Genomic DNA, 288,358 nt, shown 5'->3' with positions numbered 1-288,358 from the left:
CGGTATTGGCCTCCGGGACCTATCCCAGAGTGCTCCATTGTGACCGCTCTGGACAGCACTCTCAACTCAGATGCACTGGCCAAGTAGACAGGAAAAGGCCCGCAAACTTTTGAATTTCAATTTCCTGTTCGGCCAGCATGGCAAGCTGCAGGTGACCATGCAGAGCTCATCAGCAGAGGTGACTATGATGGAGTCCAAGAATCGCAAAAGAGCTCCAGCATGGACCAAACAGGAGGTACGGGATCTGATCGCTGTATGGGGAGAGGAATCCATGCTATCAGAACTAAATTCCAGTTTTCAAAATGCCAAAACATTTGTCAAAATCTCCCAGGGCATGAAGGACAGAGGCCATAACAGGGACCCGAAGCAGTGCCGCGTGAAACTTAAGGAGCTGAGGCAAGCCTACTAGAAAGCCAGAGAGGCGAATGGCCACTCCGGTCAGAGCCCAAAACATGCACTTCTATGATGAGCTGCATTCCATTTTAGGGGGTTCAGCCACCACTACCCCAGCCGTGTTGTTTGACTCCTTCAATGGAGATGGAGGCAACACGGAAGCACGTTTTGGGGACGAGGAAGATAGCTCACAGCAAGCAAGTGGAGAAACCAGTTTTCTCAACAGTCAGGAACTGTTTCTCACCCTGGACCTAGAGTCAGTACCCCCCCCGAACCCACCCAAGGCTGCCTCCCGGACCTGCCAGGCGGAGAAGGGACCTCTGGTGAGAGTACCTTTTAAAATGCTATACATGGTTTAAAAGCAAGCATTTTTAATGATTAATTTGCCCTGGCATTCGCGGCTCTCCTGGATGTACTCCCAAAGCCTTTGCAAAAGGTTTTTGGGGAGGGCAGCCTTATTCCATCCACCATGGTAGGACACTTTACCACTCCAGGCCAGTAGCACGTACTTGGGAATCATTGTAGAACAAAGCATTGCAGTGTATGTTTTCTGGCATTCAAACAACATCCGTTCTTTATCTCTCTGTGTTATCCTCAGGAGAGTGATATCATTCATGGTCACCTGGGTGAAATAGGGTGCTTTTCTTAAGGGGACATTCAGAGGTGCCCATTCCTGCTGGGCTGTTTGCCTATAGCTGAACAGAAATGTTCCCTGCTGTTAGCCACGGGGGGGAGAGGGTAGGGGCTAGCCATGCGCTGGGGGGAGGCAAAATGCGACCTTGGAATGAAAGCACATGTGCTATGTATGGAATGTTAACAGCAAGGTTTACCATGAAAGAGTGTACCCATTGTTCTATAAAATGTGTCTTTTTAAATACCACTGTCCCTTTTTTTTTCTCCACCAGCTGCATGTGTTTCAAGGATCACAGGATCTTCTCGTTCCCAGAGGCTCGCAAAGATTAGAAGGTGAAAAAAATGCACTTGTGATGAAATGTTCTCTGAGCTCATGCTGTCCTCCCACACTGACAGAGCACAGACGAATGCATGGAGGCAGACAATGTCAGAGTGCAGGAAAGCACAAAATGACCGAGAGGAGAGGTGGCAGGCAGCGTGATGAGAGGAGGCAGGATTCAATGCTGAGGCTGCTGGAGGATCAAACTAATATGCTCCAGCATATGGTTGAGCTGCAGGAAAGGCAGCTGGAGCACAGACTGCCACTACAGCCCCTGTGTAACCAACCGCTCTTCTCCCCAAGTTCCATAGCCTCCTCATGTAGACGCCCAAGAACGCGGTGGGGGGGCCTCTGGCCACCCAGCCACTCCACCCCAGAGGATTGCCCAAGCAACAGAAGGCTGGCATTCAATAAGTTTTAAAGTTTTAAACTTTTAAAGTGCTGTGTGGCCTTGTCCTTCCCTCCTCCACCACCCCTCCTGGTGCTTCTCTCCTCCACCACCCCCCTGGGCTACCTTGGTAGTTATCCCCCTATTTGTGTGATGAATTAATGAAGAATGCATGAATGTGAAGCAACAATTACTTTATTGCCTCTGCAAGCGGTGATTGAAGGGAGGAGGGGAGGGTGGTTAGCTTACAGGGAAGTAGAGTGAACCAAGGGGCAGGGAGTTTCATCAAGGAGAAACAAACAGAACTTTCTCACCGTAGCCTGTCCAGTCATGAAACTGGTTTTCAAAGCTTCTCTGAGGCGCACCGCGCCCTCCTGTGCTCTTCTAACTGCCCTGGTGTCTGGCTGTGCGTAACCAGTAGCCAGGCAATTTGCTTCAACCTTCATAAACGTCTCCCCCTTACTCTCACAGATATTGTGGATCTCACAGCAAGCAGTAATAACAGTGGGAATATTGGTTTGGCTGAGATCTAACCGAGTCAGTAAACTGCACCAGCGCACTTTTAAACGTCCAAATGCACATTCTACCACCATTTTGCATTTGCTCAGCCTAGAGTTGAACAGCTCCTGACTACTGTTCAGGCTGCCTGTGTACAGCTTCATGAGCCAGGGCATTAAGGGGTAGGCTGGGTCCCCAAGGACAACTATAGTCATTTCAACATCCCCAATGGTTATTTTCTGGTCTGGGAATAAAGTCCCTTCCTGCAGCTTTTGAAACAGACCAGAGTTCCTGAAGATACAAGAATCATGTACCTTTCCCGGCCATCCCATGTTGATGTTGGTGAAACGTCCCTTTTGATCCACCAGTGCTTGCAGCACTATTGAAAAGTACCCCTTGCAGTTTATGTACTCGCTGGCTTGGTGCTCCTGTGCCAAGATAGGGATATGGGTTCCGTCTATGGCCCCACCACAGTTAGGGAATCCCATTGCAGCAAAGCCATCCACTATGACCTGCACATTTCCCAGAGTCACTACCCTTGATATCAGCAGATCTTTGATTGCGTTGGCTACTTGCATCACAGCAGCCCCCACAGTAGATTTGCCAACTCCACATTGATTCCCGACTGGCCGGTAGCTGTCTGGCATTGCAAGCTTCCACAGGGCTATTGCCACTCGCTTCTCAACTGTGAGGGCTGCTCTCATCTTGGTATTCTTACGCCTCAGGGCAGGGGAAAGCAAGTCACAAAGTTCCATGAAAGTGCCGTTACGCATGCGAACGTTTTGCAGCCACTGGGAATTGTCCCAGACCTGCAACACTATGTGGTCCCACCAGTCTGTGCTTTTTTCCCGAGTCCAGAATTGACTTTCCACCGCATAAACCTGCCCCATTAGCACCATGATGCCCGCATTGCCAGGGCCCGTGCTTTGAGAGAAGTCTGTGTCCATGTCCTCATCACTCTCGTCACTGCGCTAACATCGCCTACTCGCCTGGTTTCGCTTTGCCAGGTTCTGGTGCTGCATATACTGCTGGATAATGCGTGTGGTGTTTAATGTGCTCCTAATTGCCAAAGTGATCTGTGCAGGCTCCATACTTGCCGTGGTATGGCATCTACACAGAAAAAAGGCGTGGAACGATTGTCTGCCGTTGCCCTGACGGACATGGCTTACAGAGTTGGCTTACAGGGAATTAAAAGCAACAAAGGGGGTGGCTTTGCGAGAAACAGAATGGCCCCCTCAAAACCTCAAGAACCTAAAGAACTCAAAACCTCAAGGATAGAACTCAAAACTGGGTTTAGCAGGCCGTTGATTTCACGGGAGGAGGAAGGAGAAAATCAATACAAAACAAATCTGGTCTATTTCTTGTTTTGATCCACTTCATCTATCTTTATACATCTTGCTGGCAGCAGACTGTGCAGTACGACCGCTAGCCATCGTCATCTCCTGGGTGCTTGGCAGAGACGGTATAGTATGACTGCTGACCATCTTCTGCTGGCTGCTGATTAAAAGACCGTGCACTGCCGGTAGGACTGAATCGCCATGAGACGAAACTTAAAAGGGAAATGACCTGGCTGAGTCACTCCCATGTTTGCCCAGGCACACCTGACCTCATCAAGGTCGGTTAAAAGAGCACCCTGGACTATGTCAATGACGGCTACCAGTCATACTACACTTTCTGCTGCCAAAAGACAAACTGCTGCTGTGTAGCAATGCAGTACCGCGTCTGCCAGCACCCAGGAGACATACGGTGACAATGAGCTGAGCGGGCTCCATGCTTGCCGTGGTTTGGCGTCTGCACAGGTAACTCAAGAAAAAAGGCACAAAACGATTGTCCGCCCTTGCTTTCACGGAAGGAGGGAGGGAAGGGGGACCTGACAATATGTACCCAGAACCACCCACGACAATGTTTTAGCCCCATCAGGCACTGGGATTTCTACCCAGAATTCAAATGGGTGGCGGAGACTGCGGGAACTGTGGGATAGCTACCCACAGTGCAACGCTCCGGAAGTCGATGGTTGCCTTGGTACTGTGGACACACTCCACTGACTACATGCACTTAGAGCATTTGTGTGGGGACACACACAATCGACTGTATAAAAATGCTTTCTACAAAACCGACTTCTATAAATTCGACCTAATTTCATATTGTAGACATACCCTAAGCCTTCCAAAAATAAGCATTTAAAGGGTTTGGACTCTGATAGACTTCAATGGCTTTTGATTCAGGCCTGAAGTTCTTATGTCCGTACTTATGTGCCATAATTAATAGCCTGGTTTTAAAAGGTGCTGAGCATCCCACAGCTCCCATTGAAACCACCACTGAAGCCTCAGCCACATTCAGGCAACTAGCATCTGGAGGTGCATTAGCTTGGGACAGAAAGCCAAAGAGATCCTGGTCAGGCAGGGACACAAGTTCTGAGGCAACTTCCTGCTTCTTCCCCTCCTGATGTACTAGTATGGAGCTGGCCAGAATCTGGCTCTAAATAAGGAACTTAGGGTTTGTCCCACTATGGGATCTAAATAAGTATCGTTCCTCATTTTGTTTCAGTAAACTGGGACTAGTTTTTCCAATCATGATACAAACTACAGTTTCCTGAAGAAAGATTTTTATTCTTTATCATCCCTCAGATAAATTAAGGAAGAACTGAAATTATTTTATTATTGAATATACCAAATTAAGTGGGACAATAAAGTTTCTATTATTATTCTGACCAATTAGTTGACTTCTTTTTACAATACATGTCAAAGCTGGCAGGGAATTAAATTAGTGCTATTCTTTGGAGTTAGTGGCTGGAAGAGCTGGTGTACTTGGAGTTTCATTCAAAGTCTGTAATTCTGTCGCTGGGAGATGGGAGGGGCGGAGTCTATAAATATAGACAATGGGCCGGATTGTCACCTGCTATAAATCTGCATTGCTCCTTTGAAGTCAATGGAGCTACACTGATTTACACCAACTGAGCATGTGCCCCAATGTTTTTTAATTTGTGCTTTCTATAATGGCATCAAATGAAATATTTTGGCGCAATAATTTTCAAATCTTTTGTTTTTTCTTTCTTTAGAGCGTATTGTCATTTTCCTTCCCCTTCCCTCCCTCGCTCCCCACTTTGCTGATTTTTTTGTAATGAGAACCACTACAATGTGTGTTAATATTTCTTCTGACTAAAATATACATGAGAAGGATGCCTTTCATATATTATGTATGTTCAGGGCCCTGTTGGTATTTTTGTCTTTGTTGTCTGATTTGCACCAAGGTATTGTTTTGTAAGATCTTTGGAGCAGGGACTGATTTAGGCCCCAGTCCTGCATAACTTTGCACCCAGGAGTAGTACCACTGTAGCCGGTAGAACTACTCATAGGTATAAAATTTCACATTAGTCCCTACTAATAATTTGCAGTATTAGGGCCTTATTTTGTGTCTTGTACAGCATTGTGAATGCTTTTTTAAAAAATTATTGGACCTAATTTTCTGACTACACATGATGCAGAGAAATGGAGAATTGATCCCACCATTTTTTTAAAATCAAGACATTTCTCTATTGTCATTGTAATAATAGGTATTTGATTATATCCTCAAAATGGCTCATGCATATTTTTTTTCTGCACTACCACCAGAAAATTTCTAAAATAAATATTCTGAACTGTAGAGTTTCAACAAGGCTTTGTTTGTATGATGGGGGCTCAGATGTGGGCACATTGTTCTGTCTGGGCAAACCCATGCATCCAAGCTTACATGATTGGGGCTTTTATTATTTTCAGGGAGATCAAACAGCAAACTATTTTATGGCAAAGATTCTATTTATTTTAACCATCATGATTGTTCTATTTACTACCTTCAGTATTTTAGTTTAATGTGGGTTATTTTACTGTTCTGATTATTTTTACCACAAACTAAGTCGCTCAGAGTAATTTGAGGGTACAGAGAAAATGCTTTATAAATATTATGAATTCAAAAGAATAATGATGGGTTTATGCATGTATGCACAAATATTATGGTTACATTATATTTTTGAAAATTTGACCAATATATACCAGATTGGTTGTTTTTCCAGAGTCTGTTTTCATGATCATAAGAGGACTTTTACAAGCAGGGAAAAATAAATCTCTAGACAAATCAAAGTATTATATATATTTTATGAAAAACAGGAAGAAATGGTCAGAAGAAGTTCCTAACTCAGTGTTGTATACAAGATACATGGACCTATAGCAAAGAAATTAACATTTTCTGTAGGTTCAAGACTGGTGAGACCCCCTAAGGACTATCAAATAATGAATAAAATATCATCAACAGTGATGAGTTATTCATGATACTGTTTCTTCCTATAAACCCAGAGTCTGTTTTGCTGCAAAAATGTTAGATATTGGAAGCTGATATTTTGCACATTTTTAGCATTTCTGGAATTTATGTAGTTAAAAACTGACCTCTTATATTTAAATTAAAACTACATTCCCTTTTTACAGGTCACCACATAAAAAAGGCCACTAAGATTCTTCATCTACTTTACCTTTATTTTAAGGCTATACAAAAGAAAATATTTCAGTCTTTATGGACGATAAGTCAATATTTAGTGTTTCCATCATACATAACTTGTATCCTCTCCTATTGGTCTTTCTACATCCAAATACACTGACTGTGAAATACAGCTTGAAATTAATTTCATGTTAAAAAAGCTTATTTCTACTCAAAAGGATTTCTCAATGAATTGGTAATAAAAAGCAACTATAAAAAATGTCAGGTTTCAGAGTAGCGACTGTGTTAGTATGTATTCGCAAAAAGAAAAGGAGTACTTGTGGCACCTTAGGGACTAACAAATTTATTTGAGCATAAGCTTTCATGAGCTACAGCTCACTTCATCGGAATGCATCCGATGAAGTGAGCTGTAGCTCACGAAAGCTTATGCTCAAATAAATTTGTTAGTCCCTAAGGTGCCACAAGTACTCCTTTTCTTTTTATTAAAAATGTATCATTGAAACAGGAAGATCCCAAATGCAAGTCTTACCTATTATCTGTTCTGACACAAGTCAATAAAGTTAAGACATTGGCAAGTAAGGCTTGAATTCACACCAATGGGGGAATAGGCATAGAGTGTGTTACAGAATACATATAAACTGTAACTACAAATTTTCAGAGCCTTGTGAGTCTGGGTTAAGTGTTAAAGGAAAGCTGCGATGCTCTGTGAAAAAAATTAATGTGAAATAATACAGGACGTTGACACATTCATTTGCAAAGGGATCCAAAGGCATGAGCCCTTACTCCTATGCAGAGTCCTAATGACTTTAAATGGTATTCTTCATATGAGTACGTTTCATGACTTCAGAGTCCTTCTGAAAACTGGACCCATTGTCAGCTTGAAGACATGCATCAAGACAGGAATATCAGAGTTGCAGATAGAAACACAGAGATCAGTGAGAAATTTCCATAGCCCCCTTTTTTTTTAAGGCCATATCTATCTTTTTTTCCTTGGGCTTCTCTGAAGACATCTTTCTAGATGTCTTCTGGGTCTGCAGTGAACAACAGTAAGAGAAAGAGAGGAAAGGAAATTACATGCCATTGCATCTTCCTGTGCCTCTGGCTAAAGCTCTGATCTACCTGAATTCACTCATTATTAAGAATTACTATTACTAATAATTCTGTTCCAGTAGTACCCAAAATGGGTTAGATGCCATAAAAACATACGTAAGAAGGCATTGCCCCTGCCCTGATGAGCTTAACTTGATATCTTTAAAAAAATCATCAGGTATGATTCCTGATAAAAGATTTAAACAAATCATTCATGAGTGGTTATAAAAGATGTATTATGAATTTCAAAATGAAAAACAGTCCCCTTCTGTTGTGGTCTGAAAAACAAATTAAAACCATGCAAAGATGCTTTCTACAATCTTTCTCTGTCAATAGGTATTTGTTTTTTTTCTCCCACTGATTTATTTGAGCTACTGTTTTTAAAAAACAGGCTCTGATTTTGCACCCAGAATTAATTGATTGTGCCTACAAATCAAATATTTAGATCTGAAAGTGCTGTCATTTGCACTCACAGCCAATTGTGAATACAAATTTGTCAGTGCCAAATTAAAGGACAGGTTGATTCCACTTTAAGAATTTTCCCGTTTATGTTCTATCCCAAATAATATCCCTTAAGCCTTTGTCTAAAACCAAATGTGTGTCTATCAGCAATAAGTTATGATACTTTGCTATCGCACTTCTTGCTGCCATGCTTCCAGGAAATATTGGTTTAGTAGTTAGATCAGCATCTGGAAGGCAGGACCACCTTGAAATTTATCGTAGGTTGTAATTATCCTAATTCCATCCATTTAATTGGTTTTTGAAAGCCAAGCTGGAAGGCCAGGACATTTTAAAAAACAATGAAAAGAAAGCAAATATCATACAAATCTACTTACTGTGTTATCTAACATAAACAAACCAGTGCACATGAAATGATAGAGATAATGTGAAAAAGGCACAGGTGTTTCCTTTCTAAATGATTTATCTATAGTTGCTCTTGTGTGGCGTTAAAGGTTTAGCACAGCTGTGTTTTATAAATATTGCCTCTGTATAAGGTAGAGAGCCATAATGTATTATGGAAGAGTGCATTTGAAGGAAAACCATAAGAGTAAAGGGATCTAGCCCACTGCGGGTACTATGCAGTGAAGACAGAGATATTCAGCTATTATAGCTTTCATAGATTCTAAGGCCAGAAGGGTACATTATGATCATCCCAGCTGACCTTCTGTATAACACAGGCCATATAACCTTACCCAATAATCTCTGTATCCGGTCCCTAGCTTTTATTTAAAGTGTAGCTTATGTTTTACAAAGATATCCAGTCTTGTGAGATTTCAAATGATGGACAAGCTATCACAAATGGGGTACATGTAAGGTTTCCATTTTAGTGACCCAGGCCAAATGCTGACTTCAATAGAAGATTTAGAAGAATAGAAGTAGGGTTAGCTGATTTGGCTCATGCTCTGTTATCACTCACATCTTTATCTTTATACAGTTCACTTCTCCCCCATTTAGGGTTTGTTCTTTCATGGAGCAGGAGAGAGATGCAGTGAGGAAATTAACCACACCTTATCCAGAGCAGGCAATGCAGTCAAGCAATGTAAGCAACAGCAAATTTCCACATAAATAGTCCTGGACCTGGGCTTTGCACCACCAGCCCAGCCACTCCCTAGCCCCAGTATGCCCCTTTCCAGTGCTATTCGTCTGTTCATAACCAGATGAGGGAAGTGTCCCCAGAGCATACCATCCTGTATAACCCGGAGTTCTCCACACTTTGTGAGCACCGCCAGTACACTCACTGAGTTAATATCCCTTTCCAACCACCAATGTGTGATGGAATTACAAGCCTGTATTCACATCCTGCACACTATTGTAATCATCTTTGTACAAAATATGCCTTATAAGGTACCATTTGAAACTCATAATTAAGTGGTCAGTATTGTCCTGAGAAAATATAAGTGGCAACATTGTATGTAAAGTTATAAGAGTTCCCTGTATGATGTTATTAACACATGTTCCAAACGCCACAGCCCTGCCCAAACAGAGGTTTGCAAACAGGTCTGTCCTAAACAAAGGAATGTGTGCACTGCTTAATTTGCATTTAAGCAGTAAACGGAGTCATCAAACAGGAAGGGAACCAAAGAAAGCTCAAACAGGTGAGAAAAGACAGCAGGGAACATCCTTCCACATAGACTTTGTCTCCTCATGCCCAGCTGGAAATGTTCTTCAAGAGAGGGACTGAAACTATAAAAAGGAGGGGCAAAGACCCCAAAACACCCCCCTCTCTCTCCCCATTGCATTCACTGCACCTGAAGTGGCAAAGGAAGCATTCGTTGGACTCTGGGAAAGGGGTCCTGACTGATAGGGATTAGTCAGCAAGACTGCTGAAAGAATGTGGTGAGAAATGTTTTCTTGAATCTGCTATCATTTGTTAAATTAGGTATTAGTAAAATCTTATCTTTATTTTTCTTGTAACCATTTCTGGCTTTTATGGCTCATTACTTGTACTCACTTAAAATCTCTCTCTTTGTAGGTAATAAATTTGTTTTACTGTTTTATCTAATCCAATGTGTTTGAACTGAAGTGTCTGAAATACTGTTATCATATAAGGAATAACATGTTAAGCATTTTGTACTGTCCAGGAGAGGGATGGGCAGTACAGCACATACATACATTTCTAAGGGAAATTCTAAGCCTGGGGGTGTTTTGGGGTCACCCTGCAGTATAACCCAGGCTGGTGAGAGCCAGAGTGTAACCCAAGTGTGGCTGGCAGACAGCAGTTATGCACAGACACTCGGGGTGTAGCTTGCATGCTGGGAGGGTGTTTCTGAGTGACTCAGGTGGGAGCTACTTCAGCAGCGCATTGTGAGACACCGAGGGTTGCAGGGCAGGGGTGACAACAGCTACTCATTAGCGTGTATTGTACCCTGGTATGTCACACACATGCAGATCTGCAATCCTGCCAGTGTGAATTGGTTTGGCTTTCCAAGCCAGGTTTCTTGGTTCTTTCTTTAAATGCTGTAGCCTTCACTATGTTGAAAATTAATAGAATTATATAAGATTAATGTTGTGCTGAAATCTCAGGGTTCCAATAACAAATGCTAAACAACACTGAGCAGTGAAGAAACCTATATAATAGAATAAATAAATATTGTTACTGGCAATGGAGAATAGGCAAAAATATTATTTACACATCATCTAGATGTCTGTCTGTCACTCGAGACAGAGTGGATTTTAGCTAAACATTGATGAGCCTTCACACAATATTTATTGTTGTTAGTTTTGTTCAACACAGTTGCAGATAAATATTTATCTTATTAAATTGCAGCCTATGGGTAGTACATAAATAGTTTCAAGACTGAAATGTAACAGACTTTATATTTGGTCTACTTCATGGTACCATAAAACTCTATATGATCCACGGTCCTCTGTTATTAATGCCAATTATCAGTCTATATGTTACTATGAACTGCATCTTATAAATGTCTCCTGGTCTAATATAGGGAACCAATCCAACTCCCAGAAAGACTTTCAGTGGGAGTGGGTCTATAAAGAGAGATGTCTATATAGAGCTAGATTTATAATTTCTAGAAAATTTCACCTCTTTTTCTGTTTGTGACTTGTTCATGCGCAGATTGTGAAATGTATTCACTGTAGGTGCTTGGTAATACTACTACTACTACTATTAATAATTAATAATTATTAAATTCATTGATTTCCTGAAGGAAATCATTCTTAGTCTGCAGACCATTCACATTCAGATTTGTCTCATCTAGAGTCCTTCAACCCAGCAGGTGGTACTCTACCTTAATTATATGAAGTGATGAAGTGAGCTGTAGCTCACGAAAGCTCATGCTCAAATAAATTGGTTAGTCTCTAAGGTGCCACAAGTCCTCCTTTTCTTTTTTCATAGAATCATAGAAATGTAGGACGGGGAGAGACCTTGAGAGGTCATCTAATCCATCACCAGTGCTGAGGCAGGACCAAGTATACCTAGACCATCCCTAACAGGTGTTTGTCTAACCTGTTCTTAAAAACTTCCAATGCCAAGGATTCTACAACCTCCCTTGGTAACTTAGTCCACTTCTTAACTATCCTTATAGTTAGAAAGCTTTTCCTAATACCTAACCTAAATCTCCCTTGCTGCAGATGAAACCTACCTACCTTCAGTGAACATGGAGAACAATTGATCACTTCCTCTTTATAATAGCCCACCCCATATTTGGTGAAGTGATACAAAGGTTAAATGAAAAATGTGTGTTGAAACAAGAATCTTTTATGGTTTGATAAATTTATAGAGAAGTAGCCGATAACCAAATAAAGAAGTTGTTAAAATTAATTCATTTTATGTCTCTGTAGATTCTGGTTTTTAAAAAAGAAATACAGTTCTGGAATCAAGAAGTTAACACCAAAGCTTCCCAGCAAGTCAGGTTTAGGCTTACAGTACCAGACTTGACAGTGATCACTTAAACAAGCTTTTCATGATTAACACAGATCTTCGTGCCAGAACCTCATCTGGTTTAAATAGCTCAGCTCAGTTAATGTCACTTGATACCACCCGAAGATTTGCCCATAGTATTATGGCTACAGTGGTCAAACTTGTTAGTTGCCTTAGATACATAGTTATGTTTATCTCCATATTTGCAGCATTCTAATTATTCCATAAGTAAATGAAGTGAAGCACACAATATACTGCAAATACTAAAGTAACTGTATTTCTTTATCTAAGTCCAAACTGGCCGGTTTTTAAGGGGAGCCACTGTATTATAGTAAAGGTTCTGTCAGCATCTGTTTTGATCATAAGAACGGCCATGTTGGTTCAGACCAAAGGTCCATCTAGCCCAGGATCCTGTCTTCCAGCAGTGGCCAATGCCAGGTGCCCCAGAGGGAATGAACAAAACAAAACAAATCATCAAGTGATCCACCCCTGTCGCCTGTTCCCAGCTTCTGGCAAACAGAGGCTAGGGGGGGAAAGACTTTTTTCAGGGGAATATAAATCTAGATAGGTAAGAAAATTTCATCTTTATACTAAATAGGAGCCAGATATTTTTCTTGGATATGAATAGGTGGTTCCCATTAAAGCCAACGGAATATCTAGCCAAGTGCAAAGGCACAATTTGTCCCTACAGATTTTGTTCCAGGAAGTAACGTGAAGGAGAGATGGTCTTTCAGGTAGCTAGAGCCAATCCTTGAGCTTTGAACATGAGCACAGACACCTCAAACTTGAAAGGGGGGCCAGTGTAGACTACAGCACACCTGAGTTGCGTGGTCATCCTCAGTGAGGCATTGAAAAGCTGGGAGATGGCAGTGTATAAGTTTGTTACAATGGAGGTACACAACTGGGTGTCAGCAACATACTGCAGGCACTTCAATCATTATTGTCTCATCAGCTCTGTCACTTAATATTTATATTAGGGTTGAACCCAGAGGCCTCAATCAGGATTTGGGCTCCATTGTAATAAGTGCTGTACCAGCACCTAGAAAGACTGTCCCTGCCCTGAATGGGATGGGGAGGAAGAGAACTAACCCTTGTGGCTGTCTGGTGATGGAGTGGAGGGCTGTAATGAACCTCTGTGTTCAGTTAACGAGGGATGACCTGAACCATTTCATTTAGTAGCAGCTTCAGAAGGACCCAGAAGGAGGTAATGCTGTCTCAAGCAGCATTAACTCCCCCCTTAAAAATCTGCTTGGATCTCAGGGGTTAACAGGACAGTTCAAACATCCAGGGTAGAGCTGCTCAGTAAATGGAAATCTTGTCTCATGAAAAACATCCTAGTTTAAAAAAAAAATCCATAAGACAGGCTGCCAAGGGAGAGTGCTCTGACTCCCCGACTTCCCGTCTATGTTATCATACAAATCCAAAGAAAATTCAGTCATAAGATTTGGAAATAATGTTAAGAGACTGTTTATAAGTCCTTAAGTTATGGACATTCAGATCTGAGATTCAAAATCTGGGTATCAACCCAGATGTTAAACATCTCCTCTAAGCATGTATTTAAATCAGACATTTAATGTTATTTCATCAGAGGTTCATGTAGCCCCATAGGGTTGGGGTTTTTTTTCCAGCTAACATGCAAAAATTTCTGATTAACTAGTTTTCTTTTAAAACATGAACAATTCAGCAAGACAAGACCATGTTTCTCCCTAATTTATTTAGTGGTGATGAATAAAGGGGATGTACAGAGCTGCTTCAGTTTTCTTTCCATTCTACCTTTAACAAACTGACATTTTCCCACTGAGAGCTTTTGAAAGAGCTTAAGCTTTAAATCACAATTTTTTTCTGATGAAAAGGCTTTATGCTTTCCACCCTGACCTCTGCATTCACTATACAATGCACTTATCCCTACTTAGGAGCTTTAATTCAGAGTGAACAAAGTAAAGGAGCATCTTACTCTTAATTGACTTAGGTGTGATATCTCTAACACATTCAGCTAAAAAAAGTGCACAAAAAAGACATTGTCTCACTTAAGTACAAGGTTTATGTGTTTCTCTTGTGGGTCAGTGTTCTCTTTTCTCTCCCTTTTTAACCTTACACATCTCTTTTCTTTCTTTTTTTTAAAGAAGCAAGTCTTTTGTTAGCATATCATGTCATTATTTTATATAAAGTTTTTAACATGCTGAAGTATACACAGCAGCAGAATTGTTATGCAGATTGGAAAAAAAAATAATCTCAACTACACATATATAATGATGTGTTCTAAATTAGCTGTTGCCACTCAAGAAAGAGTTCTTGGAGTCACCGTGAATAGTTCTCTGAAAACCTCAGTTCTGTGTACACCAGCGGTCAAAAAGATTAATAATGTTAGGAACTATTAGGAAACTAATATAAAATAAGACAGAAAATGTCATAATGCCACTATATGAATCCATGTTGCACCCACATCTTGAAGACTGTGTCCTGTTCTGGTCGCCCCATCTCAAAGACATAGTTGAACTGGAAAAGGTTAAGAGAAAGTCAACGAAGATGACCAGGGGTATGGAATGGCTTACATACAAGGAGAGACTAAAAAAATCAGAGCTGTTGAGCTTAGAAAAGAGACGACTAAGGGGGGGATATGATAGAGAGCTATAAAATCATGAAAGGCGTGGAAAAAGTGAAAATACTGTTATTTCCCCTTTCCCACAATACAAAACAAGGGGTCACCCAATTAAATTAATAGGCAGCAGATTTAATACAAACAAGAGAGAATACTTTTTCACATGATGCAAAATTAACCTGTGGAACTCATTGCCAAGGGATGTTGTGATAGCCAAAAGCATAACTGGGTTCAAAAAAGAACTAGATAAATTTGAGGAGGATAGGTCTGTCAATGACTATTAGCCAAGAGGGATGCCACCCCATGCCTGAGGTGATCCTAAATCTCTGACTGCCAAAAGCTGTGAGGAGAAGACAAGGGTGGATCATTCCATCTGCTCTGTTCTGTACACTCCCCCGATGCTCTGGTACTGGCCACTGTCGGAGACAGGATGCTGGACTAGATGGATATTGGTCTGACCCAGCATGGCAGTTCTTATACATACAGCATGGAGAATTTGTATTCAATTTACATTACTGCAATATGACAGTTACCTAAAAGCTAATTTGTGTTATGTGAGTGCTTTACAATTCAAACAACGTATCAGGCCAAACACTGCTCATGCTCCATTGTAAATTTGGAGTTAACCTATTGATGTAAAGGTGTAGATGTGAGCAGAATCAGGCCAAAAGTGTCAACACTTTAATTTCATCAAACTTTTACGTTAACAACAACAACAACAAAATAGGCTACATTCCCTCCCGGCATAATTCAATCAACTTCAAGGAGAATATACCAGTAATTAATTGAGCATACAATGTGCAAAATATTTAGGTCCCAATTCAGGCCTGGTGTAAGTGGGTAAAATTCTAGTTGACGTCAAGTGAATTTTGCCTACTTATACTTGTCCAGAATTTGGCCAACAGTTTGTACAAATAAACAAACAAAAGCTAGATATGTAATGAATTGATTCTCCATGGTTTCACAATGATATAACTCCACTGAGCCTGATTCTCCACTGGTTTCAATAAATTTAATGGTGGTGTAGCCCTATTGAAATGAATGGAGTTACACTGATGTAATTCAGTAGAGAATTAGTCACATTGACTTAAACAGTGCTATTCCTTATTTAAGCATGAGGAGAAGCAGGGCCATGAATGTCTACCCCTATATTTATTAACTGTAATCAAAGTAATATATTAAAAGTATATTTTATATTAAGATATATTAGCGAGAAAGAGAAGATCTGTGAACAGAGGGTCTATGTACAGATTTGAGGGGAATGATATGGTATAAGATTCTTATTGATCCACCACTTTGTGAAGGTATTCTGAAGGTAGTGCATCCAGAATAATTATTTTCTGTCCGTAGCTCAGTTTCCAGAGATACCTTCCACTGATACTTATGGGAATTATGTGTAGAAGGCTAAAGCATGATGAACCTCACCATTTATCACATGGGAAAAGATGTGATATCAACATACTGACCCTGGTATAGATTCTGATCTCAGTTACTCTGGATTTACTCATTGATTTTGTTGAATTTGCCCATTAAATGCACCAGTGTAACTCAGATGAGAATACTGGACCCTAAACCTACAAATAGATGTCTGCTGTTATATTTTCAGGAATCAATTCACTTACATACTAGTCCAACAATTCTTTAAAATAGAGAAATATATACACATAATAAACATGTAAAGAAATACCCTAATCAGATAATTAAAAACATCCCTAATATTTGTCTGCATCCAGGGATAAGTCCTGCTTTCAGTTACACTGTTGTAAATCCAGAGTAACTCCACTGAAGACAGGGGAGTTTTGCCAGGTGTATACAGGTGTAAGAGAATTTTGCTATGACATCTGGTCCTGGCTGCCTTAGGCTTGGTCTACACTATCAACTTAAATTGGTATAACTACGTCCCTCAGGAGTGTGGATTTTTCACATCTCTGAATGACGTAGTTATTCTGACCTAAACCCTCGTGTACACAGAGCTGTGTCGACAGGATGGTTTCTTCCATTGACAAAGCTACCACCTCTCAGGGAGGTGGAGTACCGATGATGATGGGTAGGTGTAGGTAGCGTCTTCACTAAGAACTATAGTGGAGCAGCTGTACCAGTGCAAATGTGCCACTGCAACACTGTAATGTAGACGGAGCACTTTCACACCCAAAACTCATAGGCTTAGATCTGTGGCTGTTACTCCTGCATAGCAAAATAGATGGAGAGCAGCCCAAAGAGGGTAACTAGGAACTTCCTTAGCACAGAGGAATCCCAAGTTGGTTCTAAATCACCTTCTCCCAATCCCTTTCTTAGTATAGAGGTCACGTTGGGGATATGTCCAAAGTGCAGTGCATTCTGGTGATCCTGGACTGGCAGAATAGTCTATATAAGGGGAATTCATTGTCATTATAAATTAGAGGAGCCCTCGGCTTGCTCTGACTTAACCTATCTGAAGCCATATCTGTCCCTGGCAGCCCCAAGATTGGGAGACTGTAAAGGTGGCTTTTTAAATGGTGGCACCAATACATAAAATCTACAGCAGCATAATCAGATAAGTAATCATTAGTATAATGTAGGCAGAAAATCCTAAACTAAAATATATTGTATCATGCAAGGAGGAATATACCAAGAGTCTGTCTCTAACTCCCACCCTCCCCCAACTCCAGCTACACTGCCTCAGTTGCAGTCAGCAGAAGCATTTGAGATGGATTTATTTGGATATATAAGATATTGACCTCCTGGAGGTGCATTCTCTGTGAGGCCCCCTCAGTTTTAGAACTCATTCCTCCTCTTTGTCCAAAGTAGTCTGAAAATGGTGACCTTCTCAGCGTACTGCAAAGCCCACCTTTTTGGGTAGGTATTTGGAGAGAGCTAATGGGTGGGACTGTGTCGTGGGTTGATTTTGTTCTGGAGTATGTTCTTACTGAATGTCCATGAGGGAGGTTTTTTCTTTTTTGTTTTGCTCTCTTTTGTAGTGTATACAGGTTTCATTCTGAATAGATGATAAAGGTGTCTGGGATATAGCCATTCTCTTGCAGTTGTTTAAATCCAAATGAGTAAGACTGGGATTTTCAAAGAAGCCATGGGACATAGGTGCCCAACTCCTACTCAAAGTCTTTGAGTACCTAACACCCTTAGGCCCCTTTCATAGTCCCAGACCAAATTTAAAAAAAAGCCAGTTCTGAGCAGTGAAGATGGTTCTGCAGTCAAAGGTTAGAGAATGGAATGTTCACAAAAATGGAAAAATATAAATACTGCCAACAATCAGAAGTTTATGCTTTAGCCAATTGTGATTCTATCAATTGCACCTCTGGTGGTCTAGTGGTTAGGACTTACTGCTGCCACAGCCTGGGTTTCATTCCCAATCAGGGTACAGGACTTTTAGAGGACTGGACTAGATGACCTCTCGAAGTTCCTTCTTGTCCTATGATTCTAGCTCTTGCATTTAGTGTACGTCCTGGACTATGAAAGATATTCCCTGGCAAAAGGAAAACCTATAAAATATATGTTTTACAAATATGTCACACAGCAATTTCAAATCATAACAACTTTTTTGTATCAAATAAAAAAGCCTTTGGGTGTTTTCAAATTTAAGATTAGGTCAAAAAACTGCTATAGTTAGTACTGTGACGTTTGGACTCCTTGGGAAGTCACCTGATGTGCTGAGATAACACTGAGTCTACCTGTTCTGCCATCATGGGCCCCCTTTTACCAGTCTTGCTGAGACAGGCTCTTAAAATCTCCTCTAAAACACAAACAGGCAAGGCCACACCCAGCTGCAGATCAGCTCTGGGAAGACTCAGTTTAAGGGACTTGCTCCAGCACTCAGATGTCCACCTCCCTTGGAGTACAAACCCAAAGATATATTATATTTGCCTCTTCCCTCAATGTGGAAGAGGATATGCACAATTTCTCCCTCCCTCCCTCCTGTTAGAAATCACATAAACTGGGTTATATTATAAACCAGAAATAAATGTATTAACTATAACAGGTGTATTTTAAGTAGTTAATGAGGTAGCAGACAGAACAAGGCTTACAGTGGAAAGTTACAAGAAGTCCCAGGTAATGTATTAGTATGAGGTGACAAGACCACCTGACTCTGTAGGATTACATCCTCCATGAGCCAGGGGCAGTATGGAGGGTTCACAGGAAGGCCAAGCTTTTCACAGTCCATTGTCCTTGTTGATGGGCCATCCACTCTGTCTGGCTTTTCCATCCTTGTGTCTGAAGTGTCAGCAGTGGGCATCACCCAAAGTAGCATAGTTGAAATACAGATACATAGTCAATATTCCTAATTTCAGATACAGAAATGATATGGGCATACAAGTGGGATAATCACATTCAGTAAATCATAACCTTTCCAATGATATCTCACGTGAGCCATCTTGCATAAAGTATATGTCAGTTATGTCATTCTCATAAGCATATTTTCATAAAGAATACGGAATGACACGTCACAAGTACGTTCTAAAGATACCAAATAAATGACTAATGGAAGCTTGCATATTGCATTATTAGTGTTCTTTTCATGAACATATTTTTGGTGTTGAATTGAAAATCCAGACTATTTTAATGTTAAATGGTTATGAAAGTATTAAAAATCTTTAGGGTGTTAGTGAGGTGCTAGCTGTCAATTATAGGGTGGAATTTAAATAACACACATAGTAATGTTCAATCTCAACAACCATGGACTATCAATTGTGCCTTTTTAAATGTGAACCATCCAGCATAATGTTAGACACACAGTACAATACTGTATATCTGTCTTTCTTACAATAGCAACAAATATCATAAACACTTCTAATATGATAAGAAAGCAAGCAATAAAATTGCCATTGTTAATGTTAAAATTAAATAAAAGTAACAGAGCCACTTTCAGTTCTCTCTGGTAATTAAAACCTGCAAAACTTACTGTATTTTATGGCATTCATGATGACAAATTTTGCATCATAAATATTATGCATTTTATTCCACTCAAAGGACAGGAAATTATTATCACATCTGAACCTTAATGTACAGTAAAATCAATGGGAGTTTTTGCCTTGACTTAATTTGATACTGAATCCAACCTGAAGTGTGAAATTCAGTTCTAGTATATGTATGCAAAACTCCTATCAACTTCAGTGGTTGAAAATGGACACATTTTGTCCTCAGATTATATATGGATTTGTTCTGAAAATAATTTATGGTCAGGATATTTCTGCTACTAGTAAAGTTATATAAAAAAAGGACACCACAATCACAATTGGCTAAAGCATAAGCAATGTAGAAATGGGAAAATTTAGTTAGTTTAATCTCAAATGTTCAATTTTCCCATTTTTCTCACTCAACGGTGCAGAAAAAGAAGGAAAAAGAGAAAGAAACCCACAACAAAAAAGTCTTCATCTGCTCTATAATGAAATTTTAAAAGTGTGAATATCTGGCCATATGTTCCTATGGTTTGCATGCTGAAAAGCACATAGCAATTTGCTTCAAAACCTGTCTTTTACTTCTATGCATAATCTATAGCCTCCTACTTGGTATGGTTGGTATATTCAACACAAAAATAGTCTTGCATAAAAAATCCACAAGAGAACAGCAATATAAAAAAGGCTGTGTGGTTTGAAGAAAGGAGGGAGGGTCAGGACAAAGCCAAAGTGCTACATATCCTTCTCTGGAAATACAAAGATGAAATCCTGGTCCTACCGAAGTCAATGGGAGTTTTGCCATTAATGTTAATGTGATCAGGATTCTATTCTATTCTATCCTAGCCTACATATATCTCTGTAGTGTCTGAGCACCTTCCAGTAGCTCATTAAGCAACATGACTAACATTTGTCACTTGTTTGATCTCTCATCCTCTCCCCAGGGGGAGAAATGTGTGGAGTGTTTTGTTTTGGAATTACTTTTTTCTTTCCACATGCACTCACAGACATGATGTTATGTTATGTTTGTTAGAGAAGGCAAGGTCAAATAAAAGGTGCCTAAGGAGGGAGGTGGTGCAGTTAGTGTTGTAATGGTCCTTAGTTCCTGAGAGAGTTTGTTATACCATCTCAGACCAGCCCTTGAGAAATCTCATTCACCAGCACAGATGAGCTTTACTCTTCTTGTAGAAAGTTCTGTTGTGCTAGTAGAGAGAAGCTGTCAACCACAGTTTCCATCACAGCTCTTTAGGTGATCTTCTAGATACCCTGGGCCCATGCCATTTTGCTCCTTGAAGATAAGGCCAAAAACCTTGAATTTGATTCAGTATTCTCTGGGAAGCCACTGTAGAAAGTGGAGGACAGATTTAAGAAAATAAGAATGGTCATCCTGGGTCAGACCAGTGTCTAGCCCAGTGTCCTGTCTCTGGCAGTGGCCAGTAACAGATGCTTTTGGCAGTTGGAGGTTTAGGGACACCCGGGGCAGGGGATTGCATCTTGACCATCCTGACTAATAGCCATTGATGGACCTATCCTCCATGAACTTTTCTAATTCCTTTTTGAGCCCAGTTATACTCTTGGCCTTTACAACATTACGCTGGCAATGACTTCCACAGCTTGACCGTGCATTGTATGCAGTACTTACTTTTGTTTGTTTTAAACCTGCTGCCCATTAATTTCATTGGGTGACCCCTGGTTCTTGTGTTATGTGAAGGGGTAAATAACACTTTTTCTCCACGCCATTCATAATTTTATAGACCTCAATCATATCTCCCCTTAGTTGTCTCTTTTCTGAGCTGAACAGTCCTGATCTTTTTAATCTCTCCTCGTATGGAAGCTGTTTCATCCCCTTAATCATTTTTATTGCCCTTCTCTGCACCTTTTCTAATACATCTTTTTGATATGGGGTGACCAAAAATGCATGCAGTATTTAAGGTGTGGGCATACCGTGGATTTATATAGCAGCATTATTTTCTGTCTTATTCTCTATCCCTGTCCTAATACTAACATTCTGTTAGCTCTTCTGACTGCCATTGCACATTAAGGGGATGTTTTCAGATAACTATCCACAATGACTTTGTGACAGGGTGGACTAGACCCTGAAGCCCTCCTGCTGGAGGCCTTGTGGCCCTGCCATACCCTGCCCCAGAAAAGGGAAGTAGAGAAGTCCTCCAAGCTTCCTAGAGCAGCTGTGTGGGAAGCAGCCAACCAGGGCTCAGCAGGCTAGTATAAGAAGAGCTGCAGGGCCAGAGCAAGTTCAGTTCCTTGTTAGAAGTGGATGTGTGTGGGTGGTACTCTAGGCTGGCTGCTGGGGTGCCACCAGGATAAGGCCCTGAGGTAAGGGTGAAAAATGTGAAGGAACCACAGGGAAGTGGCCCAGGGAATTATAGTATCAATGTAGTTTATTTAAAGGTACATTGTGGATGTCTGCTATCTATAGGGTCCCTGGGCTGGATCCTGGACCAGAGGGCAGGCCCAGGTCCCCCACTACCAGACACTGGGAAAGTGCCTGGACTTTGAGGCACCCCAGAAGGGGGACTGAACTGTAGTGGGCCAGCTGGAGAGCAGGGGCCAGAAAGACCCTGAGATGGCAAAGACATTGCCTCCAAGGAAAGAGCCCTGGGGCACTGCTCTATTCCGGAGCAGGGACAAACTAAGAGAGACATCACAAAGGGCACTGAAAGAGGCCCTTGTTAGACTTGTGTCCTGAAAGGGGTTTGCTTTGCTTTTATCTCACTGACAGACTGTGTATGACTTGACCAGAGGGCTGAGTCAGCGAAGAACCACCACAAATGGATTGAGAGAGAGTGCAGGCATATGCACTCAGCCAGGGGGGCACTCACGAGAGGTGAGTGCAACCCCATTAGACTCCAAGATCTCTTGATTTGTAATGGCTAATTTAGACCCTATTTTTTTCTATGTTGCAATTTTTTCCCAACATGCATTACTTTGCACTTGTAAACATGAAATTTCATCTGCCATTTTGTTGCCCAGTAACCCTGTGTAATGAGGTCCCTTTGCAGCTCTTTGAATTCAGTTTTGGACTATCTTGAATAATTTTATATAATCTGAAAAATTTACCACCTCTCTGTTAACACCCTTTTCCAGATCATTTTTGAATGTGTTGAACAGCAAAAGTCCCAGTACAGATCTTTATGGGAACCCACTATTTACATCTCTCCATTGTGAAAACTGATCATATATTGCTACCCTTTTGTTTCCTGTCTTTTAACCAAGCATTGATCCATGAGAGGACCTTCTCTCTTATCCCATGACTGTTTACTTTGCTTAAGAGTCTTTGTCAAAGGCTTTTGAAAAGTTCAAGTACAATATATAAACTATATTTGATTCCCTCAAATAATTCTAATAGATTGATGAGGCATGATTTCCTGTTACAAAAGCCATATTGACTCTTCCAAAGCATATCATGTTTATCTATTTGCCTGAAAATTTTGTTCTTCACTATAGGTTTAACCAATATGCCTGGTACTGAAGTTAGGCTTACTAGCCTGTAATTACAAGGATCAACTTTGGAGCCTTTTTTAAAAAAATAAATGGTATATTAGCTATCCTCCAGTCATATGGTACAGAGGCTGATTAAAGCAGAGGGGACCCCCTGATCGTTTGAAGGACTCCAGATGTCTCAGATCTGAATGTGAATGATCTGCAGACTAAAATATTTTTTTCCTGAAGGAATTTGATGAATTATGTGTAAGCAGAGTCAGGATGAGCTCCACCCTGACATCTGGTGGTGAGGTGTGGCAAATTGTGGAAAAGAACTTCAGGGGCTGATCTCATTTGCATAGGCACACCCACCCCGCCTAGAATGCGGCCATAGCTGCCCAAATGGTCACTTTGGCTGCTGTGGGATCCCCAGTGTCTCTGTTATTGGGGCTGGAAGAATAAATTGTTATTCCCTGATTATGGGAATCAAGGACAGTGGAACTGTCCTTGGCCTTTTGTTATGATGGAGGCAATCGCCATCAACTAAGTAGTACTCACTAGGCAAGGGACAGGGGTTCCAAAACTCTGTGAATTGAGAGAGGCTGGGAACAGGTATTAATACTTGGTGGCATGGGCCCCCTGGTGAGGGCCTTACATCTTAATTGCACTTCCTCCTCTCTCCACTGTGGAATATCAGAGCTAATTTTGATTCCATTAGGAGTTTAGTTACAGGCTGCTGAGCTGAATTCACTTCGGGCTAATGCTGCACCAGCACTGAGGCTCCCCTGCTACAAGCTGAAATCACAAAAGAGCTAAACTTACTAAGAGCTGAAATCACTGAGTGTTGTGTTAAGTAGTGGGGAAGCCTGAAGATATATGGTGGAGCAGTCTGTGGGACGGGGAGCAGAGCGGCTGGTGGAGCAGAGCAGTTTGTTGGATGCCTAGAGCTGCCCACGGGGCGGCTGGCAGAGTGGAGCCCCATGGAGAGGTGGGCCATCAGCTTTGGACCACGTAAGGTGCCCCTTAACAACCACCACTCCAATCTCCACCCAAGTTGGGAGGTAAAACTCTGCAGATAAACTTTTGAACTCTGGGGCTGCCCTGACCAGGTACAGAGACTTTTGGGTCATTGGACTTTTGGGCCTTTGGGTGATTTGGGGTTGCTAGACTCAAGAACTAAAGGGAAAGGACATGCCCCAATTTGCTTGGGGTGGGTTTTTTGCTCATGGGTTGTGTTATGAATCCTGTTGCTGGTGTTTCCCCAACATAATGCCACATTGTTTCTCTCTGTTATTAAAAGACTTTTTGCTACACTCAGACTATGTGCTTGCGAGAGGGGAAGTATTGCCTCTTGGAGGCGCCCAGCGGGGGTGGTATATATTTGTCCCAGGTCACTGGGTGGGGGCTCGAGCCGGTTTTGCATTCCATTATTGGAATGGATCCCCTAGATACTGAACCCGGCCCTTGTTGCTGCCAACTCTGACAGGCAGAAGGGTTACATATGTATTATTATTATTAGTTGATTTATTTAATTTATTATTTACATTACCATAGCATCTACAGTGAATACATCTGGGATTTCACAGTCTGTTTATGAAAAATTCACAACAGAAAAAGAGGTGAAATGCTCTAGAAATTATACATCTAGCTCTATTTAGATGTTGTCTTTTATGGACCCAAGTTTAAAATGATGTTCTACAGACCCACTCCCACTGGAAGTCTTATAGTTGACTACACTGGGAGTTGGATCAATCCCCTATATAAGAATACGAGACGTTTCAAGAATGAAAAATTCTCTGCTTTGCAGTTCATGATAACTTATAGATTGATAATTTGCATTAATGATAAAGGATTGTGGATCACATATAGTTCTATGTTCCCATGCAGTAGTCGAATACAGAGTCTGTTACATTTCAATCTCTCAACTATTTATATACTGCCCATAGGCTGCAATTGAATAAGATAAATATTTATCTGCAACTGTGCTGAACAAAACTAACAATAAATATAATGTGAAGCCTCATCAGTCTGTAGCTGAAATCCATTTGTGTCTCAGCATCCAGTTCTATTATGGATAGAGAAGCCTAGATGAAGCTTAAATAATATTTTGCCTAGTTTCCATTGCTAGTAACAGTATTTATTACACAGAAGAACCTCAGAGTTACAAACACCAAAGTTACAAACTGACCAGGCAACACACACCACCATTTGGAACCAGAAATACACAATCAGACAGCAGCAGACCAAAAAATGAAGAGAAGAAAAGGCAATATGGTACAGTACAGGCAATATGCTACAGTTAAACATAAACTACTAAAAATAAAGGGAAAGTTTTTCAAAAAATTGACAAAGTAAGAAAACTTTCTGTCCTTGTTTCATTTAAATTAAGATGGTTTAAAAGCAGCATTTTTCTTTTGATAGTAAAGTTTCAAAACTCTATTAAATCAATCTTCAGTAGTAAATTTTTGAAACGACCATAACATTTTGTTCAGAGTTACGAACAACTACCATTCCTGAGATGGTAGTGACTCTGAGGTTCTACTGTATTACACAGGTTTCTTCACTGCTCAGTGTAATTTAGCATTTGCTGTTGAGGCCCAGAGATATCAGCAGAACATTAATCTTATAATTCTATTCAGTTTCAAACATAGTGAAGGCTATTGGATTTAAAGAAAGACTGACTTCAAAGCAAGTACAGACTTCATCGGTGTCAGCCTCTGATATAAATGCCAAACTACATGAGAAGCCATTGGATCCAACTGTGTTGTTTCCAAGGAAGAAAATATGAAGGAATAAGAAGGCTCTCTGCTGAAATAAAGTCATATCCTGTTAACTTCTTGGATCTCTCAACAGGAGCAGAGACTAATGGATCCTAAACCAAAGACATGTTCTGGAATGCGATAAATAGCTTTCTAAAGACTACTCCTCAGTTCAAAGGGTTGTACTGGAGCCAAAGAAGCCTCCTGAACAATTACAGTCAGTGTATCCAGCTTCTACTTTCAGTGTAGTGGTTCAGATGCACCTGAATCCACAGTCAGATTGTTTCCCAGATCCATGGGAATCATCACCTGAGGGAGAAAAGAAAAGCTTTTGTGAATCGTCCTTCTCACACTTTTCCACCAGATAAACAAAAGAAAAAGGAAGAATAGTCTCAGCATTCCCTGGACACTTCTTTTCCACTCCATAAGATACCATCGGGCTGCCCTAGGAAGTTTGTTTCCCCGTCTCCATTCTTTAGATGCTAGGATCAGTAATATATTCACTAGTGTCTTCAATGGATCCAAGATTGGATCTGCAATCCCTTGGCATGATTACCAGGTAGTGATGTTGCAATATCAATGTCACTCTGGAGACAATCTCTTGTTTACAAAAGTCTCCGTGATGACCAATGTAAACTGGCAAATTGTTTGATAACTGAAGGCTGGACACTAGCAAAACATATATTCAGCTTCCTTTGATATTACAGATGTGGCAGCAAAGACAATTGCATCTACCATGACACTCTAGAAGATCTCAGCCATGATTTCTGTACTCTTCCTCCTGAAGCTCAGTGTAAAATAAATAGCTTCACTTTGAGAACATAAGAATGACCAAACTGGGTCAGATCAAAGATCCACCTACCTCAGTATCCTGTCTTCCAACAGTGGCCAATGCCAGGTGCCCCAGAGGGAATGAACAGAACAGGTAATCATCAAGTGATCCATTCTTTGTTGCCCATTCCTAGCTTCAGGCAAACAGAGGCTAGGGACACCATCCCTGCCCGTCCTGGCTAAAAGCCATTGATGGACCTATTATCCATGAATTTATCTAGTTCTTCTTTGAACCCTGTTACAGTCTTGGCCTTCACGACATCCTCTTGCAAGGAGTTCCACAGGTTGGCTGTGTGGTGTGTGGAAAAAAATTTTCCTTTTGTGTGTGTTAAACCCACTGCCTGTTAATTTCATTTGGTGATCTCTAGCTCTTGTGTTATGAGAAGCAGTAAATAACACTTTCTTATTTACTTTTTCTACACCAGTCATGATTTTATAGACCTCTATCATATCCCCCCTTTGTCATCTCTGTTCCAAGCTGAAAAGTCCCAGCCTTATTAATCTCTCCTGAGACGGCAGCCATTCCATACCCTAATCATTTTTGTTGCCCTTTTCTGCCCCTTTTCCAACTCCAATATATCTTTTTTGAGATGGGGTGACCACATCTGCATGCAGTATTCAAGATGTGAGCATACCATGGATTTATATAGAGGGAATGTGATATTTTCTGTCGTATTATCTATTCCTTTCTTCATGATTCCCAACATTCTCTTCACTTTTTTTTACTGCCACTGCACATTGAGTGGATGTTTTCAGAGAACTGTCCACAAGGACTCCAAAATCTTTCTTGAGTGGTAACAGCTAATTTAGACCCCATCATTTTATATGTATAGTTAGGATTATGTTTTCCAATGTGCATTACTTTGCATTTATCAACATTGAATTTAATCTGCCAATTTCATCCGCCATCTCAGTTTTGAGAGATCCTTTTGTAGCTCTTCACAGTTGCCTGAGACTTAACTATCTTGAGTAGTTTTGTATCATCTGCAAAATTTGCCACCTTCCTGTTTACCCCTTTTTTCCATGTCATTTATGAATGTTGAATAGGACTGGGCCCAGGACAGACCCCTCAGGGACACCACTATTTACCTCTCTATTGTGAAAACTGACCATTTATTCCTACTCTGTTTCCTATCTTTTAACCAGTTACCAGTCCATGAGAGGACCTTCCCTCTTATCCCATGACTGCTTACTTTGCTTAAGAGCGTTTGGTGAAGGACCTCGTCAAAGGCTTTCTGAAAATCTAAATATACTATATCCAGAGGATCTAAATATACTAGATCCAGTTGATTCCCCCTTGTCCACATGCTTCCAAGTGAGTTCAGGAATTATCAGGGCTTTTACTCCACACATTTTCTGATACTGAAGACAGAGGGCTGAAAAAAGCTTAATGCCTATATTAGAACGTTCCAGTTCTGTTTAGTTTAATGCCTATAGTCCCCTCCCTTTCAGCCTTAGATTGGCATCAAGACTGCATACATTCATGTTGCTATCAGACCACATAGTTGCAAATATCTTCACTTCCCAGTTGGGCCTTTCAGCTGCCCCCAAAGGCTTATACAAAATGGCTATCTATAGCAGCAGCTTTTTTTAAGGCAGCAGGGTAGTTTTGTTTACCTTTATTTGGATGATTGTCTGCACAAAGCCTCATTAAATGTGGCCAAGGACATTCATTTCACTAGTTTACTTTTTGAAAGATTAGGACATCTTGATAAATAAGAGTCCCTTCATCCTACACAGGGAATTCTGTTCATAGAATCAGTTCTTGATTCACAAGAAGGCAAAACATTTCTGTCAGTAGAAAGATTTCAGAAGCTTCAATCTACCATACAGATACTACATAAAAATCCTCCTCAAAAAGTAATATTTTCCCAGGTCTATAGGGTCTCATAGCTTCAGCAACATATATCACACATGATGCCAAGCTCTGCATGAGACCAAGCACAGACAGCATATTCAGGACATTGTCTATCCTGAAGATAATTCTACTATTTGTGACATAGTGGACTCAGTGGGTGAATGTTCTGAAGGGGTTATCATTCAACCCCTACCTCTATATTGACAATCACCTCAGATTCTTCCCAGAGTAAGTGGGGAGCATATCTCAACAACCTATCTGTTCAAGATCATTGATCTTTTCAAGAAAAGTCACTACATATAAGCATCCTAAGTTAAGAGCTATCTGTCTACCCCTCAAATCTTTTTTACCTGACATCCTGAACAAAGTAGTGCAGGTCATCACAGACAACATGACGGCATGTATTTTCTGAACCAACAGTGAGAAGATCAGAGTTCTACAAAGAAGTGATCAAGTTAATGGGATTGGTATATCCACTACAACATCTACCCAATTGCTCTGCACCTACAAGCAAGGACAATGACATAGCAGATCAGATCATCGGAGATTTCATGCAATTACACAGCTTCTAAATAACATTAATTTAAGATACTTTCAGTTTATGGGGGACTTCTGGACACAGATCTCTCCACCACCAGGCAGACCATGAAATGTCCCTATTTCTGCTCAAGAGGGGGCAGAGACAGTCTATCCATACTGGACACTTTGCCTCTAAATTGAGAACTGGGTCTATTACATGCTCTCTCCATCCCCACCACCATTTCTTATACAAAAGGTGATAATAAAAGATAAGACCCAATGCCACCAGGGTAATTCTAATTGCTCCATCATGGGCAAGATAACAATAGTATGTGGATCTTCTCTATCTTTCCAAGACAGCATACAAATTTCTTCCAGTGATGTTGAACATATTGCAGCAGAATAGGAACATCTTTTTCTACACCTAGATGCATGGGCTATAAAACTTTAATAGACCATGAAAAATATTTCACTTTGAAGGTACAACAGATTTTGATTAACACTAAGACAGTCAACAAAAAAGTATAATGAACTTAAGTGGTTCAGGTCCATGGACTGGATAAGTGACAAGTATATCAGGCACCAATTCAATGTGTTTTTGAATGCTTCCTGAATGTACAGTCTCTGGATCATCTCTGAAAGTACACTTAGTGGCACATGATGTGTTCATAAGTAATAAATCTGCCTTTGCACATGATACAGAAAAGAAATGAAAGAAAAGTCTGTTAATATATCCATCAATAAAAGACCCAGAGCCATCATGAGATCTCAGTTTAGTTTTAACATGCCTCACGAACCCTCCTTTGAGACTATGGTGGATAGTTCTTTGTTTCATTAGTCTATTAAGATAGCTTTTTATAACAGACATTATATCAGCCAGGCTAGTGAGTAAGTTACATGCCCTCATGGCAGACCCCATCCCCCCCTTCACTATCTTTCATAGGGATACATTTTTGTCCTTGAGACTCACTTAAGACCACCATCCCAAGGTGATCTCTAAATTTCATATTAATCAAGCAATTCACTTGCCAGTTTTGTTTCCTAGACCACATGCCCATAATAAGGAATCTATATTACATACCTTAGAAGAGTCTAAAGGAGCATTATCTTACTATATTAATAGTTTCAGAAGTCCCCAAACTTTTTATTTCTTACACTGGCAACTGTAAAGGTCGTTATGTAGGGTCAGACAGTGTATAGAAGAGGGATATAGGATTGTATTCATTCTTTCTCCTCTCAAGATTAGAACAAATTTACCTAGAGTAGTGGCTCCCTCTTCAGCATTCCCCAGACACATTTGCATTGTTGAGCTGTGTAAGGCTTCTTCATCACACTACAAAACACTATGATCTAGATCTGGCAACTAGGCTAGATGTTCAGTTCAGGAGGACAGTACTCCAATTCCTGTTTGATTCATACTTTGAGCTGCATCATCCATTCATGGGATACTGCTTGCTAAACTATACCATGAGTAGGAATATGCAGAGGACAATCAAGAAATGGAGGTTTTACTTATAAATAGAATTAATTGAGATGGCCTCTGTATAGTCACACTCTCTGTCCACCTTCCCCTTCTTGGAATTATGTAAAATCCTGACTTTGAGGAAGTGGTGGAAAGAACTGAGATGATAGGGAATGTCACATCCCCTTTTACAGCCTCACTGCCAAAACATTGAGAAATACTAAGGGAAGGAGTGAAAAGGTCTGCATTTTATATTTGGCTTATCTCCAAACAAAGCCCTAAAAATGTGTTTTCCAGTATGCTGATACCCATATGCAAAGAATTTCTTTGAGGAAAAGGACCATATTAATTACATTTGTTATTTATGCATTTACCCCTCACCACTATTGTTTTAGAAAATATCCCTCATTTTTAGAGTCATCTAATAACACTTGCTGTGAATTGGTATATGCATTCTTCACTGATAAATTGGAAATGTTTTTCTTAGCTGACGGAGACAGCATTGTGATAATTGTTAGAAATAGCTCATCTGCCAATGTACTCAAGTGCCTTCAAGTTCAAATATCTTCCTTGAGTTTTTTCTGTGTTCAGCCCCCTGGGAATTCCTGCAAATATGGCTTTCCCAAAGGCAAGAATGTGCTGCCTTTAGTGAAGGGGAGGATGTTTATTGCTGAGCTGTTGTTCTCATAAAAGTGACCAAATAACCAATAGCTCAGCTTGTTAGTTGTTTATACAGTTTAACTCTTCCAGGCTGGACACAAATAAATGAAAAATAGCCATCCCCTATGAGCCAAGTTCAGCTCTTTAAGGGTAAACAAACATTTCACTAAAATTCACTAAGGACAGGCAGACATATCTGAACTGAGCTGTCAACTTATATTTGTCACACCTATAAATCCTGCCATGTTAGAGTGCTCTGCTCCCAGTATCCCGGAGCGCTGGGGGGGGGGGAGAATTCTTCAGGTTTATCTCTTTTTTTTTCCCCCATGTAAGCTTATTTGCTTTGAAATTCACAGTGTCTGTCTGTGTATAGATATATACACTCACACTCGTTTTGTATACACATACCCATATACTGCATGTAAAGAATATAATAAAAATAAAATAAAGTTCATACTGATCAACAATTTCCTTCTCTTTCAAATGTGCATGATGCTTAGTGGATTACAAGCTATTCACAAATATATTCAGTTATTATGTCTCTTGCACTTAATCCTTGAAATCACAAACCAGTAGTTGGATAGCAGAACTTTATGTGCAAAGTTTTTCCCCTCTCACCTCTGCCCCACCATTTTGTTTTACCATTAACAGGATGAAAATGTTTCTTATCAAGAATATCATCTTTGTTATCACCCCCTGCAAGTTAAAGCATAGTAAGCATCAGATGTCTCAGCCCTGGTCTACACTGTGGGGTTAGGTCGAATTTAGCTGCGTTAGATCGATTTAAAAATGACTGTATCCACACAACCAACCCCGTTCTGTCGACCTAAAGGGCTCTTAAAATCGACTTCTGTACTCCTCCCTGACGAGGGGAGTAGCACTAAAATTGACCTTGCTAGGTCGAATTTGGGGTTGTGCAGACGCAAATCAACGGTATTGGCCTCCAGGAGCTAACCCAGAGTGCTCCACTGTGACCACTCTGGACAGCATTTTGAACTCCGATGCATGAGCCAGGTACACAGGAAAAACCCCGGGAACTTTTAAATTTCATTTCCTGTTTGGTAGGCGTGGCAAACTCAGCAGCACAGGTGACCATGCAGTCCTCCCAGAATCATAGAGCGTAGAATATTTCTACGCTCCCCCTATCATCTCTGTCCCTGAGGTTATAGCAGATTAGATGGTGAAAAAAACGCACTCAAGATGACATGTTTTCTGAGCTCATGCAGTCCTCCTGCACTGATAGGGCACAGCTTAATGCATGGAGGCATTCAGTGGCAGAGGCCAGGAAAGAATTAAGTGAGTGCAAAGAGCGCAGGCAAGACGCAATGCTGAGGCTAATGGGGGAGCAAACAGACATGATGAAGCATCTGTTGGGGCTTCAGGAAAACCAACAAGAGCACAGACCCCCGCTGCATCCACTGTATAATTGCCTACCTTCCTCCCCATGTTCCATAGCTTCCTCACCCAGACACCCAAGAACACGCGAGGGGCAGGCTCTGGGCACCCAGCCACTCCATTCCAGAGGATGGCCCAAGCAACAGAAGGCTGTCATTCAAACAGTTTTATTTTTAGTGTGGCTACAATATGCAATGTGGCCTTGTCCTTCCCTCCTCCCCCACCCCACCCAGGCTACCTTGTCCATTATCTCATTTTTTTTAATTAATAAAGAAAGAATGCATGGTTTCAAAACAATAGTTACTTTATTTCAAAGGGGGGAGAGTGGTTGGCTTACAGGGAATTAAAATCAACAAAGGGGGCGGGTTTGCATCAAGGTGAAACACACACAACTGTCACACCGAAGCCTGGTCAGTCATGAAACTGGTTTTCAAAGCCACTCTGATGCGCAGCGTGCCTTGCTGTGCTCTTCTAATCACCCTGGTGTCTGGCTGCTCAAAATCAGACAGCAGGCGATTTGTCTCAATCTCCCACCCACCATAAACGTCTCCCCCTTACTCTCTCAGATATTATGGAGCACACAGCAAGCAGCAATAACAATGGGAATGTTGGTTGTGCTGAGGTCTGACCAACAGCACCAGCGAGCTTTTAAACATCCAAAGGCACATTCTACCACCATTCTGCACTTGCTCAGCCTATAGTTGAACTGCTTCTTACTACTGTCCAGGCTTCATGAGCCATGGGAGCAAGGGGTAGGCACAACCGCGCGGTGCTGCTGGCTGGGAGAGCAGCCTGAGGCAGAAGCCTCCAGCTCGCAGGAGAGCAGAGTTGCAGGGGAAGCGGTGGAGCCGTACACCATGTACAAGGACGGCTAGCAGTCCTACTGCACCGTCGGCTGTGAAGGCACCCAGGAGCTGCTGATGTGTAGCACTGCCAGCTGCTGCAGGTGCTTCTGTGTTGAATCCCTGGAGGTCCTGGTAGGGCAAGGTACTTCAGCCAAGGCAAAAGAGCAAGAGCCCTGGAGCTGTTACACGTGTCAACCACAGAAGTGCTATGGGGTGTTACAGCGCTGACCGGACTGGAATGTACGGATGCAAGACTTCTTCACCAGTGACAATGGACAGGAATACGATGCACCTAAAATCTAAAAAGGCCTGCACATTTCCCAGAGTCACTACCCTTGATAACAGAATGTCAATGATTGCATTGGCTACTTGGATCACAGCAGCCCCCACAGTAGACTTGCCCAGAACAGCAACGGTGACAGTGAGGTGAGTGGGCTCCATGCTTGCCATGGTATGGCATCTGCACAGGTAACCCAGGAAAAAAGGCACAAAATGATTGTCTGCCGTTGCTTTCACGGAGGGGGGGGCAACTGACGACATGTAACCAAACCCACCCGCGACAATGTTTTAGCCCCATTAGGCATTGGGATCTCAACCCAGAATTCCAATGGGCAGCGGAGAGTGCGGGAACTGTGGGATAGCTACCCACAGTGCACCGCTCTGTAAGTCAATGCTAGCCACGGTAGTGAGGATGCACTCCGCCAACTTAATGTGCTTAGTGTGGACATACGCAATCGACTATATAAAATTGAATTCTAAAAATCGACTTCTATAAAATCGACCTAATTTCATAGTGTAGATATACCCTCAGTTAATCATAGTATTTCTGATGTTGTGGGTTACTTGGTCTTCAGATTCTCTTTCCCCTAGTAACAGTGACCATGAATTCAGCTCTCACATTTGCTCTGACAGGCTGATGACTGATATCACAAGGCCACAGCTAAGAGTGGTATATTACTTTCAGTGGGATTTCTTTAATGCAGCCTCACAGCTGATGGGTGGGGTGAAGATTTAACTCAAAATTAAATTTCAGTAGGAGCCTTTTTATAAGAAAAATGGACTGAAAGAAAATAACACAGTGGAGAAAAGATAAGGGGTGAGGGGAGAGCTACATTTAACATGAATGTGATGATTTTAAAATGTACTGAATCATAACATCTGTGTTTGTCAGGACATATATGGACAGAAACTTTAGAGACAAACATAACAGAACAAATAGAGTAAGTGGCAAACTTCAACGAAAAATGAATTTAAGACCTTAAAGGGACAGTGCTTGGAGAACTTTGGTCCAAAACGTAAGTTTTGTAAAAATCAATTTTAACCAAATCATAAAGCACTAAAAAATGTTTCCTTAAAAAAAAATCCAATGGAAACAGATTATCAAATAAAGATTCCTTTGTTGTTCTTACACTCAAATATTGCAGCCTTTTCCTAAAGAATGAAAATATACTAGTGAAATTTAGAAACTGACTAAAAAAAATGAAACTGGCAAGTTTTTCATTGCACTAACTAGGACAAATATGGAAATAAGCAGGCAGTATAAACACTCAAAAAAAAAGATTTTTAAAAGTATTCTCATTTTTTATATTCCAAGGTACGACTTGTAGTATAGGTAAGGAAACAGTATTTTTGGTCTGGTTTGTTTTTTCACATGTACAGGGGTGCTGGAACAATCTGTATAGTGGGGGTGCTGAGAGCCATTGAACCAAACTGTGAACTCTGTATATGATGGAAACCACTTCAAGCCGAGGGTGCAACAGCACCCACAGCACCCCTAGTTTCAGAACCTATGCACATGTATGAACTTTGTGTTATACAGAGCCTTCAAATTGAGATGCTGTAGTTTTCTGTTTAATATTCCTTTACGTTTCTAAGAACTCTAGCGACATGCAGAGACAGCTGCAATTTTTGTTCTCACTGTTGCTGGAGTCTATACAGAAGAAGCAAACACACAGGCTGGAAAGCATCCTTGCACAAGTGCAGAGCCTAGATCTGAAACAGTGTGGTGATAGTCTGCATCTTTCTCATCCTGGGGCTAGTTCTTAGCCACCTGAACTGGAAGCAGGATAATGACTCCATTGCTCAGACAATGTCCTTATATCATCACCTCTCCCCCCAGTGCTGGCTAAGCCAATTCAAGGGATTGAGGTGTTTTATGTCTGTCAGGGACCAGCTTGCATGTGGATAAAACCTCACCCAACTACCCCTTCCCTTCAACATATAAGGTAGCCATGTGCTAGGTGAACACAACAACATCAGCCTTCAGTGCAATAAAAGAACACTGGAAAATCTGATCCCTTCGGGGAGAGACAATCAGTATTTACCTACACAACACATGTATTTTCATACACAAATGACTGTCCATCTAACATGCCTACCTGTCCATCTAACATGTCCAAATGCCTACCTGTCCATCTAACATGCAAGTATCTGTCTGTACTCAAATAAAAGTGAACAATCATGCATGGATGTTGCACCTTCCTTTTTGAAAACTGGGTTTTCAAAAAGGCGACGAATAACTAAAAAGTTGTTCCAGTTATTTCAACATCAAACATGCATGTGTTCATATTCTATGCATGTTCTCAGAACTCACTATACAATATCTACAGTACAATGTGGTACAAAAAATAAGGCACATGTGAAATGATACAAAGTTTGCATTCTACTCTAAATATTGGAAGGCTTGTCTTATAAAAATCTCCTTGTTTTGAGGCAATTGGCTCCATAGAAGTGTGTGGTAAACTCAAGGGCCAGTATTTTGGTTTTGGGCTAAAGGTTATAGGTTCAAGTCTTGCACCACATCATGTTAATCATGCTGAAGTTGAAATGCATTGCACAATTAAAAGTAATATCCTTAGATGAGTTAGTGAATAAAGTGCCTATGTTGTCTTTCAGGGACAAAATAAAGATCTAATGGAACTTCTTTTAAGGAGAAGAGAGTAGCTGACATCCCAGCCAATATTCCAATAAAAATAGGTTCTTCCAATGTCTTTGAGTTGCTGTTGAATGTAATCACAGCCCCTTTTGGCTCTTCAGTTACTACTACATTCCTGGATTATGTTCGGGTGATGGGGTGTTCATCCCACACCAGTCCTGAAGAGGTCAATGTAGGCTAGATGGGCCAATTAACCACATAGTCTACAGCTGGAGGGGAGTCAAGGCTCAATGATGTTTAATTAAGGATGAAGCTCACCTAGGCTGGAACAGGTGGGGCTTCTATAAAGCTGAGAAGAGACAGGCACTATAGGTAGAAGTAGTCTGTAATCATTTTTGATAGGAGGGAAGATTGTTAGAGAGTACAGGGTCTGGTAGGAAGCCACGGTGGGAAGAAGCTGTGGGGGAAACTTTGACAGATGATAAACCTAAAAGTGTTAGGGGGTAGGATGAGAGAGTAGTATAGACTCTAGGGAAATAACAGTCAGGCTGGGAATAAGTAGACCATCATTGTGGAGCATAGCGTCCCTGAGCTAGAACCTGGTGTAGAGGGTGCATCTGGGATTTCCATCTGCTTTGGGGCAAGCGGAACAGCCTGTGGCTGTAGAACTGAAGACTGCCTGGAATGGCAGAGGGATAGGTTGTCTCAGGACACTTTAACAGACACCAGAAAGGGACAGTTATAATGACTTTTTGCCACAAGGTAAAGTCCTAAAGAAGGAGCAGCCAAATCACAAAGACGACAACTATCCAGAGTAATAGAGAGTGAGAGTAAGACAATGGGCTGAGCAGCCCAAGGAGTGGGTGCCTGAACAGTGGTGAGCAAATCCCCGGATGAGCCATGAGAAGGTATGCCTGTAGTGAACCCTCTTACAGTTGAGTATGAAATATATCACCACGTATACAAAGTAACCTACTCACAGTGTAAATTGATTGAAGACTAAGGGCTAGATTATCATCTACTGCAAATCAGTTAAGCTCAATTGAATTCATTTCTTAAAGTAACAAACCTTACAGTAGGTGCACTCTTTAAATGTTTATTTCTTCAATATAGGAAAAAATTAATTGCAAAAGTACTAGCTGGCCCTATTTCCTGTTCTTACACAAAATTAATAAGAAAGTACACACTGAGAAAACAATGGAACCATAAGTGCCTACTAAATACTGTGCTTTAAAAGGCAACTGTTTTTTCTTGTAAAAGATTAACAAGAAATCATCAGATACTAGTAGATCAAAGCAAAAGGGGTGGCTTTGTGGGGTTTTTTTTAATCATAAATGGCTTCACAGCTTTTTACCAAATTTTGCCTCTTAGGAGTTGGCCTCTGAAAAATACATGTTTATAATGGAAACCTGAATTGAAGCATTATGAATGCAACACTACAACTCCATATGTACTGTGCAGAGTAATTATTGGAGCATTTAGTTAGCAGCAGACACTACAGTCAAGATTGCAAAACAGTTTCAATAAGCCCGTTTTTAAATGCTGTGTCCATAACTTTCTGAAAAATAAGCTATTTGGGCTAAAATGTTTTATGCTTTGTGACTGGCTAATGAGTATTCTTTGTTTGTTTTTAAGTTTAAGCAAAATCCTAATAGCTTCTTTTAGGTTATTAGAGGATGAAAAACATCCCCAAACAGTAGAAACATCATAAAAATGGCTGATATTTAACCTTACAAGATTTCCACCAATTTTGGAAACCATGGGATAGCAGGAGCTCTAGAAACATCATCACCATTCACATAGGGTGTCTTTTTTTTGCTCCTTAGCAGCTGTCCCAATGTGGTCTGGTCTGTGGGGCTAGGCAAATATGTTGCCCTTTTCGATAGCTAGTGCAGATATTCCAGGGATTAATACTCAGTGATTTCCCACTACAGATCGTACAAGCTGCAACACAAAATAAATACAATAAAATTAAGGCTGAATAACAAATTGAAAAATAGGGATACTTCCAGACGCTCATTTTGTAGATTTCTCTGCATGCAAAAACATGAGCAGATTTTCTGTGTGTTTAGGGAGGAAATATGGCCTTGTAGTTAAAGGGTGTCTCTACACTTTGGGCTGGAGGTGTGATTCCCAGCTCATGGAGACAGACTTGTGCTCATTCTCCTTGAGCTAGCACACTAAAAAATGTGTTCTGTAGCAGTGTGAACTGCAGGATGGGCTAGCTGCCCCTCGTATGTGCCTAAGGTCTCTGATGGGTGCCTATTCAGGGCAGCTAGTCCCTTCTTCTGCAGCTACTTTCTATTTTTAGCATGTAAGCTCTATGAGAGCTAGCATGAGTGTGTCTCCTTGAGCTGGGAATTGCACCCTGAACTCAGTGTGGCATGCCTAAAGTGCTGGGCTGGGACTCGGGAGAGCAGGGTTTAATTCTTGGCTCTGCCAGACTTGCATGCTGTGAGCAAGTCACTTAGGGCCAGATCCTCAAAGGTATTTAGGTGCCTAACTCCCATTAATGTCAGTGTTTGTTAGCCATTTAAGTGGTGGATTTCTAGTGGTATTCCAGATGGACTGATAGGGAATGTAGTTCTGCAGTCATATGACTCTTAATGTGATTGATCCAGCATTGCCAACAAGTGTGACTCTTGTGATATTTGGTGTTAATCTTAAAACCGCATCTCCTGGAATGATGTTAGTATTTGAGAGTTTCAGCTTTCATTTAAAACAAAAATTAAACTACATTTCTAACCCACGTAGTTACAGAGGAAAGCTGGAAAACATGAACCATAAAGGCTCAGAAACCAGAACACAAATAGAAAGAATGCATTTATTGACTTAATCGTGAGTTCAAAAAATAATCTTACATGCATCTTTTTATTTTACCATTACTAATATAAAGGAACCAGGGCCTAACTCATAATTTTTTTTAATACTTGGGGTTGTCAGTCCTGCTAATCAAATAATCAGTCAGAGAAAGACTAAGAGAGCAGGGAGTCATTCCCTTTGTGTCTCCCAGTAAAGCAACTGTTCCCTTCAAGTTGCTCTTATGAAAAAAAGTCTGAGTGGAACTGTGACCAGAAGTTGGTGAGAGGTCAGGGGCTGCCTGGAATTACTCTCAAAGCCCAGAGGGAAGAGGGCTCTGTGAGACTCTTGCTGCTGAGGAATAGGACTGTAGTGAAGCCCAGTACTGCCAACTCCAAACATTCAGAATTCACGGGTCAAGTCCCCCAAAGACCATTCAATAAAAAAAAAATCAACTTGGGGTTCTTTACATTTATCTTCTGACTTTAAAAAAACCAACATTCTTTAGGGTTTGTGGTTTCAAACATATCACCACAATCATAAAGGCTGGGAGCTTATTAATGAAAAGAGAGATTCTGCCATAACCCTATGACAACAGGACCAGGGACTTTCAGGAAAACACCAACTAACAGAGCGGGGGCAAACTATGGCCCGTGGGCCACATCTGGCCCATCAGGGCTTTGGATCTAGCCTGTGGAATTGCCACCCCATGGTGCTGCAGGCCCAGTGCCGTTCCCAGAAGCAGCTGGCAGCACGTCTCTGCGGCCCCAGGGGGGGCGGGAGGACAGAGGTCTCTATCCGCTGCCCTCCCATGTAGGCACTGCTTCCCCCCACCCCTGCAGCTCCCATTGGCCGGGAAGGGAAACCACAGCCAATGGGAGCTTTTGGGGGAGGTACCCGCAGGTGAGGGCAGAGAGTGGAGCCCTCTGCCCTGCCCCTCCTCGCCCGGAGCCACAGGGATGTGGTGCTGGTTGCTTCCAGGAGCGGCGCAGGGCCAGGGCAGGCAGGGAGCCGGCCTTAGCCCCGCTGTGTGCTGCTGCCACCCCAGAGGTGCTACAGGTAAGCTCCCCAACCCCCTGCCCTGAGCCCCCTGCTGTACCCTGCACCCCACCTGCACCGCAACCCCCTGCCGAGCCCTCTGTCACACTCCACGCCCCTCCCTGCACCCCAACCCCCTACCCTGAGCCCCCTCATACACCCCACCCCTCCTGTGCCCCAACCCCTTGCCCTGAGCCCCTTCCTGCACACCGTACTCCCTCCCACACCCCAATCCCCTGTCCCAGCCCTACATTCATGGCCCTGCATGCAATTTCCCCACCCAGATGTGGCCATTGGGCCAAAAACTTTGCCCACCCCTGAATTAACATAAGAGTTGGCAACATTGGAAGCCCAAGCCAAAGGCTGAAAGGTCTATTCACAGACTAATAATTGGGCTGCAGAAGCCTGAAGCCAGCATGTAGATTGAAGGTGGTTTCCTGTGCAAGTATTGGAATTAAATGTTATATTAATAATCCAGATTCCTGAAGAGGAGTTTTCATTTGTAAGACTAGTTGTCTGGTGTGTTAACCCAGAGGCATTGAAGGAGGGGAAACTGAGCCTGCAGTGCACTTGATGAGGATGCAGAGGAGGTGACTCGCATCCAGGGCCATATAAATACCTAGATAGATGAAAGCAGAGCTATCCAGGTATTGTGATAGCTCTGCTTTATTAACATCTGCAACACTACAAAAATATTGGGGTCAGAGGAAGGGAGCAAGAGCCCTATCATGTCGACTGGTAGTTAACCAACAGCACAGTTGACAACCTAAGTGCCAAGTCTCATATTCTTGGTCTCATTCACACATGTGTTTAGTGGCTTTCCTTTATCACCTAAACAAACTCAAATGGCCTCTGGGGAAAAAAAAGGCAACGTGCTTTTGGTGTGAATAAGATAATCCAAATAAAAACTGGTTATATTTTTCTGACAATTTTGAAATGTTTCACACACATAATTTGGGGGAGGGAAAATGTTCAAAATGTTTCTCAAAATGTACTCTAGTGTTAACAGTACTGTCAGTATTCTCTATCCTATTTCTAGGGAATACCTACTTCCCCTGGGACTATCTAGGGGTTAAAAAGTAAAAGAGAACCTCGTAAAGGCACCCCCCGTCAGACCCTATTGTACTACCCTTGCTCACTTTGGATACTACCGTACTCTGAAGAGGCTCGTTGGTGCTACTCAGTGTGCCCAAGGGTTGCAGATTCAGGCCCGTGGATTTTTTTCCATCTTCAAAGTGCTTTCTAAATATTAACTCATTAGCCCTCCCAACACCACCTGTAAAGTATGTGTTATCACCATTTTCCAGCTAGATTAAATGATTTGTTTGGCACATCAGTGGCAGAACTGGAATTAGACTTCAGTAGTTCCTGGTTCTTAGTCCTGTCTCCACTCACTGGACTATGCTGCTTCTAATCTCTCTTCATTCCTCCGAGATAGATCACTTCATCTCTATGATACGGCACATTTCAAAGTTTGCTATTTAAACCTACGAAAAATAAACCAGATGCTGCAACAATACTATTTTAATTATATGCTTCCCAAAGGATGATGAACATTTTAAGACTATTAAAGGTAATCTTTTTTTCACAAAAATCATACCTATAAAATGATTAAGCAGATTACTTGCCAAGAAAAGTGCAAACTTTATTACAGAATTAACTTCATTACAGGCATGTAAAATGTATTGAACAATCAGAATAGGGTATGCACATCACAGAGCCACGCTCCACCCCGCCCCCATTTTGCTTCTAAACCAGTGTAAAACAAAATGCATAATAATGCTAATTAAGATGAAACATCATGTCTTAGCTTGACGAGTTGTCAATGAGTCTCACTGTGAGTGTTTGGTGGTGGGTTTTCTTTTTTCCCTCCACATTTACATTCCAAACTGAACAGAACATTCTTTAAACTAAATCTGTGCACTTATAATACACAACCCTGGGCAGCACTGTACCCTTTTCAGGAGGATAATGATCGTCTCACTCTCTAAACAAATTCTCCCTAAAGATTACAAAGAGAAACATTAGAGCTGAAATCAATCTTAGCAGCATGTATGGTGATGATACCTTGTTTTGCTAAAAGGCAGAGGCTATGTTGGACTCTTGAAATTTATATCTTTATTAACAAGCATGACACTGTAGCTTTTAGAGTTCTCTCTTATACAACGTGTACTTATTTAAAGGCTTCCATTCCTTTTAGCCCCCCATATGCAAATTAGCATACAGAGTTATGAGAAACTTTCTTCTGAAAAATGCTAATTTATTCATTTTCTGCAGATGGTTGTAAACAACGTGAATCACCTCTAATGTGAAATTGTCAAATTTATTGCATGCAATCTTACCTCTTTCTGTCCTTTTCTGCCTGTCTTTCGATTATACACTATGGCTTTCTGGTCCAGCTAGTGAAAAATTATATTTTATCAACATTTTTTCCAAACTCTATAATGTTAAAGCCATAGGGACCATACACAATCTTATACATATGCTACTAAATTATTCTTTAAGTATGACTCCTTATATATGATCCTGGTCCTGCAGCTAATCCACATGAAGAAATACTGTTGACTTCAATGGGACTACATGACAAGGCTCTGTGTGTGTACTATAGATCACTTGGTTTTTCTGTATGTGTGAATGCTGAATTAGAAGTACTTCTAAACTATTAAGAGTTGGACATTGTGCTTACAGCTGACTGGGTGGTGGAATGGAAGGATACATGTACAAACAATTTTTTTGAAAATTTCTCTCATGTTTTAAAAATTTCATTTGCTTGTGCACTCTTGTCCCAGGTTGAGAAATGGATTTTGCCTCCCTGCCCACTCACTCAGGTAATCTGGTTACTATAGCTTTGTGTGAGTGAATTGAAAGTCACTCTGCCTTTTAAAAACTACAGCAGTAAACAGTTCTAAGTGATCATTAAGCATTTTAACTTTTTGCACTGTTCCACTGTGAGGAAACACTTTTTTCTAGAACACTGAAGATATTTTTCTGAAAATCTTTAAGTGCATGTTAAATAGTAATCATCTGCTCAATGTATTTGATAAACAAGCAAACCAAAATCATTTTTCCAAATACTTGAGATGCTAAAAATATCCTGCCAATCTTGAATGCAAAGCCGTCATGCCAAATACTTCAAAAATAACTGATAAAAATTCTGAGTTGGTTTGAAATGGAACAGTGACCTTCATTGTGAAACTCATTTTTTTAAGCATGAGGAGACAACTTAAAAAGTTGGTGTGTAGTTATTTCAGAGAAAAGCATGAATGAATGTAACATACATCATAGGATACAAAACTGTGTTGTATTATGCACGTCTGGCCACATTCTGCGGTCAGCTACACCAGCATAAATTTGAAGTAACTCCATTAAAGTCAGTGGAGTCCCTCCAACTTTCCTCTGCTCATAGTGAAAGCAGTATTTGGTCCATAATGGGTCTGATCCTCCATTGCCTTTGTGTCGGCATTATACCCGTCTATAGTAGATGAAGCTTTTTACATCCATTCTGAACTCACCTTTCCCAAGTGTAAATGACCTCATAAAGTAGAAAGGCAGTGGACAGGTAGGCCCAGAACTCTTGGCCTTTGGCTCAGATCCTAGACTATAGTCAGCACAATTAAGGGGGAAGTTGGTTGTAAGCCACTTCAGCACACTCAATCCTGGAGGGGCCATCCCAAGAGAGAAGGCCACTAGGCCAGACTCTGACAAAGCAGTGACACCTTAAGGCTGCTCTACTTCCCAGTGGCTGCTAATAGCCCCAATGTGCTGTTCCAGTAGCCGTACATTGCCAGGGAATAGAAACATCCTAGCTACAGTCTGTGCTATGGGGACAAGAAGTGGGGTAGTGCAGGAGCCACTCTGGGATACACTGCCTAAGAATCCTCCCAAACAGGGGGAACTCTCTAACTGCTATCTAAGTCAGGTTTTAGGCCAACTTATGCAGCCAGAGTAGCACAAGGCAACATTAGCAGGGTGCAGGATCTAGCCCTCTGTTTAACTACTTTTACAGTAGTTTGTTAGTCTACCATTCTGTGAAAACAACATGATGTATTATGTCATTAAGCCCACAAAGGTAAAGCCTTTTTTTTTAAACATAAAGAACACTTATACACATATTAAAATATGATAAAACCATAAAAGGTTTTGGGGGAGCTTGAAAAGTATCTACAGTAATGAACTGCTAGCCTGTACTGAAACTTGGAGGGAAAATGAAAGGTGGAAATGATATTCACTGAAGAATATTTTCCACTGGGGACTCCACTGGCATTCAGTTGTCTCATTTAATTATCACTTTCCTGATCCAACCATTATTCATGAGCTGCTTCTTGTTCTTAAAGAGCTCTGAGCTGTGCTTGCCAATATTTTGGCATATTATGAAGCACAGTTATGCAGCAAGGGGGTTGGGGTGATAATGCATTGGTCTACACTGCTGGCATGTTTTCTGTTTGAACTCATCAGCTGCCAGAAGAATGCAGAGCTCTTTATTCAAAGCCAGAAAATCAAATGGTTTTTCAGCATTGTACACTATTTGGCAGGCATCACATTCTTTTACATTATTTAGGTAGAATATAGACCATTCAATTTGCATAGCACATAAGCAGTATGAATCATTTGCATGGGATTTACACTAGTTGCCATGTGATTGCATTCCTGTCTGTAACAATGGAGAAAGAAATGCACAGAAAGGAAAGTTCCTAACAGACGTAGGCAGCACCCGCTGGAGTAGTTTTGAGATGAATATTAATTGGAATTGGTTTTATCTAGATGTGAAGCTGAGGTATATTCATCTTTGTTTCTTCATGCCCCCTCTGCCCAAATTAAGTGCATAGTTTTTTAGTGGAATTATACAATGCAAATTTACTTGGTCTGGATCTCTGTGTCTTTCTCTCTCATTCTCTCTCTATGTCCAGGGTAATAATAGTCATTAATAGCTAAAGAAAAAAATCTGTTCTCCTAAATACTTCTCTAACCATGTCACAGCTAATTTAAAGAAAAAATGTATAATTTCTGTTCTAAACCATTGAATTTAGTTTATAATAGAAATAATCCTGAGGAAATTGGTCCTTAATGAAGTTAACAACCAGTTTGTTAGAGTGTTAGCTGCCCTTGGCTTCACCCCAGGCCATTAAGTCAAAAACCATCACTTGTTAATAATGACTGATTTCAAAAAAAAAAAAAATTACTGCTTAAATAGTGAACTGGGGTTGATAAGCATTTAGATAAACTTAACACATTTAAGGGTTTTTTTTTTATTTTTGTCAGCAAATAACGTTAACACTCTTTAGAACTTTTTATTAGGCATGAAAAGTATAAGCAGAATATAACAGTGGGTCTGATTCTCCTCTCACCTCAGTTCTACATAAACGCAATCTCATTGAGAAGCAAAGCTACTCCCAATTTACATTGGGATGAGAGGCAAATCAAGCCCAGTGTCTTTTATGCATTGTAGATCAAATATTCTTCTCACGCCAAATTATCATGAAGAAGGGCTTGATGTAAGCTCAAAAGCTTGACTCTCTCACCTACAGAAGTTAGTCCAATAAAAGATATTACCTCACCCATCTTGTCTCTCTACTATTCTGGGACCAACACGGCTACAACAGCACTGCATCCAAATTATCCTGTAAAACTCCCAAAGTTCACTGAGTTGAATGGAAAAAACAGAGAGAATTTAATGCAGAGGACCAAAATTAGTCATTTGGAAACCAGGTGTAATTCCCTAAAATTTGGTAGAGTTGTCAAAAGAGTGGCAAACAGGTCTGAATTTGGCCCTGAATAATACATTACCTGAAAATTTATTATGTGCAAAAGCCTCAGAAGTCATTCAAATCTTTTAAAAAAAGAAAAGGAGTACTTGTGGCACCTTAGAGACTAACCAATTTATTAGAGCATAAGCTTTCGTGAGCTACAGCTCACTGACTTTGCAGGGAGCAGGAGCAAGGCCTGCAGGTGTGATGAGAAGATTATGTCATGGGTGTGATCCCTGCCATTCCAGCCCCAGGGCTAACACCTGTATCTGCAGGTCCCTGGGTGGTTGCAGTATTGATGCTGCCATCTAACAGCTCTGGCAGAGTACTGGCCAATGGCCTGTGAGCCTTGTAGCATCACTGACTGTGCTCTCACGGAGGCTCTGACTAATGGCACATACCTGTTCCCTGATTGGGATGGGCATGCTATTTAGGGCCTAGGGGAAACACGTGCTGCCTATCTGTATACTAAGGTAGATCCCTGATGTGCTGCTAAGACAGACCTTGCCTAGTTCCTGTTTTCTTGCCTTTTACTCCTGCAGTGCACCAAGCCTTGCTCCAGGTAATTCAGTTCTGACCCTTGGCTCTGGCATCTAGCTTGTGGCTCTGGCTCTGACCTAGCTTTCCTTTCCTCATGCCTGACTCCTGCTCTGACTGCTAGTTATGACTGCCCACATGCTGATTCTTGACACAGGGTTTGCCCTAATATTCTTTCTCATATCTAAATATATAACACTAGTATAGAGCTGTGGGCTGAGGAATGAGGATAGTATGCCAGATTCTGATATCCATTTTAATTTGATGAAACTACTGCAGAATTACCTCTGTGTAACCGAAAGCAGAGCTTGGCCCAAACCCCTTAGTCCCCAAAGTTGTAATTGCCTACTCTAGTGTGTGCATTAAAAGAGCAACTGCAGACACTCCATGCCACTCAAACAGATAGTAAACCAGTATCCCTATTTAGCTGTGCATCCCATCATCCCTTACATGGCCTGTCCCTGCCATGCCATCCTAAACCGCAGGGTATGCATGACCAGAACAGAGCCCTTTCTCTCTGCAGCATGCAAAGTATAGAGAAGCCCCGCTGAATGGCAGGTTTAAGGACTCGTAGAAAGGTTCCATTCCTGCCAAACCTATCCTCCCCCGTGTAAGCACTTGCGGGACTGAGTTTTGTGTTATGTAGTCTATCTGCTGCTTTTTATAATAAGATGTATATCGAGCTGAGACTTCAAGATTTTTCTAGGGATTTTTCCATGTACTCTGTTGGAAGTGGATCCAGTTCTTACCTCTGGTGTTTGCTTTATGATTTTCTTGTTGCATTTTATTTTCTTTAATTGCCTATTAACTACTCAAATTCTGGGCCTGATCCCAGCTCACATGAGTGGCATGCATTCATGTGTGTAGTCCATTGGCATCACTGGGTGAATGAATAAGGATCATTCATGTGTGTAAGATTATCAGTATCAAGACATCCCTTTCTTTCCTTGGAAAGATAGTGTGTATTTAGTGCAGTGATGTGCTATACTGTTTTTAGTAGCATGGTTCACCACAATGTAATGGAGATCCTGCAGGGGTATGTAGCCAGTATACAGACTTGTATACTACACATCATCTTTACTTGCAGTGCAGTGGGGATAGGGGGTGTGGTTATTGAAAAGAGGGTACAGCTCCTATACTCCCGTCCCAGGCTAGTTTTTCAGCCCTTGTGGCTTACAGGCTAGCATTATTTATATTGGTGCATGGCAAAAGAATTGCACACAGCAGCAATTTGAGAAGGGTAATGCAAGTGGGAGTTTTGCATACCACCCTCTGTTTTGTGTTCTGTGCATTTTGTTAGTGACTGGTCTTGTATTCCTGTTCTGAACAGGACACTACTTCAAACAATTACCTTTCAACCCCACCATCAAATAATTATTTACCTGTCCCAAAAGATACATCAGTAGACAGCCTGGAAAATGTCAGCATAAAATTTTCAGACCTTCACAAGGCACCAGAAATACTATCATTGTCCTTTTAATTTATGGTACAGTTTTTGTCCTGTCTTACGACAGGAATCATGTGTTCATAGTGTTGCAAAGTCCCAAGAAATTGCTTTGGCAGCTACCAAATGCCTCAATCATTCACAAGATGTGTATCCATTCCTATGTACTACTGCCTTCTTTTATGTATCGTGTACCAGGTGTATTTGCTTTACAGTTAACACCAAAGGGGTTGATTATTTGGGGCTTGATCATACCTGTGATCTGCATGTGGTGGGTCACCTACCAAACCCTTTTCTCCCTTTTATAGAACAATTTTGGGGAAAGTCTACAGAGTGTCCTCTTCACAGAACCCTTTGGTATTTCCAAAGGAGAGATGATCTTGCAACCATGCACACTTACACACAAGTTGCATTGTCACAACATGTATTTATAAAACTACTTTTTGTTTAGAGATTTAAAATAAAGCTATTGATCTTAAAACAGGGCATATATTGGAAACAAAGTCTGTGCACAGGTGAGTGAGAACTTCTGACAGGGCTATGCTACTACAATAATCTAAGAAATGACATTCACTGGTAGGATCTTGAATTGCTGGCCACAACACTTGTGGTTATGTTTTTGATACTATAGACCTGCATAATCTTTGTGAGGATATTCATGGTTTTCCAAACCTCTTTACTGTGTGACTGGTCCACAATGAGGATCCCATGTGCAGTTAATACCTTGATCAGGAGATACAGGTGACTGACAGGTGGATTTCAGTGACAGGGGAGGATGGTTGCTATATGCCCGCTCTCACTTACCAAGCATTTGACTGGATCCAGCAGGGTCAGGACTCCCACAATATAACCAATAATATTGGGTAGGAACATAAGAACGGCCATACTGGGTCAGACCAAAATTCCATCTAGCACAGTATCCTGTCTTCTGACAGTGGCCAATGCCAGGTGCCCCAGAGGGAATGAACAAAACAGGTAATCATCAAGTGATCCATCCCCTGTCACCCATTCCCAGTTTCTGGCAAACAGCCTCTGCCTAGCTCTAGAATTTAATCCACCTCAAAATCCTTCCATCTCCAGCAAGATAGATGGTACCAAAAGGGGATCTTTGACTGTGAAAACTCCCCCTATAGGCACAAGATCCACCAATGAAATAACAGGTCTCATTTACCTCTGGGAGATGGCCCTTTTAGCCTTTATCAGCACTGCATGTTGCAACAAGCTAAACAGTATTATCTCTCCTAATATTAAACTTTCAAGTTGTATTCCTTTCAACCCAACTGTGTCTCCAAGGCAAAACCACCAGACCTTGCCCAGTTTGACCCAATAGGAAAAAATTTCTTCCTGATCCCAATTGATCAGATCCCCAGCTTACTGAAGAACACAGCTTCTACACTACAATGAAGGAGAAGGAGAGTCAACAGCAAAAGGGGCAAGAGACCCCTGAAATGCCCAGGATAAATGTAAAGAGATGTGTGGATGGGGAAAATGAGAGCCAATCACCCTACTTGCTCCCTAAAGCCCATCAATGAGAGGTGGAGAAGGGGTCTGGGTCCTGCCTCACCAACATGTGATCTCACCTCCTTCCTCCCATTTGCTGTGTCTCTATCGTCTCAATGGCACAAGAGAATCCTACCACAGCATAGAGTTGCTCATTCTTTTTTCCTTGTCCTATAATTGAAAATGAGAGTGTACCCCTAGTGTCATGTCTTCTAGAGACTGTGAGGGACAACTTGATACAGTTGTCAACTGAATAATGCATGATTATCCCTGCCACTCCCTAAAATGATCCAGTGTCTGAATCTATACAAAATAATGTTGTGTCCCATACACTGCACAGGATAACTTAAGAATAGTGGTCCTGGAGATACAAACAGGTTGTGTAGCAATGTTTCTAGCTCCGTGGTGAAAACTAAATTCCTCACTGGATACCAGTCTGTTTCACTCCCTGTGTTTTTGTATTTGTCCACCTTCCTACTCTCCATCTTGCTACTTATTCCTTCCTAAATTGCTTCTTTAACTTAAAATCTTATGAATTACTTATCATGCAATTAAAGTGCCACAAAACTATCATTGTCTATCATTAGACAATCCACTGTACAATTTTGTAAATGTGATTGAGCTGGCAATGGTTAAGTTGGTAAATTTTGGGAAAGATAATAGCTATATGAAGTTCATATTCAGTTTATTTTCCTTCTGTTTCTCCTTGCCTCTTTAAATCTAGGCTGTTATCACCGATTTCAGAGGGTGTGGGGGTTGGTTGGTGGGGGGAAGGGGTCTCTTTAAAAAAAAATGCAGTGCAGCAGAAAATGAAGGCATTCCTGGTCTGCAGCTCTGTTCTTTCACCTATGCTTTCCAGTTGTTTTATGCTATTCTTCTATTTTGTGTACTGACGTAAATTACTGCCATCTTTTCATATAAGTCCTCTGAATCTTGTGGGTTTCATTTCTGTACAGGTTGGTAACCTCTGGTGCACACAAAATTAACAAAGTTTGGACCTAATCTTTCTGCTGTTGATATAATGGCAATATCACCTTAACTCCAGTGGGATCAGGCCCCTTAGAATGACCACAAAATCAGAGGAGCAGACACTCACATCTTCAGATGAGTTTCCTTCTATCACCAGCAGCCTCCTCTGGTTCTTTCACACAAAAGACGCCTATAATTTTTTTGACGATACAGAGATTGGCCTTCCATGTACAGTTCTATCCCACTGTAAACAGTCAAGGCACCTTCTTTGGGAATGCCTCATTTCTCAACAGCATCTAAATGTTGGAGTATATATTATAGAAAAGTGGCCAGAGCCTGGGACTGGCCACGCTGTAGCCAGTGAAGCTCACAATGGGGTGGGAGGGGGGAAAGGAATGGTTTCAGGGGACCATAAGACACTTTTATATTATCTCGATCTCGGGGTCACCAGGTGCCAGATCAATCCCTAGCACAAGCTAGAGAAGCCTTGTGGTTGCTGTCTTGCACTCAGCTCCCATTTCCCATTCTGAGACCCAGGTGGAGGTCACAGCTCCCTGGTCTGGTTACTGCTATGTCCCCTAAACCAGAAGCTGCTACACTGCCCTTACACGATCCAAAGGTAATCACCATAGGACAAGTATCAGAGTGGTAGCCATGTTAATCTGGATCTGCAAAAGCAGCAAAGAGTCCTGTGGCACCTTATAGACTAACAGACATATTGGAGCATAAGCTTTCGTGGGTGAATACCCACTTTGTCAGATGCATGTCATGCATCTGAAGCAGTGGGCATTTACCCACAAAAGCTTATGCTCCAATACGTCTGTTAGTCTATAAGGTGCCACAGGACTCTTTGCCACCATAGGACAAATCCCCCAAAAGCTGTCTAAAAAGGCCCGAGCGTGTGTTGGAGTAGCACAAAGCAGTTTTAGCAGGGGCAAAAATATTGACTCAAGAATTTTGATTTAGATCAGCATTCATTAGTTTCAAATAAATCTTATGAGAACTTTTCTCTGTGGTATCCATCAAATATCATTTTTTCAGGATGTTTGTCTGTCTTTCCATCTTGAGGCACAGAAGAAGAAGAAGGTTCATGGAGATGTTCAAACTCCTTTTTATTTTATTAAAATTATTTAAGATTTAAAATGGACAAGCTTCTTAGCCTATTTACTTTTTGTGAACGTTAATATTTATAAATTGTTTGCACGTTACATTTAGAGGTTACATATATGGAAATTGACAAGAATTTTTTTTTCATTCTCTCTAGTTGTGCTAATTCATGGTAGTCTTGGAACCCCTGGAAAAAGATGTTTTCTGAACTGGGGCACAGATGAGCCTGACTTTTAGCCACAATCCTGGTATTCAGATTCTGACTCTACTCCCATTGACATCAATGGGAGCAATTAGGCCAACATTGAGCACTTTTGAAAATCTTACCCTTAATATCTGGACAACTTGCAGCACGCTATCTGCAGATATACGGGCATGCTATTGTGGCACCCTCTTTCTCTTGTATCATTTTTAGGGTAGATTATATTAAATTTTTTTTAAAAAGGCTAAAAGAATGTTTAGGTTGTAAGGTTCTGTATTTAGAAGTTAGGAAATGCCAAAGTTGGAATTGCCTATATACAGCCTTAACTCCACTTCCCTGTGTATATGCATTATGATACAGTCCTTAACTAAATGTGCACCTGTTGAACACTTTATTTTTTGTTTCATTTTGCTTTCTTAAGGATGCAAAAAATAAATTCTGTAGAATGCTATCATGCATAAGAGATGCATTCAATAAGGCAAAAGCAGAGCTCTATAAATACCTTCAAGCCTGAAGGAGGAAGTTTGAAAAAGTTATGAGCAACTAAAAAGCCCATTTAGAATAGAAACCCTTGGGCAACCTTAACTATAGCTGTTGCTATGAGCTACAGCTATAATTATGATATGTTGAAATAGATGCAGTATACACTAGGGATGACTCCAAAACACCCAGATCTGAATACCTCAAAGGGTACTAGAGGGGGGAAACATTAGAATCTGAATACAGTCCATATCCAAATTTTGCAGCAGATCTGTTTCTATACAGTTTTGAACTAAAGCCCCAGGTCCAAATGCCCCTGGAATTTGGTAATGTGCAAAATCTGATCCTAAGCTTGAAGTTGCAGCTTAAGCGTATCTCCATTTTACACGTACTTGCATTTTGCATGTACTTACTGACTATAAAATGTCAATTTATCAATCTAAAACAAAGCTGAATACCTGTCAGTTTGACATATCCTTTACTCTGGAAGTTCCAGTCATGTCATCAACCCCTAAAACAGTCTTTGCCACATTCTGCTGGTTCATGTCTCTTCTGCTCCTAACACCCTCTTTTTTTCAATTATGTTGAAATATATAAAAATATTTCTGTCCGCTCTGGTACCCTAAACTTACTTCTTCAGGATAGTAGTTTCTAAGAAATAGGTATTTACAGATCCTATCCCAGAGAAAATTACTCCAATCGCAAAGAATTTATGACAGATCATGTTTTCTGAAAAATTACCCAATGCATCAAACTAAATTAAAAATTATAAGGAACTGGGGTGTGGGGGGACATGTATTAGGTTAGAGGTAGTACAGCTACTTGACATGGTTGGAATTCTCCCCATAAAGTTTTGACTTTTTGTTGAAAAAATGAAAACCCAAAAATTTTCAGACAAACTGGAAAAAATCATCAGAAAACTCAGTTTTCAGAAAAATGTTCAGTTTTTAAGTTTCCTATTTGCCAAAGAAAATTAAATATTTCCATAAAAAATCATTAGTTGAAAACCCAATTTTCTATCCTCTCCCGTCTCCTCACCCCCCCCCACCACCACCAAAAGCCCTACAAATTAAATTTATTGACCAGGTATAACAGCTATTCCCACTTTCAAATAAAATACAACAGTTTACCCCTAAAGAATCATGTTGTTCTCACTGTACAATGCTGACTCCCTCAGTATCTGACATTCTGGACCACAAATTCAGAACAGGCTGGTTTGAAGCAGAGGGACATTACTCTTTGTCCATTTTCTACTTTTGCTGGGGGTATTCTATTTTTCCTACCTGCTTCTTCCAACTATCATCTTCCTGTTTCCTTTACTATAGCCCATACTTTGCTTTTTCTTTACCTCCAAAAGCCATAGGAATGCTCAGCTCTGCCGAGAAAGGAACTTAATAGATTCCAGGGCCAGAAGGGACCATTGTGATGATATAATCTGACCTTCTGTAGAGCACAGGCCATGGAACTTCCCCCAAAATAATTCCTAGAGTAGCTCTCTTAGAAAAACCTCCAGTCTTGATTCGAAAATTGTCAGTGATGGAGAGTCCACCATAACCCTCGGTAAATTGTTCCAGTGGTTAATTGCCCTCGCTGTGAAAACTGTATGCCTGTTTCCAGTGTGAATTTGTCTAGCTTCAGTTTCCAGCAATTGGATCATATTATATCTGTCTCCGCTAGAATGAAGAACCCGTTATTGAATATTTGTTCCCCATATAGATATGTATAGACTGTAATCAAGGCTCTCCTTAACCTTCTCTCTGTAAAGCTACGTAGATTGACCTCCTTGAAGTTGTCACTATAAGGCATGTTTTCTAATCACGCAGTCATTCCTGTGGCTCTCCAGTTTATCAATATCCTTCTTGAATTGTGGACACCAGAACTGGACACCGTATTCCAACAGCAGTTGCACCAGTACCAAATATAGAGATAAAATAACCTCTCTACTCCTACTCAATATTCCCATTATGCATCCTAGCATTAGCTCTTTTAGCTCCCACAGTATCACACTGGAAGCTCATATTCAGCTGATTATCCACCACAACCCTCAAATCTTTCTTAGTCACTGCTTCCCAGGCTAGAGTCCCCCATAACGTAAGTTGTGGCCTACATTCTTTGTTCCTAGATGTATATATCTACATTTAGACATATTAAAATGCATATTGTATATTGTTTGCTTGCACCTACTTTACAAGCAATCCAGATCACTCTGGATCAATGACCTGTCCTCTTCATTATTTACCTCCCTCCCAATTTTTGTGTCATCTGAAAACTTTATCAGTGATTTCCCACCACCACTTCCTGAGGCCACTGGTAAAAATGTTAAATTTACAGCCAAGAATTGGTCACTGTAGGACCCTACTTGAAACACACCTATTTGATGATGATTTCCTGTTTAAAGTTACATTTTTGTGACCTATCAGTTAGCCAGGTTTTAATCCATTTAATGTATTCCATGTTAATTTTACATCATTCTAGTGTTTTTAATCAATGTCATTCAGTACCAGGTCAAATGCCTTACAGTAGTCTAAGTATATTGCTTCAATGTTCTTACCTTTATCAATAAAACTTGTAATTTTATCTAAAAAGATATCGAGTTAGTTTGACAGGATCTATTTTCCATAAAATAAACCCATGCAGACTTGCATTAATTACATTACTCTCCTTTAATTCTTCATTAATTGAGTCCTGTATCAGCCACCATTTTCTTGCCCAGGATCAATGTTCGGCTGACAGGCCTATAATTACCCGGGTTATCCAGTTAATCTTTTTAAATAAGGGGCATAATATTAGCTTTCTTCAGTCTTCTGGAACTTCCCCAGCATTCCAGTGTGTATTGAAAAATCAACATTTATTGTCCAGCAAGCTCTTCAGCCAGCTCATCTAAAACTCTTGGCTGCAAGTTAACAGGTTGCAAATGTCTGACTTCAGTAGTTTCTCTTTAATATCCTCCAGAGATACTAATGGAATGGAAAGAGTATATCATCTACTTTTTCCCAAATACAGAACAGAAATATTTATTGAATACTCTCTTTTCTGCATTATCACTGATATGTCTACCATTTCCAATGGTCCATGCCATCATCAAGATTCTTTTTGTACCTTATATATAATTAAAAAAAAAAAAAACCCAACAAAAAAACCCTTCTTCTTCTCCTTAATTCTGTTGGCCATAGATTTCTTTTTGTATTTCTCTGTTTCTCTTATCAATTTCCTACAATTCCTAATTTATATTCATTACTATCAACTTCCCCTTTCATCTATTTGTTATATAACTTTTAACTTTTTTACAGCAGTCTTCACTTTCCCTCTAATCCAGGTAGATTTTTAAAATTTTTTTTAACCAGCACAGCCTTATTCATAAATTGTGGGATTATGGCTTTTGGGGCAGAATTTTTCTGATTAAATTCTTCCTTCTACCTGATTTGGGTCTTCATTGTTGTCAGCTTTGGGAAACTTGCCCTATTAAAATACCAAGTGTATATATTTGACTGGTCTAGACTTTATTTTGTTTGCACATTATAAATGTGATCAAGTCATGATACCTTGTATCTAAACTATCACTGATTTTTAGTTCTGCAATTTAATTCCTCTTTATCTGTTCGGACAAGGACTAAGAGAGAATTAGCCTGTGTTGGCTGCAACACTGTGAATTAGGAAATGGTCATCTATAATGTTTAGAATTTCCAAGGATGTGTTTAGTACTGGCAGTATGAAACTCCATAATCATGCAACGTTTTCCCCCCTACACATTACATATAGGTGCATAAGAAGCCAGTCATCCTGTTCCCTAATGTGATTTGGGGGTCTGTAGCACTCACCAACTAATACCCAATCTTCTGCTTTATCTGTCAAAACACTGATCCATAAGCATTAGAGATTATTTTCTTCAGAGTTATCAGTGACTCGGAAATACGTAATGCCCGTTTGTAGACTGTAAATATGTCAGGAGTACATCTTTGAGACAACCTCTTAGCAGCTTCTTTCTTCAGGCAAGGATGCTTTTACTGGACTCCTCTTCATTTTCCAAGCCTTCAAATGTTCTAGCTTCTTCAATAGGAGCACCAGATGACTTGAGCACTGGTACCTGCATTGGTTTTATATGCTTTCCAGACTACTAATTCTGCCCCATACTCTATTGTATTTTATTTCCATGGTGAATGCTGGTCTGACCAATAATTACCTTGAATCCAGCCTCTTCAGCTACTAGCCATCATAAGTAAACAAAGAAAGGAGAAATGGAATCATCATGTTTAAGTTTTTTCCCACTTGATACCTGCTTTTGTTCAAAGATATATTGAACGGACACTGCTATATAAAGGCCCACATACTGCAGTGACTGACACCTTATGAATGCATAAAACAGATCATAGTATAATCTCTTCAGGGAAAAAACATGCCTTGAAAGCTGCCTAGCATTTCACATTTTTTGTAAACTATTTGCTTGAAGAAAAAATGCAATTTTTAAACCATTTCTTTTTAATTGTGAAAGATTTTGACAGTGGGATTGGAGGATTACATCAACCATCTGTTCGTAAGTGAAATGAAGTGTTGAAAAGAGTTGAGACCCACACAGTGTAGCTAGAGATCACTTTTCATTCCACCCCAAAAGACTGAAGAAATCGGGTCTTTTTTTCTCTCTCTCTCTTTTTAAAGAAAACTTTGGTTATCTTGTCATGCATAATATATTACATCCATAGTTTCAAAAAACTAAAGTAATATAATTAAAGATTTTCAATTACTGAATATTTTGTCTAATTGACTAAATTGTTGATGATTTTTAAATTGTTTCAATATATTAAAGATATAGTTCCCAAATAAAATAATACATTGCTGAAAGTCTGACATGTAACAAATGATACTCAGGCTATGTTGGAGTTCAAATAAACATAATGTGTTTTCTGTATATGCTTTGCTATCATTTTTAAGACAGCAGATAATAAAGAAATGAGGAAGAATTATATAATCCAGTGAGTGAATTACAACTAAGGAATCTGTGGGAGAAGTTCAGATTCTTGAACCTCTTGATAATTCCCATTTAAACAGCTTTAAGATGCAAAACTGGAAGAAGAAGAAAAAAGTCTCAAGTACCCCATGACTTATAAAGGGTGGGGAATGCCTGGCATTCAAGTCATATCTACATGAGGCAGATGAGACTCAGAAATTATATTTTCCCTAATCTTGCTGCTACTGAAGCTAAGAAACAAATTTAGGCTAGGTGATGAATCCTGCTCCCTGTGAATCCAACAGAAACTCGCCATTTATTTCTATGGAAGCAGAATTGGGCCTGTAGGTGCAATTTGTTTGACTATTTTCTATTCAGTAATTTTTAATGAAGTAACTGACTTAGGCATAACTTGGTGCATCTTTAATGTGGTTATGATGAATATATTTTATATGATTAAAATGTTAAAATTGTTTGGCCTTAAATATTGTCTTAAAAGATTTGTCAGCTACAGAGCCTTGGGAAAGGCGCTTATGTGAGTGACTGTTCTAAAAGGCAATTTCTTTGTTCAATCTGCAATCCAAATATATTAATAATGTAGTATTGTTTCTCTTAACTTCTTTTTAAAACATGCTCATTAAAAGTTCTTGAGTAAAGTAAAGCTACTATATTGTATTATGTATGCACGTACTTGCATGACCAAATTTTGATCGGTTTTAAATTTTTAAATATTTCAAATCTGTAAACTGAGAAATTCCATTCACTTTGGTTATGGAATAATCCCTTCTTACAAAGTCTGAAAGATGGGCTTGTGGTTAAATCATGGAATTGGGACTCAAGTCTCTGTTCAGTTCTTGGCTTTGTTACAAACTCAATGTGTGACCTTGGACAAGTCATATGCCTCATTCTTGTGCCTCTGTTCCCTTTTTAGAAGATGGGAATAATACTTTCCTACATTAAGAGGTTGTGGTAAGGAAAAATTCATGTCTGTGAGGTGCTCACTGAAGTCCATATGTATGTATAGTAAGATGCAAATACATTTGATTATCTGGAGCAGCTTCACAACAAGTAGCCCAATAATATTTGAGATCTTCCTCATAAATTTAGAACACATGATAAAACCAACCATCCCAAGTTCCTCAACTCACCCCTGTGAGACAGAGATCAGTTTTGCACTATCTCCCAGAGTGTAAGAGGTGAATTACATTAGACCAAACTGAAGAAGTAAGCTCCACATGGGAGGACCCCTCCCGGATAATCCCCTGCTATCAGCTCCGCTCACTTTTAAATTAGGAAACTAATATAGAATTCCTCCTGTGATCGGAATTGCACAGGGAGCATAGTGTCCCTGGTTCTTGGTGCCCAAACCCTTTAGGGCTTTGTAGGGAAAAACAAGAGCTGATTGGAAAATGTCACCCAAAATGAAATTTTGATTAAAAGGAAAGAAGGCTTTTCTATTTTTTCACCGTTTTCCAAAAATATCATCTTATATTTGACCCATAAAAGAAGTCAGTAGCCAGAGCAGTTGTTTAATACATTTTCTATGCTTAGTAAATAGGCTGCTTTAATATTTACTGATTTATGTTCCTGAATGAACTGAAGGCATAGTCGAACTACGTTACTTTATAATGTCTAACATCAGTCACAAAAACATGGCCAATAGCAAGGTTCAGAACCCGAAAACAAGAGTCACAGCCTTCTTGCCAAATGTATTTAAAAAAAACAGTGTCAGTAACTGCTGCTTCCTGGACAGCCAGGATAATGCTACCTCCTGGGTGATAAAATTGAATAACACATGTTGGATATGTTGGGTGCGCTCCCTCAAGCAAAGGCTGTATATAATCTCTACCCATTCTTCCAGTTGCTTTCTTCAACCTACAAGCATTATCCCAGGTTCATAATTCATGTGTACATATTTTCAGTGATTCCTTAAAGAAAGCTGTCACCCTGTCCTCCAGCCTTCATTCAAGCTCCAGTCTCATTCAGATATCAGGCAAGTCACCCAACTGTATTAGAAAGATGGAGATATAGCACATACTGAAAGTGCTATAACTCATGCTTTCTCTCTAACCCTCCTAACAGCCTCATATACATGTTTAAGAGAAGGATTGATACTGGACCCTTGTGGAATTCCACATGAGAGACTCCTTGGGTAGGCAAATATCCAGCAATAGATTCTAAAACAACCACTAAATAGGAGTCAACAGGCCCCAATCCTGCTAACAAGTATACGGTTAACTGTATTACCACTTGTTGTCCCACTGAAATCAATGGAGCTATCTGTGCTAGTAACGGATTGGGACCCAACATATTCACCATAAATCCCTGCTGAGGATTGCAGATATATCACTGAAAGCCCATGGTGAATAGCACCAAAGGCCATTGACAAATCTCTGGAAATTAGCATGGACAGGTGATCTTCATCCTTCAGTTGATCTCTATCTTCAGCTAACACAAGTGTAGTTTATTTCTAATACACTGACTTGAAACAAGACTCTGTGAGATCAAAGAAATCTGAAGTCTTTAGACAGTGGCAAAGAAGCCTCACCATAACCTTCTTAGACAACATTCCCCAAACTAGCAGGTTCATAATTCATGTGTGCATATTTTCAGTGATTTCTTAAAGAAAACTGTCACCCTGTCCTCCAGACAGGAAACTGTACCACTTTTCACCAAGGGTGGAAATTCCACTTACCACTTGATCTACATTGATCTTAAGGCCAGCAGAGATCACTGATCATCTAGTCTGCACTCTTGCATAATTCAGGCCATAGCATTTCACCTGTTAATTCCTGTCGCAGAAGAAGAATTTATTGAATGCATCAAAACTAATCAAGTGTGTAGTTTAAACTAGAGCATAACTCTTAGAAAAACATCCAATCTTGACTTAAAGTAAAACTGCTAATGAATTTGTCACCTGCAGGTGGGGGTTGTATACAAAACTTGTATACAGCCATCCCTTAAGGGTGAACACCCTGTCAGTATAAATACTGGCCTTCCACACTGAGGGACTTATTCCTGTGAACTGGTCAGCTCCCTGAACTTCCCTTCAAATTAGTGTGACTGAGACTCAAATCTTCACATCATAGAGGCCACAGTTTGCCTAAGAAATTATAAAAATTACATGGGCCAAAATCCTGCAGTCATTTGTTTCTCAGGTAATGCTTCAGTTGAAGTCAGAAAGGATTCAGGATCTGGCTGTATCAGAATATATATATATATATATATATATATATATATATATATATATATATATATATATATATATATATATATATATGTTCATTACTATATAACTGCCAACTATCCCTATCCTGGTAAAGCAAACTTCTTTTGACACCCACATTCCCTCTCCTGAGAGAACTGTTTTCAGAAGAGAGAGATCAGGAACTATAGTCCCATTCCCAGAATAAAATACATATCTGAGGAGGGTTCCTTTGCCTGCCTCCCTCACCACCATACCCCTTCAGGAAAAAAAAAATCACATGATGGGCTTCACATTTCCCTGTTTTGTTACCTCTCCTCAAACTCCAATGCACTGCAGGCAGCTCACTTTGTACCATCATTTTTCCTGAGACTGAAACCAGAAAGATAAAAAAGCAGTAGGCATCAAAACAGAGAAAAGCTCCCACAAGTAGCAAAAGTTCAGAAAACTGTTAAGAGAGAATATTTCCAGAGTGATCTTCATTGCTTCTTGAGTCTGGCAGTCGGGGGTGATTTACAAACATAAACAGCCCAGTTCTTCTGGGCCAGTGTGCAGTGCTGGATTGAGGAGGGACAGGGAGAATATCTGGTGATGATTAAAAACCACACACAGTTATATTTTATACATTAGTTAACGTGGGAGTGAATAACCCAGGGCAGAAAGGAGCTGTGCTTCTGTGACAGCCACCGAGGGAGCAGCAAACCGGCCGTGGTGCTCTTTTTTGTGCATGTGTTTTCCTCTTCCCGCATCCCCCCCTGTTGTGATAGCTGTCGGTGCGCCCCTCTGTCTGTCTCTGTCTCTCTCCGGATGGGTCTCCCCCTCAGTGGTCCCAGCCGGGCTCCCAACTCGGGAGGCTTTTGATTGGCGGCGGTGCTGACAGCAGGAGGAGCTTCGGGTAGCCGGTGCAGCCAGCTCTCTGCTATAAGCTTCTTTGCAGCTTTCTCTCTCAATCTCTCTCTGCGCGTCCCTGTAACCGAGCAGTGAAAATTCACATTGGGGATCTGCTAACAGGCACAGATGTCATGTGAAAACGCACATGCTCTGCCATTCACACAGCCCTTCTTTCTTTCTTTTTTTTCCCCTGTTCCCTTTTTTTTAAAAAAAATAGGAACTCCTCTCCCCGCCCTCCTTGTAACTAACAAACCAACAACCACCATCGCTCCTGCTCCTCCTCAGTCCAAGTAACCACAAAAGAAATCTTTTGGAGCTGCTGGTGGTATTTCAGAGCAAATAGGGGGGAGGAGGGGCGGAAAAAGAAACACGCACAATTCAGACCAGCCAGCCAGACATTCCTTTTACATCTATATACACATAATACTTTCAAAACATAAGAATAACAACCTTGGAGGAATGATTTTCCCAGCAGAGCAGATCTACTCCGGCTGCAGCCTTCGTTCTTGCTGAGAGGGGATTTTTGTGATACAAGGTCCAAGCTGTTAGCTTCATGACTGCACTGAGCAGGGAATCGCCAACACCATGCGAGGTAAGGGAAGAATTAGGGGAATAAGGAGGTGGGAAGTATATTACTGGTGGGGGGTGTTGATTTCACAGAGCCAAGGCTTTTCTTCAGTTCCTTTTTTGTGGGTGTGGGGAATTTTGCTGCTTATGTTGTATAAAGTTTTTCAGTGATGTCTAATGTACTGTTTGTGATATTGATTTTTCTTTCTTTATTATGGAGGTGGCGCGACTTATTTAGGTTTGTACGGGGGAACTAAAACAAGCCCAAAGTAAACAATTTAGAAATGTTGGTATAGTTCACTCGGGCATCTGTTACAAGTACTTCTATATGATGATTAGCAGGAGTGTAATTTAAAGAGGGAACGCAAGAGCACTTCATTATACGGGAGGTTTCAGCTGGGAGTTAGGATTGAGAAGAGTTAAGTCTCCTTAGCATGTCCCGGCTTCCATTAATAGGAAGAGATGAGGAAACAGTCCCCTGAGAGCTGTTCGGAAATGTTTAGACACGTCTTATTTTGGCGTGCGTTGGGCATTCGTGTAGGTTCTCTCGCAGGTGGTTTGGGTTTATTTTAGGAAAGGGGGAGCATTTGGACGCTTTCTTTCCTGGCGTGTTGATGTGCCGCGTAGGGGGCACAAACCGGCTGCGAGGAAGGGGGTAGTGGCTGCTTAACTTCTGGTGGGAACTTCCATGCTCGCTTTGTTTTATTACTCTACACTCCCCCGCGCCAGCCCTGCTCAGTGTCAGCTGCCGTCACTTTGGGTCGACTGACCTGGGGGGGGGAGGGGTGCAGGTCACCGGTTCCCTGAGGGTGGTTGAGGGGCTGGGCTGTCTGGAAGCACCTGCTTGGTTGCAGAGATGGGCTCTCTCCGTTGGGGCTGCCTAGGTCTCAGCTCGCCCGTGCTAGGAGCCAGCAGCCCCCTTTCCTGTGTCTCCCTCCTTCCCCTGGACTTTCAGCTGACTCATTCTTCCATGGGAGAGGAGCTCCTTGCATTTTAATGGAGTCTTTGGCCTGTCTCAAAGCAAAGATTCCCCCACCCCCATCCCGCCTCCCCTCCTGTCTCTCAGCCCTTCCCAAACAGCCAGCGACGCTAGTAATAACACTTCATGAAGTGGCCCTCAGCCCTCCTCCCACCCTACCCAGACACCCCCTCAGCATCCCCCAGCCCGCAAGTTACTGAGAGGAGTGAAGACCCGAGGGGGAAGGGGGCAGACGGGGCGCCCCCGGTGCGGGGAGCAGCGTCCCCTGCGCACCCCAGCCGGGCTGTGGGTGGCCCTGAAATCCCGCTGGGATCGGCGGGAGGCGCTCTGGCGGCCTCTGCCCCCACGTGGTCGCCGGGCCGGGAGAAGATGCTCTGCCCCGCCGGGGCAGGGCGGGGGTCGGTGATCGCAGCTCCCGTGATCCCAGGAGTCCGCTGCCCGTCCCTGGCGCTGCCACAAGGCGGGGGGGGGGGGAGCTGCTGCTGCTGCTGCTGCTGCTGCTGCTCGGAAGGGCAGCGTGCCGGGGGCGAGGGGAAGCGGCGGGGGCTGGGGGACGAGGTGACTGGCAGCGGGTTTGCTGCGGGGCTGGGTGCTGGCAGGGGGTGGGGGTGCGGGCGCGGGCGCCGCCCGCGTGCTCTGCCCGTGGAGGCAGGGGGACTCCAGGGAGCAGCTGCTCTTTTTGCGCGGGTTGGCGGTGGGTCGGGCAGAGCCGGCGTTTCTGGGCCGGGGGTTGGGGGGGACGGGAGGCGTGTGCCTGGCGACGTGCTGTGCGCGCTGATTGGTGTGGCGGCCAGGAGAAGCCGGGGGGGTGTGTGTGTGGTGGTGGCTGTGTTTCCCTGTCGGCATCTGCGGTTGTCATGTGCTCCACTGACCCACTTCTCCCCGGCCCGGAAGCCAAGCACAGGGACCAGGGCAGGACCCCCGTACCTGGCAGATTACTTAGTGAAAGCTCCGCTCTCCTCCTCCTCCCTGTCGCTTTTCGTCACAGCTCGTGCCCCCTCGCCCTCCAGCAGCCCCTCTTCCTCCTTCTGGCTGCAGGGATCAGACGGTGCATCCCTCCGGAACCACCCGTTCCCGCTACCGTTCTGATGCCGGGCCAACAAAAGAGGGTTACGGCCTAAAGTGTGTGTGTGTGTGTGTGTGTGTGGCGGGGGAAGGAGAACAGTGTATCACTTCTGACTATTGATAGGAACCAGCCCTGTGTGCACATTTCTCCAGTGTCTGAGTTCCTCTCATCCAGCCCTGAAATGTGATGAGTGGAAACACAGAGACGCCATCGCTCCCTTACAAAACTTTTACATTAATTCTTCCAAATGTCTTATGCTGGATTTTAGGAAACTAACTCATTTCCCTGGTGGTTAGCAGAGCCGTTAGATCGGGCATCCCTCTTATTTAGAGGAGAAGGAACTGGCATTTGCACCGGGAAGAGCAAGGCGCTAGGTGACCACATAGGCTGGCAAGAGCTTAACAAAATTTAACTTTAAAAACCCCACCTCGAGTCAGTGAAATCTCTGGTATGCCACGTCTTTTCTACCTTTCATCTTTTAAAATGTTCTTCTTCTATGTCAACCTAGCAGATCATTTGCTAGTTACTGTGTACTTCATGTTCTGAATGTAGCCTCGTTTCTTGTTTAGGGTTTACGTTTTGTTTTGATTAAGGATGTAGGAGATAGCGGAGGGGTTTGTGTGTTGGGAATAAGCTCTTGAATGACTCTCTGCATTAGTAAACAGTCTGGGAAAACAATCTCCTCTCCCCATCTCTCCCCACAGCAGCTTCCTCTGTTGTAACTGAACAGCAGCTCATCAGGGTCCTTAACAGGTTGTAACATTAATGGGAGAGTTGCCTCCAGTGTTTCTTCCACTTGCTGTATGGTAAATAATGTAAAAACAAAATCCTTTGCAGTGGTGTTGCAGCTGTGCTGTTCCCAGGATATGAGAGAGACGAGGTGAGCGAGGTAATACCTTTTATTGGACCAACTTCTGGTGGTGGAAGGTTCAAGCTTCCCAGCTACAGAGAGTGGGCTTCCACCACCAGAAGTTAGTCCAATAAAAGACGTTATCACACCCACCTTGTCTCTAAACCAAATCCTGTCATTGCCTAAAAGAAGTCAATTTGATTTCCTAGAACAAAGGAACGTGCCGTCTCTATCCCTTGTTCTTTTCCCAGGAGATCGGTGACCCCTAATGTCAGAGGTATCCAGACTGACTGAGTGAGTGATTCATGGGAATGGTGAGGTGGTGCAGACATGTCAGCAAACTTTGCAGTGCCCGTACCAGCATTTCCCACTGGTCTGCAGCAGGATAGCCACGTTCCCCCCATCAAATTCTGTCAGTTTGACGGAGGACTGCCAACCCAACCCTCCTCCCACTAAGGGGAATAAGATAGAGTCCTAATGTGTGTGTTAAATACATTTTATTCAATACTTTTAAATTGGGTCTGCGTGGACTTTAAAATACGATGGTAGAGCACCAAACCCGCCCCCACAAGCGATCTATTGTTATGCGAAAGAACGTTACCTAAAGAGTGTTTTCAATCGAATATACATAACGACGAAACGAGATGCAATCTTGTGTGGCTTTAAGGTATTCGTTTAACTCAGTGGGTTAATATCAGTCCCATTCCATGTTCAGTTTTGTTAATACACGTTTATTTAATGAATAGATTATTGACTTTAGCAAATTGAAATAATATTGCAGGACTGTAAAACATGCGTTTGCGGCTTCTTGTAAACTACATATTCTTTTATTTAAGAATAATTTATTTTGGTTCACTATTAGAAGAGAGAGCACCGTCTTTAACATGAGATCTTCAAACTTTCCCTGGCGATTTGCAGTCCCACGCCATTCCGTTTAGAGTATTAAGTCTGCGATGCATGCATGCTTGTCTAAAATTTCCCAGACTAAAAATTTCCATCGAATGCCCCAAACTTGGAACAGCACCTCCATATGTCTTTACAGAATTATAGTCTGGGAGTCAGCCCATATCCATAAAAGTACATCTGTGTTAAAGTCACACTTAAGCAGTTATTAACTACCTTACAGACATTGGTGATCTGATACAGACAATTATTTCCTCGAGTGCTTATAATTTTAGTTTAAGTCCTTTTAAGAATACTCAACGCTGATTTATTGCTGAACAATATTATGGGACAGTAGCTGGAATGTAAACATCATCGTGCTTTAGTCACTGTAGTTGTCATCTTTAGTCCATCTCTTTCTTTTTTACTAGAAATCTCAGTCAATATAGAATATGTAATTTTGGAATTTATAAGGGGAAAAGGCTAAAAACTGCTAGAAGTATAATGGTGATGTTACCTTTATAAGGATGTACAATATATAGGCGTAAGACTCATATGAGACCTTTGAACTGAAGAAGGTTGATTTTTAGATCTGAGATAAGAACACTCATATTTTTCTTAGTAAAAGAGGCTTTTTATGTGCACTATTGTAAAAGCAAGGTGGTGTTTGGATTAAAAAACAAACCAGAAAAAACACTTGTTTTGTTTCCTGGATATTTTAAATTTGATTTATAATATCATTAAGCAAATTATGAACATTAGTGCATTTTAACACATTTTAATGGGGTGGGTTGTTTTTTGTTTGTTTGTTTTTCATATAATGCAACTGAGTCTCAGTATAGAGAATTAACAACTGGCTAAAAGCCATGTCAAGTCACAACTAATTTTATCTCAAGTATTTACAAACACCAAGATTATGATCAGTTAGTCATTTTGTTAAAATTACATGTAAACAGTGTTGCAAAGCACAACATTTGTTGATAAGTAATATTTAAATTCTCCATTGGTATCTCAGCAAACAGTTAAATCTAGTATATTTCAAAGGAAAAAACCCTCAAAACTCTAGAGTTTAGGTACTTTTCCAGGTTTTGTTCTATGATTTACTTTTAGTGAGCTGTAGCTCACGAAAGCTCATGCTCAAATAAATAAATCTAAGGTGCCACAAGTACTCCTTTTCTTTTTGCGAATACAGACTAACACGGCTGTTACTCTGAAACCTTTTTTTTATTAGTTTCAGGACTGGGCTGTGAAATAATACATTACTTTATACAGTTATTCTATTTTCACAGTTTCACTGAAATATTCATGAGCAATTAGGAAGGTGTGAATTAAACAAATCCAATCTACAGTGTTATTGAGGGAGTTTATTAATTAGCATGTAAAAAGTGTCTGGACAACTGAGAAGCATGTAATTTCCTTAAATTTAATAGATGGATGCAGGTAATTTTATAATTGTATTAAGGTAAAGAAAATAATTTTCTTTAATTACCCCCAAATCATGCATCTCTGCAATATGATAAAAATTAATTTTGGAAAGAATGACAAAATGCAGTCCTAATTAATTGACATGAATATCTACATAAATGTAATAGTGTATTACCTATGCAAGTTCAATGGTAGCACAAACTAATATTGATTTTAATGAGTAGGACCAGACCCCAACAGAACTGAAATCTATATTTGAGCTGGTCACAATGTGTTTAATTCTTCAACTCTTACTTAGATAAGTAGTTCTGACTCATATGAGTAACACTCATTGCCTTCAGTAGGGCTACTTGCATGAGGAAGAACCATTTACACCAGTAAGAGCTTGCAAGATTAGGCCTTAGCGGAACGCAATTTGGCTTTACTGATAAGTTTTGATAATTTTCAATAAACACTTAGATATGATGAGACCATACTAAATGGTAAAATATTACTCTTCTTTTTTCATAAAAATGCGAATGTTAATGTTGATAGGTAAATGACATCCCTCTCGTTAAATTATCATAAGCAGAAATCAAGTCTGAAAATTGAGAGATTATTTTGATTTTTAAACCATTTACTAATTCCACATGATGTCACATATGTATGTTTCTTTGCAATAACAATAGTGTTTATATTAGATTGTACATATGGAAGTGCTGTATTTAAAATTTAATATAGAATCAGATTTCTGTCATAATTAATTTCTGAAACATTTGTACATCCAGATTGGTAAAGATTTGTATTTCCTAACTTTGTTTTATGAACAAACTCTTTTTGGTGAATATTTTTCCAGTGATCAGCAATCTCATACTTAATTTAAAATGTATATTTAAAAAGCATGGACTACATAGGACTGTGAAAATATAGAGTATATAGGACAGTGGAAATTCATTCTTCTCTGTTTTGAAAAGTGCCAAGCACAATGTGAGTGCTACCAAAAATAAATACATTGAAAAGTCATCATCATCATCATCATAATATGACAACTAAATTTCCTGTTTTGGAAATATAGGTCCTGATCCTGCAACTTTTGCTCATACTAGTTGTCCTTACACAAGAAGCACCACTGAATGCAGAGTTTTGAAGCTTTATATTTGATAGTAAAATATATCACTAATCTTAGGATGGGGGAGGAAAATATGTAAGAGGGAAAACAATCTCTTCACAGGAGTTACAACTCAGAATTCCTATTATAAAACAGGTTTCAGAGGAACAGCCGTGTTAGTCTGTATTCGCAAAAAGAAAAGGAGTACTTGTGGCACCTTAGAGACTAACCAATTTATTTGAGCATGAGCTTTCGTGAGCTACAGCTCACTTCATCAGATGAAGTGAGCTGTAGCTCACGAAAGCTCATGCTCAAATAAATTGGTTAGTCTCTAAGGTGCCACAAGTACTCCTTTTCTTTTTATTATAAAACACATTCCCATCCTAAGCAGAAAGTCTTGGGGTTGGCATAGGAATCAAACACTATATGACATTGACATGTGCCTATTAGGAAAGTATAGATGAAATATATCTTTGATAATATACAGTCACAGTAACTACAATTTGCCATAATATGTGTGCTAGTTATCTAATGCTGGAAAACAAAATCAAAAGAGAGAATCCCAGTCTGCCCAATAAATCATTTCTTTTTTTCCTGTTTCAAGTGAAACAATGAATTCACAGAAGACAAGATTTGTGCTATGAAATTGAAGGATGTCTGCTTTGTAGCTAAAGACAAAGGAAGTACACAGGAATAAATATTGATTGAACTAATCATCAGATGAATAGAAATGAGCTTTACCAGTGCACCAATATAATAGGTTATGTTAACTAGCCCTTTCGTAGCCCATATGCTGCCCTTTCAACCTATGACCCTATCCATTCAGCTCTTAATGAGTGAAACCACAGGTGTTATAACGGCATTTATGGTAAATCATGCTAAATATAATAGTTGTATAAATAACTAACATGAACTCTAAAGGAAATGTAAAAAGTGACTCAAAGGAAACATTGTAAAAATGTTAAATGAAACATAACAATAGAATAATAGAGAGAATAATAATTAGCAATATTTGTACAATGTTTTACTATTTTAAGGTGCTGTCCTAAACATTAATTACTGTAGGACATAATAATAAATCTATTTAATCAACGTTATATGTTTTAAATTACATTTGTGTTTTGACTGGATGAATTTATACTTAAAATCAGTTCCTCCAAAGACTAGTTTTAATAGCTTTAAGAATTTAGTCCAGTTGGGGATTTCCTTAATGTTTTTTATATATGAACTATAAAAGTCACTATTATTCTGTATGTTTTAATATACCGTCCCAGTTTTATTACCTCTGCCTACTCTGTTTTCAGCCCTGGCCAAGTTAATGGAGCTACTTAGTCAGATACCACACAGTGTGAGTAACAGTGGCAGAATCAGGCCTATAGTATTTTGGAGACAATCATTTACTGTTTTATTTCTAATATTCTCATAAGCATATTGAAAATACCCACTAATTTCAACAGAAGTTTTCCAAATAGGATTAAGTATCAAATATGACACTCAGTTCCTAATCCTGCAGAACCTCACTCACTTAGATTTTACCTACGTTAAGTAGTTCTATTTAAATAATATCTGGGAGTAAGGAGAGCAGAGTTTGGCCCTGTGTGTTTTTCCTTCTTTTTCATTGAGGCCCACTTTTTTAATAGAGCAGAAACACACATACTGTGCTTTACTTTGCCAGAAACATATTGCTGAAATTTATGCAAACAGAATGACAGCTGTTTCTCTGCTTCCAATACAAGTATATAGGCTAATTCAGTTTGACATAAATGTGTTTACTATGGTGTTAATGATGAATTATTTTGATGAATTGGCAATTATAATGTATCTAACAACTTTTAAGGAAGGACATCAGTGAATTTCATGTACCATCCAAAATTTAAATAACTTTAGAAAAAAAAACATTAGTTATCTCTGACTGTATCACAGACGTTTCAAACAATGTACTCAATAAAGAGTGAACATCAAGCAATTGTGGTTATTTGTTAGATGAACTCATTTTGATTCAGAGATGACCGTTTTATACAGTCTGGGCCAAATCTTGTTATCTTGGACTTTGCTTTTGTGAGTAGCCCTGTTGGATTCAAGGGACTGCTCACCTGAGCAAGAAAGCTGCATTTGACACGGTATACCGTATACCCACGTGAAACCCAGTGGTCTGGGATTGTAAGAAATGTGAAAGACTATAAAGATTTAGAGGGAATCAAAGTTATAAGAAGCATGTTGTGATAACAAAGCTTGTTGCACTGAGGGTTTAAGCGGAATCTCCTTGGAGCCTCAATCTGTTCCGTACTCTTTAAAAATGAAATGAAGTTGGTAGCTTTCCAGAACAAGAGAAGCTGTCAAAAGCTCCACATTTTTTCAGAGGAGCTACTGTTAAAATTTCAAGTATGCCATTCTAAAGCAGTGCACTCTGGCCTCCAGGGTGCTCAGAAACAAAAACCTGAGTGTATTTAAATCTTTTTTTATTATTATTTCCTCTAAGTGCACTAACTGCTCGCCACATTACAGACTGGGTACATATTCAGCTTGGCCAAATTAACCTCTCTTAGTACCAACACTTCCTTGAACATAATATTAAAGCTGGAAGCTATTATAGGTAGTTACAGGAGTGTAAGTGTGGCCAAAAAGCACTATAGTTTTGTCACTGGTTAATGTGTATTGCAAAATGAATGTTTTAAACATACGCTGGGCGAATGTTAAAAGTGTCTCTGCCAGGCTGCGTGTGTGTTTCAAGAGATCTCACCACAGGTATGAGCTTCCTTGTGGTTATCCATGACCAACTAGAAGGCTTCCTAAACTTGCTTGTCTAGAAACTGTTCTCTTTGAGATTGTGTTATCTGAAATGTCAGTTCACAGGAACCAAAATTGCTCTATATTCTTTAGACTAGCATTGGCAAACAAGTCATGCATTCTCCTTGCATTTCATTCGTCCCCGCTTTAAGGCATCTTTGTATTCTAAAAGTTTCCTTACTCTTATGAGTACATCTTAAGATGTTTTCTGAATTTTGTTGAGTGAAGGTGTTTGGGGGGGTGCAGCAGAAGAAAAAAATAGATTAAAAGAAGTTGTTAAATTACAGTTCAGTGTACTGTCAAAATAATGAGCTGTCGAGAGGGTGGCATATATTTTTGAATAGGTTGATCTTGGTCTCAAATGAAATTATAGTTCCACTAAAATAAATCTCAAGTGATAAAAGTAAAAAAATTAAAAAAAAAAAGGCTGCTTACAGATAAGTAATACTTAAATACCCAAAGCATTCATAACACAATAGGAGATAAAGTTCCGAACAGAACCTTTGAAGAATTAAATGATTAGGATACATTTATGACTTGGATTGTCAGTGGAATGAAAGAGGAAGACTTGTTTTATGTAAGTTATACATGTTGCAGAATAGAACTTGAGCTTGGATAATGAGTGTTTTCAGATAATATGGATTCTGGTGTTCAAAGGTACTTATTTTGAGAAAAGTGGAAGATGCAAGGACAGGGGGCCCAATTCTGCTTCCATTGCAATAAGTGACAAAATCCTGCTTATTCAAAGGGATTAAGACTAGGCCTTTAACTAGAATAGTGAAAACAGCATCAGAGGATGAACATGGATAGAATTTACAACCCACTTTTTAACAGACTCACTTAGGAAAGGGATGACTGCATATACTGTATATGAACAACAGTAACTAAGTCAACATGTTGTTTTAAGGATAACAAGAAGGATTCTAGCTAAGAAGTTATAATAAAGAGACATTTGTCTCTTGGTCTTCCATTTTATGAAAATGTGCCTGGTTTTATTAAGTGGAAAAAACTTCTAGCTGGATCTTTTTAATTTAAGACACTGTTAGAGAAGTATAACTATTCTTTAGAAAACTTCATGCAGCACTTCCAGTGTTTGTTTTCATGACCACTTGTTAGTGCTGATTTTGTTTGCTACAAGATGTTTGGAAAATAAAACATTACAAATCAGGTCTTAACTATATAATCTAGACATAGTTAAAAGGATACTTGTGGGGTTGCCTTTCGTTGATAGCTGTCTGGGAGAGAAATAAAACAGTGGTACTTGTTTCTAGTTACTCAGAACTACTATGAAAAACCATCCTGACAACAACATGTAAATTTTTTTTACAATATAATTATGTACTAGAATATGCTTGGTATTAATTTATACTGCTGCAAATTTTAATTATGAGTTTGGGAAAAAAAGCCAGATTTGCATATCTTTACCCAAATACAGGGGAATCAAGAATGAGCAAATGTGGTAGTCTGGTAGCACAGAGAAGCGATGACACTAGAGAAAAACATTAGGGAAGGGGGCACAGTGTTTTTCTGGGGTCATATTTTTGAGAAGGGAACCTGTCTTTGGAGCAAGTCGTATTGATAACTTATTTTAACATGCTTAGGAATATATAAGGTAGCGATCATTATCCTGTCTGGGTATGCTTGAAAAAATATTTAACTACCATCAATGATTGCCATCAACTAACTGCAAATCAGACTTCTTCCATTACGATTAATTCCACTTTGCCAACAAAAATGTACACTTTCAAACATTAAGTGCTCCGTTCAAAATATAGAAAGCCAAAATAACAAAACAAACAAACAAAAAATCCCAATCAGATGGGTCAAAATAATAAACTATATTGCACCACCAGTTTTTAAGAAGAAATATCAATTGAGATCAGTGGAGGGCTTTTGTAATAATTGGGCTTACAAATTTACTCAAATTATAAGATCATCTGTAAAAAGTATGTAAACATTTATAAAATGTTACAATAACCTAAGATAGCTAATGTTAATTTTAAAAAGTACAGAAAGGACTAAATTAGTCTAAACAAAAAAGCCTACTAGTATAACTCCAGAACAATGTTAGAGTTATGGTTAATTAACAAGAAAACTGTTTGTTTGTTTTTTTTAAAAAAAGGGTTAACCAAAATTAGTGTGTCAGAAACTAAGCCTAACTGGTAAACAAAAGAATTAGGACAGTGTTTCTCAAACTTGCTCTGCCACTTGTGCAGGGAAAGCCACTGGCAGGCCGGGCCAGTTTGTTTACCTGTCGCATCCGCAGGTTCGGCCAATTGCGGCTCCCAGTGGCTGCAGTTCACTGCTCCAGGCCAATGGGAGCTGCTGGAAGTGGCGCGGGCCGAGGGACGTACTGGCCACCGCTTCCAGCAGCTCCCATTGGCTTGGAGCAGCGAACCGCAGCCACTGGGAGCTGCGATCGGCTGAATGTGCGGACGCGGCAGGTAAACAAACCGGCATGGCTCGCCAGGGGCTTTCCCTGCACAAGCGGCAGAACAAGTTTGGGAAACACTGAATTAAGAGATGGGCTGTTCTGCCCACCAATCCCTTTGTGGGGCCTTAGAAAGAAATTAGCTGCTGAAGCAAGCTTCACCTATCATGGCTGCCACCTTTAACCTCTCCTGGGCCTTTATCATCCTGATCCTGAGAGATATTCTTTCCAGACCAGGCTAAGGGAGGAATCCAGATAGTATCACCACATCTACCAGCTCCTGCTAAATCCAAATCACCACCTGAAGTGAAATGGGATTGGATTTTAACAATAATAGCAATGACACTAGCCCATGTCACTAACTCCCAAAAGACAGTTATTACCATCTTTAATACAATCTAAAACCCGTCAAACATGGTTGGTTTGTTTTTCCCGTCTAAAAACTCTCTCCTGCTAACAGGAAAGAGAACAAGTAATGTTATTAAAATGAAAACCGTATTTAATACTTTACATTTCAAATGCTTTAACTGTTTTTCCTTTCTTTATCTTTAATAAAAAGTTAAAAATTTTTAATATAGTATTTGTCTTAATATGAAATTGGCTGAAGTCTCTGTATAACAAACCCCAAACCTTATTTAATGCTGTTTAATGTTAATTAGTGACTAAGTTATGTTGACGCTATTGGCCTATATATTCCATCTAAATTAATACAACAGAGCTCTACTTGAAAATCAATGGCACAGAGTAGCTTAGTGAAAATTGCAAAAGCAGGAGATTTTGCACTTAACCTTCTGACTCTAAAATCTTTTATAACCATCGCGGTTTATTCAATGCAATTACCTGAAACGGTCCACACCCAAATGAGAACATAAGTCTTCATATGCTGAAAAAACTAAGTGTGCTAAGTGTTACTAAAAAGAAAAAGAATCAGTATCAAATGTTTCTTGATTATAATAAGGTTTTGTCTAGTTCAAGCTGAATTCATCCCTCCAGAAAGAATAAAGAGGGGACCTTATTAGTGAAGAAAAGGATAAAACAGTGATGTCAATAGGTTTGGGTATAATTGTATCACCCTTACCAATGTGTAGCAATTTACAATCATGAATAGTTCCATTGTATAAGAATTGCAGAATCAGGTCCTATATAATTAACAAATATTCAAATAAAGTGTTAAATATTTCTGGATCATCTGGATTTACCTATGAAATCATTTCCTTACTGTCACTTACTGAGAGTAGCTTAAACTAAAAAAGGTGTTTACAATTGTAAGGCTGCTGTCAAGATAGTAAGGGTGGTGTTTTAAAGAGCACCCAATGTTTTGCCTTACTTGGCTTCCAGTTTTGCTCCTGACTTCAATGGCAAACGGTGAGTGCTCTTCAAAATTCCACCCCAAAAGTCTTATTTTTCAAGTAAAAAGTATCTTGCTCATTTTGAAGGACATTTTGCAGGCCTCTCCTCACATGAAAGGTTTCTAGAATAATTGTTTTTGATATGCTTCTCTATATAAATGTCAATATCCCAACTGAACATCTAGTATATTACATTTGGTGAATAAAATCTGTGTGCATGCAGAACTTTTGCTCACACTGGGCCATAATGTATTCTTGATTTTTTTTTTTTTTAAGTCAAACTCTCTACTGACTTTGACAGGGGGTTCTTAAAAACTGATGGCATGACATGCCTCATCAGTTGGAGTTTGCTCCAAGAACATAATAAGGGTGTAACATAACCCTCTGACTATTATTGAAAGATAACAAGGCTAGACAAGGACATCATGTAAAGAAAGAAATTACTAAGGGCTAGGCTGTGCTATTTACACACATCTCACATAAAGGATAGTGTGGAGCCATGTTGCCCTGGGGGAACACAAAATGCATTCTGCTTTGGGGAGGCAGAGTACATCTCTTGGAGCTTTGATGTGTGCAGGCTTCAACCCTGCTTCTGTACCATTTTATAGGTTGTAGTTGTCCTGCTTCCCCTCTGCCTTCCCTGTTCCCTTTGCAGCAACATGTTTCCCAGGAATGTATGGAGGGAGCAGGATTGTGCTCTTCGGAGTTCAGGGGCTGGTATTTCTGTTTGGTCAGCTATGCAAGGGGAAGAAGGAACCTTACACCCTCCCCGCACTCTGTGTACTTAGGCAGACTCTGGCTTCAATTGAATTTATTGTTAAGTAGGTATTCAGCTGTGTCTGGGCCAAAACTCCAATCTTTGACTTTGAAATGAACATTTTTCAATATCTGCTCTAAGCCAAATAGTAGCTACAACCCAAAAAGGCCTATGATTGCATGTTTCGAAGTATCTTGCAGGGCACATATCAGAATAAGGTATTTTGCAACATTTAATTCTAGACTGCTGAATGCAGGGAAAACCAGGAAACTGAAGGGAGAAAGTGAAAGAAAAATATATGAGTGTGAGGGCTGGAGCATCTGAAGAGATGTAAGGGGAAGAAAAGGGAGGAGAATAGAGAAAAGGGAAAACTTGGCAACCCAGAGGAGAATATTGGAAAAAATAGGAAAATGTGCTATCAAGAGAGAAAAGAAGTGGAGGCCAAAGGAAAACATAAAGAGAGAGAGTGGAACTGTAGAGAGAAAGGACAGAAATAAAAATTGCTCAGTATTACAACACACTGAGCTCCCTCACTTCCCATTGATGTCTGTGGGAGTTCTGGCACTCTGTCAGAAAGGCAAAAGGAAAAGAATGAAATAAATGGAAAAAGAACGAACACACAACATTAATCTGCTAATTGTATTACTATCCAGTATTTGCTGTTGTGCTTGGATTTGGTGGGTTAAAATCTCCAGGTATTTAATATTCAGCCAAACACTAACATTAGCCATCCAGTACATTCTTATTCATTCCAGTACATTTACGTTGTGGTCTGCTCTTTCAGACTGCTGTGAAATTGGCACATCATATTTATATTTACTGTGACATACATTCTCATGTCACACCATAGTTTATATACATTTCCTCTGAATGTTTGGCCTGGCTATTAATTGTAAATTTTATACATCAGTCATATTCTCCCAATTCCAAAATATGGCCAAAACCAGTCACTTAAAACACTATATTGAAACAAAAATTGTTTTAGCTTTAATTTATCATATAAAAAGAGAAAAGTAGAACAATTTGTTTAGAAAAGTTGTAGACACTGGTTATAAAATGCAGTACTTGTTCTTGCATCATAGAGTTACCCATTGTCTCTATTTTAATTAGTCCTGTTTATTTTACCAGATTATTTTATTATTTTGGACCCACTGTTTGAAGGGTGGTTCATTCACACAATAAAGAAATTAATGACAATGTTAAGAACAATGAGTCAAATCCTGACCCCCAGTGCATCTCCTCTACATTTGTGTGGCTCCAAAACCTTGGAGGAAATGTAGATTCCCATCCAAGTACACAATTTGGTCCCAACATGCTGTATATTTACTATTTTATAGATTTTGTTGAAACAATTGAATTATCTAGAATGCAATTTTCCAGTCCATTTGCACATCTTGTGTTTATTTTTGTAGGTTTTCATCTTAGAACTAAATAGTAATTTCAGGAACTTTTTTTTTTTTAACAGTTTACCGAAAAGTAAGAGGCTGTGTACCTTTTAGGTTGCAGATTCAAATCCAGCCGAGGTTGGTAGTGACTGATAGTTGTTATTGTCTCATGGCTGCTTAGAGGCCCAGAGTGAATAGAGTTGCTCCAGTTCTGTTTTTTGCGAGGTATTCCCATCAGAGAAAGCACCACCATAATTGTCACTCTTGGTGGCATTCTCAAAAGGGAGACCAAATACTGAATGGACACTGAGAATGAATTGTCCTTTCAGCCTTTGATGTGGTCCTTACAAGTCAGTCATGAGGCTCATTGGCAGGGCAGCACAAAGAAGGAGCTTTTACTTGCCAGGCTATCCATACCCCTGGCTATAAAAAAATACTTTATTTTCCAAGGTTGTCAATCTGGCACCATTTACCAGCAAGAGATTTAGATGAAAACTATAAAGAAAAATATGCATATTGTAATAAGGTATGTGATTTTTTTTCTTTGATTGAATTCTTCTCTTCTTTCTCTTTAATAATATACTTGTCTTGGTTTCCACACGATATAGTGTAAGAGTAATAGCTTTCTAAGGTGAACACATTGACCACATTTATGCACTAAGGAAAAAACAATAAGAAATATTTTGTGAAATGCTAGTGTATAAGGTGGACCCAGCCCTTGGCTATGGGAACTTGCCCTGTTTTAGAAGTCAAATAAGCACTATAAACAAAGAATTGTTGTAAAGCAGGGACGGTGATCATGTACCTTCAGAATGATCAATACTAATTTAGTACTGAAAGGTCCCACACTGATCTCACTCCTGGAGACTGAAATGTCTTGGGACCCTGATGATGCCTTATGTATTTGAGTAGTTACATGGATAAAGTTACCCATACGCCCAAGTGTTGAAAGGATCGGGCCCTTATTTAGCTACAGAAACAGATACAGGAAACTGTACAGGCAGTGTCAGAGCAAGCTTCTCCCAGGCCGTTCCACTACTGTTATTCAACCTTGACCTGGAGAGACCCCTTTTTCATGTCCATTAAATCCTTGGCCTTACAGCTGAGACTGCCAACGGGGGTGCCAATTAGTGCTAACAGAAGTGTGTGTTCATTTTTTTTAAACAAAGTCCATTGAAAACTGGATTGAGACCACCAACTTATTTCACACAGGCCACCAAATAGCCATCACATTTTTATAACATTAAGTCACTACTGACCTGAAGTTCAACCTGCAGTTTAGTCTCTATATTCATTATGAATTCCCTGACCCATCTAGTTTTGAGAGGGTGCTTGCTAATTGAGCAGCATATATTTTAAGAAGTAATGTAAACTGTAAGTAATAAATAAGTGGTACAAGGCAAATACAGAAATAAAATCCATGCAGATGTTGTCTTTCATGCTGGTATATCAAATTTATTTGATCAACCATGTTTTAAAAAAACCTCAAGATTTTTTTAACATAAAATTTGAATATGATGGAAAATTGAAAGAATCATGCCAGGCAGATGAATAAAATGGATAGGACAATGAATAGCTGAGCAGAACAGAGTTTATTTAGAAGTTTCCCTTATATCTTTTTTGGTGTTCAAAAAAAAATCTTCTGTATTATAATAAATCTCATAATCTAATACACATACAACATTTTTTGTTATACTACTATGGATTTTTATATTAGGATGGGGGAATCTAACAATATTTTCAGTTACTAATACCTTTCCACCTAGAAATGCATATACGTATCCATAAATCTAGCTTAGATTTATTAAGAACTTCCAACGGTGAGACAGATCCTGCCTTTTATATACCTGTATTTGCAGGAGCCTGCGTTTAAATGGGCTGCCCTGAAACATGGTTCTATTTTTTTCCCTAAAAAGGCCATGTAGTAATGGAAATAAGAATTGTTTTTAATATGTGCTTTGACTTTTTATATAGGGAATAGGATCTTCTCAATATCTGATATAAGGGTTAAATAATCATTAGTCCCTCTGTAAACCTGTAATTCTCAATTTCAGATTCAAATACTGTACACCCTGTGGTTAGTCAAAATAGTGTCTGAAATGCTGGGAGAATGAAATACATCTGTGTTGGATGAAGATGGCATGTTGCTTTTTATCTTTTAGAATAATTAAAAAATGAGACGGCAACATTTTATAACTAGGCCGGGAGTCAGTTTTCTTTTCAATGGAAATGGTGAACGTCAATCTCTCACAATGCAATATATATTTTATAGTCAAGTCCTGTTGTGATGGAGTTAAAGTTGAGTAAAATTTGGAACTTCTTTATTATCTAGAGTAGACTGGAAGCCACAGGGACAGCTAAATTGACTTTTTATTGAGCTGCAGGCTGTGCTGCGGATACATCCTGTTAGCATAGCAGGCTTGATATTAAAAAAGGTTAGTCTTGGTATTCCAAATGTATATACTAACTGAGAAATTTCAAAAGGAATCATGTGAACGTTGGATCTGCTTGGAAAGTTATGCCAAAAGGGCATTTTTTCCAGTTCAGTAAACTTGAGTTCTGTAAATTTGTGTGTGTGTGTGTGAGAGAGAGAGAGAGAGAGGGAGAGAGATTTTGTGTGGAGAGAGTAAAGATTTCTGTGTGAAAGATGAGAGAATTGGGAGAGGGAGACACTTTAGCCTCTCCTTCAAGAACATCTCCCTCCTGAGTACGTTTACTTCCATCGCAATGGACTAGAAGAGATCCTTGTTTAGTGGTGCAGTGCCCCTGAGATCTAATTTAGCTTTTATAGGAAATTCAAAAAGAGACAGAGTGAGCAAGGGAGAACAGAACAAAGATATGAGTTTGCACAGGGAATATTGATATTTTGTAGGTTGCTTCTATAAATCCTTTCAAAGAAATTCTCTTAGAAAATGCTGACTTGGACTTTCTGCTAGAAGAGGGCAGAGCTTCAGTGCTGCACATTGAGCTTCACTCTTCTTCTTCTTCCAAAATCAAGGGTGGTCAGAAAGTTTGTTGTTGTGTGGTCTTCATTTTGTTGTTTTAATATCATAAACACAGTAACCTGTTTAAAAAGTATGTTTAATGTTGTTGCCTTTGGAAGCTTTTTTTAATTCTGAGGCTTATTGTTAAAAATATGTACTGGGCCCAGCTCTGTGAACACTGCAGCAAATATTCTCAAACATTATTTGAATAAAATTCACTTGAAAAATATTTGTGAGCATGACAAGTGATCAATCATACAAGCAATTCTGTTTGTTTTTTCACAAGTGTGTTAGAGTCTAACAAAAGTCTTGCAAATATTCATGAAGAAATTTGCACCAAAAGAGTTTGTGTAGCCCTCTTGATAGCTTGCTTTTTTTTCTGTATTTAATTTTTCTCTTCATATATTCAAAAATTTGTCATCCGATCAAGGAGCTGAAAAAATACCATGCAAACTAGGTGACTGATCACACACTATGAATAACCAGTTCCTGTAGAATTCAAACTTCCAAGTGAACAAGCAGAGGTTTATCCATTGCTAATCCCTGCAGGTGGACCCTGCAGGCATATTTCATGTAACCCACATGAATCATATCCAACTGGGTTTGTTCTCTTCATCCTGATTACCAGTCTCCCGCTTTCCCCATTATACATGCTCCCGTATGATCCTGAGCAGCACTAATCTAAAAACACAACATGAAGCTATTGTGTATGTGGGGCAAACTTTTAGGGGAAAACAGTCAATTTAATCGCTATGAAATTAATTAGCTGTTGAGAAATGTGTCATTTTCATATCAGTAATAACACATGAAATCTTTAATGTGCTCTGGGCAGACAGGTATGAAAATGTTCTTTTGGTTGGTAAGAGGCCAGATGAATTGCGTATACGTTTCTTTTATTTTAGGTTTTGTTGGTGGCTTTTGGCTGGCCCAGTTGTATCACTGTATAGTTTTTTAATTTTCTTTTTCCTTCAACTAATATTTTGTAAATAAAAATATGTTTGTCAAGAACAGATGGGAAGCTGAATTCAGACAACATGCTTTTTTTTTAGTGATACCACTGGATATTTATTCTTTATTCATCACCTAACACTGATTGGATTCCTTTCTCTTTCCCCTCCTCTAAAGAGCACATAGTAAGTCACTAATAAATATCCTGCATCCAGAGAACCATGCCCACAGCAGTACTCTCCAGTTTATATCATATTGCTTAGCTGAAATTGTTGTTGTTGTTGTTGTTTGTTGTTTCTAGGCAACTAGATTTATATAAACTGATAGAATTATGTAATTTGGCTCTGTAACAGAGTGCAATTAAGGGTCCAATCACATAATCAGTTACTTCAGATGATCAACTCCAGAGGTAGAACAATGAACCAGAAACCAGAACCACATTCACATTTGGTCCTATAAGGTTTTCATAATAGGTCTTACATTGATAAATCATAAAAATAATTATGCAATTAATTGAACTACTTATCTTTTTCTTCTTTACTAGCAAAATACAGCATTAGCTACAGGGCCATATTTTTCCAGTGCTTTACGAATAGATTTTATCCCTACATAAAAATATTAATGATGTTTTCGCAAAGTCCTGTTTCTGATCTAAAATGGTGAGGCTAGGAATCAGCAAAATAAAATCTGGGCTAAGGGAAAAATGTAAGCTTTTTAGAAGAAAGCTTAACAGTAATTTAGAGAAAAAATATAGGGAACTGCATTTCAATAATAAATTAAAGAAGGGATCTAAAGGCGAAACAAGAAGCTTTAGGATAAAAATGATATTTTGTATTTATAAAGGATTTATATAGGAATGCTGAAGAGCCATTTGGGAATTAGTAAAATGAGATATTCTTCAATAACATTTCTTGGTGATTTGAGTCATCTTTTTATACTGTGCCAAAGTAACCAAAAATTAAAGATACCAAGGCAGATTCTGAGATTGGTATGGTTTATTAAAACCTGGACTAATTCTGCTGACTTTTGATTTACTCCAGTGTAGTTAAGATCAGATTCTGGCCCAGGAGGAAATATTTTTGCAGACACCTTGTTATTGCTACTTACCCAAAAGTAAACTGAATATTTTTCCTGTTAATATGAGGTCAAAATTGAATTTGCACAATTTCACTAACGTTCTTACAGGTAACAGGCCTTGTCCTTGTAAAAATAAGCCTGAAGAATTTGTAGAATACTGTAATGGTACCTGGACCTATTTCCTACCCTCTGTCCATGTACCCTCTGTACGTGAAGATACTGGAGTCGGCTACTTGAAGAAAAAATAGTTAGTGTTTTCCTTCTCGCTGATGATGCCATATCCTTTAAGTGAATTCAAATTCTATAGTAAACTGGAGTATGTCTGCATAAGGACTACAGGATAGGCCACTATTATTGGAAAACTAAGTAGTAAGCTTCCAATATACAGCTTAGCTATGGTGTGTTCCATAGCAACTGAATGGAAGCTATTAGGAACCAAATTCTGCCCTCTTTTTTGCCAGATTGTTTTCAGTGGGTTTGCACAGATGTAATTCTGAGGAAAATTTGGCCCTAAATGTCCTATTTTATCCTGAAGAGGCCCAGAAACCCTTTTTCTCTGTGTGAAATAAATAAAATGTTCTCCTCCTGGCAGAAAAGAGATGGCATATTTCAGTTTCCATGTTTGAAAACAACCCCTCAGATGCTGAACATGGAGGAAGAGTCCATAAACTGGATTGTAACTGGTAAATGTCACCTAATGATAAAGGTTCCTGAAAGGTCAGGTTCTGTGCTACCCCAATCACTGGAATCTCTTGTTATTACTGAGCTTTAGGCTGAAGAGACAAAGTTCAGTGTATTATGCTCTCGTCCTCCTGAAAGTCACAGATAAATGAGTTTGGTAGTCTTAACAAAAGATCATCATCACACAGTTACTATAATAGTCTGTTGCCAGAAAAACCCAGGACTAGAATAACAGATGCACTGAGTTTCAGAATCCATGTTTATTGACAGATGTGTACAATAGGACTGGGCTGGTCTCCTCTTGGCCAGGCTTTACGTACCTGATGGTACAAATTCTGCTTGCCTTCCTCATATACGTAGTCCCAGCAACTCTTTCTTGATTACAGCCAGCAAGCTTTATACTTATGTCAGTACATCTCCCTGCTACAATATGAACATAAGAACGGCCAGACTGGGTCAGACCAAAGGTCCATCTAGCCCAGTATCCTGTCTTCTAACAGTGGTTAATGCCAGGTGCTTTAGAGAGAATGAACAGAACAGGCGGTGGTGAGCTGGAGCCAGTTCCCACCGGTTCGCTAGAACTGGTTGTTAAATTTCCAAGCCTTTTTAGAACCGGTTGTTCCGCGAGGGACAACCGGTTCTAAAGGGGCTTCTAAATTTAACCGGCCAAAAGTGGTGCCTTAGGCGCCAACTCCATGGGTGCTCCAGCCCTGGAGCACCCAAGGGGAAAGTTTGGTGGGTTCAGAGCATCCACCGGCAGCTCCCTGCCCCACCCCACTCCCGGCTCCAGCTCACCTCCGCTCCACCTCCGCCTCCTCCCCTGAATGTGCCGCCCCGCTCTGCTTCTCTGTCCCTCCAGGCTTCCCGTGAATCAGCTGTTCGCGTGGGAAGCTGGAGCGGGCTGAGAAGCAGGTGGCAGCTTCTTGCTCAGGCCCAGGGAGGCAGAGGTGGGCTGGGGCGGGGGGGGACGGGACGAGGAGGGCCGCCCGTGCCACAGCAGGTAACCCAGGGTGTGGGGGCACGCAGGGGAACCACTCCTCGCCCCAGCTCACCTCCGCCACCCTCGGCCTCAGTGTGAAGCCGCCACCTGCTTCTCAGCCCTCCCAGGCTTCCCGCCGAACAGCTGATTCCTGGGAAGTGGGGTGGGGGGCGGCACGGAGAAGCAGAGCAGGGTGGTGCATTCAGAGGAGGAGGCGGAGCAGAAGTGAGGTGAGCTGGGGCTGGGTGCAGGGCGGGGAGCTACCCGTGGGGGCTCTGCACCCACCAAATTTTCCCTGTGGGTGCTCCAGCCCCAGAGCCCACATGGAGTCAGCGCCTAAGGTGCCACTTTTGATGTGATCAGTGGGGGGAGTGGCCGCTCCCCTTGCTCCCCCACCCCTAGGAGCCAGAGGGACCTACCGGATGCTTCCTGGGAGCTGCCCCAGGTAAGCACCGCTGGGACTCCCCACTTTGCCCCCCGGCAGGTCCCTCTGGCTCTTAGGGTGGGGTGGGCACCCACTACGATGGCCCACGAGACCCTCCTGCCTGGTTCTGGGGGCAGTCAGGGGACAGGGGACGGGGGTGGATGGGGCAAGGGTCCTGGGGGGGGCATCAAGGAATGCGGGGGTTTGGATGGGGCAGGAGTCCCGGGGGGCGGGGGTGGGCAACGACCCCCTCGTGGGGTGAGGAGGGAACCAGTTGTTAAGATTTTGGCAGCTCATCACTGAGAATAGATAATCATCAAGTGAGCCATCCCCTGTTGCCCATTCCCAGCTTCTGGCAAACAGAGCCTAGGGATACCATCCCTGCCCATCCTGGCTAATAGCCATTGATGGACCTATCAAAATTAAAATACAAAACAAATAAAAGGAGAAATAAGTGGTCTGGAGGAGAGCAGTGCATTTGGTTCAATTCATAGCTCTGCTTTGACATTTGTCACTCCTTTGAATGTCAGCAAATGACAACAGGCTATTTGATAAAGTAAGGAGGGACGAGAATTATTGTGGAAGCATTTGCTATTTAAAAAGAATAAGTCAGTATTTTCCCAAATCTAAAATTCAAGAGAGGTGTAATTTTTAAGAGCAATGCACAGCACTGAAGACATTTGGACTCTGAAGGGTCAACTTCTATTTTTAAAGGGTCTACCTGGGTGTTACACAATTTTGGGGTCAGATCCTGTGAGGCATTTCTCAGGAGGCGCAGCCCAGAGGTGGAGGCAATGTGACTTTATGCCTCCTTGGTACCTCTCTAATTCTGGATTGCTCTGAGGCCAGTGCTGCCCACAGCATCAGGTAAAGGACCCACTTTATGTATCTCTCATGGGCTCCTCCATAACCCAGAATTGTTAGTGAAAAGATGAGATTCTAGAGCACAGTTCTGTGGCAAGGGGTGAATTGTACAGTCATGGAATCAGTGCATAGATAGCTCCTTGAATGTAACTGTATAACATGCCCTACTCCAGCTCACTGTATTATTAACTGTATCACACTGATTGATTGGTCATAATGCTGCAGTTTAGTTTCAAGTCAATAAACCATAAGCATCCTTTTGGAGATCACTTAATCTCAAGTGAGAAACTGTTGCTTCTTCTGTATTTCTAGATTTCCTTTTTCTTTCTTAATAGGTTTTGTTGTATTATTTTTTCTTGTATTTTTATTTGATCTTTTTGTTCTTTTCCAGTCTTTCCTTGTATTTGCTCCTCTAGTTTTTCATTTGTTTTTGCTTCATTTTCTGTATTTCTACTTATATTTCTCTCCTGCCAGTTTCTTCTTTTAATCTCCCTTCTTTGTATTTTCCTCTTCTCTACTCTTCTTTCAGTCATCTCTCTCTTTGTTGGCTGTGTCCATTGAGTGTGAATTGATCCATAGCTAGTCATAGCCCTTTAGAATTAAAGGTTTTCATGAGTCTCAGCTATTTTAAGAACCAGAATATCTCCTCTAACTCCACTGATATCTCCACAGATTTCAGCTTTAATATTGATATTAATAAAACAAAGTTAACCTGTCAATTACCTTGTCCCAAAGGGTTCTCAAAGCCGGTCTGCCACTTGTTCAAGGAAAGCCCCTGGCGCGCCGGGCCGGTTTGTTTACCTGCCACGTCCGTAGGTTTGGCTGATCGCGGTTCCCACTGGCCGCGGTTCACCACTCCAGGCCAATGGGGGCTGAGGGAAGCGGCGCAGGCCGAGGGATCTGCTGGCCACCCTTCCCGCAGTCCCCATTGGCCTGGAGTGGCGAACCGCGGCCAGTGGGAACCGCGATCAGCAGAACCTGTGGACGCGGCAGGTAAACAAACCTGCCCGGCTCGCCAGGGGCTTTCCCTGAACAAGTGGTGGACCGGCTTTGAGAACCACCATACTCACAAGCTTATTCATCACCTGTTTTGCTTTTTGACTGCACTAACTTCCAGCCCAGATCACGATCAAATCAATACATAATAATATATCTGCAGTTTGGGGAAAGTTTTGATTCCACCCATGTTAGACATATCTCCTACAGCATGTAAAAATATGTTATTTCTTATTGATTCCGAAGGTAGGTTCACACCACAAAGAGCACCATTTGTGTTTTCATGACCTAGGATGTGATTCACCATATATATAAGCATTAGCAACCAAGGGACAGATCTTCATCTCATGTAAATCAGCATAGCTCTCCTGAAGGCATTTCAGTAATAACAATGTAGACTAGCTAAGGATCTGGCCAAAGAGATTGATTATATGGAGGAAGAACTCAATTGCAGTGAAGAGTGGTTTTAAATGTCCTTCTTTGGTACCTTCCAAATTAATGACAGAGGGGTTAATTGCCAGATGGTAAACAAGACTCTGGGAAGTTCTCTTCCCTGCCTGGAGCATGCAGCTTTAGCAAGGACATTCTTACCCTTTTCCTATTCTGTAACAACTCCAAGTTGTCTGTTTTTACTGTACTGGGCTTGATTCTTCTTCTTTCATTTATATATTGGTTTTACACAAGTGTGAATCCATTGACATCAGTAGAGTTATTCCTTAGTTAGCAAAATTCATATTGGTAGCATCATAATCACTGTGGGGCAGACTCTGTTTTCCTTACTCACATGGCTTATTCCAGGAGTCATCTTACTGATTTCCATGGGCTTATTTGTGGACTGTTCAGTATGAATAAGGATGGCAGAATCTGGCCCTCAGTGGCTTGTTTTACCCTTCAACTTCAGGATGCTTCTGAATATAAGTACCAACAGTTTCAATGCTAATACAAAGAGGACTATCTGACTTCACTCATCTTTGCCTCTTTCAAAAATGAAACCATCCAAACCTTGACCATTAGTTGCACTGCTGCTTTTTGTAATAAAGAAGTTTCACTAGACAATGAAGCTCCTGTGGGAGGTGAAGTGAGGAAAGGGAGCACCTGGTAGTCCTCGGGTTCATTACTTTAGTTATTTCTTGAAATAACTTCAGGACTAAACAAGCTGATTTTAAGTTTAAGATTCTCAGCTTGCTCCATGAGCCTATATCAGTACATGAAGTGTTAAAACTGTACGAGAAAACTTTGTGCCCTTAAATCAGGACTCTGAGGTAGTCCTATTCTCACCAAACTATCTGTGATTGTAATGCAGACCTCTGAGATTCTTTTAAGCTTGGGACTATAGTTTCCAGTGTTTACAGGTTTTAAAGGCCCTCATTATCTGATGGATGCTGACATTCCTACTCATGTTGAGTAGAACCTTATTCCGCAATTAGCCCTATTGATTTCAGTGTGACTACTTGCAGAGTAAGGTGCTATTCAATGTAAGGGCGCTTGAATCTGGCTCAATGCATCTTGTAAAGGGTGGCACACAGCTGTCATTCACCCTTTATAACCACACATCTTCAGAACACTTGTGAGAAATTCAGTTTTATGACTTTTATTACATAGCCAATTGAATATTTTATTCTGATTCATACTTCCTATGTGGGAACCAGTAGCCCCACTGTTTAAATGAGTGAAAGAAGCTCAGTCCTCTTCCACTATAATAATGGCTCCATAAAGCAGCAGTCCAAAGATATAGGCTGACCACTTTGTCAATCTGTAGCCATCCCACCACATATGACCTGTGCTTTTCAAAATTTTATCTATATATTTCAGTAAGACTACCCTTTTCTCAGCCCTATTCACCAATAATGGTCAAAATGAAGAATTTTGAGGTCAGTTCTCAATTTTCTAATTAGTTATCATCCATTTTCTTTTGATATTTTAAACAACATCTTGGCAATTCCCTACCCAATCTGGTCAATGCATAGAATGGGGACATCTCTGCATATTCTTTGCCCTATATTTTCTCATAGCTTGCACCAAACGTTTATCTAAAGTCTACTACATGCACCAGCAATATCAATCTGCTTTGGCAAGGCCCATCATTTTGCGTAATTTTGCTTGAACATTTTTGTCTTCTCTTTTTCTATTAGCCAGATGTTCCCATCTGGTTCTGATGCTGTAGTTGCCTGAGGTTTGACACAAACTTGACCCATAATGTTTTTCCTCTGCCTGCGAAATCCACTGATGCAGCCCCTTTCCTATTAACCATCTACAATCTGAACAATGGGTCTTACATACAAGAATCACTGCTGTGTGAGCACTTCAGAGTCTTGGTTGCAGAGAAGAGTAATTGCTCTTAATTGCTTGCAACCAGCTGCTCAGATTATGTATCACAACCATATCATTGAGATAACATGTTCAAAACTATTGCATAGTCTTTGTCATACACCTTAGAGTAAGACACTCTTTTTTTGTGTCTTCACTACTGCATACTTCCATCCTATGACAGACTTTCCTTGGCAGCACATGAGATGACCATAATTCTATTCTCTAATTTCCCTCCTTTCCCACAATTTTCTACTCTTTTTCCACCAGCATGTCTATTCTTAAATTACTTTGGGTACCTTGCTGCATGCAACCCTTTAATGGCACACTTCATGGTGTTCTTATGTTGTGTTTCCTTTGATCTTTTTTCTAGGTTTGGCCCTCTTAGCTCTGATTCTTATTCTCTTAGGCCAGACCTACTTTCATGATGGGCCTGCCCAAACCTTCAGCAACTGTGTACTATTTTTCTTTTCATCTCTTATTTCTTGTTCTCACTATGATAATTTGGTATAGCATCTAATGGGGGATATGTTGCAAGCACTCTGGATCACAACCCTGGCATACCTTTTACATCTATAATAATTTATCATATGTGGATTTTATAATAGAAACTCTGAAATGCTGTTTTTCCCCTTTGGAAAAGATGGAGGAGCTTGATTCAAAGTTCAGGCTTCCTGTTTGGCTTACAGTTATTTATAACTCTCTTGTTTTCTGATATCGCTATCATAAAATAATACAGGGGTCGGCAACCTTTCAGAAGGTTTATTTCATTTATTCACTCTAATTTAAGGTTTTGCGTGCCAGTAATACATTTTAACGTTTTTAGAAGGTCTTTTTCTATAAGTCGTAATATATAACTAAACTATTGTTGTATGGAAAGTAAATAAGGTTTTTCAGATGTTTAAGAAGCTTCATATAAAATTAAATTAAAATGCAGAGCCCGCCCCCCCCCCACTGGACCAGTGGCCAGGACCCAGGCAGTGTGAGTGCCACTGAAAATCAGCTCGCATGCTGCCTTCAGCATATGTGCCATAGGTTGCCTACCCCTGAAATAATACCATCATGGTCTCCATTGAACTAGCCACTAGTGTTTTAACTCACAACTGCCTCCTACTAACTTACAGTTGAATATCCCTCTATGACATCTATTGAATAACATTTAATTAATCCTTTTTTAGTAAATGAGAGTTTTTTACAGATCCTTGCTAGTTTACTTGCCATGCTGCTGCTGATTCTTTCTCCCTGTTTGTTTTATCTCCATGCTGCTACTTTATCATCAGTGATGCTTCTCCACTGCTACTGATTTGTTCATTCACTTGGTCACTTAACCATTTTCCCACTGCTGTAAGGCATCTCTTTCTACTTGTTCTCCCCTTCATGCAGACGAGTGGAGGTCCTTTCCCAAATAGATCATTCAAAGTAGTCATGTGCCGTTAAAATCTGTTATGGTTCTTACTGTCTGGTTCTTATTCACTTTTTTCAGTCAGTCCTTTTGTGTGAGTAAGGAATTCAGGAGTTTGTATAAAAATAATAGGGTAATCATTGTAACAGTAGCCACCACAGTCAGTGAGTACTGATCCCTGTCATGTGACAAGAGTAATGACCTTTAATCCTGCCCCTGCAAGTAAATGGAATCATGCACCTGCACTCCTGTGTGTTACACTCTTATTACAGTCACCCGCGCTTCTCTAAATGGCCTACTTAATTGGATTAATTCAGTTATAACAAACATTACCAACTTGAGAGGTGAAAAGAAAAGGAGTACTTGTGGCACTTTAGAGACTAACCTAATTTATTTGAGCATGAGCTTTCTTGAGTTACAGCTCACTTCATCGGATGCATACTGTGGAAACTGCAGAAGACATTATATACACAGAGACCATGAAACAATACCTCCTCCCACCCCACTCTCCTGCTGGTAATAGCTTATCTAAAGTGATCATCAAGTTGGGCCATTTCCAGCACAAATCCAGGTTTTCTCACCCTCTGCCCCCCCCACACACAAACTCACTCTCCTGCTGGTAATAGTCCATCCAAAGTGACCACTCTCTTTAAAATGTGTATGATAATCAAGGTGGGCCATTTCCAGCACAAATCCAGGTTTTCTCATCCCCCCCACCCCCCTCCAAAAACCACACATACAAACTCACTCTCCTGCTGGTAATAGCTTATCCAAAGCGACCACTCTCCCTACAATGTGCATGATAATCAAGGTGGGCCATTTCCAGCACAAATCCAGGTTTTCTCACCCCTCCCCCCCCCCCCACACACAAACTCACTCTCCTGCTGGCAATAGCTCATCCAAACTGACCACTCTCCTTACAATATGCATGATAATCAAGGTGGGCCATTTCCAGCATAAATCCAAGTTTAACCAGAACGTCGGGGGGGAGGTAGAAAAAAACAAGGGCAAATAGGCTACCTTGCATAATGACTTAGCCACTCCCAGTCTCTATTTAAACCTAAATTAATAGTATCCAATTTGCAAATGAATTCCAATTCAGCAGTTTCTCGCTGGAGTCTGGATTTGAAGTTTTTTTGTTATAAGATAGCGACCTTCATGTCTGTGATTGCGTGACCAGAGAGATTGAAGTGTTCTCCGACTGGTTTATGAATGTTATAATTCTTGACATCTGATTTGTGTCCATTTATTCTTTTACGTAGTGACTGTCCAGTTTGACCAATGTACATGGCAGAGGGGCATTGCTGGCACATGATGGCATATATCACATTGGTGGATGTGCAGGTGAGCCTCTGATAGTGTGGCTGATGTTATTAGGCCCTTTGATGGTGTCCCCTGAATAGATATGTGGGCACAGTTGGCAACGGGCTTTGTTGCAAGGATAGGTTCCTGGGTTAGTGGTTCTGTTGTGTGGTATGTGGTTGTTGGTGAGTATTTGCTTCAGGTTGGGGGGCTGTCTGTAGGCAAGGACTGGCCTGTCTCCCAAGATTTGTGAGAGTGTTGGGTCATCCTTCAGGATAGGTTGTAGATCCTTAATAATGCGTTGGAGGGGTTTTAGTTGGGGGCTGAAGGTGACGGCTAGTGGCGTTCTGTTATTTTCTTTGTTAGGCCTGTCCTGTAGTAGGTGACTTCTGGGAACTCTTCTGACCCTATCAATCTGTTTCTTCACTTCCGCAGGTGGGTATTGTAGTTGTAAGAATGCTTGATAGAGATCTTGTAGGTGTTTGTCTCTGTCTGAGGGGTTGGAGCAAATGCGGTTGTATCGCAGAGCTTGGCTGTAGACGATGGATCGTGTGGTGTGGTCAGGGTGAAAGCTGGAGGCATGTAGGTAGGAATAGCGGTCAGTAGGTTTCCGGTATAGGGTGGTGTTTATGTGACCATTGTTTATTAGCACTGTAGTGTCCAGGAAGTGGATCTCTTGTGTGGACTGGACCAGGCTGAGGTTGATGGTGGGATGGAAATTGTTGAAATCATGGTGGAATTCCTCAAGGGCTTCTTTTCCATGGGTCCAGATGATGAAGATGTCATCAATATAGCGCAAGTAGAGTAGGGGCGTTAGGGGACGAGAGCTGAGGAAGCGTTGTTCTAAGTCCACCATAAAAATGTTGGCATACTGTGGGGCCATGCGGGTACCCATTGCAGTGCCACTGATCTGAAGGTATACATTGTCCCCAAATGTAAAATAATTATGGGTAAGGACAAAGTCACAAAGTTCAGCCACCAGGTTAGCCGTGATATTATCGGGGATAGTGTTCTTGACGGCTTGTAGTCCATCTTTGTGTGGAATGTTGGTGTAGAGGGCTTCTACATCCATAGTGGCCAAGATGGTGTTATCAGGAAGATCACCGATGGATTATAGTTTCCTCAGGAAGTCAGTGGTGTCTCGAAGGTAGAGACTGGGAGTGGCTAAGTCATTATGCAAGGTAGCCTATTTCCCCTTGTTTTTTTCTACACCCCACCCCCCACCCCCGACGTTCTGGTTAAACTTGGATTTATGCTGGAAATGGCCCACTTTGATTATCATGCACATTGTAAGGAGAGTGGTCACTTTGGATGAGCTATTACCAGCAGGAGAGTGAGTTTGTGTGTGTATGGGGGTAGGGGGGTGGGAAAACCTGGATTTGTGCTGGAAATGGCCCACCTTGATTATCATGCACATTGTGAGGAGAGTGGTCACTTTGGATAAGCTATTACCAGCAGGAGAATGAGTTTGTATGTGTGGTTTTTGGAGGGGGGTGGGGGGGTGAGTAAACCTGTATTTGTGCTGGAAATGGCCCACCTTGATTATCATACACATTTTAAAGAGAGGTTTCAGAGTAACAGCCGTGTTAGTCTGTCTTTGCAAAAAGAAAAGGAGTACTTGTGGCAACTTAGAGACTAACCAATTTATTTGAGCATGAGCTTTCGTGAGCTACAGCTCACTTCATCGGAAGAGAGTGGTCACTTTGGATGGACTATTACCAGCAGGAGAGTGCGTTTGTGTGGGGGGGCGGAGGGTGAGAAAACCTGGGTTTGTGCTGGAAATGGCCCAACTTGATGATCACTTTAGATAAGCTATTACCAGCAGGAGAGTGGGGTGGGAGGAGGTATTGTTTCATGGTCTCTGTGTATATAATGTCTTCTGCAGTTTCCACAGTATGCATCCAATGAAGTGAGCTGTAGCTCACGAAAGCTCATGCTCAAATAAATTAGGTTCGTCTCTAAGGTGCCACAAGTACTCCTTTTCTTTTTGAGAATAGAGACTAACACGGCTGTTACTCTAAAACTTCAGAGGTGGTGTGCCTAGTGGATGGAACAGAGGGGGGTCAGGCCTCCTCTGTCCTAGTTGCAGCTCTGCAAGTCAGTTAATCTCTCTGAGCCTCAGTTTATCCCCTTTAATGTGTGGGTAACAACTGCTACCTCTCAGGGATGCCATGAGTATTAATTATTTTTGGTTTTGCTCTGTCAGATGCTATATTAATTACAGAGTATTATTATTTAATTTAGGTTTATGATATAACAGCTAACAGCACACAAACCTGAAGGGACTGAATGGGAATATAGGAACCATATCCCCTACTCCACTATAAACACCAACTAGTACTACCAATAAAGGATAATACTTACAATTAGAAGAGAAATATGGTGCAAAGGGAAAACAGGCACAAGTAAAATCCCTGTTTAATTGGTCATGGTAGTGAGAAGGAGCCTCTAAGTTATAAAGACACTGAAGTGTTTCTAAAGTGAACCGCAACTGTGAAGTCACCTTGTATATAATTGTCTTTAGTTGAGAGTGATGTGTTGCCCTAACTAGTCTATCTGGAGTAGTGCCTGAACTACATCTAAAACACTGGGATCATAAAGACATAAAAGGGTCACTTGCTGGATTCTTTCTCTGCTTCCTTACCATATTCTTTCATTTTGCCTACAGCATAGCATCAGCCAAAATCTTTTTCAGTCCACTAGTGCTTTAAAAGGGATGCATATAAGGAAGACCTCCAAATGGTTTCATTTTCATGAAGTGTTTTATCCAGATTGTGTTTGACTTTTAAGCCAGACATAGCTTTTTCAAATTATTGGAACATTAACCCCAAAATGTTTGGTTTACTCTTATAATCATTTCAAGTATCCAGTTAGGAATCAAACTATTTTGTTTAAAAATATTTGAAGTGCAATTAGTGCCTGCTCCAAAGCCCACTGAAGTCAGTGGAGTCTTTCAGCTGATTTCAGTTGCTTTGAATCAGGCCCTTAGTGTGCATAAATTTGAGAAGACAGCGTTATTCACAACTCACAAACGAGTTAAGCAGTTCAACCCAAATGAGTGCCAATTAAAATTTGTATAGCAAGTCCCACCATCATACATTCAGTAAACAGATTTTGGAGACAAACAAATCAGTGAATATTTTAGAGAGTGTAAAAAAATTATTGGTAATATTTTTTCAATGCCCTCTGCTTGCAAAGCCAGGCTTTTAGTTACAGTGACCCAAATACTACTACTTTCAGTTGTGCCCTTGTAAGACTGGAGTAACCCTGCTAGCAGATTTACTATGGTGTAGTGAGATGAGAATTTGTGTCAGGAAGCCCAACTGTACAGGGCTTTGAAGGACAGGAAAATTATTGTTAAAAAATGTACCTTAAATAGCATTTCTACACATAATAATGTCAGAGTTTTAAAATGTGAGATCAAGTATTCTTTATATCAATGGGAAGCTGGTAAACTCCCTTTTATGTTGGAAAACTATTCAACAGAATATTGTGAATAACTCTGGTCAGTTTCCTGCACTTGGTTCATGTTTGGAAAGCTATTTTTATAACCATATAGTTTAGAAACATTTTTTAAGTATTTATTTATTTGTATAATGAAAGAGCTGCCTCACCTTAGGTGAGTGGATTTTTCAAGCACGTAGTGTGTGTGCACAGGTGTTCGTGTCTGAAAGAGAGAGAGAGAAATGGAGAGACACATAATGACTCCTTAAGTAAGAATGAAGTTATAATTGTAATCATAAATACACACACACACACTTGGATAACTATAGATATAAAAAAAATCAAAAATTAATTTCTTTTGGTAAGGTAAAAGAAACCTCAGGAAACCCATCTTTGATTTGTGTTGTATTTAAACAAATGAAGTAACTAAAAGTTTCATAATGCTGATGGTGGAAAATGGAACACTGTTTTTATCCAAAAATATGTTTATAATCTTTAGATCATGAAATAACTATGTAGGCAATTCTTCTTTTTAAATTTAATACACCAGAATTACAGAAACCACATAATACAGCTCTAGTAAGTGAACAAAGACTGAAGAGAATAAACAAAATGTGCTTCTGCTGTCTGTAATCCCTCCTGTGCTTTATTAAACACTCGGTAAAATAAAATACAGATGTTATAAAGAGTTGGAGGGAACATTGATTTTTTCATTACTAGCTAAAGGTTTGCAAGCAGTATAAAACCAATTCAAACATCATAGCAGCAAGAAGTAATGTTTTTAAAATTCTTTTGTAGAAAGCAGCAGGAGACCAAACAACAGCTTGCTTTAGTTATTGTTGTTGTGGTTTAATGTGTGGAGATGGTGGAGTAGGGTCTTACTTATTTCTGATATTAGCAGTTTTTGTTCGGTTTTGTTTATGTTTGCGGGGGAAGGGGGTTATGTGTGTGTTTATTTATTTTTAAATAAAGCTATAGATTACAGCTAAGTAAATAGTGTATTTGATGCATTTTGCCCCCTTTGTTCCTAAATTATTCACAAGCAGGCAGCAAATTTATCAAATTATTCACTATTACATATTAATTTCTAAATATTTTCTGTTATAATTCTTGGTGTCTAGATTGTTCACAAGCGGTAAGTTGCCAAAGTTTGATTTTCAAAATTCAAGATGTACTGGTTAGGTCTGATCACATGACATGTGGTGGTGTTTCTGTTTCCTGACAGGATTACAGTAACTCTTAAAACCAGATTTTCTAGTGTGAATGCATTCAAAATTCATGACATTCTCTAATATTAACTTAAAATTAGTTGTTCCTGAAATTCAGTAATTTTTTTTTGCTAGACTACTTGTGGAAAGTGAACATGAAAGGAATATGAAAAAATCTGAAGCTAATTCAATTTTTTCAGGTAAATATTTGCTGAAAATATTTTTAGGTATTTGCTCAGCTCTACTACAGATTAAATATTATTAGTCTAGTGAAATTTTTCCTAAATTCCTTTATTTGCTTTGCAGATATTATAGACCAGTCAGCCTATCTTCAATACCTGGAAAGATACTGGAACAAATTATTAAACAATTTTTTTTTAAAGCATCATGGATTTGTCAAGAACAAACTAACCTAATTTCCTTTTTTGACAGGGTTACTGGGCTAGTGAATGGGGGTGGAGGGAGCAGTAGACATAATATTGGTTGATTTTAGTGAGGCTTTTGACACAATTGCATGTGACATTCTCATAAGCAAACTAAGGAAATGTGGTCTCGATTAAATTACTAAAAGGTGGGGTGTGCAACAGATTGAAAGACTGTACTGTACTTGAAGAATAGTTAAGAATGGTTTGCTGTGAAACTGGGATGGTGTACTTGGGGGGTCTTGCAAGGGTGAATCCTGGAGCCAATACTATTTAATATTTTCATTAATGACTTGGATAATGAAGAGGAGAGTATGTTTATAAATTTTTTGGATGACACCAAGCTGGGAGGGGTTGCAAGCACTTTGAGAGACAGTATTAGAATTCAAAACAACCTTGACAAATTAAAGAATTGGTCTGAAATCAACAAAGATATGTGCAAAGTACTACATGTAAGAAGGAAAAATCAAATGCATAATTACAAAATAACTGGCTAGGTGGAAGTACTGCTGAAAAGGATCTGGGAGTTATTATGGATCAGAAATTGAATATGAATCAACAATGTGATGCAGTTGCGAAAAAGACTAATATCATTCTGGGGTGTATTAACATGAGTAGTGTATATAAGACACAGGAGGTAATTTTTCCATTCTACTCAGCACTGGTGAGGCCACAGCTACAGTACTGTGTCCAGTTTGTGCCAAACTGGAGAGAGTCCAGAGGAGAGCAACAAAAATGATAAAAGGTTTACAAAATCTGATGTCTAAGGAATGGTTAAAAAAAAACCTGGCCTTGTTTAGTCTTGAGAAAAGAAGACAGAATGTGGACTTGATAACAGTCTTCAAATATGTTAAGGGTTGTTATAAAGAGGATGGAGATCAATTGTTCTCTAACTCCATGGAAGATAAGACAAGAAGTAACGGGCTTAATCTGCAGCATGCGAGATTTAGGGTAGATATTAGGAAATACTTTCTAACTATTAGGACAGTTAAACTCTGGAATAAATACGGAAGGGAGACTATGGAATCTCCATCATTGGAGGTTTCTAAGAATAGGTTAAACAAACACCTGTCAGGGATAGTCTAGGTTTACTTGGTCCTGCCTCAGTACAGGAGACTGGACTTCATGTCCCCTTAAGGTCCTTTCCAGCACTACATTTCTATGATTTTATTTGCTGCATAGTTTGTATTGTTTAAGATGATGATGTGTATGCATGTTTCGGTGTGACAAATTGCATGAATATGGTCTGCAGGATCAAGTCGTAGTACAGTTTGCTTATATTTGTGTGGGGGAGAGTGCAAGCTTGTATGTATGAACAAAGTGGTGTGTGCATGCATGCACACGTACACAGATAAATAGCAGGCTACAGTCCTGCAAACACTATGCAACAACTAACGTGCCAGTCTTTCACTACTGAAGTCAATGGCAAAACTGTCATTGACCTCAGTGGGATAGGATTTAATCTTCATAGACTTTAATGATGCAGAGATATATCCTAAGGATGCAATGTTCATTGCGTCTGTGAGCTGCTGAGCTCCCTTAATTGCCACTGACTTCAATGGAAATTGAGGTTGCTTAGCACCCCTGGCTGCTTCAGTACCTTTGGTATCAGATCCTCTCATATTCATTCTAACTAAAACCCTTTGTTTAATAGGCTATTTATTTACTTGGTTTCTGATGATGAGATAACAGATGACCATTTGTGGAACCAATACTGATGACTGAATTGACTGATTTTATAGCTGTGTTCAATACATTATTTGAAAAGGTTCTTTCCTGACTTTGATACATGCACTTTGTGCTATGTTCTCTTGTCAGACTAGGTGAAATGGCTTTTCTGGAAAAACATGAAGAAATAATATGATAAAGTAAGCTGGTAAAAGCATCGGATCTTTCTTATATACATTATCAAATTATTTGGTATTCAAATACAAATTTCTATCATTTAAAAAGATCTTAAGTTTTCAAAAAGTATTTTAAGAGCCTAAGTCCCATTTTCAAAAGCAGTTAGTTAAGCAGTTAGAGCCAGATTTGAAAGGTATTTAGAACCTAACTCTGACTAAAATTAATGGAAGTTAGGTGCCTAAATACCTTTAAAAATCTGGTCATTAGGTCCAGATCTTCAAAGGTATTAATGTGAAGGTATTACCTTCAAAGGTATTAATCTACTAACTCCCGTAGATTTCAATGGGAGTTAGGCTCCTAAATATCTTGGGGGATCTGGGCCTTAGGAGCCTAAGTCCCACTGACTTTCAGTGAGATTTAGAGGCCAGATTTACAAAGATATTTTAGGCACCTAAAGATACTGACAGGCAACTTGTAGGATTTACAAAAGTGTGCAGACAAGTTAGGTGAAAGTCCGTGGGAGTTAGTCACGTAACTCACTAAGGTGAATTTGTAAATCTCACTAGGTGCCTGTCTGTGTCTTTAGGTGCCTAAATACCTTTACAAATCTGTCTGCAAATTTACAGGTAGGTCTGCACAGCTCATGGAAGTGAGCCTCCCAGCCCTGGTCAACAGACCTGGGCTAGCTGGGCTCGTGCTATTGCTTTAGAAATAGCTGTGTAGGCAGCACTTTGAAGTTGCGGCTGGGGTGGAGCTCAGGCTCTGAAGCCCACCCCTTCACCTCCCTAGCATTACAGAGAAGATATATTAAAAACAACAAAAGGACTTGCATGCATTCTAATAAGCCTATCAGCTCCAAAAAGAGCTTTGGCAAGTGAACGGTCCATCAAAACCCACACAGTGTCTACAACAGCATAACACCTTTTTCTCAGAACAAGAATCTCCATGAGCAGGTCAAGTCCTTCCAACCCTTTCCAGAAAGGATTGAACTCTCCCTGGTACAGAAGGTGCCGTCCATTTTCTGGATCAGAAAGCAGGCCCTGATTGAGTTTAAACTCAGGCAGTGTATCCAAAAGTCGTTTCTTTTTCTGCTGATCTGTGGAGAATCCAGTTTGAACCAGTAGATGAAAGTCTCTCCAGGCAGTGGTACCTTTTGGGAAGTGTTACAACCTGAGTGAGTTTGCCTAATCACCCCCAACTGTTCTTACTTTCTGGAAAGTTGTTCTTCCCCGACCCCTTGGAATTGCATACAATCTCTGGCCCACAGTGATGCATACATTTAATACAGTAAATCTCCTGGAGACACTGCGGGAAATTGCCATTGTCTGTCATGGAAGGTTGTGCTGCTTGTCACTGGAAAGATAATTTTAGCTACATTTATCGTAAGTATTTGGATCTGGCATTTGACCTGAGTAAAATAGGACCACATTTCCAAAATAAAAAAGCAGGACCTTTGTGAAGGCAAAATAGTCATAACAGGAAACTAAAGTATACTTTAAAAAAGTGTGTCCTTACTGCCAGTTTCTAATGGTCCTGAGACACCTGGGTATTTCTCAGCTTGGAGGATTTTTCCAGTAGCTTAAAGCACTGAATGAGTTTATCATGAAACACTAAACAGGTGTCATTAACATTTACTTTGAGCAAAAGAATATCTTTGATAGAATATATATTCATTCAACCTTTTGCTACAAACACCGTTCGCTACACCCAGTGCTCATTCCTCACTGGACTGTTTGTTCCTGATAAACAGAGCAAATGTTACTGAGTTTAGCAATATTCTTGCACATACATTTGGCAGTTATGGAATAAATAAATATTTTGACTGATCAGATGAAAAGCTGGGAAATTTCAGGACATCCCAGAAGTTGTTCTTGGGATACTAAGACATTATATGAAAAATTGGGATTGTTTTTACTAACACCATGACACATGGTTACATTATCACAGTGTAATGATGTTTTGTGCAATGGGGGTTGTAGTTGCCTTGTGTCACCGCAACTCCCCTCCATGCTGGCTTTGCACAACTGATCCTTTGTGTAATGCCATCAGAAGCCAGTATAATGGCAACGCTGGGGCAGAGTTGTTCAAGATGTGTATTTTGGGAGGATGGAGTGTCTGGGTCACTCTCCTGGGACTCAAAGTCTACCAAGTGGTAGATGAGTTTGTAGATGCATTATTTGCCAGCACCTGGTTACTAGGAAGCAGAGTATGAACAGCAACTGAAGGCCAGTTGACACAAGGCTCTGGTATCAGAAGTCTTCTAGGAAGTTTATTGGCAACGTATTGCAGTTGAAATAAATTCATGAATAAATAAAATGCCTATTCACTGCAGAGTATTCATCTGTTATCTTTTGAACACTTGGGGGAAAGATTAGATGTATATCTATCTGTTTTGATTCCCCCCCCCCAAATGGAAACTGGTTTTGAGTTTTATTGAGCTGCCCAGGCAGAGGATCCCAGATGAATTTTAATAAGAAGCTGGGAGGAGGGGGGGGGGCGCAAGGGGAAGGACTCCAAGGACCTTGTTGACTGCCCTGCATGTGTTTAAATGTTGTTTCCCATTTAAACATTCTCCACTGGAGAAGACTTTGGATTTTCTACCTTTCATTATGGAGAGGGCATGTATGCATGTTCACTGAGGGCCTGGTTATCGTTTCTCAGTTGTTTGGATTTTCAGGAACACTACACTCCTAAGGTTGGTAGAAGTTAGTTTTATCCTCTAATATCTAATGTGATTCTGTAGCTGAGGAAGTCTTGGTTCATAGACAATGGCAAATCAGTGTTCTCTGGCCCTAGTGATCAGGTAAATTGTGAAGGAAAGAATGGATTGTATTTTATCCTTGCATTGAGTCACAGATATTGTCAGTGACTTTTAAAGGTATAGTGGAGAATACAAACATGACTGTAAATACAAGCAGGATATGTATAATGCATATTAAAAATCCATATCAACAATTATATTCTCATCATAATGTTCAGGGATTTTATATATGTAACACTGGGATGAAAAGTTATGAAATCTGCATAAAATAGTTGCTTTAAAATTCAGAACATGGCTGTTTTCCAAAATGAAAACAGATATTAAGTATCTGTAATACTGTATATTTATCTTGCAGTATATTGACCTTCAAGACTTGCCCATTTGGCCTTAGTTAAATGGACCAGTTTATCCTAATATGTATGGTATTACCAAAACTTCTATCTCCTTACTATAGGGGAATACCTAAAATGCTACTGTTTACCTAAGATTTTATTTATAAAAGAGAATGTGTTAATTATGTCCTTTTAACCAGAGGAGAAAAGGACTATAGGAACTAGAAGTTTCCTTGTCACTTAGATTATGAATGTCACTTAGAATGGGACCATTAGGGCTTGAACTTGTAACCAAAACACACATGATTTGGCCTAACCATGCAAGTAGGCTCACTGATGCGTGAGTAGGTGTCCAGAATTGGGTCCTAGGAGGGAGGAGAGATCAAGTGGAGAAGAGGGAGAAGTGTGTCAGTAGCAAGACCCTCCAGGAGGAGCAGCACAGGGAATAGTAAGTGAAGAAGAGTTATCAGGGTAAAGTATGTGATAAAAACATAGTGTAAGGGAGGTGAGTTAATAAAAGGAAGGAGAAAGAAAGACAAAGAAAAAGAAAGTGGCTGAACTAAGAACAAAGTAAGAACAGAACTTTGCCAACGATGGAAAAGCAGACTGAGAAATCCATCTGAAAATATTCTCTCCTCATTATTGCTCACTTCACTGATGGTATGGGAGGGGTTTAAATAGCTGCCTACCGCTATCTCATGCTTACACATGGCCCAAATTCAACGCTCACTAAGACCAGTGCAATTCCATTGTCTACATATATCTTTTCTTATTGAATAAAGGTTTGTCAGTAACACACTGATTGATTAGTTAGTGGAGCTGAGCAAAACATACTTATTTGAATGTATCTGGAAACGGTCTGTCTTGCTTGGCAAGTGTTCACTTGGAATTTTGGATCTGATTGTTCAAATCCAGGGAGCTAGTTGTGTGGGAAGGATTATCACTGGCAGTGCAGGGCACCTGAATCTCCTATGAGGTTTCTGTCAACTTTACACACAGTTTCACAAACCTACACCCGAAATTCACACAATTCTCTGCTTTTAATTAAATTCTTTCTGAAAATCTCCTACCATTGCTCTTGCAGACAAGATGAATGTATTTCATTCTCTGTGTAAAATTTTAGAAGCTACTCCCGTTTACTCTAGATATGTGCAATAAATTCACCACTGTGGAAAATGGATTTACCAGTTTTTGCATCTGTCAAACATTTACCCCCACAAAGCAGCATAACAATTTCTTTTAATCAGTGCTTTCTGGCTGATAGTTTGCTATCCAGCTAACATCTCAGTGCTGGCTAGAAACAGATGTGGCGTAGTTATAGTAGTTGATGCGTTAGCCAAGGAAATCTGGTTACTTACACCCATTAATCTGAAAAGATGTTCAGTTACAACTTCTTTTTGGACCCAGTTCCACTGCAAGAGATGCCTATTAAGAAATAGAGGTCTGGGAATACTCAGCCTGCTAACTGATTGAACAATGTGTAGTGCTTTAAAAAGCAGTTTGTGCTACTGTCATGACTTTGTGTAAAGAGAGCACTGGCTGGGAAAGAGATACTGTTATCTCCTGGTTGAGCATTCTGTCTCATCACTTCCCTGGATGGGCATATTTTTATAATGGGAAATGATAAGTCCATTCTCTGTAATATCCTCTTGAGCCATTAATATGCTGTCCTGTTTTGGGAATGGCAGAGAGTTGCGTTGAGCTGAGTCAAGCCCCAGGAGGCACTGTGTATGAGAGAAACCGTGCTACCTGGAGATTTTGTGTGCTTGGGGAGTGGGGGGTAGTATGAGCACTGTACCACTCCATCAGAAGGTGCAATGTGTGCCTTGCTCAGCAGCACCCAACTGTCCTGGCAGGTATGGATGTGGGCACTGCCTAAGGTGACCAGATAGCAAGTGTGAAAAATTGGGACAGGGGGTGGGGGGCAATAGGAACCTATGTAAGAAAAAGCCCCAAATATCGGGACTGTCCCTATAAAATCAGGACATCTGGTCACCCTAGCACGGCCTCTTTCCTTTACCCCTTTGTGGTGCCTTCTGCCCAAGGTGATGGTAGCAGAGAGCAGTTCTTACGTCCAGGAGAGTGACAGTAATTGTGCTGGGGGACACATACTGAGGGGAAAAGGCTTCTTTCTACCTTTTCCCACCCACTTTTTCACCTCCCAGCGGTCAAGAAAATCTGGTTCACAATACACAGCACCTTTCATCCCAAAGGATTATGAAGTACCTTATAAACGATATACAGACCAATACAGGAATCAGGCAGCCACTTCTGGGGTAGAAGAGCTGTAACCAGATGGATGTCTGCTAAAGAACACTAGAGTGGAAAACAAATGCCTCTTCTTACCAAAATAGTGCCGGGGGGTATTAATGTCCACACAGAGGAAATAGGACATTGGCATTTAAGTATTACTGAAGATCTCCTCCTACCTGTCCTCCCCTCTTGGAATTCAACAGGTATGTTCCTTCTTACAATGATAAATACCTACTTTACCCTGTTTACTGTTTTCAAGAGCAAATTAAAAGATTAATAATATTTTAACGTTTACATTTGGGGTTATATCTTAGCCCTAGAGAGGCTCATTCATATCAGCTATACTTTAAGTTTCTCAACTTGTACCCTTTACTCATAAGGTGATACTCCTATACTAAGTGGTATCTCTGATGATGCATATTAATGTTTATGGCAATGCTATACTGTACACTCACTTTGCTGAACTGGAAAAGAACAGTGTGTCTTTCAGTGTGAGCTAACACCTCCTTAAAGATGTAAACTGACAACCAGCACACTGGAATTTCACTAATTATTTTACCAAGCCAATGACGACTAATCAAATTGTATTATTAGGCTGTCTGCTGTAAAGTAGCTGGCACTACCTGTTTTGTGGATTTAGGATTTCTCTTTCTCACCAGTATCTGCTGTCAATCTAGCATCTTTCATGAATACAAAATTCACTGAAGAATCTGAAAGGAAAAAATAAACAAAACTCTGTGAGGTCAAAACAAAATCTCCCTAGGCTCCTGATCTTGAAATATCTCCCACAATTTTAAAAAATACAGTCCAAGATTTTTAGTGGGAACTACTGTGTACTTGGCTTTTTTGGAAATTAGGCCACTAATTTAAGTGCCTAAATACAGACTTTAGAACTTGTCTTTAGGCCCCTATTTATTAACATCTTGGCCACAGTTAAGATTTTAAGCACCAAGCCTGCTAGTCCTCTGCTCACAGAACCTCTTTTAACATGGCAGGAATTCTGTCACTTGTTTTGAAATGCGTTTTTGCTACTATGTTGTTAAAGCCCAAGTTCTGTCCTTTGACACATGTGCGGCTCCAGGGCAAAAGTATATGTAGGATATTTCTATGAGAATATTCTAACTATGGAGTACTGGCACGGCTGATGTTTAGGTTCATGGGTTCAGATATTTTGGTCACTGTAAAACCTTTGTAAAGCTTGTGCTGCATGAAGAAATGTTTGTTGTCTTTTATAACTGAGCAGATATATTGTGTCCCTATCTGAAAATAAACCTATATAGTCCATTGAAGCCTGACTCCAAGCTGAGTTTTCTGTCAAGACTATTTGTCCTTAAGCAGGCTCCCTAAGACCTCAGCAGAGAGTCTTTAAAGAGAAAAAAAAACAGTAATACCGCAGGGGTGCTCACTGATATCATTTCCACATAAGGTAAACTAGCAAGTAAAATGTAATTATGTTCTATTAGTAGCAACATTATTTAGTAACAATTATCAGATAAGAGCAAACAAAATCTACCACCAGAAACCATAACAGCATGTTTGAAGGAGGTTCCAACTCTTTTCCATTCGTAACCCCATCCAAGTCCAATTCTGTCCTTTATATCATTTCTTCTTGATTTCTGTTTGTGTTATATTCATCACTGATGTATTCTGGACTACTCAGACCCAAAACAGCCTAGCGTGTTTTATGTAATATTACATAATTATCAGCATTTTGTTTTGATGAGATCAGTATGTGCACAGAGCTTGTGGAAAACTCTAGAATGTTCCCATCAGGGCTCTTTACCTGAGCTATTCCAACAATTTTGGTCTCAGAAATTATGTAAATTGGAATGTTTGGCTGCAGTGATTAAAATATAGAAAACCAGGTTTCACTGGTGGCCACTGTAAGTGCCTAGCACACTTTTAGTTCTACACAAATGATAAATACTGTGGCAGGACTGACGGAATAGCAGTACCTTATCTTCTCTGATACGCTGCCTTGTTTATTGTTCATCTCAATGTAGCCACAGAGGGATTACATCTTCAGTATGTAGAGTTTTTTCCCCTTGATGATTTCAATCACTTTAGTGTTAAAAAAGAACGCACCTTTTAAAAACCAGTGTTGATTTATAAATAGTTTACTAAGCTTTAAATCCCAGCATAACAAACTTGGGTAAGTAGATGACACTGCTAAGCAATTACAGATGTAACAAAAAAGATGACTTCTTTCTGTTTATTGTTGTTGTTGTTGTGTTACTGTTTTCAAGGAAACGCAAGATGTACAATAATTCTACCATTAGGAATTGTTTAGTGGGATATCGTTTGAGATTTAAATTTTTCAGAATAACCTGATTTGTTATTGTATAGTTCTACATTCTACAGAAGGTGAAGACATCTAGGTGATGTCGCTATTGCAGACAGAGTTTATCCATAATGATATAATGCTTCAGCTGTGGTCTTCATAGCATTATCTACCAACAGCCAACTTTCTGTTTCACTTAGTAGAGATTTATCATGACACTGCCTTTCTACTCTACTTCCACTGTGGTGGTCACCATAATCCTCTGTGTTGTGCCTTTAAGGACTCCCAGTAAAGGGGGCCTGTGGCAGGGCAGCGGTAAACCCCTTTAAGGCCCTGCCAAAATGCTGGCTGCAGCCTGCCCTCTGGTCAGGAGGCCAGGGGTAGAGACACAGGTATTCAGCAGGGAGCCGAGCTGCAAGCCCTAATGAGGGCTGGCTCAGAGGAACATGATGAGCTAAGTGCTGACAGCTGGGCTGAGGCATGAGAGGGCTATAAAAGCCCTGGGCAAACCTCAGTGTGGAAGCTAGCCTGGGAGGAGACAGGAGGGTGGTATTGCTGTCTCCTTACCAAAGAAGGAAGCCTCAAAAGCCAGGAGACCCTTGGGAGGGTCTGTGGGGCACTAGCTGTTAGGGGATCTGGGAACTGCATGAACACTGTAAATAAAGACAGTTGGGTGATCCAGCAAAAGAAGGTATGGAAGATTCTTTATTATACCAGCCTAAACACAGGGTGCAGGCTCAAGAGGGAGGAAACCTGTGGTGATCCTGTGACAGGGCCTACTGCCTGAAAAACCAAATCTAATTTTGTATATTGTGATTGCACCCAGATGTGTCTTGACTGCAGCCAAGGAGTCTCCCTGATGCAAATATCAGAGAAACTGCATTAGGATGCAGCGTCCCCCTGTTTGCATGGAGCTCCTCACATCCCTAACTCAAATCTATGTGTAACTCACACAGTCTGACTTTAAACAGTTTGTCCATGGTCACACAGTGAGTCAGTAGCAGAACTGGGAATAGAACATAAGAATGGCCATATTGAGTCAGACCAATGATTCATCTAGCCCAGGACTCTGTCTTCCAACAGTGGACATTGCCAGGTGCTTCAGAGGAAATGAATAGAACAGGTTAATTTATCAAGTGATCCATCCCTCTGTTGTCTACTCCCAGTTTCTGGCAATCAGAAGCTAGGGACACTCGGGGCATGGGTTGCATCCCTCACCATCTTGGCTAATAGCCATTGATGGACCATCCTATATGAACTTATCTAGTTCATTTTTGAATCTTGTTATAGTTTTGGCTTTCACAGCATCCCCAGCAATGAGTTCCACAGGTTGACTGTGTGTTTTGTGAAGAAGTACTTCCTTTTGTTTGTTTTAAACATGCTGCCTATTAATTTCATTGGATGATCCCTGCTTCTTGTGTTATGTGAAAGCATAAATAACACTTCGTATTCACTTTCTCCACACCAGTCACAATTTTATAGACTGGTTTTTACTTTATCATATCTCCTCTTAGTCATCTCTTTTCCAAGATGAAAAGTCTGTCTTTTTATCCTTCTCATACAGAAGCTGTTCCATACCCTCATTCATTTTTGTTGCTCCTCTCTATAACTTTTCCAATTCTAATATATCTTTTTTGAGCTGGGGTGACCAGAACTGCATGCTGTATTCAAGTTGTGGGTCTACCATGGATTTATAGTGGCATTATGATATTTTCTGTCTTACTATCTATCCCTTTCCTAATGGTTCCTAACATTCTGTTAGCTTTTTTGACTGCCACTGCACCTTATGCCCAGGAATCTTGATTCTTTCTCCCCTAGTAATAATCCACTCTCTCCCAATAGTTATAGTAATCTGTAAAGATGCAGATTAATACAGATTTTGTTACAGCATAAACAAAATGTCTTTTATTGACACCCCCTGGAAAAGCACTAACAAAAGTAAAAGTCTGACTGAATTGAGTGTTCTGTCCATCAGAAATAAAGCAGCTCTTCAGAAAAAATGGTCATTTTTTTCCTATTTGTTTTGTTTTTCTTTTTTTCAAAATTAACGGTGAAGACAAACTCACTGTAGCAAACCACAAGCCAGACTTCAAGGGCCCCACACTGGACCAGAACTGTTTTGCGTCTGCCACAGGGAGAAGCATCTAGAGTTGACCAGAGACCCCAAAGAGAGGACAGGAGAGACTAAAAGAGACTCCTCAGCAAACTACATGCTAGACCCAAAGGTCCCCATCTCTCATGTAGAATAAAGGGCTGCAGCTGCCTGAACCCTAGGAGGAGGAGGCAGGGGAAGCAATGAAGGCCCTGCCCCCAACAAACCTATGCCATTAGCTTTGGACACTTGGGGCCTGATTCTCCACTTTGTTATGCCAGTTTTATGACAGTGGCATAAAACTGGCATAACGAAGTGGAGACTCAGGGCTGGTCTACACTAGAAAATTAGGTCAGCATAACGATGTTGCTCTGGGGTGTTTAAAATCCACATGTTTTAGTGGTGTAGATAAGCCGACCGAAGTCCCCATGTAGACAGTGCTAGATCAAAGGAAGAATTCTTCTGTTGACTTAGCTATTGCCTCTTGGGGAGGTGGATTGTCTTCACCGATGGGAGAATCCCTCCCATTGGCATAGGTAGTATCTACACTGAAGCACTACAGTGGCACAGCTGTGCTGCTGTAGCATTTTACGTGTAGACAAGACAGTCCTTTTAGATGCTAGTCACTTAGAATCAATGACTTATGGGCTAGTCGCTCTTACTTTTATCCCCTCGTGACATAACTTCCTTGTACTCAGATCAAGGTTCCTGAAGAGAAGGAAGGAGGGAATAAGTCTAAAGGAAGGGGTGGTGCACACTGTCTACGGTCGGGGAGGTGGGTCAGGAACAAATGGCCAGAGGGAGAAGATGAAAAGGAGTAGGAGGAAAGGGGGTAAAAGGAACTAACAAATTTTAGATAGATGGGCAGTTGGGGATGGCTTATGTACACTACCTTAAGCAATGGAACTAGTAAATTATGCATCAGTTATCACCCTAATCATTTTGCCTGTAATATGGTATGTCCCTTTCTCTCCCGCTCTGTTTTAGTTTTTACTGGTTTAGATTGTAAGATCTACAGGCAAAGACTTCATTTTCCAGTATCTCTGTACAATGCCAAGCACACTTGGAACTTTAATAAAAAATAGTAATTTTTAAAAAAGCAGAGAAGCCATTTCAACACATTTTACACTCTAGGTTTTCCACTGGTAAAGCAGAAGAGGGAGTGGAGACTATGAAGTTCCCATGAGAGAGATTTCAGAGTAACAGCCGTGTTAGTCTGTTTTTGCAAAAAGAAAAGGAGTACTTGTGGCACCTTAGAGACTAACCAATTTATTTGAGCATAAGCTTTCATGAGCTACAGAGAGAGAGAGAGGTTCTCCAGCTAGCAGGAAGCTCCACTCAATTTGTTGGAAAAGCACTGCGAAGCATTGGGAGCCCTGGAACAGGCTCCACAACCCCAGGGTTGGAGTAGTGTATAGTCTGTTAACTGAACTATGTGAGCCCCTGACAGAATAGTGCTAGGAAACAGGAACCCAAACTAGGGCAGTGAATCGCAAGGAAGCAGCGGGAACCCAGATGGACCCCACACGGAAACAGAGTAGTCACCAGCTTACTCCCTATAATTATATCTGCGAGCAAGTGGCATCAGGAGACTCTGAAGGAGAGGCACTGCCTACTCTTAATGGTCAACAATCTTGAAGGTCAGCTGGAGCATCCCTGAGCACATAAATAAACCATGTCAGAAGAGTACAGGTGGAGGTTTCATTCACAAAACATGAAGCTGAACACAGTTTAAGCTGAACAAGTGGAACTTTACTAAACTCTGTCCACTGCTCCGTCTATAGAGCTGAGTTGCCTCCAGCCTAACTTCTCACCTACCTTGTTCTCCTGGTGGCCCTTCAATAACAGTCCTTGCAGGGAACATGGGCCCTCTGAATCCAGTTCCACTCATCGTGAGACAGAGGGGACCTCTTCAGATTATAAAACTTGTCCTGGGGTCAGAAAAGGTTCCAGGGGGGAGGGGTGTAACAAGGCTGCCTTGCCCTTGAAGACCCAAGAGGTTTTGGGTCATTTGGCCCTGTTCAGTTAGCCCTGCCCCACTGCACATGTGCACAGTGTGGGACTTAAAAAGAGGAAAGCACAGCTGTTGGGGGATGGGTGGGGAGGAGGGTGGACAGACTGCACTGATATGGGGCAAGAAGCTGGACTTGAGCTAGGAACTGTTTGAGGGCTGTGGCCTGTCAGACCTTGGTAGGAGGATAGACCTGACCTTGGATGGTTGAGTTGACTGGAACCCAGGAGCTGGCGGCTGAACAGTAAGACAGGCCGTTGCTGCTGGGAGCCTGCCTGTAAGGAAGAGAGTTGAAGGCTGAACCCAGCAAGGCAGACAACACTTTTGTTGCTTTTAGACATGTGCTAGGGGTTGAACTTTTTCAAGTAGCTTAGCCAGAGCGCCAAGTCACCTCTACAGTGGGAGAGGGCCAAAGAGCCTGGTGGGGAGGGTGAGGCAGAGTGGCTGCAATGAGAGGGTGTTCTGGGATGGTCAATCTTGTACACACAGGCTCTTCTTTAATAATAGTGCACCTGTGTTTCTTTGTAGCAATATTCATTTGGCCAACAGTAGCTTTACAGCATTTTTCACGAATCCCAGTGATGATTTTAGCTGTGTAAATTATCCTTGATATTGCCAATAATGGCAAGAGCAGGAATTTTTGTTGTGACCTGGTACTGCTATACAATGATATGCATGCACTGCAGTGAATGTATGATGAAATGAGTCGAGGACCCCTATGGCTGAGCTGCAAGACTGACACTACTCCAAACAGTTTGAGATAGTGATTATAATAATATTTTCCCCCACAGTTATTGCACCCCAAAGTAGTTATGTCAGGACATCACTACTACTTCTGTTTTCTCAACAACAAAACTGGGGTTGGAATTCATTTTGGCAGCTGCTGAGCCACCCTAATATAGCAGCAGACGAAGCCAGGCAAAGAACAGATCTATCACTATATCTGACTGATCTTTCTGTTTATGCACAGTGACAAATTCTCACCTCTCCATATAGATCAGCAGGCTCTGTAACCAGTCAGTCACACATAAGTTGTGACAGCACATCACAAGATTGGCAATTTGGAGCCCTGGAGAACAAGGTAAAACATGCAGTTATTTTACATGAACACAGAAGCCTTTTCCATATCAAGAATTTTTTTCTTTTGCATCATCTTACAACATTCTTCTCAATATATTAAAATACATAGAAAGATATATAAAGATAGGAGACCATGAAAACAAATCTTTACAGTTCTGTTTGCTTCTTTTTCTCTTTAACAGGATTTTATTCTGAGGTGGCTGGACAAGGTAATAAATGAAGTTATTGACTAATAATTGGCATGATCACCTTCCGAATTAAATTATAGAACTGAGGACTGATTCAAAATATTTGAAATGGTATTATCCCCTTTCCTCCACCACAAAAGTTTGTGGTTTTTTTGTTTTTTTGGGGGGGGGAGGGTTAGGTACTTACTCTTCATTATGAAAACAAAATCAATTACTGTCTGCCACTGCACCCTTACAAACCAAGGACTGAAAATTCAAATGAGTCCATAAAGCTAGGCACCTAAATCTGTATTTAGGCACTTACATAAAAAGACCTGATTTTCACAGGCTACTATCAGCTGCCATTGGCTTTCCTGAATCCTTTAGGTGCTTTGGAAAATCCAACCTTTACTCTTCTAGTTTTGAGAATTTTGACCAAGATGCTTGGAAAAAAAGGTATTTTGGGGAGTTGTGAGGGAATTTGTTTTCATTTTATTCTTTGTTATAAATGTACGTGTGTGTGTGTGTGTGTGTGTTGAAAGAGACCAAATGGTAGCCACAGAAATGACTCTAGTGCACCAGTATTCAAATGTGTAAAATTTAAGTGAAAAAAGAGGACAAACTGGCACTGAGAGCTTCTGGTTTTAATGAAAAAAAGTCTAGGAGCACAAAAAATTAGGGATGGGGATGAGGGAGAACTGCGCAGCTGAAGGGGAAAGAGAGATACTGAGTCTTCCATTTTGAGGTTATTGGCTCAAATGGTAGTAAGCAAAATGTATTACATTTTTTCCTGTGGTTTTAAGACGAGTAAGAGTAAACCAACAACTATCTTTCACGAGGGTGTGCACACCCAACATGTATCCATCCCTCATAAGATGGGAGGAAATTAGGTAAGTTGAAAAATAGCTGTGTTATTTTGGTATTATTTCAGACAATGTTGAGTGAGGCTTTCATAAAAACGAACATCCAGGGAGAGAAATCTGAGGGTGGGGTGAGGACTGCAGAAATATAGATGGAAAAGAAGTGTTGGTACAAAATTGGAGTTTATGTCCTGCCTTCAGTCATGTGACATGAGTTGAAGGTCATTACTCTTGTCACACAACAGGGTTCATTATCCAGTGGATATTGTTACAGCCACCACTGTGTAGTGGGCTTATCATCGGATGATTTTTCAGCAGTTTGTGTGTAATTAGTTGGTGGTCTCAGCCCATTTCCTGGTGGAGATGTGTCCACACCACAAAAACTACCACCTCAGTTTCTGCAGAGAGCACAAAGATTAAATGGGCACAAAGACTGAAATATCTTTTCAACAGATGGCCCCTGGTCTATGAAGTGCAGGAAATGTTACTTTACTGCAGCACGCAGAGTGGAGTGAGAATGAGTAATAAAAGGGGGTATCTCTAAGAAAGGCAACCTAGGTCTCTTAAACTGATATATAATTCTAGAAAAACCATAGTATCAGGAGGTCAAGGGTCTCAGAATAATGGAAGCTTTCCAGAATACAAGCTCTTTTGTGTTGGTCTTGATTCCATAAAGAGCCATAATACCAACATTTTTCATTTACGCACAATTTCGGCAAGTCTTTTGTCTCAGTTGGCAGTACACTGATCACTTACATTTAAAAAGGGACTTGAGAAAAATGATAGGACTTCTACCTTCATTTCATCCAAGGCTGAGTGTTACCACTAAAAAGGGTTTTAGCCTGAGAGGGTATTCTTGAGGATGGGGCAGTCGTCCCTCCAAGAATGAGACTGTCCTTTCAATATCAGGAGAAGTAACTTGGGGCACATGGAGGGGCAAATGAAGATCCAGAATAAAAGAGAAGATAAAACCCCTAAACTTCTTTGACTAAGCCACGAGTCTTTCATTAGGGATGAAAGAACTAGAAATATCTATTATTTACCAAAACTCACAAAATACAGTGAAATCCATTTGTGAAACTCCATGGATAGTGCAGTGGAAGGGAAGTCCCAAATTCTTTCAATGCTCTGCACTATCAGTTGCAATTCTGATTTTTGTGAAACTTCACGTACCGTATAGAATACAATGTGAAAGAAATAATTCACTATGAATAGTTTCCAATGTACTTGCAGCTTCTCTGCTTCCAATGTATTACAGCCTCGCTGATGCATTTCCCTGTAATGTCATTCCCAAAAGCACCTATCTAAATTGGCAGTACTTTTGAAAATCCATTGTAGGACCAAGCCAGATATTACTTTCAGTGCTGCAGTGATAGTCCTGTCAGTACTAATTTTCAAGGTTTTTGTAGCAATAGAGAAATATCCATCTTGCCTTTTGCCCTCCAAACATCCCCCAAACTCGGTAGCTCAACTTTAGGATAAACCTCTTTGGCAGAGTCCCTGGCTATTTTTGAGCAGAAGGATGAATATCAAATATTGGGGTTCAGGGGAAGATGGGTGTCTTGCTATGATGACTTATTAGTCATTAATAAGCAAAGTCTCCATTAAAAGTATAACTTATGTTGCAAGCTAGTAAAATACTGTTTAATATTTAAATGTTAGATTTTAAAAGTGGATGGAATTTTTTCCTTTGTAATAAAGTAGAGGGAATTAACATTTATTTAGCAGAACAAAATAATAAATGACTAGGAAACCCAAGAAATGTACATTATATTGAGTTTCTTATATAGGGCCAGATCCTCAGTTGGTGTAAATTGGCAAAGCTCCATTGTAAATTAATCTGCCCTATAATCTATAGGAAGCAGTGTAGTGTAGCACCAGCATTTAGATCAAAGGTTTGGAAACTAGAAGGCTCTCTGTTTGAATCCCACTGACACACTACCTGACTGTGTGGGCTTGGACATGTTACCAGACCTCATTGTTCTCATTCACCCTATCTGAAAACTTGCTACAATCCAGGACCTTTTTGAAAGCAAGAGGCTGCAACTTAATTACATTTTTGTGGATAAACACATTGGAAAGAAACTTAACTATTCTTGTGGATTCCATCCATTTTCATATTTAAGTGACATGAACAAGGTGAACAAAAATAATAAAATAAATAAAAGGCCATGAGGCAAAGGCCAGGGCAGTTACTGTTAGATTACACACCACCAGTTATGGGATACCTTAAAGTCCCCCAAACTTCCGGTGCCATAAAATGCCGTTAGATGTTCCTTCAGATAAGGCAGAATCTTATTTTTAATAAAAGGAGTGGTCAGAATGTTCAGGGTTATGTTTGGCTCAGAAATTCTTGGATACTTTATTTTTTTAACTAGAGGAGGGGAAATGTTAATGTTCTTTAGAAGCAGGGGGATGTTTCAATGTAAGCCACAGTGGGGTTTTCTTGCATTCTTTTGTTTTACTTCTAGGGACTAGATTTCCTCCTTTTCAATCTATTTGTTGTCTCAAGAAGGACGAGAGTCTGCCAGTAATGCAACTGGAACGGGTGTAGAGAGGCCACATTCCAGAAAAAGCCTTCAAGAGAAATTCTGGCTAAGCCAATCAGAATTATTTCCAGAGGCTCCCCGGGAATGCATGTCACAGCCGCGGCTCTGCCACACATGCTGAGGCTATATTGTGCTCATTGTTCCATTCCCACCCAATTCTGTGGGCCAATGTGAAGGAAGGAACTATAGATCTGCCCATCCCCTCTTTGAGGCAGCTAGCACCCAAGAGAGCAACACAAGGTAGCAGGAACTGCAGTCACTACTCACTAGTGACATTTGGGCCAGACTCTAAGGGTCCATGACAGAAATGAGTGATTTGCTACTACACTGACCAAAAATCTGCTTCCTGGGACTGGCCAAAATCTGGGCCATAAATTGTAAGCTCTTTGGGGGCAAATACTATGGCTTCCTGTAGCATGTGTTCTGTAAAATATTATGTAAATCCATGGTACGGTTCTACATAAATGTTAATCATCATCATCCTTACAAACGCTTGCTATACAGTAAAATAGTATGTCTTTCAAACCATTGGCTAAAGCCTCGGCAGGAAGTAAGCTCTTTAGCTTTATAAAAGATCTGATTCCACTGGAAGTTCAGCATCTTTTGTCTAATTCTTCTTAAAGTATCCATTACACAGTGAGCCTTTTCAGATGAAAGAAAACTTTGCTAGAGAGAAAAGGTATTTGTTGTCCAGGAGACTAGCTTTGACTCCCTTTCTTTTAGCTGCATCAAAGAATAATTGTACCAATTGGTAATGCAAACCCCAAAAGAAACAAAAAAGTCAGGAAAATTTCACAATCAATACAAATGTAAATGCAGCACATTTTGATTTTTCTAAAAGCTGAACCTTTTTTACAAATATGAGAATTTGTTTAAAAGCAAGGAAGAGAGAGTTTGTTGGACTGAATTCTGGCTGAATTCAACTGCCTTAAAGCTAAAGTAATTCCAGTGAAGTCAATGGATGTTGAGTGGTGTAACTGAAAACAGAGTTTGGTCTAGGGTGTGAATGTGCTCTCAAGAGACTAACCCTGATTCTTTTTTCACTCACACCAGTTGAGAGTAACTCCTTTCAAGTCAATAAAGTATCTTACACCTCTGGTGTAAAATAGAAGAGAATCACACCCCACTGTTCTCATTCTCCAGCAATTGCACATTTGCTAAATGGGTTTATGCTACTATTTGCCCTTACTGAGACCACGCCACTCTTTAGTACCCTCCATCTTCCAGAGGATTAGCTCGCAACCTTGCCAGACAACTGACAAGTCTTGTAGGGGAAGGCATGGAAACTGTGACCATTTTAAACCATTTTGAACTCTCCTTCAGCAGTCAGGTAAATACTACATACTTTACAAAAGTAAAACAATAAGATCCAGATAAGGATCCCCATCGATATATTGAACTGCAGATGAGTATGTAATATGGCAACTGGAGCTCGTACATGTCTACTGGAACAGACTAAACTCTGTTGTACCCCGTAGATGTTCTGAAGTTCTGCTTAAATATGTGTGATAATAGTAATACAGAATAATGGAATATTTTATGACCAACATCATCTGGATGTTGTATGTAAAGCTAAGGGTATAAAAATCTTGTGTTTCGAGATGTAAACTGATTGCTGCTGTGGTCAGGAAGTCATTTCTTCTACTCCCTTTTCTAGTCCCATTATTCAGCTTTGTATAAAAATTAGCTCCCTGCAGTGTGTGTGAATCTGGGGGCTTTTACATTTCTCTGAACAACCAGATATTGGCTACTGATTGAGGCAGGATACTAGACTTATTGGAGCTAATGCTTTGATCCTTAGTTATGACATATTCTCTATTCCTATGTGTAATGCAAAGCTTCTCTACTGTTTGCGTATTTTTTTAACTCTGTATACTGTTCCCAGCAAGATGAGATGTGTAATCAAAAGATGGAGTCTTTTTCTGGTAATCAGCTGCAGTACTTAGCAGAGAAGGTTTGATAAATTTCAGTTATATGAAAGGATTTAATGTAATATAAGGAGGAGGGGTGTAGATCTGTTAAGATGAATTATTTTTGCGAATGATCAGCTGTTCCTTTAAAATTTGCTCCTTCACACCAGTTAACATATATATATACTAGAGAGGCCCAAGGCAGAAAATGTATATCTGCATCCAAATTTCAAGCAGCACAAATTCTAGGTGCGTGTGGAGCTGTAGTCACATCTAGGTTTTAATTTTGGCACATAATACAGAAAGGGGCCTAGCAAAATATTTGGATCAGGATCTGAGCTTGGATTATGAACGCATCATGCCAAACTTTATGGGATGTTTTGGTTTGGGCTACTTTCAAATTTAAAGGAGATTCTAGAAAAACTCAATATGTGTTCTGTACTCTCCTAAACTTCTTGAGCTAAATCCTCTGCTGGTGTATTTCCACTGACTTAAGCTGAATTACACCGGCAGAAAATTTGGCCCCGTATACTAAATGTAACAAAAAGCACAGGCCAAAATTGTCAGGCATTACCTTACACTGATTTTCACTGCATCTTCATGTTGGGGTACCTACTAAACTGACAAAGAGTCCTGTGGCACCATATAGACTAACATACATATTGGAGCATAAGTTTTCGTGGGTGAATACCCTCTTCGTTCAGACTACTAAACTGAGACACTCAGGTGACAATTTTGACCCTCTGGTATAACAGCATCGATCTAAAAGAGTGCAACAGGCTTAATTACACAGCTAATTGGAGAAGAACAGAGATGTGTGAAATATTTGCAACAAAATATTCAAAACCCTTATCATTTGAGTTGTTCTTGTTTCATTGCTAATTATTGAAAATGGTCCAACTTCATGAAAAAGCTGTGACACTTTGTAGCATTTCTTTCAAAACTAGGACTGTTCTATTTATGTTCTATTTAGCATAAATGGTTCCCTCCTGACCACTGTCACTGCATTCTGAGGAAGACTATATGAGTCAAATTGCCTTGTTTTTTATTTGCCCTCCCTCTCCTATATAAAAAGAAATGTGTATCAAGTATTATTGGCCTTTGTCTCCTTTGGTGTGTCGTTACTGCTGGTGTTTTGTTTTGGCTGCGTAATTGAAAAGCAGCAATCTTTAGTGTGCCATAGGTAAACTTGAGAAGACAGCATGGTGCTACTTTGAGGTTCAGTTTCTTCAAAAATCGAGTCTGAATAAATTTAAGAAATAATGAAGGGTTGTTATCTCTTTTAGTGGGTGCTTATCTGATTGGCGCTAAAGGACAAGCTCTTTTTTGTTGAAGTAAAGTAAATACAAAGGGTTCGAGAAGAAGTGGAAAGGTAGTTGAAATATTAGCCTGATCATTTTGATGACCCAGAGGAATACTTGGTAGCACCTACAGCTTGGTTGACTTTCCTCTCTTCCTCTTCTTTCCCCCTGCACCCCACACTTACTTTTCAGGTAAAATAGTATTACAGAAAATTTTGTTATTCTAAAACTCTTGCAGCATCTCGTTTCTACTGTGGTGAGAACATACAAATGGTATACAGTTGCCCAGATGAGAGAGAGAGCTGGAGGGTATAAAGGGTCATAAACTAAATTTGGAAATATCCTGTACAGTAAAGCAGTAATAAAAACAAGCCAAACCTTGCTTCCTCTGCCTTAGTTCCACCTTCCCACACCCCTTTGATGGCTTTATTTCTTTACGTGCTGAGGATATAGCATGGTCTGCCTCTTATGTAAGTCTGAAATCAGAGCTGGCATGTGGTTTGTTTCAGCCTGTCACAGATGCAGTGCACTGTATTCCATTCACCAAGGCTGTTTAACATAGCATATGACTGTAAATCTTCTCTTTCATACACTCTACAGTGGAGACCTTTGTCCCAGCAGTGATTTAGCAGCTTTTATTAGACTGTGCAGGGCCTAGTGATCAAAAGAGATTTTGAGAGTTTACTAATCTTGAGAGAGAGAAAAGCAAAAGCTAAATTCTTTAAAACAAATAAATTAAATCAGATCCAACATACAGGCAGTTGATGGCTTTATTTCATTCATGATTATGGAAAAAATTATTCTTGCAAAAATTCTGCAATATATTTTGTTTGTAAGGCTATTATATATCAGGAATTACTCACTGAGTAACTTACTCAGAAAAAGCTTTGCAGGCTTGAAGGCAGTAATTTATTTAATGCCTCCTCTTTCTAAGTCCCTGAAAGTTACTGTCTACTTTGCACTGCAGTGTAATTCCAATTAGGTCTTGGACTGACTTTTCAGCAAAAGCTGCAAACAAGAGCTAATAATGCTTCTTTTTGCTGCTTCCAAATGTTAGATTTGACATGGCAGTTTGTGTATGATGTCAGCATGGAAGAAAGAAGGAATTAGCATCTGTAAGCCTAGCAGAAGCTTCCAAAGAAGGCACACATCAGGCTCATATTGCTGAACACACAGTTTAGACACTTTTAAAAAACATATATTTAAGCTTTAAGATCCTGTCAGTTGTTATATTTGTATTGCCAAGCTTTAACTAGACTTCACTAAAATAATGTATTGTATTGCTACTCAGTGCTTGTTATCTTCTTCCTGTATGTCATTTCAACTCAAATTTCTGCATAAAGCAATTTCCAAGACTTAAGCATTGATATTAACCCATCCCATGCTGTACCTCTGAACCACTGAGAGTTTAGGAGACGAAGACTATTAATTTAAATCATTGTAGCAACAACGTATCCTGCTTACACCATGCTCAATCACTAAGCTCACATTGGAAGTATTGTGTGTGCCTTAGATCCCTGTAGCACTGATGGGATTAAATTACTTTTGTAATTTAATTTGTTCCTTCTTTTCAGTAAATGGCACAGCAAAAGTGGACACAAGAGGTTGTAGAAGTTACTGTTGATTCACAAGAATCAGCAAGGACAGGCTGATCTGTTGAACTGTAGATGTCTATAAGAGCATTCCTGCAAAACTGAGCTCTCTCCCCCTTTCCAGATGTAAGAGTTTGAGTGTATATTTATGAGAGATTTGCATGAAACATTCTAAAATGTTCCATACTCCCAGAGAGAAAATGCTTGAGAATTAAAGGTGAGTGAGTCAAAAGAAAATGATATCCAAGGAAGCATAGAAGTCCAAACAAAGACCATTAGCATCCTAAGCAACTGGCTCTACTTAATGTAGACTGAAATTAGATGTAGTGAAGGGGAATACAAGAAAGGCTACCTGAGGTCCTATCTTAATCCCTCTGAGCAGCAGCTGTATTTGTTTGTTTGTTTAAACAGAAGGTATTAGGACCAGAAATAAAACATCTTTGGTTCTTTTTTCTGGTTGCATATTATGTATATGTTGCATATAGTTTGTGACCGGGAAATTGCAGTCTGTGATTTAGGAGCTGTGGAAATGGAAAAACTGGGAATTATGGGATGTTTGGCTTTAATTCTGTTCCATCTATAGGATAAAATACAAGCTATTCTATACGCATTCTTCAGTAAAGATCTAACAGGCTCAAACTAGAATATAGATTCACCCCCTCTTAGCACTTGGGAGCAGTCCAAATTTTTATAACAATTTATGGCTTGAGTCTTATTTAATCATTTAAAGTGAAATTCTCCAGCACATAGTCCATAGTAGCTGGAGTTTGTGGGAAAAACACACTCCCCCCCTCGTCTTCCTTATTGGTCCCATTTATTTGGGGTTTATGTGACAGATGTAAATTTCATTCTTATTAAGATGATTATAGTAAAATACCCCCAGAAGAGCCAAAATTGTGAGGATTGTGTTAGTATGAGAAAATGTTACTATCTAGGTACTATTTGTTTAAAAATGTAGCAGGATGCAAGCAGGAAGGGGCTGGAGAATGTTCTAGTCAGAAGCTCTACAAAGGGGCAGAGCAATATTAGAAATAATCCTAAATAATCAAATAAAGTTTCTTGTTTAGTGTTAGAAGAAAATGACTGTGAGTCTTTACCAGTGCCATATGACACTACTGAGCAATACAGTTTAGAGAGATGACAGGTCTGAGTGAGCACTGTGATTGACAAGCAAAAGTTCTAATTCATGTGATTCACAGAGAAGCTGTCACTCTGTACCTATGAAGCCATTTAAATCAGGGTGTGCCAACATTAACCGTGTAGGTATTACAAGTATCTCCTAATCTAAATATAGGAAAAAACTGATAATTTGCTGTGATTTTTTTTGGCTATACCATAGTTGCTCTTACCATTTTTTCTCACTCAGAAAACTAATGATGGTCAGCTAATGATGGTTGAAATTCGGAATTTTTGTCCCAAAGGAAATTCCAATATTTCAACATTTTCAGTGTAATATTTTGATCCCAAATCTAGATGAAAAACTAAAATATCAAAAAAAATTCTCAAAATTTCCAGTTGTTGAACTGACCAAAACCATTATGCTTCAGCACAGTTCAACATGAAACCACATTTCTCTGTTGTGTCACATTGCCTCATGTATCGAGGACCCTCATGCCCCTATTCTTCCCAGGATCCCTAACTGGACTATCACTTCTATTATGCACCTAGTCATGTGACTCCCATGATGTACTACACAACCGGGCGAGCAGGAGTCATAGTGCATTATGGAATGTAGTCCTCCAGGAAGCCCAGCCCATAGGAGAGAATGAGGTCCCAAATTACTACTCCCAGGATGCAATTCTTCATGATAGGGAAATGCCACTTGATGTTGAACGGATTTGAAACAAAATGTTTTAGGTCATTTCAACAGAACAAAATATCCAATTTGGGTCCAACCAAGAGGAAACAAAACATTTCATTTTACTTTTCCTGATGGAAAATCAAATTTTTGACAAAATTGAAATTTCCCATGCAAAAATTGTTTTTTTGAAAAGTGCATTTTCCATCAGAAAACAATTCTGATGAAAAATTCCCAAAATTCCCTAATGATAACACGTTTCTCAATGTAATAACAACACACCATAGGTGGTTATTCTAAAATTACATCATTTCATGACCTTTATTCAGTCCTACACTACTGGAGTATATTGCAACAATCCTACTGACTTCAGAGATATAGAACTGGGCACACGCATATGGAGCAATTCCAAGTGTGTATTTTACTCAAGTGCTTATTGCTACAGTTTAGGACTATTGCACCTGCATTTCCCCTCAGTGGTCAGCAAGGACACCCACTCTCAGGTTTCCAGCTTCCTACCCATTGCATTGCTGGGTGGGGTATTTCCAGGCTGCACAGTTCTCTGTTGTCATTGTATTATTCCCAGCACACATAGATTGCCGAAGGACATCAGCTTGCTTTCTCCTCAGAGACAGTTAACAGGTGTAATTACTATAGTTATAAGTACCACAGTTCTTTCTATGAAAGCCTATTTTATTCCTACAGTAAAAGGCATTACAGAGAAACCATATTAAAAATAATAAAAGAACCTACACATAGCCTAATAAGCTTATCAGAGTTAACTCCAATTCTAACAAGGATTTTGGGGAGAATAATCCTTCAAACCCAACCCCCCACACCTTCTCCCCACATACAAACACCACCACCACTAAGGGCTATTCAGTGTGGTTACCAGTCCACCACAGCTTCAGCTCAAAATGAACACCCAGTCTTACGAGTCCTCAGTAGGCCCAGTCCTTCCAACACTGCCCTAAGAATTGGGGCTCCCAGTAGAGTAGGGGTCCTGTCAGTTTGCTGGATCAGGAAGGAGGCCCTGAGCCTGTTTAAAACCAGACTGTTTATCCAAAAACTCTTTCTTAGTCTGTTGATCCCTGGAGAATCCAGTTTGAACTAGTATATGCATCTCTCTTCAGGGGGTTGGCTTCAAAGCGTTGATAATGGAGGAAGTTCTTTAGCATCCCTTCTCCATATGAGAGAAGGTACATACAATGACACAGTAACACCTACGTAATTGCATTTTAATACAGTGTACCCCAAGGTATTAACCCTAATTCAATAAAATTTATTGAATTAAATTAAACCTTATCTTAATTCCATAAAGTTTGTTCAGGCTATTACAGGATATTGTTAGTCTGACACGTTTATTCTACCTCTATGTAAAGTATGCAATGATACATACATTGGTTATGAAACAGGATCAGACAGTTTAAAAACAAATGAAGAAATTTCTAAATGCCTTTTTTAAAATTCTAATACTTTGGTTTTTAAAAAGATGTTTGATGTCCCTAAATTTACTTTTTGTACCATCTTTGGTACCACTTTAATGGAATCCTTGATCATTTTAAATTATTAAACTTTTTGGAGGATTATAATTGCTATTACTAATTATACATTGATTTATAATCAAATATCATCATCATAATTGAGATAAAAATGTTTAATCCCAGAAATGTTTAGAGCAATGCAAAACATCCTGGATTTAATTAAGATAGAAGGTTAGGAATTAAATTTTAAAGGAAAACCTAACGTGGGATGGGGAGAGAGGGGACGGGCATTTATGTGTTTTAAAAAATTTAACTTAATTGTTAAGTCCTCTTCAGTTTAAGTTCAGGGGAAAGAAGAGATCCATAGTAACACAAAGGGAAGGCAAGCTACATTCCAGCCAAGGGTTATGGCCAACCAGGACTTTCACTTGCTTTGCATGTCTTCATTTACACTGGTCACTTAAGCTTTTAGACAGACTCCTGTTCCTCTATGCATCTCATTGCAGGACTGAGGGGTTAAATTGCACCTTTGCAGGAGAAGACATGAGGCTTTTAGGGCACATTTTTCTTGTTTATCCTAAGTCTTCACCCCAATGTTTCCACATACCCTTGTTTTTTTCCTAGTGAGCTCATGTATTAAGCTGAGTGAGAGACAACAATTTAAGCAACTCCACTTACATTCACAGGAAATTCCCAGAACAAGGTAAATATATACTGTGACTCTGATCCAGTTTATGACTCTAAGGCTGATGTGGTTTTGTCATGGGCCTTGCAGATATTCCTCAGAGTTCTAGTATTTCTTCAAATCTTGGATAACAGTGTTTTGTGTTTGGATGAATATACATGAAACCAAGACTTACACTTGAAGCCTCCATGTTAGGACAGAAAGTGTCCTCCTTGCTCATCTCTAGTTTCACTCTATTGTTTCTAAAAAAAAAAATGTTTTCTAGGAGAAATAATAAACTCCAGTTACCATCTTCTTCACATAGCTGCTAGATCATTGTGAAGAGGGCAATTGTATACCTGGTTCATGGTCTCATTTTGTATTGTTTAGTTGGTAAGCACACTTAATACAATATAAATAATGTAACTTCTTAAATTTAACAAATATTTTAATCTGACAAAACATTTCTTAATTTAAAAAAAAATAAAAGCAATTTTATGAGGCACTTCTAGTGCCAAGTGAAATGTCCAACGGTAAAATTTTGAAAAGTGGGTGCCAAGAAATTGTAACCCAAGAGCTGAAATTTGGCATTGCTAGTTGTAACTAAACGTTATGATGTCTTAGGACTGTGATTTGAGAATCTTCAGATAGTGTCTTGAATATAGTTATTGCTAGCATCAGCTATGAGTGCAGATGTAATTCTGTAATATAATTCTTGCTAAGGTATGTGTAAAATGGATATTGCTTCTCATTGGTGTGAATAGAAGATAGACACTATTCTGAGTATAAAAAAGTTCTATATAATGTTCAGGCCAGTTTCATTCACGGATTTGCTAATGTTTTGAACCCTTGACAAATCTGGACTGATTTATAGTTTTGTATCAAAAATTGCCATTTCAAATAGTTTCAAACTACTCAGATTCAAAACCTCAGTGACTATGAACCCGCTCAGAGCAAAGAAAGTGTTCCAACAAATCTCTGTAAAGTGAAACAGCCAAGTTTCACAGAGCTCTAATTAGATGTCTAATGATGGTAATACTTGTTCACAAGCAGAGGGTTTTACTGATGATCCGATTTGGAACCAGGAAAGATATTTTCTTGACAGGGAAGATCTGTTTTTCTCCTTCCTCTGGAGCACTGAGCAAGGATCACCACCAGCAGCAGGCAGCTGTATCCGGCACAATCAGATTCTACTAACTGCAAAGAAGGATGGGTAAAGATGGGTCTCGACCTTTGTTTCTTTACAGATCCACAGCACTAGAAACAGTTCAATTTGCCACAGCAAATCTGATTTCAGCTGTAGTCTCAGGATTTCACTAACTGAACTGCGGATAGAGTATGGAGTGTGAAAACTGTGGAGATAAGTAACTTTCAGTCAGTCAGTGTTTAGCTTGCCAGCCTACTATTATCCTTACTTTACACTAGCACATAGGTGGGGTCTTACTGATTGCTTAAAAAAATTCAACTCTAGGCAAATTATTTTTTTATCTATGATAATGGAAGAAAACAAACACTTCATACTATACTCAGCAACTCCATCAGCTTGTAGGATGGTTTCTCACCACAGTACCGGGAAAGCTACCTTAGCTACAGACTTCTCGTACTATTTATTCTGTCACAGTGTCATTGCCACTTCTGGTGCTCTAAAACCTGTTACTGTTATATTCACTGAGTTTCATACCACTCCACACTATCTAGGTGTCTATATAGTCTCAATTACTGTAGTATCTGAGCATCTCACGAAAGTTCATGAATTTAACCTATGAGGTAAGGAAATATTATTACTCTCATTTTAGAAATGGGACATTGAGGAAGAGAAAGATTAAGTGACTTGCTCAATTTCATACAGGAAATCAGTGGCAGAACAGGCCAGAAATCCATCTCAGATCTTCTGCATCCTAAAACATAAAACTGCCCTTCCTCTGTCCAGCCAGTGCTGGATGATGGAGTACAGTATAATGTGCAAGTATTACCAGTTGCTTTGTTTCATCAGAGTAATGCTACCAGAAAAACAAGCAAACAGTCATGTGTTATATTCTCTGATACACTTGGAAAGTCACAAAGGAGTGCAGATGTATTGAACAGAATATTGCTTATACTGTCCACAGTTAATGTCCGTTCAAGAAAAAGAGTAAATGGAACATGAAGACTTTATCTCTGTCATTTAGGCAGAAGTCTATTTAGACCCATTACATTAAAGATACTATTCAAGAAAGCTACCCTTGCATAATATTGTGGTTTTATGCTGGCAAGGTCAGGTTCTGTATGGATTATCTGCTACATAAGCATCAGCTATGTGAGTTAAATAAATTGAAGGTAGCTTTATCATGGACTCTCAGCCTCGACTTTTCCCAGTGTAGGGTTTTATGAATCAATTTTATTTGCCTGAGCATGATTCTCTTTGAGACTGATCTTGTCCCTATTGAAGCCAATGGTAAAACACCCAATGACTCTAGGGAGAGCAGGATTGAGCTCTTTATTCTATTTCTCTTCCTACTTCCCTTTGGATTTGTGTAATTGCACTTCCCGCTCCCCAGACTGAGTGACTGTTTCTTTGTGTGATCATTAACCCACATTGATAAAGATCAGTTTCATGTATGAGGTTTGTGCTATGTAAATTTTCATATAATTTACACCAAAATTTGAATCATTCATGGCATGTGACAGGACCCTAAAACTGTAATGAAATTTGTGCTACAGGAGATTCAGGTCAAGAAAGAGTTATGGTCTGCTGCTGCCTCCTTTTCAGACATGTTTTGGCTGCACAAGACAGATTTTAACAGGTGTCCTTGGGTTAAGCAACTTGTTTTGCTCCTTTCAGTTTGAATTTTTATTTAGGACTCTGTTCTTATGGCCTATTACCATGACTAACATCGCCAGCATTAGTACCAATTAATGGGAGCTATGATTGTGGTGTTTTGTGAAGTGAACACTATAAGACTAGGACTTCGAACCTAGGCAGGATTTGAACAGGTGGCCTACTGGTAAAGAGCTTTCTCTGCTATTTACCAGTCCCTCTCATCATGAAACCTGAGATACACAGTTAAAAATGTTACCTTCCCTAATTTAGGACCGAGTCTTGCTAGATGCTGGGCACCTCTTGGAAGAAGCTGAAATCCACAGAAGCTGAGGATGCTTGGCACCACCTTGCAGGATTGGGCCTCTTGTCACATTCTCCACATTTTGCACCCCAAGTGTCAGTATAATCAGAAAGGAAGTACCAGCATTTTTGTTGATCAGTTTACAGAGAGGACCTTATCAGATGCCTTGTCACTAATGTCTTCTACAATATTCTGAGTAGGATTATCAATATTTGTATTCGTTGGTTTGTTTATTTAGCAAACATGGATTTCAATGGATTTTCCATGGCTGCATGTATCAGACATCACAGATTGTAATCTGGTAAATCATTTAACAATCAAAACACACTGGCCTATTTTCAAGTGTCAGTCATGTCTTCCCTTCCCCCTCCATACTCTCCACACAAATCAAAATTCATGATGCAGTCAATTCTGAATATGTATGAAAAGGTTGACTACAAAAATTAAAAATAATTCAGCACTGGACAGCACTTTCTGTTAGCTGAGTGATTCTGGTTAAAAAAATGCATTTCTGTTTTTGCCTGCAGCATATATTTACATGAATTTTCCAGAAATGGGAGCCAATGTGCTAATCATTATTATTTCCTGTTTTACCTGGTGACACAGGAAAGTTACAGAGTGAATGCGACTATAAACAGAACTGTCACTTCTTTTCCACAGAAGAACCAACTAGACATAACAGATTTTTTTCATAATAAATAACCTATAGCTTTCACTTTATTGTACATGTTATGTGGCAAATTAAAAGTATATTGTCATTTGAAGTAATGGAACCTTGAAAATCCAAAGAGAAGAAACTCTGATTCTTAACAAGAAAAAGAAAGATATTATAAACTGTTTCTAAGCTTCAGATGTTTACAATACATGCTGTGAATCTACAACCATGAAATTCATTAGTCTAAACATTGTACATTCATAACTGGAGAGTCAGGAAAACTACAAATGTTACAGGATTATCTGCTGCCTGTACATGCAAGTCATCACAGTTCTATATATACCCTGTGAAGATATGACATATTGAATGTGTGAATGGTAGGGTTACTAAATGGTAGTCAAAATTGGTTAAGAAATCATCCTTGCACAGTGGATATACTACGGAAATCATACTGTGTAGTAAAACATATCATAGCCTGCCAGCAATAAATAGTTAGTGATATTTTCCATATATATGCTGTTGATTGAGTGGCCTTATTACACAGCTGTGAGACCAATCCTGGATTCCTTGCATAACCCAAACTTCCCGTTGATTTTTACCCGAATAAGGAGTGCAGGATCCTATCCCTCATAATTAAAGTTTGCACCACACTTTGATAATGTAAATCTTGATGTGCTAGTCAGTAACACATATTTGACTATTTACAGTTATTACATTAAACCTTGTAATCCTTGGATATGACATCAGAAATGTAAATAGTGGCTAGATTCTCAGCTAGCATAAGTCAGTGTAGCTCCACTGAACTCAATTGAAGCTATGTAATTTTATACTAAGAATCTCATCCTGTGGATTTTAGTTGGCATAGGCTGAACTGTGCCTGATAGGCAGAGTGGTTTGGAAGAGGTGCAGAGCCTTACCACCGCAGGGGAGCATTAGAAGGTGCTATACAAGCAGCATTTACTACAGCCCTTGAAAAGGTATAGCATACTATCCTCTCAACCTCACATATTTTGCCATAAGGCTAAAAATGTTGGCTCTCTAGTAATTTATTTTAGATATCTCTCTCTCTTTCTTTCTCTCTCAATTTTACAAAATATATAAAAATATAAATAGTTACAATCTTTATCTCTTAAATTACATTAAAATATGCAAGTATTACATAAAAGAGTGTGGGAAAAGTTTCACTAATTGTTTATATCACCTGAAATCACAATGTAATTTTCTCATAAGGTGTATTCCTTCACATAAGAGAGCGAGGTCTTTGGGGATGTGGCAGACTCTACCGAATGTGGTCTTATCCGATGAGATCTGGGTAGTTTATGTGATGTCAGATTTACTACTATCCTATGTGCCTATCACCCACATAGTTTATTTTCTGATCGACAAAACATACTATTATTAGTCATGATGTGCATTTATAGCCAATCAGATTGACCAGAAATAAACTCCAAAGTATGTGACTGAGCATGAAACAATATAATGTACTGGCAAATGAACATGTGTTCCAGTGACTTCTGCTAGCTGGAATCAGAATGGTTCCACTGTGGCCAATATTATTCACAGCTAATGGAGATTCCTATTTTAGCTCAACTAGTACTGTCCTGTGTTGTGGAGCAGGAGCATCTGAGTTCTACTCCCATTATTGACATGAAATTCTTCATAGGCCATCAGCATAATGACAGCCAGAAGTCCTAGTTTGTCTCGGCTTGTAACAATCTAGAGGAGAGTAATATCCTGCAATTTCCGACTAAGAGGCTCCCAAAACAAAATAAACCAGGGAAGTGCTTCTGCTCCCTTGAGAATCATACTTCTATGTAACAACAATCGGAAATACTACAGAATGTGTGATATTTTTATGGAAAGATAGAATTTTTAGTAAGATAAGACTTTACGCCAAATTCATCCCTGGTGTAACTAGATTGATGTCAAAGATGAATTTGTCCCAATAGGTTTTAGCCTATAAAGAATGAAAACCACAAATGTTCCTTGCTTATGTGACCAATTTTACGAAACTTCTTTCTATGACGCTGTAGTTCTCAGTGACACCATGTGGCTGATAAAGACATGTACAACTTGGTGCATCTGGTGTAATAGATCATTTGATACATTGTAATGGATAGGTGTCATATTTCAGCCTCACAATCTATTTTATGTCATATTTATAATAAGGAAATTACCCCCAAACTGGGAAAATAATTGGATCAAATTCTATTGTTGCAAGTATATACTGAGAGCCTGTTCCTTCTCTCACTAAAACTTGTGAAAAGCAGTTGTTAGTGTTAGTGTAGTTACACCACTATAAAAATGGTCTAAGATTTTCCTTGCTCAAAATGTTGGCACAGAGGAGTAGAACTGTATTTTGTAGTATTATTACAGTACTGCAATAGAAAAGCTTTTCCACAGAGTACAAATGAACTACCCTCTGTTTAAGGAACGTAGTGTATTTTAGTTTATCACAGAATGACCAAGAATGCATATTGCCTAAAGACATTTCTGAAATAACTCTGATGTATTATTAATTACAGTAGTTAGACACAACTGGGCTTGTCTCCAAATTCTGGGAGCGCCCAAGGAAAGAGGGTTAGTATCAGTGTTGGAATTATGCCAGGGCCCACAAGGGTTGTATCCTGATAGTTCAAGAAGGAGCCTAGCACCTTCTGGTGAGGACAGACTAAATGGAAGTGCATCACCCTGGTTCTGACAGCTGATTTCTCATGGCTGTAAACAGCTAGAAGCTGCCAAGGGAGGGTCAGCCCCCCAAAAACTTAGGGAGTAAATTAATAAAGGAAACACTGAGTCTGGAACAGAAGCTTGTTTATCTCACTTTATTAAAAATGGACTATTAGTACAAAAATACTCATTAAAGCATTACTTTTTAAATGAATAAAAAGAACTATTTAGAAATTTGAAAATGTTGCAAACAATCTTCTCTCCGAGTTTCTTGAAATGAAATCTTCTACAGCATTGGTAAGCTGGAAGTCATTTTTTTCTTTGTGTACAAGTAAAATCATATACCAGTTGAGCAGTGATTGTCCCGTTGTGTATCAAAGCCATGTTTTAGCAGGACATAGATCACTGAAACTATGCACTCTAACAGCATAGGTTGCTAGTACCATCAAAATAATTTTTTATCAATTTTACCACTTCAGAAAACAGCTGATATTTGAGTCAGATAAGCAAACTGAGGTATTTCTGAACTGACTTCAGTGATCTTTCTGTAGGCTGATGGTTTGCAAGAAATGAAGCTGAGTAATCATGGTTGAAATTGAAACCATACACCTGAAACACCTCTTGAATTTGTGTTTCTGTTATGTTTGGAATTTTTATGAACATTTCAATATGTTTGAATAATTTTGTAGCCTTTCTATTCAGATTTTGATTGAATACTGGACAACGTAAAATCAATTAGTTCATGGTAGATGTACTTATAAAATTCCTGAATTTGGGTAGCTGCGTTCATTTGTCCCTATTTGCATTTTCTTGGTAACTTTTCCTTGGAAGTTCAGCCATTCAGACTCTCTACAACTTTAATCCTTTTTGGTAAATTTGCTCCCAGTGTAGTTTTCATCTGATTGAATGCACTGAGGTGAAGTAAGTGTAATTTTTTTAAGAGATTGGCCTTCTGTTCCTGAAACTTCTGATCCATGTTTATGACTTTTTGTCTTTGTTCAAAGTAAAAGAGTAAGTTAAACTTTTCCATTTGAGCTCCAATGCCGCCAGTTTGACCTCTCATTTCAGGATCTTTCACTGCGTCCTTTGCAACCTCCCACGTTGCACAGAGTGCAGGGTAGTTCTCAGAAACTGAAGCAAATTCTCCTGCACAGAGAGGCCATCTTGGTGTTGTACTTGCACTTCTCATTTTATGTCTTGAAATATAGCATTTTGGAATGTTTTTTAATTAATCTGGAGATTTTGTAAGGTGTTTGTGACAGTATTACTTTTAATGGTGTCTGGGCATGCCAAATTCAAAGGTTGCCTGTAACAACGAATATACAGAGCTTGTGCTTGCAATCTGCTTGCTACACCTGAAACTAAGCCACCCATATTAGCAGCAACGTAACAGCTTTGTCCATGACAGTTGTTGATGCTTGGTTTTAGGCACAATACTGTATCTTTAATTACTGATATAATTACCTCCTTCCTTCCATTTGTGAAAAGAGCACACTGAAGTCATGTTGTTGGAGGAAGGAGGAAGAAGAGAGAGGCCAACTAGGAGACTTCAGGAGTCAGCCCCAGAGAAGTGGCCATTGGCTGGACATATCCCAAGTCTCCCTGGAGAGAGGAAATCAAGTCCTCATACACACAGAGAGAAAAAGTGGATCAATGGCCTTAGTGAGAGGAGAAAAACAGCCAGCCTGGCTGCAGAAAGAGTGGGAGACTTTGCATGTTGAGCCATTTTCCAGCCAGGGAAGAAAGGAATCCGAATTTTCTTTGGAAGTAGGGTTTCCAACATTGTATTTCAAAAATAAGGAACTGTTTTCTTACCAGCTCCACCCCACCCCTCCTCCTGATATTATTATTAGTTTTATCATTATTTATTATCTTTAATAATAATAATAATAATATAATAATAATCAGTACTCACCAACATTCACCAGGAGCATTTCTTGCTGCTTTTTCAGCACTCAGCAACTCCTGATCTTGTACAGAGATGAAAAAATAAGGGATGTCCCTTGTAATAAGGGACTGTTGGCAACCCTATTCAGAAGAGACCTTCAACCCATCCCCTGATTTCAAGAGCCTGCTTATATTCTGGGGGAAAGAAAGGAACTATCAAAAGACTGTACCCTTCCTGGGCTGAAGAGAACAAAATGCGTTATGTGATAACTGTCCCTGCTATGATTATTAGATAGTGTGCAAATGGTATTCAACAGCTATTAGCTTATTATTTTTTTTAATTCTAACCTCTCAAAAAAAAGTTGTCTATGTCCCTGATTCTGAATTAAAGGTCAGAATAGTATCTAGATCTCTTTCCTGCTTTTTAAAAATCTGAACTTTCCAGAAAAGTGGGACAAACATATCTGGAAAAGCAGCTATAGGTATCTTAAGACACAGCCTGGCTAAGCAGTTTCACAGTGGCATAGTCTTTCAGCAATCAAGGTGCTCTTCACCGTTTTGTAAGTATTGTGTTCATTGCCTACCAAACACATTATACTATAATTCAGAGGGAAGGATAGTTCTTGAAATAAGTTAAAAGTATGGGCCATGTGACACCAATGAGAACTTTAATTTGAAAAAGGCAGCTTATACATACATTTGCAATAACTGCCAAAGATCATGCAATTTTGGATTGGCCTATGCAGTCACATGAGACATTGCAAACTATCTACATCATAGGTTGCAACTCCTGTCAATAGGATGCCAACAACAAAAAAATGATCTCAGGACATGATCAGTCAACGGAGGGTTTGTTCTGGTGATGTAATGATTCATAGTTAGTGTTTTATCGGTTGAATGTGTTGTCGCTCTAGCTTGATATTTTTGATTACTGTTGTTCTCTACACAACAAAGGAACATATAGAAAGTCTGCTGTGAAAGCTAAAAGCTAAGATATTTTGGAAAACAAAGTTTTGTTTATCTTTAAAGGTATTTGTGTGTGTTTCGATTTAGAGTCAGAGAAACTTGTGTTTTTAAAGGGTATATTAGTAATAAGGCTTCATTAGTGCATGGGAGCAAAACAGAGGTGTCTGTTTCCCCCCTCAGTGTATGTATTACTCTTAGTGATGCTAACTAGCATTGGGTAAAGTATTTGCTGCAAAAAAGTTAGAACATAGGTCCCTTTTCTCCTTCAGAAATATCTGTGAAAAGACTGATTTTTACAAATTTGGGGAAGATATGTTTTCCATACCCACCTTGTGCTAACAGATGTAAATTATGATGCTACATGCAAATACCCTTCTCATTTCATTGAAGTGAGCCGTTAGACTCCATTTTGCCCCTGTGTTCCACCTAGCCTGTACTTCCGCATGTCATATCATCTTCCCACTGTCATCTCTATGGCTTCTTCTGTGTAGCCTTATGCCTGCAATCTCTCCCAGGGTTCGTCTGCCATTCCTTGAACCTCTTCTTCTTCAATTCCCTCCTTAAAGTGCATTTTCTCCATGAAACCTCTAAAGCCCTCACAGAGAGTGTTAACCCACTAGATGAATGGGAAAAGAAATCCTATCCATAAAACTAACATGGTAGTCCCAAGCATCACCCATCAAGCATACAACTTTTCATTACACACATCCTTTTATTTGTATCCTGCTGATACTTATGCACATGCCATTGTATTTACATGTATATGTGTTGGCAAACTGAAACCTGGGATTGTAAGTGCTTTGAGATAGGGATCCTGAACCTGACTCTCTTTTCACTTACACCAGTATAAATCAAGAGTAACACCATTAGAGCCAGTGGAGTTAATCATAGAATCATAGAAAATCAGGGTTGGAAGGGACCTCAGGAGGTCATCTAGTCCAACCCCCTGCTCAAAGCAGGACCAATCCCCAACTAAGCCTGACCTTAAAAACCTCTAAGGAAGGAGATTCCACCACCTCCCTAGGTAACGCATTATAGTGCTTCACCACCCTCCTAGTGAAAACTTTTTTCCTAATATCCAACCTAAACCTCCCCCCACTGCAACTTGAGACCATTACTCCTTGTTCTGTCATCTGGTACCAATGAGAACAGTCTAAATCCATCCTCTTTGGAACCCCCTTTCAGGTAGTTGAAAGCAGCTATCAAATCTCCCCTCATTCTTCTCTTCCGCAGACTAAATAATCCCAGGTCCCTCAGCCTCTCCTCATAAATCGTGTTCTCCAGCCCCCTAATCATTTTTGTTGCCCTTCAATTTTTCCAAATCCTTCTTGTATTATGGGGTCCAAAACTGGACACAGTACTCCAGATGAGGCCTCACCAATGCCGAATAGAGGGGAATGATCACGTCACTTAATCTGCTGGCAATGCTCCGACTTATACAGCCCAAAATGCCGTTAGCCTTCTTGGCAACAAGGGCACACTGTTGACTCATAAATTAGTTAAATTAGTTTGAGAGAGGCGCCTAGACCCCCTGCCTTCCTATTAGTTTCTAACACACCTAAAACAATGTTGTTGTTGTTGTTATGGTCTATGGCTCCAATCCTGCAAAGTTCTAGAGCTAGTCAAAAATTTTCAGTTTAAAAGGTTTGAGTGGGGGGTTGTTTTGTTTTGCTTACTATCTGGTTGGTACAAGAGAGATGCCTGTTTTTTATTAATTTTTTCAGGTTTTTGTTGAAAAAACTCAGCTGATGTGGGGTGGGGGTGGGAATTCAGTAAAACCAAAAATGTTTGCCTGGTGGCTGAAATGTTTCAGTTTTCAGTTGCCAAAAACAAACTTTTTTTTAAAAAAATTCAGTTTTTAAATTTCCTTTTTTTTAATAAAACCCTCAAAAAATTAGAAAACTTTTGATGAAAATAAAAAAAATAGTTTTCATCTACACTTTTGGTAGTGGGAAAAATCCATTTCTCAACTAGCTCTATAAAATGCTTAAAGCTAAACACATGGGTAAACCTTTGTTGGGTTGGGGCCTAGATTGTGAACCCTTTCCCTGTCTTGTTGAGCAGTTACTTATACAAGTCATGCCATTGAAGTCAGTGGGACTCTTTGCATGAGAAAGTGTTTGCCAACGAAAGCAAGGAGTTGACAATCTGGATCTAACAGTAATAATAGACCACAAAATTTTAAAATATATTTTAATCCAGCTCTTAATCTTAATTCTTTATTTTGTTTATTTATTGAATTGATAGTCATTTATCTAGCTGATACATCCACAGACTTATTGGTCTGTGCTTTTATTTTAAAGGATATCAGAGATCAGGTAGCCAAGAATAGCCAACAGCAGCGCTTACGCATGTCATTTGAACTAATGAATTTCTCCATTAATCTTTATATTTTAGAGGCAGCTTTGGCACTTTTATTTATTTCATGTAGGGACTGAAACGCAGAGCTCCTGTGAGCCTGATCTGACAATATTCAACACAAAGGCAGAACTCCTGTTGTTAGACCACTGGACGTAATGATCACAGCAAGTCGGATTGAAATTTTATTGGTGTGCTTCTGTGTGACTGTGTGTGACAACGCTGACACTAAATCAGAATCAGTTAGCAAGGGCTCATTAATGAGTTCTGCTGCTTTTCAAGGTAGAAAGGACAAAGCATTCTGCAATCTCCATGCTGCAGATTAGTTGCTATCTCAGTGTTAACAGAGCAATAGTTTAGGGAACAACTGCAGGATTTTCTCCCTAGATTAATGTTAAAGAATGCTTTGCTAATGAATCCCTAAATAAATGTGTTGTTTGTGTTATTGGAGAAGGGGGTGCCAGGAGAGAAAAATGCAAGAAAATGTCCTCAAGTGCTCTTGAAGTGATTTATAAAACCATTCTGAAGCTTAGAGAGCAGTGGAAGCTGCATCTGTGGATGACAACATGGCTGAACAGAGATTCAAAGCTGCCAGGGGAAATGCATTCTATTGTCTACTCAGCATATCACTAAAGCTAAGGACTGTGCCTGTCATGCATCTCTGCTGGGTATCACATTCCAGGAACACATGGGAAGTAACACACTATGTGCTCAATCCTGCAGGGTGCTGAGTAATCTGGCCCTGATCCAGCAAAGCACTTAAGCATACGCTTAACAGTAAGAATGTGTGTAGTGCCATTCAAGCCTCTGGGGCTATGCTAGAGTGTTCACCACCACTGAGCTCTATCAAAGTAGTAGTTAAACAAATAGGCCACTAGACAACAACCAGAGGGAGATGAGAAGGATGCAAGTTCTAGATTACAGGATTGTTGTGAGTCATAGCCTGCCCTTAGCTTTTCTTATTTACTGTTCATCCAGTAGACTCATTAATACGCTCTAGGTTTTGGAAAAGAAATGCCCCCCCCGCCCCCCCGCACCAAAACATCACAAACACAATTTCCTGTTGCAATTAGAGAATAACAACACTAATAACTTTCCCTTAAGATCTACAAACCGGCCCAATTATTTTACAAGGTGTTTGTGTTCCCTTCAAACACTATAGGAATATTATTACAGAAGACAATACAGTTGTTAATATTATTACCACACTTTAATACTACACTGAATTTTAAAAAGTAGTTACATTTCTGGTAGATACTACATCTCTCTGTATTATGTGTTCGGTGTTGTATTTAAAACATAACACCCATTAAGCCCAGGTAGTGTGGCAGAGGAAATTGCATTATTAAAATACAGAAAAGACAGGAGCCAGACCTGGTGCTGGTGCTGGGGGAATAGATGGGGACACAGAATCTTGTGGAGCGATTGAGACTGTTGTGGGGACGGGAGAAGAAAACTGAGACTGAGTTGGGGTGAGAGGGTGTAAATGTTCTCAGGTACCCAGGACTGAGAGTAATTTTATTACCCCCTTGTCCCCAGTGAGAGGGAGAATTGCTTGTGCTTAACTGGGTATCAGCTTCCTGACACCTTCAGTCTGTCAGCCACCCAAACAATCTTCTCTAGCCTGTGCCAGCCCTCCCTTTTTGCCTTGCAGGTTAACGATAGGTGTACCCCATACCGCAAGCCCCTTTGAAATATTCCCCTTTAGTCTGCAGCTCCTTATCCACTGAACACTCACAAGAATACCAGGTCTGTTGTCCCCCCTGGGAGCAATGTACCAGCTTGAACGATTCAACCCAGGACCATCTCCTTGTATAATACCATGGCACTGAGATACATTTATAGTGAAAACAACAATGTATTTATTGTGAAAGGTTCATGGTTCAGGAGATAATGTGAAAGGATAATAGAAACAAAGAGGTTACATATAAAACAAAATCATACAATAATTTCTAGAAATTAAATTTCACTTAAGCTAACCTTCTGTCTTTTTCAGTGTTTCCGACCAGGGCAGGTTGTGATCCCATTTTCATGAATGTAATCATACTGTTTAGTTACTTCCTAGATGCAGGATAAAGGGATGTCTCTTTGCCTTCCCCTTATATACCCCAAAGTTCATTGTCAGTATCTGAGTCAGGGATAACTCCCTGTAGCTTATTCTCTGGCGTGCTGCCTCCCTGTTGATTTCACATCTCCTCCCCCACCCCGGGGACTTTGTATGAAAATGACTCTCCAGTGTGTTAATTTACAATGCTTAATTTACATGTCAAAGGGACAGGTGAATAAACATCTGTTGTGTGACAGAAAACCACTCTGCCTTGATACAGACTCTAGGAGCATATTTTCAGCACACATACATAACTCCTTACAGAGTACCTGTATGTACATTTCACAGTGATACTAAAGGGAGACCTTGGCTTTCATTTAAGACCTTGCTTTGGTGAACCAGAATGTACAGGATCAGGATATTCTTGTAACGCCCTTGCCAGCTGGCATTTAGGTGTTCTTAGGGTCACAGGGAGGAGACTGGGACTGGGAGTCTGTCCACCAGATTGCAGTCCCCTCCAGAGCCTGGAACAGAACCCAAAGATTCTATAATCTCACCATTCCCCTGCTGTCAGCAAATATCTGTGAAACCCACCGACAAAGTATTTCATTCCATCTAAAAAAGAAAATGAGTACTAGTGGCACCTTAGAGACTAACCAATTTATTTGAGCATAAGCTTTCGTGAGCATCCGATGAAGTGAGCTGTAGCTCACAAAAGCTTATGCTGAAATAAATTGGTTAGTCTCTAAGGTGCCACTAGTACTCCTTTTCTTTTTGCGAATACAGATTAATACGGCTGCTACTCTGAAATATTCCATCTAGTGCTGGTCTACATAAAGGATAACAACTACAGCTGTGTGGAGAACAACCATTCCATTTCCTATAGGATTTGGTTCAAAATTTGATAGAATTACAGTTCGAAATGTTTGGTTTGCATTCCAAATTCTCTAAGAAACAGAATCCAGGAAAAAAAATGAAAAATTAAAAGTTTGTTTTGATCATTTCAAAACAATATTCTGCCTGATGGACTGAAGTGGGAGTTGGGAGCCTGGACGCCCTGGCTCAGCACACTCAGCACACTGGCTGAACTGGGAGTCTCAGAGCTTGGGAACCAATGCACTGCGGTTTCCAGGCTCCCAACTTCCTGATAGTCTGCCCGACAGGCTGCCAAAGAACAGGGTGAGCAAGCTGGAAGGAAACCAGGCAGGGCCCCTGCCTCATTCAGAGCACAGAATGGACCTGCTCTGGGGATGAATCAGGGTTGAGCAGTGAATGGCATTGTTGCCTGCAGGACTTCTAGTTCATTTGCTGTAGAATTTGGTGGCTGTGTAGTGAATGAGGCAGGGCATTGCAGTTAGATAAAGGATGTCTCATGGTTTAGGCAGTTTAATGCTGTGCTGGAGAATTGGATTCTGTGTCTGCCTCAGCCAGAGAGCTCTTATGTGATGCTAGTCAAGCCACATAAACCAAATTTTTTACACATAGTCACTAACTGTGTGTTCCTCCTTTTCTTGGTACCTGATTTGAGACTCTAGGGTCTGATTTGCAGAAATGCTGAGCACTCACAGCTGCAGTTGAAGTCAATGGGAGCTGGGCTTTGAGAACATAACAATACAATGCTAAGTATTCTGAAAAATCAGGTCCTAGTTATTTCAGATTGGATACCCAGAATTAATTGATACTTTTACCTTAATTTCTCTGTGCTTCAGTTCCACATATGTGAAATGGGGATTATAATACTCCCCGCACCCAAATCTCACTGGGACTTTGTGAAAATAAATTCATGAATGTTTGAAATTAACAAAAACGGAGCAGAGTTTCAATAGTGTGCAGTAAATAAGGCCTAGGGCTGCACATTGAACAATAAGGAGAAACAAAATACTGAATAACTGCTCATTAATTGAGCACCATCCATTCTGTGCACTGACTCAAGCTCAGTCCTGTGCAAACTTAGTATCTGACCATGTAATTAAAGATTGTCTCCTAGAGCATAACCATAAGAAGTATAAATTAAGGTTATACAGGCATCCTTAATTCTGGCATTTCCTAATTTTTGAGTGCTTGATTTTCCAACCACAATAATTCTCTTTTAATATGATGGGAGAGGATTGTGTGTAATGTACATACTAGATATAAACATGTGGAAAAGCATGTGCAGCATTCCGTCAGACTATAATGGGCCAGACGTGGTCCAAATGTCATTCAATCATGCACAGCTTGCAAAACCTAGTTTTTTGTTTCTATCAATAAATCAGATAATATTCTATATTTTCATGTGATTTTTTCATTGCATTCATGTCTGATGAATGTAGCAGAGAGGAAGTATGGTGTGAGTCTAGGATCCAGGAACTTCTGAGCCCTAATCCTAACTCTGCCATTAAATTGGTGTATGCAAATCACCACATCAGACTCTGATCTCAGTTACAGTGGTGTCAATCTGGAATAATTCAATCAAAGCCAATGGAGTTACACTAGAAGTGACTGCAACTGTTCAGAATCTGGCCCTTTAAATGCAATATCAGACCTAAGTTTTTTATCGTTTTTTATTACTCTAGTTTGAATATGGTGTGTTCATTGTCCTCTCTTACATAAGGCTTATGTAATTCTTTGTAAACTTGAGCCTTTATTTATACATGAACTTTCCCATTGCATTCAACTGGTGATACAAAAAACATGTTTTTTCCATTGAAAAAGAATTTCAATGATATAATATTACATTAGATAGACTCAGTATTAGTAAGGAGATTCTTCTAGGATGCTAAATGGAATAATGTAATAGAAGCAGTTTGATCTTTGATCATAACGTTCTATCATCATATTCCATATTCTTTTAGAATCTGATACAGTACATTTTATTTTGATTTAGGGTTTACCTTGGTGCTGTCCTTAGACTTTGTGGCAAATTATGCGAAAGGCTTTTGTTCTTTATAATACTTTGTTTATATATAAAGTAGTGCCTTTCACACAAAGAGGGCAGAGCACTTTACAAACACAAATAAAACTTGAGAATGCTTTTGAAACGCTTCCTTATTGTGACCATTCCCCTTTGGAAGTCAATTACCTTTGACATTAATCCGGACTCCAAAATGGAGCTTTAAATTGCTAACTTCACTATTAAATATATTGGGGTCCTAAGCTGTTTATTTAACTTATTTGAGCTATTCCTCAGTGGAAGAAATACTGCATTTTAAACTGTATTTTTGGTAAGATCAATAAATGCTTTGATATGAAAATACTGTGGACTAGGTGGTGGCATTACAATTTACCAGGCAATAGATTTGTTTTATCATGGCTAACATTTAAAATGTGCTACTAATAATATTTTTACTTTTATAGTTCCTTCCATCTAAGGATCTCAAAACATAAAGGGACAAATCCTGCCTCCCCAATGTCAGTGCCAATCTGTGCCTATAAACTTTGGTGGGTTGTTCTACTTTGAAGGGAGATGGGGAGGATGTGGGGAACCTACACAAGAGGGCAGCACACAGTTGGGTACAAAGAGGTGTGTTTTGTGGAATTTCCACTACCATAGTATGAAGGAATGCTTTGGGGATGGGCTAGGGGTGTGCACAGGTGATCTGCAAGTTCCCCCAATCGACCAGTAAAGTAGGGAGGGATCACAGCTAACATAGAAGCTACTGCAGCATTAAGGCCCGAGTACAGCCATGGAGCAATTTTGTGGTGTTCCAGGGTTTGGAATACAGGATTCAATTCCCCCGTGCAACATCTGTGCTTAACCCTTTGGGTCAGTCTTGATCAGGGAGGAGTTTGGGCTCCAGTTAACTGAGCTACACAACATCCTTTTAGTAAGGAATAAACTATATATTTAAACGATATGTAAACTAGTTACATAGAAGTACTAGTACACTCTCAGAAGTATCCATCAGATGTATTTTTCAGAATATCTGCGTACCCACTTCTTCAGCTAACATCAGTGAGAGCTACAGGGGCTCTGCAAGTCAGGGCTTCAATTTCTCATAATGGATACACCCCAAATTACTGGACACTTTTGAAAATGTTGGCCTCTATGGTTGTGAGTTGTTGGAAGAGCAAAGAACAAACCCAGGGAGTATTCCAGACCTTGTTGCATAACCATTAGATTGCCCATCTCCCCTAAGAAAGGAGGTGGTTAGCTAAAATGCCTTATCAATATAACTCAGACACGTTGCATTATCCCAGCATCATTGGGCTCAGATTGCAAAGACTTGCTAGAGCTACAACAAATGGCACAGCCATCAGTAGGAACCTTCCTTGCAGACTTTGTGGTGGGAGTGACGCAATTAGTTGGGCAGAGCCGAATGTGATGATAATGCAGTGACAGGTTTGCCCCATTTGCCTACCAGTGCAGGAATTGCTGAACCCACCCATTTTGTAAGCATTGAGTGAAGCTGTTTTTGCGGGAGTTATTAAAATTTATCTCCAGTAAAAGGCTAATTATACAAATGCTAAGAAATAATCAAGCTAACATTCATGATTCACTCTATCTTTTAAATTACATAGAGGTGCTAAGAAGGTTGATTAGTTGGATGGGTTTTTTTGGTTTTATTTTTTTATTCTCCAGTATAAGTACAACACAAAGAAATGACACTTTTAACCTGAGTCGTAACTAGGCATTTTAGCGACCATGGCAAGCAAGCAAGAAAACCTCTGTGCTAAATGGAAAGCTGAAATCGGGGAGGGGGGGGGGGCGGGGGACACAAAAAGTTCGCAAAAAGAAAAGGAGTACTTGTGGCACCTTAGAGACTAACAAATTTATTTGAGCATAAGCTTTCGTGAGCGACAGCTCCCTTCATGGGATGCTGTCATAAATATAAAGGGAAGGGTAAACCCCTTTGAAATCCCTCCTGGCCAGGGGAAAGCTCCTCTCACCTGTAAAGGGTTAAGAAGCTAAAGGTAACCTCGCTGGCACCTGACCAAAATGACCAATGAGGAGACAAGATACTTTCAAAAGCTGGGAGGAGGGAGAGAAACAAAGGGTTTGTGTGTCTGTCTGTAGTCGTCTTGGCCAGGGACAGAACAGGAATGGAGCCTTAGAACTTTTAGTAAGTAATCTAGCTAGGTATGTGTTAGATTATGATTTCTTTAAATGGCTGAGAAAAGAATTGTGCTGAATAGAATAACTATTTCTGTCTGTGTATCTTTTTTGTAACTTAAGGTTTTGCCTAGAGGGGTTCTCTATGTTTTTGAATCTAATTACCCTGTAAGATATCTACCATCCTGATTTTACAGGGGGGATTTCTTTATTTCTATTTACTTCTATTTTTTATTAAAAGTCTTCTTGTAAAACACTGAATGCTTTTTCATTGTTCTCAGATCCAAGGGTTTGGGTCTGTGGTCACCTATGCAAATTGGTGAGGCTTTTTATCCAACATTTCCCAGGAAAGGGGGAGTGCAAGTGTTGGGAGGATTGTTCATTGTTCTTAAGATCCAAGGGTCTGGGTCTGTAGTCACCTAGGCGAATTGGTGAGGCTTTTTACCAAACCTTGTCCAGGAAGTAGGGTGCAAGGTTTTGGGAAGTATTTTGGGGGGAAGGACGCGTCCAAACAGCTCTTCCCCAGTAACCAGTATTAGTTTGGTGGTGGTAGCGGCCATTCCAAGGATAACGGGGGTAATATTTTGTACCTTGGGGAAGTTTTGACCTAAGCTGGTAAAGATAAGCTTAGGAGGTTTTTCATGCAGGTCCCCACATCTGTACCCTAGAGTTCAGAGTGGGGGAGGAACCTTGACATGGTGGCGCAGCGGTGGGATTAACCTGAAATCATTTTGAGATCCAGTTGAGATTTTTTGAACTAGAAATACAGATTTTAAAAAGGAATTTTTAGGAAGTCCAGAAGGCAGCTTTGAAACTGAAAGCAGCTTGGTTTCTCTCTGCTTTGTGGCCAAGCAGAGACAAAAGGGGATTATCTTGTGAATTGCAGGTTTCATTTGCCTGGAGGCAGGGTACTTAACTCCTGCAGGGAAATTCACAGTCTTCCAACCCAGAGGTTTGTTTTTTTTTTTCTTTTCTTCCTAAAAGTAAATAGGGGGTGTGTGCTCTACCCATTTGCCTGGAGACAAAAGTGGCAGGGTTTTTTTTAGGATTTTGATTTTTTTTTTTTGTTTTACAAGGAGCACAGGTTTGAAAAGAAATTTTTTTTTTTCTTCGTTGGGCTGGGTAAGCAGGTTTCCAAGTAGTTGGAGGTTTTTTGCTTTAATTTGGGCCCAGAGCAGAGACAAGGGAATTGTCTTTTTCTGTAGGCTGACAATCACTATCAGAGAATAGGTATTCTATTCCAGCACAGCAAAATTTTACAGCCAAGTTTTGTTTGTTTATTTCTAAACCTCAGGTGTAAAGTTAGTTAAAAACAGAGAGGTTAGAATGACCAAATCCTCAGCTCGACTACAGCTGGAATTAGCCAAATTTCAGGCTGAGGAAAAACAAAGGGAACATGAAAGACAGATAGAACTCATGCGGCTGGAGAAGGAGGTACAGGAGGCTGCACACAAGAGGGAAATGGAGGCAAGGAAGCATGTGGAGGAGGAGAAGGAAAAAGAGAGGAAGCATGTGGAGGAGGAGAAGGAAAAAGAGAGGAAGCATGTGGAGGAGATGGAGAGGATAAAGGCCCAGCAGAATATACCAACAAACCCTAGCAATCCTTCTCCAGGTACCACTTCCCATCCCAGAAAGTTCCCCACCTACAAGGCAGGTGATGATACTGAGGCCTTCTTAGAAAACTTCGAAAGGGCCTGCCTTGGGTACAGCATCTCTACTGACCAATACATGGTAGAGCTGAGGCCGCAGCTCAGTGGACCCTTAGCTGAGGTGGCAGCTGAAATGCCTAAAGAACACATGAACAAGTATGAACTGTTTAAATCCAAGGCGAGAGTCAGAATGGGGATAACACCCGAGCAGTCTCGTCGGAGGTTCAGAGCCCTAAGGTGGAAACCAGACATGTCATTTACCCGACATGCCTACCACATTGTGAAACATTGGGATGCCTGGATATCAGGAGCAAGTGTTGAATCTCCAGTAAATTTGCCCTTCCTAATGCAAATGGAACAATTCTTAGAGGGTGTTCCTGAGGAAATAGAAAGATACATCCTAGATGGGAAACCCAAAACTGTAATCGAGGCAGGAGAGATTGGAGCCAGATGGGTGGAGGTGGCAGAGAAGAAGAAAACTGGTCGCAGTTGGAGCGGAGACCAGAAGGGACCACCCCAGACCACACCCTATTACCGGGGGCCGCCCAAAGCCCCACCTACCTCCCAAAGAACCCTCCAGACCCCTTATCGTCCCACCACCCCGTTCTCCAGCAACCCTCCTCGTCCCAGTGACCCGTCAGCTGGACGATGTTTTAAGTGTAACGAGCTGGGGCATGTAAAGGCCAACTGCCCCAAGAACCCCAACAGATTACAGTTCATTGCACCGGAATCACACCAGAGGTCCACAGGCCCAGATACCTCCCAGATACCCTTGGAGCGGAGGGAAACTGTGAGTGTGGGCGGGAAGAAGGTCACCGCGTGGAGGGACACCGGAGCACAAGTGTCAGCTATCCATGCTTCCTTAGTGGACCCCAATTTAATCAACCCAGAGATCCAAGTGACGATTCAACCCTTCAAGTCCAACTCTTTCAATTTGCCTACAGCCAAGTTGCCTGTCCAGTACAAGGGCTGGTCAGGAATGTGGACTTTTGCAGTCTATGATGATTATCCCATCCCCATGCTGTTGGGGGAAGACTTGGCCAATCATGTGAAGCAGGCCAAGAGGGTGGGAATGGTCACCCGCAACCAGGCTAAACAAGCCGTGAGGCCTAGCTCTGTTCCGGAAACTTCTATCAGGACCCAGTCAGAGGTGATGGACCTGGACCCCAGGCCAATGTCTGCAACAGCAGTAGTGGATCCAGTCCCAGAGACCCAGACGGAACTAGTCCCAGAACCGGAACCAGCCGAACAACCAACACCAGACCCCGTGTCAGCACTGAATCCAGTACTTGCAACCTCAACACCAGAGGGCCCCACCGAACCTGAACTGGCAGCAGCCGATAACCCTACACAAGAGGCTCAGCCGGAGCCTGAATCCCAACATAGTGCACCAGCGGAGAGCGGTTCACAGTCAACAGAAACAGCTCCATCCCCTATATCGCTTCCAGAGGGACCAAGCCTAGGTCCACAATCCCATGAGGAACTGATGTCTCCAGCATCAAGGGAACAGTTCCAGACCGAACAGGAAGCAGATGAAAGCCTCCAGAGAGCTTGGACGGCGGCACGGAGCAACCCACCGCCTCTCAGCTCTTCTAATCGATCCAGGTTTGTTGTAGAAAGAGGACTTTTATACAAGGAAACTCTTTCTGGGGGACACCAGGAAGACTGGCATCCTCAGAGACAGTTGGTAGTTCCAACTAAATACCGGGCCAAGCTCTTGAGCTTAGCCCATGATCACCCTAGTGGCCATGCTGGGGTGAACAGGACCAAAGACCGTTTGGGGGGGTCATTCCACTGGGAGGGAATGGGCAAGGATGTTTCTACCTATGTCCAGTCTTGTGAGGTGTGCCAAAGAGTGGGAAAACCCCAAGACCAGGTCAAAGCTCCTCTCCAGCCACTCCCCATCATTGAAGTTCCATTTCAGCGAGTAGCTGTGGATATTCTGGGTCCTTTTCCGAAAAAGACACCCAGAGGAAAGCAGTACATACTGACTTTCATGGATTTTGCCACCCGATGGCCGGAAGCAGTAGCTCTAAGCAACACCAGGGCTAAAAGTGTGTGCCAGGCACTAGCAGACATTTTTGCCAGGGTAGGTTGGCCCTCCGACATCCTCACAGATGCAGGGACTAATTTCCTGGCAGGAACTATGAAAAACCTTTGGGAAGCTCATGGGGTAAATCACTTGGTTGCCACTCCTTACCATCATCAAACAAATGGCATGGTGGAGAAGTTTAATGGAACTTTGGGGGCCATGATACGTAAATTCGTAAATGAGCACTCCAATGATTGGGACCTAGTATTGCAGCAGTTGCTCTTTGCCTACAGAGCTGTACCACATCCCAGTTTAGGGTTTTCCCCATTTGAACTTGTATATGGCCGTGAGGTTAAGGGGCCATTGCAGTTGGTGAAGCAGCAATGGGAGGGATTTACACCTTCTCCAGGAACTAACATTCTGGACTTTGTAACCAACCTACAAAACACCCTCCGAACCTCTTTAGCCCTTGCTAGAGAAAACTTACAGGATGCTCAAAAAGAGCAAAAAGCCTGGTATGATAAACATGCCAGAGAGCGTTCCTTCAAAGTAGGAGACCAGGTCATGGTCTTAAAGGCGCTCCAGGCCCATAAAATGGAAGCATCGTGGGAAGGGCCATTCGTGGTCCAGGAGCGCCTGGGAGCTGTTAATTATCTCATAGCATTCCCCACCTCCAACCGAAAGCCTAAGGTGTACCATATTAATTCTCTAAAGCCCTTTTATTCCAGAGAATTAAAGGTTTGTCAGTTTACAGCCCAGGGAGGAGACGACGCTGAGTGGCCTGAAGGTGTTTACTACGAAGGGAAATGTGCTGGTGGTGTGGAAGAGGTGAACCTCTCCATGACCCTTGGGCGTATGCAGCGACAGCAGATCCAGGAGCTGTGCACTAGCTACGCGCCAACGTTCTCAGCCACCCCAGGACTGACTGAACGGGCATACCACTCCATTGACACAGGTAATGCTCACCCAATTAGGGTCCACCCTTACCGGGTGTCTCCTCAAGCTAAAACTGCTATAGAACGGGAGATCCAGGATATGTTACAGATGGGTGTAATCCGCCCCTCTGAAAGTGCATGGGCATCTCCAGTGGTTCTAGTTCCCAAACCAGATGGGGAAATACGTTTTTGCGTGGACTACCGTAAGCTAAATGCTGTAACTCGCCCAGACAACTATCCCATGCCACGCACAGATGAACTATTAGAGAAACTGGGAAGGGCCCAGTTCATCTCTACCTTGGACTTAACCAAGGGGTACTGGCAGGTACCGCTAGATGAATCTGCCAAGGAAAGGTCAGCCTTCATCACACATCTCGGGCTGTATGAATTTAATGTACTCCCTTTCGGGCTGCGAAATGCACCCGCCACTTTCCAAAGACTTGTAGATGGTCTCCTAGCGGGATTAGGAGAATATGCAGTCGCCTACCTTGACGATGTGGCCATATTTTCGGATTCCTGGGCAGACCACCTGGAACATCTACAAAAAGTCCTTGAGCGCATAAGGGAGGCAGGACTAACTGTTAAGGCTAAGAAGTGTCAAATAGGCCTAAACAGAGTGACTTACCTTGGACACCAGGTGGGTCAAGGAACTATCAGCCCCCTACAGGCCAAAGTGGATGCTATCCAAAAGTGGCCTGTCCCAAAGTCAAAGAAACAGGTTCAATCCTTCTTAGGCTTGGCCGGTTATTACAGACGATTTGTACCGCACTACAGCCAAATCGCTGCCCCACTGACAGACCTAACCAAAAAGAAACAGCCAAATGCTGTTCAGTGGACCGGAAGGTGTCAGAAGGCCTTTAACAAGCTTAAAGCGACACTCATGTCTGACCCTGTACTAAGGGCCCCAGACTTTGACAAACCGTTCCTAGTAACCACAGATGCATCCGAGCGTGGTGTGGGAGCAGTTTTAATGCAGAAAGGACCTGATCAAGAATTCCACCCTGTAGTGTTTCTCAGCAAAAAACTGTCTGAGAGGGAAAGCAACTGGTCAGTCACTGAAAAAGAATGTTATGCCATTGTCTACGCTCTGGAAAAGCTACGCCCATATGTTTGGGGACGGCGTTTCCACCTGCAAACCGACCATGCTGCACTAAAGTGGCTTCACACCGTCAAAGAAACTAACAGAAAACTTCTTCGGTGGAGTTTAGCTCTCCAAGATTTTGATTTCGACATCCAACACATCTCAGGAGCTTCTAACAAAGTGGCTGATGCACTCTCCCGTGAAAGTTTCCCAGAATCAACTGGTTAAAATCGTCCTTGAGATGTGGAAAATATTGTTAGTCTTTATGTACTTGGTAGTATATTTAGAGATGCATGTGTCTTATTAACTCTGTTTTCCTAGAGCTCCAGGAAGAAATCCCAGCCAGTGTTTCACCCTAGCTGAGATTTGGGGGGCGTGTCATAAATATAAAGGGAAGGGTAAACCCCTTTGAAATCCCTCCTGGCCAGGGGAAAGCTCCTCTCACCTGTAAAGGGTTAAGAAGCTAAAGGTAACCTCGCTGGCACCTGACCAAAATGACCAATGAGGAGACAAGATACTTTCAAAAGCTGGGAGGAGGGAGAGAAACAAAGGGTTTGTGTGTCTGTCTGTAGTCGTCTTGGCCAGGGACAGAACAGGAATGGAACCTTAGAACTTTTAGTAAGTAATCTAGCTAGGTATGTGTTAGATTATGATTTCTTTAAATGGCTGAGAAAAGAATTGTGCTGAATAGAATAACTATTTCTGTCTGTGTATCTTTTTTGTAACTTAAGGTTTTGCCTAGAGGGGTTCTCTATGTTTTTGAATCTAATTACCCTGTAAGATATCTACCATCCTGATTTTACAGGGGGGATTTCTTTATTTCTATTTACTTCTATTTTTTATTAAAAGTCTTCTTGTAAAACACTGAATGCTTTTTCATTGTTCTCAGATCCAAGGGTTTGGGTCTGTGGTCACCTATGCAAATTGGTGAGGCTTTTTATCCAACATTTCCCAGGAAAGGGGGAGTGCAAGTGTTGGGAGGATTGTTCATTGTTCTTAAGATCCAAGGGTCTGGGTCTGTAGTCACCTAGGCGAATTGGTGAGGCTTTTTACCAAACCTTGTCCAGGAAGTAGGGTGCAAGGTTTTGGGAAGTATTTTGGGGGGAAGGACGCGTCCAAACAGCTCTTCCCCAGTAACCAGTATTAGTTTGGTGGTGGTAGCGGCCATTCCAAGGATAACGGGGGTAATATTTTGTACCTTGGGGAAGTTTTGACCTAAGCTGGTAAAGATAAGCTTAGGAGGTTTTTCATGCAGGTCCCCACATCTGTACCCTAGAGTTCAGAGTGGGGGAGGAACCTTGACAGATGCACTCAGTGAAAAATACAGTGTGGAGATTTATATACATAGAGAACATGAAACAATGGGTATTACCATACACACTGTAACAAAAGAGTGATCACTTAAGGTGAGCTGTTACCAGCAGGAGAGCGGGGGGGGGGGAGTAAACCTTTTGTAGTGATTTTGTAAATCTCCCCACTGTATTTTCCACTGAATGCATCCGATGAAGTGAACTGTAGCTCACGAAAGCTTATGCTCAAATAAATTTATTAGTCTCTAAGGTGCCATGAGTACTCCTTTTCTTTTTGCGAATACAGACTAACATGGCTGCTACTCTGAAACATGATCCTCTGTGTGTGTGTGTGTGTCCCTGCAAACCTCCCCATTTTTCCACCCTGCGGCTTTGTACCCTGGGCAGCTGCCTCTCTTGCCCTGCCTTGATTATGGCCCTGCATAACCTCTTTAGTTTAACTTGCAAGGTTACTGAATAGTTCTTGAATCTTTTTATTAAAATAGGGAAAGCATGAACTTTCTTATGCAGTCAACACTATAAGGTTTGTACAAATGAATGCTGCATGACTCAGTGGTTTTTCTGATCAACATAGGTGTGAATCTTTTCACTGCAAGAGAAAGTATACCAAAGCAGGGTTTTAAAGGGATGCTCTCCTAGACTTATTTTCAGGGTTTATATTTGAATTTTTATTTTCTGTTTTTAATTTCTCTAGGAAGCTTGAATACTCTTTATCATGTATTTCTCTACCTTTTTGTCCTTTTTGGAGAAACACAAAGCAACATGGCTTTTTGTTTGTTTAGACCTTTGCCCACAGAGTTGTCATTGATTATGTATATGATTATGTCAGCACTGTTATGTGGTTGGGTTTGTATTAATTAATTTGATTTGACTGGCTGGGCTTCCAGTATCAGAATAACAAGATTGTGGAGTCACACATGACTGTAGATTTATTTTCATATTTCTCATATTTCTTGGCAGTGACATGTTAGATTAGTAAGGTACATAAATAGGACTAGATGGTGCATATGAAATCTGCCCTGTGTAAGAGCAACACATACCTCTGCCACCCCAGGGCACTGCAGCTTGAGAGAGGTGCAATTTCTTCCCTTCCCTCACCTCCTCCTGCTCCCACTCATTCCAATGGCTTATATGATCTGTGTAGGGTGACCAGATGTTGCAATTTCATAGGGACAGTCCTGATATTTGATGCTTTGTCTTATATAGAGGCCTATTATCCCCCACCTCCTGTCCTGATTTTTCACACTTGCTGTCTGGTCACCCTAGATCTGCTGCTTGTTTACACCAATAACACATTACTCCTCCCCACCTGCACACTGTCTCAGCTGCACCAGCCAGAGCATTGGTAGGAGAAGAAAGCTGAGCCAAGACTTCCCCCTTCCTCTACCCCTCTGTTCCTACTTGCTCAGTTCATGAGGGGAACTAGGATGTCTTACTCCACATTAGTCCTCTGCATGGCCACATAGATCAGGCTATGATTTGGCCCTGTAAATCCAGAGAACCTTCTTCACTACTAGATCTATATTACTTGACTGTATCATGTTAATGATTCAGAGATATTCTGCTATGAAATAAATGTGAAGAATGCTAATGTCATAAAGGGCTATTTGAAAAAGGCCATTCTTTTCTCTTGCAAATGCTAGAATTGAGATGTCTGCCTACCTACTTAACTTGGACTACAGTTTTGGAAGTGTAAGGTCCTTCTAGAAATGTACCCCAATTAGTTAAAATATGTTTGTGTCAGATGATTGTTTTGTGGAGAGGTACGTCATCCTCATTCTGACTTGATTTTGAAATAGCATCTCATTTTCATCTCACATCAGCACTTTACCAGTTAACCCAGTGATTTTACTAGCATGGCTCCTAATTTACGTCCGTGTGACATCAGAATCAGGCCTACTTGTCGGATTTTTATTTTTTCCATTCACTTACTCTGAAGGTGCATGCAAATCAGGTAACTGCATATGCAAAATGATGGTTTTGCAGGCAAACAGCACACACAATGAGCAAATTTCCATATACAGGCACAATTAGTTTACATGCAAATTAGATGTGCAGTTGCATATGTATTTTTACATCTGCATAATTTGTACATTTGGGCAATTTGAGGAAGATTTTTCAAGGTGCAAAGGGGAGTTAAGCACCCAACTCCCATTAAAATCAATGAAAATTGGACACCTAACTGCTTTCTGTACCTTTTAAACTCTCCCCCATTCTGTCTATGAATATGAGTAGAAGGTCAGGACTTGATGACGTTTTAGATGTGAGAAGTTTCTTTATTTCCTGTTTTATTCATTATGTTCCCCTATCCCAGTCTGTTACCTAACTAGTTACAAAGAATAACAATGTAGATCTGTGAATGCTACTGGTTGTATTCTGCTATTTCCTTTTTAACATTTAGACTGATAGACTTTAATGCCAGAAGAGACCATCAGGATCATCTAATCTGATCTCCTGCACATTACAGGCCACAGAACCTCACCCACCCAGTCCTGTAGTAGACCCATAGCTTCTGTCTGAGCTACTGATGTCCTTAAATCATGATTTAAAGACTTCAGGTTACAGAGAATGCACCATTTACTCTAGTTTAAACCAGCAAGTGACCTGTGCCCTCATCCCCAGGATTTAATTGTGAGATTATTGGTAGCATTTCTGTGCAAGCATAAGATACTATTATTTTTTGTCCTTATTTCATAAGCAAGCATAAGCATGGGCTAACTTTGAGAAATACAATTAAGAGAGCTCCAAAAAGTACTTGTAATGTTGAAATGCCTATAGATAGGAATTGAGAGGTATAGCAGAAAAAGCACTGTTCCATCTTTCACGGCTGGGACCAGTGTTCAAGTGTGGATAGATTTCCTAAGAAATAAAATGAACCGATCACAGCTGGATGCCTAGCAAATTGGAGTCCACTGTAAACCACCACACATGACTGAGCAGTTAACTGAAGCCCAGGACTGTAATGAACTATTCCTTACCCTGAAAAGGGAGGATCTTCCAATTCAGAGATCATGAGAAAAAGAAGAGGGCTTGGATTTCCATTACTGTTACTAATATTCATAGGCAAAAGTATACAAAATAAAACAGATTGTCACTATATTAAAATGGCATCATTTTACTCACAAAGCTGCCCCTCATGTGTACCCAGTTGTCATATCTTCTCTTTTTAGCGAAGATCATTTCTGCACTGTTTTTTACTCCTGCTAGTCAGGCAGAACTAACATAGCTAAGAGAGAGTGACTTAGATTCAGTAGAATTGTTTACAAAGTTCTAACCATGTTCAACCATCTTTGATGGGCATTGATTAAAAAGTGGAAATCATGTCACATATGTTGTCAAGCCACTTATGTTTGCATTTGTCTTCTGGAAAACTCTACCTCAAGTCAGGAGCCCATTATCACTACCAGGACAGACCAAAGCAAGTCATTTCAGAGCAAAGTCAAGAGACTAAAAGGACTGAGCCCAGGCCAGGTAGTGAAAGTGGGGTTTTACTCTGTAAATTAACTATATAAATATGACACCTGCTTGCTCAGTAGAACTATGCGTTATGTCACTTACATCTGTAAAAGGCAATGGAGTGCCATAGATCTAACTGGAGTGCCATAGATCTAGCAAAATGATCTCTGGTTGAGTTTGCAAGGCTAACAGTGAGAAAAACCCCTTTTTTACTTATAGACCGAACACATTTGACATGGAATTCCTTGAGCAAGACTGTAACCATGAAGCCTCACCATGCTATTTTTAGAAAGGCACTTCTCAGAGTACAACTGCACTTCAGTGAAGTTTGTATGTTGACACTGGCAAGAGCAGCCAATATTGTTAAAACCATTTGCCCAGAAAGGATTAGGGTTGACCTATATATATATTGGTATCATTGGATTACCCCTTAGTAAGGGGGAGAATACATAATAGTATTTATAAATTACTTCATATTACAGTATATCAACAGTATGGAATAATAACACTTCACTCATGTACTGATTTACATATTCAAAGTTTTGCACAATCTTAACAAATTAAGCCAATTAGTTAATACACACAGACTAATTTAACTAATTAAAGTTTACATCTATAGTGAAAGATGCTACTTACTGGACCCCATTTAAAAACAATGGCATAAGAAAATATTCTGGAGGTACTTTATAGAGTTGGGCAAATTTAAATTGTTAATTTACTATTAGTATTATTACTGCTTTGTTACACCTATCAGACCACAAGAACTGAAGAGCCAGGAAGAAGGTGATCATTTACAGTATGAAAGAAACAAAGTCCTATTTTGTTTTTATCAGATTTTAGCCCTCTTACTCAGAGCAGAAGTAGGGACTTTTCGGTTTTCAAATAAGATCTCACCGACACAGAGAACAATATATATTTAAGATGTGAATTTATATTTAAGATGTGAATTTGAAGACAATATTCACATCTTCTGAGGCTGGAATGATTGTTTGCACTGGATGAAAAGGTGAGAAGAGAAAATCATTCAGAAGACAGGAGTAACATTTTCCTCATAGATGAGTAACTGATCTCAGTGAGAGTTATGTATATGTCAGAAGAACAGACTACTGCAGACAGATCAGCCACGCAGAACAGAGAATTTTGCCAATGAGTAGGAAGGGTAAAGCTGGGGTTTCTCTTTCTCCCCACTCTTTCCCAATCCGTCCCAGCCTATTGGCTTTCATGGCTTTTATTTGGAAAGTAGCCCCTGCTCTCTGCCTCATCCCCATGGCCAGATCTGCCACACACAGCCAAGAAGGGGAATAATGGAGAAACTTTAATCCCCTGCACATCTTAGTAAAGACAAGGGACTGTTTAGCCCTTGGTTTGCATTATTAGCATAAGGAAGCTCTCTTGAGAGCTTTGAGTCCATGGCTGATATTTTTAATGTACCCTTTGGCAGCTCAACAAAAGATGTACTTTTGTGTTCATTTTTTGTTATGCACACAACATATGTTCAATATGCTGTTTTATATTATTATTATTCCCCTCTCCCCTGCAGTACACAACATGAACACACACATATACAGATTGTGTTAAATAAATTCTCTACTACCCCTCAGTGCATTGCACTATCCAGTACTGAGGTACTAAGACATGGTTGGAATGTATCGTTGATCTTTGGTCCTCTGTCTGTTGCTTGTATAGTACAGTTTTGAGAATGCTTCAGCAGGGCTTTGAGAATGCAAATGTGAAAGCACACTGCACATATTTTGCAAGCATTAAATTGTTGGGGGGTTCTCCTCTTATCTAAAAGTCAGCAAGAGAAAATGAAAAAGGAAATAAAAAATTGTCCGGGATCAACTGGTTCATTGAATTTTCTGAGGTCTTAGATTTCTATTGGGTGCTATTTCTATGAGGTGTATACCTCTGAGGATAGACATAAACATATTCCTTCAGAAAGTCCTCCAAGTGACTAGCTATTTGCATCTATTCTATTGAGTGGGGCTTATAACCTCGTGGGTGAAATACTGGGAAAAACAATAGTGTTAAACACCAACTGAAGAAACAGTACATAATGTTGAGTTGGACTGCAATCATGGAAAAGTGTACGTAATATTAAAGTATACACATTAATAAGCACTAGTATTATGCTTTAATAGAGATTACTTGATCAACATAGTTCCACAAGCTTACCTAAACCTGTCAAAATACAAAGCTACTCTAGCGCATATTTCATAATAGTTGTCACTCACACACATTTGCAGTATTTCTCTCCCTAAGGTTCTGAGGCTTTGGAGGAATTTTAAAAATACTTCCACTTGTTCAGCCATACAGACTGCTCAGCTCTTTCTGACACCTTCTTGACTTCAGTACAGTTTCTCCAGATATACACTGGGGTAAATGAGAGCAGATATTTACCTGTTTGGCTTCCACAATTAAATGTCCACACTTCGTGGATGATGTATTCACTCTGTTGTCAGCATTAGGGAGAAGCGTTTTTTCTTCTTTACACATTTTTAAAACTCTCTGCTTCTTTATTTAATAATAGTATAAAATGGAGATGGACCTGAAATGGAACCTGGAATCTGAACCTCTTTGTATCTCAAGGAAGTTTGGATTTGAATTGCTGGATATTAACCCTTCCTTACGGTTTTTACTTTTTTCAGGTCAAATCCAAAACCAAAGAGGCCTACAGTATTTTCCATTTCTAATTTGGATAGAGCTGAAACCTAATTCAAACAGCAATTTTTAAAAGATTTTAGCCCCAAGTGGCAAAAATCTTATGAGACCAGCACATCTTGTGAAATTTCTGCTACTCACAGTGAAATTGTGCAAGATTAGCTTCCCTCACAAGAACAGTCCAGAAGATTGTAATGCTGTCGAATTCAAATATAAACCTTAGCCCTGATTCATCTTCAAACCTGAACTCTAGGTTAACCTGATTTGAATCTGGATCTTAACACTGCCTCCACAGTCTATATCTAAAACTACATTCTCAATTTCTTCTGTCTTCCAAGTACTGCACTGAAATGTGGTTTCTCTAGCTTCTTGGGTATGTCTTTGTAATATGGAGTTTTTTAAATTAATTTGTTACTCCGTATGACCAGGTGTATTCTTTAGTAAAGTTGGAAATTTTAAGTGTCTCAAAATAATTTCCACAAAGGTACATCATAAAAACCATTTGAACTAAAGTGTGTACGATTTATATGTAGAGTATAGTAAATTAAAAGGAATAAATCTGAGATGATATTTGAACCTTTTCTTAAGGTATCTTATCCTATACTTTTCATTGTAAAGAAGGCCTAGGGTAGTTGTATCTAATTTCCATGCTGGTCCCATATTGGCCTCTTAATGATCAGTGAACTCTCAAATGCTGTAGGTATTATTTTTATACAAGATATTGGTAACGTATTTGTGTGAGGTTTGCAGAGCATAATTTTGTTAGTTCTCTCTCTATATTTTTTTCATATTATCTAACTGAGTTTGGCATTTTTTATTCCTCATTCTTTTATCATCCTTTAAAATTGGCAGAAGCCTCATATTGTTCATCCCCACAAGTATATTTCTATGCGTAAGTTTTGTCTGAGAAAGGAATCAATGACCAAATTTGATGCAAGGATCAGACAAAACTGGCTGGTGGTTTGATTATGTGTAGACATAATTGTGAACTAGCTTTGCTTAAACTAATAATATTCTCCCTCCCTTAATCCCGGTTCCAGTTCTTGTTTGTCACGGAACTAGACCCTCTACCGAATAAGTACACATTACATGATACACTTTGTGTAAGATTTGTTGCAATTGTAGAACAGTGGTAGCAACAATGATAGAAATGGTCATTTTCAATCAGACAGCATCACACTGAACAAGGACTGAGTAAAATTCAATAAGGACCTCATGATCTGACCCAGAGGATGGTTTCAGTGAAGTATGTAGTAAGGTTTAATTCAAATGTTTTTACTGTTACTGGGGGAGGAAGGATAGTTCCAGGGACTTTGAAGACTCAAGTTCAGTTCCTTGCTCTGCTACAGACTCCCTGGATGACCTCGGGCAAGCCACTTAGTCTCTCTGTGCTGTAATACTCCAGCTGTGAAATGGGGATGATAGCACTTCCCTACATCACAGGGGTGCTGTAAGTATAAATACAGTGAAGGTTGGGTGGTGCTCAGACACTAGAATGATGGGGGAAATATAAGTACCCCCCATAGATAGATAGATACTTTATACATCATCCATCCTTTACATTTCTTTTATTCTCTTCTTCAATTAGCTTTTAACTGTGCTTAATAATGGCTATCTCCTCATGCTACCTTTACTCACATTGAGTAGCACCTTACTCTACAAAGGGTCCCACTAGCTTCAGTGGGCAACTCATGGGTGAACACTGGTATCAGAATCTAGCCCTTAGGGAAAATAAGTAATGTTCGCCACATATCTTTGTGCATTAAAGAAAAACAATTGTAATAAACCAGATGGCACTGTCATAGGACAATCAACTGGACTAATGCTATCACTGAAGAAAAAGATGTTACAAACTATAATCACCATTCTGTTTTTATTATGGCTATCCTTCCATTGATTACATATAATATTTTCTCTGATGTTCACTCTTGTGTTTACTGTTAAAGTATAGTTTTCTATACCAGTAACACCAGTTACCAGTACTGTCTTAAATGAGAGTATCTCTGTTAATTCACCCATGAAAAATCAAATTTCCATGACAGTCCAGTGCAGGACAGTTTAAGTCCACTAGTATTGAGGATGGATAACTCTTTGAAAACTGCATCTCATTCTGTCACACTGTCACCAGGATCATTTCTCTTTGCTCCATTGCTATGGCTGGAAGAGACATCACATCACTGAAACTCTCATGCAGCGATCCTCTTCACATCCTTTCTTGCCACTGCTCTATGTGGGGCCTAGGTTCTCTTCTTTGTTTTTAAAAAATAGTCAATTAGTTGAAAAGTAGCTGTATGTTTGCACACTATGGCTGAGCTGGGAAATGGGGATACCTGTTGTTATTAATGGGAATGGGGTGTCCAAATCCACTAGACAGCTTTGAAAATTTCTATAGCCCTATCTTTGCTTCTGGATCATATGATCAATGTTTAGCCTGTGCCTATAACCATGTGTCATATTAATTTCTTTGTTCATTATTTGTCTGCCACATTGTTCTGGCTGTCCAGTCCAGGACTGATTCCCTAGCCATATCTTACCTGGGCATAATTTAGGCCAGCTAAGTAACTGTTTAATGGAAATCAGGAATAAACAATATTTGAATGAAATTGTAGGCTCCAAACAGTCTAACCAACATGTGTGAGCTGAAAATACTATGTATATTTGCTTTTATTGCTTCTATTCCTTTTGGGAGTGCAGTAATCACAAATTACAGTGTAATATGCCTGACTGGTATCTACAGCAGGATTTTGCACTTAGGGTTGCAACTTTTTGTGACATGAGACTTGACTCTTGGTCCAGAGTAAGGCACATCATAAGAGGGCTTTTTAGACTTTCCAAGTCACTCCTCATTCAAAATCCCAAAGCATCACTTGTCTTCTATTTGTACATACCAAAACTTTGCAGTACTCACCCACAATTGGGACTTTTTGTATTTTCCATTCAGTGTAGTTTCCCATATACAAATTTCAGAAGCAGTTAAATAAACTAGCCTGTATCTAATTGACTCAGGTAATTTAGATTGAATGATAGTTGAATTCATTATTAAATGAGGAGTATTGCTCATGTTATGTCTGCCAGAGATGATAAATTACATATGGATGAGTGTTAAGGCATTCATTTGGTTGTGGAGCCAGAAAACCCTAGAGAGTGTCACAGACCTACATTAATGGCTCAGAGCACTGAACTTTGTTCTGAATCTCTGAGGTAGCTGAAAAAGTATACAATCACATGTGTGCTAACCACTCCCTGCTAACAATGCATTTGGGGAATAAGCACATCGATTATGTAGCACTCATGAAATGTGCTTCTGACACTAATTTCAGAAAATGAATAAGCAAATAACCAAGGATGTAGTTAACAAATTTGGAATGTATATACATATTGGCACATCTATTGTGCTCTGTCTGCCTTAAAGCAGACCTGTCATTGCAAATCTCCATTTATAACAACATATTAAAATTGCTTTAAAGTAAAGCTCTATAAGCAGGAGAGGGAAACTATCCTGTCAGCCTTGCAAAGTATATATCCAACCTTGCAAAGCATTTATATCTGATCAGCTTGTTGGAATTCAGTTATATTGCCCAAAGTGATACCACAGAAACTTTAACAGATCCTATAAGGTCATTTTGCTTAAACTAGATATGGTCCTGAATGCTAACATTTGATTCTGGATCTGGAAGCAGATCTTGAATCCTCCCAGATTTTCAGGGTGTTCCAATCTGGAGTTGCAGTTCAACTCATGAGAGACAGAGAAAAACTCCCCTTACCAATCAGGGCTGTTTGAATCTGGTGCTTGTCTCTATATAACTAACTTGTAAAAACACCTCTTGTTTAAATAGTTTCACAAAACAAAAAACAAAACAAAAAGTGAATTAAAGGAATGACAGACAACAACCACCAATTGCCAGGATTACCAAAGATGAAAAAATATTTTCTTTTAAATACTATCAGTTGTACCAATAAGGTATGTATAAATAAACATTTTATGAAATAAACCGAGTGACTCCTATCTTGATTTTCTGTCCCCAAAGTAGATGGTGTATGTTAGCAGGACTGGTCACTGCTCTTATTTTTATATGAAAAGGTCAGTGCAGAGATCAAGAAAATCCTTTCCCAGATGCATTAGGATTATGAAAATCCCTTTTTATGGCAGTTTGGCTCAGAGAAAGCCTCCTATAAGTCCACTGAGGACAGAGGGATAATAGCTTGGGTCTGAGAAACCTTGCCTAGACCTGGGTGTTTCTGGAATACTATATCAAAATGTTATGGTGCAGTGTTGTGTGTTCTGAGTTTACCAAGTTCTCATTTTTCCTGAAGAAACTCTTCACTCCATTTTTCTTGTTATACTCTGAAAAGTAACTACTCTGTGTATGTGTGTGTGAACACATGTGTGTATATGTGTCTACATATTCTCTCTCTCTCTCTCTCTCCCCCCCTGGATGGATCTTTGCTTCTGATGTATTTTCAGAATTTATAGCTAATCACTTTAATAACCACAGTAAGTTTTTAATTTTTCATACTCCTGTTAAAGCTGTAGAACCATGACAGCTAAGAGAGCATGATCTGGGTTCTGTTCCTCCTTGTGTATCATCATCAGAGTTGATTAATAAATTCCAGTCATTTACTCCTGTTCAAATACCCAGTTTGCAGTGGGACTGAACAGGTGTCATTGAGGTCATGGAAGACTGGAAGACATTGAGGTTGTACGAGTATAACTGAAAACCTAATTTTTCTTGCAGAGCCTTTATTAACTTAGATGATGGCTCAGAAAGAGTCCAGCTTGATTCTCAGATCCCAAGTTGAGTTTTCAGGGATTACAATTAGAAAAACAAAATCTTGTAAAATCGATTTGCTTTGAAAATTATTAAGAAACAATAAAGATAGAACTCACCATTCAATTTGTAGGTGTTATTTTTCAGAGTGCAAACACACTTTAAGGAGCAATATTGTACTTCCCTTAACCACTCCACATATCCCAAAACAAGCTATGCTGGCATTAATTTTGGAAGAGGCTAGTTCAGTACAGAATCCTCTTTCTCTCTCACACACACACATACACATTCTCTTTCTCTCATTTTTGTTGTTGTTGCTTTCCTCCTTGTACTTAGGAAGTGTCTTGTCATTCTGAAAGGATCTTTCTTGAAAACTAATGAACAGGAATTTCTGCAAAATACAAATACAAATAAAGGGTTAGTTTGTGGCCAGCACCTGTGCTGCTGAGCTAGGGAGCCTCTCCTGTGCAAAGATCAGCCACACTTAGCACAAGGATGCCCCTTGGCTGGTGCTGCTAGAAGTGGTAACCACACTAAATTAGGTATAGATAAAATGGGACCATAGCCCCTCCCTTTACTATGACCAAAGGAAGAAGGATACAGTGCAGCCCATTAAGCGGTGTAGGAGTGGGTGTGCTCTCCTATGCACCAGGGAGCTCAGAGAGGCATTGTGCATAATACCTACTGGAGTAGTCTACTGCTGAATTGCACCAATGCAGGACAGTACCTTAAACGAACAATTGAGCCCAAGTTTTCATGTAAGGACTACAGGTAATTGTTCTTACAATTCAATAAGAATTAATCAAAGAGTATGTTTAAGTAAGACGTTTCTTTTTTTAAAGGATTCAGGGACAAAATCCTCTGTTCTGTGTATCCATGCTTTTCCTTAAAAGTCCTTCCCTCTTCCAGCCAGTGACCTTCTACTCTGCTGGTACATAATCATCCTCAAATTGCCTACTTGTTCTTCCTCTTTTCTGAAGAGATTTCAGAACTCTTTTACCAAGAGCAGCTTAAAATAACAGCCCTCTGCCCCCTCCAACCTACTGTTTATTTACACTAATAGGGAGTACTCGTATGTTTAAAGTAGATAGGTGTTTAAGTACTTTGCTGAACTAGGTCCTATATTGTTTTTAGATGGGTCAATTTGATAGTGTCCTTTTCAAAAATAGACCTTAGAGGTCAGCACTACACTCTGGAGAGGTCAGCACCTTAGTCTAGTGACAACTGCTACCCAAGAGACCTGAGTTCAAGTCCAAAGCTTACTCTAAATTCCTTAGTCATGAAATACACTCTACTGCCACATCCAGCAGTATTATTGTGGTCTTGAGCAATGGTTGCTGCCATGTGGGATCTTTGAGGGTAGGGTGAGAACCCCTATTTTTCTCTTGGAAAAATAAAACTTTTCCAGGGCTGGAGAAATCAGTGATGTTAGGCCTCATGAATACTGTCACATTAGCAGCGTTAGGAGATGAATATTTAAATCCATGAAAGAGGCACAACATCGGTAACATGTGAAGTTCCGCTCATCGTCTCACAATATGTCCTCACCAATACCTGGAGGTATCACTGGCAAAATGGTAGTTCACTCTCCATGCCCAGTCAGTCCCAGGTATGTCTCTCAAACCTGCCATCAGTCTCAAATTAGTTCCAGCTTTGATGTGCACATCTGTCCACCTGGATTTAAGTTGATAACACAAACCCATTTCAGACTAATCAGACATTCAATGGCAAATAAGGTTTAGCTGCTATCAACCTGGGCTGCTTTCAAATCCATTAAAATGTGGTTCTTTTGTTAAAGATATTATATTGTTGCTGGCCTCCAGAAAACAATTTTCTTACAAGCAAAATGTCAGGAATAAAGAAAATCTGTGAAGTTGTACATCTGTGTGTTTCACAGAGAAACACACAGATGTACAACTGTGAATGAAACAAAAATCTTGTTTTGAGTCATTGTGTACCAGGTACAATCCCGTGGATGACTAAAGACAATGCTACTGATAGTTTGCATTTCTGGGATCAAATCTGTTCTCTGTTTCACATGTGTTGAGGTTATGTAGGTGCAGCAGACAGTAGAATTTGACCCCTAATCTTTACAGTAACATTTCAAAACCATCTATGTGACTCAAGCACTTAAGTCCCATTTTCAAAAGAGATTTAGGCAATTAGGTGTCTAAATCCCATTCACTTTCAATGAAATTTAGGCTTCTAAATGCATAATCCCTTTTAAAAAAAATTATATTGATTTTCATAAGAAACAGACAATGAACGGTACAAAAAGGGAAAATATTTACAGCTTGTATATATTTCCAAATCTTATGCGTCACAGGATCTCCAATAGAATTAAAAAAAATTGAGGGTGTCAAAAAGCATGTGGACAAGGGTGATGCAGTAGATACAGCATACTTGGACTTTCAGAAAGGTCCAGCATCAAAGACTCCTATGCAAACTAAGCAGTCATGGGATAAGAGGGAAATTCCTCTCATAAGAACATAAGAATGGCCATACTGGGTCAGACCAAAGATCCTTCTAGCCCAGTATCCTGTCTTCCAACAGTAGCCAATGCCAGGTGCCCCAGAGGGAATGAACGGAGCAGGTAACCATCAAGCGATCCATCCCCTGTTGCCCATTCCCAGTGTTTGGCAGACAGAGGCTAGGGACCCCATCCCTGCCCATCCTAGCTAATAGCCATTGATGGACCTATCCTTCATGAATATATCTAATTCTTTTTTGAACCCTGTTATAGTCTTGGCCTTCACAACATCCTCTAGCAAGGAGTTCCACAGGTTGAGGGTGCATTGTATGAAGAAATACTTGCTTTTGTTTGTTTTAAACCTGCTGCCTATTCATTTCATTTGGTGACCCCTAGTTCTTGTGTTATGAGAAGGAGTAAATAACACTTCTGTATTTACTTTCTCCACACCAGTCATGATTTTATAGATCTCTATCATATCCCCCCTTATTCCTCTCTTTTCCAAGTTGAAAAGTTCCAAATCTCTCTTCGTATGGCAGCTGTTCCATACCCCTAATCATTTTGTTGCCCTTTTCTGAACCTTTTCCAATTCTAATATATCTTTTTTGAGATGGGGTGACCACATCTGCACGCAGGGTTCAAGATGTGGCCATACCATGGATTTATATAGAGGCAATATCATATGTTCTGTCTTATTATCTACCCCTTTCTTAATGATTCCCAACATTCTGTTAGCTTTTTTGACTGCATCAGTAACTGGTTAAAAGATAGGGGTAGGAATAAATGGTCAGATTTCACAGTGGAAAGACATAAATATCAAGGTCCTCTGTGGATCTGTTCTGTGACCTGTGCTGTTCAACACATTCATAAATGATCTGGAATGGGGATAAACAGTGAGGTGGCAAAGTTTTCAGATGATACAATGTTACTCAAGCTAGTTAAGGCCAAAGCTGACTGCAAAAAGTTACTGTCAGGGTTCCCTTTCCACTCTGAACTCTTGGGTACAGATGTGGGGACCCGCATGAAAGACCCCCTAAGTTTATTTCTATAGCTTAGGTTAAAAACTTCCCCAAGGTACAAATTCCTTTTGTCCTTGGACGGTATGCTGCCTCCACCAAGTGATTTAAACAAACACTTAGGGAGGGCCACTTGGAGCCCTATCTCCCCCAAAATATTCTCCCAAGCCCTTACACCACCTTTCCTGGGGAGGCTTGAGAATAATATCCTAACCAATTGGTTACAAAGTGAGCACAGACCCAACCCCTTGGGTCTATAGGACACTGAAAAATCAATCAGGTTCTTAAAAGAAAAATTGTATTTAAAGAAAAGGTGAAAGAATCACCTCTGTAAAATCAGGATGGAAGATAACTTTTCAGGGTAACAAAAGATTCACAAACACAGAGGAGCTGCCTCTAGGCTTAGTTTCAAAGTTACAAAAAACAGGAATAAACCTCCCTCTAGCAAAGGGAAAATTCACAAGCTAAAAACAAAAGATAATCTAACGCGCCTTGCCTTATTTATTTATTCTCTTTGCAATATTGAGGCTCATTTTAGGATGATTTTAGGAGAAGGAATTTTCTGACCTGATGCTTCTCTGCATCCCCAGAGAACACACAAAACAAAGAGCACAAACAAACCTTCCCCCACTCCCACCCCCAATTTGAAAGTTTCTTCTTTCCCCATTGGTCAGGTGCCAACCAGGAGCTTCTTAACCCCTTATAGGTAAGGAGGAATTCTAGGCTACCCTTAGCTGTATGGTTATGACAGTTACAAAGTTACTAAATTGGGTGACTGGGCAACAAAATGGCAAATGAATAAGACCCTACTTGAATTGCAGGGTGATTGTCAAAAAATTGCGGCTGAAAATTGCAGAAAAGTAATAATAGACCTTATTATTTACAGTAATAAAGTCCATTGTTACTAGTCCACGATTTTCCACTGTCGGCTGCCTGGGGCTGAGAGCGTGGCCTGGTGCTAACAGCTGGAACACAGGGCTGAGAGCAGAGACTCCCACTCTGAGCCCCGGAGTTCTTGATGTCAGAATTGCAGTGGACGCTTAATATTGTGGAATCCACAATTTCTGCTATGTCACAAGTTAAGTGGGGCTTTACAGATGAAATTCAATGTTGATATGTTGATAAATGCAAAGTAATGCACACTCGAAAAAAATAATCCCAACTATACATACAAAATGGTGGGGTCTAAGTTAACTGTTACCACTCAAGAGAGAGATCTTGGAGTCATTGTGGATAGTTCTCAGCAAACACTTTTCAATGTGCAGCAGCCGTCAAAAAAGTTAACAGAATGGTAGGAACTGTTAGGTAAGGGAAAAATAATAAAACAGAAAATATCATAATGCCACTATATAAATCCCTGGTATGCCCACACCTTGAATACTGTGCACAGTTCTGGTCACCTGTTTCAAAAAAAGTTATATTAGAGTTGGAAAAGGTGCAGAGAAGGGCAACAAAAATGACTAGGGGTATGGAACAGCTTCTATAGGAGAAGAAAATAACAAGACTGGGACTGTTCAGCTTACAAAAAAGATGACTAAGGAGGGATATAATAGTGATCTAAATCATGAATGGCATGGAAAAAGTGAATAGGAAAATGCTGTCTATCCCTTCACATAATACAAGAACCAGGGATCACCCAATGAAATTAATAGGCAGCAGGTTTAAAACAAACATAAGGAAATACTTCTTCACACAATGCACAGTCAAGCTGTGAAACTCAGTGCCAGGGGATGTTGTGAAAGCCAAAAGTATAACTACTGGGATCAAAAAAGAATTCGATAAGTTTGTGGAGAATAGGTCCATCAATGGCTACTAGCCAAGACAGTCAGGGATGCAACCCCATCCCTAAACCTCTGACTTTCAGAGGCTGGAATTGGACGACAGGAAATGGATCATTCAGAATTGCCCTGTTCTGTTCATTCCCTCTAAAGCGTCTGCTCTGGCCACTGTCGGAAGACAGGATACTGGGCTAGATGGACCATTGGTCTGACCCAGTCGGGCCGTTCTTATATTCTTAAGTATTCAGTTACACAATTTTACAACTTGTCAAAGCTGCAAGACTAGACAATACAAACCCAGACACTACTACATACACATACAATGTCAGGGTGGAGGTAACAGTAAAAAAAAAAAAGGGCAGGAGAAGACATACATGAACAGGGAGAAGAGAAAATGAAGACACAGGGAGAGGGGAAAAGAGGAGGCGGAATTGAGCTCTGGCATGCTTAGAGCCATATCAGCATTTTTTACCCCAATGTATCTAGAAACAGGGTTCAAATTTTTTTGAATTCATATAATGGCTCTTGACAGCGATAAGATATTCTTTCTTTGGCTGCTAACTCAGACAGGTCTGAATACCACCGTTCTATTTTGGCCATAAGCCTGGTTTTCTGTTTTTGTAAAACCATGAGGTTGGTGATGATTGCAGGCCTCGAGAACCAAAATCGCTGTGGCGGAGCTCAGCAGGTAAATCACCTAGGATATAATTTTCAGCTGAGGTTTGCTTACTGAAGCCAAGCACCATTTTAACTCTCGTGTCCACCTCTTTCCACAGCAACCTGGCTGTTGGACAGTCCCATAGCATATGCACCAGGTTTCCTTATACAGCACCAACAAACATCAGAGCATAAGGCCTTTATCTTGTGCCTCCTCTGTAGCATCCAGTACATTTTGAATAAAATCTTGTTGTATCAGGCATAGGCTGAAATCCAGAGAAGCATTTTTAATATTCCCATAATATCCTCTGCTATTGGGATTCTTTTAGGGGACTGGTGATAAATCTTCTTTCTACACTTGCATAAAGTACTCCATACTAGTGGCATTCCTCTTCATTAACAAAGTTTACATAGTGGATATGGGCCTGGGGAGTTTATGAAGTGCTTCTAAGGTATCCAGTAGTTCTGGGGCCTGTGGCAGTCCTAGGGCATCCAGACCAAATTAATATGCTATCAAGTGTGTTAATTGTAAGTACTGCCAATCTGCTAAGGGTGAAGGATCATAACGTTGCTTTTGCATTAGAAAAGGAACAAAGCACTCATCCTTGGCTGCTTGGGAAATCCACACAATGCCCCTGCACAGCTAGTGCTTCCAAATTATAGATTTGTTCCCAATCTGCAAGTCTGGGTTGCCCTGAATAGGTGATTTTGCATCACGGCAAGAATGAAAATAGTACCTCTTAGCTAGAACAGTCCAAACCCTTCAACCAGCAACCACTGTAGACACTTTATTTCTCCATTGGACAAAAAGAGGCATCAAGGAGACCCACAGGGGGAACTGGATACATAAATACATATTCAATATCCACCCACATGGGTATAAGGGTATTAGCATAGTAGAACCAGTTTGACACCTGTGACATGGTCATTTTAATTCTGTAGGTCTGGGAGCCCAACTTGCCTATAGGGCATTGCAGTTTTTAAATGTTAGTCATGGATATTGACCATGCCTTACAGAAAGGGTCTACTAATCATATTAAATTTTCCAGTATGCAGATAAGCCATTTAGAATATAGAGAAGCCAAGGGAGAATATTCATTCTTATTATGTTAACCGTTCTCCACAGGCTCTGGAATAGAAGATGCCATCTATTTGTATCACTATTTGAGAGACTATGGGATCTAAATTTATCTGCATTAGTTTATTAGTATTTCTTGGTACTTTTCTACTGAGACACTTAATTCCATCAATGTGCATCTATTGAGAGAGAGCCCCACTATGTGATAACCAGGAGATTTCCAATAGTTTAGATTGTTCCCAATTTATTTGTAACCAGACACTCACTGATCCTGATTTTTGAATTAGTGGAATTGTGGTTTTTGGCTAGGAAATATAGAAAAGGGCATTGTCTGCATATAACATTAATTTATAGTCCATGGAGCAAAGCTGTATCCTCAGATATTTGAATGAGCCCATAAGTCATTTTTAAAAATGGGACTAAGGCTACTAAATTACTTAGATACTTTTGAGCATTTTACCCTCAGCAACTAACATGCTATTTCATACACCACCAGGCAACAAAGAATTTACCTGTTCACCAGAGCAAAACTTAACTGAATCACTAATAATAATAATAAATTGATATTCTATATTGTTTGGTCTATAAGAAAAGTGGTCAACCCTTTAATATCATCTTTGAAAGGGTTTGTCGATAATAAACAAATGCTGACTTCTGTTGATATGAATATCAACAGCTATTGACCTGAGATGGTCAATATTTAATGCAAGGGCCAATAAAATTTCATTACTCACCCAAACAATTCGTCAGTTTGTATATTTTTACATATATTCTGAATTTCTTCGTTGAAATGAATGTATGTGAATCTTCCATTATGGCCACAAAATTAAAAAATGAAACAGTTTCCTTGAAATAAACTTTCTCAGAGTATATACAGGGATCTAGAAAAGCTTCTGTTTATTTCCTGGGATGTGAATAATAGTACCATAGAATTCACTGCAAGTAATTGCAATGCAATTATTCACATGTGTTATCCAATTGGTAATTTTCCAAATCTCATTATTGACCTCTGAGGAGGTAAGCAATAGAAACGTATTGGCATGTCACATGATGGTTTTCAGCTAAGTAGGAGCTAGTACTTTACTCTTGTACCCGGCAATAAGCAGATATTGATATCTGTTGTGACAAATAAAGATGTATTGATCCCACATAGTTGAGGTCAGTCATATTTGCATTGAAAGACAATGAATCTACATGTTTTAATCCATAAATGAATCAGTTATATAAAGTTATTTTGAATGTCTCCATCAGCTTTACCTAGAAAGATCACCATTGTGGCCATGGATTTAAAGTGTTATGGTTTTTTAAAGCCATGCTATCTGAGTGGCTTCAGATTGTGGTGTGGGAAAGCTATACTTGATTGAACCCTTGAACCCTGTCAGAGGCCAATCACTATGGAGTAATTTGTGCATGCAATTGAATTAGTTTACATTGTTCATTATAAACCTCTGAGGTGGTAAACAGCAGAAACATCTTGACTTACCACAGAATAGTTTCTGCTAGTAATGAGCCAGGATCATTTCTTCCATATACCAATAACTGATATTTAAATTTCAATTAAATCTAGTTCACTGTTAGAGAGCAATTGTTTTGTTGATTGGTTCACATTGCTGTAAAGTTGACAAAGGGAAAGGATTCAAACCATTTGATTTTCTTTTCACAGCAAATTTATCATTCTGGACAATTTCTAACATAAGGTCAATAGAACAGTAACAAGCAAAATGTAACTTGACCAACATTACATGCAATCCATAATTATTTTCTTTAATTATGCCTGTTTAGTAAATATAGCATTCTACTGGACTGGCAAATGTCTTGTACAATTCTTGAAATAATTTATTATTGTTCATTTTATGTATGGTTGTCTTGAACTGTTTTTCACTAAAAGCAAATGGTGTTGGGAAGCCAAATATATTCTGTTCCAGAATATATTCATATCACTAGTTCCTCAAGTGGGCAGATAATGCATTTTTATTACTAATGCACCACAAGCAGATGACAATGGCCTTGCATTTCTGACCTCTTTAGGTATTCTGTTGTTATTTTCCCCATGGTTTCCAGTGGCCTTGCATGTCATAAAATTTCATCTGGAAGTGTTTACTAAGAATATTTTCTGAAATAGTGCAATATTACAAGACCTTAGCTGTGATACAGTAGTTATATGTTAGAAGCAACAAAAGAGGATCAGATACTTTAAGGGCCAAATTTCCAAAATCTTGTGCAGGCTAACTCACAATGTGCAATCAAGAGCTACAATTGCATGGATATCCAGGCTGGTGGTAATGCACTGATCATGCGCACACCACAGAATGGGCAGTGTAGAGGGAATAGCCCCTGAGGTTAGTGTGCACAATCTTCTTTCAGAATTGCATGAGGTGCACTGAGGCTGGATTAAGCACACACAAAGTAGATGTCGTTTTGGCAGGTGGAACGTAGATGGAGAAAGTCTCCCATCAGCCCTCTATTCTTCTGCTACGTAACTCACTCTGGGTCAAAGAGGCAAAATTTGAGGAAAGGAACCCATATATATATACACACTACTTGTATTGGAGAGAGACAATTTTCTGAGTGTAGAGAGGAGCTTTGAAAAAAAGGGAAGAGGAGAGAGCCCGGGGATTGGAGGAGGAAATAGCCTGAGTTTTGTGGAGCTGATGGGAAGGGATGGCAGATGGAACCTTGGGAATGGGACTGAGGAGCAAGCAGCAGTGCTGGACCTATTAATTCTAAGGCAGATGAGGAAGAGGAGAGCGAGAGAAGGAAAGAAAAGACTAAGGGCCCTAACTCAGAGGTAGAGTCCACAAGCCACCTTCTTGCTATAGGGAAGAGCATATTTGGCTACAGACTAGCTAACCTAATGAGGAGGGCTATAAACTAGGTTCAGTGGGGCAGGTGACCAAAGCCCACAGGTAAGTCAAAAACATGAAGACCTGGGAGAAGGGTCAGAATCTGGGGGGAGCATGGGCTGTTATAGCAGAAAAAAAAGGGAGAGACAAGACAGAACTTCAGGAGGGAGGGAAATCAAATCAGTATCTTAGATGTCTGTATACTAATGCGAGAAGTGTGGGAAATAAGCAGGAAGGACTTGAAATGCTAGTAAATAAACACAACTATGACATAAATGGCATCACGGAGACTCGATGGGATAATACGCATGACTGGAATATTGGTATAGAAGAATACAGCTTGCTCAGGAAGGACAGGCAGGAAAAAAGGGAGGAGGTGTTGCCTTATATATTAAAAATGTATACACTTGGAATTAGGTTGAGCTAGAAATAAGAGATAGACTTGTTGAAAGTCTCTGGGTAAGAATAAAAGGGGTAAAAAACAAGGGTGATGTCCGGGTAGGGGTCTACTACAGATGATCAAACCAGGAAGAAGAGGTGGATGAGGCTTTTTTTAAACAACTAACAACATCATCCAAAGCACAGGACTTGGTGGTGATGGAGGACTTCAACTACCCAGATATCTGTTGGGAAAATAACACAGCAGGGCACAGATTATCCAACAAGTTCTTGGAATGAATTGGAGACAATTTTTTATTTCAGAAGGTGGAGAAAGCTGCTAGTGGCTGTCCTAGATCTGATTTTGACAAATAGGGAAGCACTGGTTGAGAATTTGAAAGTGGAAGGCAGCTTGGGTGAAAGTGATCATGAAATGGTAGAGTTCACGATTTTAAGGAACAGTAGGAGGGAGAAGAGCACAATAAAGACAATGGATTTCAAGAAGACAGACTTTAGCAAACTCAGGGAGTTGGTAGGTAAAATCCCATGGGAAGCAAATCTAAGGGGAAAAACAATTGAAGACAGCTGGCAGTTTTTCAAAGAGACATTATTAAGGGCACAAGAGCAAACTATCTCATTAGGTAGGAAAGATTGGAAGTATGGCAAGAGACCATCCTGGTTTAACCAGGAGATCTTCAATGATCTAAAACTCAAAAAAGAGTCCTACAAAAAGTGGAAACTCGGTCAAATTACGAAGGATGAATATAAACAAATAGCACAAGTATGTAGGGACAAAATTAGAAAAGCCAAGGCACAAAACACGATGAAACTAGCAAGGGACATGAAGGGTAACAAGAAAACATTCTACAAATACATTAGAAGCAAGAGGAAGACCAAGGACAGAGTAGGCCCATTACTCAATGAGGAGAGAAAGACAATAACAGAAAATGTGGAAATGGCAGAGGTGCTTAATGATTTCTCTGTTTCGGTTTTCACCAAGACGGTTGGTGGCAATTGGACGTCTAACATAGTGAATGCCAGTGAAAATAAAGTAGGATCAGTCTAAAATAGGGAAAGAACAAGTCAAAAATTACTTAGACAAGTTAGATGACTTCAAATCACCAGGGGCTGATGAAATGCATCCTAAAATACTCAAGGAGCTAACTGAGGAGATATCTGAGCCATTAGCAATTATCTTTGAAAAGTCATGGAAGACTGGAAACATTCCAGAAGACTGGAAAAGGGCAAATATAATGTCCATCTATAAAAGGGAAATAAGGACTACCCAAGGAATTACAGACCTGTCAGCTTAACTTCTGTACCTGGAAAGATAATGGAACAAATAATTAAGCAATCAGTTTGCAAACACCTAATTTGTTATACCTTTGTACAAACCAGTACAAAGATAATAAGGTGATAAATAATAGTCAAGATTTGTCAAGAGCAAGTCGTGTCAAACCAACCTGATAGCTTTCTTTGACAGGGTAACAAGCCTTGTGGATAGCGAGGAAGCGGTAGATGTGGTATATCTTGACTTTAGTAAGGCTTTTGATACTGTCTCACATGACCTTCCCATAAACAAATTAGGGAAATACAACCTAGATGGAGCTACTATAAGGTGGGTGCATAACTTGTTGGAAAATTGTTCCCAGAGAGAAGTTATCAGTGGTTCATAGTCATGCTGGAAGGGCATAATGAGTGGGGTCCCGCAGGGATTGGTTCTGGGTCCAGTTCTGTTCTATATCTTCATCAATGATTTAGATCAGTGGTTCTCAAACTTGTTCCGCCGCTTGTGCAGGGAAAGCCCCTGGCGGGCCGGGCCAGTTTGTTTACCTGCTGCATCCACAGGTTCGGCAGATCACGGCTCCCAGTGGCCACGTTTCGCTGCTCCAGGCCAATGGAGGCTGCTGGAAGCGGCGGCCAATACGTCCCTCGGCCCGCACCACTTCCAGCAGCTCCCATTGGCCTGGAGCAGCAAACCGCGGCCACTGGGAACCGCCATCGGCTGAACCTGCAGACGCGGCAGGTAAACAAACCGGCTCGGCCCAACATGGGCTTTCCCTGCACAAGCGGCGGAACAAGTCTGGGAACCACTGCTTTAGATAATGGCATAAAGAGTACACTTATAAAGTTTGCGGACGATACCAAGTTGGGAGGGGTTGCAAGTGCTTTGCAGGATAGGATTATAATTCAAAATGATCTGGACAAACTAGAGAAATGGTCTGAAGTAAATAGGATGAAATTCAATGAGGACAAATGCAAAGTACTCCATATAGGAAGGCACAATCAGTTGCACACATACAAAATGGGAAATGACTGCCAAGGAAGGAGTGCTGCAGAAAGGGATCTGGGTCATAGTGGATCACAACTAAATATGAGTCAACAGTGTAACATTGCTGCAAAAAAAGTAAACATCATTCTGGGATGTATTAGCAAGAGTGTTGTAAACGAGACACGAGAAGTAATTCTTCCGCTCTACTCCATGCTGATTAGGCCTCAACTGGTGTATTGTGTGCAGTTCTGGGTGCCACATTTCAGGAAAGATGTGGACATTTGGAGAAAGTCCAGAGAAGAGCAACAAAAATTATTAAAGATCTAGAAAACATGATCTATGAGGGAAGATTGAAAAGATTGGGTTTGTTTAGTCTGGAGAGACTGAGAGGGGACATAACAGTTTTCAAGTACATAAAAGGTTGTTACAAGGAGGAGGGAGAAAAATGGTTGTTCTTAACCTCTGAGGCTAGGACAAGAAGCAATGGGCTTAAATTGCAGCAAGTTTAGATTGGACATTAGGAAAAACTTCCTAACTGTCAGGGTGGTTAAGCACTGGAATAAATTGCCTAGGGAGGTGGTGGAATCTTCATCACTGGGGATTTTTAAGAGCAGGATGGACAAACACCTGTCAGGGATGGTATAGATCAGGGGTCGGCAACCTGCGGCACGCGTGCCAATTTTTACTGCCACGCTGCTGCCAGCTGGGGTCCCAGCCGCCAGCCCCGCTCAGCCCACTGCCTGCCTGGGTGAATAGAACCTCAGACCAGCAGCGGGGCTGGCGGCTGGGACCCCAGCTGGCAGGAGCCGATGGACAGAACCCCAGACCGGCAGGGGGCTGAGCGGCTCAGTCCGCCGCCAGTCTGGGGTTCTGTCCGCTGGCCCCACTCAGCCCACTGATGGTCTGGAGTTCTGGCTGCCAGCCCCTTGCCAGCCGGGGTCCCGGCCATCTGCCCCACTCAGTCTGCTGCCGGCCAGCCGCTGGCCCTGCTCACCTTGCTGCTGGTCTGGGGTTCCAGCCACCCAGCCCCCTGCCAGAAGGGGTCCGGGCCTCCGGCCCTGCTCAGCCCTCCTTCCGGCTTGGGGTACCAGCAGCCAGCCCAGGGATCTGCTTCTGGCCTGGGCCCAGCGCTCTGCAGTTCTTATCAAAAATTACACTACAATTAGCTTAAAAACTTGAAAACTTAAAAAATTTAAAAGTTTGTATATTACAGTAATCGTTAAAAAATGTATAATGTTAATAAATACATAGGTTTGATGAAACAAAGTAGTTGTACTTATGTGCCTGTGCTTAATTTGTTTTCGATGATTTACCTTCTAAACAAATCTCGCATGTCTTGCAACCCTGGAAAGGGCATCTCTCATCCCCAGGGGGTGCGTGCATCCCAGGTTAAGAACCACTGCACTAAACTGATAAGATCTGCATTTTAATTTAATTTTAAATGAAGCTTCTTAAACATTTTTAAAACCTTGTTTACTTTACATACAACAATAGTTTAGTTATATAATATAGACTTAGAGAGAGAGACCTTCTAAAAACATTAAAATGTATTACTGGCATGAGAAACCTTAAATTAGAGTGAATAAATGAAGACTAGGCACACCACTTCTGAAAGGTTGCAGACCCCAGTCTAGATAATACTTAGTCCTGCCTTGAGTGCAGGGGATTGTATTAGATGACCTCTCGAGGTCCCTTCCAATTCTATGATTCCTGGTCCTGGAAAGAAGGGAAAGAAGCAGGGAAAGAAGCTGGCATTCCGTACTCTCTTCAGGGAACTAAAAGATGGATTGGAGAGCCAGACTCAGCAGAGGCATGTCCTTCCAATTTCTGTGAAGGCCACCATGACCCTTGGAATCCTTTGAGACACTGTGTAGTCAGTTACCTGCATATACTTCCCTAGATTAATTCTTTAAGCATTTCCCTGTAGGATCAGCGAATGTATCCATTGTCCAAGGGACAAAGAGAAGTAACAGCAAACCATGCAGGAGGTCTATACAATGGCATAGTTCCTGTTTGTCCTGGGTATCATGTCCCCCTGAAGCCACCCAAGTAATAAAATGCTGCTTACAAAAAAGAAAATTCACCTACTTCTTGTCTATAATAGCAGTTTACAATTTCAAGCAGATGTTCACATATGCAGCAGCCTAGTATCTGGGATCCTGTCATGACTCCTTCATACTCAGGCACTCTGGTCTGGTAGAGGGCACTGAGATTATTTGTACTATACACATAATCATAATATACCTAACCTAAGTAACCACTGTCATTGCAGACAAGGATGATCTCCTCTCTTCTAGTGTTGTCACCACAGAATGGAGATAAGTAATTACTATTGAGTAATCACTGCACCGGGGACAATGTAAGGATAAAGGTTTGCAAATGCACAGCACCCAGTTTAAACAAGCACAACACATTCCTGGGGAACCGTAAAGCACCACCTTGTTGTTTAGAATAGTTGAAGATCATGGGATCCTAAATTAAAGGAAAAATGCATCCAATGAAGTGAGCTGTAGCTCACAAAAGCTGATGCTCAAATAAATTGGTTAGTCTCTAAGGCTCCACAAGTCCTCCTTTTCTTTTTGCAGATACAGACTAACACGGCTGCTGCTCTGAAACCAGGAAAAAGGCAGTAAGCTCTGGCCCCTGTCACTTCAACCCCTCTTTTCAAGACACTTCTTAGCGTGTTCACTAGTAAATGAGGTCCTGCTAAGGCAGTGAGTGTGTTGTGTGAACAAGTTTCAGCACCAATGCAGCAGAGGCAAGGGACCAAAAAGTGCAAAAACACTGTGAAGAGCTGAGACGTGAGCTGTCTAAAACACTGTTCATTTTTATGATCAGTTATTTGTCTGTATTTGGATAAATCTCTGGTAGTTTCCTGAATAAGACCGTGCCAGTACTATAGTGTATCTCAGGGGTGGGCAAACTTTTTGGCCCATGGGCCACATCAGGAGTGCGAAACAGTATGGAGGGCCAGGTAGGGAAGGCTGTGCCTCCCCAAACAGCCTGGCCCGCACCCCATATCCGCCCCCTGACTTCCCCCCTCAGAACCCCTGACCCATCCAAAACCCGCCCCCCCCACTCCTTGTCCCATGACCTCTCCCTCTCGGGACCCCCATCTCCTAATCGTCCCCCCCAGGACCCCACCCTTACCCAACCCTGCCTGCTCCCTGTCCCCTGACTGCCCCAACCCCTGTCTGCACCCCTGCCCCCTGACAGGCCCCCTGGGACCCCCGACCCATCCATTCCTCTCCCACTCCTTGTCCCCTGACCGTCCCCTTTCAGGACCCCGTCCCTAACTGCTCCCCCAGGACCCAACCCCTTATCCAACCCCCCCTGCTCCCTGTCTTCTGACCGCCCCCCCCGGAACCTCCACTCCATCCAGCTGCCCCCTGTCCCCTGACTGCCCCCCAGGACCTCCTTCCCCCACCCCCATCCCTTTACCCTTACCAGGCTGCTCAGAGTGGCAGGACAGGCTTATTTGAAAGCCTGGGAGGTGGGCGGGCACAAGTCACGCTGCCCCCACGCTGCGCTGAGGCTGCAGGGGAGGAGGTACAGCGGGGGAGGGGCTGGTGACTAGCCTCCCCGGCCGGGAGATCAGGGGCCGGGCAAGACGGTCCTGTGGGCCGGATGTGGCCCGCAGGCTGTAGTTTGCCCACCCCTGCTCAAGATTGCCACCAATATGTCTTTTTCATTTTTGGTCCTATTGTTTTACATAAGGGAGAGTCACATTTTTCACTGAAATAGCAGAGATTTTTCTTTCACACGGAATCAAGTTGCTCAATGAAGACAGTAGTCTCATCAACGGCTGTTGACATTTGAAATTGACAGGAGGGAGAGAAAACTTTAAATACACATAAACTAATGGAGCTAGCAGCAGCATTTGAGAAACCCTTAACCTAAGAGCCTGCTGTTAGGTGTAATAATCCCAATTTGTTATTGAGAAAAGAGTACAGGAGTCACCTGAAGAAAGAGGATTCATATTTTCTTCTAGACATGTCCTTTCTTAGCATGCTGTTTAAAGACTCAACTGTATAAAACAGGATTGACATTATGTAATTACTTGCCTTTTACACTGTGCTAACTTAATTTGCTTTTGGTTCCCAGGTATTTAAAAGACCATTATTTTCCCATCAGACTTTACTGTCTGCCAATTAAAGCATTAGATCGATGAGGTGGAGAGAGAACTTTGTTATAAAAGGTTTCAGGTAGACATATTGAAAACATCTGTTTTTCATTGCTCAATTTTTTGCAATTTTACTGGTTAATTATAACAGCTTCTCTGACATTTTTTTTCCCCAATTTTGTTCTCCAAAGCAAAATGTTTGAGACTTAATAACTGTTTTGCTTAGCAACCTTAAGTGGAACAGTAAGAGCAATGGGAATTCAGTCCAACAGCTGCAGCTGTTTTTTAAGTCCCTTTTGCCCTCTTGGATGTACCTACTAATGTTACACCCAATAAGCGCACATTATTGTGGGCTGCAACTGTGACATGGCTCTGTACTTGGTTTCTGGAATTATTGTGTTTCCCAGTGCCTTGCTGGATACTTTTCAGTGGGCCAATATTACAGCTTCCACTGGATCTTTTGAGTTGCATGATCGGAAATCATTAGTGTCCAAGAAAACATTAAGCTGGAGTTGGATAATAAGTAAGATATAACCATCTGAAATGAAAATGCATGTGCTGTCCCTTGTTATCCACTGTCATTTTAAGTAATAAGAGCTATGTTAGTAAGGTCTTTCTTTCTTGCACGGTACTTTGAATTCAGGTCATTTTCCTTCTCTCTGTGTAGTTATGGGAAATGACTGCACTTTTGAGGTGCAGAAAATTATAGCAATTGCATTATGCATGAGAACTGTGGAAAGGGATAGCCAGTAAAAAGATGTATACATTTTCTTTCCTCAAAAAGAGCATTTTAAATGAAAAGAATAATGGATAAAAGGTCACTATTAGCAGACTAAGGTTTACTATACCATTAACACATTTTAATTGAGATGCCATTTTTGACAATTATAATATGAATATAGTGCAGCATTTAAGAGTACAGTGGAAGTATCTTAGTACTTTACTTTGATAAAATATGATTGTTCTACTGTAACCTTCATTTAACTTTTTCTAACAAATTATGTTCTCATTTTCAGGACCTAGAAAGGAATGTCTTGTACTTTCAATTAGGGATCACACAAGTATCAGAATTAGAAATCTAGAGAACAGTATTTTTGATTATGCCATCCTCTTTGGATTCTTGCATTTTATCATCTACCATATCTCATTAGGAGATGCCAAATTTGCATCTAATTATTTTATTAGCTTCATCAGAGGATATGTCTTTTATCCCATCCAAGAACAATCAAAACTTAGCATGGATAAAGAATTGCAGGCATTCATTGTGTAGGCAAAGTACATTTCCTTCAGTAAACTTGTACTTTCCAATCTGGATGATCTAAGACATATCTGGAAACATGTATATTTGCCTATCAGGAAAATGCACTATTTTTTTCTTGACAACTTTCATGGACTCTGTCCTAAGTTAAGATGTACAAAATCATATCTTCCCATCCCTTTTTAAAATAAAATTCATCTCTAATTCCTTGAAGATGGTATCTATAAAACTTTTTCCACCCAAAAGGGATATCAGATGTCACCTCCATGAAAAAATTCCAGTAACACTTAGGTTCTGTCAGTGGTCTCTGCACCCTCCAGTCTTACTTTCAGTTTACACTTTCTGACTTCCAGTTTCCTGTAAATCAGATGAGCTTTCCTTACATAAGACTTCTGATAAAGCCATTACACTTTAATACTATGTGGCAGGAAATTGTGTTGCTGATTCAGTGGGTGGCTCCCTTCTCTTTTATTCAATGCTTCAGCACTGGACAATGACAGGATACTGTTTGTTGGATAAAATGTTAAACTGAGGGCCTGTACCCAGAGGTGAAAGTAACTTAAAGGACTTACCGTTACTCTGGAGTCCTGAGAAGGGGGCATGGCCTCGATCGGAAGGGGCATGGCCTCCACTGGAAGAGGTGGGCCGGGCCCTTTAAATCAAGATTTAAAGGCCCCAGGGCTCCGGCTGTGGCTGGGAGCCCCGGGGCCTTTAAATCACCCCCAGAGCTACCAGCTGCAGAGGCGGCTGGGAGCCCTGGGGCTCTTGGGCAATTTAAAGGGAGCCCTTTAAATAACTGCCAGAGCCCTGCCACCGCTACCCCGGGGCTCCAGCAGCGGGGTTTGGACAGCGCTTTAAAGGGCCCCCCAAACCCCGCTGCCAGAGCCCCTGGGATAGCGGCAGGGCTCCGGAGGTGCTTTAAAGAGCCTGGGGCTCTGGCTGCTGCAGAGAGCGCAGGGCCCTTTAAAGCGCCAGTCTGGGGGAAGCCAGTCCGGTCCAGCATGGCATACTGGCTCTTGCCGGTACGCCGGACCGGACCGGACCGGCTTACTTTCACCTCTGCCTGTACCCCTTGTGGCCATTAGAGAGTCCATGACTCATTTTGCAAGAGTAGGGGCTTTAGCCCTAGAGTCCTAGCCACACCTGAATTTGGGTAGTTTCATTCCACCTAACTAACTAAATATCCCATGAGGTTTTAATACACAGAGTAACTTTTATTTCCTGTCTTGAGCTGCTGTGTGGTGTATCTGATGGTATTAAATAGCTATCTTAATCCATCCCAGAGATGGCAGCATTTCTGTGTTGGTTGCAGTGATTTCCAAATATTACCCTATAGCTTGTAAAGTGCTTTGTGATCTTTTGGGCTGACCAGCATTATGTCAGCATAAGATTTTATTATTATTTTACTACTTAGAATTTATCTCTGTTTTCATATAGCTTCATGTTGAGTTTGGGTTTTAATTATGTGCATTGCAGCTAGCTTGTTCCATGAGCATTTTTATAAAAGGATGAACCATTTTCTGTGATTGCTGCAGAGATATTCAGTGAACTGCCCTCCTTCCCTCCAATGCCGATCCCTGTCCAGACAGATTAATTCAGATATCTCAGTAGGGATGCCCTATCAGTTGATTTTTTTCACTTATAGGGCATCCTTCTCTTCTGTTAGACTGACATTCCAATAGGACCCTGCACAAAAGACCTCATGTGGAGGGGGAATAAAACTCCCAATGGCAACAAACTGAAAAACTTCTGATGGAACATAAGAATTGTCAGACCCAACGTCCATCTAGTTCAGTATCTTGTCTCTGACAGTGGCTGGCACCAGATGTTTCAGAGGAAGATGTAAGAACCCCACAGCAGGCAGATGTGGGGTAATCTCTCCCCCATATTAGGTCTCATCCTGGTCTCTAATATTTAGAGCCTGGCTTAAGCCCTGAAGTAGGAGGTTTAAAAGAAAAAGTCCTCTTACTGATTACATGAAAATTCAACCCGAGAAGTGGTGGCTACCCTGAAATTCATTTTTAAGTCTTCTACTGAATATGATTTATACAGTATAACAGCAGCACTACTGATTCACTATTTATCCCAGAAAGAGGATACATCATCCTGCATACTAGTCTTATTCCTAAAATTTTAAGGTGAGATTAATAAAAGGGATTTCCCAACTCATAGGCCCCCTGCTGCCTAGTGGAATTCATAGCCCTCAGTTAGGCATCCAGGTGCCCCAGACAATGCATAGGGAAAGTTAGGCACCTAAAAAATAAATTCACAGAAGTCAACATGCTGAGTGAGGAGCCACCTAAATTAACCAGTAGGAAACACCGAGGAGAGGGGCATGGCCTAAGCCCCACTCCTCAAAGGAAATTAGATGCCTAAATCTGGATTGAAGGAAGGTGGCTCCCTTCACTCAAGTTGCACAGCTATGGACTGTCTCCTGAAGTTAGGTGCCCAAACCAGATAAAAGCCCTTTCTCAATAAAAAACAAGGAAGAGGAGCAGGTGGTGGTAACAGTGCCACCCCTCCCTTTACCAAAGAGCCCAGCGGTGAGAGCACTCACCCATTATGCAGGAGACCCAGGTTCAAACGCCTTCTTCGCTTGATGTAGAGCAAGGACTTGAACCCAGCTCTCCCCTTATGACTGCATCATAAGTCATATGATAAGTCATGACCACTGGGCTATAGGGTATTCTAGGGTGGGCATCTCTCAGTCACTCTGTTGAAAATGTTCCACTCTGTATAAATAGTTAAATATTCTTTGAGCCAGAGAGAGAGAGAAAGGAATAATGCTATGACCCAGGGATAAGGGCACTCACCTGGGCACGTGGGGGAAGACCTCCGTTCCAGTCCCTACTCCAGTGACACTTCAAGTAGTTCTTACAAAAGAACAACTCCAACAAGAGAGATAGACATGGCTCTACTCTACAGTACCATATAGCCCAGTGATCAAGGCAGTCAGCTAAGTCCCTGCTCCACATCAGGAAAAGGAAGGATTTGAACCTGGGTCTCCCCTGTCCTGATGACTGTGCTAAGCACTGGGCTATTGGGCTGAATGGGGGTAGTACCCCCTGTTTTGCAGAGATGGAGGGGTGCTCTGAGCACACCTACTGTGTTGGGACCCAGAGGTGAAACAGATGGGGGAATGCCTAGATATTGAATCCCACCACGACTTAGGCATGAGTTAGGTGCCTAGCAATTTGGCAGTGTCAGGACTGAGGTGGCTGAGGTGCATGTGCCATGGGGCAGAAATTTAGCCCTCGGCGTCATTACCAGGGAAACTTAGATGCTTCCAGGATTAGGGAGTAGCTGAGCAGGGGTTTTGTGAATGTCAGTGGTGCCTAAATATTGGACTGAAGCACCTACAAGGACTGTTAGATGCCTCAGCCTTCCTTTTTAATCTATTTTACTATTTAGTCATTACTGAGAATATAACAGGGTAGATTTTCAAAGTAGCTTGTGTGTCTAATTCCCATCAGTGGGAGTGAGGTACCTAAATGACATTTTTGCCTTTTAAACTCTACTCCAATTTCACTGTGTACTCAAAGCATAAAACCCATAAAATCGCCTTTAGAGGAGTGGATAGCTTGGGGAGCTGGTAATGGGTAAAGTAATTTTCACCTCTGTGTTAAAAGTCAAATGTAGAAATGTTCACCTCTTCATTATCAGCTGAAATACAACACAGGAGACTAGTGAGTAAAAGAAACCACAGAAAATAGGATTGCTGTTTATCCTGGCTTTTGCAGGATCCTCCTAATTTTGAACATAACAATCCCACATAAGTGTCCCAAAACATCTTTTAGGGCATGACGGAAGTTGAAACGGAAGCCTCGACATACCATTTTTAATCACTGATTACAGATGAGTTTTGTCTTGTAAAGTTGGTGGATTTAATTGACCAAATTACTTTGAGCTGCAATCTTGTTAGTTTTGATGATTAGTGAGGTAAGAGTACTCAGAAACTCTGAGTACAAGCTGTTGATGATTCATCAGGAGGCAGTTCTCCAGTTAGGAACCCTGGCTGCCACACTGCAAGGTCTTAACCAATGCCTGAGCAAGGTGTTAGGACACAAGGTTGTTGGGATGCTGTGTTTTGAAAGAGAGAGAGGGAGAAAAAATCCCAACCATTTTTATTCATGAAAGACACACAGCCCTTTTTATAGAGGATGGTTGTTAGCTCCCATGTGCTCCTCAGATTCCAGTTTAAATAATTACATCTGGCCTATTTAAATTCCCCTGGCGGGTGCAATTGGATATGGAATGTTTCTTCTCTTCTTGTCCTAGACTGTTTGTGTTGTGTTTTGCTGTGCACTATTAAACAATCCTCATTCTCCTCTCGAGAAGTGGCTGCTTTTCAGCAATGACTGAAGTGATTATATATTTTGTAATACATAAGGGCTTGATCCTGTACATTGCAGTAGAGTCAGGACTGTTGCACATATAAGTGCAAGCTATGAAATGATGAACAGGAAAAGAAGCCCAGAGAAAACAGATCCTACGTTAATGAGAGAGCTGCAGCGCAGCTGATGAGTTCTTCTTTTCTCATAACAGGAGTAAGGTCAGAGATAATTCCCTATTGTAGCTATATTCCTCATTGTTGTGCTGAGAACCACACATAAGCTTATGTATCTTCAGACAAGCCCTTCTGCCTGCATATAGACACTACCTGTTTTATACCATGGGCTGTTGAGAATAGACGGAACATCTTCTCAGTGTGGAGGTCTACATTTAGTCCCAGATGCACAGAGGTATTTAGGCTCCTAACTTCCATTGATTTCAACAGAAGAAAGGAGTCTAAATATCTTTGTGGATCTAGACTAGTGCTTACCCTTATTTCAGCCGAAACATAGCGTCTGCTCACACTGGCATTGGAGCACAACTCCCTTTCATGCCTTCCTGTGCACTGCACAAGGACATCCATGGTCAAGAGAGTTGTGCAAATAAATAATTTTGGGGGTTTCTGTCAATTCCAAAACAAAACAGGGGGGGGAGGAAATTGGTTCAGTTTGAACAACAATTTTGGAATTTTCAGTGAATTGAAAAAGTTGAAAAAAAATTATTTTGGGGTATTTTTAACCTTTAAAAGGGTAAAAGGAAATGAAGGTCTAGATAATGAAAACTAGGAGGTCCAGGAGGCACTGCATCCATCTTTTGCCCCCATAGCCATTGGCCCAGTACTTACGGCATTCTCCTGGGATATGAGACGCCCAGGTCCAAATCCCTGCTCTGAAGTGGGGATTCAACTCCCATTTTGCAAATGTCACCTAAATTGCCTTGTGAATCTAGCCTGAAAAGCTGACTTGTTCTGATAACAATTTGATGTGTTTCAATATTTCTGAATTTTTTTTGATTGAAATAATTTGCCAAAATTGACACAAATTTGCAAAATGTTTTGGTCGACCAGAACCTTCATCTTTCAGCAAAAAAAAAGTTTCAGATGAAAAATTTCACTAGTGCCAGAAGTTATATATTTTGTGAAATGTTCTGAGATCCTGTCAGATGAGAACACTACAATAATAGCACATTATTACGATTGTTTCTAGCTCCCAAGAAATTAAGTTTATTTCTCAGACAACAGCAGAGATCTTTTAATTTTTTTCTTATTTAAAAATACTGACCTCGGCATGTATTATTTACGTGCTGCATTCTGAAACAGAAAACTTTGCAGGCGTTTAGAAGAATGACTTAAACATGGATGCAGTCTTTTTGTCAAAGAGCACAGTCCTCACCTTTGGGAGTGCCAGTAAGTGCTGACAGAGCAGTTAAAGCATAGTTCTGGCCTTGTTGTTTTAGAAAGGTTTAATGTATTTTGTATTATTAACGAGCACGAGATTCAAGATTAGAAACCCAGTACTGATGTTTTCTTTGCAGCTGACCTTGCAATGTGGCAGCCAGTGGTCCTATTTTTGAAAACTAGCTTGAGAATTAACATATTACCAAAAAGCACCTTTAATATAAGGCACAGGTTTCCCCCTCCCTTTTGCACCCTTCACATTGACATTCTGTAGAAAATGTTATTCATGCAAATAGAATAATGTCCACATTGTTTCAAGATGCCTACTTAAATAATTTTGTTGTGTCTCTCATTTCATACATTTGGGCTTAGCAGACAGAGAGGGATTTCTTATAAATACAATCAGCACCCAGTGGCCACTGTTAACTAGGTAATATTCACCCACAGTACTGCTTATACTTTAATGGGAAATAGCAAAGGTCTCTGACTCAACTATGCAGTAACACAGGGGTATGTTGACTTTGTAATGGCGACTACTGTTCATTGATAGATAAGACTTGTAAGGCTTTCTGTGTGCATGCTTTACTAAATTGCATGTAATTCGGGAATTTTATAATGGATTTTATTTAGGAGCCAGAGTGCAGTAATTTTACTTCACAATTAAAATATTTGAACACAGTGAAGAGGTTTCAGTTCAGATATAATAGTGATTCTCAAACTTTTTTACCACTGACCCCCTTTCACATAGCAAGCCTCTGAGTGCAACCCCCTCTCCCCCCATCAATTAAAATGCTTTTTTATATATTTAACACCATTATAAATGCTGGAGGCAAAGTGGGGTTTGGGGTGGAGGCTGACAGCTCACGACCCCACATGTAAGAACCTTGCGACTCCCTGAGGGGTCTTGACACCCAGTTTGAGAACGCCTGAGATATAATGTAAAATATGGAACGTATAAGTTACATTAAGGCTTACATTTCATATTAACACATTCTTGCATACATGTTTCACTGAGATACTTGCTTTATTCACAAATTAGTCTAAACCTTCTAGTTTTGTTATGCTTTTCTCTGCAGCTTGAGGCAAACACACTGCTATTCCTAGCAGATCACCCAGTGCCAGTGACTGCCTTCAGCAATTCAAGGCAACCTGTTGGATTGTTAGCTCTACAGTTCAAGTGGTTGGACCTGTTAGTAGTTTAGATTATACCACTTTCCCTTTTTTTATTGCCAAGAGTCATCAATAGCATTTTCTTATTGGACACTTTTATAGTCTTCTCAGGCCCTGATCACTTGTAAACTTCCTTGGCAGATCGGTTCTCAGTATCCCTCCATGTGTCAAGAGTTGATAGTTCTGCTATTCCAGAAAGCCGGAGTTTATAGTGGAGGCACAGTGGAGGTCCTGCTTTACAGATATCCATCCCCAGAATCCTTAGAAAGATCAAGATAACACTATGACATTTCTTTGGGAAAAGGAGGCATTTACATATATCCTAACTGTGAAGGTGTCCTCCCAACCCAGAGGACAAGAATAGAAAAAATGACTAACTTATATCCCTTACAGGCACAGATGGATGGTGATGCCTCATACTAAACAGTATGTCTTGATTTTATAGAAATGATATTATAAGGCATTATACGGGGCCACTGCGACTGCTTCCCTTCTGCAACTTACCAAAGCCCAGGATCTGCAATTCTAATTGATTTTATCCTGTAAAAGCAAAGACGTCCTCTGCTTGGGAGCCAAGCTACATAATACGTGCTCAGAGCATCAGGCCAAAAGAGAATAATATGGATTGACATGTTAGACATGAAAGCAGCCTTCAAAGCTTTCCTGGTTTTCAGAAGCTGACTCATGAAAAAGAAAGAGTTTATTGGCCAACCTCACTTTGGTCAAAAATATCTAAGGGATCACCAATCACTTAAAAGTGGAACTCAGCACATAAGCTGGCAAATTTCCGATGTACCAAATACATTGGAAGATGTCTAAATTTGGATTTTACTTTCCTAGGTTAACTCATTTTCAGAACTATGATTTCTTGTGTACCCATGACAGAGTGGGAGTGAGTGCTACATTTAGGTTAAACCTAACAAGAATTCCAGCTACAGCTCTCCAGTCACAACCAGAAGATCTCCAATCATTACACTGTTATAGAGACTGTCAGAGAGTACCAATGTGTGCTGTTCTTTAGAAGTCAATCAGATCTCTGTTGTGTATATTTCCTCATTACTAATGATTGCAAAGATATTAGAAAAATGCAGTTGCATGGCTGGGAAAATTTACTGATTCCACAGGAACATAAGAATTGCCAGACTGGATCAGATGCAAGGTTAGTCTAGCAGCCTGTCTTTGACAGTAGTCAATACCAGATGCTTCAGAGGAAGGTATAAGAACGCAACGGTGGGCAGATATGGGATAATCTTCCCCCCACATTAAGTCTCATCCTGGTCTCTAATAGTTAGAGATTGGTTTAAATACTTAAGCATGAGGTTTGGTATCTCTTCCAAAAAAATTATTATGATTAATTATAGTCACTCTGGATATTCTTGTTATCCATACAATTGTCCAATACCTTTTTGAATCTTGCTAAGTTCCTGGCCTCGCTAGCATGAGGAAGCCCAGCATCCAAAAAGTTGTGATGCAATGAGTTCCACAGTCTAATTATGTGTTGAATGAAAAATATTTCCATATTGTAAAAGGGGATGAGGTTTCCTGAATTGGTGGACTTGGCCATAAATGTTCCTTTAGAGATTTCAAAGAGCCTGACATCATTTTTCAGGAGACAGATTTTTACCAAGAGCAGCCTGTCACTCACTGCTTGGAAAGTGAAATGGAAGCAGTGAGGCAAAAAGGTCATCCGGACATTGCAAGTTTCCAGCAAAACGTCTAATAATAGAGCATACTAAAAATCGGAGGTCAGCTTTTTTCAATTGGTTCAGTTTAGAAGATACTGTTTTCTACATGTCCTTGATTTTCTTCTTCTTTGGTATGGATAACTTTCTAGCTCACAGAGTTCTTAAAGTGGTGGTTTTCTGTGCTATTAGAAGTCATATTGCAGGGGAAAGTCTCTCTACTTACTCTAATGTTGTAAGGTTCTTCAGAGACACTTCCTTTCTCTTCATAAAGGCAAAGGCTCTGTTACCATCTTTGAATTCTTTGAACTTAAATGCACTGCTCAGTGGACCAACAGACCTTTAATCTCTCTCTCTCCCCGCCCCCGTTCTAGAGGGTTTATTTTCACAAGGTCCAAGAGAGAACTGGGGCAATGTCTTTGTTGAGATCCCCCATATATAGTAATCCCAATATAATAATAATATATAGTAATATATATATATATATATATATATATATAATATATAGTAATATAGTAATATATATAATAATATATAGTAATCCCAATGAAAGTTCCTGTATTCATTCTGTATACATTAGTATTGATTTTCATTGAAACCAGGAGGCAGTGTCACAATTTCTGTATTTTAAGCCTGTGAACAGAATTTAATTCATATTGGCAAAATGTCCCCAAGGCCATGGAGACTTAGATTTACAGATCACAAACGTCAGAATGGCAGAGAGACTATTCTTTGTATTCTGTATGCACAAGGGAGGAAGCCCAGCATCCAAAAAGTTATTTACAAGGTGGATCAGAGCCTGCATGGCTGAAGTATATAAAGCAAAAAAGAGTAAGCCTGCAGGTTCATCTGATCACATTCCCCAAGGACAATACCTACTTCCTACAATGAAAGAGTAGAAGCTTCTTCTTTGAAATTGTGCAGGGCCACAACCTAGAAGCTGTTGCTCAATTTCCTATGGCACTGTCAGTAAAACCCGGGGGGGTTACAGCATATGCAGCTTTCAAAAGAAGAGCTCTGCAGTCAGCTGCACTTTTTACAAAGTTCTAGTCTTTTCTTTAGTCTACTATAATGACTGATGTAGGAATAATTGAGAAGATAGGACCAGATCCTCAGATAGTGTTAACTGGCACAGCTCCATTGACTTCAGTGGAACTATGCCAGTTTACATCAAGTCAGGAGCTGGCCATATAGAATTTATTCTTATGTGTAGTTATACTTTTTCAACCCTCCTTCTCCTAAAAGAGTTGGATGTATTTTCATAAAATAGAAGAAATGCATTTTGAGAAAAAAGTTCCACTCTGGATACATTCGGGGCTTGATCTTAAAATATTGGTGCACTGATAGGGGTGTGTGGATAGCAATAAATGCAAGCTGCTACTCTCCTTTAATCTCACCATTTATAGCTGTCTCTAAAGCTTGGGCCAGATTGGCCTCAGTTAAGATGAACCATCTCACGTAGAACAACTGAAATGTTTTACGTTATAAAAACGTATGCAGGGTTGCAGTAATCACCATAGTCTGAAATCAACACACCAGAGTATGGACAACACCCTCAGTTTCCACTCAGCCCTATGCAGGATCAGTTCCTTTGTCATCAGATTTAATCAGATCTATTTCAAACTGTATATTTGTTTGATTTTTGCCTTTAAATCCAGCCCTGCATTTTTATCATTCGAAATATCAATATTTACTTCTGGAGGCAAGGAGGCTATCATAGGATTGAAAGTTCCCCCTCCTTTTCTTTGCTCTACACTGATCATGTAATAATTAGCCTGTGAGTCCCTCATGCATTCCGTGCACAAGTCTTAGCGACCAGTTACAAGAAAAATAAAATGTAAAGCTAATTTTATAGACTTTAAGTCACCTACATGTGGGACAGATGCAAATATAAAGATGTTACTGTTTATTGCTTTCAAAATCTGCAATCTCAAAAAACAAAACCTGGAGTACCTGACAGATTCTCTCTTTTAATGCCTCTGACTTTTGAGGATCAAATTCGTATTATGGTATAATCGCTGGTATCCTCATATTTCCAACCAATAGCCTATAGTGTTGCTTGTTCTTGTAGTTTCTTTTCTTTTTCAGCTCCTAAGGAATAGATGCCAACTTCTTATTCTCTCTCACCCTCTTCCCCCTCCCAGCGGGAACTTGATGTTTACCTCCATATATTGGAAGAAAATACAGAGCAAATCATGGTTCAAGAACGACTGAAAGGGCATTCATAGATAAGACTGTATTCCACAGTTTAAAGTGACTATGCATAGAACAGCAGATATAAAATGCCATGAAACATATGAAAAACACTCTTCATTTTAATTCCTTGACCTTTTTCAAAGAAGTTTTCACATACAAGAATACCCTTTTCTCCTTCATTGAACAATACTACTTCATCTTAACTGCCAACCTGGCAATACTGCACATGGGGAATTTTTTTCACAAACATCCAAAAATGTTTTTTTCTTGGTTCCCTTGTGTCTAATGTGTAAACGATGCCTGAGTCCTTGACATTCATGCAATAACTACTGTGCAGTAGTTTGATCATTTAGGTAAGTACTTTTTCAGCTCAAAATGGAGGTAGCAGTGGAACTTCAGGGATTTCGGAGCTCACATAACTCTGTACTAAGAGAATTGGAGTTCCAGTGGGCCAGTCCATATTTGTTGAGCTTCTGTAATGGTGTCCTCAACGTACATTTTCAGGAATAATAGAATAATTCATTTCCGGAAATGTTACCTACTGTAGTTTCATCTTTCTATGAACTTGAAATAACGTTATAGTCATATATTTATTTTCAAAAGCTGCGGTTCAAGTATTGCCAACTTTTCTAGAAATAGAACATCATTACCAAATTCAAGTTGACTATAAATATTTGGGGCCAAATTCTGCCTTCACTGATGCCCATCGAAATCAAGAAGTTACTCTTCCTGTAAATACTGTATAAATAGATCCTGCATTCCTTGCACACCAAAAATTCCCATTGAAACCAATGGGACTTCTGAGTACACAAGAGATGGATAAGTGGATTTGAAATCTAGCATATCAGTAATTGAAACTCTGCACCAATTGGAAGTTAAATTCTGTGTAATATTTGGTGACAATCTATTGATTTCCTTATGACTTACGCAGAACCAATTCTTACTGAAACAAATTAGAGAGGAAAAAATGAAAACAGCTTCTATGTTGTTCATTTCCTTTGGCCATTTCATTGATCCATGTACTTATATGGGAGAAACATGGTGGGTTTAATATGAAACAGTGAGCCATAGAAATCTCCTTCTGTGATCACTCATTCAGCAGTATAAAATGCTGTTGCAACAGAAGGGAAATTATACACCAATTATTTATCAAATAATCATGAAAAATTATGCCTTGCAACTTCAAAGGCTTGCATTTTATGAAATAATAGAGCTAGGGCTATCCCTATTCTTCTAGTATGCAAGACTGCCTCTTGAGGGTTTTTTATTCATCTGAAATGCGGTATGCCCAGTGTTTTGGAATAAGAAATGAAGCTGCTGCTTATTTAGGATTATAACCTACAGTATAAGAAGTAGCCTGTGTTACTGAATCTAAGCAAGATCACATGAAAAATAGCCGGAGGCTGTTAGTGAAGATTTAAATTAATTATTATTGGTAATTAACTCACTGCTGTTGCTCAATGCAATGATAAAAATAATATACAATAAAAACATTGTTTTTTATTAGCGACTCTAACTTTCCATAGACTAAATCGTCATTGGAAAAAATATTTAACAGGGTGACATGTTCTTATGCATTCCCCCCCCATATTTTCCCTTAACTTTCTATATTTTTCCTTATTTTGATAAACTTTTGGAACTCCTCTTAATGTTTTCTCATTTGTCAATTTCTCCTTTAAATTCCTCAACAATTGTATCAAACTCATACAGATTTTCAAAGTAAAGTGTATGTGACATCTCATGGGGTCCAAATGCAATAGATGGCGAGAAACAGAAGTGGCAAATTAACCTTTTAGCTTCAAACACAGGTCGGAGTGCATTATTTTACATGATGGTTTTATTACATGTATTAATATGGCATCTGCAACATGCCATTCAAATCTAGTCCTCTGTTTCACATATCAGACTGAATGAATGATTTCTGATGTTAGGACAAGGCTGAGATTTATCTATATATCTTTCTAAAAAGCATTAGTTTAAAAAAACTGCAGGTAAATAAGAAACAGGATTTTCCATTCTACATAAAGATGGTATCAACCTTTTCCATCCCTCATTCCCTCACCCAGTCTCTCACTGTTTCTTAATGAAATGGAACAGTCTAGGCCTTTAACACTTCTTTCATTTAATCTTGCTAATGCAGTCTGTTAAGATTCCAGTTTTGCAGCAGCATAGGTGGAGTAGCCAGTAAGTAGAGTAGTAGAAAGAATACTATTCTGTATTTAGGCTTTATATTTATTTGCATCAAAATGTCTGATAATCAACTCAGAATAAAAACTGATGCAATTGGTGAGTTCAAACTTTTTTCTTCTTCCATTCTTTGGTAATATGAGGTGTTCACATGAAGAATACATGGAAAATATTAATCAAGTTGGGCCAAATATATCCCTGATATACCTCAACTTGGAGTTTTACTTAGACTGTATATTACCCAGTGAGTTAAAAGATACCAAATTAAATTGGGAAGTTGACAGATAGCCAGAAAGCAGACTTTGCAACAGATGCAAATCCATGAGCTATCTCTGGCTGATTTACTACCTTTGAAAAGAAGGTACAGTGAAATTAAATAAAAATATGTCAAATTGAAAATCTATAGATAATGATCAAAAATATGACCAAATACAGAAAAACATGAGAGTGGATCTAAAGTGGGAAGTCTAGCTGATTTCAGAAAAACTTTCTGTCAGCCTGAAATCTTTGTTATTGTTTATTTGTTGTGGTGTTGCTTTAGCTGTAACAGTTTTGCTTTGTGGAAGATGTGCTGTGCATATATGATACTGGATAGTTAATGCAGGGTCTAATCCAAATCCCAATGAAAGTCAATGGAAGTTCTTTCCATTAACTTCAATAGCATTTCTATAAGATCCCAAGATAAGGTGGGCCAGATTTTGATCTCTGTTGCACTGGTAAATACACTTAAATTACTGGAGTTACTCCAGATTTACTCACGTACAAATAAGACCAGAATCTGGCCCAGCAGTGACTCACATCCTCCCTCACATTAGTGAACTTTCAGCAGATGGTTAATTTAGCTTTGAAATTTCTTATTCTTTCAAAAGGGGGGGGAAAAGATGACAGCTCAGGTTTGAAGAAAGTTTTTGCTACTGAATCATGCTCATTAATAAAATAAAGACATGAACTATGCTCATGAAGTCTTCCTTCTAAACTTTTCCTTGAGCATTGTAGTTAGCTATTTTGGCAAGGAGCCTAAAGCAGTAAAATATTAGCATGAAAAGCTACATTAATTAATTACATTTCAGGATTGCAAATATACTGGATATTTTGCTTACTAAAATGTTTTTTTAAATTGCATCATACCCTGTGGTTCAAAAATATACTGTAGTTAATCAAAGTAGATAGTAGTAACAATCAACTGGGCCAAATTTTGCCCTGAGATATCTTACATAAGTCAGAAAATGATGTAATTAGCAAAATAGCCTTAGTTGCATGGTTATATCATTTTTCAATAAGGGCAAAAGGCATCTAGCTTCACCGAGATACCAGAAGAGCAAAGGGATGTCTACCAGGAAATGGGAGCATGGCCAGATTAGGAGAAAAAGTTGATCTTATTGGTGGAGGGAGGGGAAGCCTATATGGTAAATGGGCCACTATTCTTCTCTGCATTCATCCTTCCACTTCTCTTACCAAGACCAGACCCAAGTCTGTGGTTCCTGATCCACATTCCCTACTTAGTGGTCCATGAAGTACTCTGTAAATCTTCGAGGACTGTTATGTCCGGCAGATTAGATGTCCAGAAGACCCAGTGCTCACTGTTCTTCATAGGCTAATGCTGGCCTCATTTGTATTCTTAATGTTCCTTGTATTTTTTAATAAATAAAAGGAAATTCTGCCACAAAAAAACTTAATTACTTTAAAATATAAGTTTGTTACAGTATGTAATATAACTGTGAGAAAATATACATACCTTAATAAAACCTAAGCAATGAAAACTATGGCAATGATCAGTGAAGGTAATGTAGATAATGATTTTAATGCTCTTACCAGTCCATATATCCTCTTTAAAATATAGATGAGGGAATTCACATTAGATATTTCAGTAATCTTAACCCTGACCCCGTCCTCATTTTTTAATTATATATGGTAGTGCACATACTTTCTAATAACTATGGTATGGCATAAGTAATCGGTAATGTAATGAATAAGAGAAAAGTAGTGGCTAATGAATAAGGCAAGTGTTATGGTATTTTATATATTATATGTTTTACATATTATAATACTTACTAAATAAAGATATGTCCCTGATGTATATCAGTATGAGATAAAAAAGATTTTGTTTGTTTGTTTTTAATATATTGTGTACAAAATTCAATATTCTGCAATATGTGCAGAAAGAGAAATAAACCACAAAATGTATAGTTTAGATAGTTTGGTGAAAGTCAGTTTATAGTTACTGTATATACTTCAGTGATGTGTACATGTAAGTCATTTTAACTTAAGTTTGTAAAACTTGAAAAGTGAAGTGCTACTTTTGGTAACTGTGTATTATAGGTCAGAGTTAAGGTTGTTACAATGTATAAAAAGAATTTTCACATCTGTTTTTGAAAGGGAATTTATGAGCTGCAAAGGTATTAATATCTTCACTTTAACTAAAGATTTCCACACCTGGTAATGTTTTGTTCCAAATTAATTCTAACATTTTTATATGTATGTTTTTAGAGCAACTTTTATGATAACAACCAGTTGCACTGGAATAATTTTTATAGTAGGGGGACTGAAAGCCTTTGAACAAAATTGTAAATCTCATATATGATGAAAAACACTTCAATTCAGGGGTGCTACTGCATCCGCAGCACTTAGTTCCAGCACCCGTGATAACAACAAAGATTTCTGTCTGGTCAGTATTAGGTGTCAAATGTTTTAATCCCAGACTCCCTTCTTCTTTTACTTCCAGTATTGTGGGTGCAAAAAGGAGACCGAACTGAGGCTTTGTTAAATTCGTACCATGTATGAATAAATGTTCACATGAGGTGAATGATATGAAACATAATTGCCAAGCAACATGAGCAGCAGCAGTGACTTGCTTGTGACAGAATAAGATATCTTTTCCATTCAAACGTTATTAGCAAGTAACTTTTCTAAATCCATATCATAATTTTAAATAATCTTATTTATTTCTAACAATTTACTGCTTATTCAATGTTCAATTTTTTATTTTTTTCCATGTATGGTGTAATACATTCCTATAAATGGGGGTTGAAGTTTAGTCTCTCTTTGATATTTATACTTAAGATGAAAGCTGTATGCTGATATCAGGAAGATAATATACTAGAGGTAGGCCCACACCTTAAAGTTCAGGTCTAGATATAATTTCTCCAAAGTGTGGGATTGTTTGATTATGGGGGTTTGATTTGTATCTCTAGAATGAACCCCTTAGATTCTAAACTGTTCTCAGTAGAGCATGACATAATAAAGAACCTTACAAACACATTACTGTTTCTGACATCTCTATAACCCAGAGATTGCTGCAATATTTATCCTTCTTATTAGTCAGAGTGATTGTAGTGTTGTTGTTCAGAGAATAAACAGTTTAGAGGAGGAGTTAAACAGGAGTATACTTGAAGCACGTGGGCCACAAGCTTTATTTTGTGGCATGAGTCATGAATATTAAAGTTGCTTATTGTCAACTAGTTTTCTGTCAAGGTCTTACATTGTATCCCCTGATGATTAGGCCGGGCATGGAATTCTGTTTTCAAGTATTACATAAAGGGTATGAAACTCAGACAGCTTGAGCAGGAAGACATTTTCCTTTGGGGACAGGAAGTTTATAAGCACACTTTGGCCTCTATCCTGTGGTGCATAGTTGGGAGTGGAAGGCTGCTCACAGAGACTGCATGAGCTCAAGTAAGAGTAAGCATTAGACATAGTCTTCCATCCTCAGTGGAAATAATTCACAACACTTACACACTTGCTGTCTGGTCTCATACAAGCAGTGGTTAAAATGAGTGGGTGTGGGTAGAGACTAAATGTGTCTATGGAGACATGAGCTTGATCTTCAGCCTTTAAAAGAGGCCCTTCAGTATCTCTTCCATGCTTTAGCCTTTCTTCTGCTACTAAGCAGGAGTAACATGGTGGCTGTGTAGCAGCATGACTCTCATTAATGCAGGATCAGGCTTCCTTGTGCTCTCTATCCTGATAATTCCTATTTATGTGATATTCCTACTAGTACGTGCAACACTCTGCACATATACTGTTGCAGAATCCTGTTCTTTAAGACAGAGTAATGCAAAAAATCTCTCACCATTTTTAAACTCATCAAAAATCAAATCTTTGCACCCCTGCAATAGCTAAACAATTTACACTTTGAGTGTTATATGTGAATGACAAGCAGCTGTCATAGGCAAAATGCTTTCAAGTTTGTACGTGAATACTGGGAAAACAAAAATAGATAATTAAAATTAAAGGCATATGTTTGGCAGGCCAAAAATTTGCCCTACTCTTTTGCCCAATCAAATTGCAAAATCTGTGTCATTCTTTCAGTTTCTTCCCCCCCCCCCCCCCGCCCCAAGAGCTCCCAAATGTTTGCATGACATTATGTTCTATTAAAAAAGAAATCAATACTAACAGACCAATACTCATGAACGGCTTTCAAAACAAATCACTATGTGTGTGTGCGATGGAGTAGAACATGTGGGGAGGGAAACGGATTTTGGTTTTAAGCTGCAAAGAGGTTATTAGATATTGAAACAGTGGTGGGGAGGGGAATGTTCTACAAAGAGCTTGACTGTGTAAAACAGTGAATATAGAGCATGCTTCTCCTAGAGAAGAACTTCTCATTTGTAATATATTTTCCATATATGCTATTATTGCTCGTATAAGTACATATTTTTGCTGTAGTTCATTTTGTGCAGAGAAAAGACATGGTCGTCTTTGCTCAAACAGTCATCCTGACCAGCTTATGTAAACACTAGCTAAAGCTGCTGGAGATTATTTGCAGAACGTTGGAGCTGATGAGCTCAAATATAAGATAGCCTGGGTAGTATAATATTTTGGATTACAATAGTAATCGCTTTAGGAAAAGTGTGCAGCGTCAGCAGTACGGTTGCTTGAGTCTTTATGGGATGTGGGAACTGTGCACTAATAATTCTGCCTTTATTATGCAGTTAAATCTTCTCCTAGTAGTAATGCTGGACATGTGTCCCTGCTGTTTTTAAGGCTTGTGTATGGGGCACAGGATATGGCTTTTAGAGTTTTCTTAAATTACCATGATTTGAACATACTAAAGTAGCCCAGATTGCTGGTTGGGGGGCCTGCTTCTTATCTTATGTGGTGCTTACTTTACTTTAACATCTCCATTAAGTTCTGTATGTATAATTTGGAGCCATATTATGTAAAAAGTAAAAATGGGTTAATAGATTTCAATAGAAATACCAGGCTGTGGAAGAGGAAGCACCTTCCTAGGGAAGCTTAAGAAGTGTTGTGCTTATAGTCACAGTTACTGAGCTAACTGCACCCCGACTCCTCTGAATGCATCCCTTCTCGCATTCAGGCCTCAAGCTATCACCTCCATCAGGATGGGATCACAGGATTCTCCCATTCTCAGACCAGGCCTTGGGCTGCAGTTGCTTGATACTAACTGTGATTACCTCAGCAGGTTCAATTTACATTGAGTATCTACAAGTCTGTTCCTTGCATGCCCAAACAGCCTTCTAAAAGCAAACTATGTCTTAATTTAGAACCCAAAGCCTTTCAGGAAAAAAAGATCCTACAACAATAAGCAGTCTATATCAATGCCTGTTTTCCTCACGTTTACCATCCCCTGGAAGGCTGCAGATACCCTGGCTGCTTCACACACTCCACCAGCACTTGTGTCAGGGTTAGCCTGTTCCCCTCACAAACAGCATATTGACAACTCTCCCGAGAGTCTTTTTAACCAGTGTGGCTCTCCTTGATCTCTACACTCCCTCCCAGCCTTTGCAAAAGATCTGAGTAACTTTGGGTTGGAGCCTGGACGTAGCATCTTTACCACTTAGAGCTCAGCCGTTGTCTTGTAATTGCCCAAGTGTTTGTTGGAAGGCTGATTATCTAGAGCTGTTTGCTGCCTTCCTCCTTGTTTTTCCAGTAGCTCCTTGGAAACCAAACAATACATTCACATAAGCCCAAGAATCCAATATAGTTGTACAGTAACTGTCTCACTAAGTAGGTCACATACAGTATTCATAGCAGCTGCATGTCCATCACACTAATGTATTAGAAACTCGAGGTGGAGGGCATTTATGTGTGGATATTTTGCCTAGCTCTATTCTTCATGATGTAATGGGAAGAAATTGCTCTCCTCAGCTCATTTTCTCCTATAATTTCACCTTCACTATTGGATGTAAAGACAAATAAATCAACATTTCTTGGAAATGTATCTATTTAGTATTCTAAAATTAGTATATGCCAAACAAGGTGCAGTAAACTAGGATAACATGGACAGTCTGGAGATTGCCTTTGCCTCATGAGTAATAATAATCACTAATAATTTGGACTCATATCACTTTTCATCTATAGATTTCAAAGCACTTCATAAAGGTGAGTAAGCATCATTATGCCCATGTTACAGATGGGTAACTGAGGCATAGAGTTTTGAAATGACTTGCCCAAAGTCAGTACCTCATCCAGTAAATACAAAAAAATTCTGAGCCACAATGGCCCCTAATTACATTTGGCATCTTGTCCCACTTGAGTTGAAAAAAGCTATGCAACAAAGCATGAACTACAAGGAGGACTGAATGATGGCAATTGTGTTTGATGTTCACTGTTAAAAAGGCAGAAATGATGTGTCATGAAAATTTGTACTGATGTTTGTATTTATAAGCTGAAAAATGCCACCTGAGAACATGATACCATTATACTGTTATGATGAAGTAAAGTAAGGTAGTGCAGAGTCAAGGCACAGAGTCAGAGGTCTGGGCACAGGCCAAATTTCTAAACTGTGAACCTACATTGTGACTGACTGTATAAAAATGGCACCTTTTTATAAAACAGCTCAGTTCTTTGTGTATAGTCAGAGTCATATCTGCTTACTTTAGTGACTAACATAATTGTAGTCTATCTATTCCCTCTTGTGCACGATCAACAGAAGTGATTACTAGATTCCAGAGCAAACCAACTGAAAGCTTGAAGGGTGATGGGAGTTCCTGAAAGCATTAAAGTGGATGCCATCAGACTGCTCACTGACTCTCTAAATCGCAAGCTCCACTGATTTTTCCAAGTATGATCTCTGTGGTATCAACAAATCCACTAAGAGATATCTTTCCCTTCCAGCTGAATGCCATCTCTTGTGTACAACACTCTTTTGATCAGGAACAACATCTTAAAAGCTTTGAATACCCCCTCGACACACACGCTCCTTCCCCAACTAGTCCAAAGTGACCAGTTTGGATGATTATAGTCCAGCTTCTTTTGAATGAAAGTGAAGTTCCTCTGATGTTAAGCAGTGATTGCATGAGACAGAGTCTCATTTAGTCCTGCTTTTTCCTGCCAGACTGCATGTGGACATGCTTGGCCAGTCTCACATTATCCAGAACTCCATAGCCTGCTTTTCTTTTTGTTGCTAAGACCAGGAAGGAATGGTCTCTAGCGACTATCAAACACATTGTACAAAGGACACCTGCTGACTTTTACTTACATTTCAGCATGAACTTTGTAAACTCTTTTTACACTGCATTATAGATTTACCACTAATTCCTTATGTTCAAAACATATGACTCTTACCTCCTCGTATTTTAGGATATCTGGTTTGACTATAGCCAGTGAATGACATTTCTAGTAGGAATGGAATTAGCTCCAGCTAGAAAAAATGCTGGTCTATGCTGATTGAATACAGTTGCTTATATTCCTTTGGTTGAGTGAGGAAGCTGTTTGTTAGCTGTATGATGTGCTGTCTCCTTGGAACATGTGATTGAAGACTTGGATCTTTGACATATTGAGCTCAGAGGTGACTGAGTTCACCTACAGCTACATCACATTTAGAGCGTCCAGTCAGGCAATGGGATTTTTTGTTTGCTTGTTTTCCACTCTGGAGAGAATCTGAGAGACTGGGTAACTAATGTCTGGCTTGAAGATAGTTTAAAGAACACATTTACACAAATGTTGGTACACAAATCCTTCTCTTTTCAGGGGTTTTCCTTGAGTGACATTAATTTATTCTGTAGGTATTCCTTTGCTGTTAGACTTTAAAATGTCATCTTCTGCACTCCATCTCCTTTCACTATTCCCTGCTGTTATTCTAGTGGTATTAGGTTCCATAAAGAAAACCCCATTTTGGGGTTTTTTAATTAATTATCATTTTATTATTTATTTGTATTGTCAGCTCCCAATGGCCATAGCCCCAGTTGTGCTAGCTACTGTACAAACACATAACGAAAAAACAGTTCCTGTCCCAAAGAATTTACAATACAAGAATAAAACAAGACATGAATACAACAAACTAATGGGGTGAGCACAAGTTACCAATGAGATGATCACGATTAGTGTGATAAGCACCAATCACAGCACAGCAAGTGCCTAACCAGTGTTGATTTTTTTTAGGCTTCATAGCAGAGATAAGTTTCAAGGAGGGATTTGAAGGAAGATGATCTGGTAGCATTTCAGATCTTTATGAGGAGCTCCTCCTATGCAATTTTTCGAGCAAGCATCTTCACACTTTCTCCCCAGGCATGGGAGAATGTGTGAAGGTGCTTGCTTGAAAATTTGGCTAATGGACAACTGAGACCAGTATAATTGGCAAATAGGAGACAGAACTCAATATTCTCAGTAGATTATTAGATATAATAAGTTGGAAGGGGATAGGCCATGAAGTGCCTGAAAAGTGAAGACAAGTAGTTCTCTATTATACTAATATATAATACGTTTACTGTGTCTGAGTGGTAGAAGGACATAATTTCCTGTATTGCTGAAAGTTGCCATGAGTGGCAACTTTACTGTTAGTTTATTTTCAAGGTACAAAATGTAATGACTTTAACGTTCTGAAAGAAACCGAAAATACCCCCTTGATAAAAGGATACATTTGTTATGCTTATAGGGGATTCAAAACGAAACAGCTTCTTTTGTAATAGTTCTACAGAAAGAGAGCTAATGTACTATTTGATCAACTCGCTGTTTGAGAGGAGGAGGAGGGAGAGGGGAAAATATACAAATCTAAAGCATTGAACAAAGATGCAATGTGAAGAAGGTGTAGGAGCTGCTGACAATCATTAAATCTGCAAAGGAAACCTGGTACACTGGGTGTTAATTACAGTAATTCAAGATGTTTCTGGGAATACAGTGGCTTCTTTTTCTTCTGGCCTGTACAATTAACGACTCAGGTTTTCTGTTATGAATCCTTAAATTGTCCTGCTGTCTTATGAACAAAAGAGAAATGCCTAGGAGACAGCAGCAAAGTCTGCTTTTCCAAACTTCTTTAAATCTCTTCTCTCTGCCCTAGAGATGTTTCATTTTCCATGAGCTATCTTAGGGGATGTCTACACTGGCAGACTTACAGCACCAGCAGTTACAGCGCTGCTCAGAGAGCACTGAAGGGAAACTGCTGTTGTGTGTTCACACTGTCAGCTGCCTGTGCAATAGCATGTTCACACTTGTGGTACTTGCAGCGCTATTCGGGGCTGTGCACTCTGGGCAGCTATCCCACCGATAGCTCTTTTCTGCTGCTAAGAGTTGTGGGAAGGCGGAGGGGTTTGCGGGACATCCTGGGTTGTGTCCTGATGCCCCATGGTGCATTGCTTCGCATCCCAGCAATCCCTGTGCTTCCGTCCGCATTTGGCGCCATCTTTCAACGGTTTGTGTACTGCGCGCTTTGCCTCTTTGGTCTGGAGAAATGGATCCCGAACTGTTGACCAGTATGCTACTCGCTCTGACCAACAATCATGAATGGCAGTGGAGTTATTCCTTAAACTACAAAGGGAAGAGGAGTGCGACATTGATTTCACCACGCGTAGTAGCTATGACATGAGATTGTTTGTGGCATTCACAGACATGCTGACCACAGTGGAACGCTGCTTTTGGGCTTGGGAAACAAGCACTGAGTGGTGGGATCACATCATCATGCACGTCTGGGATGATGAGCAGTGGCTGCAGAACTTTTGGATGATGAAAGCCACATTCATGGGACTCTGTGATGAGCTTGCCCCAGCCCTGTGGTGCAAGGACACAAGAATGAGAGCTGCCCTGCTGTTGGAGAAGCATGTGGTGATTGCACTGTGGAATCTGGCTACTCCAGACTGCTACCAATCCGTTGCTAACCAGTTTGGAGAGGGAAAGTCGACCATTGGACTCATGTTGATGGAAGTATGCAGGGCCATTGATTGCATCCTGCTCCAAAAGACCATGACTCTGGGCAATGTGCGTGACACTGTGGATGGCTTTGCTCAAATTGGCTTCCCTAACTGCAGAGGGGTGATAAATGGCACGCACATTCCAATTCTAGCACCAGACTACCTAGCCACCGAGTACGTTAATTGGAAGGGGTATTTCTCTATGGTTCTCTGGGCGCATGTAGATCACTGTGGGCATTTCACGGACATTAATGCAGGCTGGTCCAGAAAGGTGCATGACACACACATCTTTTGAAACACTGGCCTGTTTAGGAAGCTGCAAGTAGGGATTTTCTTCCCGGACCATAAGATCACTGCAGGGGAAGTCGAAATGCCTAATGCGATCCTGGGAGACCCCGCCTACACCTTAATGCCGTGGCTTATGAAGCCATACACGGGTACCTTGACAGCAGCAAGGAGTGGTTCAACAACAGGCTGAGCAAGTGCAGAATGACTGTTGAGTGTGCTTTTGGCCATTTAAAGGCCCGCTGGTGCTGCCTCTATGGAAAGCTGGACCTGACCGATGACAGTATTCCTATGCTTATAGCCATGTGCTGTACACTCCATAATATTTGTGAAGGGAAGTGTGAAAGCTTCACTCAGGACTGGACCACTGAGGCTTGTGCCTGGAGGCTGAATTTGAACAGCCAGAGACTAGGGCTATTAGAGGGGCGCAGCGCCGGGCCATAAGGATCAGGGATGCCTTCAGGTAGCAATTTGAAGCTGAAAGCCACTAATATTTGTTGCTATGCTAGGGAGTGCAGTGCTTGTAATGCTAGGAGGTGATAGTGATTGGTGCAGATGATGCAGTATGAAGGTTTAAGATAACTGTCTGTTGCTTTGCAGAGCTCTGTTTGCTTTCAATTAATAGAATAAAGATTGCTTTCAACCAACACAATTATTTTATTAAAAACAGCAACTGGAGGAGAGAGACAAACAAAAAAAACACATCAGCACTGAGGGGGTTGGGGTAAGGGAAGGTCCCAGGAGGAGGTGGGGTCCCGGGACTGTTAAAGATTTGTGTATGTCCAGGGATCATACCCAACCTTCTTCGGAGTGCAGCAGCTACTGTACTTCAACAGGGCTAAACTGCAGAGGGACGCGTGTTGAGTGCAGTGGGTAGTGGGAGTCCACAGTGTTGGACTGTAACGGGGGAGAAGTGGAATGCCGCGGGTACAGACTGGAGCCAGGAGGTTGGCGTTTCTGGGGGGGCACATGGGAAAGAGTTTTGCGACAGCGGCTGCAGGGGAGGCGGGCATGGAGCTGCTCAGTTTGCAGTGCTTATATTGCCTGGAACATGTCCACTTGGTGCTCCATAACGTTTAAGAGCTTCTCCGTGGCTTCATTCTGGTGCATCGCATTCTCCTTTCAGTCCCTTTTCTCACTCTCCCTCCACTCCTTCAATTCCTGTTTCTTGGCAGCAGAGTGCATCGTAAACTCATGGAGAAAGTCCTCCTTAGTTCTTTATGGCCTCTTTCTAATTCTGTGCAGCTGTTCAGCCGCTGATACCAAAGAGGGAGGCTGGGCTCCAAAGGTCATCTCTCCACAAAACACAAGATTTTACAGAGCAGTATTGTTTGCAACACAGAGAACACTGATTCAGTGATTTAAAACACAGTCACTATTCACATACCTGTCACTAACTGGCTGACCCCAGGCAAGCACAGATGAGCCACAAGCCACAAGGGGCACTGTGGGGGGGGATCATTCCTGTCCCCACACTTTCCACAGGCTGTGATCATTATGGAAGATATCTTGCTGCTGAGGGTGAGCAGGGAATCAAGGGAGGGTCTTCTCCAAGACTGCGGCTTCTGCCCTGGCCCTTATGTGGATCGCCTGTGTTGAGCAATGGTCCCCACACCCTGTGACGGCACAGTGGCACGGGAAAGTTAACATTAATGGGGCAAGAAGCAAAGCAGCTCTGACAAAGAACCTGCAGGAGTGGATTGCCCAGTATCTCCATGAGAGTTTCCTGGAGATCTCTGAGGGAGATTCCCGTGAAGTGGGGGAGTCAATCAGCAGCCTGTTCCACCACTCAGACTAGGCATGTGATGGTACGCGCATGATACAGACACAAGACTGCTTTCTGCAACCCTCCTGCCCCAACAACTCACTTCAGCAATTCCCAAAATCAAATCCACTTACCAGGGGCCTCCTCTCCTGTTTGTACTTCACCAAAATCCGACTGCTGTGACTGCCTCCTCCAGAGTAGAAAAGAGCTCTTGGCTGCATGCATCTCTGACCTCCGAGTTGTCCTCTGCCTCTGGGTCCCCCGTCCCCTCCACATCCTCGTCCAAGATTTCCTCCTCCTGCCTCAGTCCACTCTTGACTGCCATGCGAGCCACCGAAGTATCTACAAAAAGAGAAAAGGAGTACTTGTGGCACCTTAGAGACTAACAAATTTATTTGAGCATAAGCTTTCGTGAGCTACAGCTCACTTCATCGGATGCATTCAGTGGAAAATACAGTGGGGAGCTTTATAGACATAGAGAACATGAAACAATGGGTGTTACCATACACACTGTAACAAGAGAGTGATCACTTAAAGTGAGCTATTACCAACAGGAGAGCGGGGGGGGAGGGACACTTTTTGTAGTGATAATGAAGGTGGGCCATTTCCAGCAGTTGACATGAACGTCTGAGGAACAGTGGGGGGTTGTCTGTAAGCAAGGACTGGCCTGTCTCCCAAGATCTGTGAGAGTGATGGGTCGTCCTTCAGGATAGGTTGTATATCCTTGATGATGCGTTGGAGAGGTTTTAGTTGGAAGCTGAAGGTGATGACGAGTGACGTTCTGTTATTTTCTTTGTTGGGCCTGTCCTGTAGTAGGTGACTTCTGGATACTCTTCTGGCTCTGTCTGAAACCTGAAGCAAATACTCACCAGCAACCACACACCACACAACAGACCCACTATCCCAGGAACCTATCCTTGCAACAAAGCCCTTTGCCAACTGTGTCCACATATCTATTCAGGGGACGCCATCATAGGGCCTAATCACATCAGCCACACTATCAGAGGCTCATTCACCTGCACATCTACCAATGTGATATATGCCATCATGTGCCAGCAATGCCCCTCTGCCATGTACATTGGTCAAACTGGACAGTCTCTACGTAAAAGAATAAATGGACACAAATCAGACGTCAAGAATTATAACATTCAAAAACCAGTGGGAGAACACTTCAATCTCTCTGGTCACTCGATTACAGACCTAAAAGTTGCAATTCTTCAACAAAAAATCTTCAAAAACAGACTCCAACGAGAGACTGCTGAATTGGAATTAAATTGCAAACTGGATACAATTAACTTAGGCTTGAATAGAGACTGGGAGTGGATGGGTCATTACACAAAGTAAAACTATTTCCCCATGTTTATTACCCCCCCACACACTGTTCCTCAGACATTCTTGTCAACTGCTGGAAATGGCCCACCTTGATTATCACTACAAAAGGTTTTTTTCCCCCTGCTCTCCTGCTGGTAACAGCTCACCTTATGGTAACACCCATTGTTTCATGTTCTCTATGTATATAAAGCTCCCCACTGTATTTTCCACTGAATGCATCCGATGGATTGAGCTGTAGCTCACGAAAGCTTATGCTCAAATAAATTTGTTAGTCTCTAAGGTGCCACAAGTACTCCTTTTCTTTTTGCGAATACAGACTGAAACAGCTGCTACTCTGAAACCTCTCAAAGTATCTACAGTGGCCTTCGCAGTGGAGGTGGGGTCGCCACCGAGTATCGTGTCCAGCTCTTTGTAGAACCGGCAGCTCGTGGGCACAGCACCTGAGCGGTGGTTTGCCTCCCACGCCTTGTGGTAGGCGTTCCACAGCTCCTTCACTTTTACCCTACACTGCAATGTGTCCCAGTCATGGCCCCTTTCTATCGGGCATCATTAAATCTATCCATAAGTATCATAATTCCTACGGCTGGAGCGCAGCTGAGACTGGACAGCCTCCTCTCCCCAAATGCTGATGAGGTCCAACAGCTCAGCATTGCTCCAAGCTGGGGATCGCCTGGTACATGGAGCAGGCCTGGCCACCTGGTAAGATGCATTGAGACCACTGTGCGCATCACCGAGCAAACAGGAAGGGGATTTTCAAAATTCCAAAGGAATTTATGGGGTGGAGATGACGGTTGGTAAGCTGTGGGCAGGGCAGTAGAGTTCAACCCAATGACCAGAGAGGCGAGAGCAGGCATTGTGGGACACCTCCCGGAGGCCAATCGCAGCGCTGTAATCGACCAGGGTGTCTACACTGGCATCGCAGCGCTGTAGAACGCCTCTCGTCGGGGTGGGTTTTTTACAGCGCTGAACTGCACAGTTTCTGCGCACTAAGTGGCTTGGCAGCATGTACCCCTCAGGAGTTACAGCGCAGAAAGCTGCTTTACTGCGCAGAAACTTGCCAGTGTAGACAAGGCCTTAGAAGCAGCAACACCAATCTGCTGGAGACTGTTTTCACTATTACTATAATACACTAAGCCCTCCAGTTCCCTTCCCCCCAAAACCACATGACTGGAGAGATGTTAACAGGCTACTTCACCTTGAATGGGCTCTTGAAATATGTGTTAACTACTTATGCTAAACAATTTCTTCCACCTTACATTTAGCTGTGACACTTGAGAACCTTTCCCAGATCTAAAGAAGAACTTTGTGGGCTTGTCTACACTGGCAAGTTTTGTCGCCTAAAACTGCCTTTTGGCGACAAAACAGATGAGCCTACACACTACAATGGGACTTTTGTCGTAAAAAATGCCCAGTTTGACAAAAAACTTCCACCCTTACCAGAAACTTTTGTCTTTTCCCCTCCCTTTATTGTGGACAAAGAGCCAGTGTAGACACTGCTGATTGTTTTGTGGACAGAACTGGCTTCCGCCAGTATCCCATATTGCCTGCCCTGATTGCTCTGCTCAGTGTTTTGATCTCTGCTGCCCTGCAGGCATGTGCCCCTCCCCTTTCAAAGCTGGGGGAAGTATCTGTGTGCTGCTCCTTTTGGGGAACAAACAAAGAGCAAATCATTGGAATGCTCCTGTTCTGCCCTGCACTAGGAATGCAGCAGCAGGCAGACTACTGCTGCAGGGGAGGGGGACAGACTGCCGTGCTGCTTTGCCCTTCCTCAGCACAGAGAGCTCACAGAGCTACTCATGATGCTGCTCTCGGCAGCTGAGGGGGCTCTGGGAGAACTCAGAGAGAATTCCAAGATGCGCAGCGATCAGCTCTTCCCTCCCACAACACTGCACTGTGGGATACATACCCCCGGTGCATTGCTCACCCTGTCGATGATGGTGTCCCCAATGTGGACATGAGCTGTCGACAGAGGGAGCAAGTGTGAACACCCTTTGGTGATTTTTGTTTTGTTGACTTTTGGATGTCGACATAAGTTTTGTCAACAAAACTTGATAGTGTAGACAAGCCCTTAGTAATCTTGAAAGCTTGTCTCTTTCACCAACAGAAGTTGGTCCAATAAAAGATATTACCTCACCCACCTTGTCTCTCTAATATTTATTACTACTAACTTATAAAATGATTAGTTTGATTCTGATTTGCGGATGAGGTCTCAGCGTAGTGTATTTGTTTCATAATAATTGAAATCAATAGCTTTAGCATTTAGGGACCCAATTCACAAACACTTATAACTGAGCACAGTACTTATGAGTAGTCCCTTAATGTGTGTAGTATTATTGACTCTTCACAGTAACAAGTATGAAGCTCAGTGCAGCAAGTGTTTGAAGAATTAAGCCTTATGCCCTTGTTCCTATCACAGGAATAAATTAATAAGTAGTAAATATGTTTAAACTATTTTTTAAAATCTAATTTTTTTATTATTATTATTATTTTATTTTATTATTCCTCTATTTTCACTTGTTGCCTCACACATCTTGACTTATTAAGTTTTGAGGATTTCCCCATATTCCAGACTTTAGCTTCTGCCTGAGATCTACATCTCCCTTTGAGTCTGGCAACCCAAAACAGTCCATTCTTCCAAAGACTAAACTTTCTCCCTCTGCATGGTTCTCACCCTAGGGATCTACAATTACTTGAAACCCAGTCTCTCAACTGGCAGCTCAGGCTTTGTCTTTGCTGCCAAAAAGGGTGTGTTTTTACCATGGAATAATTAGGGTGTCTTAGCTGTCCCAGTGCATAGTCCTTGTGGAAGTAAAGAACTGCAGTTTTACTGTGAGATGAACTGGGCAAGGTCAGCCATGGGTGAGGGTATACTGTAGACCTCACCTAGCTATCTCACACTAAAACTGCATTGCTTTGTCTCCACAAGGATTTTACAGCATAGTAGTTAATGCCTATTAATTACCCTGCTGTAAAACCCCACTACCATCTTTTATGCAGTGAAGGCATAACCTAAGGTGAAGCTAGAGTCAAGGGTGGCCTAGGAACAAAATTTACTTCTACAGTATATCTGAACTTTCCCAGAGTTCATAGGCACTTGCATTAAGGGATTTGGTTCTAGCCCATCTCTACCTAAAATATATGAACAAAAAATTATATTCAACTCAAGCTAATAAGTAAAATATGTGATAGGTTAACCATAAATCAACCACATTTTGGAAACAATACAGTAATGAAATAGCATAGCAGAATTACTTTACTTTATTGTTAAGTTTGGGGCGGGGGGTATTATTTCTTCTTGCTCCCTCACTTTACATGTGCAGAAGCTGTCTTGTGTGCTAGGTTGTTAGATGAGCAATTGCACCGAAATATATGAGATTTGTGTGAGTGTAATTTAGAGACTCAGTTTAAAAACCCATTTGAAAATTTGTCTTTAGTGAACTGGAGTTCACAAGTGCATGCAACTGTGTATGTCTAGATCATGCTTTTATCACCCGGTCTTGCACTGGGGAAGACAGACAGCTGAGCTACTGTGCCCCAAGAGGTGCTCAAGGAGATATTGTGCCTCAGGGAAGCACAGTCCTTCCCCAAATGCCTTAGAGTTCACAGTGGGTGTGGAAGTTTCACCATCCATGTATGTTCCTTCCTATCTCCTTCCTTCCCTCTGTGGGACACTGTTCACCTCTGGGAATACACCCAAGGAATATTCACCTCCCTGAAAGAAGGGGCCTCAATTATGACTGGCAGGTTTCAGAGTAACAGCCGTGTTAGTCTGTATTCGCAAAAAGAAAAGGAGTACTTGTGGCACCTTAGAGACTAACCAATTTATTTAAGCATGAGCTTTCGTGAGCTACAGCTCACTTCATCGGATTTGTGCTGGAAATGGCCCACCTGATGATCACTTTAGATAAGCTATTACCAGCAGGACAGTGGGGTGGGAGGAGGTATTGTTTCATATTCTCTGTGTATATATAAAGTCTGCTGCAGTTTCCACGGTATGCATCCGATGAAGTGAGCTGTAGCTCACGAAAGCTCATGCTCAAATAAATTGAATTATGACTGGCTTGCTTTCCAGGCTGTTTGAGGGTGGGAGGCAATTGTGCAGGCCACTGTATCTGGAAATTAAACTGAGTTATTTAAAAAATGAATTCTTAACCACCATAAACAATCATTTAGTGGTGAGAGACACACAGCACATTTCAAGAGGTTGTAGGGACAACCCCTTACAGGTACTCATCTGATTTTAGTCAAGCTATAAAGGGAACTATAAAGATAATTGTAATGAGTCTCTGTTCTCTCACCTGGGAACAATGATGACAGGTACAGTTTGGTACTAGATTATGAAGCCAGAGCACTTTACTGCTTTCCCAACAGCATCCATAGTATGAACACCTGAATGCATGTGTGTGCGCAGTAGTTTGAAAATGATTTTTTCATTCTCTTCAGCTAAGTGTGCGCTCTAGCATTTGTGGTACCTCCAAGTGAAAGCATGGTTTTTAAGGGAATGCATCTTAGGTTCCCTCTGGGCTGTTCCGTTTCCCCCTCACTCCCATCATGGCTCACTGTATGTGCACACTTGTTACTTACTAAAAACCAGATTGTGCCTTGAAGGCACTGACCCACAATCTGTCCCAGAGCTCTGGGGAGTGCATACTGCACTACTCCCTTAGGAGACAGCATGCTCCCCCTCTGCATCCATCCCAGCCAGGCTTCAGTGGCACGACTGCCAGATGCATCTTTGTGGTGGGAGGCGGGCATGTGCCTTCCCCACTCACTTTGGGGTGGCATTTGCCTCACCAGGGAGTCAGAAGGAAGCAGTATTTTGCTCAGGAGGTCACACCCACAGCTCCACTGACTTCATTAGAGCTATACCAATTTGTACCAGCTGAGGATCTGGCCCACAACGTGCAAGGGCTACAATTATGCCTGGCTCTTGCATGGGAAGGAAGGCTTCCTGCTCCCTCTCCCAAGTGCACCTGCCCAGAGCCAAGCACAGTCTGTCCCTACATACTGTACTAGTAAGCAGATGTGACAATGCAGTATAGACAGGAGAAGTCATGCAAAGGATTCAAAGTTGGAGAATGAGGCGAATATTCTGTCTCACATATAGGACGGAAAAAAGAAAATTATATGTAGAGAGAGGAAAATATATTTTCAGATTAAGAAGTGATTGAATATTTAGGTTGTAGAAGGGCCTGAACCAAAAGCAAACACCTTCCAATTCTGAGTATATCTGAATCTACATGCAGTTCTGAATCTTGCAGTTAGCCGCTAATTCTATAGTTAGCCAAAGCAAAGAACGGATACTGGAGATGTTAGGATCTGGATCTATAGCTCCTGCTCATCTCTAATTTAGAGCCAGTAAATAAATGGCTTTGACTGGAGTAGGTGAGGTATGTCTGCAAATAAATCACTGGTTTAAGCAATTCCTTGGAGGCAGAACTTTGCAGATATATACAGATGTTGCTAGTATCTTTGATGTATGTCAGTAAATCACAAATCAGAGGACATGAAAGAATATCACATGAATTGCATCATATCAAATGTACAAGTACAATGAGCCATGATGGGGGTGAGAGGGAAGAGCCCAGGGGAGCTTAATAGAAAGAGCATCAAATCATATATGGCCATTCTGCCTCAGCAAAATGAAGAGTGAGGATATGATGGAGGATAAGATTATTGGCTAGCAGTATTTGAAGGCTAAAAACACCAAAAAAAGGAGATTAATTGTTTAGAGTGATCCAATAGGTATAGCTAGGGGATGAAATTTAAAAAAAAAAAGAAAACTTACGGCGAATGTCAGGGAAAGTTTTCTTATCATGAGATCTATTAGATTGTGAAACAGTCCCTTCGGGGAAATGGTGGAAGCCCCATCATGTGAATCAATTAGAACTGGACTGAACAGAGCACTAAAAAACAAAAAATATCATAAAGAACAATTTTACATTTGCAGGGAGTTAGATGTCTGACCAGCTCTAACATCTATGATCAGTAGTTAGGGCAGAAAAGAAAGAAACAGTATTATAAATCAAAAATAACCCTTTTCTCTTTTTCAGCACAAATTGAAGTGATACCATGCAAAATTTGTGGAGATAAGTCCTCTGGAATACACTATGGAGTCATCACATGTGAAGGCTGCAAGGTATGAGACTTTATACAGCACTGTCATTGGCATCTGCATTAGCCTCAGGCATCTGTGTACTTAACAACACACTCTGACACCCTTTCAAACAAGGCGTGTCAAAGGCTGTAATGCCTGCTGCTGATACACAGGTGTTCCGTGTCTAATTTTACTAGTTGTCTTCCTTATTCAACAGTCAGATGATATTTAGAAATAGCTCCTGGTTTGAGGCTTTGAATTATTAATATGTGATGCAGCATAAATGGTGATACAGATGCTGGTTACAGTATGTTAGAACTGCTCCACCCCGAATGAACCTGGAGACTAGTTTTGTGCTCTTGTTTCATTTACGGTATGTGTGAAATGTCAAAGTTAATTTAAGTGTCATAATGCACAGTTTAAAGAGATATGGTGCTGATTTTGGCCCCCACTCTGGTGCCTCTGTGCTCTCAAGGGGACATAAATAAGTTGCAATTGCCCAGAGAGAAATTCCCCCAGCTCAGGAAGAGTGTAACTGGCATGGCATTGTCCCTCCTTGTAGGCCTGGCATACCCCGGTGATGGAAGGGAGCAGGCTGGGGTACAAGGGAGAATGCCCACATCCGATGAAGTGAGCTATAGCTCACGAAAGCTTATGCTCAAATAAATTGGTTAGTCTCTAAGGTGCCACAAGTCCTCCTTTTCTTTTTGCCAATACAGACTAATGCGGCTGTTACTCTGAAACCTGTCACCCTGCTCCAGTGATTTGAGGCTGCAGCACAAGCCATTGGCACCTGTGGGAAGGCTGCCATATGTTAAAGCAGTCCCTGTGGCTATTTTGGCTCTCACAGCAGCCAAGAATTTTGCAAAGGCAAATCTTGGTGTTTGCAGTTCTGACTACCTGCTTGAAGGTGCAAAGATGCAAAGGCTCTGATTAGCACCTGCAGGTCATTTTGTAGATGGAAACGTGCACCTGTACATTTTGTGGGCGCACATACACATCTATCTACATGTGTGTAGTGTGCAATATCTCGCTCCCCAGGTTTGTATTTAGCATTTTATAACATTGAAGGCATCTGAAAAATCCAAAACATTGGATTTACCACATCCCAAAAATAAAGAGTTTGATTTAATGCCAGTAAATTGAGAAGTGACATATTGTCAAAAATCAGACCTTGCCTTTTGGAAACTTTAATAATTGTAAATGAGCCATCCCCCCTGTGACACGGTTTTATTGTGATACTGGACTGGAAATAGACATAAAACAGGATTAATCTAATCGATCTGATACTTTAAAATTGGCACAAAAATAATAATAAAGAAAAATGCTTTTAAGCAGAAAAAGAGCTTCTTGTCTCTGTAACCAGTCTACACAAAGCAGTAAGGAATAGAGTCTCCTCTGGATGTGATTAGTGTTAATGGTAGCCCTTGTGTGTGCCTCAAGAGGAGACAATACCTCTTAGCTCTATGTGCATATTGAGATAAGAAGCTCCTCTACCACTTAACACAGTTGTAACCCTATTGTTTTTGTGCCAGTTTCAAAGTAGCAGATCAATTAGTCTAATCCTGTTTCATGAGACTGTCATGAAGAAAGATGTATGCAGTCTAGTTGTAGCTGTGCTGGTCCCAGGAGATTAGAGAGACAAGGTGGGTGAGGTAATATCTCTTACTGGACCAACTTCTGTTGGTGAGAGAGACAAACTTTTGAGCCACACAGAGCTCTTCTGCAGGTCTGCGAAAGGTACTCCCAGCATCACAGCAAAATGCAAGATGGAACAGATTGTTTAACATAAGTAGTTAGCACATATTCTAAGGGACCATTCAAGGTAGAGTGTCCCGTTAACACCTCTGTAGTCATAGGACAAAAACAGAGGGGTAAAGAGTAACAGGTTGTTGTAATAAGCCATAAATCCAGGAAATCTGTTCAATCCATGATTTTTAGTGTCTAGCGGAAAGATGAATTTAAGCACCTGGGCTCATCTTTTGAAAGTGTTGTGCAGGTTTCCTTTGAGGATGAGGACTAAGGGGTCAGATATAGGCCATATCTCCACTACAGACCTATATCAGTATAGTATATAGTATAGTATAACCAATATAACTACATCGCTGAGGGGTGTGCAAAATCCTACCTCCTGCGCCCACCTCTAGACAGTGCTATGTTAATGGGAGAGCTACCGCCTCTTGGGAAGGTGGATTAACTACACTGATGGGAGAGGCTCTCCCAGCGGCATAGTAGCGTCTTCACTAAGGCCTTGTCAACACTGCCACTTTACAGCGCTGAGACTCTCTTGCTCAGGGGTGTGAAAAAACACCACCCCGCCCAAGCAATGCAAGTTTCAGTTCTGTAAAGTGGCCGTGTAGACAGTGCACCAGCACTGGGAGCTTCTCCCCTCATGGGAGTGGTTTTTTTACAGCACTGGGAGAGCTCACACAGCCACGTTGGTAGTGAAGACATCCCCTTAAGCGCTACATTGGTGCAGCTGCAGTGCTGTACACGAAGACAAGCCCATAGAGTGATTGTTTTGTAAACACCCACTGCTGGCGTTTAAACAACCCCTCAGCCTTTCCAAGCTCATCATCAGAAGAAAGCTCCCCACAGACCAGGACACAGAGACTCAAAACGGCACCAGAACCAGACAGAACAACGGATGCAAAACCTGCAGCCATATCTCCACTGCTACAATGATCAACACCCACCACAACACATCTTTACTCTTCGAGTGCACTAAATGCCCCAATAAAAACTATCTGGGTGAAACCAGATAGTCACTGCTCTCTCAGATGAACTCACACAGGAAAATGATAAAAGACAAAAACACCCTGTCACCTGTGGGTGAACACTTTTCACAAAGCTATCACTCTATATCTGATCTATCAGTCCTCATTGCACCTTGTTAAAGGGTGTAGCAAATAGCACTATTGTATCCTGCAGCATGCCTGGGCACCTTCAGTGCAATCTTTGCCCCATTGAAGCCAATGGGAATTTCCCCACCAGCTTCATTTGGACCTGGATTTCACCCCTTGTTCCTACCTCAATGTCTCTGGGGCTCTCAAAAGTGTCTCGTTCCACCTGTCTCTCCACCATTGTGGGAAGTGGTTAAAACTGCAGCCTAGTTCTTTGAGGTATGGGACATATTACTATCCCTGTTTTACAGACTGGGAAACTGAGCTAGAGAAAGGTTAAGTGAGTTGCCCAACATCACGAAGTGATTTAATGTCAGAGTTAGGAAAAGAACCAAGAAACTTTGTTTTTAGCTCTTCTACTCTACCCATTAGGTCAGTAAAAAGAAAAGGAGTACTTGTGGCACCTTAGAGACTAACCAATTTATTAGAGCATAAGCTTTCGTGAGCTACAGCTGAGGAAGTGAGCTGTAGCTCACGAAAGCTTATGCTCTAATAAATTGGTTAGTCTCTAAGGTGCCACAAGTACTCCTTTTCTTTTTGCGAATACAGACTAACACGGCTGTTACTCTGAAACCTGTCATTAGGTCAGTGCAATTCTTCTACCCAAAAGAGCAATTGTTCTCCCCAATAAATGTAGCCATTCAAAAAAAGGATATAAAATATTATATATTCTAAGAAAACATTTAGCTCTGATGAGGGAAGGGAAAAAATAAATTATACCAAGTCAAAATTTGAATATGTCCTATGATATTCTAATAAGAACAAAGAATGATAGTGTAAATTCCTGTATGATAGAAAATAAGCGACTCAGTCTTCACTATCAAAAGCTTTGTAGCACTAAAATATGATACTCTACACTATGTAATAGTTACAATTTTAAAAAACTTAATTTTTATAACTGTTACATTTAAAAATAAGATTGACCTGATCTGATTAATCCAGTCTTTCAGTTCCCTATTCACACTGAATTGCTTAAATTTAAAACAGAAAACCCTTTTTATGCCAAAAAGGAAATTTGTAATGAAGTACGGCAAATACATAAGAAATGTCTCATAATTAGCGCTAAATTAGCCTTAAATTAATCCCACAGCCATTGGTTCAGTAAATTCTTTGACAGTCAGGATCAGATAAGTGCTTTACAATTTTTCATTGGCACTTTCCCTAAAGGACAACTGCATTCCCAAAGATAAAAAACTCACATATTAAATTAAATTTTAAATTGGTTGTGTTAGTGGTTATAACCTATGCAGGGTAGATGAAATGGGACTTTAAACTTCACTTCATGGACTGGGAATGTCGGTATCTTTACTCAAACCCAATACCTGTTGTCCAGTGCTAGTGACACCTCTGGCCATCGTTCAATGCACTAGGACTTGAGTGAAGCGTCAAATACTGTCTTTACTGAGTGAATCCAGTCATGTACAATCCAATTACATTGTTTCTTCACCATTGTTTCTCCAGACTCCACAGCTATTATTATTGCCATCATTTGCTGCTGTCATCCATAGTCCTGTACTGAAACAACACTGGACTAGCTGTTGAATGAAGCCAGCCCTAGCTTTCTGATTCAGTTCGGGTTTAGTCTACAAACCATCCTAGCAACACTCAGCCGCCTCACTGCCACTGCTACCAGTGTCTAACCTTACTCTGTCTTCCTCCTACAGATGCTAACTGCACTTTTTACCTTCTATCTGCCTTCATGGCTTCCTGCGGTTGCTAGACTCCCCCTCCATCTCTTTCTCACTTTGTAAGTGTGCAGTTGCCTGTTTCTAAAGCTGCTAGGTTCTCCAATGAATTTCTCTCCTTTGTTTCTCTCCCCCTCTTTGGGCTCCCTGCTCCTCCTGTGCTCTTTACCTTTCGTTGTTCTGTAGAAGAGAGAAGAACATCACGTGTCGCTTTACGTCTCTCATCTCCCCTTCCTGGCTCCATTCCTCTTGACATCTCTGGAATTTCTTGTCACTTCTGCCCTAATATTGCCTGATGGTGCCATTCTCAATGGCTATGACTAAGTAAGGACATGCTCTCCAGTTCTAGTACTCTTGTCCCCAGTCACAAATCCAAACAACTGGCCAGAATAACACTCAAAAAAACCCTACTGAGACTGGGTAACTAAAAGTTTTAAGGTTTTTTAGCCCATTCCCTAGCTAAACTGGGCTTTTTAATTTTCTGTATTTACCTGATAATAATATATTTCTTTTACATATGAAATGTCATGATTTTTTTCATGGAGGAGGATGGTATTGTTTAAAAGTGTTGCTTTTTCCATTGCACTTTAGCTAATAAGGTCATTAAATCCTAGGGCTCTTGTAGATGCCTCAATTTGAATTACCTGTCACTTGTGGAGTATCTGCTCCCTCCAAATCAGTTCATGCTTCTCCAGGTTAACCTAGGGAATCACACAGTACATTACATCAGAGGGGTAGCCATGTTAGTCTGGATCTGTAAAAGCGACAAAGAGTCCTGTGGCACCTTATAGACTAACAGACATATTGTCTCAGCCTGGACCAATCTACACAGGAGGTTCACTTCTTAGACACCACAGTGCAAATAAGTGATGGTCACGTTAACACCACCCTATACCGAAAACCCACCGACTGCTATGCCTAGCTTAATGCCTCCAGCTTCCATCCCGGACACACTGCATGATCCACTGTCTACAGCCAAGCGCTGACGTACAACCGCATTTGTTCCAACCCCTCAGACAGAGACCAACACCCACAAGATCTTCACCAACATTCTCAAAACTACGATACCCACACGAGGAAATAAGGAAACAGATCAACAGAGCCAGATGTGTACCCAGAAGCCTCCGGCTGCAAAACAAGCCCAAGAAAGAAACCAACAGAACTCCACTGGCCATCACATACAGTCCTCAGTTAAAACCTCTCCAAATCATCATCAGTGATCTACAACAATCCCTCACTTTCACAGGCCTTGGGAGGCAGGCCAGTCCTTGCCCACAGACAACCTGCCAACCTGAAGCATATTCTCACCAGCAACTACACACCGCACCATAACCTCTAACTCAGGAATCAATCCATGCAACAAACCTCGATGCCAACTCTGCCCACATATCTCCACCAGCAACACCATCACAGGACCTAACCAGATCAGCCACACCATCACAGGTTCATTCACCTGCACGTCCACCAGTGTAATATACGCCATCATGTACCAGCAATGCCCCCACTGCTATGTACATGGGCCAAACTGGACAGTCCCTACGTAAAAGGATAAATGGACACAAATCAGATATTAGGAATGGCAATATACAAAAAACCTCTAGGAGAACACTTCAACCTCCCTGGACACAGAATAGCAGATTTAAAGGTAGCCATCCTGCAGCCAAAAAACTTCAGGACCAGACTTCAAAGGGAAACTGCTGAGCTTCAGTTCATTTGCAAATTTGACACCATCAGCTCAGGATTAAACAAAGACTGTGAATGGCTCGCCAACTACAAAAGCAGTTTCTCCTCCCTTGCTGTTCACACCTCAACTGCTGGAAGAGGGCCTCATCCTCCCTGATTGAACTAACCTCGTTATCCCTAGCCTGATTCTTGCTTGCATCTTTATACCTGCCTCTGGAAATTTCCACTACATGCATCCGACGAAGTGGGTATTCACCCATGAAAGCTTATGCTCCAATACGTCCGTTAGTCTATAAGGTGCCACAGGACTCTTTGCCGCTTTTACAATACATTACAGCTTCTGATACCACATGTAGCCAGTGAATAAACAAATTGTCCGTGTTAGAAGTTACCAGTACATTTTCTTCAACAAAAAAAGTATTCGGAGCAAATGGCACTAAGTCGCCTTGTTATAAATATTGGTGAGAGTCTCCCTGAGCATTTGATGAAGTTCAGTGTTTATTGTATTATTGAGGATGTACTATATTTTATCACTCTATCCTATTTGTTACCCTCATACCCGCATATTATATTTTACGGAGTAATGCACAGGTTTTTCATATCAGGAGAGAACATGAGTTTATTTCACTATTTATGGTTAAAGCATCTACAAAGTTGTATCATAAACAAAATGTCACTGAATTAGAGTTTATTGCAGTGGCATGCCACTATATATATATCTATATATATGGTAATTTTCTCTCTCTCTCCCTCTCTTTTTCACTCTGTCTCTCTAGGGTTTCTTTAGGAGGAGTCAGCAGAACAATGCCTCTTACTCCTGCCCCAGGCAGAGAAACTGTTTAATTGACAGAACCAACAGAAATCGTTGCCAACACTGCCGACTGCAGAAGTGTCTTGCCCTAGGAATGTCTAGAGACGGTAAGGAGTTAGCTTCCTGCTTCATAGATAAACCCTTTGAAACTGTTCTTCATTGCTGCTGACTACTTAAACCCCTGACAGATTTCTGGAAAGAAAGAAGAAAAGCTAACTGCTCCTTAACATGTTCACAGTAAAACAGATCTTTGCCGTTCCTTAAACTTAGGAGCATTTTTTCATGGGGGTGGGAGAATAACAAATAGAGAGCAACATTAGATTAAAACAAAATGTTATAAAGAGAAATGTGGCATTCTGGTTAAAAGCAAAAAGGTCCTCCTCTCTTAGAGATGGCTTCACATGCTGGATCAGATAACATTTTATATTAATAATATTAAATATTGATGTATTAAAACTCCCCTGCTTAAAAATGTTTGAGGGCCTGAGACAGTATAATAAATAAAATGTACAGTTAAAAAGGAAATATGCATGCTTAGAGCGATTTTTATGCTAAAGGATCTGAAAGCACTTCAATAAAAATTGCATTACATTACAAAGGAATGACTTGGTGCAACCTTCTGCTGTTTAGCAGTGAACAAGAGAGCTACACAACTGCTGAAAACAAAAAAATGAAGAAGGTTCGTGTATCCCGTTGAAACTTCAGGGTGAGGCTGCACAGAGCAAACTATATATTTTGGTGCTGGTGGTCTCCGCTTGGTCCTTACTGAGTTATTAGTCCTCTTAACCACTTCCCAAACTGACACACAAGTCAGCATGATTGACAAATTGAGAATTGCCTGGGACTAGAATAAGAGTTGTGTTGCAGGTTAGCATTGAGGTGCAATGGCAGAGCTGTGCAAGGAAGCTTGAGCAAAGCCCGTTGGCATTATTCCAGCCCTAGCTACTACTGTTAATTTGGGTTCTTCCCAAATCCATACTGAAATTTTAAAATCATCAAAAAGAAAACAAAAATTTCTCCTATTTTGTAGGCATAATTGTACCTTAATTTGCTTATCTATAGCTATATAGTGGCAAAAAAAATGGTCATGGAGAGTTATAAAAATGTGCCATTTGAATTTATTTTAAATTTCCTATAGCTTTGTAGATCACCAGAGAAATTATGGTCATTTGATGGTTCAGAGGTTTTAAATTAGTTTAAGGTCAGATTGCAATACTCATATGCACTTTGAGTAGTACTCTACTCCATAGGTACAATGGGGCGGTTCACAATGTAAAATTCTATCCAACATGCGTAAGGGTACCACAGTCTCACCATTAAGTGAATTCAACTTGGTCTCTAGCATGCAGCAGACCGGGTTCTTAGCCTCTCCTTTCTGCCCAAAGAAGATTAATGCTGTGCTCTTTCAGCAGTTAATCAGCATATAGTCTCCTCATAAAAGTGGTGTCTCCTGACTGCAGCAGAAGGATCTAAGGCATCACAGGGACACTTGTGTTTGGCTGCTAGAGCTCTGTCCCTCACCTGTAAAACAGAGTTTCTCAGTCTGTGCTCCTGAGTCTTCTATAGTGTAGATGAATAGAAGGTTTCATCTCCCAGTGCTGCCTTCCTCTAACCAAGGGATTGGCATCTTTGGCATGAGGCCCGTCAGGAAAATCTGCTGGCAGGCCAGGATGGTTTGTTTACTTGCAATATCTGGAGGTTCGGTCAATTGAAGCTCCCACTGGCCACAGTTCGCCATTCCAGACCAATGGGGGCTGCGGGAAGTGGCGTGGGCCAAGGGGTGTGTTGGCTACCGCTTCCTGCAGCCCCAGTTGGCCTGGAATGGCGAACCGTGGCCAGTGGGAGCTGCGATCGGCTGAACCTGCGGATGCTGCAGTTAAACCAACCATCCCAGCCTGCCAGCGGATTTCCCTGATGGGCCGTGTGCCAGAGGTTGCCACTCCCTGCTCTAACCTCTACAAGTATAAACACTGTAATATAAATAGTCTTGCCTTTATTGATTTTTTTTCATTGTTACAAAGAAATCATATGTGAATTTTAACTCTCAGTCTAATAACAGACTAATTTCTATCACACAGAGGCAGGATGCTAATTGACAGCAGCTGGAGAGCCCAATTAATGAAAATATAATGAGCATAAACAGTGGGTGTTTGTTTCTATTACTGAGGCCCTAAAATTAAAGAAAATATGTAGTTGCATTTTTCAACATAAAGTAGTTGTGGATTGGCCCTCCCTGCTCTCATCTGCTGAGGTTAAAATAAGAGCGAGAAGTGAATGATGGGCAGGATCCATAGGTAATGCAAATGACGGTGTAAAGAGATATAATTTATATGCTCAGGGGATGGAAAGGCAGGGCCATAGCAGGGAATCGAATCCCTAAATGAATCCATCGAATCCCTGATGGAGCTGTTATCTGATATACCTTCTTGCACCCTGCTTTCTTTGGTGCTTTTCTTCTCTTCTTGCACATCTTTCAGCTCCCTCAGATTGCAAGTTACACTCACATTCGCACAGACTTATAGGATCTGACTATCATAAGGGGGTCTGAAAGAGGATATAAATAGAAGTATAAAGTGGCCCTAGTGTAAATGAGAATCAGGCCCATCTTCAGCAGTCACTTATGTTGTCTCTAAATTTAGCACAATAAGTAGAAGGATCTAAAGTAATTCAGCGGCTTTGGAAAACACTTGTCCTCATACCACATGAAAGGAGTATTTGATGCTTCATTAAGAATGGCCATACTGGGTCAAACCAAAGGTCCATCTAGCCCAGTATCCTGTCCTCCGACAGTGGCTAATGCCAGGTGCTTCAGAGGGAATGAACAGAACAGTTAATTAAGTGATCTGTCCCCTGTCACCCATTCCCAGCTTCTGGCAAACAGAGGCTAGGGAGACCATCCCTCTCATCTTGGCTAATAACCATTCTATAATTACATTCCCAAAAAGGAATGTCCTGGTGTCCCTCCCTTGTGCTCTGTATTGGTATCCCTCAGGACTCCATCCTTGATACCCTCTTCTTCCCCCTCTAGATCTTCTGCCCACTAAGTGACCTCATTTGTTCTAAAAGCTTATTTACCATCTTTGGGCTGAAGTTTCCCAGATTTGCCCAAAAATATTTAATAGATTTTAAGGCCAGAAAGGACCATTAATATCATCTAGACTGACCTCCTGTATAACATAGGCCATAGAATTTCAGCCAGTAATTCTTGCATCAAGCCTAATAACTCATGCTTGAATTAGAGCATACCTTTTAGGAAGACATGAGTCTCTAAAGATTTCAAGCGCTAGAGAATCCAGTTTGTACTCTGATGCTGACTTACTCTAAAAGTAACACTATTTCCTTCATTTGTCAACAGTGAAGAATGTACAAATTTTATCGATGGAGATTAGGTAAAATATGATTGTGCAAATCCAAATGAGATGTGCCATTCATTTATGCTGCTTACCTTCAAGTCTGCTGTTTCCCTGCAGGTCCTGACTCTAACCTATAATGTTGTTTAAAAAAAAGTAGGAGTGTGAAGATAATAGCCCCTTGAAAGGTTTCAATAACAGGCCTTTAGGATTTGCTTTCATCAGAAGGCACTAATCAGTTAGTGCATAGTTTAAAGGTTTGGGAGCAACTTGATAAAGCACATGGGATACAAATCTAAAGGTTGTAAGTTTTATATACCTCTGGGTTGTTGTGAAGTGAACACAGCGAGAGAAGAGAAAGATGCCAGGTCTTTTTAACATTCACAGCAGGGAGAAATATGTTGCTTGACTGAGTCCCTGTCTGTCAAAATGGAGCAGCGTTGGTACCTTGCAAATCCAAGAGCATACTGCTTCAGCTTTCATAATACGTGGGTAGTCTGCAGATTTGTGTCATCTCTGATTTCCCCAGCAGAAAGACAGGGCAAAAGTGATGTTAAAAGGGAAACAATTTAAGAAAAGAGAGCAATGGTTTCTGTTATGGTTTGCTTTTCAGCTGTGAAATTTGGAAGAATGTCCAAAAAGCAGAGGGACAGCCTGTATGCTGAAGTGCAGAAGCACCAGCAGCGATTACAGGAGCAACGGCAGCAGCAGAGTGGTGAGGCAGAAGCCCTTGCCAGGGTATACAGCAGCAGCATCAGTAATGGCTTGAGCAACCTGAACAACGAAACTGGTGGCACTTACTCAAATGGGCATGTCATTGACCTGCCAAAGTCCGAGGGTTATTATAATGTGGATTCTGCCCAGCCCTCCCCAGATCAGTCTGGGTTAGACATGACTGGAATCAAACAGATAAAGCAGGAACCTATCTATGACCTCACTTCTGTACCAAACTTGTTTACCTATAGCTCTTTCAACAATGGGCAGTTAGCTCCGGGGATAACCATGACTGAAATAGGTAAGAAAAACTCTCACTCCTCAAGCATTCACTATTCCATTTGACTTTCTTTGTTGTTGAATAAATTGCAGTCCAGTTCTAACTGATATGGTACACAGCCGATTCATTTAGAATGGACTGGTCCTGAAACAGGGCTGGCTGGCTGGCTGGCTAGCTGGGCCTTTTGTTGTGGACTGAGTTTACGACATTCTAAAATAATTATTACATTTCTTAACTCAGCAATTCATGAACTGTTTATGAAAATGGAACACCAAAAGCAACTGATGAATCAATCAAAACCAAGTAATAATTACTAACAGGGAGCTTGTTTCAAATGAGCTCATTACCAGAAGGGTTTAATGATCTTTTCTGACAGCTATACATATTCTTGTCAAAACAGAGAGTCCCTAAGGTGGCTCATTCTATTGTGTTTATTAAAATGAGCACCAGATTCTGATCTCAGTTACATAGATGTACGTTTGGAGTAATTTCACTGATCTCTTGATTTAAAAGCAGTGTAATTGAGATGAAGATCTGGCCCGATATAGGCTGTGATTTGTATTCTCCTGATTAACTCACTCGATGTTTTAGGCATACGTCTTACTACAGTTTTCCTTTAGCTGCCAGTGCAAGCCTTCTGCCAGCTGTTTCAGTTAAAAAGGCTGTGTTTGGGTGAACAATAATGTTCTTTTGGTCACACTCTAGGGAAGGTTTCTAACGAAATAAAATGGCTCAGGCTCTCATGTGTACACACTCAGCCGAAAGCACTGTATTCTATTCTAAGAAAGAAAGAACAAGAGGCTGGCTTTCTAATTAAGAGCTTCCCACCTCAACAAGTGATGACTGCTGAGTCAGTTGTGGTTTAGAATAAAATTAGAGGGTAACACCTCTCTAATTGGGTTTAATTAAAAAACAAGAGGGAAAGGGTAATCTCTAACTTTTTTTTTATCTGAGCCCCCCCACCCCCGAACATGCTATAAAAACTCCAGGGCAGGTGGGGCGGGGGGTGTCCTTGGGCGTAGGCGTAGTTTGACTTCCATTTTCGGGGGGAGCAGGGCTCAGGCCAGCTCTGCGTAGCGTGGCTCAGGGAGGGATCACCACCTCCACCCCCTGACTCACCTCAGCAGTCCATCCAGCCTATCAGGGGACAGGAAAGCTGGAACCAAAATTTATAAAACAAATGGGAGGGTGGAGTGGGGCTCAGCTCAGTTTGAAAACCACTCAAGGTGCAGGCTGAGGCAGGGAGTATCTGGGGCTATGTGCAGGGAGGAGAGGTAGCTCAGGGTGCAGGGAAAGGAGTAGCTAGGATTTGCATGGAGAGAGGGGTGTAGCCCAGTGCAAGGAGAGGGGTAGCTAGGGGCTGTGTGGAGAGAGGGGTGTAACTCAGTGCAGGGAGAGGGGTAGCTAGGGACTGTGTGCAGGCACGGGGGTAGCTCAGGGTGTAGGGAGAGGGGTAGCTAGGGGCTGCGTATCAGGAGCCCAGGAACGCTCCCAGTCCTGCGGTCACTGCTGCCTGAGGACTCTGCTGTCCAGGAGTCGGGTCACCCACTTTGGTGGCTCTTACCAACTGCTCCAGCAGTAAAAGCTGGGAGCTGAGGAGCAGCCACAACCCTGGGCACCATCAGCAGCAGCAGTAGCCGCAGGAGATAGGAGAGCTCTGTGGCTGCCCTCTTCATGGCAGCAGCTGCCCTCCAGTGCCTGGCTCCAACTTCCCCCTTCTGACCTGGCCAGGGGGCAGGGCCTCTTGGGGTAGAGAATGAGGTGGGGGACAGTGTGGAGTTGCCCCCAGGACTGCCCCGCTCTGGGTAAGGCACTGCCATTTTGTGGGGAGGGGGTGGAACAACGCCCTCTGTGCACTCCCAACTCCCACTCTTGGACTTGGGGCTTCCGCCCTGCGGGGTGGCACCAGGGCTCCTGGCTTCAGTCCCACAGCTCTGGGCTCAATCCTGTGGGTGGGGCTAGGGCTTGGGGCTTCAGCCAGGAGTACTGAGGCTCAGAGCTACGGGTTTCAGCCCTGTAGCTCTGGGCTTTAGCCCTGTGAAGGGCATTGGGGCTCGGGGCTTCAGTCTTCATCCACGGGGCCCAGTGGCTCTCCTGAAATGACTCGCAGACCCCCAGTTGAGAACCACTGATCTATAACATCAGTAAAAAAATAAACTAAAGTAGGTTCACTCTCAGAAAACCAAATCCTTGAGCTCTTTGCACACACTGAATGGTTTGCAAAAAGAAAAGGAGTACTTGTGGCACCTTTGAGACTAACCAATTTATTTGAGCATAAGCTTTCGTGAGCTACAGCTCATGCTCAAATAAATTGGTTAGTCTCTAAGGTGCCACAAGTACTCCTTTTCTTTTTGCGAATACAGACTAACACGGCTGTTACTCTGAAAACTGAATGTTTTATACACTTGGCTTGTGCAAACGTGACTATATGCTTTGGAAGAGTCACATTTCCAATTTGTGCCTAAAGATATCTGGGGTGGGAACAAAGGAGAAAAGTCAAGTCTAAGAGATACCACCACTTGTGACCCTGAAGTATCTTGTGTAGGAAGGGACTTTGTAATGAGAGTAAAGATGCTGCTGTAATTTGTACCATCAGCCTATTTGCTACTTGTTTATCTAAAAAACTGTGAACCAATACTCACCTGCACCAGGGGACCAATAGCTTCTGTGGTGTGCTAACAGAAACACTGCAGTAGATTGTTCAGGTGGGGATGATGAGGTGCTGCCCCAGTGTTTCTTGGGCTCTCTATGGGCTTGACCCAGACACTTAAGTCAGTGGGAGTCTTTCCATTTACTTCAGTGGGTTTTAGATCAGGCCCAAACTCTCTCGTCCTTCAGGGTCACTCAGATAAAACAATATCCCTGCCTAAATCTTCATCCTTTCCTTGCTTTCCTAGCAAAAAACTGAGCTGGGCTCACCTTGATCTTCCACTCCCTCTGATCATACCAGAGGTGAGCACATCAGACAACTGCCTCTTCAACACACTGTAATGAGACAATTTAGTGAGCACTGAGTTGGCACTCACCCTTTCCTTTCCCTAAATTTCCCTCTGATCCCATATATTCGGGGTAACTTTAGCTTCCTGAGGATGGAACAAGGTTGAGGAGCATGAGGGTTAATCAGAGGAGTTTGGAACTCAGCACAGGAAGAATTCTCACTCTCTCCACTTAGTGAAACTGAAAACCATTTGGTGGTTGAGCAGCCTTATACTAGCTCCAAATTTGGGTAGGGAAAGTTGGACTAAGCAAAGGTTTTTGGCTACATCCACAAAGGAATTTAGGCACTTAACTATCACCTAAGTCCAAATTTAGATCCTCAAAACCTCTGCTCAGTCACCACTTAACCCTGTAGGCACCTAAATTCCCTAGATTGCTAAGTTTTCACTGGTAAAGTCCCCGATGAGCCTACATTTCTGCCAGTGGGCATGCACGCTGCCTAAATCCTGATGCTACCTCAGTTCCAGCAGGATCCTCAAGCTAGGAATTCCCTCATCTATCTCGCCTGTGGAGGCCAATCCGTAGGCATTCTCAGAGGCCACTGTAGAGCATGCCTACCAGATCAGGCTCCACACAAACAGAAAGGAAGAAGGTGAGTAATCTAGCTGCTGGGCTATATGGTATTCCGTATATAAGGTGGATCTCTCTCAATCTCTCTCACTGCCCTACAGTCCATGGTCCCAATACAGGAAAACACTAAAGCACATCTCTCCTGTTGAAGGTGTTCCACTTTTTATGAAATACTTAAATAGTCATTGGAGCAGGGCCTGGAATCCAGGTCTCTCAGGACAGTGTGCTAACCACTTGGCTATAAAGTCATTCTCACTTTCTCTCTGACCCAGTGACCAAGTTACAGCTAAGGATTTCAGTAGGTGGCAGAACTCTAAACATTCGGTATTGCACTATGGAGTTTACGTTTCCTTTATGGATCTAGCCCTTTGTGAAACTTAACTGCCTAAGTGCCTAAGTTACTTTTAAAAATTGGTCATAGGGCCTTTTGAAATTTTACCCAAGTGGTTTTGTTTTGTTTGTTTGTTTGATTGTTTGTTTTGTTTTAATGAATGAAAACTACTGTGGATGCTCTTAAGACCAGATCTTCAACTAGTGTCAATTGGCATAGAGTAGAACTTCAGAGTTAAAAACACCTCAGGAATGGAGGTTGTTCAGAACTCTGAAATAGTCATAAGTTTACAACTGAACTTAATGCGGCTTTGAAACTTTACTGTGAGAAGAAAAATGCTGCTTTTAACCATCTTAATTTAAATGAAACAAGCACAGAAACAGTTTCCTTATCTTATAACATCTTTTTTTGTTTAATTCTTCCTTTATTTTGTTAGTAGTTTACATTTAACAAAGTACTGTACTATATTTGCTTCTTTTTTTTTTGTCTCTGCTGCTTCCTGATTGCGTACTTCTGGTTCCAAATGAGGTGTGTGGTTGACTAGTCAGTTCATTCCTCTGGTGTTCGGAACTCTGAGGTTCTACTGAATTTCCACTGACATCAAGTTTGTTCCATTCTGAAAGATCCTGTTAGTTTGAGAGATGTTCCCTGTGTCTTTAACTGCAGGAACCAGTAATATTATTCACAAGGGAATGAACTGTTCAGTACAATGACTGTATGTAGCTTAGTACAAATAAGAAATCAACATATTTTTCAGCTCTTCAGTCCTTTTGTTGACTTTCCAGTTATATATAAACAATTCTGACTACCTGACTCACTCTTAGTGAAGAGGTATGTTTAAACAAAATAGAAAAGATGTGCTAATGCTATATTACTTGAACTTTTGGAAAACTGCTCTGCAGTCCATGGTCCCAATATATGAAAACACTGAAGCACATGCTTAAGTCCCCTCTCCCCACATTCAGGATATCTCTTAAGCATATACTTAATGTTTAGCATGTGATTATGTCTTGTTGTCTTCAGTGAAATTGAAGCTTGGGCTTAAATTTAAGTATGTACTTAACTATTGTGTGAGTAGAAGTGCTCTCCTGAGTTATGGCCTGTACTATGTGAAAATGATAGAGAATAATATAAAATAGAGATGGAAAGGATGTATTAAGTTGATCCTATGCCAGTGAAGATTGCTCCCTATAATATATTTTCTTGTGATTTACTCAGTCTTGCTTTAACTGTCCCAAGTGACATTAATGTTCCATTAATTCTTACTACTCTTTGGAAGCATTCCAGCCAATCTCATGGTTAGGAAGTTTTCCAGATTAAATTTTCCTCTTCTGTTTACATTCTTAAAATACTTTTAGTTGGTTATCTTGCTGCTCCTTAGTTGTCACTTAGCCAGTTGGTACTATACCCACTCTATTAATCTTACCTCAAGAATCAATCTCTCAAACTCTGCAGCCAAAATACATGTTGCTATATTTTATTCAACTCCCGTAAATTGCTTTACATCTCTTTGGTACTGAGATACCCAAAACTGATTGCAAGTTTATTCTCATGGGAATCATGTGGAGAAATGGAGAGACACAAATGGTTCCATGGTTTGGGACATGTTGGCTCTGCAGAGGCAATCCAGAATCACAGTGACCGTTTTTGCTTCCACTTTATATGCCCACTAATCTCTATTTTGCTGCTCACCGTAGCCCCTTCATCTCTTTTCATATTAGAGCTTTGTTCTTTTCTCCCACACATCGAATTTCTCATTTGGGGCTAGCTTCCCAAGATATATTGGTGTGCATATTTCCAAGGCTGAATCCCCTTTTTCTATACCCATACTTTTAACCTCTTTTGGTCACTTTAAATTGTCTCTCTCCTCACTTACATTTGCACTTCCTTACAATTTAGAATAATTTGATCATTTAAATAACATGTGGCGAATCCTCTCTTCCAGATTATTAGACAAAATGTTCAATATTGGTAGAATTAAACCTAACAATGATCCCTGCTGCACCCAGCTAAACAACTTGCTGCAATTGAATAAATTGCCTTTGAGCATTTTGTTCATGGCCCATCAGCCAGTTTGCAGTCCATGTCATGGTGTTCACTTAAAAGTCAATTTAATTTTATAAATAAAATTTCATGAGATGCCCTATCAAATGCTTTATACATTGTCGATGGTCCCTTCTTCACGTACTAATTTTGTAATTCTTATTAAAAATAGGTCAGGTTTGCCTGGCATGATTTGTTCTTTAAAAACCATGTTATTTTTAGACCTTTTTAAAAAAATAATAATCTTCACTATGTTCTGAATCTAAGTTCACATCCATTAATATCAGTAATGAAAATGTAGATGTGTTAATGTCATATTCATCTCTTCATTTTGAAGTTCACTACTGATACCCAATTGATATTTTAAAAAAACAGGGTCCTATCATGTCAAGGCAACATGAGGCTTTTTTATGGGCTAGATACTCAAGTACTGCATGCCAGTTTGTGTTCCTAAGTATTGTAACAGCAAATAGGCCTGTAGGAGGAAATATTGACAAATAGTAGTTAAATTCCAGGCTTCCACATTGTATTTAGAAACATAGTGCATTCATTCAAAGCGGTTGAATAGTTCCCTGTATAACTGTACATGATCTGGTCACAGTATGTGCTAAGAGGGTAAAATGACTGTCCTCTGTTAAACACAGGATATATATAATCAAAAGCAGCATCCAGGGCGTAGAAGCAAAACTGTGAAGTCTTTTTGCTAGCTAAGAAATAATGTTCATGATGAAACATATGGAGCAATAAACAGGCTTTGTGGATAATTAAACATAGATGCAAAACTAAGGCATTTGATAACTGGAAAATCTATTTATTGAAAGAAATATGTTCCAATATCCTGATTCCTATTACATAGCTAAATAAAATAAGACTACTTACAATATGTTTTTAAAATGAAATAAATATATAGGGGCAGATCCTCAGCTTTGCACCAGCTAAGGATCTGGTCCCTTTTTCTTTTTCTTTTTCTTTTTCTTTTTCAAGAGTGATGGAAACTGTTCTCCAAGAATCATGAACCATTAGAACAAAGCAGATGAAATTTGGCAGATTTGACAGAATTTACCTTTTTATTTTGGGGTTTCGAACCTGAAATTCATAGTGAAATTCATGAGATAAAAGTCTGTGTGGACTGCAGCAGAACAAGGGTTTGATAACCCCACTGAATTTATCACTGCTCTAGCTATGATCAGCTAAATCACTTCTCTCATTTTATAAGGAGTCCCTTTGATTGCAGGGGATTCCACTGTGGTGTTCAGTAATGACTCTGGGTCCAAGAGGCTTGAAAGAAATCCTCATTATTCAGGGACACAGTTCAAACTGCCTCTGTATAACTTCCTGTCTGGGATACTAAACTATTTTAAGGTACAGTTCCTAATACCACACTTACACTGGTGAATCTCTTGGCAAGACTGGGGTCCAATACAAGACAACTGGCTGCTGTGGAAGATGAATGGGAAAGTTGATAGTCATTTAATATTATTTTGAGGGAAAGGAGCAAGCCCCATCCCCTTAGTTCCTGTAAAATCCACAGAAGAAGGAGAACAATTTATTATTATACCTGGTGAGGGTGGGGAAAAAGCCTATTCGGGGATACAACTGTGGAGAGTGTTACAGGAGTGTCTATATCTATATATACATATGCAAATAGTGAATAGGTAAGATAGATGTCATTCCTGATTGCATAGCATAATTCCTGGGTTTTATAGGGCCACTAAAAATGTTGTCGTGCATCAGAAATGGCTTCCTCTAGTAGCTCTTTACATCAGCTCTTAACAGCGGGCAGGAAGTGGTGGTAATCTACTTAAGCTGCACCTGCCAGCCTTGTGTATCTACAAGTTTCTCCTAAAATAAGCAACTGTGAAATAGTGAACAATGTTGACATCATCTGGCCTGATATTATCCCCTCAGCCTTCACCACTGTGAATGAACTAACGTGCTTTAACACCTGCAGCCACTCTTTAGTGTGCTGTGTAGGAGGAGTGTATGTTTTATTTCACACAGGCCCCTGCAAAATGAAGGGCTGGCCCTGACCCTGCCTTCAACCAGAAACCAAAAGCAAAGTGAGGTCTGCAACATGGCAAAAATAAACAGTTACATTTAAAGTTAAAAACCCTTGACTGGTATTTAACAGAAAAGAAAACCAAAATATGGGTTGAGGTCGGGGGCACAATAACTTCCAGTTAAGGGTTCAGATAGCCCCACAGAAACAACAATGCTCAATACCTTGAAGGTTTCAACCGTGATTCGGTTCAGTGTATAACAATGCTGAAGGTCCTTGGATAAACAGCATTATATACAGTAAAGTGTTGTTGTTATTATTATTATTATTTATTAAAGCACTCTGACAACCAGGAATTTAGCACACAGTTTCTCATTTTTATATGAGATATTAATTTTTAAAAGCTTTTGGCTCCTTCACTGATGCATTTTAAGGGCCGAATCCAACTCCCCTTCATATCAATGGAAAAGCTCTCATTGACTTTAATGGGAGCTGGATCTATCCCTCCATGCTGACATTCTATTGGGATTTCAGCAGCACTTTGAACTGAAGCTCTATGCTTTGCCTCATATACCAGGTTCCTATGATAGCACCAAACTTTCTTGCAAGACCATGTAGTATGTTTCATTTCTAAGGGTATGTCTATACATGCAGCAGCACAGCTGAGCTGTTACAGTCGCACTGCTGCAGCACATCTGGTGAAGATGGTGATGGGAGAGACCTCGCCCATCGCGGTAAAAAACCCACCTCCGCGAGCAGCAGATGCTGTGTTAGCGGGAGAAGCTCTCTTGCTGACATAGCACTGTGTACATGAGCGCTTATGTCAGTATAATATATGTCATTCAGGGGATGTGGAATATTCACACCCCTGAGCGACATACATTTTGCCAACATAGGCTGAGGGGTAGACATAACCTGACTGTTGAAAAAAATATGTCCCCAAGAGTATGAATTCTGTTTTCTCTAACTCCTGCTTCAGTCACTCCAGAATTTGTCTTCTCTGCTGAGTTGGATTTCAGCGGGCATGTAATTTAAGATGATCTTTTCAGTCAAATGTTACTTGAAGGGACACTCTGGAGACTGACAGAGTCGTACTGTAACCCATCTCCCTCCATAAAAATATATTTAAAATTAAAAAATGTCTTCTTAATATTTCAAAAATGTCAAAAATACTACTGCCAAGTACAATGTTAAAAACCCACCTACTCTATAGGATTATCTTGCCATTGCAACACACATGCACAATAAACCAGAACAAACTGATACATCTGTAACTGTAGCCCTGTGAGCCTTGTGTGTCTCTTTGCTTCTCTCTTTCCCAGGCCATATTTTAAGATCCCTCTTACAGAGGTGATATGAAGTCACATTTCTCAACTCCTGTTTTAAAATCCCCTCAAGTACAGCAACAGTATATGTCTTAAAGCTATATTTCAATGGAGCAACGTTGCCATCTAGTGACTAATTAAACTACTCCAACGTGTGTATTCCACGGACACCCTTTGGGCACTATTCCACACCATCATAACCTTACTTTCCATACCTATTTAAAGGTGATAGTCAAAATAAATTAATATGACAGTTGTATGCCCATTTCAGCACATCTGACTCAGTTTAGACCAAAAAACCCAACCCTTAATTTTGTAACTATCACGGTAACTATTTTGTTAATTCTCTCTCTCCCCTCCCCTCTCATACGTTCACTCAAACTCACAAAGAGAGAGCGGTATATGGCAAGATTTAAAACTAATTTGACAGCTTTCCTCAGTCAGAAACTGTTTCAGCTACATCACACAAAGGGACAGAAAAGCAGAGGAATAAACTAGAACATGCCAAAACTGAAACACCTTCATCTTTCTCGCTTCAGCTGATACTGAACCTAAGAGCCTTTTTTTGGTTTCCTCTTCACTGTAAAACCTGATTTTTTTAGCTGCTCTGGGCTTATCATTTAGAAATAAATGTTTGATTTGGTCTCAAAAAGTACTGTATAAGTTTGCAGAAATGCAGAGGATTATTTTTTTAAACTGAAAAGTTTGCTAGTTTTACAATGCCTTGTTTCTCATTCAAGCAAGTTGTCATGTGTCATAGGGTTAAAATTAACCTAAAACAACCTAATTATAGATATATGCAGTGGCCTTATTAGCGTTTGTTACACAATGTGACAGTTTAAAATGAACTAAATGTACATAAATAACTTACTATGTTGTTACAATGTAATCAAGGCATATTTAATTGCTTACTGAACTGTAATGACTTTTGGGGGAATTCAGTCTGCAGTATAACTCATGATGCAGTCTTTGAAAATAAACAAGATTTTCACAAATAAGGGCTTTAAGTTAAGCACCTAGGCCAATATTTAAACACCTAAATAACTGGCCTGATTTTCAAATTGCTTACCAGCCAGAAGCTCCCATTGATATCAATGGGCTTTGGATCCAGACCATAGTCTAACAAGTCAAAATCACTTCAATATATCTCTGAAAGGGATTCAGCTTCCTTAAAATTAAATCAATTCACATGTCAGTTGTAGACCTGCTAATAAAGTCACTATAATGTTACAAATGATGGCCGCTGGCAGTGTTCCTAATTGGGGTTTGATCAATTTACGCTAGACTCAAAGCCCTTTAAATATTTCCCTTTAAGTTTGTTGTGGAGGTGAATGTTCTAAGTAGAAGTTTAAGCAGAGTTCTGCCTAGGGTGATTTAAAGTTTATTTCCTTTTTGTTTATGGTATATTATGTTGGGGGGTTGGGTGGGAAGGCAGTTTTCCTTGGGAAATGAGTTTGTACAGCACCCGGGACAATGTTTTGGGGAAGTTTGGGGCATTACTGTAAGAGTCAGAGTTTAAGCCAGATGGAACCACTAGATCCCCTAGTCTGACCTCCTGTATATCACAGGACACCAACACCACCATTGCACTAAACCCAACAACCAAAATCAGACAAAGCAATGCAACTCACAGGAGACTAGATAATTATGGGCCTCAGCCAGAAAACAGGAGGGACACAGTGCTTGAGGTCCCTAAAATGTCAGGGAAATGACTAAGGGAGATATACCCAGATAATCCTGGCAAGTGACCCACACCCACACACTGCAAAGGAGGGTGAGACCATCTAAAGTAACAACTTTGGGGGAAATTCCTTTCCGACCCCACATATGGTGATCAGTTAGACCCTGAGCCTATGAACAAGAACCAGCCAGCCAAGTACCTGAGAGAGAGAATGCTTGGAGCCACGTCAGAGTCCTGGCCCACCCCACCCACTATTCCATCTCCAGTCATGTCCATCCCTGATGCTTCAGAGGAAGGAGATTAAAAAAACCCACTCCTTGAATACACTGGGAGATGGGGGGAAATCCCTTCCTGACCCCTGCTATTAGCCAGCTGAACTCTTGAAGCATGAGCTTTAGGAACATAGGACAGAAACTTTTGAGCCCTGCCCCCATTACAAACAACCCTGTCATACAATTGCATTCATAAATTTGTCCACTCTCTCTCAAAACTAATCAAGTTGTTTGTCCCCATAACTCCTATTATGAGGCTGTTCCAGAACCTCACCCTTGTGGTGGTTGGAAACCTTCTTCTAATGTTCAGCCTAAGTTTGTGACCAGTTTATATCCATTTATTCTGGTGAAAACATTTTCCTTCATCTTGAATAGCTCTTCACCCTCCCTGGTATTTATTCCCCTAATGTATTTATAGACCGCAATCGTATCCCAGCTCAACCTCTTTTTTTTTTTTTTGATAGACCTCTCATAAGACAGGCCCTCCATTTCCCTGATCATCCTAGTAGCTCTTCTCTGCACCTGTTCCAGTTTAAATTCATCTTTCTTGAACACAGGTGGCCAGAACTGTGCCCAGTATTCCAAGTGAGGTCTTACCAGTGCCTTGTACAATGGCATTAATACTGGAAATGCCTCAGCTAATACATTCTAGGCTTGCATTGGCTTTTTCATACCCACATAGCTTTGGTGGCTCAGAGTCATCTGTCCAGGTAACTGGCCTCCTCTGTTGCGTCCAACTGATGAGCCCCCAGCTTGCAACAGAAATTCTTATTATTAGACCCTACATACATGACCTGGAGAATTACACTACAAATTTGTAATTGTAATACAAATAAATAGAGATGGATGGTACATTTTGAAAGTCATAATTTCAGTGACATTTTTCATTTACATTTTTGATGGAAAAAATCGGGGCAACATTTTTGTGATTTTTATGACTGTTTTGACCCACTTTTCCAAATGAATTAGAAATAATAATAAATTTAAATGTACTTACAAATTTTAATAAGCAAGAACAGACTTTACCATGGATTGTACTCCAAGATGTTAAATATAGGCCAGTGAAATAGGCTGCATTTTAAATTTTCTTAAAGGAACATTGTCTAAATAAAAAAATGGGAATAACTCCTTCTATTGTAAACTGATAAAAACGAGTTCGTTCCATTGAGTGCACAAAAAAGTATCTAGAAAAAATACCTCTATAGATGTGCAGAATAAGCGGATCATCACGTAACCACACGTTTCCCATGAAATATTGTGATGAAAGATTGTATTCTTTTCAGGGCAGGGATCATGGCTGTGTTTGTTCTGCATAGTGCCCTGAACACAGTTGGCACATAATAAAAAATTATAAAAGATCAATTTACAGCCAGTACATTGTAATGAATAATGAGATATACCATGCCCATTTAATGTCAGAGGGATGGCCATTTAATCAAACAAAAGTATATGGCATGGAGCAGCAAAGTCAGTAGCAGAAGTAATTTAATCTGGCAACTGGTACCATCATAACTGGCCCATGATGAGGACGTTCTGGAGGGAATGGGTCACAGAAGTTGCAAGAACAATTGGGGATGGGAAATGGGAAGTAGAGTAGCTGCAAAGTAAGTGTTAGGGCCCCTAAATGAACAGTAACTGACATGAATGATAGAAATCCAGAGAGGTGTCAGCAGGGCAGGCGATGGAGGGAAGAGCACCTTTGTGACGCTATGCCAACTGCTACAGTGATGTCCATGCCACACAGAAGCACAGAAATGCTTTGGTATCTGTGAGAGTAAATGTGTGCTGGAGTTGTACTATTCTGTTTCTGTACCTTCTTTCCTTTTTAGACACCTGCTGCACCATCTGAGCAGCCTTTGTTTTCCAGCATTTATCCTCCCCTCGTCTTAAGGTTTACGTTGTCTCTGGCTGATCCCCTTCCTGCTCTGTATATTGTTATTCTGCATGTCAAGTCCATAAAGCATTGCTCTCTCACACTAATTAACATTGTCTCAGACTCTGACATGTGTTCTTTGTGGAACTCCCTTTAACCATAGTCACACTAGAGCACAGGTGAGCCGGTATAGCTTGTAGCTGCTTGGAGCAGCTTTACTTTATACATCTATAGTGCATTTTCTAGAATATATGCATGGGGAATATGCATCACAGGTTCTTTTCACAAAACCACATCTCCATTTTCAAATACTATGTGTCCTGTACAGTAGATGTGTTGGAAAACCACATTGTTTGTCACTATCTACTATTTCACGGTTGAGAATGTTGTACTTCCTTTTTAATATTGTTTATGCTGCTGTTCCCACCTTCATTAGTAACTTGTGTCTTGCATTGGAAGAAATGACTGGGCACTGTTAATTTTAAACATCTGTTTTATTTCATGAGGAAGATATTCACAAACTGGAGAGAGTTCAAGAACAGTAACAAAAATGACTACGTGGCTAGAGACTTATATGCGAGAAAAGAGTAGATGAATGACAAGTATATGGGAGATGGGGAAACATGATGCATTTATTTATGGTGGGATATAAATGGCCATAATGAGATCAAATTAACACACCAGACACTTGAGGCAGGATATCAGGAAAAATATCTTAATAATGAAATAGTCTTTCACAAGGGTCTATATAGATTGGGACTCTTAAAGCTAGGCTGCAAGTCTCACCATATATGTTTCTTGTTTACTGTTTGCAATGAAATCACTCAAATTGGCCAGTTTTGTTTCTATTCAGTTTCATTTCCTATGCACTTGCTCAGTGTTGGTCTGTATTAGTTTCCAATACTGCCAGGGAAGATATTAATTACTTTTAGAATATTGTCATGATTTTTTAAAAAAATATTAAAAACAAAAGGCAAAATGTTCATTCGTAGATTTTGTGAAATCTATGGCCTTATTTTAGCAAAGTACTGAAGCAAGTGCCTAACTTCAAGCACATGAGAAGTCCTGTCGTTTTTAATGTACTTGGTTGTGTGTGTTTGATTCTCTTCTGAATTATTAAATATTATTGTGGGCCACAAATTTTCTGATTGAATTCCAAGAGCCTTAAAATGCCACCTGTCCCTCAGGAATTTCTTGTCCTTCCAGGTGAATTCAGCTGAAAATTTATTTCTTGTTCTAATATTAACAATAATAATAATAACAATAATAAAAAATAAAGACAGCCCCTTATTGCAAGATAGATTGAATTTTAATGCTCCAGGACTGCATAAAGATGTCTTTCTGTGAGCTGTGATTCCACACTGGAAAGAGTCACAAAGCAAATCATCTCAAATACTTTAAAATATATCTGTAATAATTAAATGTTGTTTATAGAGTCCACGTCCTATAGTCTTTTAACTATTCAGTTGCTGTGGTGTGTGCTTCTACAGTCAGCTAACCTTGTTTCTAATCGGCAGAAAATCCATCTTTTGCTAAATGGTCCCAATTCCAGCAAAGGTATCCTTAAACCCTCATGCAGTTCATTGAATTCTGGATGGGAGTATGGGGTCTAACTTTTTGCAGGATTGGAGCTTTATTCAAATGTATTATAGTTTCCATTTTTTTAATGTCACATTGTTGAGATGCAAACAATACAGTGATTTATTTGAAGGGAAGGTGAGGGAGAAGCCACAGAAAATTCACACTCACATGCTTCTATATTATTTGTCCTTTTGCTCTTAGCATTCAATCATTTCAGACCAGGGAATTAAATTAATACAATAGGTTTGTGCCTATTGGTACTTTAATTTTTGTTGTTGTTTGCATTCTCATTTGGCGAATGGTTGAAAAAGAGATTAGAAAAAAAAAAACATTTTCAGGAAAAATTAGTTTCCCCTTCCCTTTCTTTTCCCCAACAAATTTTTAAATTTGAGATTTTTCAGCCAGCGCAATAGTCTATATACATTAAGGGCATACACTTTGGTCCACAGTTGTGACATCTTCATTTGCCTTTTTCTGCATTCATAACTCTATCACCTCCTAAAAATTCCACAAATTAATTAATGAAATGACACATAGAGAATAGAGACCATATTTTAACAGAATGCAAAACATTTTATTTTGAAAGCACAAAACCTAGAATTAGGACTCGGATGGTAATGGGACAACAGCCTAGCAATATCCCGGGCACTCCATCAGTGATTTTTGGCTTGAGAGGCTGTGTGACATTTTAAAAACCTGACATAAATGCTTACAACAGCTATCAAACAAAGCTGTGGTGTTTTTGCAGCATTAATTCAAAGTGGATCCCTAAGAGAGCTGAACTTAGGATATAAGCTGAGATGAGCTCTTAGCTACTCAACTGGATCCTAAGGGTAAGCGGCAAATTAAAAATTCATTATTCATTTTAATTGAGGATGATTATCAGTATTTTAGGAGGCACACTTCAAAGTTCTTCAGCTCCCAGTGCAAAAGAAGGGGATGCTGAGAAAGCTAGACTCTCTCATGAGACAAGAGAAACAAATGAACAAACTCAAGAGCCTGTAGGAAACATAGACTACATAATTCTATGTGTAGCTTATATTTAGCAGGCCAAATGCCCTGCTGGTGTAAGCGTCATTCAAGTAAATGAAAATGCACCCACTTACACCAGATCTGCATTTGTCCCTAAGTCTAAGTTTTTCCCTTATGAACCGTCAGCACTGCAGTTTGGGATCTTTTGATACTGACATTAAACATGGAGGGCCAAATCATCAGCTAATGTAAATCTGTGTAGCTCCAAGCTATGCTGATTTACGTCATATGTGGACCTGTCCTGGAACATTCAGCTTTCTGTACATGTCTTGGATGTAGGTAGCTTCTTAACTCACCAGCACAATGTATGTTTGAGAGGTGGTAACCTTTGAGATCTCTACTGAAACCTAAAATAAGGAAACTTCATTGGAAAAAAATAAAAATCCAGCCGTGCTACTGAAATCAGAAATAAAAAAGGTCACTTGCTATTTTGGAAGTTGTAAGCTATAGTCCCAGTTTTCGAACATCAAAGTTGTTAACCATACATTGTCACTTTCCCTGCAAAGCATTTTTTCATTGTAAATTAGGCCAGTCTTACAAAAATATGCTGGTTTCCTTTTTTTCTGCCTGCAGTTTAAAGAAACCTTGACTGAACGTAAAGACCTATTAAGTTAAGTAGCCCATCCCTTTGCCGGGACACAACTGTACCCTAGTGTCCCAAACTATACGTCCCCCATCATTTCCTTTGGAAGACAATTCCATATTCTGATTGGCTTCCCTGTCCAGATTTTTTTCCTAATGATCAGCCTTAATTTTAATTATCTTCATTTCAATCTATTATTGCCAGTTAGATCCTCTCTACAATACTAAACGGACCCCGTCATTCAAATGTAGGCCCTAATACTGCAATTTGTGCATGGGTGGATTGTTGCACCCGCCCAGAGAGTCACTGAAATCAGAGGAACTGTCTGCCTATGATCAGCAGTTTGCAGGATTGTGGTCATACTTTGTAGATATTTACTATGTCCCTGCTCTCCCTAGTCATCACATAATCAAGTTAGATTATTTTCGTCTTTTATACTTTCATCACATGTAAATCCCTTTTTTCACACAACTATTGTTTCATAAATTTTAAGGCCAGAAGGCTCTATGATGATCATCTAGCCTGTCCTGCAGTATAACACAGATCACAGAATTTCAACAAGTGATTTCTGTAGCAATTCTATAACTAGATCTAATCTCAATTTAGAGACCTCAAATGATGGAGAATCTACCACATCCCTTGGTACATTGTTACAGTAGTTAAACCCTCCTTATTAAAATGGTGAGCTTTATTTCTAGTCTGAATTTGTTCAGCTTCCAGACATTAGATCTTGTTACACCTTTGCCTTCTAGATTAAAGAGTCCTCTTCTACCAGAAATGCAGCTGTCATTCTCTGAACTCCTGCTAGTTTGTCACTATTTTTTGGTGCTGAGAAATGATCCCAAGTGTCCTCTTACCAGTGCCACTTAGGGATCATTATTATTAGTAGTGTTGTTGTTGTTATTTCTATTGATTTATTGTTATATAGTATGATATTTTACTTATATCAAACATGTATGTAGTACTATAGCTTTGCATGACACTTTCCAGAGATATATCTGAATAGACAGGTTCTTGTCCTTCTGACAAGAATTGGGATGTCCTTCCAAGCAAAGGAATGAGCATGACAAAAGGCACCAGATGAGAGTAAGAGAGGGAGCAAGAGGGTGAGAAGAATGAGCAGAGTATGAATGGGGAGTGACAGGGGATGACGGATGATACATAGGCAGAGCCTTAAAAGAAATGATGGAAAGTTTGAATTTTGCATGGATGAAAGTGGAACCAGTGGAGTTACATGGTCATAGTGCTGGGGAAAGAAGATTGTTTTATCTGTAACATGATGGACAGATAGAAGAGATGAGAGCTAAGGATTGCAGAGAGGAGGAAGATAGAGTTCTTGGCATGAGAGAGCACCATGGCATGAACCAAAGTTTTGGCAGTGAGGACAGAGAGACCTTTGACAGAGGGGTCTTTTATCTCTCAGCTGCAAGATCTGCAGCTTCTCCCAGCATTGCCCAAAATGTATCTGCCTTTCTACTGCCATATCTCTTTGAAAAGTCATAACTGTTCTGTTGCCCACTCTCATTTCTAAGTCCCTGTGGATATTACTGATTTCCAGTTTTCTCCCACACATTGAATATCTATGTTGCTTGGATGAATGGCCCCCTCCCAGTTGTGCAATGTTAGCTGGCTTTGTCCAGGTTGAGTCTCATTTTGTTATTTCCTCTTCATCTTTCTTACTATAACATTTGGCAAAACACTCAGGAGTCAGAATTGGCAGGAGAGAAGAAGAAGTGTGATGCACAAAAGCGCTGTGAAGAGACAGGCTGTTGTTTTCTGGCTCCAGTCACAAAACATGGATCAGGGTTACAAAAGACTGTCCCCTGTCTCACAGCAGGGGCCAGTATTCACTCAGTTCTATCTATCCATCCATCCTGGTTCTTACAGGGCCTCCATCACTGCAGGATCTGAGCTCCTGTTAAAAGAACTGCAACATTTCTATCAACTGCAGAAGCACCCAGGTGAGTCTGATCACTCAGGTTCTGAAAGCTGCTATTTCACATTGGGCACGCTCATTGTGTTGATGGATATTAGCAAAATCATTCCCATGCTGGTGAAATTGATACCTATACTTACATCCTTCCCTTTTAGCTATTTTAATTCTTCTTTTAACATTGAAATAACATAGGGTGATGGATCTGCAAAGCAAGGGACTACACTCCCATCAGCCCTTACCCCTCTGTACTTCCCTTTTCCCTGGCCAGGTAAGAGGAAAGGTCCTGAACCAGGAAGTGGCCAGGTTCTGTTTAAGGCTTGAAAGTGGGAGCTGCATGACATCAGGGAGCTGTAGAGAAGCCTTAGGGACTGTGGACAAAGCTGCGTGTGGAACAGCCCTGTGACTGCCAGATGTTACACTGTATAGGATTTAGGGTGGAGCAGCAGTGGCTGGGCAGGGAGTCAGTGTGGAGAGGTCCCAGTGGGAGACACTGACCCTGTCTGGAACCCTGCAAGCACCTATTTGCTGGAATAGATTCTGGGCTGGAAAGGGTAGCCCAGACACTAGGCCTGCAGAGCCCTGACTCATGATTGGGCTGCTCAGAGACCCAAACAAGAACTGCTGTTGCTCACTCTGAACTCTGTTTACGCCTCTTTACCTAGGGTATTTGAAACCTTTCCCTTTCCTGTCAGCCCTAGTAAAATGCCCTTTCCCATAGCTGTGTGTCCAAGTGCATACTGTGGCATACCAGAGCTAGCATCTGCAAGCCCAGCTGCTGAAACATCTCCAGAACTTTCCTCCTAGTCGTGGTACCCCTGGCACACTACTGACACTCTAGGAGTTTGGGGTACTGGGCAGCCATAATAATTAAAATATCAATAGATTTTGAAATATTTATTTGTCACTTAGTCAGCTGTAATTTATTTCAGTCCTTCTGAATTTGCCTGTTTTCTCAAGAAATGGTCACCCAGGGCATGTCTACACTGCATCTGGGAACATGCTTCCCAGCTCCAGTATACAGACACACACTCGCTCTACTCGAGCTAGCTCATCAAACTAGCAGTATAGCTAGGGGTAGCATGGGTGGCAGCTTGAGCTAGCCACTCAGTGATGTCCCCAGGGCTTGGGGGCGGATTTGTACTCAGGCAGTTAGCCTGAGATGTCATCTCGGCTACCCAGGCATGCTGCTATTTTTAGTGCAGTAGCTTTAGCAGAACTATTGCGTGTCTGTCTACTGGAGCTAGGGAGCACACTCTCAGCTGCAGTGTAGATGTACTTGAACCAAATTCACCCTAGTCTGATTACTTATGGCCTCAGCCAGGTACTGCCTAGATGAGGCAGCTTTGCCAGTGCTGGTATCTGTAGTGATTCCACACTTGCCAATTTTGGCGATGCTAGTGCCTGTATCTATTCTGCTGACACGAATACAAATTCTTTTCTTTCTCTATTTGGTTGTTGAGATTTCCTCTTTTTCTACTACATCAGCAGTTCTCTAGGATATCACAAGTACTTCAAATAAATCTTGATGGTTTCTCCAGTACTTTTGAGAGTCTGTTTCATCAGTGTATATGCATGGCTCTGAGGGAGGGCTAATGACTCTTGTTTGGTTCCAGCTGTTGTTGTCAATTCTCAAGTGAACTAGATTCCTGGTTGGACAATTGCTTTTAGGTCTGTTGTAAGAAAACTGTCATTTCTTTTCCTTTAATTCAGTTGTATTTGAGGTTTTGTAGAAAGCCAAGTCCTTGTTCATCTCCCCACTAGCATCTGTTCTGGGGGAAACCAATACTTCTACTGGTCTGCGCTTCTAAAATCCAAAGAAACAGATTTCTATTGGCAGCTTCAGCTTTCTTTAAGATATTTTCATTGCCTAAATAGCTCTCTTGGTCATGATGTTACTCTGGGTGTGTTTTAGCAAGGAGGTGACTTACTTAAACTAGTCAGTCTTAGTAGAAACATGAAATTCTACCCAGCAGAAAAGTGGTGAGTTCTCAGGTATCAGAATCTTTGGTATTTGATGTCTGTGTGTGTTTTTTAGTTTTGAAATTCCTATGAATTAAGAGTAGAAATCAGTTAACAGCAAATAAGTTTCCATGTCAAGTTCAAGCAGCCTTTACCAGTTTAAGACCTTGTATAATCAGCCTGGAATGAGTTATATTAGTGTCTGTGGTCTGAGAAATTTAATCAGATAGATACAGAACAGAAATAAAGTTTAATTGATAATTATATGTCATGTTGGGTCTCTCTAGTATTTCATGACCTTGTATTCCTTGAGTTTTGCATATAGTAAGTAAGTACCTTTTTCTATAGTTGAAAATGATCTACCAAAATTGTTTTTTGGCAGAAAAATGAGTTTACAATTGAACAGATTTTTGTTGTGAAAAGTATCTGCTTTCCATGGAAAATTTGCATTTTTTTTGGCAAAAAAAATGAGTGCCCCAAAACCCAAAAGGTTTCAAATCCCAAAAGCGGCCCAAAACCCACATACTTCAGACCAAAATAGACCAAAACCAGAAATAGTTTAATTTGGTTACACTACTTAGGTGCCTCATAGGAGTTGTAGTTCCGTTGTCATGTCTCTATTCTCCTTTATAGGCTGTGCTCCCCAGCCAGATTTCATCTCCATGACTCCCATGATGCACTGCATCAAGAGGAGTGTTGAAATGGATCTTTAATGGCCCATGGCTGGGCAGATGTTACCAGTACCAGTGAGAATTTGGAAACCCATATGCTTAATGCACAATAATTTATTTGAGAAAGAATCACACAAGTAGTTAAGGTTACACTGTGCATGTCTTTTCCTATAAACCTTAGCTCCCCAAGCATAAACCCTCAGTAACTATGTTGGCCATACACAGAATCCTGATTAGCAAACAAGGCAGATATATCTACCAATTCTAGCTGGAGACTTCTTTTCGTCTCTTCTTTTCCCTTTTAGGTACTGGATCTGTTAAATGTCCCTCAAAGCAGGGTCTAGGTCACCCCGAGGACTTTTGTCTCACAGTCTTGAACCTCTTCAGATGTTAATTGGGGAACTAACTTAACTAATTTACTTTGCTTAGCATTTATACCTTTTTGTTCTCAAAGGAGTCACATGTCCCAGAAATATGCCTCGTGAGTATTTATCACTGGTTTTCTCTAATTAATATTTGGAAGGAGAGGCTGCAGAACAGACCCAGACCAAAGCTCAATCAAGGTTTACCCTCTCATCCATCATTCACTTAAGCTCTTAGCGTGATGTTATCCAAAAGGGGTCATTTTGACCCATGTCAGCCTGCACCAAGCCCACCTATCGCATGATTGTATGTGTTTTTTTATCTTGTGAGCTGGTTCTCTGCTGATATATTCCAAATTTCTATGTTGAAACTTACACGGCCATCGAGCCATTATTAACCATTCAAATGCAGTTTCAGCACCTCCAGTAGTTTTCCACAACATTCATCTAATGCTAAAAGTATTCTGCTCCCAGAATCCTCTAGCAAGTTCAGGCATACCAAGCCATACAAAACTCATGCTTATCACATTCGTTCATTTTAATCACAGCAATTCATAATAATTTGGCATCGTCTCAACAGTCCCTCACTCGATATCCAATTATCCAAAGTAATTGTGATATCGCACCAATCATGCCAATTGTACCAATATGTCAATTATTGGATCATGTGTCTCCTTTTGACCTACAGCCTCATTTTATGATCTTTAAAAACATAATCTGACAATTTAATTTTAAAAGTTTTCTTCAAAGCTTGTCTTTACTTTTATACTGCTTACATATTTGGCATTTAAAACAGAAGCATAGCAGAAATAATACAGTTGTTTTACAAATTTGAAATATTATTACCCATTTAATTTTATTTTATTTTATTACTTGGTATACAACATTATACCAAACACACATTTTAGATCTTAAGTTTTCTGCAACTTTTTAAATAATTTTATATTTTCAAGCAAGTGTATTTTTTTTTCAATTATTACAAGTGTGGTGATTGTTTTATTGTCACATTACTCCCCCCCCCCTTTTTTTTTCAATTCCAAATGCCAGTTCCTTTTTTTTTTATTTTTTTTTAAATTAAGATGCCCCATTCTCATTGGGCTCCTATTATTTGTTTTCATCCCTCTCTGGGTATCCACCATAATCCCTCATTTCCCTCTGGCACTATTTCATAGTACCCTGTTTCATTTCCCCAGGTGCTTGCATATATTACTGGATGCACTTCTTGTACCTCCCCATTAGCTATACCAGAAAGGATAAGGGCACACTGGCGTATGGTACATGTGTGCACTTGGACCTTCCAGGTATCTTGGAACAATTGGTTAATATAGGAGACTCAATGCCCAATTAAATGTCTCTGGCCAATTACCTCTGCGACTTTGTTTCAAGATATCTCTTCATTGTTCTCCCAAGATTCCCTAGGCTTCTATACATACTTTTCTCCAGAACAATCCTGAACAAATATTTTTATTTGTTTAACAATTTCCAAAACACTCTTCCCCAGGAGTTCACTTAGTTCCAATACAGAGTATCCCATTTCTTGATCCATTCTTTCTCCTTGCTTCTCAGTGTGTGCTGATTTTACTCCTGTACAGTACTTTTGCAGGGATTGGTTCCAAGTTGTCTCCCACAGTAAGGTTTACTTTGGTTGGCACATTGATCAAATCTGTACCGTTGTCTACCCCAGTATTGGAATTTAGACTTTCCAAAAGCTTTTTCAGAACTTTTCCCTCCCTCGGAGAATTAACCTTGGAGGCTACTTTCAGGTTTGGGGATTTTTTTCTATTTCTTCAGTATGTTAAAGGTTTAAACAGGTTAATTGAATACTTTTATCGGTAGGTTTGTTTTATTTTCTACACACCTACTAAACCATCAGTGAGGCCACTGTGTGACCACGGTTAATCTGAGGAACTGTCCCAGATTAAAGTATCATTAAAGGAGGTTTTGGGAACAAATAAATGGTCATTCTTTAGAACAGAAAGAGGTATATTTTGGTGTCCAGGGATCTGTACGGGGACCAGTACCGTTAAACATATTTATAAATGATCTGGGGGAAAAAGGGGGTAAACAGCGAGGTGGCAAAATTTGCAGATGATATAAAACTACTCAAAATAGTTAAGTTCAAAGCAGATTGCAAAAAGTTACAAAGGGATTCTACAGAACTGGGTGACTGGGCAAGAAAATGGCAAATGAAAATTAATGTTGATAAATGCAAAATAATGCATACTGGAAAACATAATCCCAATTATACAAAATAATGGGGTTCAAATCAGTATGCCCACATCTTCAGTAAGATGTATTGAAATTGGAAAAAGCACAGAAAAAAAACAAAAATGATCAGGGGTCTGGAACAACTTCACATGAGAAAAGATTAATAAGACGTGGACTCTTCAGCTTGGAAAAGAGATGATTAAGGAGGGAATATGATAGAGATCCATAAAATCATGACTAGTGTTGAGAAAGTAAATAAGAAAGTGTTATTTACTTTTTATTATAACACAAGAACTAGGTGTACTAAATAAAATTAATAAGCAGCAGGTTTAAAATAAAAGGAAATATTTTCTTCACATAGTTAACCTGTGGAACTTCTTTCAGAAGGACGCTGTGATGGCCAAGACTATAACAAAAAAAATTAAAAAAAGAAAGAACCAAATAAATGTATGGAGGATAGGTCCCAATGGCTATTAGCCAGGATGGGATGGGATGGTGTCCCTAGCCTCTGTTTGCCAGAAGCTGGAAATGAGCAACAAAAGTTGGATCATTTGATGATTGCCTGTTCGGTTCACTCTCTTTGAAGCACCTGGCATTGGCCACTGTCGGAAAACAGAATACTGGGCTAGATGGACCCTGGGTCTGACCAGTATGTCCATTCTTATATTCTTATATTTGTGCCCCTAATAGGGGTGATCATTGTATTAAAATCTGAGTAGTAACTTAACAATCTTCTGGCTTATTCTTTGGATAGAGTCCTATGGCACAAACAGGTCCAGCAATCATACAGAAAACAAGCCCAGAAGCAACAAAATGAAGTAAACTTCACAGCATACTTCTTGCTTTCATAAATGCATAGGTTAACCTGCAAAAATATAAACAAACAAAAAGCAAACACCTCTGACCAGGCCTTATAGGTGTAACCCTTCTGCCCGTCAGAGTTGGCAGCAACAAGGGCCGGGTTCAATATCTAGGGGATCCATTCCACTAACACAATGCAAACCGGCTCGAGCCCCCACCCAGTGACCTGGGACAAATATATACCACCCCCGCTGGGCGCCTCCAAGAGGCAATACTTCCCCTCTCGCAAGCACATAGTCTGAGTGTAACAAAAAAGCCTTTTAATAACAGAGAGAAACAATGTGGCATTATGTTGGGGAAACACCACCAACAGGATTCATAACACAACCCATGAGCAAAAAAACCCACCCCAAGCAAATTGGGGCATGCCCCTTTCCCTTTGGTTCTTGAGTCCAGCAACCCCAGATCACCCAAAGTCCCAAAAGTCCAATGACCCAAAAGTCTCTGTCCCTGGTCAGGGCAGCCCCAGAGTTCAGAAGTTTATCTGCGGAGCTTTACCTCCCAACCTGGGTGGAGATGAGACGGGGGTAAGAGGCACCTTACATGATCTGAAGCTGACCGCCCCACAGCTCCATAGGCCTTCGCCTCGCTCTGCTCCGCTCCACCAGCCGCCCCACAAACTCCTTTGCTCCGCTCCGTGGCCCACAAGCAGCTCCTGCCGTCCCACAAACTGCTCCGCATCCCACCAGCAGCTCCCGCCGTCCTACGAACTGCTCCACCAGCCTGTCCACAAGGCGCTCCAGCCATCCCGCAAACTGCTCCACAATATATCTTCAGGCTCCCCCACTACTTAACACAACGCTCAGTGATTTCAGCTCTTAGTCCGTTCAGCTCTTTGGTGAGTTCAGCTTGTAGTAGGGGAGCCTCAGTGCTGGTGCACCATTAGCCCAAAGTGAGCTCAGCAGCCTGTAACTAGACTCCTAATGGAATCAAAATTAGCTCTGATATTCCACAGTGGAGAGAGGAGGAAGTGCAATTAGCATGTAAGGCCCTCACCAAGGGGCCCATGCCACCAAGTATTAATACTTGTCCCCAACCTCTCTCAATTCACAGAGTTTTAAAACCCATGACCCTTGCCTAGCGAGTGCTACTTAGTTGATGGTGAGTCCCTCCATCACAACAAAAGGCCAAGCACAGTTCCCATAATCAGGGTAATAACAATTTATTCTTCCTGCCCCAATAACAGAGACACTGGGGATCCCACAGCAGCCAAAGTGACCATTTGGGAAGCTATGGCCTCATTCTAGACGGGGTGGGTGTGCCTATGCAAATGAGATCGGCCCCTGAATTCTTTTCCACAACTTGCCACACCTCACCACCAGATGTCAGGGTGGAGCTCATCCTGACACTGCTTACATAGGTTAGTACATACTATGCATTCATTTCTGATAATTGTTATAACTAGTCTGTTGGCAAGTATAATTTGATTTGATCAGAATATCTTCACACACCTCCATCCAAAGAGTTTACTAAAACTGCCCTGAGACTGGCCACATACTTAACTGGAAAGAGTTCCTTTTATATAGGTTTTATTTTACCTTTGTTTACCAGTTCTTTAAGCATCACCTTGTTCTCTATTTTTCATTGATATTTCAGTTGTTCCTTCTAGTCTTTTTTTTTTCTGCGTTGATTTTTTTCCCCTGTCCAAATGTTTTTAACTGTTTGCACCAAATTTGCCACCCAGATCTTCTTTCATACCCACTCAGGCATTTGTTTCTTTGGTGTTAACAGGAACCCAGGAGTTTTCAAAACTTAGTCTGTTATTAATTTAAAGAAGCTAATGGAATAGCAAAGAAACAATTAGCAATGTTCAGTATAAAGTACCATTTAGGCATGGCCACTACTCTGTTCATTAAAGTTGGAAGGTGGGCTACAGTTAGGACCATAGGTACTGTAGCTTTATTATGTTTTCTATAATCAGTTGTGGGATGCCATTTGCCGCCCAGTTTCCGTACAGAGCAGACTGGGGAGTTGTAAGGACTTTGACATTTTACTGCTACCCTCTGTGCTTTCAAATCCTGTAACAGTTCTTCTATATGTGCAACAGCTTCTGCTGGGTAGGAATACTGAGGAGTTGGTGGAAAAATTTGTAAAGCCATTTCCACTGCTCTTCTATGTCTTCACATTCAGATTTCTTTTCTAGCCCAAACCATGGGAAATTCCTGCATTCACTCATTGCCTGGCAGTGCCGCAGCTGCCATAGCCTTGCAGGCCCACTTTCTTAATCCTTCTGAAATCCTTCCGCTTTTCAGTTTCAGTCAGAGGATGAATTACTTCCTCTTGTATTTGCCATGGAGGCTGAGGCATTTGCACTCCCACTACTGGCTGGGTTACCAGAGGTCCTGGAAGGGGCTCCTCTTCCTCCTGTATCTTTATTCTTTCCTCTGAGTCCTGACATGTATAAGTTAAAGCTGTTATCTGCTGAGCCTTAGTTACATTCTGTGCTACAGCAGTTTGCAGGTCCAATTTCAGGTTTTCATTTTGCAATTTTAGTTTTTCCAGTTCCTGTTCTAAACTTCCTTGGTGACATTCCAAAACATCTCGCTGACATTCCGAAACATCTTGCTTCTTTGCAAGCTTATTTACAGCATGATACATAGCACAGACGACTTGTGCTGATGTTTGGGCTTAGGAGTGTAACCCTTTTGATACCCCAACAACAAATTGTCCAAACCTTTCTCATGCAGCGTGGGGACTGCATCAGCCAGACTTGAATCTGACCCCAGTCTATCACATGCCTGTTTTAGTAAGCACTTATCCACCATACCCAGAGGCTTTGAGGTATCGCCCTTGTCCTCTGAAGTAAACCCGCCTTGCTTACGCTTGCAGAACATCATTGGCTTTAAGATGACACTGATACAACCCTGCGTACTTGTGTGTTTCTCTCTCTCTCAATATACTGGTTCCAAGCTGTATTTAACTCCTGGTTCCCCAGCACCATACAATATCTCAATATTTTAACTTGGCTTACCAAAATATTCTGGTTCCGAGCTATATTTCCCCAGTTCCCCGGCACCATACAATGCTTTAAGAAAATATATTGTTCCTTTTAGCTTGGCTTACCAGTTCATGGTAGCTTTTCCCACTAGCATGGTAAACCATCTTCTGCTACCAATGTTGAAACGGATCTTTAATGACCCATGGCTGTGCAGATGTTACCCGTACCAGTGGAAATCTGGAAACCCATATGCTTAATGCAGAATAATTTATTTGAGAAAGAATCACACAAGTAGTTAAGGTTACACAGTGCGCGTCTTTTCCTATAAGCCTTAGCTCCCCAAGCATAAATCCTCAGTAACTATGTTTGCCTTACACAGTATCCTGATTAGCAAACAAGGCAGATATACCTACCAATTCTAGCCGGAGACTTCTTTTCTTCTGTTCTTTCCCCTTTTAGGTACTGGATCTGTTAAATGTCACCCGAAGCCGAGTCTAGGTCATCCCGAGTACTTCTGTCTCACAGTCTCAAACCTCTTCTGATGTTAATTGGGGAACTAACTTAACTAATATACTTTGCTTAGCATTTATACCTTTTTGTTCTCAAAAGAGTCACATATCCCAGAAATATGCCTCATGGGCATTTGTCACTGGTTTTCTCTAATTAATTTTTTGGAAGGAGGGGCTGCAGAACAGATCCAGACCAAATCTCAATCAACATTTACCCTCTCATCAATCACCCGCTTAAGCTCTTAGAGTGACGTTATCCAAAAAGGGTAATTTTGACGCATGTCAGCCTGCACCAAGCCCATCGATCATATGATTTTATATGTTTTTTACCTTGTGAGCTGGTTCTCTGCTGATATATTCCAAAGTTCGACATTGAAACATACACGCCCATCGAGACATTATTAACCATTCAAGTGCAGTTTCAGCACCTCCAGTGGTTTTCCACATAATTTATCTAATGCTAAGAGAATTCTGCTCCCAGAATCCTCTAGCAAGTTCAGGGATACCAAGCCATACAAAACTCATGCTTATCACATTCATTCATATAAATCACAGCAATTCATAATAATTTGGCACTGTCTCAAGAAGGTGAACCCATGGTGAATCATGGGAGATGTACTCTGACCAGGGAGATGTACTCTGACCAGGGAGGCTGGCCTATAGAGGAGAATGGAAAGATGAAGCCCCCAAACTACAACTCTCATGATGCACTGTGGCAGCATTTATTGCATTGAACGATGTTTGGGTTTAGCTAAAATATTTCAGAGTTTGATTTTTTGCCAAAAAGTCGGTATTTTCCACGAGACCCTTCCCTCCATAATATGACCAGCTCTATTTGTTTCATACTGAGCTATCATGTATGCTATATGAACATCTCTCTTTCTCAGCACTGCTGAAACAGTTGGTTTTTGTCTTTTTGATGGGACACTCCCCCATTCCACTGGTTCGAAGGATAATGAAGTAAGTAGAGGCCTCCACAAATGTATGCTAGATAAAATCCATACATTAAACTCGTGCCCTACACCCCAGATCACAAGACAGACATGCCACTTACTGACCTGGCAGGATATTATCTCCAGTTCAGCCCCAACATTGCATCAATTGCGGCTCCCTGACTGACCTACTAAAGGGCCAAGACACCAAAAATGCCCAGAAAGATGTAATGCCTTTAGAGTGTTGTGACAAGAAGATATTCTGTACACTTTGCTCTTTTTACCTGAAGTATCTTGTGTTGCTTGTCCCTCAGAAAACCCATACTTTTACTTTTCATCTCTCTCTTGTCAATGGCTTGTGCAAAACCCATCAGCCAAACACTTGCCATTTTAACACTAATCCCCTTTTCCTTTTCATGACTGCCATCTCTGAAAGCAGGCAAGCAGTTTCCTCTGATGCTTATGCATCTTTCTAATCAGCCAACAGAGGGAGCTGTCAGGATCCTTTCCCCAGAGACCAAGCATATCCTTTTTATGATACAGTCAGACTTAGCTGGCCTGCAGCACCAGAATTTCAAGTACGTCTTTGCACCTCGTTCATTTTGGAAGGCAGCATGCTTCCCCTAGGCCTTCATACACGTAGATAGGTTTTAACATCAGCTCAAGAAACAATTAATATATGGGAAACAGTTCTGTGTACAGCTGTACAGAGCTATCGCTTGGATGCCAGCCCCACAAAATATTGAAGAGCATATGAATGGCCGCAGAACCAGCTCATCCTAAGTAAATACATAAATAGGAAGTACAAGAATAAGAGAGCAGTGATTTGATTGTTACATCTAGCTTATGGTACCCACGCGTGTATTTCAAGGCAAATAATGCTAGAGCATGTGTATATTCTTTTCACATTGTTAAACTTCAGTATGCCTCGTTCTGACTGAAAAACAATAAGCTACCTCCTCTACAGGCTATGCAGTAATATGTTTTTTTATTTTCTTTATAACAAAAGTATAAATAATTCTTGCTTCATATAAGGAAAGGTGGAGGGTGGGGTAGGAAGAATCAATGAAAACCGCAAGCAAGAACTTGAAGTCAGTAGAAAGGAAATGAATATACTAGCCCCAAGAGCTTGGGACTAAAACATGGTTTGCAACATTGTCTGGAAAAATGCAAAGTTAAAATTATGTTTCCACTGTCAGATATTTTGATTAAAAAAACTTATAAATTCCTGCACTTTAGTTGACTGCACTTCAGTCTTACAAGTTGACTGCACTTCAGTTCCATCTGGTTAAATCCTCCTCAGTGTAAACAAGCCCTTCATCTTGAGCTTAATTTCTGCAGTTAGGTTTGCTATGGTTCAATATGTTTCCAGCAAACATCATATACTTATTTCTCATTACCTTAATATTAATGTATTCAGTGTTATATCTTAATGACATCCATAGGAGTTAAGACCGTTCAGAGTCCAGGCTGAAACTCCCTCCTTAATTTACCACCATTATGTCCAGACATTGCTGGAGTTTAAATTCAGTGATTGATCTTTTAGCCTGGACTGCATGTACTTCAACATAGAGATATATTTGGGTGAGTTAAATAAGGATTAAATGGAAGCCTGCTAGTTTTTAGTGATAAAAAGAATCCCAAATGGAGTTAACCCTAATCTAAAGCATTTTTAAGTGGTTGTACTTTGAGATTATTTATGAGCAGAGCAATCTTTCAGATTTGTGTTTTTTAATTATTCTAATTTTGGTTTTCTTTTTAAGAAAAAATAGCTCATTTTCTGGGGATAAAAACTGAGATTTGGTGTTTATAAAATTGTTTTCTTTGAATCACTTTTAAAAAAAAAAATCAGCCTTATCTGATTCCCTTGAGAGAAGGGAAGAGACAATAAAATCTTTAGCGCTTGCCACACCCTTAGCAAATAAATTTCAGTCCTGAAAAATGCCCTGGAAATTTTCAAAGGCATATCTTATAAATCCCTATTTTCATAGTCTTGCTTCAGCTAAGTTAACATCATTTTAACATGAAACCAGAAACGTGGGGCAAATTCTTCCCTGTCTCACACTGCATCCTGCCCAGTGGTTGGACAGAACTGGACCTTCTTGTTCAGGGAGCTATTTTTTCCGTGTGGTATGTAGGAATCTTTTAGCATGCTGTTTATTAAGTTGAGAGAATGTGTGTGTGTGCGCATGCATAAAATACAAGCACATATATTTTGTATAAGTATTATACATATTGTATATGCACACATTTATATACTATCTATAATGGTCAAACTGTTTATTAACTCTTCATTTATAAGTGGTTTAGAAAGAGTTAAATGATTAGTAAATGTTATAAACATATTATAGACTTGAGTAAGTAATTATAGTCTGGTTTATTTTTAAGTATAATTTATATTAGATTAATTCATTGTTGAGCCTGATCAATAAGCATGTGGGAAATTTTTTCTAACATCTTGGTTGTACAGCAACAGCAAATGGACTATGCAATTTCTTGGGAAGTGATAAATGTTCTTGTGCTGAATGCTGCTTTGAACCAGTGTAAATCCACAGTATCTCAACTGAAGTCAGTGAAGTAACTCTGAATAACACATGTATAAGGGGAAATAAGAGGGGAATTTTTTTCCACTCAGTTATAATTTGAGTTTGGAGATTGAATTAACCTGAAATATTTAAAGTGAGACTGCTAGGCTTTGTCTAAATTCTGGGTAAAACCATGATAACAAGTGAATTTTCACGTGGTTTCCTTCTAAAACTATAAATGGGACTCACCTCTTCTCCTCCAGAACACTACCTGAACAAGCCAGGATCGATGGTCTGCTTTAACCCATTCCACAGCTATTAGGCACCCAGATCACTTCATGCTAGCAAAACTACTGCTTTTGCCATGACAGATTTAAGTGGAGGAAAGTGGTTTTCCTTCCAGCCATAGTACATTCAAGAGATGGGTGCATTGAGACCTGCCATTACTCGGTATGAAGATTTTACACCCAAGTCCCTGACTTGTCTGATGTAGTTCTCTTACTTTCCTGTATCTTCTCTACTCCCTTCCCAGGATTTTCTTTTTCATCCCTTTCTCCCAGCATGACCAGATATACAGTAGGTTATTAGTGTGACAAAATAGGGCAACCTGGTACCCTGAGACAAAGGTTCTACCTCTCTCTCCTGGATAATAATATGGTATAGACCCTTCGCAGTCACTAATATGCCCTTTTGTTGTTATTACTAGAGCTGGGTGAAAGATTTTGGCTGCAACTCTTTTTCACAGCAACATACACATTCACGTTGACCAAATCATTTTTGTGAGTTTATGTTGACTTTGGTGAATTTTTTCCATTTAAAAAAAAAAGGAAACATCAGAATGAAATATTTTGATTTTGGCGTTAGAATCACAAGGGGAGTTAAGCACCATTCACAAAGTGGTTGCAGCATCACTACTCCCTATCCCCTAACAACCGAGTGGATAGGATGCTCATCTGTGATATGGGAGCCCTAGGTTCAAATCCTTGCTTCAGAGCAAGGACTTGAACCCAAATCTCCTCTCTTCCATATGACTGCACTAGCCATCAAACCACTGAGGTGTGGGGTCTCTCTTAATCTCTCCTGTTGCAGCTGTTCCACTTTGTATAAATAATGAATTATTCACTGGAGCAGGGACTGGAATCCAGGTGCCCTCCCTCCCAGATGAGTTCCCTAACCACCAGGCCTCAGAGTCATTTTCTCACTCTCTCTCTGGCCCAATGAATATATAATTATTTATACAAAGTGGAACAGTTGCAACAGGAGAGATTGAGAGTGATGTAGACAATGATGAAGAAGCTATGCTGTTCCTGCCCAAGTCTGGCTAAAGCACCTTGAATGTACTGCCTCTTTCTGAGGAATACGTTGTCATTTGTGTATGAGGTTTTTCTGCTGCTGCTCCATTTCAAAATCTATATGAAAATACCACCCTTGGTTTCTAAAAATGTGTGCCTATCCGGATACAGATAAAACTTTCATTTCCAATTTTAACTGGGTACATTTTCAACCAAAGGCTGGCTATTTTTAATTTTGTAATCCACAACCAAGCAAATTTCTTGTGGCTCTGGATTTAATAAGGAACATTTCCACAGCTCAAACGATAACTAGCTAAATACGAAAACATTGATAAATGTGACATTGTCCAGTCACCTATGCCATAAAATATATTGTTGTCTACTGATCATGCCCCGCAACATTTATGTCTTCAAAATTTTGCTATTGCAAATTACTATTCATTGTGACTTTCTGCTTTCCCCCCATTTCTTAGATCGAATTGCACAGAATATCATTAAGTCCCATTTGGAGACGTGTCAATATACAATGGATGAACTACACCAGCTAGCATGGCAAACCCACACGTATGAAGAAATTAAAGTATACCAGAGCAAGGTACAATACCCTAACACTACTTCTCTTGCTTCCCCTTCTCCTTGCGATTTATAGTGATTCAGTGCACTATATTTGGCAAGGACTTGTTGATCAATACCCAGTTAAGCTTTAAACCTTTGGGGTGGGAAATAGCAGTTTGATATTAGAAAAACTTGGCAACTGAAGATGTGAGAATGGCATTTTAAAATAGAAATAACAGCTTACTAGTGTGTATGCTAGTAGCATAATGTCAGGGAAAAGAAAACGGTGATAAAATCAGCCTCCCATATTAATTATTTGTTTCCATGGGCCTGATCTTTTCCCAAAACTGCAGTTGATTTTATTGGGAACAGGATTGGACTCCATATGTTGGAAGAGTTTTCAAAACAGAAGATAGATTTGTTTAACATATTTATGACAACTGTTAAAACTGTCCCCATTTTCATGTGGAAAAATGAGTGTTTTTTATTGCAAAGAAAGTAAATCTCCATCACCTATCTACAGTAGATAATGCAGAGTTTAACACACTCGGTAAAGTGTGGTAATACTGTTTGTTGAAAAGTGGCCGTAAAAATGCCTTTATTTGGTTGTATATTTATTCTCCCCCTATGATTCCCATATCAAATTCATTCAGAATATTTCTCCCACTTGCAGCTCTTCAAATTCAGCCGAGGCAGGGGAAATCAAGCTGAGTTCTTCTGCTTTTTTCATTTTCACCAATAATTCTGATTCAGCAATCAGAATTTAGACAAAGTAGAATAGAGTTCAGTTTGTTCTTTGACAGCTCTGTTGGCTCCTCAATGATAACAGGAGTCGAAACCCACCTGTGGCAGATGTAGTCCAAAGATACACTTGTGCACGGGCAAGCACGCACACAAAGGTGATAAATTGAACAAGAAGGTCCCGATTTTGTGGGGTCATTATTCTGACTGTAATTACACTTTAATGGTATTTTGAAAAGGTTTTAAACCCAGCAGAAATGTTCAACAAGGTGACTAAATAGCATTAGTCTATTTCCTTTGCTAGCAATATATTTGCATTGCCTAGTTGTCATTCATTTATATCTATATGTAGAAAGAGATAGATATAGGCTAGATTCACAAAAGGACTTAGGCACCTAACTGCCACTTTAGGTGCCTAAATCCCAGAATTAGGCCCTACTAGGGTTCACAGAACCCCCACTCAGCTACTGCCAAACCCAATAAGCACCTAAATTTGTTCAGCACCCTAATTTGTGCAGAATTTTTTTCTGTAGATGCGTGGGTTTCTGTCTCTGTGCATGCAGACTGCAACCCAATACCAGGCATCCAGAGGACTAAGGCCCAGAGCGAGGCATGAACCAACAATGCTGATGCATTTTTAAGCCTATGCTTGTTATTGAGAGAGAAATCTTTAGGGAATATCCTTCTGCGATAAATCTGTTTTGCTGCAGTCTGTCACACTTGGCCTTGGTTTAAATCCACCTGTAGTTCCTGATCTGGTAGGCGATCTCAGAATTTTCCTATCAGAGCGGGACCCTCTAGATGAGCTTACCCCAAACACCTGGGTGGTAGAAGACCTCTCTCATAATGTTTGATTAGGGTACTTCCCCCCCCCTGGATTTGGGAGCCCCCCCAATTCAACTCCCCCCACCACCTGAGGAATCAAAGGGATTTGAACAGGGGCCTGCCATCTCTGCGGTGTGTGCTCTAAACAGTATGCTATAGGATATTCTGACGTAGGGCTTCTTCAGTCTCTCATGCTGAAGCTGTTCCACTGTGGATAAACAATTTAAAAAGTCATTAGAGCAGGGGGACTGGATCCTGGGTCTCCCACATGATTACTCTAACCAGCAGGCTACAGAGTCATTTAGTGCTTTTGCACTTTCTCCCCACCCCACCCCACCATGATTCCTTCATTATGCATCCACAATACAATAGCTTTGAAAGGGGAGAGTGAGAATCCCAAACAGAGGGAGGCTCCTATCTCCAAGAGAGAGGCAGGGCTTAGCACACATCCCTTGGCTAGGCACCTCCCATTGGCTAGCTTAGTCAAGAATTCCACTCTGAGGTGCCTAACTCCCCCTATTCATTATATAGGGAGTCTAACTGCTGAACTCGGTCTTTGTGAATCCCAGGGATTTTCTAGGCGCCTGAAAGATCGGTGTGGCAATGTTCAACACCACCACTCCTGTTACTTTTTTTAATCTAGCCCATATATAGTGCTTGACTTGGAAACCTTTGTGATGTTTAAACATAGTTTTTTGTGTAATATATATATATACAATACAATACAATATATATTTTGTATATATATTACACAAAAAACTATGTTTAAACATCACAAAGGTTTCCAAGTCAAGCACTCAAAAGTTGGGAAATGCCAGCTTTAAGCCTGTGCAATATTAATTCACCTCCCTCCCTTGTATGTCTGAATTATGATACAGTCTTTAATTACATTCTCAAATACTTTTTTTTCCACAGGAGCTTGAGAAATCCCGTGCACAGAATGACAGTGCTCCCTTAATGAGCAGCTATTCAATATTTTCTTTTCTCCTCCTTGTTCAATGTGCAGCCCTACACCTTGTTTACTGCACTCTAGCCAAACCTTGCTCTGAAAAGAGAACTATTAATTTCTTCATGAGCTTTTCTATGGTTCTCATCACTATAGTTTCAGAGGACTTCACATATATTAATGAATTTATTTTCACAACATCCCTGTCAGGTGAGAGGGTGTTATCCCCATTTTATAGATGGGGAACTGAGGCAAACAGAGAGATAGTCAAAAGTACCAGATTTCATGTCCTTCCTCCAAAGCATGGAGGCACTAGAGTTTTTAAAAAAGAAATTTACATGAGCAAAACAATGTATTTGTCATTAGCCTTGTTCTTGTAAAACGCTGACATGATTTGGCTGAATTTTTCCAAAAAAAATCTTCAGCCAGAGGCAGACACCCAGCATGGAAAATTTCAGCCCAAACAGTTAAAGTTTGGCAAAGTTATAAGCAACTGCAAATAGGATCTTATAATGGGAAGAGTCAGGCCACCTTGATTGTAAGTGGAGTTACCAGCTCTGCCTATTATAAAATCTAAATTGCACACTTTGTGTAACACAGCATTGTGTCGTTTTGCCTCTGAACATTCTGGTTGCTTACTGCTTTATTTTTTATTGCATATTTCCTTTGGAAGGCAAGAGAAGCATTGTGGCAGCAGTGTGCCATCCAGATCACTCATGCTATTCAGTACGTAGTGGAGTTTGCAAAGCGGATAACAGGCTTCATGGAGCTCTGTCAAAATGATCAAATTCTACTCCTTAAATCAGGTGAGTGGTTTCGTCAGTCATTCTCTCTTCAAATAACCTTACTTCTCCCCATCACAACCTTGCCTCCCCACACATGTAAACCCTACGTGATCTTCTGCGTTAATAACATTCATGTCTTCAGATCCCATTCCCTCTAAAGTCAATTGTGTTTTTCATTTACAGAAAAACTTAACTGTTAATTGCAGAAGCCACAAGCCCCAGCTTGACATGCCGTGTAAGGTATTATTGAGTTGAGCTGCTTGAATCACCAAACTGCTGCTTCTAAAACCACCACTTGATTTTAGTTAGTCAAATCCATGCGAACTGTGCCCTCTGGCCTCTCTGGTCAACTCTAATCATTTTAATGATGCTACAGCAATACCTATAATCTTATGTCAGTACTTAGTAGGAGAAATCCCTGTGGGCGATAATTAATACTGGAGTGAGCGTGGTTGGGTTGCGGCAGCATGCATTGACACTGTTGTGTGCGTGTGCGTGTTGTGGTGTGTGTATGGGGGGGCGGGGGGGTAGTTTTTCTGTCATGTCACACAGCAAGTCCCGCCCTTCTTTTAGAATAATCATTTTAAGAAGCACTCTGGTGACATTTAGTTGTTAGGAATTGTGAGCTTGCAATAACTCCATGTCACTCAGTAGGACCAAATGGTATTATCAAACAAGCTGCATCTGGTTATTAACTGCATTACCCTGTGCTACCCTGGTCCCCAGATCTGGCAGAGGCTGGGATGTAGCATGAGGCAGTTTCTTTGAGCTAGAGAAGTGCCTTGTGTCATTCAACAGAGAACTCTCAGGCAGTTCTGAAAGAGGTAGTGTGATCCAGTCCTTGCTCAGAAGGCTGTGGCTATAATATGGGACCAAGATGCTGGAGGCAGGTGCAAACTGCAGAAAAATAAGAGGACCAGCAGGAATACAGAAAATTCCCTGGAAAAGAAGGCTCTTAGCATGAGAATAATTAATAATATCCTCATTAACAATCCAGCTTCTGCATTAAACAACTGTATTCATTTGACTGGTAAAGCAAAAGAAACAGGAGCACTTCAAAAAAAGATTCAATGACATTTGGACATAAAATGTATTAAGAGAACCCTAATTAGCTACAGAGTGTATAAACTGCTAAGGTTTTACTGCCCCTCATGCTGCTAATATTGAGCAGAGCTAGCCAGAATTCTGGGATTTTTCTCACAGTTTCCTTCAAAAATCCCCCTTTGAATTTTTCCTGTGAGGAAATTCTGGTTTCTCTGTGGTAAAGTTTAAAAATGTGACAAAGTGTTATTTCCCCCCTTGCATTCCACACCCTCTGACTGTTTCTCCTCTTTTTCCATTATGAGAAAGGGGGGAAGCCTACGTTTCACACTTTCTTACAGTTTTCCAACTGAAAACATCATGGAAACAGTGTGGAAAAGTGTGTGTAGGGGGAAACAATTTTTACATTTAAAAGTAGAACTTCCATTTTTAAGCTAATTTACTGTCAGAAAACACTTTGTTACAGTTTTCAAACTAGCAAACATTGGAAAACTATCAGAAAGTGTGGAAACCCCCATAATATCTAAATGGAAAAACTTCAAAAAATCCAGAAAAAAATGTCCTAATTTTTTTCTTTTCATAGAAAAATTTGGGATGCTTTTTCAAAAACTTTCATGTAAAAATTTTTTAATGAAACCCTTTAAAAAAACAACTTTTAATCAGAAAATGTTTGACTAGCTATACTACTGAAATTAGGGATGGCCTGATAATATGCACTCCCCCTAGAAAAAGTGGAGCTCTAAACGGAAGGGAAATGGGACTGGATCATGAATTGCTTCCTTCTCTGGTCAGTGGCAGAGGCAGAGATTGGAGGGTGAGTTGTCTCCTACTCAGATCCCATCAGCAAATGTGTAGGTTGTGGTGTGGTGTTTGAGTGGGATTCACAAGGGGGACATAGATGCTGCAACACTCCATATTGCAGCACCTAACTTTACGGTAGAGCTAGGTAAACAGTGGATTTTTCAGTTCGATGACATTTCTGAACAATCAAAAAAGAAAAACTGAAAATCAAAAAATTGTGAAAAATATCAGTGTATCGAAAAATTCTATTTTAGGTCAAACAAAACAAAATCTGAAAATAGATTTTTTTTCCTAGCACTTGTGAAGGGCTCGATAGTGGTGGTGGAAGAAACCACTACTACAACTTTTAGCCCAGTGCTTAGAGCACTCATCTGGGATGGGAAGCCCTCCGTTCAACTCCACTTCTGCCTGATATGAAGAAGGGATTTTAACTGGGGTGTCCTACATTATAGCCCAGCCACTGGGGCTATGGTATATTATGGGTAGGGCCTTTCTAAATCTCTCCTGTTGAAGTTGATCAACTTTTTACAAATAATTAAATATGAACTGGCATAGCAGGAATGGAGCCTGGGGATCAAAGTGGAACAGCTTCAACAAGAGAAACGGAGAGAGGCCTGTCCCACAATATCCCATAGCCCTGGGGTGAAGGCATTTTTTCTGGGAGATGTGAAACCCACGTTCAAATCCCTGCTCCACACTAAGTAGAGCGGAAAGTTGAACCTGGGTCTCCAATGCCCTGGGGGAGGGCTAAAGGCTGTAAGGAGGGGACACAACATCCTCTCCCTGCTGTTTTGTGGGAGTTTCAACATGCTCTGAGCACATCTACCAGATTGAGCCCCCCAAAAGGCGGGGGAATACCTACTTCTAATCCCACCTCAGGTTTCAGCGTGAGTTAGACACCACGCTGCTGTGCAGTGTCAAGATTTAGGCAGGTGTGCAAATGCCCCGCTGCTGACATTTAGGCCCCTTGGGGACTTCAGTAGTGGGAAGTTAGGCACCTAGGCCCAGATCTACAAAGATATTTAGGCTCCTAACTTCTGTTGAAATCAGTGGAAGTTAGAAACATAAATACCTGTGTGGATCTGGGCCTTAGGGATTTAGGCACTTACAGGGTTAGGGGGCTGCTGAGCAGGCCAGTGACTGTGAATGCCAGTGGCACATAATATTGGACTTAGGTGCTTAAGCCCCGCTGTAAATCCCACCATTTGTGCAGAAGGTTGTTTCTGTTCATTGGTATTTTGCAAGAAACTTTTTTGAAATTTAATACATTCTGCTTTCAAAAGTGCCTTGAAACATCATAGAATCATAGAATATCAGGGTTGGAAGGGACCCCAGAAGGTCAGCTAGTCCAACCCCCTGCTCAAAGCAGGACCAATTCCCAGTTAAATCATCCCAGCCAGGGCTTTGTCAAGCCTGACCTTAAAAACCTCTAAGGAAGGAGATTCTACCACCTCCCTAGGTAATGCATTCCAGTGTTTCACCACCCTCCTAGTGAAAAAGTTTTTCCTAATATCCAATCTAAACCTCCCCCACTGCAACTTGAGACCATTACTCCTCGTTCTGTCATCTGCTACCATTGAGAACAGTCTAGAGCCATCCTCTTTGGAACCCCCTTTCAGGTAGCTGAAAGCAGCTATCAAATCCCCCCTCATTCTTCTCTTCTGCAGGCTAAACAATCCCAGCTCCCTCAGCCTCTCCTCATAACTCATGTGTTCCAGTCCCCTAATCATTTTTGTTGCCCTTCGCTGAACTCTCTCCAATTTATCCACATCCTTCTTGAAGTGTGGGGCCCAAAACTGGACACAGTACTCCAGATGAGGCCTCACCAATGTCGAATAGAGGGGAACGATCACGTCCCTCGATCTGCTCGCTATGCCCCTACTTATACATCCCAAAATGCCATTGGCCTTCTTGGCAACAAGGGCACACTGCTGACTCATATCTAGCTTCTCGTCCACTGTCACCCCTAGGTCCTTTTCCGCAGAACTGCTGCCTAGCCATTCGGTCCCTAGTCTGTAGCTGTGCATTGGGTTCTTCTGTCCTAAGTGCAGGACCCTGCACTTATCCTTATTGAACCTCATCAGATTTCTTTTGGCCCAATCCTCCAATTTGTCTAGGTCTTTCTGTATCCTATCCCTGCCCTCCAGCATATCTACCACTCCTCCCAGTTTAGTATCATCCGCAAATTTGCTGAGAGTGCAATCCACACCATCCTCCAGATCATTTATGAAGATATTGAACAAAACCGGCCCCAGGACCGACCCCTGGGGCACTCCACTTGACACCGGCTGCCAACTAGACATGGAGCCATTGATCACTACCCGTTGAGCCCGACAATCTAGCCAGCTTTCTACCCACCTTGTAGTGCATTCATCCAGTAACGAAGTATGTGTAGTTTTCATAGTCTTTCCTTGTCCAACAGGCTGCTTGGAAGTGGTTTTGGTGAGAATGTGCCGTGCCTTCAATCCACTCAACAACACTGTTCTGTTTGAAGGAAAGTATGGAGGAATGCAAATGTTCAAAGCTTTGGGTAGGTTTGCCTTTTTTATTTTCATCCATTACAGTGAGCCAAATTCTGGAGTGAGTGGGAGACTTACCTTTCTAAATATAACCACCCTCCCAACCAAAAGTCATTAGCAGCTTTTGAATCTTTTACCTTTAGCACTGAAGAACAGGGAACTGCCATTTAAACTCACAAAGTAACTCCAATAGCTGCTAGCAGTAGGAAGCTGTTTTTCCCTAATAGAAAAGGAGCAATGGGAGGTTTGCAAGATACACTTTGGCAGTGTGCCACGTAAGGACTGAATAAAATATGAATGAAGATTTCAGAATTTGGCCTATAGTGATCCCAGCTCATTTGTGGTTGACATTTGCACTGGTGTGTAATATCAGCATGACATCAGCTAAAAGAATGGTTTCAATATTGAAACCCGTGTGGAAGGAAGGTGAATGTTGCAGAACGGGTAAGTGGATGAAGTCTATTTTGGCCTCTTGGCAGAGGCAGATGGATGGATGGATCCCACAAAGGTCATGAGGGGGCACCAATGGGTTATCCAGAATACTCTGAAGCTTGAGAAAGATTCAGGCAAAGCTCAGGTTCATTCTGATTCGTTTGGTAGAGCAACTGTTTAATTCCTCATCACTATATGTAACATGCATGATGACTGTTACCTTGCTTGTAGTGTTACCTTATAAATTATGTCAGTGTTCTGGTTGTGAGAATAATTAACCTGTTAATCATTCAGCAATCAGAACCAAAGCCAATGAAGGTTTCAATATTGGTAGTAATTAATAAATATTTAGCTCATTGCTTACATATACATCATATATAAACATTCCATGTATGTTTAGCTGGTTTTCTTTGTCCCATAGCATGTTTTCCCCCAAACTTCTAAGAAGGCTATCTTATACTGTTATTGATGGGATGTTGTAGGAGATCGCTGTTCTGTATTAGTCAGATTCCTTTTGTAGATGTCACTTTGGTTTCAAAAACAAGATTTTCTTTCATAAAGAGAAAGAAAATTCTTGGCTAACATTTCTGTGTGACATTGCAAAAGACATTTTTTTTCCTTGATTTTTTCTTTGGAGTTTTCAGAGAAAGAGTGTTTCACACTTTGTACTGAATAGATACTGATTCATTGAAAGTTCTAGTGATATGCAGCTGCAAATGCTACTTTTTAAATAGCCTCACATTCCATGTGAGTGCAAATTCAGCAGTCAATGAAAGCGTTCACCTAACCAAAACACTTGCTCACTTACTTGCACTCTTTCTCTCTCTCACTCAGATGTGTGCACACACGCACACACACGCGCACTCCTGACATCAAAACAAGCAGCTTTTCAAGGCAGATTAAAGAGCTGATAAATTTCTAGCATTGACTTTGTTCTCTGTGATCTGTAGGTTCTGATGATCTGGTGAATGAAGCGTTTGACTTTGCAAAGAATTTATGTTCCTTACAGCTGACTGAGGAAGAGATTGCGTTGTTTTCGTCTGCTGTTCTGATATCACCAGGTAGTTATCTCCAAGTATTTTGATAAATCCTCTTTTTCACTGCATCCTTGTTCATATTTTTTTGCCGGCATAAACAGCTGTTGTTCCTACTTAAACTGGCACACTAAGTAATTGAAGAATTGCCTGGATTATTCTCTAAAGTTTTCTTGAATACATTATATTGACAGCAGTTAACCTGCTGGAAATAGGCTCAGAACAAAATATGGCTACACCAGCCTAAAGAGCCACAGGTAGGCAGATTTATGACCTGCCTGTTATCCAAAACATTCTGACCAGCTGTTCAGAACCTGAATTAAATTATAGAAAAATAACTGGCTGGATCTAAGCCAAGTATTGTCTCTTCAACATTCAACAGCACTGTCATAAGATGAAGGAAGAAAAATAGGAACACTAGAAAGAGAGAGGGGGCCAGATTGTGTGTGATAGGTATAGATACTGATTACAAGTAGGGCAGAACAGCATTTCCCCAGGTGGACCTCTGAGAGATATTGTGCCTCAGGGAGGCATATTCCTTCTTGAATTTCAGGAAGCACAGGGCCTCAGCTCCTTCCTTCCCACTCTGAGGCAGCAGGCACTCTCATGGTTAGCACTAGGGAGCATGCTCTGCCTTTGGTAGAGTATAGGGACAGCACTGTGACTGGCTTCTCCTGTGGGATGGGAGCAAGCAGGGCAAGGGCCTTCCCCATACTGCCCACCTGTACAAGGGCAAGTCAGAAATACATTTATTGTCATGGGAATATGCTCATTTGCACAAAATACCCATAGTCACACATATGTGTTTGAAAACACACTGGCTGAATGAATGTTCATGGAAAAGCAGAAAAACCAGGGTCTGGACCATGGGTGATTGGATCAGATCACAAGCTGAATCTAGTGGACATATTCACAATTCAGTGTGGGATTTTTTAAAAGCACCTTAGGGAGAAGTACTTTCCCACGGAAAGTTAATGGGTATTGTGCGCCTACCTCCTTCAGGCCTATATATCGCCCCTACACACACACACACACACACACACACACACAATTCACCCAGTTCTGCTCCTGGCCTCCTCTAGGTTTCTCTGCCCTTTGTCACATCTGTGGAGGAGATTAATTTAGATAAAATTAGACCAGCATAGATGGTGTCAACACGCTTGATATCTTCATAATAACATGTGCTGCAAGGATTCTGGTCCTTGTTATTTCTACAGGAGATTTTGTGTTCTGTAACAGTTTGCTCATTGATGGAAGGGATGATCCAGTGAGTACTTGCTGCAGGTTAGTACCATTAGCTTTGTAGATAGAGTCACCGGATACAAAGCCGCTTTTCTAGGATGTTTTCTTGGCTGGAAAGTTCCTCAGCCACAGGAGAAAGGACAGCAGCAGTGCTGTGTGCAGAATCATACTTCTCCAACCAAGCTTTGTTTTATATTACAAAACCTTCACAATGTGCAGAGGTGGAATCCTTGTGTTTTTGTATTTAAATCTTCATTGAGAGTTGTGTTCCAATTTGATGTCTTACAACAGTGACTCGGAAATATAGGATCTGATCCAAGGCACATTTAAATCAGTGGGAAACTTTCCATTCACTTCAGTCGGCTTTGTCTCAGGCTAGTACAGCACATCCGTAGAAAAGGTGTGTGACAAGTGCAGTAGTTGAATGTGTTTGGGAGCTAGAGAAACTTCAGTGAAATCAAATTTCTACCCAATGTTATGCCTCAGACAATACAGGAAGGAAGAGCAAATTACTGCTTCAGCCAGCCAGCAAGATCTGGTAACAAATCTGTCAATAATTCTAAGACTATGGCACTTTCTTTGGGCCTGATCCAAACCCCACTGAAGTAATGGACATATTCCCATTAACTTTAGTTGGTTTTGATGCAGCCTTTTATGCTTAGCTGCAGGGAGATGGTACATGGATATCAAAATATTGATTCATCCCTGTGGTCCTCTAAATAACCCATCGTTTGGAAAGTACCAAATGTTTCTACTTGGTACTAGTATTTGCTGTCAACTGAGAATCCCTTGCTCATTTCTACTTTTTCTAAACCATTTGTGGATGTATTTAGCACTCAGAAAAGTGAGTGACTCAGCCCTGACTTTGAGACAATTGAACTGCAGGCAAGTGTTCCGAAAGCTTCCCCATTAGCTTTGCTAATGAATTCAGTCCTGCTATACAACCGTCCTGCTACAGTACTCAAGTGCTGCGCCTCTCTGGAACAGAAATGGTTGGATATAGCAAGCTGTTTGGGAGTTGTGTCCTGTAGATAAACAGGAGCAACTACCAAACTCATATTCACTGTGCTCCAACTCGGAATTTCAGTCTGCTCTTCAGAGGCACAAGAATAGTTACTGTAATATCCCATAGTTCTCCCTTTCATCTCTTGAATGGGTCTTTCCTACACACAGACATGAAACCTGTCAGAAAGACATGTGTAACTGATTTCTTTTCTCGCCCACATCACAAAGAAACGAATGTCAAAGTGAATGCTATGTGCCACTTCTTTCTGCAGTGTGTGTGTGTTTGTATATGGGAAAGGGGTAATATGACAGACAGATGGGTTGAAACACCATGTATGACTATGCCAAACTCTTTTTCATTAACTTAACAACTGTTATGCTTTGTGCCAAACAGCCCTAATGTGTATCATTAGACACCAAAACGTAATTCACAAACACTGTGTACCAACAATGCTGGTTCATTTTTAAACCCATGCTTGTTACTGAGAGAAAAATCCTTAGGGAATATCCCTCTGTGATAAATCTGTTTTGCTGTAGTCTGCCACACTGGGCCTTGGTTTAAATCCACTAGAGTGCATGTTTTTATGACAGCATAAAATTTAGCACTTCATGTATGAAGTCTGAATATTACTGTATGCTCACTTAGGCAGGTGTTATGTAAGCTCTTAGCTAATCTTGTTACTACTGCTATTACCGAATTCAGTTGCTTACCTTATGTGAACAAGATTCTTTATCTTTCTAACAAGGTTCCTTTCTCTGAGCATCTGTTCAGTGTCTGGAGACCTCAGCTCTGTCTCTTTTCAGCAAAGGCTCAGACTAGTGTGTTCCAAACAGCAATCTTTTCATGCTACACCCTTTTCATGCACTTCTCTTCACACAGGGCCTGACAAAACGATAGTATCTTGTTAATTATATGTTGAAACATCACCATTATCTGGCCTGTATGATAAATTTATATTAATGGTTAGTTTACAATAATCCTATGTAATCAGTGCCATTACTTCACTTCTGTCTCTGATTAACAAAATAAGCATCTGAATGAGGGAAGGGCTCTTCTGCACCTCCTGGCTCTTTCTGTAAAATTCATCTTCTGCACTAAGATAGATTTTTCATTTCCTGTTTGAAAGCCAAAAACTATTTCTAAGATCCAATCTGAATAGACAGAGAGAGAGAGAGAGATTTGCAGCATGATAACAAAAAAAAGTTTACTGGTACAGTAAATGCATTGTATTAATGGACTCAGAATTGAATCAAGATCTGCTGCACCACTTGCCATATGGTTGTTTCAGGAAGCCATGAGTTGGGAGAATATAGATCCTTATCTTTCCCTGAAATCAGGGGGAGTTTTGCCTTTGACTTCAGTACAAGTAAGATAGGTTCCAAGCAGCTATTTCTGTAAATGTATTATCCCAGATAATTTAGAATTTATTTTATCTGGAGCCATGTAAAAAGGAGTGTATTTTTTAAATAATTGCACTTCAAGATGTTGCAACAAAAAAATTCATCTAAAGTATTAAGAAACTCTTTTGAAGGAAACTATTTCTGTTCATTCAGACTTAACTGTTGGTCTCAAAATGTTAGCCCAGTTGAGACTCTGGTTTATTTTATTTTAAATTTTCAAATTGTTATATTTTATTACTGTCAAAGAGGTGTGATTACTTTGATCAGTTTGTTTATTCTTTCTGTACTCAGTAGACACTCAGATAGCATTACTTGTGAGATATGAAATAGATATTCAGATTGTGAGATCTGTTATTGTGATATTATATAATATATATATTATATTATTATATTATTATCTGATATTGTGAGATATTACTCTGTGAGATATGAAATAGAGAAATATGAACTAGAAAACAACAGTATAAATGAATTACTTGGACCTTGCTTAATTTTTTTGCAGGAGTTGTCCATTTTGTCACATCTTTCTCTCTTTTGTCCTTTTTTAAAAATCCTCATAGTCAAGTTCAAACATGTAAAGGCAGTGCATTGGTAGCAAGTACGTACTTCATGTCCATGACTTGAACTCCCAGGTGATCTTATAGTAGTTCATAACATCCTGCCTCTGAAATCATGTGTTAATAGCACTGCAGTCCCTCAGCATAATGAGATTATTATTAACTCTTGTCAGCCTGGTATGTGGTGCCCATGTGTGAATGAGCTGGTTCATTTTCCTTGTTCTTGTTGGCTTTAGCCCTTGCCTTTCTTCTTTGTCAGACCGAGCCTGGCTAATAGAACCAAGAAAGGTCCAGAAACTTCAGGAAAAGATTTATTTTGCACTTCAACATGTGATTCAGAAGAACCATCTTGATGATGAGACCTTGGCAAAGGTAGATCCTTAGAACATGCTAGTTCATGACTATATTAACGGAACAAGTGTTCCTAAAATTCAGGAGTGTTGCCAACATGTACATAGCAATTCTATTATAACTCTTATATATCTGATAACCAAAGTAAGGCTTTGATAGAGGATGATTTCAAAGTGGAGGAACAGCAATAGTGCTGCCGAAGGTGAAGTGGCAATTTAGTCAGTATCAGATTATCTAATGCAGTATTCAAAATGTAATCTTTTTTTTTAAAGAATTCACTGAGAATGAGAGTCAGAAGACTCTGGAAGATATTAATATAAGAATTCAGAAAGCAAGCTCAGTCTTAATATATTTCCCCACTGAATAAGGGTAAGAAAGAAAGTGTTACCATTTTATAATATTTTGTTTCAGTTGTTCGACTGAGGGGGTAATAAATTCTGGAATTTGCAATCACATAAGGGGAACATAGCATTGAGTTATCCCTGACGGTTCACAGCCATAGATCATCCTGAATAAATCTGGTATTTATTCTTTATTCTATTGGCCAAACTATTTTGCTTCTGAGTTGCTGTAATTGTAATTCTTTAGTCTATTGGCCAAACTATTTTGCTTCTGAGTTGCTGTAATTGTAATTGTTTAAAAGAGAAATAAAATTTGTAAACTTGAAATGAGGCAGGTCCCTTCCAGATTTCAGTAGAACCAAGATAATAGCTTTATGAATTGGGCTGGTAAGGCTTCTTACTGAAATGCTCCTATACACATATCTGCTAACATCGGGGGAAAGTGTAGGCACATTGTTCTAGAAAATCAAATGGAGAGCGCATAGCGAATCTGGCCCCCTGCTTTTTTCATGTCCACTGTAAGGATCACAAAGATACTTATTTTGTAATTTTTAGAGATTTCATATCTGTCAAATGTATGTACTACTGTAAAAAATTTATTGAAACTGTCATCAGAAAAGCAAGGCAGTCCTGGTAAATAAATAAACCTCCCATTAATTTCAATCAGAGTTTTGCCAGAGGAAGGACTCTGAAATGTGTGGCATGCATTACATAAATTGTAAATTCAGAGGAAATGGAGACATTTTAATTAGGTAGGCTCCTTACGTAACTGCACTCAAATCTGTTGCTAGACAAAAAATATGTTACTTTCCACAGGAAATTCTCTCGGTTTATGTAGTGGTATTTTGATTCAGTTAACGGCAGCATGCTATATGCTTAGTTTTTCTAGGGAAAAAAAAGGGAGTTATTGCTATTCTTTTCCCTGGTACCCTATCTTATTGCCTTCCTTTTTCACTACAACCATTAGTGGTTCTTTGGTGCTATTACGGGAATGAGACTTCATTAAGGACCACCTCCAATATGCAGCCCTCTTTCTTAAATGGCCACTTTAAAGTAACACCAAGGTTTCTAGGACAATTGTGTTTGGCCTTTAATTAAAAAACAGTCTCTTCTAGACCATTTCATTTTGCCGGTTGGTGTGGTCATTTTAAACAGGTTTCACTATTCTCAGTGAATCACAGTCAGTTACTCTTCCACCCAGCAGGATGCTACCTCTGTTCATTCTGGAAACCCTGCTTTATTCTAAACACTTTCTTGCTCTTTTTTTCCCCTTACAGTTAGTAGCCAAGATACCAACCATTACTGCACTTTGCAACTTGCATGGAGAGAAACTGCAGGTATTTAAGCAATCTCATCCAGATATAGTGAATACACTGTTTCCTCCATTGTACAAGGAGCTTTTCAATCCAGACTCTACCACGGGCTGCAAGTGAAGGGGAAGATAGAATTGTCACATAGTCCTGGAATGCATCACTGTTAAGACAAAAGAAATGTTTTCATGAAGACTTATTAAAAATGTCACTACTGCAACACTAGGAATGTCCTGCACTTAATAGAATTATTTTTCACCGCTACAGTTTGAAGAATGTAAATATGCACCTCTGAGTGGGGCTCTTTTATTCTTGTCTTTCTTTTACTTCTTTTTTTTTTAACTGACCATAAATATACAAATATAGGACACTGGGTGTTACCTTTTTTATTTTATTTTATTGGGGTATGTTTTGGGAGACAACTGTTCATAGAATTTTATTGTAGATATAAATGAGAATAGAGCGGTACTTTGCAGTATTACTCTTGCTGTTTATTGTTCAAATATAATTTAAGAAAATTCCACTTATTACACTTGCCTATTTCTATGTTTTTAGATAGTTTAATGCATGTAGAAATTTATAGCTGTCTTGGAAATTGTTGTGCATATATGAAATATACATATGTATGTGTACTATAGACATATATATATATGTAATATATGCACATGCTGTAGCTTAAAAATCCCATGCCTACTTTCAAAGGATGCTCAGTCAGGCTCTCCTGCAGGTTTTACTCTCCAAGTCATGTATTAAATTTATGTTGGGCAATCAGGATTTTGCTCTGTGAGGCAGAGTTAAATCCTCACTCACCAATGTATAATGAAAGGACGGTATCGCTTCTGAGAAACTTGTCATATAGTGTGTATATGCAGTCTGCAGTCTGTAAATCAAACATTAAGATTGTATCAATGATGCAAAAGCCTTGTCTGGATGGTTCAAATGGACAGAGGAAAAGTTATTTGGAATTTTCTCCCTGTTAACGGGAATAAAGCATATATAAAAATGAACATAACAGGACAGCATGCCAGTAAAGTATCCAAACCGCAGAGTCAAAATGTAAATTATCCCAAACAGAACATTATTGTGAATCAGCAAAACATTATATTTTATTAGCGCTTCTTAGAGAAATAGATACAGGGCCCATCTTGCTCCCATTGACTTAAATTGAACCAGCAGAAGGCCCAAAATATAGCTTTGAAGAGTAAAAATGTGATGTGGTGATGGTTGTGGTGATGATGACAGTGACACTCTGTCGCCAGCTAAGTCACCATAAGCTGTTGGATGACAATGGAGGGTTTCCATTTCATAAAACTATCTTGCTCAGGTGCTACTATTAGAGGTTCAGGATAGGCAAGTGAAGGGATGTGATTTTTTTTTACAGATTTGAATTAAAAATAGAGCTAGGCCTGAGTAGCAGCATTCAAATGCAAATGTGAATCGGTCCCAGATCATTCTCCCAAACCTGAGAGTGTTCAAATCTATGGTTTGTCTTCATGTTTGTCTCTTTGTGCCGCAGATACTGGGCAGAGGGGAGTGGGAGGATACCAAAAGCTGAAAAGGCAGTAATGAAGAATGTGTTTGTTTCTCCCAGATCCACACACAGTAGACCTTCCACCTGTGGAAAGATGAGGGATTCAGCTTCCCCCATAGCACAATCCCTACTGTCCCCTTATCCTGCGAAGGCTTCTCCATAAGTTCAGGGACCTGAGAGTGGATAGCTGGCAAAGAGGGAGAATTCTGAGGGTGTGGGCCACAGTGAGATGAATTTCCCTCCCCACTCTCCCACCCCCCAAACCACACAGAAATTAATAGTCATTCAGCACAGCGGAACTACCCTGTAAAGGGATTTCTGCGGCCTGCATGGAAAGCCCTGTCGGTATGGCTCCACAGTGGAACTGTGTTGATAGGGAGCTGGAGGAGACACCCCAAGACCCCACAGCTGATGTGCAGGTGCAGGGTTTCCACACGGGTAGCCCTGAGCCTCTGGCCCATTTCTAGGAATCTGTAGGATTCTGGTCTGAATCTCCTCCTCCTCCTTCCTCAGGGACCAAACCCCACATCTTATCAACGAATCCATAGGAAACTCTGATAAGGGAATTTCCTTTCCCCCACTGGCCACTATTCTGTTTCTTTGGCATGGGAGTGGCCTATCTGAGCAAAGTTAAGAATTGTTTGTCTCACATGTTCATTTTCTTTCGTAATCACAGACAAGACACAACAGCAATAATTTTTTTAAGCCTCTATTATGCATGTAACCTATAGTTTTATACTAAATCATTTTTTCCACCGGCCAGTTTCTAATCTCAAAAAATGCACAGCTGACGTAGTTCTGCTGGGAAAGGATTTGTTGTAAACCTGATTGTGCTTGCAAAATTACTTTGTACTGTAATCCATTTCTGAAATAACTTGTTTTCCAAACCAGGGCCATGTCCCCTGATATTACTAATTACACCAAAAATGTCCTCAGTTAAAAGAAACAAATAAAATTTGCACTTCTATAGCAACTTTCATCTCAATACAACTTACAAATACTGATTTAACCCTAGAACACCCTTGTATGGTGAGGAATGTATTTATATCCCCATTTTACAAAGGAGGAAAGTGAAGCACAAGAATACTAAGGGGCTGACCCTGTACCTCCAAAGTGAGAGTTTTACTTGACTTCATCTGAAGCAGAATTTAGAACCAATGTGTGACTTGCTAAAGGACATGCAGGACATCTGTGGCAGAATGATGAGTAGAACCCAAATTCCATTCTTCCTCCTCATATTATTACTGTCTAAAGCCTTGGTTATCTGAATTTACTCAGTGACCCTCCAGACAATCAAGGTATGCAAATAAGTTACAATAAGAACAAATAAATGTAAATACAGCTAAAAATAAAACTACCCGCCAGGTCAGGTGGTAGCAGCTCAGAAGAATATATTTATAATTATACATGGTTAGTCCCCTGCTTGTCTTTTTTTAAGCACAAGAACAAAAACATATAGTTGAAAACCCTCAAAGTGTTTGTTTTAGTGTTGTGGTGACCAGACATCATAAATTTAGCCCACCCTCCAGACCCATAGAGTAAGTGATTAAATATAATTGTCCTGTTTGGGGGGGTAAATAATGAGGCATTGTTATGTGGGTAAATAAGAACAGTCCTTCATTATGCTGTGTTGCTTCCTGAAAAGTTATTCATTCCTTTTCTTTCATAAAATAAAACAACTATCTTTGGGAATTTTACCTCTTGTACTCTAGTCAAGCTAACTGGATGTAGATACAAAAGATATTACTTAGCATTTATATAGTGCTTTTCTTCATCAAAGCACTTACTTTACCCTCAACCAGTTAAACCTTGCAACACTCTTCATGCATAAGGATTATTATACCTATTTTAAAATGGTGAAACTCAGGCAAATTAATTAAGAACCTTGCCTAAGGCTACAGAAGAAGCAGTGTCCAAACTGGGATTAGAAAACAGGGATTTTTTTTCTTAAATCATTTTTAATGTGCACTGCTGCCCCTTTGCACTGAGATGTGTATAACAGTGGTGTTTAAAAATTGCTGATTCACAGAACCTTGATCACCATTAAAAAGGCAACAGTTATCAACAGTTACCACTATAATTATTCAATTTATTCCTTGCAAATTATATTTGTTGTGAATTTAGCATCCCACTTTTTTATTGCTTTTGAATAATTTGCTCATATACCCTGATTTTTTCCAATTTATTTGTTAGTATTCACTGAATACTTAATACAAACAAATTTTGATACAACTTGTTTGCAAATGTTGACTAGTTGCTAATTGCTATTCATTAGCTGTGGCATGAGACTGGTAATTTAAGTAAAATGGTATTGTTTCTGCTCCTTGACTGGATGACTAAAACTTTTAAAACCCAGAGAATAATGAGTAATCAATCATGCACTCTAGTGCGAATTTTTGGATGATGATTCATTTGTGCTCAAATTTGAAAAAATTGGGGATTTGATACCTTTTTCATGAATAGATGACAACCATATTAAGAACAATGTACAATATGAGCTCCACACTTAACAGCACACGGAACATAGTTTTTTATTTATTTCAGAAAGTATTTGTGGATCATTTTATATATTATTCGTAGCTCTAGTGATTCCACAGTTGTATCAAAGACAGCAAAGGTTAATTCCCTACAATTAGAATATGTCATATTTCAGCCACCACTGTGTTAACTACTGATACATGGAGACTTTTTTAATGGCAAGCACTTTAGATTAGACTGATTTTCAATGACTGATTAATCTCAATGCTTTAACAAAAAAAGAAAGTTTTAAAAAATGATTCCTGCTCCTCCATTTCTGGTATTGTATTCAGATAATTCAACCACATTGAACCAAATTATCCACACCGTCTGAACAGACAGATGTAGACGGCTTGTTACACTACTACAGAGATTTAATTTTGGTATAAATGTCACTCCTGTTAGCTCTTTGTATAAAGAATTAATTCCAAGAGTCATATTTCCTTCTAATGGGAAAATTACTTTCCTGATTGCTGGGAAAACAGGGTAATAGAAGTCACTCAATTAAACTGAGCAGTTTCCAAATACAATATATGTTTTGATTGGTTTGTGATTGGCAGCATTTGGGGTCTGATTCTGCAATTTGTCGAGCTCCCTTAGCTCCAGTTATAGATAATGAAATTGGAGGCCCCTCAGCACCTCCCAGGAGGTATTTGGCACCTGATATAATCAAAGGCCTCAGAGTTTGGAACTCCCATTTGAGCTTTGTGGAATGCATGTCAAATGTTGCCTTCATACTTATTTTAATGTTTTTACTTTGTGGTTCCCATTGTTAATTTCAGCTTCCTTGCACATGGGATAATTTATTTCCTCCGCTTCACCTTCGATTTTTAGATTGGGCCAATTTATGTGTTTAGGAAGGTGGGGAGGATCAAAAGTTTATTACCCAAGACCAGTTTTACGAAGTGATTGATTTTTTTGTTTATGTTCCTCATAGGTAGCCTGCAGTAGTCTGAGTTTTTCTTTGGGTTAGCTGTGGTTTGTTCCCTCTCTCACTCCCTATAATGACATTTACACGGAAAAGGGGGCAAATCCTGTTCCTTGTGAACAGTTGTGTAAATAAACTGTGTAGAGAAGTGCTCTGCAAAGGCTGGGGAAAGGAACATTCCCCTTGCCCCCTTCCACCTCCATTCCAAATTGTGGAATGATAGTAGAGCTGCTTCCTGGAGGCTACTGTAGCCTCCGATGTGCTGCAGCCCCTAGGACTTGGAATTTGTTCTGGCAGGTAGATCTGAATAATCACAGATACACAGGTCCTGGCCCCTGCCCCCAAAATCTCCCCTATGCTACTATGGAGCTGTACAATATGTCACAAAGGGTGTTCAGTCTCCCTACATCTTCCCCCTAACACTATCCTTCCCCATGCAGTCTATCGCTATTGGTTGTGCTGCAATCAGAATCACACAAAGCCCTTGCTAGGACTGGAGGATTTGGCCATATTATTATACAATATTATGCATTCCTGAAATATAACTGGGTAATGAGATGAGAATGAAACATGATACCATCATTTTGAGCTAAGCACATCCTGTAAAAATATGTGTGTTGAAACTGAAACCCAAGACAAACATAGCTTCCTTTTCCCTGACACTAACAAAATATCTATTCTTAAAATTACCCAGCACTTTCTGCCTCCACTGTAAGGACTACCTACTGTCTCTGACATCCTGTAAAAACAGTGGATCAGAGAATCAGTCCTCTTCTTTCCTTTAAAGTTTCACACTTTGTAAATGACAATCACTGCTTGATGCAGATGTTGCACTGTATGCCACTCAGGGATGTTTCATTATTAAAAATAAAATATAATGGTAATAATAAGGAAAAGAATGTTAGAGGCTTTGAAGGGCACCCATTTAGATGCCCAAATGAGAGATCCAGACAAGGCTTTCAAGCCAATGATTAGAAATGACATTGGTTAGAAACTGAATTCACTGTCATTGTTGCCTCAGCTCAGTGCAGTACCTTCTTCACTTATTGTTTTATTCAGTACAGTGTTTCTGAGCAATTAATTCATGTTTTTGAAATGTCCCCACAGAATCAGAATGTAAATTAGCTCTGTATGATTTACTGAATTTAGACTATTGACAAAAGAAAGTTTGATTTAAAGGTACTGAGGTAAGGTACCATTAATCTGGGCTATATTGAGAATGGCTGGAGGCATGTAGGATGAAGGACTAGGACACAGAATAAATGATAACATGTTGGTAGTAACAGCCACCATTTTGCTGACTGACCATATGGAGAAATAATCACTGAGAGCAAGCAATAGAAAAGAAAGAGATTAACTACGCTCCTTTCCTCTCATGGATGTATCAGATCATCAAACCCAATCCCCATCTGGGCCACTAAGCCAACTCTTCTCCCAGCCTACACCCATGGGCTTCTGAGCTCATGCTCATTTCTGACTGAGACACTGTTATTTTTTGCTACTCCACCAGAGGCATGATATTCCCATATTCCAACTACACTAGAATTGGGAGTCTATGCTCCTCCTCCCCAGTCCTACTCCTCGATGCCTTAAGCAGGCCCCTACTTCATCTGTTTACATGAACTGCCTTGCCCTCAGTGTGCAGGGAACTCAAAAACACACACACACACACACACACACACAAAATCAATTCCCTTCAGGTCCCTGACCTAGCTAAGCTGTTCCTACCCCCTGACCATGATAAGATCACATCACTTCTCCCAAGTGTGTTAGGGGTGAGGGCAGCTAGGATCCCTTTCTACCTCTGTGTCCCCCATATAGGAATGATGAGTGGGAAACCTCACATCAAGAGTTGGAAGGGAGAGATTAAGGCCCCTGCTACCAGTGGTTTAAAGCTATTGATCTAGCTAGCTGAGTTCTTATACTGGCAACCATCACCATAGTAGCTAGCACCTTGCAGCTTGAGTTTAGGCTATTCAATTTTCTGGGCTACTTCGAGCCTGTCATGGAGGTTATGGAGATCCACAGGTACTGCATCAGCACATCAGAAGGCAGAGCCCCCAGACCAATCTCAAATATGACTGGGACACTCAAGATTTGTGAAGTGACTGGCCCACTTTGGAACATGCTTAAAGCTAATTCACCCCACAGAAGCCCTCCTCTCTCCTTATCCTGGAGACTTGTGAGACCTTCTCCACTGGAAAGGCAGGAAACTGCCTCCTTTGTCTCTCTCTCTCTGCCAGCAAAGGCAAGTGGATTGGACTTTATGGTTCTCACAGTTAATCTTGTAAATCACTAATGGTAATATCCCACTAATGCACAGTCTCCGAAGTGGTCTAGAAGAAGATCACTTAACTATAAAAGTCACTTGCATGCACAGCCTACACTATATAAAAAAAAATAACCAGTGTGAAAAGAGAAAAAATTCTCCAGTGGTATCTAATAGATCAGTAACTCTCCCTAAAAGGCAGTCTGAATGTACAATGACATGGATGGATTATGCCAATCTGCTAGTGTCCTTTTTAAACAATCCTTCCATTTAGTTTACACTAAAAGCCTAAGGAAACACACAAAAGCATCCGCGAATAAGGACTACATTCTTGTTTGGCGCTTAATATTGCCTGAACATTTATTGCAGACAATGCAAATAATACTGTTGACAGTGAGTTCAGTAACTCGATGTATTGTACGTACATATATTTATCATCCTAACAATTCAACCGCATCATATAGGGAGAGTGAAAGAAAACATCACTGAATATAGCAGCAATAAATTCTAAGTGTTTCTTTGTAACTATACATGCAGAAAATGTTTGCTTTGCACGCTGTCTTCTGTACAGTAACATAAAGAAAAAACTTCATCTACTGTAGATATGACAATGTTTTTCCATATTTGTTGGACTTTGATTGAAGATACTGCTGTTGGGAAACATGTATATGCTTCAAGGCAAGGCAACACTCCTTGTTTATTGCTATACATTGGCAACAGTGAAACTATATCTGGACAGAATTAGAAAATTGTCTCCTTGTTTTCAATTTTGTAACCACATTATTCAAGCAGCAAAAGCCCAAATGCATTGAAGAACAAATAGGGCCAGATGGGCAGCCGCAGAGAACAGACTTTACCTTGAAGACTGTTCTACTTAAAAACAGCTTATAAAAAAAGCACTTATATTTGTCTTGATTAGACGCCCAGCTTAAGAAATCAAGTAAATAGATTAGTCTGTCAGCTTCTTCTGGGATTCAAATGCACTATAATTGTTTTCTTTAATGTGTCATTTCAGTGTCTGAATCAGGCAAATTTTTTGTTGTTGTTAATACGAAATTCTAATAATGATGTAAACCTTTGAGGTTCTAAAGTGTGGACCATGCATTTGTGTGCAGTAGATGGGGATTTGTTCATGCACTTATTATTTAAAAAAAATCACTGAATAGCATAACAAGTGAACTAGTTGTGGTAATCTCTGCCTCTTGCATTACTGTAGTGTGACCTCCAGTGGGCTACAGGGAGCAGCTCAGTGACAGTATTTGTAGCCATGACTAAAGCACAACCGAAACTCTAACTGAGCTACTGTTCACACCCTGTTCAAGAAAATGTAGGGGTGTTTTGAGTTTTATGCTAATCTCTGTGGGATGATTCCCATGTCAAACTAATTGCCCTGGCTGTAATTGATGGACAACAAATATAAATGAATTAGGAAGCTGAATGACTACATAAATCCCTTATTTTACTACTGCATTGTCTGCCTCATCTGATTAACACTAAAGAAAGTACTAAAAACAAAACAAACAGAAACTGAGTATGTATTGTAGAAATGTAGAGGACAAATAAAATATTTTTTCAAAAGCAATTACTTTTAATATATGCTTGTGGAAGGTCTACTACTATGTATGCTGTCTCTGTAATTTTTGCTGTAAATAACTTGGGACAGTGAATACACTGATTTTTTCTATGTCTCTGTTTAAGCATAAGACTTTGTAACAATTTTTTTTTTAAACAGGAAAAAACATCAAAGAGCAAACTATGTACTTGCTTCCTATAAGTGTAATGTTTTCTTCAGTTTTTAATGGAAACTGATTGTAACAGATAAAGCCTTTTGATCAGCCATTGGTGTTTAGAGTATACTTCTGCTTGTAATGGGGGAGGAATAAGACAGGTCTGTCAATGACACCTGTTCCCAATGAGTCTGTAAAGTGAATATTGTGCTAATAATACCTGAAGACCGCATTTGAACAATACAATTTGCAAAAGGTTACTCAAGCAAATAATGTTTCCTTACAGCGTATGGCTTTTATGAATCTTTCCAGCATGAATTATATTAATAAAAACAAATTCTTCTTTCCCATGAACTAAATATTTTTGTATGCTTTTAATTTCTTATTCAGATTTGAGGTCAGGCCACTCATTAGCTGTAATCTGAAGCCATAACTGACCTTCGCCAAATAAACATTTTAAAGATCACAATAGAAAAAAGAAACTGTGTCCAGTGTATCAACAGCTATAACAACACAAGCAGGAGCATAAATAACATGCGAACCATTTGGATGCCTTTCCTGCATCCTAAATATGATTTTAATGGCTAGTATTTTATGATTACCAATTTATAAATAAAATAAAAATAGCTATTTAGATTTAAATGAAACTTTCTAATATTTTTAATATCCCTGAAAATGCTTCCTTGCTTTTAGGATTGTGAGCGGATATGATTTTTCATATACTTCCAAGTTTCAAAGGTTTAATGTTTTTATCCTATTTCCAATTACTTTTGTTAGCGTGAAGTGAGATGTTAATTCCCAGATTTCAAAACCCTGAGCTATTTGGTGCTTGGCTGTAGCTACATTGTTGTAAATTGATTTAATTTGATTTTGGGGGGGAAAGCGGGGTAACTTGCTACACAGTGAGCATGCTCACCACTTTAGCAACACACAAGAGCTTCATTGCCTGATGACGAGTGTAAAAAAAATCAAATAAAAAATGACTCACACTCAAAGCAGAATGAAAAGTACTTTCTGAAGCTAAATGCCTCCTAGAGCCAACATTGATTTTTGTTTCTGAAGCTTAATTGTATAATAATAATAATAATAAATTAATCATGAATGATGTATTTTTACTAGCCTGTAGATGCAAAAAGCAAAACCACAAATGACAAAGAGACATATTGGTTGAAACTCTGGCCCCATTGAAGTCAATGGCAAAAGTCATATTGACTTTAACAGAGCAAGGATATCATCCACTGTTTTTACATCTGCAGTTTTCTTCTGATCTCTCTCTGCTCTCTTTCTCCCCTGTTTAATATATGAGCCCTAATTTATGTGTATGTGAGTAAAACTACAGCCTGATTCGTTTAGAAAGTGACCATTGAGGGGTTTTTTTTAAGATCATGAATACCCTAGAACCAGCATCCCTGTCGAATAAAAAGGTTTTATATTGCTTTAGAATGTAATAGATTTTTGTCTTATTTTATGTCCTGTAATTTATTAGTTCAATACTTTTAGCATTCCATAATAATGCACACATGATTTTTGAATGTTTTCTGTAAATGACAATCAATGTTGATGAAGTTCCTTTCTTTAACGCTGAATTAAAAAAAACTGTATAAGAAAATAAAACCTGCCTTCTGTCTTTGTTTTATTCTGCAGTGGGGGGCTGTATGTTTATCATTTTACGCAGTGATGGAAGTGTAAAAAAAAAAAGGCATGAAAGAGAACATTTTCAGGATTTTTTTTTCTTTTACCTATAGCATGACATATAATATGTGTATCCCTCAATGCACCAAAACAACTGTTAATTTACAACTTAAATTAGAGCTGCAACTTTTGAATATGTAAATGTTAGCCATTTCTTTGGGTTTGTTTTGTGGGGGTGGGGGTTGTTTGTTTTTAAGAAAAAGCTTCAGCTAGTAGAAGAGTGACGGATTTTAGTTCAGCCACTTCCATGAATGGAAAATTCAGAGTAATATAAGATTTTCTAATCAGTACACCTACTGAAAAGATGACCATGTCAATCATATATTTTTAAAATTTACTTATGTGTAATAAAAGTGACTAACACTGCTTCAGAAAGTCTCTATCTTCAGAGTCTGAGGACATAAGGCTAGATTTTTAAAGATATTTAACAAGGCAGCAAATCCCACTAGGTACTTATCTATGCTTTTAGGTGCCTGAATACCTTTACATATAGGGCCTGACACTGCAAACCTTTACCAAAATCACACATGTAGTCCTGCTGACTTCAGCGGCACTACTCCCGTGTTTGGAGCTAAATATCATTACACCAGGGCTGTGGTGGATGGGGCGGGGGGGGCCCTTGAGCCCCCACTGCACCATGGTTTGGGTTGCTTCCCCTCTCTGGCACTCAGAGTCCTTCTCCTGCTCAGGGCATACAAGAGTCTCTCCAAGCAATAAAAGTTCTCTCCCTTCTTCCCCTCCCCTCCCCCATTCCTGAGGACAGGTTGAATCACAGTAAAGAAAAGAAAAAGGAAATTAAAAAGTGCTGTGTCTCTTGGGCAGTCTCTCGGTCACCTCTTTGGGGCCTAGCTGGTCTGTGGACTTTTTAGTGTCCTGATCATGGTTAGAGTCCATCCTCCACCCCTCAGCTTTCAGTAACGCCCATTCTATATCAGTTAGTATTTCCAAGGGGCACTTCTATGTGTGAGAAGAGCTTCAGGGGGTTTCAGGCAAGGGGGGGGGGGGGAAATGATGCTCAGGCTCTTGGGCAGTTTCTCAGTCGCCCTTCTGGGGCTTGACTTGTTAGTGTCCTGATCAGGATTTGAGTCCATTTGCGACATTCCTGTTTTTTGTCGCTGCTGTTCTGTATCTGGTCCAGACAGTCTCAGTGCAACTGTCTCCCTCTTCACCGATGTCACCAGCTGTCTCTGAAGCACAGCAGTCTGGCTCTAGTTTCTGTCCCATCCTGTGGCAGGCTTTCCCTTTTTAAGCTTCCTCCCTGCAAGCCAAGCAAGCTTTGAGGCAGTGGTGGATTAGCGCTAATTTGGGGACCTCTGAAAAAATGGGCACCGCGAGCCCCTGCAGAAGCCACGAGGTTACAAGAAGCTGGAAACTCCTGCACAACCCCTTTCTCCCCACCAAAGCTCTGCTCCCCCCCACTTCCTCTTCCCCCAAGGCTCTGTCATTCCCGCTTGCTCCTCTCCATCCCCTCCCTTTGCTCACCCTTAAGTAGGATTGCCAGCTCTCCAGGATTGCCCTGAAGTCTCCAGGAATTAAATATTAATCTTTAATTAAAGATTATGTCTCTGATGAAACCTCCAGGAATATGGCCAACCAAAATGGGCACCCCTAGCCTTAAGGCAGGTAAAAAGTGGAAAGGCATAGCCCTCCCACTTTTAAAAGTGATTGGGCCATGGCCCCCTGGCTGCCCCTGTTCCAGCGACCCTGGGCTGAAGCCCTGACCCCGGGCGCCTACTCCTCCAAGTCCTAGCAGAAATTGCAGGGCAGAAGCCCTGAGCCCAGGTGCCCCGAGCCCTGGCAGAAGCCACTGGGCTGAAGCCCTGAGCCCAGGAGCCTTCCCCCACCCCCACCCCAAGCCCCAGCAGAAGCCCAGAGCCCCATGCCCCACAGCTGAAGCCCAGCACTGTAGAGTGCAATTCATTTCCTGCAGCCAGGACTGAGTAATTGCTTCCCTCTCCCTACCCCCTATGTCTTTGGCTCCACTGCCCAAGCTCTGCAAGTCCCCAGTCAGTTGAAGCAGGCTCTGAGACTTGGTGCCGTTTGGGGGGAGGGCTGAGGAGGGAGGCAGGTTGCACACCTGGCTTGCCTGTCCCAGCTTTAAGGCAGCATCATGCAAAGAAGCCACCATGTCAGTGAGTGGCCAGAGAGAATGAGAGAGCAAATCACCTCTGCCAACACCATCCAGCTGACAGGGAAAGGCAAAGCCAGAGGAAGATCATTTGCATCAAGGTGTCTAATTAAAACCACACCCCTGCCAGAATGCACAGTTCCATGCACAGTGCAGTTCAATGGCTGCACCCTTGTGTCCAATTCAAAGAAGCAATACATGTAACTGGCTGTAGCAGTAGCAGCATCTCCAGTCAGTGCGCCTCTCCCACCACAGGTGACTTTCTTCCTTGGGCTCCAGGAGTGCAGGAACCTGTGTAGAAGTGAGGGGCCACCAGCACTGGAACTGTGGTGCCCCCACCCCGCTCCTCCTCTTCCCCTGAGGCCCCGCCCCTGGCCAGGCCAGAAGACGGAGCTGGGCCATGGTAAGAGCTGCCCAGGGAGCCCAGGCCACTCTGGGGAGTCCCAGACCCTCCACCTGTCCTGGGCAGGGGGTCAAAGTGTCCGAGAGCAGCCCCTGGCTTGTGTCTGCACCACCGGCATACGCTGCCCTGGGCAGGTGGAGGGTCTGAGGCTCCCCACAGCAGCCTAGGCTCCCTGGATGGCTCTTCCCATGGCCTGGGTCTGGCTTCTGGCTCTGGCTTCCAGCTTGATTGGGGGCAGGGCCTTAGGGGGAAGAGGAGGAGCAGGGGGCAAGGTCTCTGCCTTGAGGTTGTGGTTTGTTAGTTTGGGCTGAGCCCCAGACAGCTTGTTAGCTGCCTTCCTATTAGGGAGAGGGCATGCCCCCCTCACAAGGGCCCAAGTAAGTACTGATTGGTAGAATCTGACCTATTATTTAACATGCAAAAAGTATAACTGAGCATAATGAAACAGCAAAAGGTTTTTCATAACGCCACTATAATAAATCTGTTTGTGTAGTATTACTGTTTAATTTAACGGTGGGTTCACATACTGAAGCTTACACAGTGGGCAGCGTTAAAAAGTGGACATTTTACAATCCATGGACCTTAAAGTTAGAAATACTGTAAATACTGCAGTAAATGTAAAACTAGGGAATGCTGCAAATACATTGGAGAGGGTAAAAAAATGCAGTGGGATAAATACTTATTCTGAACTATATTTTTATAGTGAACTATATTTTCTGAGCAAAAGACGATCAAAGGCAGTGCTGTACTTTACAACAACTGGGAAAGACACCGGTCTATTTCATGTCTCCCTTTCCCTTAGCGGCCCTTCCTATGGCTCAGCGTGTTTCATCTCACTCATCTTCCTGGGGAGAAATATCAGTAAAATTATTGCTTTGCTGAACAATATAATCAACCTCTTTCACATGTATAGTACCATTGACAGACACCATGGTGATCAGCACAATGTGAGAACCTGAGTAGAGTAGAACAATTGTTTCTAAACCATTATAAAAAAATCATTTAAAGGACGTGAATCATAATAAATGTATTGAAAATCTGATGGTATGTTATTTGGACTATCTTAGCCTATTTGTTTGCAGTGTGGTTGTAGCCCTGGTAGTCCCAGGATAAGAGGGAGAGACAAGGTGGATGAGATAATATCTTTTATTGGACCAACTTTTGTTGGTGGGCAGGACAAGCTTTCGAGCATCGTCACAGCTCTTCTTCAGGTTTGGGGAAGATAACTAGAGTGTTCAAGCTAAACACCATGTCAGACAGATTGTGAAGCGTAAGGGATGTTGTAGGAGACCGCTTAAAAGAATGCGGGCAATAAACACCTCTGCAGGCATAGGACAATGGAGGATTAGCAGGCAGCAGAGTTCTACATATTGTTGTCATGGGCCATAAAACCAGTCACTCTCTTACGTCCATGGTTTTTAAGAGTCCAGGGATAGGGTATTTTTGTCTTTTATCATTTTTCTGTGTGCATTCATTCAAGAGCATAGTGATTGTCTGGTATCACCCACATAGTTGTTGTTGGGGTGATTTTTTACAGAAATGGGATAACAAGCCAAGCTTTTGTTTTTGTAAAATGTTTCTTTATATTACTCACCTCCACCTTGTCCTGATTTTAAAAGATAAAAAAACAAAAAACATAAAAACCCAGAGATTTCATATGTATATACTGTATATATAAATATATGTGCATACACATTATACAGTTGACTAGATATGCAAATTGGGCCCATATAAGTCAGTGGGAATTTATGAAAATGTATGGCTAATTTATAGCTAGAGCTTTTTGTAAGTTTTCAGAATTTCCGCCAAAAGAATGACAAATCTGGATGAACGGTTTCACACAAATGTTTTGGCATTTTTGGAGCAGTTCAGCTTATAATGGATATTCACTTTCATATGGTTTGATATTTCCATTGTACATTCAAAAACAAAACATATGTATGTGTATAATTTACAAATATTGGAATGTTATTGTAATGTCAGGTAAGAGACCGAGTGCATATGATATAAGACTATTCAGAGAGTTACATAAATTCTAGAATAAAATGCTGAGTGATAACAGAGATCCTCTTTAATGCTAAGTTACTTAACAACCACAACTGCCCAGTGTACTTTTAAATGATCTTACAGGACTGTCTCTTAGGGAAGCAAATATGGTTATGGTTCAGTCTAACAGCCACAGAACAAGTCATTGTGAGACACTGAAAAGACAAATCACCTCAGAATAAGGTTGAGTGGATTTCATTAAATGGTAACATATGAGAGAATGATGTAGAGACTGCAAAGTCAGCATAGGTTTGAGAAACCCTATATGGTATATAGTATAAGGATAAAGAAACTACTGCTGACAACTAATATGCAGTGGTACTAGATTAACATTATGATAAAGAAGCAGAGAAATGTAGGCTTTATCAAAAGCCACCTTACCAGTTCATCTAGGATTAAACAATATTTGTAAAAAGAAAAGGAGGACTTGTGGCACCTTAGAGACTAACAAGTAGTCTCTAAGGTGCCACAAGTACTCCTTTTTCTTTTTGCGGATACAGACTAACATGGCTGCTACTCTGAAACAATAATTGTAGTTCACCTCCCCCAACACCTTGTACCAATTTAAACATTAGTTTGTCCATTTTCTATAATTCTTCTCTGTTATTTTGTATCGTGATCTAGTGCAAGGGTCACATACCAAGAAACTTCCTAACAAACAGAATGGACTCATTCCATACACAGGAACATGACAAGTAATATTGCTCCTTAAATATCAGTTTAAACTGAGAAGTTTTGAAGTCATCCATACCAAAACAGGCTTAAACAAGACTTCTTATGCAATGTAAATGTCCTAGTCAAGTAATTTTATAGCCATTCAGTGCTAACTACAACACTGGTAGCTCATAATACAGAAAAGCGTGTGGGAACCCCTGCAAATATACATTTACAAATGTAGAACACAGCATTAAATGAAGGGATGTGCTGTCCATCCAGTATGATTGACTAGCCATGGGCTACTCTCTGTGCATGTCCTGAAGCCACTGCAGCTCCGGACCTTTGGAGAGGTCATTAAGGCTACACCCTGGGTATGATATACTAGCTCTTTATTAACAGAAGTAAACAAGCTGAGCGCTTTTTGTAACTCAGTTGGTTCCTAGCTCTTTTTTGGATGCCCCTCGGCGACTGTACAGCATACGTTTGTAAAGTTATAATGCACAATAGATTATACTTGTTCTCTTCTGGGTTTTTCATGTGCTTTTCTGGGCAGTAACATAGTTTGGCCCAATCAGGCCTGGATAAAGAGGACTGGAGCCTGTGTTCCCTCAGAATACTGCATGCAGCTCAGGAGCATTTCTAATTGCATGGAAGCAGAAAGCAGCACAGTGGAAGTGTAGTTTGGGGGAATCAGAGTTGTTCTGCCTAGACATGCTTAACTCAAAATAAAAATACAGTTGTGAAAGTCATAGGTTTTTGCAGTGAGCAGCTCAGCTACAGAGAGAATGGGGGCTGGAGGAATACAGACGAGATAAGGAAGCATGCAAGCGGGAAAGGAAAAGAGGGAGACAGTACAGAAAGCATCCTGTTGTGTTCAGTCAAAAGAGGCCGACTGAGTTCGGAGTGGCAAAGCTGTCAAAATGTTCCAAAAGCGAGGCCCTGCTTCCCCTTCTTGAGGTTGGTCAAATGCTCCAGTAAGGTCATGTGCTTTTGGCACTTCAGTTTGAATTTGGCTCCTCCTTTAGCAAAAGAAACTATTTCCAGTTTCCACTCCATGACAGAAAACCCCACAACGTTGTTTTGTACTGTGCACCTGCTGGACTGGTGTGATGAGCTTGTAAACTAACTTCTTGTTCCTTCCCCATTTCTGTTCTGGGTGTATCTGCATGAAAAGGTTGATTAGGCTTTTGATTTTCAAAAGGCTTCAGCATTAGTCTAACTCTGCTCCCACAGACGCGAATGGGATTTTTACCCTTAACTTCAGGAGGAGAAGAGCTTGGCCAATCCCACCCAAGATATCTTTATTTACCAATCTTGGGTTGGATCCGTACTCCCTTGGGCTTCAGTAGCGATATTTATGTGAGTAATTAGTACTCACATGAGCACGTGTTTGGAGAATCAGAGCCTTTGTTACTTTTTTTATTTGTTGATGTGGTTTTTTTCCCCACTTTTATTTCACAAGGATCTGACATGAAAAGTTTTTTTGGTTGTGTGATAGCATTGTCTGTGTGATATTAGCACAGCTTGATGAACAGTTTGTCAATTAACTTCTCCCTAGAAGCCAGCAGAAGGACCTAGGACCAAAAAACATTGTTAAAGGTTCTTCATCATTTTGTTCTGCAGGTCACTAAGAGCTCCTCCGTGGTACTCCCCTCCCTCCTCAAGGACCCACTGCTTAGATCTGAGAAGTTAACCCGGGGAGGGCCTCAAAGATGAATGGTGTTCTGTGTTCTTATTTATATATCTCTCTATATATAGCAGCTGGCTTCTATAATTCGTTTTACTCATAAAGCTGTGCATTTGCAAAGTGAATCCTTCTAACAATATTTAGGACTTGGGCCAAGGAGCTTTTACTAGTCTTTATTAATATAATATTTATATTGCAGTAGCACCTTGAGGCCTCATACAAAAGCCAGGCCCCACCTGAAAATGGTTCTGAACAAATTCCTACATGAAATGTGATGATCTATGGGTGAGTTTCTACAGATAATGTTATGCAGGAGGTCAGAGTAGATGATCATAATGGTCACTTTTGACCATCAAATATATGAAGTAACATGGTGCCTGCCCAGAGAGCGGTCAGACAAAGACGGGAGAGTTTAGCATAGTGACTGTTTAACAATCATTGGGATGGGACAGTAGGAAGGAGGAAGCTGAATAAACTTCTGCTGGTATAACCTCCATGCTTACATCACAGCATTTAGTGGTGTAAATAAGGGAAGAAACACTGGGGAGGATACTTGGTGCTCGGGTTTGTTGTGGAACACTGTGTCTGACTGCAGACTTGGCAGAGCGAGGCAGGGTGACGTTGGACCAGAATCATCCAGAAATCGGGTGTGCCAGGCACTAAGCAGTCGGATTGGCTGTTTGTAGCTGGTTAGGTGCTCTCCATTGTGGATACACCCAGAGTCACTCTCTCAGAGAGGAACCAATGGGACCTCAAGGAGAGGAGGAGGTGTTTATAAATAGAAGCAGTGAGAGCCAGACTGGAGGGGAGGGGAGAAACAGTTGTGGAGCAGTGCAAAGACAAGAAAGGTCTGTTGTAAGGATTGTGGACATTGCCAGATTATAGTATTTAGACTGCAGGCCACCTCACCACATTGGAAAATAAGAAGAAGAGGACTAGAAGTGCTGCAGGTGGTGCAAATTGCAGCTTGCCATTGCAGAGACAGGGAGGTTGAAGGAGACTGTGGGACTATCACTTAGTTCCCAGACTTTATGGAGCTGGCATGACTTACAGAGGGTCTGGACATCATTCTGGAGACTGAAAAGGAATATATCCTCCAATAGAAGGCCTAGGGGAATGTAAGTAAGTGTGTGTGTGTGTGCATAATAATACTTTGCTGTATTCCACCTGTGGCCTCATCAGAGAAGTATAGTCACCTCCATATGCAGCGTCCATGTGTGTACAGTACAAAGTCAC

At 40.5% G+C, this 288,358-nt stretch overlaps 2 protein-coding genes across 2 annotated transcripts; both read left to right on the top strand.

The window, feature by feature from the left end:
- The first annotated feature begins 61,711 nt into the window (after window positions 1-61,711).
- Window positions 61,712-269,863, top strand: RORB (RAR related orphan receptor B). The gene is made up of 10 exons (XM_073346242.1): window positions 61,712-61,745; window positions 209,702-209,787; window positions 216,793-216,934; window positions 220,791-221,192; window positions 254,125-254,246; window positions 257,392-257,524; window positions 261,768-261,875; window positions 263,247-263,357; window positions 267,795-267,907; window positions 269,505-269,863. The coding sequence occupies exons 1-10, from the start codon at window positions 61,739-61,741 to the stop codon at window positions 269,658-269,660; spliced, it is 1,380 nt and encodes a 459-aa protein (XP_073202343.1). The 5' UTR covers window positions 61,712-61,738; the 3' UTR covers window positions 269,661-269,863.
- On the top strand, window positions 141,350-177,230 carry LOC140911727 (uncharacterized). Its single transcript, XM_073345343.1, has 3 exons — window positions 141,350-141,462; window positions 142,747-143,589; window positions 176,977-177,230. Exons 2-3 carry the CDS (start codon window positions 142,779-142,781, stop codon window positions 177,228-177,230), a joined length of 1,065 nt encoding a protein of 354 aa, XP_073201444.1. The 5' UTR covers window positions 141,350-141,462; window positions 142,747-142,778.
- Window positions 269,864-288,358: the final 18,495 nt, after the last annotated feature.

This window comes from Lepidochelys kempii, chromosome 5 (assembly GCF_965140285.1).
Source record: "Lepidochelys kempii isolate rLepKem1 chromosome 5, rLepKem1.hap1, whole genome shotgun sequence".
In the NCBI taxonomy this organism is placed as follows: domain Eukaryota; kingdom Metazoa; phylum Chordata; order Testudines; family Cheloniidae; genus Lepidochelys; species Lepidochelys kempii.
Note: the sequence above shows the minus strand (reverse complement) of the source record. Positions and strands in the feature narration are given on the sequence as shown.

Bases quoted from the DNA above. Each gene is read 5' to 3' on its own strand.
- RORB (XM_073346242.1), top strand. The intron at 221,193-254,124 runs GTAAGAAAAACT...CCCATTTCTTAG, and splicing joins GATAACCATGACTGAAATAG to ATCGAATTGCACAGAATATC. The intron at 257,525-261,767 runs GTGAGTGGTTTC...CTTGTCCAACAG, and splicing joins AATTCTACTCCTTAAATCAG to GCTGCTTGGAAGTGGTTTTG.
- LOC140911727 (XM_073345343.1), top strand. From the start codon at position 142,779: ATGACCAAATCCTCAGCTCGACTACAGCTGGAATTAGCCAAATTTCAG. The intron at 143,590-176,976 runs GTTGGAGCGGAG...TCTCATTTTCAG, and splicing joins GAAGAAGAAAACTGGTCGCA to GACCTAGAAAGGAATGTCTT.